The sequence below is a fragment of the Bradysia coprophila genome, unplaced genomic scaffold, assembly GCF_014529535.1.
Source record: "Bradysia coprophila strain Holo2 unplaced genomic scaffold, BU_Bcop_v1 contig_151, whole genome shotgun sequence".
Taxonomy (NCBI): domain Eukaryota; kingdom Metazoa; phylum Arthropoda; class Insecta; order Diptera; family Sciaridae; genus Bradysia; species Bradysia coprophila.
Genome location: NW_023503423.1, coordinates 8,584,482 through 8,800,783, shown reverse-complemented (window position 1 = coordinate 8,800,783; position 216,302 = coordinate 8,584,482). Strand labels below are relative to the sequence as shown.

The window sequence follows — 216,302 nt, the reverse complement described above, 5'->3', positions numbered from 1 at the left end:
TTAACAATAAAATGAATATCCTGCGTTCAGAACACCTTATGAAATAACTCAAATGCGCAAAATGTAGTTGGTATCGAGGTATCGAGGTAGATGAAAAGAAAGAAAAAACGTCTGCAATTACACGAAAAATGGTTTTTCCGTTTCAAAGAGATTATGTGCATTATTATAGAGAGTATACAAACTTGAGATGATTTTCCACCCATTTAATATTCTCTCTCGATACATCTCTATTCTCTCATAATTTCGCCGCTCTTCGCCGTCATGTTTTGAAACGCGTTCGTCGTTCTCTCCAAATCAGTTTATTGATGAACGTTGTCGCGGAATGGCTGTATATTTCATTGTGTACAGATTCGGAGCAGTGATAAATATTTTCTGTTGCTAAGAATTGGATTGAATGTGTTTTTTTGTTTAACTGCAATAATCAGAATTTGCATTTGCGATTTAGCATAGTGAACCATTGAAACGGTTTTTTGTTTGATAAACAAATTGAAAACACTTTATCGGAAAACGAATTTTTCTAATTATTACTTATTCACACAATAATGTAACAGAAAAGGTGGTGTATATGCGATATAAAAAAAGTGTTATGTATTGGAAGTCATAAAATTGGTGGTGGATTTTTCGCACATCAACTGGTTGATATATGTAATTGAGTGTCACTATAATCGTGTTGAACCGTTGAACATTGATGGAATGGAACAACAATTAATTTTAAAAGGATATACAAATTCTCATACAAAACCATTGAATCTCATAGCTAAAAGTTGAGTTAACAATTTTACATCAAATCACCCAATCAATCAGTAATTCGGTACAGAAAATCGCGTCATTCACATTCTATCGTGTCTGATAAATTCACGAAAAAAATCTTTTAAATTATTTTCATTGAACACAGTGAAAGGTGATATAACCTATACAATTTGTGCTTGAATATAACATGAATGGTTCGATCGCGTTTTGTGTTTAACCTTTTCAGAGTTATTTTTAAAAAAATCTTCAAAGTGGAGTGTTTTGTATTTTAAACTTAATGCCGCATCCCGACACCGGCCAGAGAGTGTGTGTGTCAATATTTATAATATTCTAAACCATATCCCAGTGAATACAAATAGAAATTCGCTATCAGATCATTAGATTTAGTGTTTGAGAATATGGTCTATACGTAGGGGCAGTCCAGAACCCCGGTATAAATAAATATAAAGCCTACACCGGATTTCTATTTACGGAACGAAACACACCATTGTAGAAGGATTATATTCAGCATGGGACGAAGACCTGTAAATAGGGTTTGTGCAATCAACTATCCCAGCCGTGTTGAAGGTTGGATCGATGTTTGCGGTGAGTTGAATTATATATACATACACTCGCGCTAATAATAGTCAACGTGTGCCTAATCTGCATACATGAAAAATTATTCGCATTTTTAATGCAAAATCAATGAATCGGCCTCATTCGATGATTTAGTGTGCCAGAGAGTTGTAACAAAATATGCCCATTTTGGCATGCGTGTCATAGTCTCGACGGACCTGTTTTTTTGCATTTAATTTTTAGTTTTCGTTTGACCTTCTTTCTTTATCTAACTTTTACATGTTTGTGGACTTGGACGAGACATGCATGCCGATGTATAGTGGTTTTTTGTTGGTTGTACCCTAAAAATATTTTAGAGTTGCATGTCAAGAATTGTATAGAGAGAACGATGAATAGAATTCTTTTTCCTCCGTTTCATTTTCTGTATGCAATTCGTAAACACTTGTAACGTAGCTCACTTGAGTCGATGTTAAATCCAACGAGAATATTTTATGCACATGATAGAGGCGGGAAGGTAGGTAGATATATGTCTAAACAATACTTTTTTGTTTCGTTGCATTTTTTAGGAGAATTCATTTTTACCTGGTCTGATATTTGAAAATGATGTTTTTACCTTCGAATTTTTGTTTGTTTGCATTTTTACCACTCGAAAGAATAGATATTTTTTTTTTACTTTGAGAAGAAACCATTTTTGAGTCAGTAGAAATGCATAGTCAATCCGTTCGAATTTACAGTTTTTCTAAAAAATTGAAACAGTTGTAGAGGAGATGTTTCTCACTTTCGTAAAATCTATAGATTCATCACGAGCATTTGCATTAATTAGCCAACAATTCATTGAATATTACTCACAATATATGATCAGAATGAAAATTCAAAAAAGGAAGCAGTGCGAAGAGGCCATTTAAGTCTCGCGAATAGGACGATTCTGACCTGACCTGAACCTCAACCAGTTGACCGGAAAAGATTCTCATTAAATTTACCGGAACCCGACCTAACCTGATTTACCGTTTACCTGACGTAACTTGACATAACCTGACTTTTTGTGAGGTACATTTTAATTAGAAATCGAAAAATGTTACATCAAAACTCAGGTAACCTGAAAACCTGCCAGGTCAGGTCATGTTGTTATTTTTCAGGTCGAATCAGATTTTCGGTTAATTAAACCAATTAGATTCAGGACAAGTCATGTTCAGGTAGCCTGGCTTCAGGTTGAAAATAAACTGGCCTGATTCCGAGCATGGCCATTATAACCGGTACTTTTCCTAGTCCTATATTTTTTATTGCTTCGATTCACTTTTTATTCGCAAAGAATTAGTGCAACTAGAAACGACATTATAATTATTGATTCCAACTACTAAATTAAGCGATGTCCTCCGGTTCATATGTTTTTATGAAGAATGTTTGTTAGAGTGAAGTAGTAGATTTTCTGTCAGACATTGAACAGAAGAAGTAATAGATTTAATGATTGTGTACGCTTGTCGTTTTAGATAATGAAAGTAGAAACCAGATATGGTCTATCCATACAAGCCAAATAACAAGCGGCGATTTCATATAAAAAAAGTTTGTTTATATGAAATCGCTATTTCCTCCGCTCCATTCAAATTTTGACAATAGACCATAGAGTACACTTTCATTGGTTTTAGAGGGTAAAGAACATAAATCTAGTACACTTTGAGTGAACCTATTTGTTCAATTCGGTAATTGGAGCAGCATTTCTTTGCTGTTGCCGAAGGGGATAGAAATTGCTTTGGACTTATTCTATCCGGTTTTGTCTCGCCAGGTTATTTCCGATTTCGATAAGTATGCTTGTTTCATTGATGATAGGTTCTCATATTGACTGAAAAACTCTCTCGTTTCTCTATAAACCGTAGCGGTAAATCATTTTCCCATTTTGAACTAACATCAAACATCAATTCAATAAATATTGAGTGCGTTGTTGTTATATATGGCAGTTAATTCTAGTTACAAAATTACGGTTTTAATTCATTGCAATTCAGTAAACCACCTTGAGCGAGAAAAGTATCCGATCCATTTGAGTTTATCATTTAAAAAAAAAATCTTTTTTTTTTCTTCTCTTGTGCGACCTGAACGGTTTAGATAATCTTGTGCGCCTGTAGCAATATCCACTTTCAAAATAAAACGACTCATTTTGCATGATTCCGGCGGCACTTATTTTTTTCGATCTCTTTGCATCGGCAAACATTTCCATTTGACCATATCAATTTTTAAGAAATTAAAACCAATGATTCCAATTAAATCCATAAATCAATTTAAATATCGGCAATTTAATGAATTGGATCTGACTGAATGTTAAAACAGAACTCAACAGATTCAATTTAAAGTTGACTCTGCAATTGGAAACTTGAAACCCAATGTGTAAATATAATGTATTAACCGTACGCCGCAACGACACATATATGGCAGCAAAAACTTTAGCTATTTATGGTAGTGGTCTTTCGACGGATATTTTCACTTTTAAATTATTTTTTTTATTTTTTAACGAGAGGCGACTCAAGTGTGGTGTAAGAACTTGTGTTTTATTACAATTTAACTTGACCATTTTACATTGCAATTTGCATTCATTTTTGTATGTCCATTACTATGATCAAGATGATTGGTACGTGCCAGATCTTTTTTTTCTTAGTTTCTCTACTAATTGACATGTACTTCAGTTGTTTGTACAATACTTTGACATTGAACAAAAAGAAAAACGGTGTGAATTGTCTCGCTCCTAGCAATCACGAATGGTGTGACCTTTTAAGAATTCCTGATCGCCTAACGGAAATAATAAGTTCTTTAATACGAACGAAAACAAAACTTCACTAGAACCATTGGATATCGTCTGCGTAAGTGTCCACGATACAAGTACTCAATCCAGAATGCTTGAATGGCATGCCTGCATCTTCACAATAATTTAATTCGTGTGACTCATCCATGTCTGCGAATTCGCTACTATAGTGCAATTATGTCGGTAGCAGATGTTTCGTTTCGTATGCAACCCAATTGAAATTCTAAATTAATTGTTGTCAAACAACGTTTTACGATGTACTTGACGCAGACGGGTTAAGTTGGAAATTTGCACCGATCTGAAATAAGAAAGTGGAGTGAGGGTTGTGATGGCTACAATTATTGAGTTCTGTTGGGAGAAACATTTGGGTGAATAATATTCATTGAAAAGCATAAAAAATGAAAATTTTGAACCGAATAAGCTCACTATTTATACCCTTTCCTTTCCTCCTTTTTTCTTCCTTCCTTTCTTCGTGTCTTCCTTTTTTTCTTCCTTCCTTTCTTCCGTTTTTCCGTTCTTCCTTCCTTCCTTCCTTCCTTCTTTCCTTCCTTTTTTCCTTCCATTCTTTCTTCTTTCCTTCCTTCCTTCCATTCTTCCTTCTTTTCTTCATTTTTTCCTTCCTTTATTTAAGTCTCACATGAGGAATATGGAATATGAAGAAACGAAGAATTAGAATGTCTGGCCGACATTTGATTCGGCATTCGACCATTTTACTACTTGCAGTGTACCAATCAATTACATGACCGTGGTGTGACTATTATGCACGTGGACGACGTGGACTCTCGGCTATCTGTCGAAGTGAATGATTAACCGATTACAAATATTTTGATATCCCAAAATTAATATTCATTTAATCATACATGCATAGTCGTGCGTACAATAAGATGAAGCAATTTTATTACCAGGAACACAATTCGAATATTCCAGACTTGAGTTGCAAATAACAGACTTTCAAAATTCAACTCACATTCACTCTTATCTGGATATCTAATCGAACCCACATTACAGCACTTAATCTTCTTTCGTTTTTTTTTTCTTTTAAACATTTGTCGGAATGTTTATAGATCTTTTTTCATGCTTCTTACAAAAAAAATGGCAAGTGGTAAATCTATAAGTGTACATTCCGTATGCAAGAAATAAAATACAGAAATTTATTTCGTTATAATGGTCGGTAACTGTGCCGACACATTTAACGCATGTGGCATATAAAATGGTTCATTTAATTCTAATTCAGAGCAAGATCACGAATAGAACTTGACGCGATTTTTTTTTTTTTTATTTACTAGACCAAGTTTGTTTTTATGGCCAATGATTAAATTGATTAAATTAAAAAGCATTCGAAGGAACTGTAAATTGTAAGTCTCGTTTATACTATGGTATATATAGTAATAGGTAGCTGTTTGGAAGGCCTTCGTTACATGGGATGAAATTGTGCTGTTGAATTATTATTCAACCGTTCGATCAGGCTTCGTGACTCGTAACTACTTGAAAAGGGATTTTCTTTCATTGCCAATGGCTTAATCAGCAAAAAAAATTCCATAATTTTCTCGAGGCTTCAAATGTAAAATTCTCACTGGCATTCATATTAAAGGAATAATTTTCGTGCAGCTACAATCCTTACCAAACACACCGTAAATATGAAAAGTTTTTTCTACTTTAATACCTGGTGATGGTATTCGCAGGTGCCTGTGTATAAACTGGTAAATAATGTAAATTCTATAGGCACCTGTTACTACAATTTCTTGAATTAAACTATTTTCCTAACGCATGCTAAGAATGTTAGGCTCTTTTTAGCGAATGACATGTATCCAGAACGAGTTTTAAGCTGGAATTAGCCAAAATAAGAGGCTTTCTCTAACGTTTGTCGAAATTGTGCGACGAAGTTCCGATATTTCTGAACTAGAAAGAGAAAATGCTTAGTCCAGACGTCTGCGACTATCACATTTATAATAATTTTGCTATTTACAGGCGTCCGCCAATTTTCAATGTAATTAAAGAAACGTTTTCCTTAGAATAATGTTCAAAAATTCTTTTTCAAATGTAAAGAGGAAAATCACATCGTTGAAATAATGCAACCGAGCTTTTTATTTTCGTGGAAATTATTTGCAAATGAATGAATTTGAATACGTTATAGTGTGCTTATATTGTAGCTTTACTTCTTGGTTTGATCGTTCAAAAAATGTTTAAAAATGAGAAGTGAACTTTTGATGAGGATAGATGTAACTGAAAGCAGAAAAAACGATAAAGTTTTTTTTTCGAGTTCTTTACAAACTCTCTTTGTAATGCAAGTCAACTCTATCGTCGAAAAATTGTAAAATAATATTAATCCCGACGGGTTTTGTGCAATTTTCCATTCACCAGTTACCTTAGCTACAAAACCATTTCTGTATACCACCACCCACTTCTTTGACAATAGAAAAAGAAATGCGATACGTTCTCATTGAAATGTATACACTTAATGGAAGACTCACACGAACCAACCCGAATGACAAACGTTCATCACATTATTCTGTCCGTCTGTCACCTCCAGAACATATAATTCGAAATGGTAGCAATATGACATCCTATGGACAAATATTCATTTATCAACCACCTACGGCAAGTGGTTTAATTCATTCAAGGTCATCGAAATGAATGAAAAGTTTTACGTGATAAAAGCGAGCTATGACCACTTAATACAAATTACTGGCAAACACGCGAACGGAACCGCATACCCGAATATCTTTTTTTTTTTGGTTAGATTATGTGGTCAGGGAATTATATACCTACCACTTACCAATCTCAACAATAAACAACGAGTTCTAAACCATTAATCGACCAGGTTTTTTTTCAATATTTATAAGGGTATTGGTAGTCCAAGCAATCGTTAAATTCTGCGTAATCGTGTTTGAATGTACGAATCCCTGTTAAGAGATTTGGTCGAGATATTAGACAAAATTAGGTCAGGGATTATAATTAGATACATAACGCCTAGCCTCTTAGCTATTTAACCGGTAGACATATCGTGGTATAATCATTAAGTCTGTTACTTCTTTTGTTTAAAATCTTTTACTTCATTCGTTTTGGCATACGAATACGCTTTGCGGATCAAATCTGAATTCTGTTTGATTCGGAGTATCGTTATACACGAATCTGTCGGTTTTGTCAAAAGCCAAGAAAAACTTGTTGTTTGGTTTCGGTAAATGATTTGAAAATAAAACCGAAGATTGTTCTTTCTGAGTTTTATTGGTACAAGTTCGCCATCTCGCCAAAAATCAGATCAAGGTGTAAAGTAACAGTATCAGTTAAACACAACGACCAGCTGAAGATCTAAATCATTTTTGTAATTGTAACTACTACCGCTGATATTATCGTTATTTCCTCCAATCTATCGTTCCAACGACATCATAGACATATTTGACATTTCCTCCACTTTATAAAGTAAAGTGAAATGATTATCAGACTTAAGCCATTTCTTTAAATTAATTATCTTACGTAACTTGTCGTCGGACAAAAATACACAACGGCAAAACTAGTCAAACGAATTGGTTAATAAATTGGATGCGAAGAAACGAAAAAAAAAGTTTCTAATTTAAAATTCCAAATTACATAAAAATACAAACTGCATTCGAGCAGGAAGGAAGTGTCCATAGACGTATTTAAAATCGAAAACTAAGTTTTACTAACTTGTCGAGTTGCCATCGTATTTATATATCCTACATATTGTAATACATGATCGTCGTCAATATAAGTTGAACACATTTCGAAATTCGAGGCATAAATCTATTTTAGAGACCATTTATATATGGCGTGTAAATATTGTAGCACAGAGCACAATGTACTATTGCAATTAGCGCCATTAACATTTAATCTTTTCCAAACAAAATGACTTGACTGTGCTGGTTTTGTTACTTTTTTTTTCTTTCACTTCTCTATACTTCATTTTCCTTTCTCATCCATAAGAGATATTGAAATGTGTCTTGTTTATTATAGCTCTGTATAAATATACAAGACACATAAGCATTATATGAACTTTACGTTACATTATCATAATCTTCCTCTCTATATAAATGACACATAATAGTGTTTGCATACAAAGTGCGATTGCACCACACCAAATATAATATACCGGTTTTAAAATGAGCATAGAAAGTCATTTTTTTTTCGTCGCATAAATCTTATGTTTTACATTAAAATAAATTCGGGTACGGAGCATTTATAACGATAAACGTAAATTGGTTTATAGAAGAAAACCGAGTTATTGTTGACCTCATTACTATTCGTTTTTTTGGGTAATTATTTTCGGAACTTATTACTGATGACCGAGTTCGCAAAAGGTTAACTGACACAATTATGATTAGAGGAATTGTTAACTTTGACTTCAATTGATAGTGACACCAAGGTTTATGTAGGGTGGGCCGAATTTTACATTTTATTTAATTTTAAAACGACTGATCCCTGGTTTCATTCAGGATGGTCCTTTACAGAGTCCTTTATAGAAAAAAAAAAACTTTTTTTTGTAAAATATTGTAAAATTTTTGTAAATATGTTTCTCTCCTGCCTTAAGAGGGATTTTTGATTTTCGGGGTAGAATAGTGACTAGTGAGGTTGCATTTATCACCGAATGAGTTCTCCGACATGTATGAGGTGTAACCATTACTATTGACTGGAGTTAATAGCTGAATAATGTAGCTTTAAAATGGAGCCAGCATGTTGGAGATCGGACAGTGTAGGTTAGTCAGTTTTCATACCATGACTTTTTGACAAAAAAAAATCCACTTTAGTTGCGGACCCCTTACACATACCTGAGAAATCATTCATCGATATATGGGATAGTATAGTGATGTTGCATTATGCAACATCACTCTACTACCCCATCAAACATCGCACTTGATTTATATGGAACGAACCTATTTTTTCAACAAAAAACTTTATCTTAAAAGAATCGGACCATCCTGAATGTCAAGCGATTTAGAATAAAATGTAAAATAAAGAAAACATTTTTAAGCAACAATGATTCGTGCAAAATAATTGATTGATTGTTTTTGTCATGGCTCATGATTTAGTGAGGTACAACAAACCGCGACTAAGATGTGCTCAATTTTTATTTTGTATGATGCATCGATCGTTATCTTTTAAAAGTCGGGAGAAAGTTTCGACATTTGTAGTTTCGCCTTTTGTTCTTTGTTCACATTTTGTTCAAAAACTTTGTTGGTTTTGGATGTACCCATAGTTTATGATTACTTTTTCGTATGACAGAAAAGATAGTTCAAAAGGAGAAAAGTCGAGGTCAATAAGCACATGAAAACGAGATTTTTCAACTTGTATCCCTAGTTATATAATCGATTTTCCATGTTTCTGAAACCTAAACCAATTTTCTTGTTTTCCCCAGATGTGTAATAAACCACTTTCGGCCGTAGGAAAAATCACTTTTTCATGCGTTGTGATTAACAGTATTTTCTCCATCAGAAAATGACGTTTTGTTGACGCTTTGTCTGATGACAACTCGGGAGACAAAATTTATTTTTGAAATTTTCTATCCTGTTTTTGTTTGTGCTCAACTCGGGGAAAAATAGGAATCTCCAACTCGAGCAATTGGCGGCCCTCACTTCGCTCTTGTTGGAATGGTCGGAAACCGTCACAAAAAGACATTTCCCAAATAAGAAATGTTCGGTTCATGCATATCTGTCCTCAACTAATGTTGAATTACTTCATTTCTGGTTTTCCGAAGGGCTAATGTTTGAAATTTGTAATATGGAAGTTGAAACATACAATAATACGGAACCGTCATATTCCGCTCTGGAGAACCTATTGACCTACTTTAGAGAAAGTTTCTGGCTTAATTTGTCCATGCTGCGATCTGTCATATCGGTGTCCAATTAGTAAACTCGTTATTTTCTAGCAAAAAAGTTAAACGTATTGTTAGTGAAATTAAAACTTTTTCCGACTGGAGTTTTATTTGCATGATAAAAACATTTTGCTCAACTACTGCTTTCAATCAGTAAAACAAATAATTGCCGCATTTTATTAACTTTTATTTTACGGTTCAGTCATACCAGGAAGTTATTCTTTTCGTTACATTTTTGCAATCAAAACTTCGGCTCTCTGACGCAACAGAAATTTGATTAGGTTACCATACACGAATCGATCGGTTTTTTATAACTAAAAAGCATTTCTAACACTTCAAAAAATTTAAATTTATCTACTTGCTCATCCGAAAATAATTCAATTAATAAATATTTCAGCGTTAGAGCTGGTTTCCAATCGCGATCCCATTCACGAGTACACACAGAGAAAAATGTGAAGCAACAATTATAGGGCCAAGTGGGGAGTTTTCGTCAATTAGTTGAAATATTTTGAAGTCAAAGATTCTGAACATTCGTCGATTGCGCAAAGGCGACAGAGATGAAAGAGCCAGAGGAAATCTGTCGCTTTAAACTGTTAAACGGCTTTCAACCATTAATAGCTCAGATTCCGAGTTTCAGTGTCAATATCATCGACTGGAGGTTCTAGTATTCACATTAGAATTGTTATTTCAGATAAAGAAGCTTCAGAGATTTAAATATTTTTGCATTGTGTCGTCCCCTAATAAGCAAACTGAGTCAGTTTCACAAACAAATTAGGTTTGATTAACAAAATTATTGCTTCCATTACGGATCCCAAAATTATGTCAATGATACGATTTTCCTCGGTGCGGTTTATATGCCTAGCATTGAATAAATCCACCCGAGCTACACACAACATACATTATGCCTACATACATATCGTAGTTAAATAAATGTCGGTTATATCGATGTTCATGTTCATGTTTCCATCCATCTATCCATCAATATATATGTTATGTTCCATACATCGTATATATACATTGTGTGTCAGGTATGTTATTCAATCTAAATTAAAATTCTTCAGGCGTATTCGTTCGATTGATGGAAGTTGAACAAATCATAATCGTAAAATACCGTTAAACGTATATATGATTCTATATTTGTAATAATAGCGCACTGTATGTGTCTTCCTATACACAGCGCACCTTAGCTTGGAAAGGCATACTATTTTCTTATAAAATAATTATAATTTTTTTTTCGCGAACAGAACGAAACTCATAGATGGATTTTATGAGGCATAATACATTGTTCCGATAATGGTTGTATTGTACGATATACGATTCCGACTAAATATGTAATGAGTGAATTTCTAGCCTCGTTCGGGGAGAAGAGAAACAATGGCCGGGCTAATTAGCCTCTTGGATTAAATTTATAATTAGAAATGCTTCACATTGTTTTCTCTGTAAGTGTTCTTGTGGCGATGGCAGGTAAAGACATCACATCCATTTAGAATCGACTTTTGTACATCAGTATGGAATGTGCTCATTTGGTGCGGTAAAGTTGTGTATCATTTGAATCCCAAATGTGTAATAATAGAAAGTACATTCTAAAGGTGAGGTGGTCCAAATTTCAGTATAATTTCCATGAAGTTGGTGAAGTTATTTACAATCCAAGGTTTTTAATGTAATTTTCTCGCAAAATGCAAAAGTCTTGGGAAATAATTATGGAAATAAAGATCCCTGAGTGATCTTGTATCTTAACAAGCTGTATGACTTTCAGTCTAAACGAATTTTTGTGGACAATGTCAGCAAAAAAATTGGAATTTACAATCCACGTTACATATACTTTACTAGGTTTTTCTCGGTTCTGTCGCTTCCTAGAGCTTTTTAAATATTCTAACATGTTGTTTAGATATATCGATAAATGTGTGTTGCATGAAAAATGTTGCTCTGATGGAGCTGACCGGGATCCAAAGATATCAAAGTTCTAAAATAATGTAATGTGGATAGGAAACAGTGGAAATTGCCACTTTCATTTTCACTTACGCAGGGGAAAAGTGGGTCTAAAATTCGTAATTTTTCGCGTGCGAACTTTGTGAATGGTCCCTTATTTAATAACAAAATAATATAAAGACGCGAGAGAGTTTTGCAGTCGAGAGGTTGCGGCTTGGCGATAAGAGTCTTAAAAAAGGATATGATGAAACGATAGCGAACGCTTTTTCAAACCCTTATCTCAAAGAAATCACAGGGCGGATTGAAAAACTGATTACGGTTCCTGAGTCCTGAGGTCATGTACTTTACGATGGAATTTTATTTGACTACAGTGAACGACATCTCAAATGTCTCACTGTCATTTTTTTCAGAGAATGTCATTGTGAATTTGCAATGACACAATAAAATTCTCAGAAAAATTTGACAGTGAGATATTTGAGATGTCCGTTCACCAGGGCCTACTTTTTAGAAACTAATTTCCTGAATTTCTTGAAATTTCTCGAATTTTCTCGAATTTCTTAAAATTTCTCGAATTCGAGAAATTCGAGAAACTTCAAGAAATTCGAGAAATTAGTTTCTTGTTTCTTGAATTTCTTGAATTTTCTTGAATTTCTTGAAATTTCTCTAATTCGAGAAATTCAAGAAACTTTGAGAAATTCAAGAAATATTTCTCGAAATTTCTTGAATTTCTCGAAGTTTCTTGAATTTCTCAAAGTTTCTTGAATTTCTCGATTTTCTCTCAAAGTTTCTAAAAAGTAGGCCCTGCCGTTCACTGTAAAATCCGTCGTGAAAAAAAAATATATTTTTTCATGTGTCAGGGCCGAAAACAGTGGTTTTACAGAAATTTTCTCGGGTTTTCCCAAAACAGACACACAATAATTACTATTATGTTGACATTGGCTCTGTTGCATCGACATCGTTCAGTGAATTAGTGAATCGAACTCTATCGGTAGAGTTGAAATAGTATAGTGGAAAGAAAACTGATGCCGTAATCCCTATCCAGATGACAATGCTTCAACAAGCAAGTATTCCTAATCGACAAATTATGTCCCTTTCAAAAGAACTCACGTGATTGTTTGAATGAACTTAAATAAACTTTTCCAATTTGTAATTGAATACATTGTTTTGAAATATGAATCGGAATAATAATCTCCGTAATCAAGGCTAATGTATTTTCAATTTGTTTATAATTTAGTGATGCTTATTCGATTGTTCGAACTTTATTTTACAATTTCGTAATGCTCTCGATGAAACAAAGTCTCGATGATTTTTTATAACAAAAACAAAATAGAATAGTTTCTCATTTATTTCTCTTGAATTGAATTCATTTATCATAAATGAAAAATGGAACACTATTACGTTAGCATTCAACGAAACCGCGAGCCTGTACATAATATTAAACACATTTTACCCGACATTACCCAGTCCCAAGAAGTCACGACTGTTACGAAAATGAAATAGTTATGATCAAAATCCTAATTCAATTTTACAATTGTGTGTATTTAGTACCACTTCAACACGAAACTTACATTACATTCACTTTGTTTGATCTGTGGAAACATAATAATAATAAATACGAAACGAGAGAGGAGAAAAAAAAATTATTTAATAAATTCAGCCGCTAACAATTTGGGTCTTCAAATTCAATTTACCGAACCGTGCCAGCATCACCAATGAATTTGATTACTCTCTGTCGTAAATAATACATTTATCGTTGTTTGTGTTGGATGATCGAACGTTCGAGCTCTGTAATTATATATGTCTCGCAAAACGAGCACTTGATGCAACAACAACGAAAAATCTGTATAATAGTAGTTAACTAACCGATCATTTTAGTGTCGATGATTATACCTCTTATCGAATACCCGCGCCCCTCTAATACCTGTTCGGTTGTGTGGGAGGATGCAACGAACTAAATAGTACGCGAAGATGTGGAAAACTATCATAATTCGATAGAGAAACAATAAGAGAAATATTTTATCATGAATGGTCATCATGGGTTCATCGGTTCTTTCGGCTAATTTAAATTTGGCAAAATTAGAGCCCTCAAATTCTGTAGTCTTTAATGTGAATAGGGAAAGACAAAGATGGAACATCGAATTTGCAAAACAACCTTCATCTGTGTGGACTTTGTGAATGCTTGTATTCTGTTCTGACTTCTGAAATGTTCAAAAAAAACGATTCAGTTTACCTGTACGAATGGATCTTTATTCCATTATTATCGGGGACTACCTATAAGATAAAATTTTCCCAGATTTACAAAAATTTTCCCAGCTTTCCACAATTTCCCAAATTTTTCACAATTTTCCACATTTTCACCAATTTCTTTTTTTTGGAAATTTAAGGAGCATTTGATAAATTATTTTTTTACAAAAAAGTGGAAATTGAGGGAGGGAAATCATTTTCGCAAAAATAATTCAGTAGTAAAACGAACTACAGATCTTTTTGTTTACTGCTTCACAGTCTGACATTTTCTCTGGTGTCTTTTCCTCTGCCAAATGTACAATTTTTAAAACATATGAATTTCCCGAGGAATTTCATCTCTTTACACTATGATTAAATCCTCAGGACCTCAGCCTAAACGATCTGAATATAAAATCGTTTATCACATAACACGAACGTACGAACGGAGCATGTGGATCTAGCAACACAACCTTTTGAGTGAAAAACGCAAAATAACGTTTCCACAAAAGAGACTCGTCATAGCGCAATATGCAATTTTGACCTCGTTCCATTGAATTTTTATGACTCTTACAATTTTGTTGTAATCTTTTATACTTTGTCGTAGAGTTGTTTTTTCCATTCTTCAGATACTTCGCCCATATATGATGACATTTAACCATTGTACGGTATTATGAATGACAGTAATATAACACGGTGTTACAAGATGTAGCTCAACATTTTACAGGCTGGTTTTTTTTCTTGTTGTCGTCGTCAAAGAAACTGCACTTTGTGAGAAGAACATATAAATTGTAAGAACGTGAATCTAAATATGGGCTTTATGTGCCAAGAGCTACTAATAACAGAAAAAAAGAACGTCTACCAGCTCTTTATGGTTTTTGTTTGGAAAGTAATTTCTATTTCACGTCTTCGGCAGAGGCAATGAATTAATATATTTACGACTGCAATTTCTTTAATCAACAAAGCTAACGTACAGGAAGAAAGAAAAAAAGAAAGAAAGAAAAGCAAATAACCAACCTACGTTACGAATTACAAATCATTCACAAAATTTCATTCAAAAACATCGTACGTAGAATTTCGAAGATTCACAATGCCATTAGCTCATATTATACAATCCTATCATACCATTTACCGAAAATCTCAATTAGAAATTCCCATTCTATCAAGTTTTCGGATGAAATGTTATTTGTTTTGAACAAACACAAACTTTGAGTTGTAAACAATACCGAAAATAGTGTTTGTGTGTGTACGGTACGGATAGAATTTAACGACTTTCCTGTGATTATTGTACATCATCATCATCATGTTAGAGAGCGCATATTTTCCACATTAAATACAATTCGGAAGAATGTTTTTCTGCCTGTAATTTATGTGTTAGATAGGAGGATTTTAAGTAATTTCAAAATATATATATATTTCTCCAAAATGCTTGTTTAATGTCTATACCCCATTTATGGATGATATGTGATCCAATTTAAACATTGTCGTCGAACACACTTTGCCCTATAAAATGATAACGAAATATTTATGTGTTTGAAAGAGGTTTTAGCATCAGTGTTATATGCGGCATTCATTCGAGACAATGGACTACGTATGTTTATGAGCGATAGTTGTGTCTTCATTTCATATCGAATGTGGCTTATATTCAGACCATGGACAATTAGTAGCTCTTTATGAGTCATGTCAAGTAAAATTGCCAAGATAGGAGGGAAGGTTTCCTCGACTGTGAAATTCACAGCTTTTGCTAGTATTATTTTCGGGTCTATTACTTCCATCGATCAAGTATTTTCAATCGCTTGATTTAAAATCTTGTACTTCAATTTTTTGTACTATATGAAGGACCATATTACTCAGAGATTGTCCATAATTTTTGAAGTCGTTATCGATAACAGATGACTGGTTACGGATTAAATGTAACAGCACATCACTCTAAGATTTTCCCCGCCTTCCATACATACTTTGTTGCAAATACTTTTGTACTGTGCTCTTAGAATCAGACTTCTTATTACCTTATTCCACTCAGCATTTCCGTAAATTTTCTCTCGATCGACGTTTTTCAGGGAAGTTTATTTAGTCATGAAGAAACTAGAAACACAAGGTTAGAAATTCGTGTAAACCTTGCATTTGTCAGGTAATTTTTTCTCAAAGAAGTATCTTATATCTTTACAATTATTGATCAGCAGTTAGGGAAACTTCGACGGTTTGAATAGCTCATAAGCTTAGTTAAATTTTTATCGACTTCGTTATTGTGAAAGAATCAATTTTACCACGTCCAATGTGTGATTCTGCGGCATTATTTTATTCCATAAAAAATCAAGAGAATTTATGTGATAATATTATATGGACGGATTCATTGGCGATTACATAAATTTACGTTAATTATTTTCTCAATTTATATAAACGATAATGATATACCCAACCCAACGTATTCGGATACCTTTATCTACTCACCATTTTTGTCCACTATTTTTTCTATAAATAAATCCGTACAATAAAACCTAACCTCTGCCATATACGTACTGTACGAACGTTCGTTTATGGGGAAAAAGATGAAATAAAATACAATTTTCCACAATATTTCATGTCATCAAATATTATATTCACACCTTCGTCTAATTGGACTTGTCAAGTTTTCTGCGTATTTTATTAGCATTATCATTAAGCGATCGTTGGTGTGGTGACGACGGCTCAAAACCATTATGTTCACATGGATACAACAGTTCAACTGAAAGGCTATCCTTACGTTTAGCTGGCATATTTGGTTGACAAGGCTGTGGTGTTTTCTTAAGTTTTAGGATATTAACATCGATGGTAAAGAACTTGATATATTTAGGTAGAATCTCAGTGGTTTGCTTACCAATGAAAACTTTTTGAATTTTTTTTGGAGAGGTACAATGATCGGTGGGACGACATTTAATCAGTAATTTGCATTCATTTCTCGTCTGACCTGTGAAATTGATTTTAATTTTAATCTTATACGGTCCATTAACACTGTCCAAAATATTCTGTTTAAATATTAATTTATTCAAATTATGGTCCACTTAAATGCAGCGATTGATGTCGAATCGCCAAGAACAAGTTAGATGAGATGCAGAAGAGGTTTGTGATTGAAATTATACGTTTTTGGTTGCTCTAATGATCGGTTAGACCTTTTACAAACGACTAACATTTGCATGTCATTTAATCATTAAATCTGGTACTTCGATTTTGTAATATTAAAGCTTAGTGTTTGATGCAAAATCTATTCCTTCATTTGCTTTAACATGCATCTTGCTAAATAGGAGAAAATTTGTTGAGCGCTTGTCTCTTGTTTCTGTACCTTGCGAACAATAGATGACTAACCGTTTCTAATGAGGTATCAAAAGCTTCCATAAGTAACCAGATTCGGTATATAATAGTGAAGATACTTTAAAACAAAGAGGTAACAGATTCAATAGTTGTATGGCGATACGCTTGGTGTTAATAAAAGGTTGAACATCAACCTTAGATATTCAGGTTAAGTTACTCGGACCCAGGTATGAAAGTTTTTTCTTTCAAAATTACCTCAGTCCAAAATTTAAATATTTTGTTTACCGAATTAAGGTCAGCTTACATAACTTTCGCTGTTATTTTATCTTTCCATCAATGCAAATTTTAATTTTTAATTGGATTAACCACAACAACAATATTAACACACATACGTTCGACCAGCACGTATGCGTAATTCTGAAAGACTTTAATTTCAACTAATTTCTCTATTAGTCCCCTTTGCCTACATTTCCTTCGAGCTAATTTATGACTTGCTTTTTGTATATTTTTTCTTTCAAATTTCTGTACCAAAAATCGACACACACAAAAAACCAGTTAAATACCATCGTTTCGGTTACAAAAACAAAAAACTTAAAAAAGAAATAGGTTTCTTCAATCTAAATTAATCAGCCGAACCTATATATACATAAAAATCCGTTGATGCGGTTGTCTCGAGAGTATCAACGTGTGCCCGCGTTCATCTAATTTATTTTTAATCAAATTTAATTAAAAAAATGCTTACAACTTTGATGGAAATGTCTTTGCCTGTCGGGGCTAACGAAAGACGCGAGATATTTAGCGTAAGATAACATTTTGTTGGAAGATTTATGCTCACGATGATCGTTTCGTATACGCTAATGTGGTGGAAATGATTTTTTTTTTTATTCGAAATTAATGAGAATTTTCGAGTTTTTCGAATAATTAGGTGATATTTTGGGAATTAGTTTTATCTTAAGTGATGATTGCTTGCGGTGATAAAATTCAACAAATCACTGCGTTCGTAATGAGCTTAAATATCACGTTTTATTAATGTATAACTGGCTGGGTGATCGTGCCAAACGAACAATGTTTTCTGTTAAAATCAATATTTATTTAAAAAAAAAAAAACAAAAAAAAACCAAAACCGAAAAAAATCGACTTCGTTCTGCTGAGAGTCATTATATTTGCTTTACCGTCACATCTCAGTTTTCTTTCAAGATTTTGCGAACAAATAACTCGCAACCAGTTTCTTGTGTGCTGTACAAGTTTTCTGATATCATCATCGTGGATTTTTTTTTCCGGTATACCAGCAGAGTATAATATCTATGGAATGGATATTACGAGTTGTTTACCTACTTACCATCACAATTTATCATACGCTGAATGTTAAAAATGGTTATTTAGAGTTGTAATGCTACAACAACCGACATCAATTGTGGATTGTAATGATGCGAATTATTTGAATTGAATTGTTATTCATTATATTGTACGTTTACAATTGCCATTGTACTTGAAAATTGTATTATTGAGTGTATCAGAGAATGTTTTTGAATTTTGTAGAACTCTATTCGGCTTGAACTCTCGTACGTATTATGTGAGTGTCAAGGTGGATTGTCCATTTCTTTGTATTCTAACCGATGTGTTTGACGACTCGACGAGATGGTGTCCCAACTCCACGAGAAAATTCCGTATAACAGAGAAGGTCGGGAAACTGGACTAATTGTGTCACACAATTTTGCGTACTCCCCTCGATTCTAATTGATTTTCATGTCTATACGATTTATTCTTGCCATGACAAGATAGAATAGGATGTGGATAGGATGGCGAAACTGACAAGTGCTGCACGACAAACCAGTAAATAAATTCATCACCAAGACCTTCATGGTCAATCTTTCAATATCACTTTTTGGCCTCAATGTCTGGCATCTTAAACAATCAACAAAAATTGAACTGAATCGACGAAATTTTCATGAAAATTAAATTTTGAGCAGTCAGTATTTACGTTCAACCACTATATGTATACGACCTGGTTACGGTGAATTATGTCCTGGTTTAAGTTATTTTGCTTAACGATGTCGAAGGCTATCCCTTTCAGAATTCAATCGTTACATACAAAAGCGTGCGTGCAGTCTTGTGCATGACTTAGTCGAACGAATACATTTTCTACTTGTTTTTCGAAATTGGAATTGGAGTAATGATAATGAGCTGTAACTTTGTCTGAAAGGTCTCCAAAGATACAAATCTGATTAAATTGTTCATTGTTCTCGTCGTTGTTCGTAAATGATGAACCAACGAAATATATACCATGTACGATCTTCGCATAGATTTCCATATAAATTTCAACTAAATAGTCGCTGACGCGAAGACATCGTACTGTTTCATTAAAACATATCAATTGAATTAATTGTTATCGGTGATGTTGATGCTGACTCATCAATTTTATTCGTTTAAGACGAAAAAAACCATTAACAATAGTTACAAGGCGGTACAATCACAAGACATCTTATGTTTTATAAAAAAGATGTCCATTAAAAAATGCGTTTCCGGCGTTTTGTTTTGATATTTTGAATGAATATAAAGAAGAGATCGGTTGTGGGTGTGGGTCAAAGGTCATAGAGTTGTTGCTTTTGAGCAATATTTTCACTTTTTAGTTTGATTTACAATTTCCTTTCGATTGGCGATAATTACACCTAATACCAGTGCCACACGGTATTTTCAGTTTGTGACAAGGCCACTGTTTGAGGCCTATGCCATAGTATTACAGAACTTTACTTACTTAACAGCCGCTTTTAAAAAATGTGGGTTTTGGCTCACTCCACAACTTCGTTCTTGGACGAATTTCGGCAACAGCTTTTCAATTACTGATTCCAAGAATCTTGGAGTCCGAGATCCTTTAGATTGTATTTTACGCAGTCAATCCATCTCTTCTTCGATCTTACTGTCCGTCTTGTTTCATTGGCTTCAGGACTTATTATTCTGATTTTTTTTCGAGAATTTTAAGAAATTCTTAATAATAAGTCCTGATTTGATTTGATTTAATCACGTTGGCGATATGCTAAAAATTTGTGCCAAATATCCTCGTATGGTTTTAACCGCTTTTTGTTTTTTCCTTCCGAAACACTTCAAAAAGGTTTCTTGTTTGGCGGCCGAATATTTTATTTGTTCTTCGAATTTTATCTTTGAGTCCTAGGAATTGTCTAGACTTACGCTAGCGTAGAAAACTCAAACTTGTATCAAAATAAATATTTCAGTCCCAAATGATGCAATTAAGTTAAAAATATTTTTTTTATTGAATGTCCTATAGTGCCATCCAACTCAAATTTTCAACTTGTCCGGCACGTCGGACTTTTCGCTACAAATTTTATTTTAAAATTTCATTCGTCATTTGTGAGCAATACCTTTTTGACACCATTTCGAATTATCTACGATATGTGACGACCGAGGTGTACACAAAACCTCATTCTTGTCCTATTTCCTATTTCTAATGAGGTACTCAAAATGCCGTGGGATACCGAGAGTGACAATAATTAAAACGAGTCTATCTCATGGATAATGAATTTCAAAGTCATTCCACGATTTAAGTAAACTTCTGAAAATCGCTCATCACGAGATTCGTTAATTCGCGTAAACATACAAACTCAAACCATATAACCATGTTAACCTAATATAAATGTTGCAGTTTAATTTACGCAATTATACTCGGCAATCTTAACCGTACAATCTTGAAAATTTTGAAATTTTGTTTCGCTAAAGTTGTAAAGTGCCTATACACACTTAACCACTCCTGCAACTCGAAAGTTTAAATTTTAATTAAATTTATTGTCTCGTTGTACTTGCTACTCATTGTTCAATTAAAACCAATTATGGAACACGTGTTTGTGTCATAGTCGTTACAGTATTTTTTCCATAGAAGCATCACCATTAATATTAATGTAACAAATCAATTTGACCTCGAATTTGACGGATTAGCAAGAAAGGTAGGTATGTCAGTGTCCTAAATTTAGACGTTCAATTCATTTCCATATTATCAACGAACATTTTTATGCTGAACGTAACTATTCCATTTATTATTCTTTCATGATGTCATGATCATGAAAAGTAATTAACTCTCCATCCATATGCGAGAATGAATTTTTTTTACTGAATTTGATTGATACCCTTTTCAAATGTGTAAAATGATGAGACCATTTTCTGTGCTGGTTGCCTTCTCTGAATGAATATTTTATGTGTATTCGTGTTCTACTTTATGATACGACGATGTAAAAGCGGTATTCTTAGCATCATAACCTCACGATTGACCTCTGTCATTGATATTTGATAGCGTAAAATGAATTAACAACTTCATTGCCCTTACAATTAGCACTAAATAATCAGCGATATTCACCTTGTACCACAATTGATTGAATGGAAATGAGTGACACAGTCCCATGTGTGTCTCTTACTTGAAAAACGCGATCTCTCTTGCGGTATGCAATTTGTACGTAACGTCGTTTCCATTAATTCAGTCAAGTGTGGTGATCGAGATAGTTCAATTATAGCATCCCAGGACGTTCGCGTCTTTTTTTAAATATTACATACTAAAAGTTAACGTCGAAACTTTGCTTGAATGCAGCACCATTCTGTTTATTTACTGCAATTTGAACGAATTTAGGATGTATTTGTTCCAGGATCAAGCTGTTATAGCGCCCTTGAATTGTAGATAGGAGTCTTGCTAGATATGTAGAGTGAGGAGTGCCGCACGTTTAGGACTGAATGATAGTATATCACGTATGAGGTGCATTTACTATCAATTAGTTCCAGAAGTTCAGCAACCCTCGATGCACAGAGCACATGTAAAGGAATCCATGACCTGTCCCGAACTAACAAAAATTAAAACCAAAATATCTCGAAGTCTACAAAACTTTTCGTAGAGCATCTTGGATTGTTCTGAAGTTGGTCCACAAGTAGATGAGATCCCATGAACATTGTTCTAGCTCCAACAGATTTCGATCTATTTCAAAACAAAATCCCGATCATCACGGGAGAGGTCATGGAATTCGCCTATTCGCCATCTATGTCCCATAAATTCTTTTAGATTTTTTGACTTCCTTCTACGATTTTTACAAAAAAAATTAAACTTTATCGAAGAGTCAAACGAATTTGTCGTTTATTTGATGAAAGAAATGAATGTTCAAAAATTAAATACATTTAGCAAACAAAATTGCTGCTGAGTCCTTATGCTCAGGGACCAAAATATTTCAAAATTGATTAATCCATCATTCCAGATCCTATCCATATTCATCTAAACATTGTTTCCATTTTTCAAATAATGTAGCTCAGTGTCTTGAAACGAATAAATCTAAATGTTAAATCCATTCATTGCTATATCGCTCACATATTTCATTACAATTATGAGACAAACAATTCAATGCTCTTGTAACCTTTAATTCCTTTCGTTGAATAAACATTTTTTTCTTTCTCTTTTTAAATCCATTTTTGCCTTTATAAGGCATCCAAATTTCATCCAACTTTAAGTCTACCATAATTGTATTCATCAGTATCATCTATTTATAGTCGCGAATTCTTGAATTGATCAACTAGCACGAATTTATATATAAAATGTTGCTTGGTATTTCTAAATGGAAATTTAATTTGCAGAAATGTGTATATAGAATGTCTGTGGTTTGTTTATGTGTAGTGTGTGTATACACAGAAAAAAAGTACACTTTTGACGAGCAAAAAACTCGATGAAAGTATTATTTATGATGAAGGTTTTTTTTGTGACTCTTGAATCAAAATAAAAGCTTAAATTTGAACGATTTTTTCGTGCGAATAAAAACCAAAACTGGTTTTTCGTTATATTATGATTGGATTGTATAATAAGACAGATTGACTTCAGCACAAAAAAACGATTTCGGAATTTTGTTTATCTATAATCCGTGAAACGATTTAAAGACTTAACGAGGAAACAATGAAAATGCTGCAAGAATAATAAGTAACTTCAAATCGAAATGATATCATCAGCGTACGTTTACTTAGGGTTCACACAGTTCGTACGTATATTGTCATAGACCTTTTGACTATATCATTTCATTGCTGATCTGCGATTGAGAGTCCTTGTTATCTGTCACAAATTTTGTCATAAAATCAAACTCAGAAGTGTGTTTTTGACCAGCAAGCTTGTGTAGAGTTTGTATATCCCTGCCGGAATCGAGTTATACAACTACACTAGTCAAAAAAAAAGTTATTGATATCAGTTGTTCAAAACACACAGAGTTGTTTCCGAAGTAATGTATCCAATGTATTTTGGTTCACTACCTGTCTCATGCGACATTTGATTTCCACATAGGAAAAGGATAAAAATTAACCGAAAATAGTTCACGTGTTATGGATCATTTTCGCATGGGGCAAATTGTTATGTAATGGTCAACTTACGCATGGGGCTGGCAGTAAACATGTTTTGCTATATTGGTATAAAAAGAGGTAAAAACTACTCTATTCACTCCCTCTGTTTTGTATACTTCTAGATTGTGCAGACTGACAGTAACACTGTCACAGTACCGAATGAAATATAATAAATTAGGTGAGGATGGCATCGAAATAATAGATGGTGACATTTATGTGCTACGTAAATCAAAGTAAAAATGTTACACACTGAATCTGAATAAACGTGACGTACCTAGCAATGACTCTAGAAATAAATCACAATTTCCTTCACCTTTGTCAGACAATCGAGCGCCGATTAAACGAGTAACTCTGTAGTATGATTCCACTACATCTATCCCATTGGTAAAATAAATTGTTAAACTCAGACGTCGTCCATTGATGCATTCGCAGATAAAAAGCGAATCTAAAACCGTTCCAGAAAGTACTTTCGAATCGATATGCATTCACCTTGCAAAAAACCGAGAGTCAGTCTGGTAGCTTATGAATGTAACGCATACATTCACAGCACAACTGCCTACGCAAACATCGATTTCTATTTTCACTGTCTCTTCTTATCAAAAAAGAAAACCCCCGAAAAGCAAAATGATGTTACCATGACAACACGTATACCAGCATGCGATGGAGAGATTTCAGCTGAATAACTAAAGTTATGTTGCTTGCAACCCCGTTTTTTCTTCGATACACAGTACATTCGTATACACTTTATGCTCCTTTTTCCGTGATAATATGGTATTTGTAGTTGTTTATGTCGGCGATGACGAAATGTTTTTTGTTGTTGTATGAATTGGAAACAGCAAATATGTGCCAACGTATTAATCCATTGAACAAAGCGGTGAATGTGAAGGACTTGTTTGAAAGAAAACGCTGACTGAAATCAGTTTTCCTTTTTTTTTTGATATATAAAAGAAAACGAGCACTTAACGTGTGGCTTTTTCCCCTTATATTGTGTTCTATTAAAATGTATTTTGTCTGTAACATGTACGCGTTATACGAGTTGCGAGCATATTTATTACGGCATAAAATTGGAAATTGATTTCGGCGCCCCATTGTTTTATACTTAGGATAGGGCTTTAAGTGATTTCCTATGCGGGAAAAATGATTTTTCTCTGTTTCGTTTAAGACCACGAAGTTCAATTTTTATTCTGCAGAGAATGTCACAATTTGGTGTAACCAGGAAATCGTTTCAATCAGAGAAAATGAATTGTTTCGAAATAATGTTTCCTCATCAAATAAAAATGTCCACAGTTTAATATCAATCCCGCCAGCAAACGCATTCATCATTGTGAACATGATCGTAATCGCCATCTCAGTAGCAATAAAAACAACATCAGTTTTAATTTCGTGTTTTACGGACCATAAACTCGTAGAATTTATCATTCAATTATTACTTTAATTTTACTTTTCGAAAAAAAATATATCAAAAAACCAATGTTGAATGTTCTGTCAGACGGGGCCCTATATAAGCCTACACAAATAATCAGCTTGTAATATTTATTCTTCCCGTTATTATTAGATATATATAAACTCTTGACTCGAATGTTGTCGAATGTTATGTGTTCAATATTGTGGGACAATTTGTCAAAGAAAACTTTACGTAACAATTTTCTTTATTGGAATGAGAAGAGCCGATTGTGCAAGATATACGAAAAAGATATGTGGAGAATTAGAACTCAATGTGTATTCGGCAGCGAACGGAAATGAAAATTTATTTGAATAGGCATACGCAATGGGTTGAATATAAGAATTTGAGAATTGATTTCCAAATATTTTCTTCTAAGATTGGTGAGGTTGACGGCGATGAAATACATTCAAAAACATAGCTAACGCCGACCCGTACGAAACACCTATTCGTATCAAAATCCTTTAATGTGAAACTCTTACTTCATTTTCTTCTCTGCTGAAAAACTATTCTCCCTTTAAAATCACTTACATTATTCACTCTTTGCCTTGTTATCATATACAACTAAATTGCCGGAGGCAATATAGACAGCCCCGTACGAAGACAAATTTCATAAATTCCTATTTAAACAGCTATATACCGCTATATTTACCTATATTTCACTGTAAATAAACATTTCACAGATAAATATATGCTATTATATAGCTCTATATGCCTGTATATAGCTCAATATAGCTGTATATAGGTATATGGAATCCCTGAAACCCCACACACATAACAAATTATTTCCATGTTAACAGAAACTCTCTAAGCATCATTTTTCGCACTTTATATCGTTTTACTAAAATCCAGTATGGCCGCCGGCAGCCATTTTGTTAGGAGACCGGAAATAGTACCGACGCTTTACATTCGTTAATACCTTTCAAACAAAAAAAAAATCATGAAATTCGGTCAAAATTTACTCGAGATATTGTCAAAATACACCACGTTCACTGTACTTCCGAGTAGCCAGATAAGAGCTCACTCCAAGAGACCTAGCTCACGCTCCGGAGAACATAATTTCATAAAAAATTTTTTCCCTGATTGGTACGGTCAATACCTATCTAATAAAGATAAAACAGACGAAATATGTTCAAATGTGGCCGACCTACAAGCAAAAACTGCTTGCCGCCCTGTGCCTGTTCCACACCAAGGGGTCTAACTCACGAGTCGGTCATCCGATTTTCATAAACTTTTTTTTTTGTCGATCGGTATTGTAAATACCTTTTATTTGACGTATCACTTACAAGTTTACCGTTTAAATGTCCGGAGATATCTTCGAAAAACCGTAAAGCACTTATTGGGCCACAGCTCGGGAGGGGTCGATCCAAAATCACTCATCTTCGAACTTAGCCTGTCTTTTGACATTACCAAACGGGAAAAAAAAGAATTTTCAAAATCGGATGCGTTTTACTCAAGTTATCGTGCAGACAGACAGACAGACAGACGGACAGACGGACAGACGGACAGACGGACAGACGGACAGACGGACATTTTTTTTCGCGGATTTGGCATCTCTAGACAACCACAATAGGTTTCCCCTTACTCAGGGAGTCCAATTCGACGTGTTACAAACGTATGCGTAAACCTATAAGACCCCAGTACTTCGTACGGGTCTAAAAACTCGGACTACAGTTAAGTGGTAAAGCTATTAGTGATTTCATTTGATTATTTGATATATCTCTGCAAAGACTCGTGGAAAAGTGAGTTTCATCATGTTTTCTGATTTAGGAGTCGTTGTAGACTAAGCACATATTTTGTTCATTTGGTTTCTGATGCAATTTCCGAGTCGCATATGCGGCATAAAATGGAAATTAGTTATTCTAGTTAGTATCGGATAATCTGGCACACGGTGCAAAAAGAATGCACTTTTAAACTACGTAAAAGGTGAACTCGCACACGCAAGTTTATTGCTGCAAATGCTTTTTAGCCATGTCATGGACTTAATGACTCCTTTTACAAAATTTTAGTATTAGTCTATTATCTCAAAAAAAATTATTTTTCTCAAATTTAGTGCTTTGCTAACTTTATTCAAAGATACACAAAATTTTTGTCGTGATTTTTCCTTCATATATCCAAAATAGCATACTGCACACGGAAATAATTTGATATCTCGTATCCAGATGAGTAAAAGTATCCGAGGGCTACAGGCCGATATCAAATTAGTTCGCTGGTATAGTAATCTACTATTACATAACTAAGGATAACAAAAGTCTCGTTTTCGTGTGAATTTTTTTTTTGATCCGAGACGTAGCCGAGTTTGTAGGCGAATGTGATTTTCGGCGCATGTAGCATGTAAAATCAATTTAAAAACATCAGGCAAATTGAACTTTACATAGTTTGTCCCATTTGTAAGTTCTTGATTTTTAACTTTAATTTGAAATAGACCTTTTACGTGCTCAATATATTATCAATTCCCAGAAACTTTCAGTGAACTATTAATAGTGGGGCTGAACAACTTTTTTTCGACAAGTCAATGTACATGAAATTTTATTCATGATTATGAAAGGACGTCACCTCACGATTACTTTAAGCCCAAATTTAAAATATTTTATCGGGAGAGTTTCCAGAAAAATTTGTTTTCTTCCATAGCTGTATCTGTATCTGTACTTCGATGAGCTCTGGTGGGCGTCTATCTTCTCGTTCCAGCCTACGTTCATTATTTCGTCATAGGCTGATCTGTAACCATTCAAAATATACCAAATTTGTCATAGGTTCCTAAAAAAATACAACTGTGTGATAGTGATACCCAATATGTGCCAATATCGCTTTTCTCGAAATATTTATATGAAAAATTGCAAAAGCTGAAATTCGGAGTAATTTTGAGTAATTTTCAAATTCTATTAATTAAATATGCATTTCGTTCAGAAAATACCACGAAAATCATAGAATTAGACATTTTTAATTTTTCCATATTGGGTATCACCACAGTTGTATTTTTTTAGGAACCTATGACAAATTTGGTATATTTTGAATGGTTACAGATCAGCCTATGACGAAATAATGAACGTAGGCTGGAGCGAGAAGATAGACTCCCACCAGAGCTCATCGAAGTACAGATACAGATACAGCTATGGAAGAAAACAAATTTTTCTGGAAACTCTCCCGATAAAATATTTTAAATTTGGGCTTAAAGTAATCGTGAGGTGACGTCCTTTCATAATCATGAATAAAATTTCATGTACATTGACTTGTCGAAAAAAAGTTGTTCAGCCCCACTGTGATTGTTATTGAACGCAAGATTCTTCTCTTTACACTTTCGAATAACTACCGATAAAGTTGACAATTAAGCGGCAAAAATAATCCATTGCATGAATATTTTCCGTTCGTTTTAAGTGAATTCCTTTGTTATAATGAACTTTTGCATGGGGCAGGCAAGAAACTAGAATCCATTGATTCGGCAACAGCGTTGTGATACTTGCAAACTCAATCATGTGTTTTTGAGCATCTTATTTCGGTAACCGTTTTTTGAGAGTTCGGAGTGTGGAGTATCCGTACATACGAGCCTAAGGTGTAAAAAACACATTGTGAGTCTGCTTTTGTCACAAATTACCCTCATGCAATGAATTACTTTCGCAGCATCCAGTGTAATCTACTAGTACTACCTCGTGTAAAATGTATCGCAATTCGATAACAAATCTTGATCGATAGTTCTGCCGCTAAGCGAGGCACCTTACATAATTTATTATGTTTACGTTCGCAATTTTCCCTCCTACTGAATTTATAATCGACAATCGACGAATGTAAATTTTTCATGATGAAAAAAAAAACTTTGAGGTACGAAAAAAAGCCCAAATTCAATAAAACTTCTGTAAATATTTCTTTGAATATGATTATCATTCCGATCACGCTGTATATCCATTGAATATAGTATAAACTAACTTCCCATAACATTTCGGATTTTTTTTTCTTTATTGAAATTTACGAATCTTAAATCTCTCGATAGATGTGACAACACAAATTTATATTTTTTATTGTAACCGGCAACAAATAACCAACAATGCTGGTTCCTGGTTTTTATTTATTCTTTTTTTTCTCTACAAAACAATCCAAAGGTAATGTGTCTGCTGTGTGTATTAAGAATGAAGGTAGATTTATAGCAAGAGAAAAAAAAATGAAAAGGAAAAAAAAATTGGAATGGAGAAATGAAATCAGACACGATTTTTGACTGTCGATACGTGACCGTAACGTTTCACTGCTGATGATCGTGGTACCTGATGTCTATTTCAGAACAAGTCCCATCATTATCATCATCATCATCAACAACAGAGAATATGAATGTAAATAATAAAACGAATGAAATGATGTCAATGTTGGTGAAAGATCATTTATTTTCTCACAGTTCTCTGAATATTAAACATTAAAAGTCGAATCTGTGTTTTTTTTCTGTTCTGTTTTGCTTCACATGTTCTTGCCTCTGCATTCCTTCATACACGTAATCCAAGATCTTTTAATGGGATTTTGAATCAACCAACTCTTCGATTTGCAAATCGGGTATATTAGTCTAACCTTGGTAATGTTATGCTAATTTAGAATATGATTTCATTACTTCAACAGAGACTTGTTTGAGCATAAAGCAATTTCGATTTCATCAAAATGTTTTGATAAAAAAAAATAATTGAAAAGAGACAGAGATAGAGAGACGTTATTGATTTTTGAATAAACAAATAGCGATAAGATTGTTATCTCTACAAAATCGATTGCTGTTAAAAATGAATATATGTGCGGTGTGTGTGTCGTTTAATATCTCTTGTAATAATTACGTTGTCGGTTATCGTTTTTGTCGTCAAATAAACAGAAAAATTGAAAATCATTTTATTTATCGTTTATTCAAGGACATTATTACACAGCGAAGCATGCAATACGAGGCAACGTTCTCTCTTGCGAGTACAATACGATAGTACAAGTGGATGATTTATTGTTTGAGTAACTGTTGTGAGGATGTTGTTGATGAGAGTATGAAATTATGTGGCTTGTTGAGCTTCAACATACAACAAATCTTTGAAGAAAGTACAATTACGGTTACATGAGTGTAGTGCTGTATTGCACTTTTCAACCCAGAGCAGTCACTTATAGTTTCTCATATTGTTCTTCAAGAAGCAAATGGGATATTTCAACGGGAAATAAAATTGCACACCGAGTACACGGTCGGGTAATTTCTCAACCTTATAAAACCAATTGTGAACAGGAAATTGTGTAGTTGGAAAAATCGTAATAAAAGTTTTTCTTTAGTGTAAAGCAACAGCAGCAATCATATGAAATTTCTGAGATTCTTTATGTTTTACAATGGGAAAACTCGAAAACCTTTGATTGAAAATAAAATCTGTAACTGAATAGGAGGAGTTCTTACTTGTTTATGATTTAGTCTGCCGATCCACTGTAGAAAGGTAGAATCCGTAGAAACTCTGGTAGTAAACTTGATTGAATAGATTCATGTAACTGCTGTGTTTCTATCGACATCAAATGTTACGTGCAACCATTATTGGTTCTAAATCTGTTCGGTTCGTTCCAATAATATTTCCATTGGCTGACACACCACTTTGCTTGGATAAAACCAATCTCAGTTATGAAAATCAGGAACTGAAATAACCACAAAATCCATTATTCGAATCGAAGTCATTTCGATAAACGAATTTGCAAAATGAAAATCGTTCACTTATTGATAGTGACGTCAATTCTACCGTCGACCACATCTAATTTCCTTCAAGGAAATTGAAAATGAATTTATTTGTTCGATGGTTCATTGTGGTATCGGTTTTGAAAATATAAACGTATATTAGTCAGCAATGCGAACACTGGGTCTCTTGTTCGCATATTTTAATGGATGCGTAGGAATCAATCAGAATTGATGGATCTTTTCCAACATCTTCTGTGTGTATACACCGCAAGTATCATATGTCACTTTGTAATGGGAAATAAAATGAACCCAACAGACCTGCCAACAGAAGACATAATGCATTAGAAGTAAACATTGTGGTAGTCGTCTAACGAACGGATAGAAATGTCCCTATTCCACTCGAAAGAACTAATGATGATAAATGGAAGGTACAATAAACGTCTGAACATTATTTCTATTGATTAAACAGAAGCAACTCCCTTATCAATCATCTTCGCCCAAACCATACACCGAACATCGAATATGAAAATCCAAAAACTTATAGTCAACCAATATGTGCGCTTACTGTTTATTGATTAGAACACAACCGTTACTCATTCCATAGGGCACCTCGAATCACAAAAATAGAAAGAAAAAAAAAACAGTGTAGCAATACATACGGATGACGAGTGAGCTACTTTTCAATCATTTTCATATTATTATCAGGAAAAGGTAGAGCCGATCCATACGTATTAACCTCTCTCTCTGTGTTATAAAATTTTGCTGAATCACATATAAATAGAACATGACCTATATAATAATGGTGCGGCCGCTAGCACGGCTAGCATGTCGCCATCGGTTTTGTTATTCGAGAAAAATCAATTTCTATTTGTTGAGTAAACGTTCAGGTCTTGGGAAAGAGTGATGGCTTAATGTCTTGTAACGAAACTTTATTGATATTATCGCGGTATAATAATGCGAGGAAGGAAATGGAAATTGATTGTTTCGGTGACATAAAATGTCTTGTTGTTTCGATTAAGGGACAATAAAGGAAAATTACGATCTAACTCATTGACTTATATGAAGTTAAAGTTTCAACTTTAAAAAAAACTTAAAAAACGATTTCGCCATATCGTACAAACAATTCCAGAGTGCTGTTGATGTGACATGCAACGTTTTCCTTTTGTTTTATCAATGATGTCTTTAAAATCATTGGTGTTGCAACATGTGGAGACGTGATCAGCATCTCAAATCACTATACCAAAAAATCATATCTCTCTCATCGTATGCAGCGTATATAGCCACCACTCAGCAAGGAATCGTCTGGTATACAATAAAGAAAATGCATATTAAGTATATTCTTCATCATTATGATATCGCCATGCAACAAGCACCATAAAAATAAATAAATAAACGAGAACATCGAACTCACATCTACATTTCGTTTTTCTTTTTTGTACTTTTAACTTTAAATTCTGTTTTGATATTTCCATGAATTGTTTGTCGACAAAACTGTCATTAGCGTTAATTAAAACTGACACTGTTCGTTGGACAAAGAATGTGTTTGCATATGAATATTTTTACGAAGAGAGCGCGCGATATTACCGCTGCCGATTATTGGGAAAATGTGGAATTCATTGTTTCATAGGAATCATTCGATTGACTGGGTGATTTCAAAAGTTTGAAATTATTTTTCTTTTCGGTTGAATTGCTGACATCAACGTTTGTTTTATTTAGTTCATATCCCAGTTGAATTGCAGCGAAAATGTTCGATGTATTTTAGATTTTTGCCGAAAAAAATATTTTGACTGTCGCTCACGACTCATCTGTTATCGATAACGACGAAAAAAATGATGACAAGCTCTGGGTAATACGGTCCTTTATAACAGTAAAATGCATGTTGAAAAAATTGAAGTACAAGATTTGAAATCAACCGATTAAAAATAATTTGACTGATTCAAGTAATAGACCCGATAACAGAGCCTAATATTTGGGAATTAATTCTCTAAATTCCCAAAAATTCCCTAAAATTCCCAAAAATTCCCTAAATTCCCAAAAATTCCCTAAAATTCCAAAAAAACAACAACAAATATTTCAGAACATATTGAATATAATATATTAAGTAAATTGAACTTAGGCGGCATATCGCCAAAACTGGAGGAGGGGAACAAGTGGTCTCCGATTTTAAGGAGTGATAGATTCGTCTTCAATTCTAGAGAAACATATCTTTCATTTTTTTCGAACATTTTTTTAAATTTTCGGGTAAAGTGTTCAAAGGTGAAAGCATGTCAGAGGGTACCGAAAACCTTTTTGCGGCTATAATAAGAATTTCAAATTCCACTTTTCCAATATCAATATACATTTTCAGTGTGTTTTTGATGTGTTCATTGAAATAAAAATAATATGGACTAAGGCTCGCGGTTTATTGTTCAAATTGATGCAGTCTACGCCGAGACAAATCAAATGTCCAAAAAATTTCACAAAAAACACAAATTTTAGGAGTTTTGAGTTTTTTCTCAGTACACTACATCAATCTGGACAATTCCAGTGGCTATCGGCTATGTTCTGGCACCAAACGATGAGGCCACTTTTTTCAAAAATAATTCGAATAAAAAGTTATCATCAAAAATGTATTTCATAGGGGGTCGGAGTGTATAGATTGCTCTTAAATTATTGTAGTGTTGTACTAATGTCGGCTTTGGAGAGACCCACAAGTAGAGTATACGCCCTGGCTGGTGCGAGTACATCGACGAGAATTATATCCTTCAGAGCATAATATTTGGGAACCAATTCTCAAAAGTTTACTAAAATTAAAAAAAAAATCCCAATTTTTTTTTGCTTGTTCATAGTTTTTAAAGGTTTTTGAACTTTTACTGATCTTTTACTAGCATTTAATTATAAAAATGCAAAGAAAAGAAATTCCCAAAAATTCCCAAAATTCCTTAAATTCCCAAAAATTCTCCAAAACGATTCTCAAATATTAGGCTCTGCCCGATAATAATACTGGTCGAATGCTTGGCATCTGTAACAAGTTAATTAAGTGACAGTAATTAGTCATCATTTTTGACATAAATCCAGTCTTTAGTTTAATATTGACATTTTACAGAAGGCATAGGCGTAAATCGCGATGTACAGTTTCCACCGTTTTTTAAATTCTCGGTCTCGCCTAGCGTTTGAGCATCACTATAATTGGTAGTTTCGCTATACCGTGCTTATAAATGAAGAAAGGTCATATGCTCAATTAGCGAATTATAAGATAAAATGAAATTTAATTGATTTATCTTCATTCCCGATTCATACAGGCTTATAGGCTGACTATGTTTTTTTCTGAAGTGTTGACGTCAACAAAAATCAAACAAATAAAATTTCATTTTTCTTAGAATTCGCTAATTATTTCCTCTTGTTAAATTTATCGTGAACAGCGGCAACTAACACAAAATTTAACAATTTTCAAATATTTTGTTAGAAATTATTACGCACCATTTTCAGAGCATAAGTTACGTTACACACTTCGTGCTCACTTATCTATATTATATCATTGGTTTTAGTAAGCATTCTGCTATCAATGATACAACATTTACTAGAGCTCATTAAAGGCAGGGTAAATTAAAACGATCGATTAAGAAGATTTTTTGCGTATCCTGATTTGAAAACAAGTATAGGACTTAATAACGAGCTTTCGAAGAATTTATATAGCATTCACAATGTTAATTCAGTGTATTCAGAGCTTGCGCTCACTTGGATACTCCAAAATCGAGCTTATGCGTGTACATTGGAATTGATTACACTCAGAATTGATCGTTTTAATTCGAATTTACTTTACAAAGGGAATTTTCGGATTAACGTAAAGACTAAATAAAGCTGCCATTGCATAAAGTGGAAACACTTTGAATTTCAAAATATTTTTTTCTCCATTCTCCCGATAACTTGACTTTGACTAAATGACTTTCCACTTCCCCCTTAGAAATAACATATCGAGTTTAGTTTACTAAACCATTGCAATAATGATCCCTAATTCTAATACACTACACATATAAGTTGTAATGATTTCCAACTAATCAGAGACAGAATTATATACAATAATATGTCCTAGAGGGTGCTTTAATAGACGTTTCTTTGGCTATAGTTACCATGCACGTACATCACCCCAATTGTACTATTTAAACACCCTTAATAATGTAAAGAAAGAGCCATTGTCTGTCAAATAATAGAAAATTAATTCTCTGCCACGTTCTTATCGAAAATCCAGGCAATTTTCACGCATCTCATGCAATTTCGATTTATACATACGTCGACAACGAGACTGTAAAGAAGTATTGATTTCCTTGTTTTCTATGGGGATAACTATCGCTTTTTGTTGACTATCGTCATTTCGTTTTACAACACACAATTGTTGGAACGTACCGGTTAATCAAAATTCCGAATCGATCGCAATAAACCCAAGGAATTACCCATGAGTCATGATGTACAATATCCGTACATCCATACATACTCAATGAGGCGCACTCCATCATCCCCTTTTCATTCAATTCCAAATTTATACAATTCAGATCTTACTTTTGTCTTACATAATCGTTCCCTGCTTCCCGGCAAATATATATATTTACACAAACACATTGAATGGTCGGTGACGGTGTCACTGTTGCAATAAAATGATGTTGAAGGGCATTATATCTATATCTATCTGCGTTGATTCTATATAGTCGCTCACTCCAAGTTTCAGTTCTTTTATGTTGAATGTTTGGCATGTATCGTAACGATGACTAACATAAGGGTTTGTAGAAGGAGTGCACTCTGTTTGAGATGATGACTTCTAATAAGTGAATCGTGTACAGTTCTGTATTTAAAATTACTGTCTTGGATATAAGGGGATGATATGGAATATCACAGATGGTGCATGATGAGATAATTTAATATTCGAAATGATGGAATGTGTTCTGTATAAATTTGCTTAATAATTTATAGCGAACATACTTCACACTTTGAATTCAAGAATGGTTTTCTGACCCGCATTCATCATACTTTAGAGGAGAATTTCATAAATGAAGATTCAGAAATGTCTATCATTTTTTCAGAATTGTCTGTCCGAAGAGAATAGTAACAATGGTTACTTCCGTCGAAATGGCACTGGCCGCTACACTCGAAATGCTTGCATTTATATGCCACTTCTAGGTCGTGTCATCTGGACAAACCATAGAGCTACACTCTTGCAATAATGACAGCGCCTTGACATCTTTCAGTTGTAACTATATGAGACAAACTAATTAATCTGTTTCATATATTATTAGAATGAATGAAATGAATTACCTGCCCACTATTCATTACCCATCGTTTTCAGTATTTTCTTTTGATGTCATATTTTTCCATAGAGACCATGTCATTCCATTCATTGGAATGTTCTATTGCAATTTCATTCATGCTCATTCCTAAGTACTCGCATTTGAAATTGAATCACTACACTGCCGCCACGGGGATTGATAGATTTTGACTTTACAGCCAGTACACAAATTTTGTGTCGAAGAAAAATAGATTTCGGTTTTTTCAACGAATACAATCCAAACCAGGCATGAGCGCCGACATAAAAACCTCGGCGGCGGCTAGCCGAAAAAATTTCTCGGCGGCGGCGAAAAAATCGGCTTGAGCCGGCTTAAAACGGCTCGGCTGGAGGTTCCTTTTAACTTTTTTTCAAAATAAAAACGTTTAGATAAATTCATGGAAAATGAACTAGTAAGCATGAAAATGAAATTGTACGGAAAGCGAAAATGTATATAGATTAGGTTGTTCAAAGTGCAAGTGGAACTGGTCTTGTTACAAGCAAGTCTCTAAGTGTAAGGTTCACTAACACGTCAAGTTTTATTGCCTCAAAACTTGAACTAAATGGAAAATCATGCTCCGGTACACTCATTTAACTCATTAAGAAAATGGTTTTCGAGAAGAAATCGAAAGCTCACGAAAATCAAGTAAAAATTGAAAAGAAAAAAAATCGAGAAAATTCGCAAAGATCGATAAAGTTTTCTCAAATTTGTGAATTAATTGATTGTGCGCCTTCGGCTCGTTCCGCAAAGGTCATACTTGCCAAAACAACAAACTTAGAAGCGAGGACGTAATATACCATTCTGAAAAATTCATGAAAATTCATGAAAATTTTCAAAATTTTCTTAATTTAAAAAAAAAATTCAAAATGTACTTGAGCTGCTTAGGATCAACAGGAATCTCGGTTTTCAAAATTATTTCACCCATTCACCTTTCGAAATCTTTATTTCATTTTCCAGCCGTTTCAAGCTGTTTTTGGCACCGGCTCGGCTGCGGCGCGGCTTGCTCAAAAATGGCCGGCGGCGGCTTATTTTCGGCGGCGCTCATGCCTGATCCAAACGATGTTATTTAATCCACTTGTGATTTACAAGTTGCAATACATATACATACGTAAATATCGTAACATTGGTAATGCATGTGGGATAAATAGCATTGATTGGATTGTATTGCCAGTGTCTTATTTCTTCGACTGTACAAGAGCCCTAGGAGAGGTGTTGGTCGCAAAAGAAACGTTAATACATACCTGACGCACATTTAAACCATTATGATTCGTTAAGTCCGTAAGAAAGTCAATTTCGTAAACTTTTGACATATCTCCCATTAAATGTCAGAAGTTTACGAAATCGACTTACTTTCGAACTTAACGAATCATAATGGTTCACCACTAAATACGTTAAGTTCGCCTGTTGCGTGTTACGTTCTTAGAATGTACGTGATGGCGGTATATTTTCCACGGTAGACATCAGCAAATGCGTAAATACGTAATATGTCGATGGTTGATTGAGTAAAATAAATAAATTTTCGTGCAAATTTGTGTAAATGAAGCCAACGAAATACTTTTGTTTTGTTCAAATTCATTTTCGTTTAAATGCAATTAGCTGATTCACCATAATTAAACAAATATCAAAGGAATTCATTTGAATATTTGTTTCAAAATTACATTAAAATACGCATCCACAAAAAGTTGCAAAAAAACGTCCTTCCCACATTCAATTGATGTTTCCATTCGAGCGGATAATGCGCGTTTTCAGTTAATTAATTTTCCAACATTTTAATTAATTTTTTATGTAAACCTTGCACCAATTTATATTCATTGCATCGATATGGGATGAACATATGCATATAATTGTTGAATGATTAAATCGTTTTCTAGAGTACAAATGTTATTATCGTAAAAAAGGTATAAACAGTCTAACACAACAAGTTCCAATTCTAACGGTTATTAGTAAAGTAAGCAGCGAGTGTTTTTCACATTTTTTTTCTGTCATTTTCTTCTGTTTAATTGATCCATTAAAGCACAGTCCTCCGTTCATATGTACGTTATGTATCCCAATCTCAATTTCCCATATGGTCATGTTGAATTCGAATATTGTATGTGTGTACCGAGTAGAAATATATTTTTATTTCTCATTTCACATGTTCGCTTAGTTTGTTTTACATCTGAAGAATAAATCTTGGCGATAAGTAAAACAACTCGTTACATTATTAACAATGCCATCAACTCTTTAAACATGTGGATGGATAGAGGTTTGTTGTTGCTTTTTTTAATATATTTTTCTTTGCACTTTTTGCATTGGCTAATAACTTTATGAAGAAAAAAGAATTAAATCACACACTCGAGATATATGAATGTACGGTACGTACGTAACATAATGGAATCGGTTCGCAGCAAACATACATACATTCTGTGGTATAATAATAACGAAAAGCAGCAGAATATAAAAATTATTATTAAATAATTGCCATGGATCTGTAATGTTAATTCTATCTAAATTGAGAGGAATACGTTCGATCACAGATAAAAATCCGGAGCCAAAATGTTTCTCACTTTTAAATGAAAGAAGGAGGTGCGTTTGCCATCAAGGATACTATGTTATACCTTAATGAAAATTACCTGCTGTCAGAGACATGATAAGCTTCCGCAACCCGAAGTACCCAACATTTTAAGATTAAACTTAATGGTTCATTGTCCGCTCAGCAGACAATGTTTATAAAAGTTTCTTTTTAAAAGATTGCATTTCTTTGAATATTTTCCGTCTTTCATCTTTCAAATTGAAATGTATTATTACGTATAGTGTGTGCTAGACGATGAACATTTTTGTTCACAATTCTGTAAATCCACAAATATTCTTTCGATTTCTATTATTTCTTTGAATCCGCTGAGAGACTTGTCTTAAACTCACTTTTTAATGACGTTAAAACTGCCACCACTATCATTCTATCATGTGTCGTCCTTCTTTTGTCCCGCTGTCATTTATTATCCTCCTGTCATTTATTGCCATCCTGCTTTGATAAATATTTATTGGAAATATATTTCCCAGGCAAAAAAGTCTTCCTTTGACTTTTGGAACGGGCAAAAATAATTAGAAAATTAAAGTCTAGTCACACGTCACACGCCACAGTAGTTCTTTGTATTTGTAGACGTCTCTAAAGAGACCACATGTTCGTCGCGTATACTCTTAACACTACTCTAAAAAACCACTAGAAATTAAGCGATAATTCTTATCCCGATAGCCGTAAGAGACTTAAAACCAACTCACTCATCAAAGGTTTAATTTTGTTTTTCATCCAAGATTTCTCTTTGTGCATCATACCCAACCCAATGTATTGCATAATTTTCACACGATACTGGTTTTTCGAATTAAATTGCCATCGAATTTAGTTTCTTGAGGTTTCGTACGTTTCATTAATCGTTCTGCCAGAATGATTTGATTTGTTATTACTTGTTCAGAAAGAATATGTTTGGCTGTTCTCTTTTCTTTCGTTTTAATTTTTTCGTTGAATGATATATTTACGCGATGACTCTTTATACGATCGAAAAAAAAAATAAATAAAAACATTAAAGGTCAAAGTACTGCGGAGCAAGAAATGTTACAACTAATAGATGGGCGCAAATGAACTCAGCAAATAAAATACCAATGTTGTTCATCAATCAGCATTTTTTTTATGAATCCTAGACATGCTAGAGAACCATTTCTTTATAACGTCTTCCGCATTACAATTCCTTGTAACCTTGATCGTTTGGTTTTTTGTTGTTGTACGATTTTCATTTGCATAATAACAGTTAACCTGTACAAATGCAAATTTATTTTTTGCGGATTTGTAAAGAATTTCTAAAATTAGATGAAGCGATTTTGGAGTGGACGACACACCCCTGGAAATTAAATTTTATACAACTTCAAAGCTAAATTAATGCTGAATCACCTTAACAACCATATGATTGTAACAGAAATTGAATAATTTTCAACAACAAAAAATTGGTCCGAATATAATGACTACGACGTTGGCGAACCGAGACTCCTTTTGACCTTGTAATTTTTGAATAAAGCATCGTGTCGCAGAAGTCTGATTTTTACAGCACTGTCGTAATATTGGAACGAATGCAATTGTCTCTCGTAATTTGACAACTTAAAAAGACAAGGGCTGTAAAGTATATCATCACAACTGCGGAAAAGTATGACATAGAGTACAAAAATGTCTTATAAGCCGCGGCATCGAGAGTCCACTTTATTGAGAGACTGATGATACATTTAATCTTAATTGGTTTATGTCCGAGAGGATTAAACAAATTTTACTTGTGTGCCTAACTGGGTACCTTTATCTGCATTCTTCACATTTCTCTCAGAGCAAGCTCTCACTGCAAAGTTCTTCCAAAACTCTAAATAAATGACTCAATTAAATAAATCTGTTCGAATACTGCGGGTGAATGTATTACCAAACGAAATTTATTTACTACAATAGAAAGTCTAAACGGATTCGTTTTATCATCGTTCGATAATCATTGTCTCAATAAAATATGTGAACACATTCTTGTGTGAAGTGGTCGTTCACTGGAAAAATCTATTCAAAATTGAAAAATCAACTTGAATGGAATTGGAAAGACGTAAATTTTGCATTTAATGGTTATATGTAATTCCGAAAGGCACTCAACAACTGATGATGTGAAAGGCATTTTTACCAAAGAATTGCTTATTAGTACGTTCAACGAGATAACTACCAGAGAGTATGTCACGCAGGAGCAACAATAAGAATAAATTAATTGCTTGACATTAAGTACCTAGTTGATAAATCTTAGATAATTATTTTCAAAAAAAATTCTTTCAAGAGAGGAATCAATTCCAAGTTTCTATACAACACGATTACTCAATCTCCCAGTCACCTCTGAATGTAAGACTTTTTTTTTGTGGTTATTTACTTCAGAGAAATTCGCAATAAAGTGTCATAAAAACGTAATATGTCCGTCTGTCTATATGATAATTATGATCAAGATGGATGAATCGTTTTAGCCGACAAGACAAGTGATTATGTAAATAACCAGAGATCGAATAATATGTTCAAAGCGAAAAGTGCTAAATAGAGACTCGAACGAATATATCACTGGTGGACTAACCTTGGTGTGAAGATTACAGCAGACACTTGACAAAAACTTTGGATAATTTGATAATAGCCATTAATTTGAACATGGGACAAGCCAGTTTGGGAATGTAATTATCTTTTCAATTTTTTTGCGTCGTGTCAAGTGTTCTTGCATGATAAAAAACATTTTCAAAGCGAAACGACGTTTTCTTAATAAAAGTTGATAAATTTTCATTGTTGGGTTCACTTTCGTAGCTGCTGATAATATCCACAGATATATTTCACTAACGTCAAACCAAAATCCTAACACCTTTCAACTTGTTAAATGGCAGTTAGGTGCTAACAGAATGTTTTTGCTATGCAAACTATTCAATAATTAAAAAATGTTAATGACTGGTACATACAGTGATGAGTTTTCTCAAACCCAATACAATATTATCGTTTATAGTTTTAGCCTTATAGAAACGGAAAATGTAACGCGATGTAATTCATAAATCTGTGGCTTATTTTGTTTAAAGTACAGCCCAATGTTTGACACAAAATCTGCTACTTCATTTGTTTTACTGTGCATTTTGCTATATAGGATTTTATTTACCGGAGGCTAGAGCGCTTATATTTGTCGTTACTGTCGATAACACATGATTAATCCGTTTATTTATTCTTGACATTCGATCTGCTTGACCAGGAGACACAAATTTTATAAAACATAAAAGCACATTGGACAAAAGTTCAGAATCTACTTCATTCCACCCACAAATTTTATTTAAAACAATCTTTATGCAGCGCCATCTACAAATGACAATTCCAATTTTTCGAAATGCCAAGGTATCTCTCGCAAACATTTGAAGCGTTAGATTATTAGATTTTCTACTGATATTTTCCGACTTTTATAACACAAATCGAATTTCGTGAAAATAAAACCCCAGCCGAATTTTCAGATTTCAAAGAATTTTAAACTTAATGTTGCTACAAGAACGCTACAAGAAAAATGTCTACAATAAACAAACGCAATGAGACTTCTGTTTTATTTTTATCCTTTTGACATTACATTACTTTAATGAATCAGCCTAAATATTCTGTACATTGCTGTTGTAAAGATAAAATCTAATTACGGTAAATAATCTCAAGAGTTCACAAGAATTCATCATGATATGTGTGCCAACCATTCCGATTTTAATATCTTCCGTGACACAGAGGCTACGTTTTTTCTTGTCTTTTAAAAGTATCTGACACAAAAATCTGTGTATACGTGTGTTATCAACGTGTAAACTTGAATGTAATTCTTCACAGTTCATAGCGTGTAAAACTGGTGCTTTATGTCGCATCGTAAAATCTAATTCACAAAATTTTCGTACAATAAAATGTTACGCACACCTTTTGATAGATGGATGGATGGAATGAGGAAAAGTAATATTCTTCAGAATTCATTTGATTGATCTTTGGTTGGAAGTTTCTTGTTCGTAGCGTACACAGAAAAAAATCTGGGCCTCAATGAATAGCTTTTTGTAATTAAAATGGAACAACAATAAAGGTTCATTTGTGAAGGGGATTTCCAATTCTTCCTAGAATTCTGAAATAAAAACAATTCTGATTCCAACAGGACACAAGAACTCGAATATTCTTAAGTCGCAGAATTCTTAGCTCGTCATAAACGATCTGTTACTTCATTTGTTTAACTCGTTACTTCGTGTAATAGATACCAAATTTTGTACTTCTTTTGTATTACTACTCATTTCATTGTGAAAGAGGACACTAGTCTGAGCTCATCGTTTATTTTTCTCGTCATTGTCGATAGCATATAGCCGCCACATTCGCCTCTGTATGTTACGAAGTAAAAAAAATCGCATTGTCAGAAGTATACATGTACAATACTAATAACATCAGTCAGCATTTTATTTAAAATTTGAATTGCTTCCACATCAACATTATAACATCAATGCGATAAATATCTCGAAAATTGAAATCGAAAATCAAAGTCTGAAGCAAATTATGAAGCACGAGCATTTAATTAAATTGGTAAACGTTCGCCGGGTACACAAATGGATATATAAATGTGTTCTAAGTGTTAGTTTTGAAATGAAATGAAAAGTTTTCATTATACAGAACAGAGATTTTGTTCACGACAGATTGACATTAATTCCCGAACGAATCGAATTTATTGTTCTATATTCGATATTATATGTATTGATGAGAGATGGAGACGATATAAATATTTATTGAAAATCATTCTTGTCGGTTCATTTCCACCATATCAATGAATCAATTGATGTCAATTTGATATAAATATTTGACTCTTTCGGCCACCGTTCATGTTTGATACGGATATGTGTATACAATTCTAACTGTATTTTGCTGCTAAATTATTAACGTTGTTGCTTATATAACAAATCGAATGAAGGTTTTGATTTCCCCGATGATCGCAACGAAAATGTAGCGTCAATAATACAACTGATTCCGTACAAAATTCGTTTGGGGATTCGATTGAGCGAATGGTTACATGACCTTGAACATAAGGGTTGACATCTCTAGGACTCTAGACATAAAGCAAAATGTTTTTAGACCAGCACAACGACTAGGGGTCGTATAGGTTTACTATCGCACGTTTGTAACACTTCGAACTCGAATCACTGAGGATGGTTGTTATAGCTCCCAATATGGAACTTTCATCATTCCTTTAAGCAATTTTAATGGGACATAATGAAAATAGTATAAAGAGCAGTTTAAAGGGAGAGGTTGCATTGTAGTTTCAAGACTACCAACAATTGCGTACATTATTCGTACGGATTCCTTCTTGCCTTTTTTACTCCACGATGCAATTTCATAATTTTATGAACATCATAGAAAATATTGGGTACTTTAGTACACTGCAATTCGAAAGTACCCTGGTAGTGTTCATAACAGTCTCGATATGATGCTACTATATCAATCGAAGGGACTCATTTACTGAATTCAATGAGGGGGAAATTGCGCAAGCAAATAATGGAACCAATGGCACCAATTGGACCAATGGCACCAATTGGACCAATGGCATTAATAGGACCAAATTGATCAATAGAAGGAAATGGTGCGTCAATACAAGGAACTAGTACGCCAATAGACACCAATGGAATTAGGTGGTATAGAACTTGCTAACGTAGTTTCCCCCTTAAAAATAAATAAATAAATAACGGACACAAAGCTGAAATCGACTTGGATGACGTAAGATCGTAAATTAGATAAATGCTAAAAGGAAAGGGAGATTAGTCGAGTGATTGCCGCATCCCATAGTTTTTGTGTGGCAATTACATATTCATGGCCATTTTCCATTACATTGATGTATACATTGCTTGATACTCCAATCTTCTTCTACCTAGACACAATCAACTTTCTTTCAAACTTCTTCTCACTTAAATATTTTATAGCCGAAATCTACCGTTAAATTTATAATGCCATCAAGAACATCAACGTTCCTTACTCCAAAACAAAATTATCTATTATTTAACATGTACTTTCGAATCGGGGGTGCACAGGTGGGATAACCGAAGTATTTTATAAGAATTCGTTTTCTGGAAAATTTATCTTTTACTATTCTGTAAGGATTCATAACACAAAGTCTAAGTCTAAGATCAAAAAAATCGAATCGTTCAATGCATTCTAAATGAAAACACCTGAAGAATATCACAATTTCACATGTGCATTCAACAAGATAGGTGTTCTACCAAAATGTCTTACGAAAGTGCAAATATTCACGAAAATTCGAATTGAAATCCAGTATTTTTCATCATAAAACAACATCGAAATGAGGTATAATTTGCGATACGTTACACTGGTTATACTCTTTTAATTTGTGAACCCAGCAAACGTACTACAAGCCATCTGTAAATTTCTATCTGAAATAAAAATATCATCAGAAGCCGTGCTAGTTACACTATCCCAACACAGATGGCGTCTGATCATATGTAAAAAGCTCGTGTATATGGTTTTGTGAGACTTGTAAGTGATGTAACCGGCCACATTAAATGATTATTATGATTATATATTAGAAAAAATTATTCAGATACAATAAACAATGGGACCCTTGTCAAATGTATATATATAATTTGCTTACACAATTACCATAAATTTTGATTGTGTAAGTAGCACATTGAGTGCTTATGATTCTTGAAAATTCATTAACATTTACAATACAACGACCAAACGAAATTAAATTATTCAAAATCGAGAATTGAAATTTTTCTATGTTTTATGTTTACAGAAGTGGAAGGTCAACCGACACACATTAAAAACTTACCATGGAGCCCGCTCTATTGTGTGTTACAACAAGATGAACAATGTTTTACAGCTTATTGCAGCGAGGAACTGTCGGTGAGTTTAACATTGTTACGAAATGTAGATTTTAAGTATTTACCGTTTATTAATGTGTTTGAGATTCGACAGTCGGTCTTTGTTGCTTTTGTAAAGATCAAACTGCTCAGATGGAATGGTCAGCATTTGATTCATTTAATAAACAAACAATTGGGTGAAGTTAAAAAAAAGTTAAGGACTCCTACGAAGGAAACTTAACCTATTAAACGGTATGCGTTTCGCTTTGTAACCATTAACGCTATTAATTTCGTCCATTAATTCATTGTTTCGATGCAAATTATTTACTGCAATATCTACTGAACATTTTCAAGTCACATTCGGGCTCTCTTGGGCTCGTATTTTAAACCCGAACATTCGACTTAAACCTGATTGGTTTCGGCTTAAGTACCAGATTTGAAACCAACGCGAACAGTGTTTCCAGCGTGGTTTTTTTGAGTTTGATCTATAAGAATTATCTTCAATTAAATATTCAAATTATGGCCATTGAGTCTTCGTCTGACAATTGAAATCCAAATAACGAAAATATGACTTTCCAGGATTTTTTAATATTTGTACAAAGATCGGTCGGGTCGGGTTTCGCTAATGTTTGGTTGGATTGAGTTTCGAAATATTCGTCCATAACAATTGACGTTTCATACTTAATATATTTTACGTGTTACGGCATGTTTCATTTTCATTTACATTGCCTAATCACGTAAAGCATTGTACTTACGAGGTTCCAAGTTGTTATTTGACAAGTGGAGAATACAGCCCTCCCCTTCGGGTCGGGCTGTAACACCCCACTAATCAAATACACAACTTGGAACCTCGGAAGTAATATACTATGAATGACAGTAGGTAAACTTTACCTGGTAAAGGTATTTCATGCTCTGAAGAGGAAAACCATCAATTTTATTAAAAACTTATTTTGACCAGACACATATTTTTGGAACTCAAAATGTTTTTCTTTCTTAATTCCACGCTGCTATTTGAAGATATTTCCAGCTACGCCAAATAGAGAAATAAAGGTAAAAGTTGTGTGTGGTAGTGGTGTCTTATTCCTTAGGATTTCTTGTTCCAATTATTTGATACAACCAATCAACGACAATCATTGACATTCCGCTTATTTCCCAGTTGACTGACATATTATTCGCCGAACTTCCCCGCGTTCGATTGGACCGTGTTCGTCGGCCAGCCAAATCCATATTCGAGACACAATCAACGTTACGCGAAGTACCGGAAGAAAGTGATAACCAAGGTGATAATTATGCTGATACGCAACAACACATAGATCTGAATACAACGCTAGGAAGTGCATTAGGTGAGTGCAAAATTCAATTAAAAATTTTTTTTTTCTTTTTTCTTTGTAAAATTGTGAGAAGATTAAAGATTTATGGTGAATTGATGGGAAAAATCATCTTTCAAATTTGGATTTATTTCTGCACAATGCAATTAGATCATAGTTTTTTCCCTTGATGCTGAATTCATAAAAACGAAAAATGGAAAAATTGTGGCAATCATTTCCTGGTGCATTGTGTTTTTCGTATACTTTTACATTAATGAGAATGACTTTCGCATTTTCATTTTTTTCACGCCAAGAAAAATAAATAAACTGCACGCGTTGGGTTAACAAACGTTGTGTTTATTTTATCATGTCAAATGTTTCAAACAATCGGTGCACTAATGTGCCAAATGGTCAAGAAAATCAATTTCAGATGATGATCAAAGAACTAAAATGGAAAAAGTTTAGAAAATGTTACAAAAAATGTATTTAAAATTTAGTGAGGTACAGTGACGGTAAATGAAGCAACGATTATATTTACTTCGTTCCTTTAAGCTGACTGTTGTATACACGAGGCCTACGCTCGTTAGTGCATCCGTTCGTTTAGCGATCAAAAACAAATAAAATGAATATTATGCCTGAAATCGTAGCATTACGAACGACTAGGCGACAGCCGAACCAAGGTTAGACAAGATTCGGCTGGCATTAACTGTAATTTAAGCAACTTGAAACATAAAACTCTCTTTCACACGATCATCGTGAATTATTTGTTGTTGATATCCCCGCTAGTATAGAGGAAAAACAACTACTCAGGATCAGTTCCTTCATCGAGTGCGGAGACGGGACATTTCTACTCGGTCAATAGCGTCAGGACAGTAATGCTGCGGACGGTAATATCGTTTTTGAGTGATAATATCGGGTTTTGGACCTAGGACAATATTGTCTGAACGAAATTATTGTCCAAAAAACGATATTATCGCTTTTTAAACAATAATATCGTCCGAAAAATGATAATATCGTTTCTGACGATATTGACCGTGTAAAAATGTCGCCTCTCCAGAAGTACTTCTCTTTATCTTTATATGTTACAAATTCCTCTCCCGTTTAAATTACGACTCCCCTATCGAGAACTCATTTAAATCAGCTATCGTTGCTTAATGAAAACGAATCTATTCAACATTTGACTTCAATTCAAGGTGCTAAATCGGAATTAATTAAAGATTAGACGCCTCTTCCATCCATTTATGGTGTTAATTGATTCGATGAAAACTCACCACATCAATCACCTTTCTTTGTCACGCTTGAACGTCTAAATGTACCGCTTAAAGTGTGATGTATATCTCCTTTCGTCCATTACATTTCTTTCTTCCAATTTTCAGAGATAGAAAGAAAAAGAGAAAATAATTTTTTAAAAAAATGGGAAAAGATTCTAAATCGGTACCATAAATCAAACAATAATCATCGTAATCGTTCAACCATATGTTTCGTTTCAATTAAAAATTAGGCGAAATGGAAAATTTATTTTTATTGAATTTCCTACACACACGTCTATGCAGTCGAACAACAACAAAAATTGTTATTAATACGCCTAACTACACGACTAAACAGTCATATAATTCGGTTTACATTATTATATCTGTTACACGATGCGGTTGATTTTTTACCATAAGTCCAATTTAGCTGGAGTGACACGGGAACAGTTCGTCTAACATAAAATTTAAATTTTATTTTATTTTTCAATTTTGATTTAAACTTGTGCGGCAAGCGTGCTGCGCTCCAGTGCCAGTCATCATGTCGCCCACAATTTCGTGTGTGTGTTTTTTTCTTCTTTCTTCTTCTACGGATATGTAAATGATCATAATGAAAATGCACTTTATTCGTTTTTATGTTCGAATTATGTTGATTCTGTCCCCAGCTCGGCTGCAGATTAGGTGATACGATTGATGTTGAATTTAGTTGAATGGATGATATAAATACACGAACGGCATCCTATATTGCAGGAATATAATTTTAATTTTACAGTTATATCATCATCATAATGCTAATTAAGTTCAATGTCAATGATCTTTCGATTCGAGATCGCTGGATGATTGCATATGGTTTTCATTTTTATTGGAGAATAGAAGCGATGATTGCCTTCCTTCACTTAAACAACGTGTATCAAACGTATCTGCAGGTAAAGTGTCAATAAAATCATATTTCTGGGAGAAGTAAGGCGAACAGGAGAAGTAAATTAATGATTTTATCGGAATCGAGTATGAGTGCCGTTTCTAAAAGGATAGAAATTAAATTTGTTAAAAATAGCCTGACTAAGGGATACTTTCCCTCATTTCCCGAGGCAATCTAGGTATAATTTCTCTGCGTGTATTCTTAACTGTACTACAGTCAATTGAGTTCCTAAACTTTATAGTGACTGCTTCAAATAATATATTTGAAACTTGTTATCCGGCCAAGTGTGAGAGGTGCACGCCTAGTCGAAGGCAAGGACTGTTAACACACAAATCAAAATATAGAGTTGCAAACAATTAAGTTATTTTCATGTTTCAAGCACTACTTTCGACGCCAAAGGCTTTTTTAGCGAATTCGATCGCAGCACTCGCCTCCGCCTCAAGCTGGAAAGCTCTCATTCGCTAAAAAAACATTTTAGCATAAGACAGGACAATAACTATTTCACAGTCTCATTTGTTGTGCGCCGTGTAAAGGACTATGACTACTTTTATGTAAGTGAAACAATGACCACAGCTCTGCTACTAGCATGAACACTGAATTGACAAGTGTCAAATTTGGAGGCTTTATGCTCAAAACAAACGAGGCATTGAAAACGTGTTTTAGTCCTAGTTTTCATTGACAGATGCAGCAATCGCGATTTTGAATAGAAAAAGTTCTAACTTCATTTGACAGTTTCGAAAATTTCGTCATGAAAAATAGGACCAAAACACGTTTTCAATGCCTCGTTTGTTTTGACCATTAGTGATACGAGCTACAGCTTCGGATTGTTTGCATTTTATGTTTTAACTCATACAAAGAAAACAAGTAATATATACGTATGTATAACTGAAACGCAGGGCCTACTGTGATTTCATCAGCCTCCGAATATTTTCTATGTTCATGCTAGTAGCAGTGCTGTGCAATGACCCATTTTCCCTGTATCCCCAATAAAAATTAGTAAAATATAATAAACTGCAGCCAAGTTACACAATATTTCGCATCATGAACTTACAATGTAACTCATAATTTGCATCCGTCAGAAATATGGATAATTTTTCATTTTTTTTTTTAATGCTCTTCGTAACACAATAAAACAATAAAAAATGCACAGACTGCACATCATTATGCTAAACATTATTATTGTAAAAACAACACATTCTCAATTATATCCCTCTCACGCAACAAAACGAGAAAAGCTTCTCTCAATTAAAGCTCTCTCGCCTGAGGCACATATTCGTAATAATTTTCTGTCAATTCAGTTCAACGGTAGACGTCGCGCTATATAGACAATATTGTAATACCTGTTCAGCACGAGTTCGTTAATTGAATAATGTTACAATAATAAAAAGAGAAATATTATAAAAAATAAAAACAAACAAATGTTGAATGCGTTGCATTTAGCAAAATAATTTCAAAAGAATTTTGTTGTTTGTGGTTTTCGATTCTTTATACATTTTTTGTGTGTGTAACATTGATGGTCGGACGAGTTTTCGTTTATTGTGTATGAATTATTTCAGTGCATATTCTGTTTACATATTTATACATTACTTCACCGGACCGGAAGTTGAATTTTTTTTTAGTTTTACGAAATACCTAGATGTAAAGCGCCTGATGTTATTGTGATAACATTTTTATAAACACAAAGCAAGGTGTTATTTTGTGCTTTAAATTTGTTTTTAAAATAATTGATTGGTGTTTTTGTAAAATGTGTTTTTGAAACGTAAAAAAAATATTTATTTTTTTTCGTAACTAAACTCCAATCTCCACAACTGACACACGCAAACGTACACACACTCACTCACCAAATTTACGTATCTAAATATTGTCGAAATAAATAAATTAATTTTAGACATTGAGACGAAAACTCTGAGCAAAATGAATTTTTTTATTCTAAACGCTTTTAAGACATGGGGCCCCATATTATTTATCTTTGTGATATGTGACGTGCACTAATTTATCTTGTAAAATATTTTGAATGAATCGTTGCCGATCCACAGTGTGACAAGCCGAACAACATTTTGTTTATTGTTTTTGTTTTTCGTTCTGGGTTTTTGCCGCATGGTGAACATTTTATTAAGCCATTGAATAGACACTCATACGAATTAAGTCAAATTTAGATTCAATTTATGTGCGAAAATTCGTTTAATTTTAGCAGAAAATCTGACAAACGAAACAAACAAAAAACAACAACCGGCGACGATTATTCTGACAGTATTTACGCATTTAATGTGAATTTATTCGTCTTTTAAACCGCAGAGAAAATATTCATCATTTTTTCAATCGTCTTGACACAACAACAAAAGTGTAACCACAGTCTTATTGCCTCGAACTAGTTACAATTGAGAAACGTTTTCTTTTCCACTTTTATATAAAGCGACAACACAATGGATTTGTTGTATGCATTTTATTTGTGTATCGTGATGGTATAGACAGATATTGTAGACGGTCATCCACGACGCGTTGGTTCACCTGTGGATTTTTATTGTTATGATGTTCCATCCTTACACGTTTTTTTATCTCTTCTTTCACCCAAACCTCGCCTTAGCAAGTTAATATTAGTCGACCGTTGAATGTGCCTGAGCACCATGGAGGTTAGTATGATTAAGCTGATTCAGTATCATTGAAGGACAAGTTCATTGATTGATTAGAATTGGAAGGTTCTCTTTTTGTATTCGTTTTCATTGAAATGCTAATCGATATGGATATTCTTCTGACGAAAGGTTACTTGCAGTCAAGATAGCTTGGACCTTGCTGAAGAATAGTGTCCTAACCTCTTGTCCAGAGCCTTTCCTTGTGAGACAGAATGATACCTTTGTCAAAGCAGCTTTCTAGCAATCGCAAACATCTTGTTAATTGTTTACAAAATTAGGAGGAACTTTACGAACCATAATGGCTTACCCACGACGAAATTTTCAAGATGACAGTGGTCGATGTTAGGCCTTCTATTTTGTAAACAAGGTGTATGCGGTTGAAAACTGCCTTAGTTCACGTAGGGCACTTCACGCCCTACTTCAACTTATGGTAATGAGGGATTCTCCTGAAAACCAGAAATACCGAAATCGGGCGCATTTTCCATTGGAATTTTTTATATGTGCCCAGTAAGATATTCGACCCCAGAAGCCAAAACCACTTTCGAAAAAAAAAAATCGATTTTTGTGTGGCTAGTGTGAGACTGTGAGGTGATCAAAGACTGAAAACTTGCACTTTTCTTGCCAAAATTTCTCCAGTTACACGAGCCGTACAGGGTCGTGTGGGGTGTCATTAGAAAGGTAATTGCATGTACTTCCGGAGCAAATAGGGTCTTATTGGGTTTAAAATTCTTCCACACTGAGATATGTACAGTTGAAGTTTTCAACCGAAAAAAGACTGAAAACTTACACTTTTGACAGTTTTGCGACGTGCTCTGTATGAAGCAATATAACCAATTGACCATTCGGCATTAGGCTATGCTTTTAGTGCGAAAAATAATGGGCTTTTTAGAAAGGAAAATCTTAAATTGTTTGAATTGCATACAATTTTCTCGGAATTTTATCAACATATTTGTCTCAAAATAGGCGGTAATGCCGTAAATCTATTTTCTATTTTGCTTTCACTGAAACCATCGTAACATTGAGGCATCGTAAGAATTTTCCGTGGAATGTTAAGAGAACTTTGAATTATTGGTTTCACTTTCCGACACCAAAACCTTCTTATGGCAACACATATATCATCATTACAGATAGGCAATAAAATTGCTATTTCGAAACCTTCGATCCAGAGTGTTAAAAATAAAAGCATTTCGTATTCTCTCACATAAAACTACACTTTAATATGTCAACAAACTAACGAATTATTTCGTCAATCTTCTGTGAATGAATTTTTTCTTCCTACTTCGATTTCTCATTATATCGACCTTCTTCAATCAAAAGTGCTCAGTGGGTATCGTATCTAATGTAATATTTATATCTCGTCAGATCCGAGATTCGAGTAAATACACAACGATAAACATTACACTAAACTCAAGTTTACTTAATCGAGGCAAATATTTACTTTACAGTCGACGGGTTATCCGTGTCTAAATATTAAAATGTGATTATTAATTCGATGAAAATTATTAAAATTATTATCGGTTTTTTCTTCTTCATACACACGGTGTCAAAAGTGTCTTCATTTCTGTTTACATTTTTAGCACTCGTGTTGTTATTACGCCCAGTGTTTCGAAAAACAAAAACAACAAAACACCTAGACCATCTTGCTCAATGTATTTTCAACAAAAAATAAAAAAAATTTAGTTTTAATGTAGAAGCGTGAAAACGATCGAGAGCCAATTTTCTAAAAATAGTTTACTCAAACACGTTTGGTGCGAATATTTTAAATGAATTATAACAACGCTTCTCATACGACGCTTATTGTACAAATCGACCGTAATGTATCTCGCGTACACACTCTAATTAGTGAAATGAGACGAGGACTAGAAATTGATTCTATCAAGCACATGGTGGACTATTCAGACTCCTAAGTGTAACATAAGAGAATCGTCAAAATAGTTTCAAAGGAAAGTAGTTTTACGCACAATTGTTACCCTCCTCGTCATCGTCTTTTTGAAAGCATTTGTAGTTCTTTCTCGTTTCTTCTTTAAATACTACTTCGGGAGAGTTAAGGCCAACACATCTAGTGTCAGTTGGGAATATGATATTTCTATTGTTAAAACCGGTTTCAAACGATTTTAGATGATTTAAACAATAGAAATATCGTATTCCCGATGACACTAGATGCTAATGTGTGTTGGCCTTTACGGATTCAGAGTCAGTTTCGTACCAAAAAAACATAATCTCGCCAAAATACTCACAGATCCATATTCTTCGATTGATATTACTTTCCATATTGCCACCTCGCTGCTTTCTTTAGGTATAAAATGAATCTAATAACTAACGCCTTACGTAGGACTAATTTTTAACTTAACACCAGGTATCTGCCCAGCAGATTCTTTGATCTAAGACTCAAGGAAGAAGGTTGGTGTCAATATGAAAAAGAAAATTGAGTTTTGGCACTAGGCCTTCAGAGCACACGCTGGTATGTTCAGTTCATTGGCCCAGGGATGTCTCATAATTTCCAGTTAGAAGCGGTGCAAATTCGATTCTTATCATATCGGTGATCAACAAATTATCTTTGACCTGGGATTTCCACTCACGAGTGGACTTTTCTTGATCCGAGGACTGCGGAAATGTTGAACGAAATTTTTATTTTCTTAGCGTCAGATTCCTCTTCATGACTTTACCAAGTTTCTAGCAATTTTGTAGTAATTGTGCGTACCAAGACGAAAAGTCGACACACGTTTCAGTCTTATCCGCCGAAACACAAAACAAAAAAAGTAAAAAAAAACCCACAAAATGTTGATTATCTTACACGATAGAAGATGTTGATGTGGTTGTTTGAAAATAAAATTCGTAAAATTAAAACATTTTCCGAGTAAATTGGATAGATGCCATTGACAGAAATGGGGCAATGTGCGTTAATTGAACAGATCGCACGCGCCCACCATTTTTCAAGGTTGGAGGTAGACAACGCAACGAAGAAAGCCAATAATAACAATCTAGAGGTAGATAATGGCATCGAAAACAATGTAGTGCTACAGGATAAAATTAGGCCGAACAGAACTCATTTTGAAATCCATTCACCAGTTTTTCGCACAAATTTAATTAAATTTCAATGAACACTAACCAAAGAATCGAAATTGTCAGCGCATTTTCCATTTGGAATTAAAATAGTAACATGAACTTAGTCGACAGCAAGGTAACACCACTGAAATGGCACACTGTTTCTTCAGACATCAAAATTGAAGTCAGTGCCGCGTAAAAATTATTAAATTGGCTCATTATTCCATTGTGAAACCTGCACAAAAAAAACTATTTTCTTTTAAAATGATTGATTCAAGGATACCACTTGATAAGTGCGTTAACCCACATTGTGTCGATAGGTACGAGATAAGAAATTATACAAGATAGACGTTCGTAACAAACCATTTCGTAGACATGTCGTATTTCTTCAAAGTGCATGAGAATTCCTGAACACCGAACACTGAATTAGAAAGAGAACTTTTGTTGATTTTTTCTTCTTCGACCTCTAGAAAACCGAACATTTAACGATATTTGAGATATTTTATTTACAAAACGGAATGATTTTTTATCGTAAATGATTTAATCAAAACTGCATGGTTAGTTGAGCACAAATTGCATTCGTAAAATTTTATTTCACGAAACGCAGAAAAAAAAACTTTAAATTTAAACCATGAATAATTACTACATCCGCAGACTCATACACAGTTTAAACACTCATTTCAAATTGCCTTAATTTAAAATGTTTTTTTTTCATGTACGTTAAAAGCTTACACGTGGACAGTATGCTGTTGATATACAATACACCGAGAAAAATCTTGGAACCGCGCCTTTGAAGGACTTTAGGTTACCTCTAGATATAGATTTTCTAAGAGTTTTTACTTCCACTCTTTCGAAAGATTAAGTTGAAAACTGCCGAGACGAGAAGATTCTGCAATGGATTCGATTGAATGTAACGTGTTTTCATACTGTTTCTCTTCGTTTTATGTATAAAATGCTCCGCCAGTTTCTCTCTGACGATTCTATTTTGAAAACATTTTTTATCGCAAAAGAAATCATAAAGTGTGTTGTGTAGTGATGTAGTAAAGGAAACAACTTTGACGTTCTTCCCCATAGCTTACAGTGGGTTGCCATTTGGTTAAATCTTCTTCTTTGACATCTCGTGCAAAATAAAATATTTGCTGGCTGGGATCGGAACAAGTTTTTACGAAAGATTCCAAACAGAACTTTATACAAGAAAGGTCAAGCAAATTTCAGCCTAATGTTGCTTCCGCTGATATTCCGTATGAACACTCATAACCAGTTTTGTATGAGTGAATCAGCTGAAAATCAGCTGAAGCAATATTTGGCTGAAATTTGATTGTCTCTTTCCTGTAATGACGAAAATTTTAATCCATTATCCGTGTCTGTGCCAAGACGAGACTACAATTCTTTGAATAGCTCTGCGTATTTGACATTGACGTCTTCATTTCTTTCAGTTCTTTACCTTCAATGCACAACAGCGTCTCACAACAATAAAATAACAAAACAAAAAAAAGGTTGAAAATGTTGGTGATGCTTTGGTTAAATCGACCAAATGTTCTTCATTATTTTTCTAACATAAAAATCCATTGAAATCTCAATTGAGATATTTATGGACTGTATCACTCGAAATGTTTCGAAATTAATACAGAATAAAATCATCAAAATAATGAATAGAAACTGCATGACTATCTGGTATCATTATTATAATAAAATAACTTTGAAATATCCGTTACACATTGGTAATTCTAATAGTCGGCGCCGGATATTCTGCCTACAATAAAACGTAGAGTGTACTTTCCGCCTATTATACACATAAACACTACAGCTGTGCTCTGTGCATATTGGTCGTAAACATACTCCAGTATTTTCTATATATTTACTACACACTGAAACCATTGTTTTCCGATAATTTATTGAACCAAAAGCTAATTAATTAGTTCATGTAATGGTAATATGAGTTTTGAATTACTTTCCAACAAAAAATATAGTTCATCATCATCTGATGATGTTACAGAACTTCCATTAACGTTTTTAACTATCGGCTTCAGCACGGAACGCGAGGCATGCCTTGCGATGATTTAATTCTCTCGATTAATTAATTTTATCTCTGAATTTAATTACATTTCGTTTGATTTGATTTGACTGATTTATTGTTGTAGTTGAACTAAAATTTATAGATTTCGATCGCAAATTTATTTTTCGTTTGTTTCCATCCCATGAAAGTTCATCCTTGACTGGTTGCAATAACAAATATGATGAACGAAAACTTTCTTGGTTAGCCATTCGAATATGAACGATATTCGTTTCCGTTGTGAATCAAATGTTCCAAACGATAGAACTGTTCAGTGTTCAAATGGAGAAGATTTGATTCTTTCTCGATGATTTGTATGTGCTTTCACAGACGACAAGCATATAATCCGTCCTGCAACTTTATTTGACCCACTTTTTTTGACAGATTAACATCAAATCTATTACTTCATTATTCTTAACATAATACTCGTCAGAGCTAATATTGTTTAACTCTTAAATCGTCAATGTCGATAATAAATGGTAGCCGTCTGCAAAGTAAATGTTAGTTCACGTTTCTGATCTCTCTGATTATTTCTACGAACGTTTTTTCCAGTGAAAGACAAGCAATAACAATTTCATTTAAAAATATCGTTCGTTAATTAGTGACTGAATTATTCGTCTTTCATGTCAATACATGTTGATTTGAAAACGGTTCCGCGAAAATTACGACGAAAAAGTAACGGCAACACATGTTGTGTAAAAACGAACACAAACGAAAATATATCACAAAAAGAACATTCTGTTTTTTTGTGAGGCTTTGTAATGTATTAAACAATCGTTTTTATCAATTAAAATTTTTACTTAAAAGAAAGCATTGTAGTCATTCATGTAGACATAGAGCCGTTAAATGAATCTGTTCAGGAAAAGCAGAGAAATAAATTCCAAAAATACTCAACAACTACATTACATCCGAAACATGCATTCATTTCCCTTCTAATATTCAAAATCAATGGAAAACTTTCGTTGTTAATCACAAAAAACTAAAATAAGAAACTAACTTTGAACTTGGACACATTTCAATGAAAATAAACAGTTTCCATGGATGAAAATGTTTTTAACGATCGCGTTCCCAAATTAAACACAATTTTCCGGCTCTGATGCATCGTTTATAGAAGAGGAATGAAATTATCATATTTTTATACACTCTCCTGGCACCCGATGTCTGACTGAATATAAATTTTAATTTTTTTTTTTGTGTTTAAAATTACACTTTCGTTTCGGTTTTTTATTTTATTTTAATTTTCACATGCGTTGTTTCTACCACGTAAAATGAGATGATATTACACGTACTCGGAGCGCATGGAGGATATTATTATTTTATATTGTCTGTGTTCGAAGCACACAACGGATGTTGAAAGATACACACTCGTTCACTAGTGCACATACACAGGATAAATAAAATAAAAACCGCAAAACAGGAAGAATTCTTTGTTGTTGCTGTAAATCAACGGTTTCTATTGTAATTTTTATGGGAATTTGGTCGCGACAGTGATTCTTTTCCGTCTGTTCGGAGAAAGAAATTGAAACTAAAAAAAAATAATTCAGCAAATCAGTAACATATAGTGATTGGGAAACGAGAGACATACGATATTGCATAAGTTAATTAAGGGTAAAAGATATCCCTTGTGGAATCTATACCATTTATATCATGGGAATCCTTTGAAACCTCCCAAATTAGCCCTAGTGTAAATCGTAGCCGTCATGCATCGTAAGGTCTTGGAGGAAGAATTCAATTGAAATTAAAAATTTTATTGAAAGGTCTCACTTGTGTGACATGTGCAATATCCGGATTCTCTACTTGTCTGGCACGACAACAAATTTTTCGTTTTGACTCTATTCTAATACCTTTATCTTGACAACAATTTGCATTTTCTGCTATTACGACCGTTCTAGGGATCTAAAATGAAAGTCGTGGAACAATTGGATAGTTGGAAATGTCGGACATCTGTGTATAAGTAGTGCATTAGAGATTCAGTTCGAAAAATATTTTCAAAAATAGGTTTTAACTCTCTAGATCCCAGACAATTGCACCACAATAACGTTTCGCTCACTGCATAACATGCAATTTCGTTTTCTAGATTTTGATTCTCGTTCATAAAATCCTATTTTCAACTCATGAAACATGCAAAGTAAGCGAATTCAACGAAGATATTTTAATTCAATTGATTTTCATCAATCAATTCAGTCAACGTCTCAATTTCTCAGAAATGTTTGATTGAAATCTTCGCATTGTATATCTGACATCGACAATTAAACTTTGTCGTTGCAAGTGAAGTGAATTCGTATGTTTAATTTACGTGTAGGTAACATACCGAACTACATACCAACGGGACATGCACACACACATTGTATTACATGAACAAAACCTCTCTCAGTAGATACGTGGTGACGACAAACAATTTTCTGTATATTTTTGTTTTACCATAATCCCATTGAAAAATGTATTTAAAAGATCGTCAACATCACGGTGGGTGTCGTCTCATTTTCATCCCACTCTGTACTGGTGTACAAGTATCATTATTAAAGAATACTTAACTGGGATCGTTGTATAATGAAATTTATTTTTCAAACGGCTCAACATTCGAGTGTAATCGACTTTTACTTGTATTCTTTCTCTCGGTTAGAAAGACATATGTTCATGGTGGATTTATATAGTTAAAAACCGAATGTAGAGAAACAATTTTTTGTGTAAACAAAATAATTTTTGTCATTCTATACCAGTCATTACCATAAATAATTCTTTCAAGTTTCTTTCTTGCTTGCTTCATCTCTCGAACAGTTTTCTTTAATATTCAATTGGAGTGATTTTTGTTTATTTTTGGGAAGTTAATGTATTTCGTTGAGTTATTTATAAAATGTTGCCGCTTATTATTGTAATGTCTGGCTGGTAGTTTTTCTGTTTTCCATAGGTTTTACGTTGACAAAAAATTAAAATGTTTCTGTCATTTACCTCTTCTGCGCAAAAAAAAATAAATTTTTTAAATGCTTTTCAATGTTGATTTTATGAACAAGTGGCTGAATGCACGCCGTATATTCCTTTCAAGTCAAATATTTGATGACAATATTTGTCGTATGACTAAAGTAACCATCGCGAAAGTATGACTACATTATCTCCGAAATTGATTGAGTTGATTCAACTGAACAATCATAACTCATTTGTTTATGAAATATGAGTTGATTTTGTGAACAACAGAAATGAGTTGTGATTTTAAGAAATTATATGAACCTCCACAGTAGCAGCAGCTTATAGGGATGGAAAACGTTTTTGTACTAGTTATGACCGCAGTTCAAGCCACTGTGACCAATATAATATCGTTCCAACAAAGTGCAAGAAGAAGTATGGTTCAAGAACAATATGAAGATGTCGTACTTCATTTGTTCTGAACAAATGAAGTACGACATCTTCATATGTTCACACTTGTACAATTGAGGTGTTGGGTTATAACTTAGAAACATCGATGACTATATATTTTTCATGGAGACACGGAAAAACACAAGACTGGCCACAATGACTGTACCAGGACCTATTCCTGAAAATTTTAGAAATTTAAGAAAATTCTAAACAAATGATCGAGATTCTAAAATTGAAGAATTTCAAGAAAGCGATTCCTGGAAATGGGCCCTGAACTGTACGGTCATTAATTGCTAAACACTAGAACTTTTAATTTTAATGGTGGTATGAATACGGATTTTTCTGATCAATGTGCAACTTCTCATAAAACCTTTTCTCATTCGTAAAACCTACTTTAAGGACCAAATAACAGGGAACTGATCGTGATTGGTATAGAGTGTGGCAGTGTGTCGGAGTGCAAAGCACATATTTTAAACAGTTTCACTACTTTTGTATAATATAAAAATAGAAAAGAAAATTCAATCTTCCACGTCTACGATTGCCGGTTTGTTTATTTACCTTTCCTCGAAAATAATTTTTTATCCCAAATCAGTAAAAATCGATTTTGATAAAAATAACAAAACAAAAACGTTAAACTATGGAACTTGTGAAAACTTGAACTTAAAGCAGTGAAATTACAAAAAAGTGCTCTATCAACATGAATTGTTCAACGCTAGTTCCCGAGGAACATTACATTGAAAAGGAAAATAGTCGACGGACCTCTCGTGGATTAGCATCATGTTTACGTGGCGAAAGTGATGAATACTACGAGGCAGAGGGTAACTATACGTTTTGATTAGAAAATAATGCTAATTATAGTCATGTGTTTATTCTATTGTGACGCGAGCCTAACCTACACCTCACTGTCACTTATTTATCTCTGTATCAACAAATTTTTCAATATAAGGCGTGCGCATATTCTTTGCCAAGTTGCATACCATTGATTATAATATTTGTTTAAGCGAGAAGTGTGTCAGCAAATCAACAATGAATTCCAGTCTGAAAAATGTTATGAATATATTTTGCTATGAAAGTCAGTTCCTACAATTTTCCGTTTTTAGATATTTCAAATTTTATAATTCACTAAAGTTTATCGTGCCTACTTTTTTGATAGTTAAAGTCAACTTCAGAGCTATATTTATTACAATTAACATTGAAACGCTTCGAAGCCGGTTTGAATTGTTAACTAAAAATTTGAATTGTAAATAACAACAAATTGTTCTATCGTGAACGTCCAACAAAACGGTAAGATTATTTCTACGTTTTCAATCTCTTAATTTAATTAGAATCGTCTGCAATTTGTATGCACTTCAATTCATTATCGTATCGCTCTACTTGTGTAATCGTACGTTTTTTTGCTGCATTCTAAACCTAATTTATTTTAATTGATGTAATGGTTTCATAGTCGATAGATCATTAGAATAAATTAGCGTTACCAGAACGCGCTGTACGTAGACTTTGCAAAATTAAATTAATTCTTCGTTGGATGTATCAGCACAACTGATCTTTGTTTGAAGAACATATGTGTGTATCATACATAATATATCAATCTGTCTGTATGAGATGGATATAGATTCCTACGTACACTCGTACGATCATGGATCCAACCTAACAACATGCGGATAGAATTGATTGATTCAATTGTAAAAGTTAATCAAATTCCTCATATCAACGACTCCGCATCATCTGCGGTACAGAACTGTAGAATTGTATTATTGGTTTTATAACTGAAATCGGCACATGAAATGCTATAGCATGCAGTATTCACTTTACCGTTTTCGATTGAAGAAAAGGAAAAATGAAATTAAATTTCTAATGTAAACTGATAAAATTGCAAGTGCGTTCGTAGTAAGTATAGAGTAAAAGCGATAGAGGAGGCACACGATAATGTGTATTTGAATTGGAAAATGAAGATTCTGTTTTTAATTGATTTATGTATCACTTCTATCTACTTTTTGCAATTCATGCTAGTCGAGTTATTTTTGTTTCGATTGTACAAAGAGAGTCCGATGTTTTATTGAAAGTTGTTGAGACCCAACCAAATTCCAGCAATATTTCAATCATCACCAGCAAACATCTGAGTCTGCTGTTGTCGACAAGAATAAGCCATGAGCTGTAACTTGTGTTCTTTTATGTAACGGACCCCCCCTCGAAGATAAACAAATTATCACACAGATGCGTACTGTACTAATAGATTGATGTGATAGATTTTGTAAGAAGCACTAGGACACACTTTATGAAGTACTAGATTTAGTCGTTACGACGCGATTCGCTTGCCGTTTCTAAAAGGTTAAATTTTAGAAAGTTCGCTGGCTCAACTTGAACTAGACTCTAAAAAAAATCGTGCTCTCGATGCAAAAGACAATTTCATTGCAGACAACAATCTACGCAAATAAATTTCCTGTCGAAATGAAAACAATTCTCAACTCAACATTATAAGTTGATCGTATCACATACATCGGTTGAACTATTTGTGAAAAATTCCGCAAACAAAATGAGGAAACGCATTAATCACTTCACTCATCCACAAATAATTATCTTCATACTTTTTGCCGTGTACACGAGTGAATTTTTATTTATAAAAAAATGATTACCGGTCCCGGTGTTCACCTGTACTCGATTACACTCTTTTTTTTGCGAACGCATTAACTTTGTTACAGTGCATGAAAATGTCACAAATTTGGTGTGTCTTCGTTTGAGCTATGCCGCTCGACTCACAAATTAGTTCGACACTCACCGTCGAACAGGTTTTTCATTCATCGGTTTGTGTGTGTAATACACACTGTGCATGCATTGTATGAGTTACAATATTGCAAATGTTGAAATTGGATTCTTTTTGTTTACTTAGTTGGTTCAATTTTTCTTGGGATAGACGCCTCTGTATACCTCTGTAGTTTACACAATTGGGTTAGCTAGTCACATCTGGTTTTTTCTTTCTGAGTCGATTGCATAAATATTTAAATGTGCTTAAAGTACTATTTGTAGAGCTGTTTAACTAAATGCATCGTTTCTGTGACTATAAGGTCTTGGTATTTAAAAATTTCAACACTTGAACAGTCTACACCGAGAGAGTGCAAAATGAGTTTGACCGAAAGTATGCAATCCGGTAGTCGTCTTGAGTTTGTGAATTAAAATCTGTGATAAGTGTGGGCTACCCTCTAGACAACATTGAAGGTTATGACACCGTTCCATTTAGTTTCTTTTTAATCGTCCTCATCATTATTGTCTCAATTCCCAAGTTCAGTCAACAATGTTTCATATTTTGCGTCAATATTTTCGCTTTTACATTGAGTGTAATTGGCAAAATACCTTCACAAACAACACAAATCGAAATGTTTGCCAAAATTGAGCGCTATGACTTTCAAATGACAAACCCACACTCAAAATTTGTATCACGACATAAACGGTTTGTGAGACAAACTTCAATGAATATAAAAATTTTAATAATTGGGAGACACTTCCATTCATGATTCGGCCGTCTCGGTAAGGTAAATCTATCCGAAATGTTTGCATAACAATTAGAAAACGACAAACAACACCATAAGTTGTTTGTGATTTCTTAAACAGAATTATTCGCAAGCAAAACTAATACACAAAAATATTGAAAACTTGTTTCGCTGAGATAATTACATTTTTCATTTTAAAATTCTTTTTTTTATTATTATTATCGTGTGATGTGATCCCACGTGCATTACAACCCGCCCACATAACACAAATTTTTTAATCATTTTATTGCCGGCCTATGATTACACAATCCGCCGTTAATACGAACTATTGACTGGATCTCAATAATCTGGAGTTCGACACACAAAATACAAACCAGTCAGAGAGAACGAAAAAAAACATTTTTTTTTGTTTTCGGTAAAAGATAAAAACTAAAATTAACTTTTGTTGATTTTTACGAAATTATATTCAATCTCAACACTTTTCGATATATTCTATCCACATCGGTTGTTACACAGTGTCCATGCTATGCCGATGATACATTTCTGATTTTGACAAATAAGGCAGCCATCGTATATCGATATTTGAAGACTTTATTAAGCCATATTTGGTGAGCAAAGTATAAAGTGGAATGTGGGTACGTTTTAGGTTATTTACCTTTAACTAAATGGCTTTACGGAATGATTTAGTGCTTTCGTTTCGGTGGGTTTGTTATCATAAATTTAAAATAATTAATTCCTTTATGGTAACTATTGACAGCGGGCAGCAATTTATGGAAATGAAACAAACTTGTTTCGTTCAATTAACTATTTGGATTTTGTGCCAGAAATATCCCATTTCAATTTTTCCTGCGATAGATCTGGTGAGTGGTCTGTAACTGAAATTCATTCTTGAAATTCTACGAATTAACTTTGTACATTCAGCGTTTATTCAATGTTTACAAATATCAACAGTCAATACTGTCATCTTAAAGTATTTTTAATAGTTAGCTTTGACGTTGAGTTCTTGTTATTCTTAGGCCTCACCATTTCACCAAAGCAAATAAATACAAAAAGTAATTGCCTAAATGAAGGAAGTGGTGTTTGAGTGTGGTACATACCCAATCGAATTAAATTGGCACATATTGCCCGTTTGATTCTATTGTTTCTAATCATTATAACACGGTTGAAAGGTCTACCACTTTTGGTATAGTGATATGTGACTCGAAATTTTTTTAAACTGTTTTTCTCTTTTATGACACTCGCTCCGCTCGTAAAGAAAATTTCGTCTAGTTCTGAAAACATGAACATTCTAAAGGGCCAATGTCGAACAGAACATTTTAGAATTTCAGCATTAGTAACTGAAACCAAGATCTTTTTTAGAATTTCCCATTTTGTAAACTCTCAAACTCAACTTAGCTTCATTAATCCAACTTTTATTCTTTCTATGTTTTTCAAAAGCATTGCTTCAGTTCAATTTGAGTTACAAACAATTTTTTTTTATTTTTTATCGATGGAGAACTTAATTATAAGACACTTTGTCTCGTATCATATGCAAAAAAAAGTTACAACTTTTTTTATAAATCATTTTGAAAGTCACTAAAAACACGAAAATTCGAATAGAAATACAGTATGTCATCAAAAATTTTTGTATTTCGATTCGAATTTTCGTGTTTTCAGTGATTTTCAAAATGATTTATAAAAAAAGTTTTAACTGTTTTTGGCAGTTTTGATACGAGACAAAGTGTCTTATAATTAGGTTCTCCATCGATAAAAAAAAATTGTTTGTAACTCAAATCTCATTACTGTACGGAGAATGTTTACTTTTGTTTCAGTTAAATAATGCAAAGAGAAAACCTATTCAGAACAAATTTGCCATGTAAGCGCGATTTTCTGACGATTAAATATTCAGAATTGAAAGAAAAACTCATTCGTCTCAAGTAGGTCACACATAACATTTATGAATCGTCATCAACCGCCGAGTGCATTATTACTAAATGCCTATAACGCCTAATTTAAATTAATTACTAAACAGAGAATTATGTTTGCCTGTTCTTTTGATCCAGCTACACCATTCGAGTCTATAGTAGTAGTCATTCATACGAATGTTCTAGTCAATTAATTACAGTTAATTTTCGTTATTAGTTTTTATTTTTCGCACTTAAAACTTTTTGCTGTTTATGGATACTTTTCGTTAATTTATGAACAGTATGGCATGGTTTTCTAATGTTTTCTCGGTGCATTTTAATTGAACCATGTTCGTTGTATGTTTTTTCTCTCGGTAATACGCTTAAGTGGATGATCATCCATTTTTATTGTTAATGGTAACTTAGAAGTGGAACGATGTACTACACTATTAACCAACTGCAGTTCTTATTGCAATTAAATATTCCGTTTTATTTTTGTTGGATATCTGTTTTATTATCATCAGTTCTTTACCCAGACCACTTAACATGGTTTGTATTTAGATGATTCAGAATAAACGCAACGCGTAAGTGTTTGTTTTCTGGAAATTAACCACAATCAGAAGAGGATTTTTGACATCTTCGGCTCTCAAAAATATTTATTTGATACGTAAGCTACCCATTTCAATCAGGCCCTATATTTAGGAAGTTTTATTTCTGAAAAATATAAAAAAAGAATTTCGAAAAATTCCTAAAAACTTTTTCGTAATTTTCAGAACGCTTTACAGAGTTTTTCGAAATTTTCAGAATTTTTCGAAAATTTTTGGAATTTTCCAGAATTAAAATTTTCAAAAATAAAACTTGATTTAAAAACGGAAAGCATTGGTTCGTTCTAATTATGTAATAATTTAGAAAAATTGAATTATTTTTGGAATTAAAATTCGAAGTAAAATTTTTTAACGTCTTTCTTCAAGGCTTGCTTGATTCGAACTTGAGTACCAAAATCATTTAATCTATTGCTTCATTTTTATAATGTTAAGGTGTCATGAAAAATCTATTACTTCAATGTTTTTATCATACATTTCGCTATAAATAAGAGAACACTAACTGCAGTCCATCGCTTATTCTTGTCGTTGTTGTCGATAGCAGATGACTAGTTGTTTCTTTAAAATGTGTAGCAATGAGATAAATTCGTTTGTTTCTAGTTCTATTTCATTTATGGAATCCATTCGTTTCGTTTCCAAATTTTATACCAAAGCCAAGCCAGTCAAATTTTTATGTTGACTTTATGATTTTTCTTCACCGCTTCCAGAACGGGATTCTCAACATAACAAAGAAATATCCGAATCGACCCATTCGTTCAACTGGCTACATAGACTTGGATTGTATGCGGTTTTTTGCCACTCTATATAAAAATGGTTTCGAAATAATTCTTTTTTTTTAAAGCTGAGCAAAAAATAGTTTTTAATTACTGTGTGACATCTTCATTCTATTCATAATAATAATTGTAGCAACATATTTATAAGAATAACCTACATAATTTGTACAGTTTCTGATTGAGTCATTTTGTTTTGTTTTCGTGTCGCTTATATCATCTCTGGTATTTCATATCTCTGGGCTGTATAAAAATTTATAGTTTTTTTTGTCTGTTTATTATCCACTGTATCTACTCTTGTTTTTACAGCGGAATATATTACACGGTGTTCGTTACTTATCTGCATTATTTCGAGTAGACGATTAAAATTCACAGAAAAACTTACGTGAGAACTATTTTATTTGAACGAAAACACAGAGAGAGAATCCTCATTTTTATTACAATGAAACTGTTACGAAGTTAAATATTTGTTTTTCAGCAGAAAAAAAAGCGACAAGCAAAATAAAAACTAGATTTTCGTATTATTATGAAAAAAATTAATGTGTTCAGACATGTACGAATGGGAGCATCTTCCTCAATATTTGTATAACAATCGAAATTTCTACCATAAATTTCTTCTAATCGTAAAGTTGTTAACTGAAGGGCTTGTCATTACTGCAAACAGTGCATTTTTCTGGCATATTCCAGGTGGTGTCGCGTTCTGTTGACGTCGGAATACGAAAGTCAGAAGAATTTGCTCAAGTTCATAAGTTTTTCCTCATTTGAAGTACTAGATTTTAGGTTTGAATATTTTTGCTGTTTTACGAAGGTCAGATCTGGAAGCCTTTGTCACTTGTAACTATCACGATTTTTAACTGAACAAAGCACATGAAGAATATATTTATAGGAGTTAGGCCCCATCATTCATTCAGTTTAGCACCGACAATTTAAAAATAATTTCACAAAATTTCCAGAGTTCCCACGTCTTAGGAAGGCTTCTAAAATTAGGAATTTTAGGAAATTTTAAAGGCAATTTTAGGAGTATTTTAGGAGATTTGGAAGGTAATTTTAGGAGAATTTTAGGAGGAATTTTTTAAAATGTGGGAAAGGTTGTATAAGTAATTTCCGGAGGAATTTTTGCTCTGTTTCTCATACACTTCGTAAAATACTAAAAATGTTTAAGAAAATTGACAAAAAGTTATTTTTTTTTGTCAAAACATATTTTTCCTTATGTAGTTTAATAATTGAAACTTTTATGATTTCCTCTTTTCTGACGCCAGTCTTGACTAGCCAGCAACTGATCCTTTATCAGATTTTTCTTGTCGACTGCGCCTTTCGAATTAACAAGATTCACCATAATTTGGTTTCCATCATTTATCAGCTCTTGTGCACTAAAAAGTTTTTTTCTACTGGATCTGGAGAGATTTCTCGATATCGGAAAGTTTTTCTGAACTCGATTTTTTTTGTGAAGATGCTTTATTGAGATTATCTTCCGCCTCTTTATTCTTAAGAAGTAGTACCTTCTCGACTTTTTGTTGTTCGAGAAAAGTAAAGTACATTGGAGCACATCTGGAAAATACGTCGATTCATTAGGAAGTCAGTGACGTTTATATTATTCAATGTGTCCTTAAACGTTCGAAGTGACACGATAGTCGCATCTTCTAACAAACTGCGATCCTCGATAATGTATTTATTTTCGCTAAATCCACGTTCAGGATCGCTATTTGCATGACTCAAAGAAAGGAGTGTTTTCGCAAGTTGAGTCAGGTTCATACAGAAGTTCAAATTCATTTCCGCATAATTTTGCGGTTTTTACTGTTTTTAGTTTTTCAGTATTATTAAAAAAATTCTTCGAGAGTGTGAGCTCATTTTAGGAATTTTAGGAGTTTTAGAAGATTTTAGGAGATTTTAGGAGGATTTGGTCCATTTCATGAATTTTATGAATTTTAGGAGGAGTGGGAACTCTGAATTTCTGTTACGGTGGGCGAATTATGAGAAGTTATTCATTCCACATATGTAAATGTCATAACGTTCGTAATGCATGTCGATTGGATCATTTTATTTAGAAGGATGTTTGACCACTGCTTTCGATCTTTCGATCTTTGACACCATTTCTTATCAGGCCATGACAACAGTAGTTGTACTTGAACCATTTGCATCGATTCGATTTTTCGATATAATGTTCTTGAAGCATTGTATCAAGTGCCACATTGCCATGGCCTGATGAGAAATGGTATTTTTGAACTCGAACTAGTCGAGAGACGTATTTAATTTTCTCTAAGATCGAAACAGTGGTCAAACCGTTTGACTCAAACGTCCTGATATTTGTTGTCAAATCGCACGTATTCGGTTCCTCTTTCGATTTAACAACTTCAACAAATTGCAATTCGTTCCTGACCTCGTCTCTATAGAAGAGACAAAAACTGTCACATGCATGTGTGGCTCATGAAAGTTTGGAAAAACTTTTCTAAGTTTACATGGTATGAGACACAAAAGGCAAAACTTCTTTTTTTGTTATTTCATTCAACATTTCATTCTAAGAAGGCAATTAAGGTTCACTCAACGTTCCTAAAAATAGTTTCTTTCACATAGCTCCTCATTCACCGACGTTTTGCATTAAATCCGTTTATAACATCATTCACCAACATGGTTTCCCCCTCGTAAAATTAATCAGTAACTTTGGTCTAGACGGGCTAAACAAAGGATGACTTAAAAATCATAATTTTACGAGTTGACCGAGCATAATTTACCATGCCATTAACATCTTCAATTGTTCAAAAAGAAAAAGAAACGTTTTCACTCCTCCCAAAAAAGACAAAAGAGATGCAAAACTTAACAACAAAAACTCAATTTGCATACAATCTGTCATTATGTGAACGTGATCCGTGCTAATCAGAAAGGTAAAGAAAAAATAATAATTTTTTTGGTGCCCCAATTGAATTGATCGCATGTAATAAAAAATTTAAATCGTTGAAAAATTACACCACCCATTGTTATAACCGAATGTCTGTTATTTCTCTTTTGTTTATTGCGAAACTCTTGTAACAGAGGAAAAAAAAATTCGAAGTTCTTTAATTGGGAACATTAGAGAACTGATTAAGCTAATGACGTGATTTAGGTTCAATGAAATATACACGGTTAATGTGGCTAATGCTTAATGCGCATAAAAACGTTTTGATAATTTCATTACAAACAAAAGTATTTTCATTGAAGGTAATGTGCTTTACAAATGATATACGATATAACTGGCAGGCACTTAATGAACGCACAATGTCGCAAAACTGCAGCTCCGCAGTTTAGGCACACATTTTGATAAATTCAATTCAATTAATATCTTGGCGGGCGAGAATGAATTAAATTAATGTACTAACTGCAGTCATCGGTGCACTCAAAGAACCAACACAAACCAAATGAACAAAAGTGAATCTAGTGAATGCAATTATCGTTTAAAATTTCTTTCGATTGTTAGATTTAGAGAAAACATCCCAACGAAACATTAAATTTAATTGTGCCTTTCACAGTTTATTCGTACCGCATTTCAATGTTTAATTACACACCATCAACATAAACACTAACAGTGAACGTTAAAATTTATTAATGATTTTGGAATTGTACAGGCACTTTACTGAAAATTATGTTTTCATCTCGCCAGTATTTACACAGAAACAAATCCATTTTGAAAACGTAAACGTGTTTCGACTCGATTGTTTTTCAGTTGGAAAATCGCCGATGAAATGAGAGGCATTTTCCACAACCAAATTTGACTTAAGTGCAGTTTGGTGTGGTGATTGTCATTGTCAGCTTGATTATGTTGCATTATGTGTGATGATAAAATGATCCGTACGAATATAGTCTTTTCTAAATTCTGTAAAACATTTCTAAACACCAAGTTCTAGATGTTGGAAGGTTTAGAAGGTTTAACTCTTTGCGAGTTAGGATTATGGCATAATAATGAATCGTTGAGTCTTTTGGATTGAGTATCCTCGGTAGTTTCCATTCCTCATGAGTGACAACTCAAAAATAATACTAGGTAACAGAGGGTATACATTGATCTTTGCTTGAGTTAGTATGGAAAACACCTTCGTTAGTGTCAATAATGTCTTGCTGGAAGGGCAGCCGAGATAAAAAAGGGTGGAGATTGGGTCAGTGGTCGTTGTGGCAGATTAGTCGGTCATTGTGAGTTCAAAAATCACTTCATTGGTCTCGATCAGCTTGTTGTTGGTATTTGTTTAATTCCACTAAGCCAATCGTCTCGTCGTACTTTCCAAAAAATGCAATTTTTTGTCCAGTGAATCAGCCCACCACTCATAGTAACAGGTTTATGAGTAACAACTTCTCCAAAATAATCAGGTGTAACGGATTGTCGTGACTTGAAAGCTCGAACGAGCATGAACACCTTTTTTTTCAGATCAATTATTTCGACAAAAATACGTGAAACGTTGCACCAAACCATTGAAACATGTAATGAAGATAAGAATTATCATTTCCATTTTGCTGTGAATTTTTGTTGCACCTCAATTCTGCTCAGTATTTCCTCTGACTCGACTGATACGTCTAAAAAAAAGCGTGTTACTTCCGAATACAAAACTTGAATGTTTAACGAAATCATTTAGATTAATTTTAAACATTAAAGTTCCGTGTTTACATAACAAGCCAATCATCTCCGAAATAAATACAAAACTTTAAAGTTCAGCCAATTCTAAATGATTCGAATTTGTAAAAAAAAAACGTTTCAGCATTTTTTGTGTGTTCATTTGAATTGAAGGTCGTTTCACGTTCAAATATTTAAAAATTAAATTAAATTCGACTGTCGGTGAGAAAATTTTTCAAAATGATTTCAGACTGTCAGTAAAAATGGTCGTGGCAATTAAAAGGTTTTCATTTCATTAAATTACTTAATCGATTTTTATTGAACAATAATAATTGGGATTCACCGATTCACACATATCTTGTCTCATTTCGTTGATTGATTTAATTAAATTTTTTCTTATTTTTCGTTTCAGGTGAGTGTAAATCGAAAACTCTGCCTCGTATTCATTTAGATACATCTAATGAAGAAGGTAAATATTGACGTTGTAAAATTGACATCGACGTAATTGGTAAATTGATTCTTTTTTTAACTTTAACACAAACGAGAATTGAAATGAAAATATCTTTTTTAAGTTCTGTTTGTTGTCTTGTTCCATTAAACGTAATTGACATAATTCCGTGGAACAATAACCTTTTGTTAATAAGGTCATTTCAAAACTAAATAAGTTGAACTTAGAAAAAAAAATGACATGAACGCAGCTCTGTCACGCATGTAGTTCGTCAGTTTTTTTTTCGCTTTTACGTTTAAAAAGAAGCGACAAATTCGTTTTAATATAAAAACTCGGCAATTTCCTAAACCATAATACCAAACAATGTCGTGTATTGTTTCGTACAAAGTGTATAAATGCTATACGAGCAACATTATACCTACTTTTGAACGAACTTCAAAGGAAAAGACCAGGCGCAAAAAACAACAGCCAACAAACTATTAACTAGCGTTGATGTTTAATTAGCGTGTAAAAAACCAATTCTATTTCGGTCTCAGTAAAGCTCTCTGAAATAAAATGTGTCATGAGCTGATCATAATCGTCAGCATTAACCATAACCACAATTATTAACAAACCAACAGACTTTGTGCATATCATCTGTGCAATAAAGCGCATTTCGATGTTATGGCCGCCTTGTATGTAATAATTGAATGGTTGATTAGCTCTCTGTGTGCTCGATTTTCGTTCAGACGAATAGATGCTATTACCTTTCGGAGTGCATTATTCGTTCAGAGTTAATTAATACACTCGCTAGTAGGGAGTCCCTAGTAGCGTAAATATCAACAAAATTAAGCGACGTCTCGTTCACTGTCGCAAACAAATGAAAATGTCATTCGGGCTGGTGTCAGCAACCGTTTAATTCTCTATTTTCCATTGATTGGCTTATTGTTTCCGTATGGTGTTAAATATTAGTTAACATTAGATCGGATAACCGTTAATTCGATTAAAAAAATGTGACGAAACCTTAATGCCTCGCTTAATGCGTTTGTGAGTGGTTGGTTAACAACTTATTTATAGTCCAGTTACTCCCTGAGGTTACATCGCTTTTATTCCATTCTATCGTTATCTTCGTTATTGTAGAGATTGTTGGTTCCTTGGTATTTTCTAGTGTTATCGAAGTGCTTTGAAGTATTCTTAAGTCGCAAAGATCGGTTTATGTAATCGACCAAATACTCAATACAAAGAAAGTGTGGGCGGTTGCTACGCGTTCACCGATTAGTGTCATTTGTATGATGGATCCCAATAGATTTTTGGGAGGTCTCATGGTAAAGAGTGTACCATCAATCTAACTGGCAAAAATACGACCATTGGTGATCGTAAGATATAGTTTTCTATTCCAAACCCAAGCCATATAATTTGCAGTACGGACAAATATTTCCGTTTCCATTCCACCATCAAAAAATCTGAAGCACATTCCCAACGGACTAATTTGCATAAATGTTTTACGATTTGAAAAAACACATTTCGTTTCGTAACACGACAACTTAACCTATCACCACACGTACGTTTGCGTTAGAATTTATTACCAATCAATGTAACCAATAAACAAATCCAATTAACCGAAGGGGAAACAACCGATCAACGAATTTCTAAGCTTTTCACCCATTTCTGATTGATTGTATCGAGTTGATTATACGTTTCGTTATTTTCTGATCAAGTATATTCAAACACCATTAAAAAAAATGATTTGTTATAAAGTAGCGTAACAGTTGTTCTGTGCCCGTCTCGCTTCTCTACAAAAATGGCAACGTGCTCTGCTATATGTGTAAGCTTTTAAATTGCTTAAAATGACCGTAATTGTTCGGATAGAAGATCGATAATTTGAATAACAAAAAGTCGATTGCCCAAAATAATGGTCGTTCATTTAAAATAATTGACGATGAATCAGAATTTCCATTCTTTATTTGGTTGCGGTTGAGATTCTTCGTAGCGCCCATATTTTGCTGCTCTATGCAAAATTTCGAATCGAATACACCGGTCGGTATTGTTTGTTATTATATTACAACCAATATGACGAATACGGGAATGCATGATGATGTGTACGTGACAGGAATGAATGTCGAGGGGTTTGAGTGATATGCAGGGCCTATTATTGGGAATTTCCTGTAATTAAGTGAGAATTACCCAAGTTTACCTAAATTTACCGCAAAGCTTTTTCGGTAAAATTCGGTAAACTCGGTAAAAGCTAGGTAAATTTCGGTAAAATTCAGTAATTTAGGTAAATCAAATTCTCAATAATAGGCCCTGGTAATATGCGTATTGTAGCAGTACTGCTAACGCATCATTTCGGTGAATTCCTATTCATCAGTGGCGGATAAGTATCTTGCAAATTTTCGAGAGGAAGTGGAAGTGATTCCTACAAGTTGAAGATTTCTTACTGATAACAATTTCATTGAAAGTCTGTCGTCTATATAGTGGCTAAAAATTACGCTGTGGATTTTGACTGTTTCGATTAAGCAACGAAGTTTCATGTTTATCGTTTTCTCGCAGTGCCAGACTGGCTCAAAAAATCCCTTCGGGCGTTGTATGAAGCGTAAAAATCCCTGTATTGTACTTAATTCATACAAAAAACAAAGAGATCTTCTGGCATCCTGAATGCCCATAGGGCAAGTACGGGCATCTTTTCTCGGTAAATTTCACTTCTTTTACATGTTTAGATTAACTGAAACTGTTGCGAAAATAAATACTCTCTCTTTCTTCCCACAATGATGCTTTATTTACCCTACAGACAGTGGAGGCGTTTAGTAATCTATTGAGGAATTAGAGTAATTCCGACTCATTTAACATTTACTCTCATTGGCAAAACATGTAAATTCGACAAGTGCCACTATCTGCATATTGATCTATACTTTCTAGCTACACATTTTTGCGCTATAAAATGGCACGTCCACAGAAGTCAGACCGTAATTGTGATAACAATTGTAGCGTGTCACTGGAAACATAATATAACAATAACGAAGCAAAGTCGTATAAATATATATACATGCTGGTTGTAAATGTTATACTCATTAACTGAAGTCAAACGACATGCACATAATGTACGTACCTATATACCCAACATAGGTATCTAATTTGTAAATTGATATCAAATTTTGAAAATTAACGAGTCGTTGTGTAATACTTATAACTCAGCTGAAGCATGAATGCTTTGATTGTGTTTCTTTCTTCATATAATTTTTTTCAACAACAAAACAAAACAATGAATCAGACACTAAATGCACACCTAACTTTGACAGGTAATAATTAAACAAACAATAAATCCATTATCATTACACTACACATTCCTTTTTTTTTCATTTACCAAGGTCGACAATTATTGCAATTTTTATTAGAATTATTTGATAATATTTTCAGCATGTCTGGCGTTCGTTTGGTGAATTCAATTCGATTGATTTTTTTTTGTAAATGAATGCGTTTCGTATGTTCTTCGTGATTGGTGTTGCTTATCTAGAGATTGTCGTCTAGACTGAATCCTTGGTAATGGTAGATTTAATCTGTCTTATGAATGTTAAATTGGCCATGAATGCTTTCCTTGTTTAGCCGAAAAGCTCCAATAGACTTTTCAGTAACACTTTCACAATAAGAAAAAGAAAACAAAATGAAAAACTAGAAAAGCCTAAACTACTTCCAATAAATAGAATTACATCATCGGAACAATCGTCTCCAAAAAAGTCATTGATATCTTTCTCAATTCTCATTGATTGCATTCAAAGACATTTTTTTAAAAGAATTCTCTGAAAACCTCTCTTGGAACTTTAAGATTACATTCAAATTGAAAGCTCCTTCCGACAATTTTCGTCGATTTTTTTTTTATTCGACCGAGTTTTATGAACTTCTAATTTATTGAACACTTTCATTCATCATTCATTGATTGTATTTTCTTTTTCATTCATTTCTTTGAAGGTCTTACTTATTTCAATATTTACGAATACAGCGGCACGACCAATTTAGTCTTTATTGAATATAATGAAGTCTACATACAGGCGAATCAAAATTGTAGCTACGTTTCAGCTACTGCGCGCTAGGTGGCCTACACGATAATTCAGTAGCATATTATTATATTATGGTGTATAACACCAGCGACAGTGCACGCATTTGTTGGTATAACTACTTGTTGATTCAAAATTAACTTGAGGCTGTGAAATTTTTGAATTTCATCGAAACTGAATTCTAATTTCCGTTGATGATATGACTTCCCTTTCGTTACAATATCCGAACTGGATCGATTGATCGGATCAATAATGAATGAAATGAACGCGAATTTCATTTCCTCTTCATAAGAAATTTCTGGTTTCTGTGGAAAGGAATTTCGTATATAAATACTGACTGTCGCACATGTTACAATGCGGTCGAATGAAATAAACGCCAACGGAAAGTCTCATTTTTTTATAAACAGATGTATGGCAGGTGCGTTGTAGATTTTTTTTCATAAACTCCTCCTGCACGCAGGTAATTTTGATATTCGAGATTTATTAGGGATACTGTTTGTGAATTTGTTATTTGGTCCGAATGGTTCTGTTTTCTGTTTAAAATTTTAATTGTATGGTCACTCCAGCACTGGAACAGAGTATCAATTTTTCCTCAATTTGAGGAATAGTTTTTTTTTAGTAAGATTTAGCGAATGGACATTATATTGAGCAGAAACAACAGTGCACTCTTCGTGTAACAAATTGTATAACGTTCGACAGCTGAAAATGAATGTATAATCACAGTATAACTTCAACAGTCGGAATAACACACCTAAAGCATAGTACGTGCGTATTTATATATGCAACATGTTACACTTATTGTGGTTTTATAACGCGATCGAATTCCTTAATTGACACAGGCTAGATTTTCTGTGGTCTGTTTTGACCTGATTTTTCGTTTATTTAACTCAAACCGTAATTGCAATATTCATAAATGGTAAACTTGGCAGATAGAAGTATTACATTACAGTTGGTTTCTAGGATTGTTTCCTTCAACATTTCATTAAAATTACTTCTAATTGCTGGTAATCCGATACAAATGAATGCAATTGTGTCAATAAAATTCTAATAAATTAACTGGATTGGATTAAATTGCTGACAGATGATCGGAATGATTACACGGCAATAACTCACTAATTGAAACTTACCTCCGAAATATTAAAACAGGTCTCAGGCAACCCATATAAAATTCTATTATACGATTGTGTTTGCATGTTTGTCGGTTAAAAATATTTACAATTTTATTTGAAGAAAAACCACTCACGCATACTATGCAACATGACTGTACAGCATGTGTGCGGGCTATATAAATTTTATAATCGTAATCGTTCAGGCAATAGCATTTCTTAGGGTGGTCCGATTTCGAAACGTTCCGATACGGGATTGTTTCTCGACCTATTTTTTTTCAATTGAATTTTTATAGTTCGAACTTTCAGAGCATTTCGGGTCAATAAAAAAAAACGTAGCGACAGGTCTGCTTGTTTAATTTACGGTTCCAGTCGTAGCTCTAATCAAATCTTAGTTTCTTTCCAATCCCGAGGTCATATGACATTATTAGTAGGGGTGTTTCACAACTTCAAAGACTTGGGGAACGGTGAAAGAGATGTAATTGTGAAATACTTCGTCTGAGCTCCAATTTGTCGAAGACTCTAAAAATGTCTGTCTTCATCAACAAATAGAACTTTCCCACATTTATCGTGTCAGGGACAAGACCACCCTTCTTTTATGTGAATACTTTATTATGATAATAGCGACCCAGTCATAAAACAGGAAAAATTAGTCAAGACCTCGATTGAAACGATAATAATTTTCCCAACACATCTAAATCTTCAACACAATTTTTACAAAAATTCTTATTGAAAACATAAATCATGATTCCACCATATCCCTTTCTATATATTTCTTTTCAGACCTTTCAGGCATAAAGAAAGGTTTAAACTACGCAACAATCCCCTTGCGATCTCAGATTGAATTACATCATTTAAATGTTGAATTAAGCTTAAGACATGAAGGGTCAGCTGATGTATGGTATTTTTATTCATTCGGTGTGTATTCTGTTAAAGAACTAAGCCGGATGCAAGGTTTTTCAATACAATCGTTTATGCTATTCGTCTCACGGACATCCTGTGACGGAAGTAAATTTAATGTTTAAATAACGTTGCAATCGATATAATTTCGGTGGATTTTTTTAGCGCTTCCTAATACAGTGGAAGCGGCATTGTTTGTTCAACATCAAACAGGAATGTGTCCTCATTTACAAGTCACACCATTACCAGAATCACACCTGATCTTATCGACTTAAGTGTTACATAATCGACGTAAATATTCCTTAGTTATATTAATGGAGTGGAACTATACAGCTCGTTCAAATTTGTTACAACATCTTTTGATGGTATGTGACCGCTTGTGTGACTGACAATTAGTTTTGATTGAGTTTGCGATCGAGAATGAAAATCAAACTGTGTTCGTGAGGCTAATAACTAATTTATGATTCTATTGTTTTTGAATTACTTTTTAGTATTTTGGTTTATTGACCTCGAACTATTGTTTGTGTAATGAATGGGCCCAACGGCAGGCCCGAATCGATTTTATGGATATTCGGGCGAAGCCCGAAAGACTTTTTGATTTATGAATGAATGAATTACAATGAAGGACTCTTCACAACTTTTTTTTTTCAAACAACGCCCGAAGGGCTTTCTTGGAACGAGTCCGGCCCTACCAAATGTTAATAAATTTTGTTAAAAGTACCCAAGAGATAGAAACAAAAAAAATTATTCGAAATGTACTACAAAACTAGGGGTTTCAATAAACAAACAGATTCGACCCAAATTGTCTTTGTTCTTTGAAATTTGAACGAAACTATAACAAAGAGAATTTGGATCGAAACACGTTTTCGGTGCCTCTGTTGTTTTGAGCTTTAGAAGTAGCCACTGTAAGGGGTAAAAACGAAGCCTTCGTCAAAAACTTTGCGGAGAAAATCTCGCCAAATTTAGACCTACAGAACCCATAGTGACATATTTTTGGCCGAGACATTCTTTAAATCATTGTTTTTACCATGTAGCCATGATGTCTCATTTTTGGGCAAATGTACAAAAATTGTAGAAAACAACATGATGTAATTTGCACTAAAATTGGCCATCGTGTCTTCATGGTAAAAAAAGATTTGAAGAATGTCTCATCTCATCTAATAATATGGTTACCATTTTTTTAAATAAAAATCTACTACTTCCTTGGGAATCTACATTCTATCCGCAGTACTTTCTGAGATATGAATGAAGACCGGTTCATAACTTCTCGATTTTTATACAACGTGACATCACATTGCACTGAGATTTTTTCTCGAGTTTTGATTGAGTGTAAAGTTCAAAACCCCCCGGACTATATGATTTGTGTCTTCCAACGATGCCTTTTAGCGCAATAATTTCCATTTCTCAAACGCCAAGTACAACCTAACATCTGTTGAACATCGAAATTGCTATACAACAAATATAAAAAACTTCCAACTTTGACTGAGGGAGACGAAATACGAAGTAAAAAAAATTCAATAAAACCGAATCTTTATGGCATTCATAATTATTTTATCATCAAATTAAAAAGACATAACCGCGGCAAGCACAGCAATAATCACAAAACCGACTTCGTATTTACGAATGGAATGAATATATCGCTTCCATTTCGACAAAATTATAATGTGGAAGTCGATAATATCAATCAGTTATAATAATTATATTCAATTGACGCATAAGTTAAATTGCCTCAAGTACGAGCACAACTACGAAGCAGTATTATGTATGAAATGATGACTCGTGTTTGCTTTACAATTCATAATCAATTCTTAGATTATAGCGATTTATACTTTACAATACGAACAGATTCTGTATTTATTAACGAATACTGTTACAGTTTTGTTGAAGTAACATTCTTACATATTGCAGATGCAGAAAAGAACTCGACGAATGGAGATAAAAAAATTATCTTTTGTTTGTAGTGTTGTTGTTGTCTTGTTTTCAGTTTGTCCCTAATGGGCGAACGATGAAGCACAAATTTTATTATTATTTATTTTCCTCACGCGACACATCGGTATACTGCAAATGCATTATTTTAATTCAATATCTCTGTATGTGTATGTGCGAGTTTTAACACAATCGACAAAATGCACTTTGTGTACACATATATATCATTTCAAATGAAATATGTTTGAGGTATGAACACTATTCGTACTATACAGTTTTGGTCGAACCCTTAATTTCGTATGCGATGCACTTCACTTTCAAGTGTTATGTTTTGTAAAGGTTTTTGTTAGGTGCCTTCCTTGGTATTAGTTCTTTCGTTTTATGTTTTATGGTGTGTATATTGTGGAGAAGTTCTTCAACTACCGAACATAACTTTGTACAACATGTACAACAATACAGCTACTAACTGCCATGTTCTCGTTGAAATATATGTCAAAAAACTAAGAAAGTGGGTAGGTCAACAATCGTGGTGTAGGGCTTGACAAGACTTTCGATTTAGGTTCTGAACTCAAAAATACCTAAAATGTGGCAGGGCTTGTCCAAAATTACTGAATCTTTTTCAAAAGACCGAACAGATTGTTTCGCATTGCAAACTGTTGGTACATGCCTAACTTCACTCTAAGGCCAATAGATCATTATGACGGGGAAGTGTTTTGAAGGCGTTTGATTTGAACAAAAAAACTTGCGGGAGCTGTCAAACGTTGACACAAAAGAATTTCTCATTCCCGCAAGTTCGAACAAAATGCTTTTAATGACAGGACAGCGGCCAAATTGAGTACAGTTTTGTATCCACACTTTTTTACTGTGCCAAAATTTGTTCGGTACAATGTCCAATTTCAGTACTCTATTTTAGAGTAGCATTCATGCTTAAAGTGCATTGGTAGCATACATTTATAACCAAAGATGTAGACAAGTTAAGTAAAATTAGCATAATAATATGTCGTCACTAAACCTAGCAGTTCCATCAATTCGAAGTAGCAAACCTACCTAGCCTACCTAACCTTCAGAGGTTTCCTGCTCCTTTTTTTAAATAAAAAAGTGAAGTACTACACTACATATCAGGGCCTACTTTTTGGAAACTAATTTCTTGAATTTCTCGAAATTTCTCGAATTTCTTGAATTTTCTCGAATTCGAGAAATTCGAGAAACTTCAAGAAACTTGAGAAATTAGTTTCTTTAAATTTCTTGAATTTCTCGAAGTTTCTCGAATTTCTTGAATTTTCTGGAATTTCTTGAAATTTCTTGAATTCGAGAAATTCAAGAAACTTTGAGAAATTCAAGAAATATTTCTCGAAATTTCTTGAATTTCTCGAAGTTTCTTGAATTTCTCAAAGTTTCTTGAATTTCTCGATTTTCTCTAAAAGTTTCTAAAAAGTAGGCCCTGCTACATATAGTACAAGTGCCCAAAAGCGCCTAATTTCTTCAGATGGCACTAAAACGCATTTTCAAACGTCTCATAATAATATCGACCCATCCCGAGTACTTCTGTCATTTTTTACTTTCTCAGAAGTAATAAGGAGCTTAGGCGTACTCTCCTCGTAATACATGAAAAGGCTACGTTTCTACAAAGAATATTTTCTCTACAAATTTTCGTTCACAATTTTCATTCACAATTTTCGCTCTATTCCGTAGTGTAACATCTGTATACTCATTCATACAACGACCGTACAACGTTGAATCAGTCGATATACATATATGCCCCTCCATATCGTCAACTAAACAACACACACACACACTATGAAATCATAATTCAATCGTCTCATGCATTTCTTTAACATTATATTTTTGTCGGAACACGATTAGTCTGACTCTTAATACGTCGTTGAAACGGTCGTTACTATCGGTGTAGTAAACGCGTAAAGGTTGACTGTTGACGGTTTATTATATCTGAAAAACCTTATTTTAATTGGTAATCCAATTCGATTTAATTTTACACCAATTTTCGAATTTGTTTTTTTAATTAAAAATTAAAAAATTTATTATTTTAAAATTGGGTGTTGCGTTTGTCCGTAGAGTGATTTATAGTCGATGGTGTTTTATTGTGGAATTGTGTTGCCGTCGATGCGTTCGGAAAATTTATATTATTGTTCATAGACAGGCTCTACGCTCTTTTAACGCATATAACTATAATAATGTAATTTATTCGAACTCGGAAAAAAAAGCTAAATAGTTAATTCTTTGGCATTTTTTCGAGCGTTTATTTATTCTTTCAATGAAACTTGTTGTTGAATATTTCGACGTTTTGTGTTGATTATTTATTGAGAGAAAAAAAAAGACTTGTTTTGTGTACGATGTGCAATCAACTATATGGAAGACGGAATGTTCCCTATATATACCATCATATATTGTTGTTAACGTTCTTTTATTTTACTTTAATTCTTTTTTCTTTCGTTTTCCATCCCGAGAGTCTTTACTACGTTAAATATGATGTTGAAATACCATGGCGGACACTCTTGTGATATTGCTTGTTTTTTAGAATCAAGCTGCAATTCTAAAGACGAAAATGTATTCTCAATCCGGTTTAGTGATATTCGTTAATATGATTTTGTTGTTGTTGTTTTGGAATGCGTACAAAAGTGTAATTATTTGATGGACGATTTTTACTTTCATTGTCATGTCACGGTTCAGTTATCCGTGTGTCTGGATGTATCGCAAGACGTACGAGTGTAAATTGTACGAGTGTTCTTACGAGGACCATTCTGCTACTAATTGAATAACTAACTGCTAACGATGCTCAAAGCTAAGTCAAAGTTAGTCACTTAGAGGGAAGATAAGTGTTCTCTCCAAAGTGAAATAAAAAATGTCGTACTCATCGTGACAGCTAAGGGGTTCGTTCATTAATCGTTACTCAAAAATAACGATTTACGAGGCCCTCCACCTTGTCAAGAAAAAAGTATAAAAATTGCAGATAGAAAAGCATGTATAGACCGTCACGCAAGTCTATACCCGCTCTTTCCTCTCTTCGTTAAGTAATTTATGAATGACCCCTAGCCCCAAAACAAATTCAATATTCTGACCTATTATTCCCGACAGAAGGTTAGACGTTCGCTGATGGTTAAAATATCCACAAAACGTTCAGACTATTCATCGGTATGAGTTGCAAATTCTGCACCAAAATCACATTCCTAAGCCCAAGCTATATGCGCACAACAATGGCTCTCGGCTCGCCAACTGTGGTACCCATAAATGCCACCATATGAATGATATTTGCTCTTATTGGACTATAATAAAAGCAAAATCGATTGTGATTACATTACGCAAAGACCTTGAAATTAGACCAAAATGTAACATGGAGTTCAAGTCATCTATACTGGCCTAAGCTTCAAGCAAAACATGAATAATTTATTGGATTTATATTCATTCAATTGATAAATAATGCAAAAGCAGTGCGGTTCTACGACGACATAATATACATAGGTTTCGAATGCCGATCGATTTTTCAGGCAATTTAAATTTTAAATATTAAATCGATCGATTCGATAAATACAGAGTGGATAGACACCACAGTTGAGTTTCTGTTGAAAGTAATAAATTTTGTTCCTAATGCTCTAGACACAGCAAACTTATTTTACTTTCACAAATCTCCTCAGCCAAAGAATTTTTTATTGATTGATTTCGTATGCTTTATAGGAATCAGCGAAAATTGATTTAAAATAAATCGTCGGAGTGATTACGTTTAAAATCTCAGACATAAAATCCGACAAAATTGACTATTGAATTGAATTACCGGAGATATGTAATATAAAAAAGCAATAATGATGCCGGAAGCATTTAATTCGAATTCAAGGCACAGACAATACACACACGTTGCTATTATCACATTACAACAATAATTTTATTTAAAATTTTCCTCGAGTCAAAACAATCATCGTATTAGCCATTCAATAGGAAAATCGGAATGAATAAGAATTGGTGGGTAATAATTAACGGGATAGAGAAACGCCACTTTAACGTTCTCTAAATTGTTATTGTTGTTGGCTATGATTTCTTTTGATTGTGTTCCAACATCGTCTTTGGTGGTATTTTGTGCTCTTAATTCAATGGTATAGACACACCCGCTTGAAACGATGATATGCTTAAACCAAAAGGAATGTAACACTTCACAGCGCGCTTTAATTTCGATAACAAACACCTTAGTCTCAATTGTAACGATTTGATTCACCTTTCTATGAGTAATTTTGTTCAATCTTTCACAAAACTTGAATCTGAAGAGCTTTAACGCAGGGGAAGATGCAGGATAAAGTCTACCTTTTTGCCAATTGAAAAGAGTGATTCATGTTAGGACATTCGATATTTTTTACGTGGCGCTTTGACCATTAGGGATCATCTTTAAAGCAACTTAAAGAAACTAGAGGAGGTCTGGCAAATTGTAGGTATTGGAAAAGTGCAATCAAATTCGGCGAAGGGGGTCTAAAACTCTCAAAAAATTCGAATGTACTTTATGTACGTCCCCTTAGAGTGCAGTACATAGAAGTGTGAATGTTGAAATTTGGTGTACTACTAACATGTTATTTGAAAGGAAGAATTGATGTTCAACTGACCCACGAACCTTGTCAGTGTGATGCTATACGGTGACGTATTGTAGTCATATTGGCCACTTGAAAAGTGTAATTCATTTTCTTCCGCCCACAATAAATTACAAATAATATTTTGGTAAAATGACATCAGTAATAAATTTGCTTAAAATTAGAATACAAATGCCAAATGCTCTACACGCACACCTCCATCTTCCATGTCTCCATCATTTGCGAGTAAAAGTTCTTAATTAAATTAACGGAAAAAGAAATTAAATTTGTTCGCTTCAAAAAAAAAAAAACGAAACGAAACGCGATCATTATTACACACTGACGATGTAACCACCACAAACAATCTCTCTGTACAATTTATTTTGTTAATTTTTTTTTGTGATAACGTGACACGATAAATTACAGCCACGGAAAAAATGATGATTGATGATGATTCTGTTCGGTTATGAGTTTAAAATATTAAATTTAATTAAACATAATTTATGAGTCGTCTGATTGTATTTGCCATGCTCTGTTCCAAAACACGAAATTATGCTCAACTTATGTTCAACTTATCTAATGCGTTTTGTTTGCGTTCGAATTTTTTTCCGAATGTTTCATTACTTTTCCCTTTCATTGTTGATTCAGTTATTTGAATATGATCTATGCTGTATGTGTACTCAATGTACAAACGGAACTTATTACATATCGTCGCTTTCAATTTTATTTAGAAAATTAGAATTCTCTTCATAAAAAGCGGTTTTCTTTTCGTCATTAAATTTATCAAGATTCGAACTACACACACCTTCCATTGTATTTCTACGGCGTATAAAACATTTTTTTCCTTCTTAAACCCATCAACATTTTATAAATCATATTCTCTTATCATCAACAAATAATAAGGTGTACCTAACCATGTTCGAATGATTAGCGAAAATGTAGGAAAAAAAATCGCAATTTTCCGTGTGTATAATACTGTACCCGAACTGTAACCATTAAAATTCAAATATTTGAAGATTAGAAGTTGAAGAAGAAAAAAAAAATGCGAAAGAAACTCAAATGAATGAATTTTTCTGTTTTCAATGAAAATAGACTGGATGAGTCATACGTAAAAATGAGCTCCGCGTATACAACCATCGACATACGCTCTGTTTACATTAAGCAGTCCCATTAACAATATTTTTATTGTATGATTGTGTGAAAGTGATAGTAAAATGCACACAGCGCACACCTACAGGGAAAAATGTTGTAATCTGCTCCACACTGTGTGTACACTACCCATAATATTGTGATGTGGATAGTGTACTTTTCAATTTTATTTACATTTTTTTTTCGTCTAAAGTATTTCCGATAAGCGTTTATCAGTTTGCTCTCATATTTTCAGCTCCTTGACTTTTATTTGATTAGGCGAAGCGTATTTCAATTTAGCGTGCAACTTCATGGGCGTTTCAGTGTTTGATTGTAATTGCATTTTCGGTTCAAAAGATCATGATGGATCAATGCAGAAATGAAGTGAATGCCGGTCGAATGAGTAGAGTTTTGTGGATTTTTTGTGGTTTTCAAAGATTGGGATGGAGTTCATAGCAATTTAGCTGATAGAATTTGTAAAAACGGATTTAAAATTGTTAAGGTCCGTCATAGGGAAATGACACTACAGTTCCCCCACCTTTCAACTCAAGTCGATTTCTTGCAGTTTACAATTGAAGGAGATGTTCGTGGACGAATTTTTAATTGAAGAAAGTTCAGGGAACATTACTCATTAAAGTAGAGTCGGTGACTAAAGCTGACCGTACGTTATAACAATAACAAAGAGAGAGAGATACAGCAGTTTTCATTGTCTTTTTGAAAACGGAGTCGTAAACGAAGTCACTGCGCTTAGCGCTTTAGTTTTTTCTCTGAACTCTTGTCCTGCTATTGTGTCAATAAAAGAACCAAAAACCATCATGTAAATCCAATCAAATCAAATTAACTTAATTCAATAGCAACTGTTGTTGCCATTATTCTGAAATAGAATTTTTGTTTTGGGCTGAACACGGAACACCGACTCAACAAATTAATTTTCTGTTAATTGTATCAACTCCAATCAACCGAAACAATTTTTGCCTTGTGTTGCAAATACAAAATCTTATCTTTATGGATACATTACGTCCAACCTGTACCATGCATTTACTCCGCATTTCAAATCGACGAAACAACATTTCCACTTAGCTCAATAGAAAGTTTTCGTTCACCAATAATACCTGAATTGCATTTTTAACATCGTCAAGAATTTTATCTCATTAGGAGGATTGTGTGTCTGTCTAAGTCGAACATCGTTCACAAAACAAGCTCTTAGCTAATTCCTTTAAAACGAAACAAAACTATGCCAAAGTAATTAACAATCGAATCAAACATGTTGTGTAATTTACAGAAAATCTTTTACGATTATGTGTGCTGAGATCGAGTGAAGACTTACAAACTGAAATATATTTTGTGCAAGTCGTGATCTCGAAAGAATAATAATAAAAAAAAAATCTTTCGAATTTAGTTCATCGAACAAGTTTACAATTCATCGTGTTCGGCGTCCCCCATAAATCGAAATTGAAAAATTGTTATGAAGTGATAATCATTTCGGAAAATAAATAACACCAACAACAACAACAGCCACAACGAAAATGTGATAATTTAAATGTAAAGTTGATTTTAGTACAGTGATGAAGTGGCATCAGTGGCATACGCTCCGAATGCTCCATATTTTATTACATATCATCAGTCGGTTATCTTGATGTGTACAAGTTCAAGCCATACTCAAATTGAGCTCAATTTGAATAATTGATTTTAATAAAGTGTGAAATTTGAGTATTGAGATGGATTCATAGTGTTGGCTTAGCCATAAAATGATAAATTGCTGAAAAAAGCGGATTGGCGCTAAAGATTAATTATTTTTTTTAAACCGAAACCACATTGGGAATATTCATTTATTGAAAAAGTTACACCAACAATGCGGTCAATGAAAACGAGAATGTGTGGAAATTAACGTGTACAAAGATGCTTCAAAGTCCAGAAACAACATTCACGTCTGATTCGACACGGCGACGCTCAACGTTCTACGTTCCGTTAGTCACCGATCTGGATTGCCCGTCAAACGAAGCACTATCTACCAATTTGGATGAAATCAAAAAATCCATCGATCAGCTGTACAGTCCGGACCTTAGCGCCTGTAGCTTCGAGTGGAGCCTAGACGACTCACTACCCAACACTGACATGTCCATCACATCTCGCCTACCCAACGAAAAGACCAAACGATACGGAATCGTATTGAATGGCATTGATTTGGATGATGATGACGATACTGATTGCCATAAGCTGCCCAGCAACACATCGACGCCCGTCAAGGTAACACGATCGCACAGCCGATCGAATCTTCTATCTAGTCTACCCGATGCGACAACACCGACAAAAGAGAAATCGAAAACATTGCCGCAGAATCTGTCGCCGGCGAATACATTTCCGCCGAAACATTCATTTCTGCTGAAATCAACACCAAAAATATCGTTAAACTATTCATCGTCATCGGAGGTGACGAGTGCCGTCACACCGTCGCCCAAGAAAAGTCTCAGCTTCATACGGCGTGCCCATTCCACGAAATTGTCGCGAAACAATTCGTTGCTGAAAAGTCTAACGTCGAAATGTGTGGACCCGAGTGTGGAAAGTTTGTGCCGGGTCATGGTGAACGAATTACAGTTGGATCGGTTGGAGAAGTATTTCAAAGCCGACAACTGTTCGGAATTAGTCAGAGATATGTTCTTCAAAGAAAAATCGTGCGGACAGTTGGAGGATAGTGACGTTCATTCAGGTATACTACTATAATGATACCATACCAAATAATAATAATGATAAAGATTATTGATTTTGATTGCCAGTCGGTTTCGACAAACTCTGCAATTAATACGCTCTGTGCGTAAGTTCCGAAAGAAAAACCTCAGCAAATTTAATTGTAACTTAAGCAGCAAACGATCATTCAATCGGCAAATTTATATCAAATTTCTATTAACCAAAGTTTTGGCTTCTTTTTTGTTGGTATTCAAATGCCCAATTCAATTTTATAATCACCAACTTATTGTTATTTATTATTAAATCGAGTATGGTCAAGGTGATGTAAGAAAAGTTTGATTTTTTTTTGTTTTTTCGTTGAGCAAACGATAATTTTATAGTTAAATAATGATCATGACGTAAGCCGAAATGATTTGCCTCTATATCACATAAACGGATAGTTAGTAATTGATTTATGTGTTTTTGTGATGATCATTAATATCGTTAAAAAAACTAACGCTTGAATGGAAGTGGATTCGGACAATAGACGATTACTTATTATGTCGGACTGAAGTCTATAAAAATGATTATTAAAATTGGAACATTTTTTTTGGGTAGCACGCATGGATTTATTAGGCATAAAAGTCGGAATTGTAATTCGTTCGGACTATGCAATCGCTCCTAATTATGTAAAACAACCAAGTTGAATTTGAAGGAAAAGCTCACTAATGTCATTACTTGCGAATCCTCGAGATTTACAGTTTGTCAAGATCTACGAAACTACGAAAGTTAAGAAAGTTAAGAGTTGAGATTCTTCAGCTAAGAATCATGCGGCGAACCACAATTTTTATGATTTATCAAGCAGAACGAGTGTTCAGAACTTGCGAATTCTAGGGATTCGAGATAGGAGTTTCCTATAAAATGCGCCAGTCCTCGCAAGCCGTGTAAGATCGTTAAACTATCAAAAATCATAAAATATCATAAACTGGGAAGCACTTTTAATTGACTGGGAACATCGATGACTTTTAAAACTCTGATAAATCTAAAATTGTGTTGCTGAAGCTGATGAAAGTTAGAATGAATGTTCGCCCAAGGACTTGGTAAAATCATTCTCCTCTTATCCATTTCCCACCAATTCTCGCATAGGTACGTAATCCACTAACTATTGTCAATTCTCCAAAGAATCTCAATGCAAAAGTCAAAATATTTTGAAACATTTTCATAATTCAACCACGTATACGTTCCGTGCTACATATAGATATATATACCCTTCACGTATATACCATATACCATACATACCGTAATAGTTGCACTCCAATTTGAATATCAATTATACCAGAATTTATTTACAACAAAAATGCCTGTACCTAATGCTACATAAGTAGGTACCTCTACGATTACTTTCTTAATCGAAATTCTTGTCACGCTTCATTGAAAACAATAAATAAGCATATTCAAGTACAGCTGTGTTATCGTCGTAATTATACTATGGCAACAAAGAACAATGTCCTCGGAAATTGCCTCGTACACTTTCTTTCGTACTTTATGCTAACAATGGAAAATTCAAATTTGTTTTCGAATCAGTCCGGATCCGATTAACCGATAGATACAAAAAGGGCTTGTCGCCTCAATCGATTAGTTTTAAATTCTGGGCGAAATACACTCGGCCTTTACTTAAGTGTCCACTCCACTCAACAAAAAGTACTCCGTGAGAGAGCAAGCTATCAAATAAACAAAGAAAAAATTGAAAAAAAATCAATTTTATCTCTCACACGGAGTACTTTTTTGGTAAGAGGAAACTAAGCATTAGAGCTCATTCTTTGCAATTTCCTGCAAAGCTTACGTTCCAATTCCGGTTTTGCTCACCATAACATTTAAATCTGCATTCGGCTCCATCAGGGAACAATTTATTTTTCTATGTGTGTCTGCTATGCCAACGGTTGCACTTTAAACGTAACACGAAACAGTAAACAATAAACATTATGGTTAAGCGAGCATGCATGTTATGTGACACCATCTTCATAGCATGTGGTCAGCGATAAAATAAAAACTTTATTTACAAAATAAACAGAACAATTAGCTCGTCATTCAATTAGCGAAAATCGAAATGGGTTGTGTTTGTGTATAATAACCAAACAAATCACTTCTAAATGAAATGCATTGTCAATGCGTTCGTTTGGCGGTTTGAACATTGCCAATTTTGATATTTGATGCAGAGGAGAACAAACGCAGGATGATGATTCATAAACTTTCGTTGCTGACGTTATTGATACTCTTATCGAATGGGATGTCAGTTGTTCGTGATTCTGTGGTTTGTATTTTATGGATACGTGCGCATCGTACCATAAATCTGATTCTCAAGTTTGATTCAACTTGGTATCATTATCTTCATTTATGCTAAGAGTCAAGCGCGAACACGAAACGGAATTTTTTTGTGTTTTGCTGCTATTATCTTCACATCTTTTGTCGTACACAAATGTACAAGGCTGTCATGCTAATCAAAGCATGAAAAACATGAATTCTTGTTTCTTTATCTTATACGCTAAAGAAATTTATTTTTTATTTTTTCGAAAAACTGAACCTTTGATATGCTTCTTCCTATGTGTGCTCGTATACAGACCCGATGTTTAATGCGCTCATTCTAAAGAATGTTGTGATAAATCCAAAAAAACAAAACCAATTCTCGTAAAAAGACCTTACAATTACAACCATCAGTTCTCAAATATTTCGGAATTTTGTTTATATTTTTATGATGATTCGTGAAGTTAACATCAAAAACACATTTTTATAATGATCGACTCAACAAGCAGCTATCCATACATACAATGCTCATAAATATATATCCAACATGTGTTTAACACACACAGACTATATGCATTTCGTCGTAAAAAACGGTTTTTTAACCAACTTAAAACTTAACTGGAGGCAATAATGTAGGCAATGGAGTCACTGAAAAGGTCAATGTCGAGTGGATAGATATTTTATTGATAATGTTGTTACTGTCGATGCATTGACCGTTTTTCCGCATCAACATAATTGTTTGGTTTACAAAATGTTTCATGCTTTTAATCCGCATGGCGCGTGATGGGATGATTATCAAAAAGATTTCGTAATTTGTATTCGTAGGCCGAACTCAATTAATGCAATCATCAGAACCGTTCACCTGATTGGTCAGTTATATTTCGCTCAGTACTAACATCCTGGAGTGTTAAAAGAGAAAAAGATTTGAAGTTTCGATTGTGATGGGGATTTCGTCAGAATTTGCTCGAAGGTGGAGCAAACTGAAAAGTTAAGTGTAACGAAGGTTCTTTTCGTCTTCAAATAAATTTTTAATCTCTTTAAAATATCTGGAGAGCTATCTGAATCGGACCTGATGGGTCCCGAAGCCCAGATTGACCATGTCTTAAAATCACTTCACCCTGTTCTAGAGAGACATATTTTTCCAGAACGATACGTGCAACTAGCGATTAGAAATTTTATTTCGGAGCTGACCCTAACCCAATCACTCCTAATAAATGTGTCTTAACGAAGCTTTGGTTTCTTTGGTCTTACTTTCATCGAATTGACTTTCGTCGTAAGTCGTCACACTTCATGCACTCTTTTCTAAGCAAATAATTTCGTAGAGATATGTCAAGATCGATTTGGGTTTACGTGTCCATTTTATGTGCGATGTTATTTCTAGCGTGAATAATTTAAAAACACAACATTGGTGGACCTACATAATAATTCGAAAGTATTGTGCAGCACCGGTTGTAACAGCATCATCATCTCAATGTTTTATTTTTGTTGTCACATTAAGTGAACATGTCAAATATATTTGGACTGCACAACTGTTACGAATAATTTTTTGTTTTTCTTTTACAAAATCAGAGATGACCTCTTCTCAAGAAATATTTTAAAATTAGAAATTACCTTTTCACTTTCGTAATGCCGAAATGTGGCAATCTCGTTCGCTGCTCATTTTAATATAAATAAATTTTGAAGGGAATTACAGTTCATTTGGGGTGTGTGTGCATGCAGCCCTAGACGAAAATCACAATTACGAAAATACATTTCCATTGCAACGAATCGTAAATCACGTTCTAGCCTGTTTCCATTCTCATTGCATTTTTACGATCATTTTCTTGGTAGACAACTGAACACCCGATTGTCTGCTTTTCACCCCAACGAAACAAAAATAAATATTTTGTATAAATATAGCAACACCCCTGTGTGTAGCGTATAATTATCATACATTTCGGTATACGTAACCATCTTACCCAATCAGTGTGAAACGTGACCCTAGTCCAAATGCAACACATATTGCCTTTAATTCTATTACTCATAAATGCGCTCGTTTTACTTCATTTTTCCGTGGAACTATTATCCAATAAAAGGCCTCACAAAATGCTCAACGTGTTTCACATGTTGTAGTGAATGGCTCTCATGCCTGCACAAGTTATTAACTGTTGCAGTAAAATGCCCTATGCGGTTAAGATACAAAACGAATTATATTTTCTAGGCACACAGAATTTCACAAATTTGCTTCGAGTTTATCTCTTGGTATAAACTATGCCAGCTCGAAAATAATATTGCCAACGAAATGGTGTACGTTTTTGTACTTTAATTAGAAACTGTATATAAAGCTATATGAAACGATCTATTCACATAACAAGTGAATAACACAATAAAATGGAAAATATTTGTTTCCTTTAGTTTCACCGAGAAAAATGTGGGGTTAATGCGTGTTGATTCTACGGGGAATAAAGTAGTATCTACGATGATAAGCTGGGACTTCGTATAAAATAATCAATTTCGTAACGACCGTTAATAAACCTTTGTGAGGACGTTAACCGACGTGAGGTTGGTTACCTGATTTCGTAACATTACTGTAGGTCACATAGCGATTTAAGGTTTCTTGCAGATTCATCGTCTAGACGATTTTGCTATGCGTCTCGTCTGTTTTAAAAACTTAGACCGGACTGGTTACCAAAAGGCGGTTAGGGTATCAATTATATTGTGTTCTAGTGTCAGGAATCGGGATTTTGCACGTTCCGCTCACTCCACTTCAGCCGATGCTATTTTTTAACATGTTCGAGTACCCAAGTAATTTATGGGTGACAGCGATTGTCAACATGACCAGTCTTGATATCTGAATGGTCTCGAGGTCGAAGCAATTCTCGTTTTTCCAAAGTGTTCTCATCATTAATCCAATTTTTTCTCTGTGCATAATGGTCTGTGAACTGTAAACGTTCTCTTTCTTGCACTCTAACTGAATACAAATTCAAAATAAAATCTTCGATATGTGAAAAATTCAAAAATGTGAACACATGAGGTATGTGGTACATAATGCAGTGCAGTGCAGACAGCAAGATATTTTAAAACGATCAAACATTAATTTCGTTGTGAAAAATAATCCTAATGGGTCGTCAGATTATAATAGTGATGGGTCGGTAACATTCAAACGGTGACAACACAACAACGACAACGCACGACTGTGCTTATATTATATGCTCATATTCTAATATTTTAAATTATTTGTTATTAAAAATGTCACTTCGTTTCGATTTGAACATTAAACTTAATAGAAATGAAGTCGACGATAAAACTGTGACACGTTGATTATTGAATTAAATTTTAGGTTTGAGATTTGAGTGAGATTTTATTTAATTTATTTTTCGTCTAAAAAGAATTTTGTATATTTGAACTACTGGTTTTTAGATAGGGACATAATTGGTATAGATGATATCTTTCAACGGCACATCAAATCTATTTTTTGTCTTTAAAGAAAATGTTACGATCATGTTACAGGATGACTGAGAAGAACATTTCTTCACTCGATTTTTTTTTGTATTGCTGTTGAGACGACAAATATGAATAAAATATTACGCAGGGTTTTAATCGTTCTTATGCCGCACGATCGGCTCGACAAAGCAACGAGGTTGTGTAATTTAATCTGTGTGATGCGCCTTTTATTAATTCAAAGTCGTCAAAAGCAACAGAGACGGTTATCTCTGTGAAATGATTTATTATGCACCTTCGTTCATTCGTTATCACGGAATGTAAGTAATTTGATTTATAAATCTAAATTAACTCGTTCGGTTCCGAATGGTTTTATGCAGTAGGAACCGTTCGGATTGAATCAATGGAAATAAATAAATATTTTTTTAGTCAAATGCATCGTTGGTTGCCTAGAATTTTTGGTTGGAAGTAAAATGAGATGTTACCGAAAACTCAAAAATATTTCTTTAAAATAATATCAAAGATTCTAGGGAAATTTTAATGAGATTGAATCAAAATAAACTTGAAATGACAATCACATTTGACTTTTATCAGACAAATTTTTGTAGAGAAATCAGAAAAAAGTTTTTAAAAACGATTTTCATTTGAAAATCACTTCCACATAGGTCGAATAAGATAATGGTGAAATAATTGCATGAGTTGAATTCATGTACTTACGGACCTGTTGCCGTGAAGTGATTTCATCCGATGGATTTTAGATTATATAGCAGAACAGTTTCAGATTTGAACTACTGTTTTGCACATATAAAGAGTGACACTTTTGAGTCAAAGCTGTTCTTACTGCTATTCTCCATTTCTCTGATTTATCTCATTTTCTAGTTGAAATTATACGCGAAATGAAAGAGACCGGTGACATAGGAAACCTTAGAAATTAGTTTAGTCAGTAGAATCTGATCAGGTTTTTTTCAACCTGACTTGACCTGAACCTGATTGGTTCAATTTTGACCTGACCTGAATCAAATTTTGTGAACAAAATTGCGTTAATGGTAATAACCTGGCGTGGCAGGATTTCAGGTCACCTGATTCATGATTAAAAGGTTTTCCATTTTGCATTTAAATTGCCACTGTGCAGTGACGCAGTAACAGTCAGTTAAGCGTTTCCAGTCTATGATATTTTGGCGCAAAGTTTGAAAACGCCTTAGCGAATTCAAATTTTGCGTCAACATAAAACTCTGATAAATCTAAAATTGTGTTTTCTTAAGTATGGTTTCCACTCAACAAAAAGTACTCCGTGAGAGAGCGACTTGTCAAATAACCCAAGCAAAAATTGCAAAAACCAAATTTTGTCTCTCAAACGGAGTCCCTTTTTAGCTATCAAGCTTTAAGCTGAACAAACTGTAATTAACATTTAGGTCAAATAAGGTAAAATCAGGTCGCATCCGATCAAATATAAATCAGGTCAGGTCGGGCTTAGAGACTTAACGAGCATAGCCTCAAACTATTCAGGTAGACGGTTTCAGGTACAGCTCAAAATCGACATGTTCCGGTCTTATAATGAAACAAAATCCACAAAATCTAAGATTTAGGTATCATTTATTCAGCTAACTCTACTAGTAACGTTTGAAGTTAATTACTCTTCGAGAAATTGTACTAAATTTAATTTTCACATTTTCATTGCAGTGCAATGATTGCACTGCTGAGCTATTACCTGAATTACTGTCAGGGGAGATTCCAAACTCGAGGCTGTTATAAATTTATCTGACAGTTGATAAATTCATCAGCGCTAATCGCTGGCGGGAATACACCTACAACTAATAAATTTATCGATATAAATATCTCTGCCAGAGCTAAATATACGCACGCTAATAAACTCAGACGGGAACTGAGCTTCTCTAAGTTAACTGTGAAAATGTTCTTGACTGAATGTAACTGCGAAATCAAACGTCTCTGTGGAATTTATATTTTGATGTATTGTAGATATTCACAGAAACAAGTCTTGGAATATTTTAATTCTAAAACATTTCAGGTCGGAAAGAAGTGAAATAAGGAATGGTTTGTCATTTTAAACAATTTATTGTTCACCGTATACTCATTCATTTAACGATTTAACAATATTTGAATGACATCAAATGACGAACGAACATTCAAGATACGTAAATTTCGGTCATCGCCCATCATTTTCTATGTCGAATTTCAATTTTTGGTCATCTGATTCATGTAATTAACCAGTTTTTTTTTGCTGTACATAAATTTCAGAATGAAAACAAAAACGTTTGTAACGCTTCGAGTGAGTCATTGAATTTTTGATTTTATTTTCGTCAGACGACAAGTTAGAAAAACGACAACAGGTTCTGTACCGTAGTTGATACGAGGAAGAAAATGTTCAATTTATCATCAACTTTAACGCTAATCGAATTACAAATTCCTTTGATCAATTAAACTCTCTTTATGTCCGCATATAGTCGCGATTTGAAGAGAGATTGAACAAAAAAGGTTTTGCATAATCTTCGGCATTAATCTTCTGTTTTTTTACACGCTTCGTCTGTGATAAAATTCCCAACCATATCAGTTATCGATTGTTCAACGGCTTTTGATTACAACAAATTCGATGTGTTACCGGCGTTTAACGAACGTTCCACCTTTTAATTTATCAGTTAAACCAGATATCAAATTTGTACAAAATGTGTGATTGACATCGTTTAAAAGGTATGGCAGACGGAATTGATGACACGCCAAACGTTATATCGTTTCGTTGTAAAGTAACTAAAGATCAAGATTTCAGGAGAAATTCAAATTGAAAAACCAAAAATGTTGTTGTGTGTACGACGTACACTGTACGTTACATGGCATATGTTCTGTCCGTACGAACATTTCTAAATTCGAAATGGAAAAGGTTAGACATTATCAGAACGTTCGATCTGAAGACTGAACGTTATGTGTGTGTATGAACACACGGCTTTATTATGATTTCAGTCATCATAACGATTGCTTTGGCATTAATATATGATGTAAAAGGTGCGCTCTGGTATTAATAAAAAGAAACGAGACTATATCAAACCATTCAACAAGAGACCCATAGAAATTGTCTTTTCAATTTGCTGCACAAACACATAACATTAGGTACACCGAATAATGTTGTCTTTTTATCTAAGATGACCCATTTTAACATCGAAAGAAAATTGGTTTTTACGACACAATTTTACGTTGAAATATTTGTGTGCGTGTGTCTACCGTTAACGCTAAGTTCATGAGACTTATTTTATGGTCACGTGTAAATTTTTTAAATAAATGTTTTGATATACTTCACTCACTGTAGCTGGCTTTTTAGCAGACAAAGCAGGAAGCTTTGTTTGTGTGTACATTTCAGAGTCGATTTTATTTCGGTTTACAAATGTTTTGCAGGGTTTATGTGTACAAAATCGTTTTGAAATAATGTTTACAAATAAGTAATGAGAGTAAGAGTAAATTCTGTCGGCAGCATGCGAAAGTCGACGATTACATAGCAGTTTGCTCCCTGCGAAAGTTGACCATTACACAGTAGTTTGCCCCTGTTAAAGTGCTCCATTTTACATGAAGAATTCCATTATCACACTCAACTTTCGCACGGGACGGGACAGGCAGTAGACCAGAGTCCACTGGATGCTGCTTAGTGAATAATTCGGAAAATCGTGTATTTTTCAGCAATTCAATTCGATAACTGTTTTCCGACAAGTATAGTCGCTTTCAACTCGGATAATGTTCAAACTCTCACCTTGTCTGAAAGACACTTACCGCTGCACGGTGCTCAACAAACTCCCCTGTTAGTTTGTTTTTATCACAGAATGGTTACCTCACGTAATGACTTACTTTCGCAGCATGCAGTAAAATCTGCTGTTACGTAGCTTTGTCATCATATGACGATATTGTCGTTCAATTTGATATTTTTCGACGTCGGAAATTATTATGCAAAAAAAATGAATTTTGAGGAATATTATGTCATTGCCTCTCGTGCAAAACATTATTTTTAAAATCGTACACGGCCGAGTTGTCTCGATAATAATTTTTTGCTCATCTGCTTCCTTTCAGATACATCTTACGAAAAAGCATGTCGACGAGGTTCCGCTCCAGCTACTCCAATACTTGGACAAAAACAAAACGAGTCTCATTCAACATCGCGATTCACCAATTTCTTTTCAAAGAGGTAAGATGGTTTTCATTCATATCGTTGTCGGACGTGTATTTTCAACGATTATCCGCTGTTTTGTAGATCAAATCCACTCAAACGAACCAAATCAGTGACAAAATTGGAGCGATCGAAACGTGGTCCAGGTGGCTTACGCGGTTCACGATCACATGAGAGTTTGCTGTCCAGTCACGCTGTGATGTCGACAATCGGTAAGAATAATTCGAATGCCGATTCTGGACTCTTTTCACTCAGTCTCTATTCGTGCTTTCAGATCTATCATGTACTGGTGCTGTTGGTGTTGCACCCGTTCACCAGTCCGTTCTCGGTCGACGGCATTGCTTTCAAGTGCGTGGAGGACCTCGCGGCGAACGATACTATAGTTGCAGTTCGCGCCAGGAACGTGATCTGTGGATTTATAGTCTTCGAAAATCGATCGCACCGAATGCTGACCATACTAGGCGCACCGACAACTCTCTGAAAATGTGGATCTATGAAGCCAAAGCATTACCGCCAAAGAAACGCTACTTCTGCGAAATAAATTTAGACAAAACACTGTACGGTCGAACGAGTGTTAAATTGCGATCGGACTTGCTGTTCTGGGGCGAGTATTTCGATTTTCCCGACATACCCGACATCAATGTCATTACGGTGAATGTATTCCGTGAATTGGACAAAAAGAAGAAACGCGACAAGCATGTGCTGGTCGGATCGGTTAAGATTCCCATACACGAAGTGACGTCGAGAGTTTTTTCGGAGGACTGGTATCAAATCATATCGGAGAAACATGACAGCATCAGCAGAAATTCGTCCAAAGAACAAATACCGACACTGCGCATTAAATGTCGCTTCCAGAGTACGGATATTTTGCCGATCGAAATTTACTCCGATTTTCTGCAGTACCTAAAAGAGAATTACAAAAAGGTGTGCGAGCTTCTGGAGCCGGTGATTGGCGTAAAGGCCAAAGAGGACATTGGCCAGGCTCTAGTATTGTTAATGCATGCTCAAGGGATGGCCGGCCCATTTTTGACCGATGTTGTAGCACTAGATCTGTTACGAGTCGGAGATCAACGGTTGACTTTCCGTGGAAATTCGTTGGCTACCAAGAGCATGGAAGCTTTCCTCAAATTGACCGGCGAACAGTATCTACAAGACACATTGTCGCTACCGATTTCAGAGATAATATCATCGGACAGAGACTGTGAAGTAGATCCATTGAAAGCTACCGGTTCACTGTCAAGGCAACAGCAATCGTTACGCAATGCAGTCCGCAGTGCATGGACGAATATAGCAGAGTCTCACAAACATTTCCCGCCACAACTTCGTGAATGTTTTGCAACGTTTCGCGAACGTTTGCAGGAGTTGAATCGTGAGGACATGGTAAGTTTACTGAGCCGGATATTGATTCGGAGTTCGGTCGACACTAAACGTTTAATAATTTTCAGGCCGACAATTTGATCAGCGCTTCAATTTTCTTACGGTTCTTGTGCCCGGCAATACTTTCGCCGAGTCTATTTAACATCACAAGTGAACTACCCAGTGCAAGAGCTACACGCAATCTAACTTTGGTCGCCAAGACATTGCAAACATTGGCCAATTTCACACGCTTTCAAGGCAAAGAGAACTTCATGGAATTCCTGAACGATTTCCTCGAGCAACAGGCACCGAAAATGAAGGAATTCCTTCATCAGATTTCTACACGCTCCGAACAACCCATGCCAGACACCATTTTGGATTGGTCTGGATACATCGATCAAGGAAAGCAATTATCAATTCTGTATACGCTACTGGCTGACAGCATCCAAAAACTGCCACCCAACAAGCAACAGGAACTTGGATCGTTGCATAGTATTTTAGACGAAATAACGAAAGCAAAAGAGTTGAACAACTTCAACGTACAAGGTGCACCGGGCACGCCGAATCCAAATCAAGAGAATCAGCCACAAAACAGTGGCATTAAATTGGCCGAACGAGGCATCATTCGCGGTGTATTGACTCCAAGTTCTCTGGAGAAAAACATTTTCCGTTACAATGATCCGACCGTTTCGCCGTTGCTCAATCAGCACAATTCAAACATAAACCAAAGTCAAACGAGCATCAACGGATCCGTTTATTCCAACCATCATCTGCAACACTCGCACTCAACGTCTAGCATTTCATCCAATTCAAACTCAAACTACCAGTCGCATCTGATTCCGACGACCATCCATCATCATCATCACCATCAGTCGACGGAACGTGGAGGCGGGCAACACAAGAGCAATGTTTACTTGGACGCAACACGGAATTATAACACGACCTCGCACTATGGAAACGGCAGCAGTGGACGGAAGAGTCCGTCGATCAGAGCAAGTACGTTACCACGTAACAACAATCTTGGCAGTCCAATATCAAATATTGAGGTACAGGGTGGTGATGGTGAGAAAAACGCCAGTTTCATTCAAATTGGACTAGAGCCATCGAACGCCTTCGTCCGAAAGAGTCCAACACCGCTGCTGAAGTCCGTGCACAGTGGAAGTCGTAGCAGGAATTTAAACGGAAGTCAACTGAGCCTCAGTAGCGATTTGCGAACGACCAACAAAAATTCGTTGAATCTGAATCTCAATCTTGGCATTCCGCATTCGGATTCGTCGAATCAACAGAAGCATTCGAATTCGAATATGCCAATGAACCTGGAGGATTTGGACGATCTGTTGAAATACGCCGAAGAGCATGCAGACGACAATCAAAACAAACCGAAAGATATTCTAACCACCAAAGGCAGCAACGTGTCAATCGGACATTGTAGCTCTGGTTATCAGAGCATTGCGACCCAATCGCAGAGCTCTAGCCCAGTTGAACTGGGTGTACCACAACCCACCAACGAATATTCGAATAAAAATGCTCGAAGAATGCCGCAAACAAACGGCAATAAATTCCCGTCGAACAAGTTCACCAATGGAACCAACAGCAACAACAACAATTTGGTGGCCACTCACTCACCGCTAGCATTCAAGAATCCACTGTATCAAATGCAAAACACAGCGACCGCTCATCATCTGTTGCATCATTCAAATTCACAGAAATCATCGTCCCTAACGCCGTCCAGCAGCGAGGAACGTTTGAGCAATGACAACTATTCACATTCTGGAAGTGGTGTCATTGGCAACGGGTGCTACTTATCACCGAACGGAAATGGTGGAAGCAATGACCGTGATGTGTCGATGGGATCGCTGAACGGTTCGAGGCGTCTGACAGGAAATGGTCGATTGCCTCGCACGAATCCGTTGATGCAAGTGAGTAGTCGCCATTATTTGGGTGTGGACTGCGTTGGGAGTTGGGAATTTAATTTGATCTTGTTGTCTTCTCAGTACAAACGGGACGATCAGGTCGAAAACCATGCATTCATCAATCCGACACGTGACCATCACCACCAAAGATATCAACGTCGTCTCAGTCTGGAATCGGCTCGTACTTTGTCGGATAGCTCTACGGATACTGAAGGTACGTTTGTCGTCATTTCCGATCGTTATCGGTGGCCGTTGCCCCCGCAGCGACTAAGTTAAATTTTACTTTCTCAACGGGAACGAACTGTTTCGGCTGGAAATAATTGGAATTGTCTTTTTCCCAAGGCCTTATCCACACCGACGGAAAGCGACGTCGAACACCCCGGTCGGTCGAACAATGCGAACGAGAAATCCAGCGACTTCAAACATCACTTGACAGCCTACGCAATCACATCGGCGATTCCGATCAAAATTCCAACGATGATTTGTTGGCCATGCCACCGCACAGTGACACAAAAATGCGCAGCATCATTTCAAGGTAGGAATTTTGATTTCGCACACGTTTTTGCTTTAAATAAAATTCGTAAAAATAGAAAAATTCGTTTACCCATCAACAGACTGATAACAATGGAGGAGGAACTACGACGGGAACAGTTGAAGGTAATTTTCGCGGTAGCTTCATTTGTAGAGGAAGTGATAACAAGTTAGAAATTTTCCAGATGTCGTTGGCACTATCGCACAAACAACGTGTCATTGAAGCTCAAGGACAACAGATAGCTGCATTGGATGCGGCTAATAATCGTTTGTTGAGCGCATTGTCCAGCTTAAGGCAACGATACGAGACACAGAATCCTGCTCAGCCACAGTCGGCGTCTGGAAGTAATGGAAATCCGGCATCGCATTGCTGAATGGTAGCAGAGAATGAAAAATAATGGAAAATTCAATTTCCATTGAATCGATGAATGTACAAACTATCCTCCCCTTTCCCCTTTCCAATTGAATAATCCCAGTTATCCTAATGGTAGCGTTCGCTTCCCGATGATCTGGGGAATAAACAGTCTCGTGTGCTGTGAGCGCGCGTTGACCATTTTGATAATAATACTTTTGCTCTTCCACTGAAATTCAACTCTTTTCTTAATTTAATTTAATTTTTGTTGGTAATTTTTGACTTAGAATTTTTTTAATATTAAATTACACAAACATCACACATACCATCGCACCATAATGATGGTGGCCGTGTTACAGGAAATGGAATCACTTTTTTTCGATTCTGTCTTTTTCGAACGATTGTAATGCATTTCGTATGAGTGTGTGGTGCCAACCCAATATTTATGTTGACGTTGACACAACCTTAATGTTATTATACATGTACGTATGTTGAACGGACTGTACATGAAAACGAAAAATTGAATTTTTAAATTAAAACGAAAAATTAAAAAAAAAATTGAAAAAATTTCGATTTGCGGCAGATGAACAAATTTAATTTATTTAGACATGGGGTGGACTAAGATGAACCTAATTCTGTAAATAATTTAATTCTCGTTCGATTTCTTGATAATTATATTCCGTTACATTTAACTCCTTCCATCTTCCATCTGTCACACTAAACGGGAAATTTGAAACAAAAGTTATCCGATTGACGAGAGCATATGGATCGACCTTAAAAGAGCATTCCCTATGTGAGCAATTTTTCATTGTGCGCTGTGACTCATTGTCCTCGAAAAATTCGAATTTTATTCGAAGTCAACCGATCGATTCTCGAAACATCAGACTCACACTCAGACTTTAATTTGTATATCTAAAAGGACTGTCCAATGTTTCAGTTGTGTGGAACTCATTTTTAGTGTTTGCGCAACTGACAAATGAAATTTCACAACTTTTTTCGATTTTCGAATCCTTTTTTCATGGTTGGTCTAATCTAATTGTGGGAACAAGTCAACCGTGGTCGAAAATCGGTTTGACCTGAATAAGATCAGGTAAATTTAGAGAGAAAATCTTACCTGACATGAGCCTGAGGTCCGAACTGGCCATAATGGGCGAACGGACGCATTGGCCGTTTGCTTTTTTACAGGCAGCTTGGGCAGATAAAAATATTCTATTTAAAGATTGACCGATCAGCCGTCATGTAGCTCCTACCATTATGAGTCTGGTCTTCTTCAAACCTGTCACGTCACGTTCTTTGTACCGAGCAATTTTCCTACAAAACTTTCAGGTAACCTAGTCGGGATTTCTGGTTCACTTAATTTCAGGTCAAGTCCTGACCTGACCCGACCGGTTCTAAATTACAGATTCAGTCTAATCAGAAATCTTTAGATGACCGAGTTACATGTTAAAGTATGTAAATAACGATCATAAAATATTTTGACGAAATTCCGCTCGGAAAAGCTAACATGGCAATATAATAATCATGTATCACCTCCGACAATTGTGCAAGTTTATATCAAATTTTTTGGTTCAAAATTTCCCATATTCTCCGACCAAAAAGTGATGAACCCAATCTGTTCGTCACCAAGTAAGCGAAAGTAAGCGTGAACGCAATTGGGCTCATCGAGATCTAATAATAAGAATAAAACTTAGAAACTTAGCAAAATGTGTAAAACAATCAGTATTTTCGATGGAAAACTTCTCCTTTTTATAGATAAACAAAAAAAAAATAATCCAAAAAGTTGGTAGTGAATCCAAATGTGTGTTTCCTTCTCTATACCACAAATTCAATGTACAACAAGAGATGTAAGTGTATAAAAATCAACAATTAAATTTAAAATGCAAAATTTATTAGACTGTAAGCGTAGGTATTACTAAAACTGTATAAAACAAATGATCTGCAATCCAACACAGAGAATATTATTATGAAGAAAAAACATTGCAAACGTTTTCCCGCGATTTTATGTTGTAAAGCTAAACAAAAAAAAAAACTGTTTTAACCAAAGACGATTCTGTTAATTTACCAACAACTTGTAACAAAACAATCAATATAACGATGAGAGCTATGAATTTTCTTAATTAAAATGAAGAACAAATTTTGTTTTGGTCAAAAATTAACCATTTTTAAGCACACAAAATATATCTATTTAAAACGAAGAAGAAGAACAAAATGAAGAGAAAGAATAAAAGATTTATTTAAACAAAGAAAGCAGAAGTTCGTTTTCATACCATACTTGGATTTGAACAAGATGACGTAAGTACCAAGAGATCAAGACTCTCCGCGAAGGATGAGGCGACATAACTACACGGTCAATATCGTCAGGAACGATAATATCGTCTAAAATTATAAATTCTAAAATATTTTTAGGACGATATTATCGTTTTCTGGACGATATTATCGTTTAAAGAAACGATAATATCGTTTTTAAACGATAATATCGTTTTTTTGACGGTAATATCGTCCTGTATGAAAATATCCACTGGACGATATTATCGTTATTTTCTTTTTCTGAACAATTTTATCGTTATTTTGGACGATATTATCGTCCTGGGCGATAATTTTTGGGACGATAATATCGTTTTTAATTTATTTAAAATAAAAATTCTAGACGATAATATCGTCCTGGACGATATTATCGTTCTGGATGGTTGTTGAAGACGAAACACAAAATCTTGTAGATAAACACCTTTTTATAGACGGTAAATATATATTAAAAATTGGTTCATTTGGTTCCGTCAATTTAAATTTTATATAGAAAAATTACACAGACTAATTATGAGACGATGCGAGAAAAAAAATTAACTCCTAAGTTCCGACACCGTTCCGGCGCCCAGCTCGCATTGCGGCCCTCCGCTTCGCTCCGGGGCAATGGGCCGGATCGCTCGGCGTGTTAAAACGCTTCTTATGTACAATCAAAGTTGGTATTCATTTCGTAAAAAGATGAATTATTTAGGGACGAACTAAACGCCTTTACGTTCATTTCGTAAAAGTGTGAATTCCCTAGGAAGGAACGAGCAAAACGTCTTTACGTTACATTTTGTAAAAGGATGAATTCCCTGGGATCAAAGAGTTCCACTCGTGCGACTGTAACATGTAACACTGCATTTTTTAAACACTGATGTGTATGGACCAATATATGTAGTGAGCACAACCGATTTTACGATTATTTACTTTCTATCAATAAATACTTTGTAAACTCTTCCTTTCACTTAATGTATCGAAACTATGCTTTCCCTGAAGGTTCTGCTAATTTTGAGGTAATCTTGAGATCTCAATCTCAACTCAACTTGAAATTGTGGTAATCTTGAGTTGAGATTAAGATCTCAAGAAAATCTTGAGTTGAGTTGAGATCTCAACTCAACTTAATCTCAAGATTGTCTTGAGTTGAGCTAAGATATTCCACATTGAGGAAAGACGTTGACTTGATAAATAGCTGCAATAAAAAATATGATTTTTAATGGAGGAAGTTACCGACTTTGTGTGAGTAAATTGTCCTTCTTTTATTTTTTGGTAGGTGATTTCCTCTGACAATTGTTTTTCGATATTTTGGAAGAGAATTCGGTTCTTGCTGCACCTCTGAGTAAAATTGAGTCCTGGACAATATTATCACCCAAAACTAAACGATAATATCGTCCTGGGGCGATATTATCGTTTTTTTAAACGATAGTATCGTCCTGGACGATATTATCATTTAAGAAAACGATAATATCGCCCCAGGACGATATTATCGTTTTGGACGATATTATCGTACAGAAAACGAAAATATCCATTAGATTTTCTAGAACGGTAATATCGTCCAGAAAACGATACTATCGTTTTTTGAACGAAAATATCGTCCAGAAAACGATACTATCGTCCAGACAATATTTTAGAATTTTTCAATTTAGACGATATTATCGTCCTGGATCAAATTTTTTTGGGCGATAATATCGTTTTTTTGTACGATAGTATCGTCTAAAAAGCGATAATATCGTTTTTTAGACGATACTATCGTCTAAAAACGATATTATCGTTTGTTAGACGATAGTATCGTTTTTTAGACGATAGTATCGTCCAAAAAACGATAATATCGTTCCTGACGATATTGACGGTGTGGAAATGTCCCGCCACCTCCGCGAAGTACTCTTTGATGCTCACTGTTAGCGCTTCCGAATTGAACCAATTGTAAGTGCTTGTACAGTTTTAAAACAGATAACTTTTTAAGAGCTCAGACTGAAAAAGCATTTTTTAATCCGCACGACGAATACGTGTATGGAAATATATTATAAACAAACGTGAGGAAACTGGGAAGTACATTCACACTTATTTTCAACCATTTTCTGATCAAAAGTCGTATATGGAAGTATCTATTCACCCTCAACTTTCTAATGTACTCATTATATTTTAAACCCCTTCCTTCCTGCACCAGAAAAAAATAAAAACTGATATTTTCCACTGCTGAAGCATACACTCAACAAAAGTAACTTAGAAACTTTTTCACGTTTTCGCCGTTCTTCATTGAAGAATCTTCAACCCACAAATGCAATCTAATTTTCAATTGCAACATAACATGCAAAGCCTGCACCGTCTGTTACGTCTTGCCCGAATGGGAAACCACTGGCCAAACGGGTGGCAAATCAGTTTCTAATTCCTTTCAATTCCGTTTAATTACCTCAATTACCGGAGCAACTCGTATAATTGCCGGATTCGCTCTAGTTCCTTTCACTTCATTTCAATTCCTGTCAATTTCTTTCAATTCCTTTCAATTCCCATTAATTCCTGTCAATTCCGTTTAATTACCGGATTCTACGGCAATTCTGAGCAGGGTGTGTGTGTATCGTATCAATTACCCGAGTGGTTTCCCCCTCGGTCTTGCCTGTTACACGATTCAATGAATGCGTGTCATGTATAAAAAGTGGATCCCTATGTGGCAAAATTTGTTCAGGATTACAACATTACGAGGTGCTTAAAAATTCATTAGAATCACTTTTCAATTTACATCTTACAGAAAAGGCCTGGATCGAATCTTCTTTACCCATTGAAAAATGTGGTAGCGGACTATGACATGCATCACATATGAACGGCGTTCATATAGGTCTTCCTAGTTTTCTTTCATCGATGTAAAATGTCTCTACTTTACTAAACCAATTGTTACACGAAACTTACCGACAAAACGATTTGGTACAAGTTGAGGCTGAAGAACAGTGGTGTCAGAAGTTCGAAGAGTTACCTGAGGAGTCGTTACGACCATCACAGAGTAAGAAAATTTGGAAATAATCCGAAAATTGGAAGCAATACATTCATGGCCGTGTAAATCTCATGTAAACCTTGATGTAAACCATGTAAACCTCATCCATTGGTGAACCTTCGGGATGCTGTAGAGAATACACATTGCATTGCCCTGTTGAATGGCTAGTGAGATTCGTTGATTCGCTGGATTTTGGTTCACCAGAAATACGGATCAGGTCGGAGCCAATTTTGTTCAGCAAGTTAACCGACTCTTTTGTCTTTTGTACAGGGACCCAAAGATTCATCGGCGAAGTTTTATGCATTGTACATTTTCGCTCACATACACAACAAATAGTTGCTGTCTCCACGGAAGAAACACAAATCCTACTATGATGCAGTCGGTCCCTACTGCCCAGGATTTTTCTATGGTCCCACTTGATGCTAGAGTGCAAACTCTTGGCGATTCGGAATCTGATTTGGTTCAAGACGACAAACGGCTTTTGAAATGCCTTATACCAACAACAACGTCCGACGCAAATTCCTAGCAGCTCCGGAATGTCAGTGAAAATTCGTTCAATTGTATGGGCAATACATTGTTTTTAGAGAACGAGACATTATAATTTCTTAACAAGTTAAAGGTTTTTCGTTTTCCACAATGGTGAGAAAAATACTTACCCTCTGAGGCGTTTAAATGGTGACATCAGGTTTGACATTTATCAATTATCGACAACGCCATATCAGTTCAAACAAAAATCGACAATCCCAGATTCCAATCAAAGATTTCACACTTCTTCTTAGCTCACAATTTGTAATTTATTTTGTAATTTCTATAAAGCATTTGTAAGGTTGAGTTTACTGATGCTGCTTTGAAAGAAGTGATAAAAGATATTAAAAGCAAACTGACGGAATACTGATACGTGTTCCACTCATTGAGACCTTAAGCATTCAGTTTTCGGCCATCTAAGTTGATGCGATATTTATTAGTCGGCTGTTTTGTTCCAACCGGCTTCAGCACCATGCTTCATAGCACCGCAAATTTCGCTTCCCTTGTTGTAGACCGTATGTGATACATTTCCGGCCATTCCAGCTATATTTTCGGCCATATCTCTCGTTTGATCCCATACTGTATCTTTAGTTGACTTTTGAACATCGGCGGCAGTTGCGGCTTCGACGCCAACGATGTCCTCCCCTTCAATGCCAGTTACTTTTACTTCCTTCTCATCATCTTCCGACTTGGAGTCAGCGGTTTCACATGAATTTACATGGGCTGAGTCTCTATGTTTCGCCCATTCTGCATTTTTGGAATCTGATTTTTAATTATCGAAAGAAAAGGTAAGAAAACATTAGTGAGACGTTATTCACACCAATTTCTAAATAAAACTAAATTTGAATCTTTTGTTTGTTGCTCCTTAAAATGTAACACAAACTGGAGCTACGCAATTAATTTAGTTTATCCGAGAGTTTAAGTAATTTTTAATAGAAATAAATGAAATGAAACGATTCTAATTTGTCATTAGAATTGAATTGCGTATCGATAATAAAAGGACTGCGTCACGATGTATATATCAGGTGTATACCTGCTGAACGAACAGCTATACATCGGCCGTGATAGGGAGATGGCGATTTCAACTTATAAGTTTACGTGAAACCTATAAGTTCACTCGCCATATACATTTTGTCTGGAGAAGTTACTAAAAATTTCCAAGTTTAACGTCAACCTATAATAAATAAGTGAAAATCGCAATCTCTACCACAATAACCAGAGTGCGTAGATGACAACAAAGTACACAATTTCGTTATGCAGTCGTCACATATGCGGCATATGCGTAGTTGCGTGGATTTTCAACCAATTTTTCCTCATTCAGTTTTTCTTCTATTTAGGATTCTATTTGGCGAAAGCCCGAAATGGAAATTGAAATAGACAATATTGGATCAATCAACTAAACGCTGAGCCTGTGACCTAGACCCTTTTAATTTCTAAGCCGCACACTGTACATACCTGATTTTACACTGGCCATTTTTACGTTTCGTTTGGATTATTTCTTGATAAATGAACACGATTACGCTTTGATAGAGTGGTTTTCTGAGGTCTTATTATTTGCCTGGAGATTAATAACCTTAATTAACTTTGTGATTGAAAATGTTAGGAAATATTTCTTTTGAAATGTAGGACTTGTATGTTCCGCGGTATTCGTTGGACTAGAGGGATGAAATCTCGAATCACGTACGACGTATACGTACGGCAATTTAGTAAGAACAACAGTCGAACGTTTCTTTATAATATGTCCGGTATGGCCTCCTTAAACTAACAACACTCCTCGTACGTATTCAGCGAATATTCATATACCCTTCTTTCCACTATAGTCGCTACGGTCTCGCTGCATGGATTTCGCTCGGTACGAGATATGTTGGAATAACATTCGTCCATATACCGAACTGAAAACCCTGTACCTTTCTTTTCGCTATACTCGCTATGGTCTCGACGCATGATCATAATGCCATTATAAATCGAAATAAACGAAAACAGTATACGTTTTTAAGAAGAAAGGTTAATTTTCCGTGCGGAATATTTGAAGTTGCTCTCTTGATGTTATAGTTGGTCGTTTTTCTGCCAGTATATGGGACAGCGAATTTCCCATTCCAAGACCCCTTATCTGTCTATACATTTCATCCTCATAGGTAAAAAACAGTCTTATACAAAGAAGGAAATTAAGCTCAAAAAGGTATCCACTGGCAACGTGGTTTGGCCTGGTTTTAAATCTTCCAAACCCTACTTTCGGATGATTTTGTCCAGAATTATTTTGGTCTAGAGCTGCATCAAGCAGATCCAAAATGTCGATTAGAATATCTGGATATTCACATTTTACAAACGCTTAAAGACGAATCGACACAACGCTAAATTGTAGCCTAAGTTTGTGAGAAAAAAAAATATTTTCGATGTCATCTTCGTATCCGCGTCCTTTCTGGTAAAAGTGGGGCCATTGTTTTGTGTTAAGAAGTGTCGGCTTTGAGTAGTGGCAATGATGTTTGTGGTAATGTAACCTATTATGAGAAAACTCACAATTTGTGCCAATTTTAGTGAACTATTGAATTTTCTCGTAGTAGGTTACACCACCACAAACATTTAATATTAGTTTGTGCCACCGAGAATTGAAATACGACTCTTTTCAACACTCATTTTAGTGTTGTAAAGTGACTTATTTCAGCACCCGTTTGATGTTACAACACTTAAAGCAGTGTTGATATGGAATTTGTATGAGTTGTTACAGCTTTCGTTTGAGAAAATGCAAAGCAATGTGATCGATCAAATTTGAAGAGTGATTGTTTACAATGAAAATTATAATTTTTTGTGCTCTTGTCTATTTCAATTCTCGGTTGGCACAAAGCATAATGTGTTACACGTATTGTAATCAGATTTTTTCAGCACATGACCCAATTTTCATTACTCGCTCCGCTCGTAAGGAAAACTTGGGTCTAGTGCTGAAAAAATCAACATTACAATACTTGTAACATAACATACTATTATACGATGGTCCCAATTTTTTATGATAACTACAAAATTCACGCAGAAAGAATAGCTGGAGTAATAGTAGATTATGCACCTCTGTCTAAAATGTTTATTTTGACGATTTGGAAGTTATGTTCCGAAGGCGTGGTACATAATCCAACTCGTCAAAATAAACATTTAGGATACTGTTAAATAATAAATTTTGGTCATGTTCATAAAAAAAAACATTTAGGACAGAGGTGCATACGCTATTTTATCTGCTGAAAGCCAGTCTATCTAGACAAACAAATTTGCCCTAGAGGGATAACATAGAGATTACCGTTCTAAGCAGATAAATATAATTTTTACCCACAAGTCGAATTCAATTTGTCGACTCTTCTTTCTGCATGTGTTGTTAACACATCATTAGAGTAAAGTGCTTATTCAATTATTTAAAACGTTTCAGCGTCAAAGTAAATTCTCTCATCGCAATTGGATCAATGTGTCTATGCATATACTACGAAATTTATTCGAATCGACATTTTGTACCTGCTCGATGTCTATTTTTAGGCGCTGGTGAAACTAACCGCGATGGCGTTGTACATCCCGAGCGAAAAAAAATCGACGAAAAAGTACAAAAAAGTACAAGAACAAATACGTGAAAATGTGCAGTGTATAAATACACCTATTTTCAGTATCCTCCTGTACACGAAACTGCGGAACGGTATGGCAGAAGACAGAATACTGTTTCATACTGAGTCTCTGTACGGAATTGCAGGGTATAGTAGTACGCTATTTTATGCTGCTGAGTGTCAGGTGAGTGCTGAAAGAAAGTACTGATATTTGACGAGAATCGATCAAATTGGATCAACGTAATCAACGTAATTAACATTATGTTTGACCATTTTTGATTATCCAATTTTATGTTTTTGTTGTGGGAAAATTCATCCCTACTATGACCAACCAAAATTTACCTACGAGATCCCAACAACAGAAACCTAACAGCCTGAATTTTCCACACGAACAATAAATGTAAAATTGAAAAATCAAAAATCGTTTTACTAACTTTCAAACAGATTTTCATCAGACTTCAAAAGCAGCGATGTTGCCTCAGTGAGAGATCAATGCACACTGAAACGCAAACATAGCTACTTACAAATACTTTTACACTCGCCAAACCATGAAAACACTGAATTTCATGCGTCAAAATTTATCGGAAACCACACTTTTAGTTCTCTCTCAGCAGACCTTGCAAACAGCAAGGCTGTATACTTTGGGGAGGTCACGCAGACCGCCATTTTATTAGATACGCGGGAACACACCACTTCTGATGATTTTACATGTAAAAAATTTCACCACATCATCAAGACGACGAGAATCATCAGAGTAGGTGAATTTTTGTATGAAATCGGCCATTTTATCATCAACTGTGGTGTGTAACCCGCGTATCTGTATCTGCGTGACCTCCCCAAAGTATACAGCCTTGGCAAACAGGTCTAGGGATCCAGGCGATATTTTCCTTAATGGTGGAGCTTGTTTATGTTATTCGTCAAATAGAGAAATTTGATACGAAGGCGGAGCTTACTCTCCGTATCAACGAGTAGTGTGATGCACATCGAACGATCAACTCGTTCGGCTTTACATCGCGTATTTTCGGTTTCGTTTTTATTCTCATTCTTCTTCTATACATTCAAGTTCAACCTTGAACGGTGTGTATTATATTTGGTTTTTTTGTTTGTGTATTTCATGGTGTGACGAGTGTAAAATTATGTGCATCACATAATTGAAACCACTCAATCACAGAATATGTGTGAATTCGTATATCCCGAGAATAATTTTTGCATACGTATGGGTGGTTGAGTGGTTTCAATCCTGTGATGCACACAATTTTATACTCACCCATGCTGCTCTGATTAGATATTAGATTAGATTAAGTGGGTGGAGATAATGGGAGACCCAAAATTTCCTGCACCTGCAAAGTTCCTGCAAAGTTAATGCTTTTCCAATGCTTTGAAAAAGTGCTGGCTTTCCAGCACTTAACAACGCTTTGTAACACGGAAGGAGACACTCCAATAGCCGGTTCAGGACCGGATAGAGGCGTATCAGAAGCTTCCCTGGCCAGTTGATCTGCCAGTTCATTTCCGGGATGCCCGCTGTGGCCCGGTATCCAAGTAAGTATGACTTGACATTGTCTAGCTAATAATTCTAAGACGTCCCTGCACTGAAGGGACTTATAGCTATCAAGAGCTTTAAGAGCCAATTGACTGTCAGTACAGATCAGAATGGTGCTTCCACGAATATTTTTATCTAATATCTCTGTGCAGCAACTCAAAATGCCCGTTAGTTCAGTTTGGAAAACTGTAATCCAGCGACCTAATGGTACCGATTTCACCCAATCAAATTGGGGACAACAATAACTAGATCCTGATCCGTCACCTTTACGCGAACCATCTGTATACTATTCAATTACTGAACCCAATGAGTTAACAGTACCTGGGGTCCAGTCACTTCTAGCTGGAAAATTAATCTTGTAAGATTTTTCGAATCTGAACGCAGGAGGGATTAGGTCACAAGGCATTTCTAGTCCAGGTGATTCTTCTAGCATGATTTTCCAGATCCTTGCGTGACCGAAATCTGACTTCAATAAGGAATTAGACATATTAAACCTGAGCGCAGTAGACCTGGCGACGGATTCTATATGAATGTGCAGGGGAGGAATGTTAAGAAGCGCTTCTAGAGCTGCCGTGGGGGTTGACCGCATTGCCCCGGTGACTCCAACCAAAGCCAAACGCTGTAGTTTGCTCAACTGATTTTGAACAGTGATAAGTTTACAGCGCTGCCACCAGACTATGACAGCGTAGCAAAGCCTAGGCCTAACGATTGCAGTGTAGATCCAAAGTCTGATTTTCGGAGTAAGGCCGTGAGATAGCCCAAAGACTCTATTACAGTGCCAAATCGTTCCCACTGCCTTTTTGATGGCAGTGTCCAGAAATAGGGAGAAAGTTAACTTAGAGTCCAGTGGCAGACCTAAATACTTCACCGAGTTCGATAGGGGGATACGTTTTCCGAAGAAACCTGATTCATACTGAAAAGACTGTGATTCTTCAAATTTTTTCGCTCGGGATGTGCCCATATAAGTACATGTTATTTGAAATACGTAAATTGAAAAACCCGATATTTGTTTTAATAAAATATTCATAAGTCCTGCTGGGGAAATCAGACTTGCAGCTACGCTTTAAAGTGTTTAACTTCTGGTTGGAAACAAATGGCCGTCATGGCACTGCTTCTAGCACTAACACTCATTTTTCCCAAATCAAAAATCATCTAAATCTTCATACATGTAAATGCGTGCACCATAACTGCTAACCTGACTTTAACAAATAATTGCAAAGCCTACAGTAGTCAATTTTTGCTTAGAGACTTTTATTCCCTTTCCTTACATACCACAGTTTCTCAATCCACATAAAAAACTTCGTACATACCAACATACCATGCATGTATTTCGTTCATGTTACGCACATTCATACTGTTGTCTCGCGCGCATAAAGTGTATATGTGTAATCGAGCTATGTTTCAATGTGATTTCATATGTATTGGGTTGTATTTGTGGATTGACTAACGTTGAAAACCAAGGCTGTATACTTTGGGGAGGTCACGCAGATACAGATACGCGGGTTACACACCACAGTTGATGATAAAATGGCCGATTTCATACAAAAATTCACCTACTCTGATGATTCTCGTCGTCTTGATGATGTGGTGAAATTTTTTACATGTAAAATCATCAGAAGTGGTGTGTTCCCGCGTATCTAATAAAATGGCGGTCTGCGTGACCTCCCCAAAGTATACAGCCTTGGTTGAAAACAAAATTCTAGGCTAAGTTCATCGGGTGTATTTATATTGCATAAGCGAATATTTCTTAGTTTTGATTTCCAGTTACAAAACAGCAGTTACAAAACGGAATGGTTGTTCTTGTAACTGGAAATCAAGCCTTATGTTCATGAAATAGCGAGATGGTGTTTGTAACAAATTTTCGTGCCACAGCACATATGATTCGATAGGTCATTATCTTCCCCTATATACGTACCTTGCCGAAAACAACCACCCCGACATCCATAGAAGCAAACATGACAGCATCTTAAATAAATTCTTTTGGTAAAACTTGAAAGTGAGGTTGTGTTGGCTTCTCTGTGGATGACGATTGACACTTTCAACGACGTTGGAACATACCTCTAGAAAAAGAGAAGAGTTTTGAAAATATAAAACTTATGCCGTAATAATAATGCTATCACTTTTTTGCCTTACTGTTGTTGCACCACCACCAAACGACTACCTACAACAGACTAATAAGATCCTTTTATGTCAAGCTATCGTTAGTATCTTTTCAAACTTGTAGCATAGAACACATGCAACAGTCGTGGAGGTTCCATTATGCATTCTGTTCAATCTCATAGAGTTATAGGAAAAGTGATTTCAATATTTTACTGGGTTGGTTATTGGCATCGTAGAGACCATCCTACAGCTAAAGAACTCGGGATGAAGGTCATCTATTGCCTATATTATTCACTTTTTGGAATTTCATTGACGATTGCAGGACTTACAAGCCAAACCAGCGACGAGTCGATATTCTTATGGGAATCGTGTTTAGTAATTCTCATTTCGACCGCTAAAATTTTGGTTTTGATTCAAAAACAAAAGCGAATTGTCCGATCGCTAAATCTGATCGGTGTCTTTTCGATTCGAGACGCTGAAGACGTTACGTATTGCAATTTTAGGTTGGGCCGATTTATGAAGTTTGTGGTCACATTTCTATGTGTCACCGTTTGTGCTATTACTTTCGCAAATGCTGTACCATTTTTCAGTAGTGAAAGGAAAATGATTGTCGATTTTGCATTTCCATTGGATTGGAGAAATGGTGGAACCGCATTTTGGATCTCATATACTTTCATCACCACTGAAATTGTTCTTACATTTTCGGCGGTACTGTTCACGGTCGTGGTTTGGTACTTGATGCTTCTTTGTTCCTTAAGATATGAAGTTATTGGAAGGGAGATCGTCAAAGCAGGGAGCGGACAGAAAGGAGAAACCTTGTCCGTGAAGGAAAGGCATAACTTATTTCGCAAGGACGTAGAGTCATCGATCATTGCTCACCGACGCTTAAGGGGGTATAATCGTCAAAAGTGTTAAATACGACTAATCGGTTAAACAATTTGATTTTACCTTGAAGGTTCATCGACGAGCTGGTATCATTTGTGTCAAAATTATTTTTACTACAATTTGGTACCGGTGCCACATGCATCTGCTTATCCGTTTATTGTCTAGCTTTTGTACATATAAATTCAGTTTTTCCGATTTTGTAGTCAATTACGAGCAGGATTATTTTCAGGACATCGGTGACAATTCTTTGGAACGAATGATTCATCTCTACGCTTTATTTTACCACATTTCCGAACTATTCATGATTACGCACTTCGGGAACGAAATTATGCTGTCAAGTAGCCGTCTCTCATATAAATTATTTGAATCGAATTGGGTTGACCAACCTGAATCCACCAAGAAGGTTATCATCACTTTTGGACAATATTTAAAGCGACCGCATGAAGTGTTTATCGGTAAACTGTTTCCGTTAACTTTAGAAACATTTGTGCGGGTAAGTTTAACATTAGGGAACGTCAGATTTTCTGAACAGAAAATCCAAACGAAAACACAAACGCAAAGGGAAAGGGCAAGTTTGACAGATTCACTGAAAAATAGTTAACTGACTCTGGAGTATATTCTGTCAATCGAACCAATATATTCCGAGCGATAAGCATTTGAAAATGTGATGTTTGATTGATGATATCAAAGTCTTATCGCTCGGAAAATATTGGCCTGATTTAGGAAGCTATTGATTGAGAAATGCTATTTGCGCCGAAAGTACATGCAATTACCTTTCTAATGATACCGCACACGACCTTGTACGTTTCGTGTAGCCGGAAAAATTTCCATAAGAAAAGGGCATGTTTTTGGTTTTCGATCATCTCCCATCAGTCACATAAGCTTCGAAGAATTTTTTTGAAAGTGGTTTAGGCTTCTAGCGACTAATATCTATCTAGGAGCAAGAATTTGTCTTTCTCAGATTATGCGTTCGATTTCCATAGGTCATTTTTCAAAAAAATCCCTCATTTTGTTTAATTAAAATCCTTTGCACTTGCAGTCGGAATTTAATTATTTTTCAGTGAATCTGTCAAACTTGTCCTTTCTGTTTGTGTTTTCGTTTGGATTTTCTGTTCAGAAAATCTGGCGTTCCCTAATTGACTGGTCTTGTACGGTTTTTCACAGCAGTATTCCTGTTACAGATATTAAAGTCGGCCTACAGCTTTTTCAACGTTTTGAAAAATTATAAACAATGAGTCGCCTACACGTATTTCCTTTACGGAAAGTCACTCAAAAATCACTCGAAAATGTTTGTCCATATGTTTACTGTCAAAAACGTTAGATATATCAAGATTTGTCAACATCTTTCCGCTTGTGCAAATAATGTGTAACCCTGGCATGCAAATAAACCTCTGCGAGTCTATAGTCTGTTAAACGCGTTTTACCGTCAAAGTAAATTCTCTAACCTCAATTGGTTCAATGGTGACTATACAACACTAATCCACTGTTGCATTGTCGGTTACACAGGCGTAATTTAATGCCTAAATATTACGGTGGTATTACGATGCTTGAACACCCTCCTCTACCACGCCTTATATCACGATCACTGATTTGGAGCGACATTGAAATTCGATCAGCGGAATACAATGTACATGAACAATGGAAAAAATTCTGGAACGATAGTCCGATGTTCACAAACAAGTTTCTAATCGAGAACCTGTACGAAAAACTGGAAGGTTTCAATCTTGAACGGAGAAAATGGAAAATTTTGAATCGCTTCCTTTCAGGACACGGATGTGCAGGCGATCAAATGTACAGATGGAAATTCAAAGATTTTCCGTACTGTTATTGTAGAAAAGACGTCATTCAATCGATGCAGCATATCTTGCAGGATTGTCCACTTCGAAAATTCAACGGTGATCTGCATACTCTCAATAAAGCCACAAACGAATCGATAGATTGGATTTATGATTTGGACATTGACATTTGAATGTGAAAGTACTTTCTGTAAATTTTCGTTTTGAAATGTGTTTATGGTTTTTTAGCCAGACGAGTGAATTTTGATAGCTTTCGAAAGAATTTTGTTAAGAAAATGTACGTTTTTTGTCATACGATCAATAATAACGGTGGTAAAGCAGTTTTATAACTCGTTAGATTTCGGTAGCATTTTCGTTCTACGATCCAGCCAATAATAGTTATTTGTGTTATTTGGGCAATATCAACCAAATCTGGGAGCTATTCCCAAAACAATTTTTGTTTTGTCAGTCTGAAAGACACAATTCCGAGAGAGGTGAGATATACCTCGTTGAACTCGTAATAAAGCAAGGATTCCATCGGTTATAATCTTCACAAATCCGGATGGGATGGCTAGCGAGAAGAACTCGCGATTTCACTCTTAAGTTCCCGCTCTAAATCGAACATGGGTTTTTTGAATTAAAAGAAAAAAGATTGAAGAACTACGTCGTCGGCAAGTATATATGAAAAAAAAAGAAAGAAATCAATCAAAGAATCAATGAAATAAGACTTTTTTTCCAGTGTTTATGTAATGTATGTTCTATGTAATTTATTACATTTCACTCCATCAATAAATAATTTGTTGCAGCCCCAAATACGAATCACATTTTTTACTCATGAATAATCCTGAGAACCCTGTCAATCCACTTATGAACATATAGCAGTAATTTGACAAACGTTTAGTAAACGACAACCCATGCGGAAATCAATTCAGGATGCACTCAATTCAAATTCATAGAGTAATAAGTCAATTGCTTTCCGTGTTCTATCGCGTTGGCTATTGGTACAAAGGAGATCAACCAACAACTAGTGAACTTCGAGCTAAGACCTTGTATTGCTTGAACTATTCACTTCTATTCACTTCGTTAGGGTTCGGAGGAATAACAGCTGAATTGAGCGACGAGTCGATATTCCTATATGAAGCGACTTTGGTGATTTTGGTTTTGGACGTGAAATTTTGCATTTTGATATGGAAGCATAAGCAGATTTCGGAACTGCTACACCGTATCGGTGTTTTTTCGATTCGAAAGGCCGACGACGTCACTTTTTCCACGACAAATTGGGACAATTCATGAAATTTATCGTCACATTTCTGTGGATCAGCCTTTTTGCGTTTGCTTTTGCGATTGCAATTCCCCTTTTCAGTAGTGAGAGAAAAATGATTGTTGATTTTGCATTTCCATTGGATTGGAGAAAGGGTGGAACCGCCTACTGGATGGCATTTACGTTTATGGCCACCGAGATCGTCTTTACGTTTTCGGCGGTACTTTTCACGATCGTACTGTGGTACTCGATGTTTCTTTGTTCCTTAAGATATAAAGTTATAGGAAGAGAGATCGAAAATGCAGGACGTAGTGACGAACGAAATAGAGGAAAACTGTCCGAGAAGGAAAGGCATAAAATATTTCGTAAGCACTTGGAGTCATCGATTGTTGCTCACTATCACTTAAGAGGGTAGCTCGTCTATTTAGTGTGCGATTTTTCGTTGATTTAACAAGGTGATTGTTCTCTTGAAGGTTAATCGACGAACTGATATCATTTGCTTCAAAATTATTTGTACTTCAATTTGCCACCAGCGCCACATGCATCTGCGGATCCGTTTATTGTCTTGCTTTCGTAAACATCAATTCAATTTTTATGACACTTAAACTATTCTAAAATCATTTTTAGGATATCGGCGAGAACCTACTGGAGCGCATAATTCATCTTTACTCTCTGTTTTTCCACATTTCCGAGCTATTAATGATTACGTATTTCGGGAACGAGATTTTGCTGTCAAGCGACAGTCTATCCTACAAATTGTTTGAATCGAACTGGGTCGATCAGCCTCAATCTACCAAGAGGATCGTCATCATTTTTGGTGAATACTTAAGGCAACCTCATGAGCTAATTGTCTTCAAACTGTATCCGTTAACTTTGCAAACATTTAATCGGGTAATCCAATTGGTCAATTGGTCTAGTACAATTTTTCACCGTAGTATTCGTCTTGCAGATTTTGAATTCGGCCTACAGCTTCTTTAACATTTTGAAAAATATTAAACAATGAAATCGTTCAGTAAGAGTATGGGTAATCTACTACTCTTCACATGGAAGGCCGGCAACACGCTAAAAAGAGAGGAAGTTGATATAGAACACTCTATTAATATGAAGCAAAATATCAATCCCCACCATTGAAATGAATGTAATAAATAATTTGAAGGAAAAAGTTACAGAATCCGTATTATTAACTATATGAGTTTCGCTGGTCATATCTCAGGCTCCTGAAATGACCAGGAAAATTGCTTGATTTTGCATTGTTGATGAATTTTTTGGAGGAACCATTAACGATTCCACTACGACTCCACAACAAAAAGGATTCCATGAAATATCGGTATTGAGTCATACTTTTTTAGAACCAAATAAATTTTTCAAAAAGATATTGCAATTTAGGAGTTATTCGAGGCTTTCATATAAATGGGTTTTCCGGCTAGAAAAACCATTTTCCGTTTTCCCGAAACAATTTTTGTTCCACAACTTTTCATGGTTAACAATGTAGAGCAAAGAAAAATCTTAATGAACTTAATTGTGTCTGTGGATCAGTTTGTTGTTTGGCCTTCGCGAACATCATTAGTAATAGTTTCCAGTCAATTACGACTACATAGTGTTTGTGTGGCTGACTCTCTTCTGAACGACGCATTTACTCTTCTTGCGTCTATATGGATGTAACACTTTTTCTGAGAAATTTTATTTTTTGGATTTGTTGAGTGGTAATGAGTCGTTTTCTCGGGGATGCAGTGAGTAATACTAGATTGCGTCTGGAACTTTTTATTTTGCCAAGTGTGAAAGTTTCAATCCGAGCCGAAGGCAAAGGTTGGAACGACCGAAATTTCTCTTTTGTGTTTGTCTATTTTTAAACGATCAAATCGTCGTTCTATTCCTTCAAAACAAAAATCTTAAAATTTTCAACAATTTTTATCGATATAAAATTGAAATCTGACAAAAAGGCAGCTGTAGAAGGGTCAATTCTCTATATAAAACAACCATTCATTTTCGAGGCATATCGAAGAAGAAAGTTTTGGTTCAGAATCACGTTGAATAAAAATATTTAAAACAAGGCATCAGAACAGTCGGAGCGTTTGCTGCGACTTAGCCCCGTACGATCCGTAATCCTATTTCGTCCGTAACCATAATACGTCCGTAGCCGTAATACGCCCGGAACCCTAATACGTCTACAACCCTCTAATGCGTCTGTTACCAAAATGCAAGTCAAGTTGGGCATGGTCAAATTTACTGAAAGTGTTCATTTTTAAAATTGCGCATAGCGCAATTACGAAAGCCCGTACGAAGTACCTCTCAAATAAAACCAACAATTTACGACATTATTTTATAAACCCAAATTTTTTTGCCAACTTTCCATTGGGTATTCAATTACCTCTCAAATAAAACAAAAACTAGCAAAATCGGTTGAGATTTACTCGATTTATGGCAAAAAGCACTTAGGGCCGAGTAGCGGCCTTAGTCCAAGGGCGCAAATTTGAAACTTTTTTTGCCATCATTCTATTCGGCATTCAATTATCTCTCAAATGAAACAAAAACTAGCAAAATCGGATGAGATTTACTCGATTTATGTGCAAAAAACACTTAGGGCCGAGTAGCGGCCTTAGTCCAAGGGCCCAAATTTGAAAAATTTTTCGCCACGTTCTTTTCGGTATTCAATTACCTTCCATAAAAAACTAAATCTAGCAAAATCGGATGAGATTTACTCGATTTATGTGCAAAAAACACTTAGGGCCGAGTAGCGGCCTTAGTCCAAGGGCCCAAATTTTAAACTTTTTTCGCCACGTTCTTTTCGGTATTCAATTACCTTCCATAAAAAACTAAATCTAGCAAAATCGGATGAGATTTACTCGATTTATGTGCAAAAAACACTTAGGGCCGAGTAGCGGCCTTAGTCCAAGGGCCCAAATTTTAAACTTTTTTCGCCACGTTCTTTTCGGTATTCAATTACCTTCCATAAAAAACTAAATCTAGCAAAATCGGATGAGATTTACTCGATTTATGTGCAAAAAACACTTAGGGCCGAGTAGCGGCCTTAGTCCAAGGGCCCAAATTTGAAACTTTTTTTGCCATCATTCTATTCGAATTCAACTATCTCTCAAATGAAACAAAATCTAGCAAAATCGGATGAGATTTACTCGATTTATGCTCAAAAAACACTTAGGGCCGAGTAGCGGCCTTAGTCCAAGGGCCCAAATTTGAAACATTTTTTGCCATCATTCTATTCGGTATTCAATTATCTCTCAAATAAAACAAAATCTAGCAAAATCGGATGAGATTTACTCGATTTATGTGCAAAAAACACTTAGGGCCGAGTAGCGGCCTTAGTCCAAGGGCCCAAATTTGAAACTTTTTTCGCCACGTTCTTTTCGGTATTCAATTACCTTCCATAAAAAACTAAATCTGGCAAAATCGGATGAGATTTACTCGATTTATGTGGAAAAAACACTTAGGGCCGAGTAACGACCTTTGAGCCCTCCCAACAAGCTCGCGTTGCATCCTACACAAAAACAATGTTCAGCAACTTTGTTCTACTCGTCAATACCTTTCATTTGATATATCACAAGCAGCTATTACGTGCGTATTTCGGTAGATATCGTCGAAAGACTGAAAAACACCTATAGGGCCCTAGCTCTGGAAGGGCCGACCCTACCATGCCCATTTTCGAACTTGACCTTACTTTTGTCGATACCAATCGGGGAAAAAAAGAATTTTGAAAAAATGTTGTGATTTGCTCAAGCTAGAGGGGTCACGGACGGACGGACGGACGGACGGACGGACATTTTTTTTATTGCGGATTCGTCATCTATGAACATAACCAAAAGCTTTGCCCTTACTGTCTGCTTCCAATTCGACGTGTTACAAACGGCATATTAATCTTATAAGCCCCCAGTACTTCGTACGGGGCTAAAAAGTAGCATTGGTTTCCCGGCTCATTACGCAAGTTTAACTTCGACTAATCATATCTAGTCAGGAAATTACGAACAGAATTGGTCCCGACATGAAATACGTAACATTTGATAGTGTAAGTTGTTGCCCTACGTAAAATTGTGCGAAATGTGTATGTTATACAAACTGGGCTAAGTGATGTGTATTATAGGAAAAGTAAGAACGATCTGTAGTGTCGAAGTATTTACAGGGATAGACAGGCCTTCTATGTAAATATTTTGTTCAAGCGCTGAAGCAAAAGCAAATACGAAATTTTCAGTAGTGTGTGTGACTACCATAAATTTATGGTACTTACGTTATTTTGAAATGTAGGCGCGAAGGAAATTTGTATTTACACTCTTTTTTCGAAATTGGTTTAAAGCATTTTTTTCTTCTAAAATTAAATATTTATCGAACTGAAATTTATATTTCATGTAAAGAATCTCTCACTGTCCCCAAAATTGAACTAATTTTGTGATTTTTTCCTTTTCGATCGAATAATTTTTATTCTTGAAAATCGGAGAATTCAATCAGTTGACTGAATTTATTTCACGTTCAGTAGTCACGCATAATAAAAGTGTCAGCATCGTCAGTATTAAAATTTCGGGACATTTCTTTTTAAAAATTAAAAAATGTGTTGGAAAATTGTGTAATGAGGTAGTGATCAGTTTCAGCGTAATTGATAGAAGCAGCTAATAAAAGAATTTTTGTTTAAAGTGGTTCAAGTTAATTTCGAAAAGTCTGCAACAGTTTTACCAACTTGTCAAAATTAAGTGGAATGTATAAGTGAAAGTGAATGTGTAAATTTCGTCTACGTAATTCCTGTCTATCCCACTATTATGTCATTGGTCAAAGCGTCATACATAGAGATATAACCAAAAAATTAGTGTTTACGAAAAATTCGCGAAAGTGTTGAGGTCTATGGCTCTGTGGATGCTCTAGTTCGTTTTCGACTCGTCGAAAATCGTTTTTACCATACGATGGAACAAACCTATATTCGGATGGTATTTGTTTCTCTAATAAATAAAATGACTGAAAATCAACCACTATTATCGGCATAAGAGATGTGTACGTTTTGTCGACCGGAACGTAAAGAAAAATCTTGATTTTGTATTATTTTGACGACAATATATAAATTCTATATATTTTAGCATTTTTTATTTTTTATCAGTTGGGTTGTTTTTCTCAACATATTTTTTTCAGTTGTTTCAGTTGTGGTTTTTTTTATATATAATTATTTTTGTTGTTTCATTGTTTTTTTTAATCATTTTTCCTTTTCATTTTTTATTTTAATAATAATTTTATTTATTTATTTATTTACTTTATATTTTCATTCGTAATTAACATATACAATATCGAATATATATAATTAATTAATTTTACTTTAAATTTGTTGTATTTTTTTTAAATCAATTTTCTTCATCAATTTGTTTTCTTTAATTAATGTAAAAACTAGGTAACATTTTTCCGTTTTACTTTTTCTATATGTAAACTCTACACAATATAGAAAAAGCTAAAAATACTTAAAATAAAAAAGAAATTTAATTTTAATAATTTTGTTGTTGTAAATATGAATACAAAAGAAGAGTTAAAAATTAGAAGGAAACAAAAAGAAGACAGTTTTGACTACAATATTCCCCCTACCATCCCATTTATTTCAAAAATTTGGAACTGATTTTTTATGCAATTCAAATAAACAAAGGAGATAAAAATGCGATGTGTGGTGTATTTGTCTGTATTTCAATGTCGGGGGAAGGAGCGGGTGATTAATCAGTTTTCCTTTGTTATAATGCCTTTAACTTGGTTTTATCTTATTTTCATTTTATTATCCCGTTAAATATTTTTTTTTCTCTTTTAAAATCGTTCAGTGATTAGATGTGTGTTTGAATAGTACGTTGTAATTTTAAATAAATGGTTTTCTGGGCTGTGTCTGTGTGTTCATGAACTATTTGCATTTTGTTTTTATACAATTTCTGTATTTAATTGTTTGAATAAAAAAATATTTTATTTTTAAATTTTGTTTGGTTTTGGTTTTTAAATTTTTTGTTTAAATTTTTATATTTCTTTGTTAAATAATACACAATACTCTTACATTCAAGTAATTTAATTTATTTTATTCATATAATTAATTTTTTTTTTTTGTTTAAATTAAATTAATCGGACACACACACATTCATCATAATTTTAATTTTATAATTATGACGTCCATGGTTAGTCCACTTCTTCGTTTACTCTACATCATTTTCTTTATTTCGTATGCAGGCAGTATATGTAGCTAGTCTTATATGTGTTTTCGTTTAATGTACATTTTACAATCGAAACAGTTAAAAATTATAAGTAAAATTAGTTAAAAGAAAAATTTAAAAAAAGAATTAGTAGATTACGACACAAAGTAGACGTAAAGATTATTTAATTTTTTTTTTAAAGAAAGTAAGTTTTACCGAATCCGACGAATCAAAAACATCTGATTGGACAATGTCCAATGGACATATATACTTTAGTCATCATACCCGTATGTTTGACATGGGTGATGTATTATACTTTGATACGATAACATTGCCAGTCATTTTTCGGTAAAATAATAAATTTAAAAAATTGTTAAATTCAAAGTCTCTTGGTTTTGTTGTTGTTGTATCGTTAATTTAGGAATTTTTACTATTTTAAAAGGAAAAAGAAATTTTTAAATGAAAAGTTAAATATAAAAATTTTACATTAAAGTAAAAAAAAACTTTTGCTTTTCTATTTACACGTTTTTACAAATAACACAGAAAAAAATATTAAAAATAATTAATTCATAGCCTGGTTTCTGATGACAAAAATACAAAATATTAGTAATTTTATTACACGATTTACAACGAAAAGTACACAAAATTATGAACAAAGTAAAAAAATTACAGAAAATAAAAACAACAAACAAAAATTTTTGGTTGCAAAGCTCGTCTAAATTTACAAAAAAAATTAATTAATTTTATTTTTAATTTAATATAATTATAGGTAAAATAACAAAGAGGAAATTAATTATTTTAAGAAAAGATCAATAAAAATTATCTTAAAATTCAATTTTAATTTAATTTAATTTAATTTATCTTAACACTCTCCTTCTTTTCTCTTGTTAAACAAATATAATTTATTTATATGATACGCAGTCGAAACTTACTGATTAAACTTTTTTTTCATTATTTACTTATTTTCATTTTTATTTAGAGAATTTTTCTTTCATAAAAAAATTAGTTTTCATTCATTTTCTGTTAAAATCTAAAATTTATTCTCTACCTTCGCTTCATCCTTACCACACTGTACAAGGTTTAAAAGTTTCTTTTATCTCGTAAATGCTAAAAAAGAAATTTAAATTGAATTTATCTCCTTTTTCGAAACGAAAAATATTCAATGAAAACTGCTGAACTGAAAGTTGCCAGATGAAATGAGAGTGTGTTTAGTAAATAAAGTTTGAGTCGAGATATATATCGTACGATTTAACATTAGAATTTGACTAGGGGGATGTTTAACCTATCGCAGACAATAAGCAAGAATATGACCATAAGTCTGTCGCATATCTGGATCTGTTTAGATATAGAATAGGTTGAAGGGACGAACCCAGCACCTAAGCGTCAGTTGGACTTCACACACCAGGGACTATTAATCTCGATCTGGGTAAGGGATTCGTCCGAAATCTATTACTTCATCATTACTTTTGACATACATTCATCATGCTAAGACCCAATAAACAGGAGATCTAAGCTTATTTTTGTTCCATCCAATTTAGATTTTCTAGTATTTTCCAGGATAATGTCCCTTTTCGAGAATAAGACTTTAACCTCAGTTGAATTTAATGGGGGTCAATATGGTTATCATGGATGGATCAAATGATTAGATTAACTGTACATTGTCTTGGCGTAAAATCTTTTTTATGCTGAAACGACATTATCAAGAAGATTTTTTTTTCTTTAGAAATTTACAACAAATTTTATTTTATTCTTTCGAGCGTTCGTCGATTGAAAGTAGTTCAACATTTGCAACGACCACGGTTGCATAAACCGTATCCAAAAAGTAATGTTAATGGAGATCATAGTACTACAGCCAGAGGTTGTTTTAGGTATAAAAATGCAGATAGGATTGTGATGGAAATTATAAGTAATGAAATTGGAAAGAGTAAAAGAAATTGTAACACCGGTTTCCATCAGAGGAGCGTTGTAAATGTTATAAAATGGCACTAGTGCGTTCACACTAAGAAAATGATAAGATAGAATTGATGAAAGATTTGAAATGTTCCGGACGTGTGTACTTTATTTACTGGTGATGGCTGATGATTGAAGAATGTGAAAATGAGGAGAAGTGTGTTTGTCATACATTTAAGAACTAGACGTGTTAGTATGTTTGTGATTGAGATCAGTAAATTTTGTTTGGTTGGTTTTCTGTAAACTATGTTAAAGGTATAGTGGTAACGGTACAACTTGGTCGTCGTATTCCTTCTTTTCTAGATGAAAAGAATAATTTTCCAGTTCTGATTTAACATTTAGATGTAAGAGAAACTTATTTTCATTTTTCTTTTCATTTTAATACTAAGAGCACCATTTTTCTTTATTTTTACAAATTTTTTTATCTTAAATTTAAAATTTATGTGGGAGTCTATACGTGAGTGTGTGAACGATGTATTGTAAATGTGTTGAGATATTATTGTGACAAAACTATCAATTTTCATGCCGATAGCTTTTGGATGCGATTGGACTGAACGTATAATACGTGAAAATGATACGATGGATCAAAGCGGACAGCAGCAGAAAGTCTAGTGAATCGTAACGTCAGCAATGAACAGTTCGTCCAAGAAATTTATTGAAAGTTTCATGCTTCAATAGAATGAATTTTCTACTTTCTTCTTTGACCGTAACAACTTGAACAGTTTAGAAAATCTTCTAGTTGACGCAGCGCAGACTCAAAGGCATACTTTGCAACCAATTTGCAATCATAAGTGAGTAGTTTTCGAGCTCCAATGAAAGTCTCAAATTTATATGCCGTTGCTTGTCCAATTCAGTCATTAACGTCTAATGCTCGGAACAAGTCAAGTTTGACCTGAACCCAAACCTTAAATTTTTATTTCAGCTCTGGCAACTTCAGGTCGGTCAACTCGAAATTTTCGGAGCGAATTACCAGCTCGACCTGAACCTGAACCAAAAATCAAATTATGTCAGGTTCGTGTAGTTTCAGGCAATCTAGCCTACTCGAAGGATGTTCCATATCGAATCAATTGTTCAGCGTTTTATTCCCCCGCCGGAATAATACTCATTTTGGCAAGATATTACGGCTCGTAAACTAAAAACGTTCTGTGAAAATTCCGAATGCTCTTACAACTTTCCAATTGATAACTCAATTTTAAACTTATGCATTGGGAAGTGCTCCTAAGCCATTCATAGAAATTTTCTTCAAAATACGAAGCGATTATAAGTTTCAGAAATCTACAAAAATTCCGTTGATTAAATGGAATATCGCGTCCGATCCAGCGAGGGCTATGTTTACGCACCAAATTACAATTACAATGAAGACAGTCGATTAGAAATGAAGAAAAGAAGAAAATTAATGGAAAAAGGAAAATAGTGTAAGAGGTTTATCGCGACAGTGCCAAGACAAAAGTCCAGCAAACCTGAAAGAAATGGCAGCAGAATTAATGTACAGAATTTCGTGCATTATTTTATTTGGTAACTCAATATGATTTTTCTTAGTTTAAGATTTAAGACATTCTTTTCGTAACAAAATTTAACAAGAAAAAAAATTTTCGACTTACGTTAAAACTAATTCATCTTCTTCTTTTTTTACAGTCACTTGCTATCGTGGTATAATTGGTTTCACTGGTAACAATTTAATTTTGTTGTTGTTTTATGTTAGTTTTTAATTTTAAAATCTTAATTTTCTTCTTAAACGCTTTCTTAACGTTCCCACATTTTAACGAGTTTCTTTAGTACGATTATTATGACAAAATAAAATCACATTCCGGTTATATAAACTTTAACATTTTTGCTTACACATTTTCATTTTCATTTGTACAAATTTTTACAAAATTAACTTTTCTGCTTTTACAACGGTTTTCCTTTCTCGATTTTAGACCAACAGAACATTACAAATAAAGTGCATGTGCCTTTTCAAAAAAATAATGAAAAAATCTTTCTTCTCTTTCGACTAATGTGTTTGGTTAGTGAATTTTAAGAAATTTAATAGAGAGAGGAGATGGATCTACAAAATAGAAAATTTGGACTGTTATTCAACGCCGTAAATAATTAATTAACTAGAGAGACTGCAATTTTCACTCATTTATGATAAGTCGATGTACAACTTGGGTTTCATAAGTCGACCATCCATACATTTTATACGAAGATGTTCCTCATAATTTCCAAACTTTACGTAACACAAAATCGAAAATCGTCATCTCTCTATTTATGTAAGTGCTACAATGTTACATTAAAAAAACCGGACGGGACAATCTACAAAATTTGAAAAATTTCAAAAAACGAAAAATATTTTTTGATTGAAGGGGATTATCATTTTTGTCGAATTTTTACTCACATACAATTTTCATTTGTTTTTAATTTGTTTTAAATTTAATTTAATTTAATTTAATCAAGGCATTTCTCGTCAGACTTCCTAGTAAATATTTTTATTTAAGAAAAAAATCAAATTTATTCTACAAATTTTTCCCACTTGAAAAACAAAACAAAGAAATTGATTTATCGTTTTCCGATGTCTTTCTACTACAACTGTACAACACTCGTCTTTTATTGAGTTTTGATAAATTTATTTTGCTTAAATTTATCATTTATCTGAACTGAAGTCAGTTCCATTTCTCGGTTATTATTTTTAAAATCGTTTATTTTGCACCGCCATTATCCTCTTGAATTAGATGTGTAGCATTCCATGCGAAACTATTTTTCGGGCCAAAATTCAGTAAATTTTTAAGAGGGAGTGATGTCCCCAGTAAATTACATGTTTAGTTTGAATGTGGATGTAGAGTATTGTAATTGAAACAAAAATTAAATTCGTAGTGAGAGCAAAAGGACACCTATCTGCTGCCACATCAAATATCTCCGACACACATCGAATCATAAATTAAGGAACTCTGGTTCGAGATTGGATCTGCGGTCTATTAAAAAAATACTAAAAATCCCACCAGCTGAATCAGAATCATTACAAACATCACTTTCATATGACCGGTCCCATATAGTCGGAGTCAAAATAAGTCATGGACAAAATAAGCCCAGATAATGTATTTGATGCATAACATATAAATCAAATTATCAAATTTTGTTGACTCAACGCTATGTGTGGCCGGATTTTCATTTTTCGGATATTTCGCTCAAAGGTGGCCAGGATAGTTAATATCGAATCTGTTACTTCACTTGTTCGAAGTCTTTTCAATTGATTGAATACGAATCTCTTACTTCATTACATTTAACATTATACTTTGCGATATAAGACAACATTTGGCTGACCTCGCTATTTTGTCGATGCTGACGATGACATATGAGATGATGATGACTTGTAAAAAGGCATCTATTCGTTTTCAGTAATTTTTTGCACGAAACAATATCTCAAAATGTTAAATTTCTCAAGATTAAAGATATCAAGCAAACTTTACGGGAAGTCAAGTGAAGTCACTTGAACGGTAATTAAATTTCGTTTTGAATTAGCTCCAAATCTATCCGCCTTTTCTCAGAACATCCTTCTGAATTTGGTCGACTAGTAGAAGAGATAAAGTTCCATGAAAGTGTCAATAAACCAAGTCCTACAAATTTTCGGCAATTGAGTAATTCAGTATTGAAATTCGCCATTACGTAATGTAGCTGTGGCGCCAAGAATAGGACCCATGAAATTAGAGAAGAATTTTAACAGTTGACTGAGAAGTAGCTACCAAAACCGATTTCTGACATTGACTTTCGTTAGGTGTAGTTCAGAAAAAAAATCTTTCCGCCTCCCTTGGGCATAATCAAATTCGGCGCCTCTGAAATGTGGGTGTTTTACAGTCACTACCAGTAAACGATTTGTTTTGCCACAAGTTTTGTGTGGATGATCAATGAACTATAATTCGTTCTCAGAAAATGGGCTGTTTGTTTGTGTGTCACTGTATCAATTGGATAATTTTGGTTTTTTGCCTCGGTTTTCTCCTCCGTTTTTCCCTCGGTTTTTGCTAACAATTAAATTCTCGCGAGTATTTTCAATTTTGGATTGATTGACTGGCTGTTGCATGAATAATGAGAATGTGTAATGTGGGGAGTTCTAGTTAGTACAATACAAAATAATGTTTTCTTTTTGTTATCACTGTGTTCATTTCTTTTGTTTTTACTATTTTCTAATTCCGATATTCTCTCTAGCATAATTAATTAATTTATTTTATATGGACGTGTTTTTCATTTTTCTGTTGTGGTACTTTTCATTCTTTCTATTTGTTTTACTTCTTGAAAATTGTGCACCTCTAATTTCGAATTCAATTTTTTTTTTTCATTTTATATAAACCTAAAAATGCGTATACTCTCTCGCTCGGTTCCTTAACAAAATTGTCTACGATGAAAAATCAACTCAATTTCGTCGCATCTGTAAAATCCGATCCGATTCAAACATCATATCTTATCTCACTCCAAGCACTGCGCTCTTCCTTTGCCGATCGAATTCAATTTCCAACCACGAAGTGTTCGAAAGTCATTTTTCGTTTGGTTTCGCTCAATCATCAGGTAACTTAGTTTTGAAGACAACCACCGTCACTTGTTGCTTATTGCTGTTATCTGTGGTACGTGTCAAATGCTGTCGAAGTTGTGATGGTTGCTGAAGTAAGCGCTGTTGTAAAATCGGTTGATTTGTCGGTTGAAAGTGTTGCTGAGTGGATTGAATCGTTTGATGTTGATGTTGTTGTTGTTGGGGTTGATATTGTTGGTGCTGTGGCTGATGCTGCTGCTGTGGCTGTTGATGGCGCTCTTCCTGTAGATGTCCTAACGAATGTTGGTGGGATTGTTCAGAGCTTTCAGATTTGTTTTCAGGAGGTTCTAATAAACCCCTCTCGACCATCTGCTACCTAATACTAGCTGAATTTAATACAAACGGTACGTAGAACATCTGCAAATTGGGAGGAAAGGAGGAAAAAATTAATAAGATCAAAATCGGCGATCTTTTGGAAAGTTATTTCGTAAAAAAATCAGTTGCTGGTGTTATGATCATCGGCAGCAGGTGGCAGAAGAAAAACATTTTCTCGAACCGTTGCGTAGAAACGAGATTCTAAACTTCAACATTCTGTTTCGCTTTCACCGAATCATATTAACTCGGGAGGTTTTAATAGTACGAGCATTGGACATGACTACTGCTACCATCGCGAAAATAGTTTCGAAAATTTTCGCCAATTTTCTTGAAAACGTTTTTGAAGAAAGATAGTCAGTGTGGGACACTCAACCAAAATTTAGTATTGATTGGATTCGTTCTCCGATTGTAATCAATCTTCCTAGTGATTTATTTCGAAGTCGAAAAATTGCTTGTGAAAATCTAGTTTAATCTGAACCTACTGTCCACCGTCCACTGATACTGCGGAGGATCATAAAACCAGCGTCTGTGAATTATGGAAATTTGCCGCGCTTATAACTTACTTTACTTTCCAGTAGTAGACTTGCTGCTGCTTGGATCTGCGAGAGAAAATTATTTTTGTAAAATGAATTTGGCAGCCAAGCGCAAAATGCTACTCACTTCAGGTATGTGTGCTAGTAGCTCACCCAATCGGCCAGGATTATGGGGTGACGAATGTTGTAAATAGCTTCGCAAAACTTGTACATATCGTTCTTGAATGCTCTCCAATTCCACTTCTGTAGGATGAAAAACGGAATTAGTTTCAGCACCTCGAACCGGTGTGATGAGATGGTCTTACCTTTGTTCAAGAGAATGTACACCTTCAGACAGACATACTCTTCCATTTTCAATTTAATGCGACGAAACATTATCGTTATTTGAGTCATCTTTTCGACCATATGACCAACGTCCAGTCTTAATTGTTCCATTGAAATGGGATGGCCCATTAAAGTGGTTAGGCAAGTTTGTAATGTACAAAGATGAGAATTGACCTGAAGGGAAAACGGAACAATTATTTACGTTGCCTTTGGCCTCGCTTTTCTAGTAGCACTCGTTTACCTCCTGTATGAATTCGGGATCGTCTCTACCGAGAGGACCACTGATCGGTGGCGTTTGCGGATTCGAATTTGACTTTTTTCCATGCAATGCCTGGTATGCAGCCGTCGTTAGCACCAATATCTCATGCCATTTGTCGGTCAACAGTTTCGTGTGTATCTCGACTGGGATTTCCAAATAGAATGGCAACTTTTTCGTCCACGACACCAGCTTGTGCACGATTGAGTCGCCGATATTGCACAGCTTGTCACCGATTTCGGATTTGTCTTCCAGAAATTCGGGGAAATGCGGCAACGTTGCAATGTCTTCCATTGCATCGAAATCGATCAGTGTCTGGATCATGCTGCAGGAATGTTCATATGAAACGGATCGATCTTTCGATGAACTGACTGCGTTGTCTAGCCGATGACGTAGGTGGACAATTTCGCTGGGATTTGTTAAGGCCGTTTTCAGTATGGTGCCGTTCATCAGATGTGACGGCAAATTGATAGTTTCGTTTTTCACGCCTGTTTGCTGCGGCGACAGAAACATCGATTTTTGGTTGGGTGGTTCGTTCGGCTGGCCGAGTTTCTGTTGCGGAGACTTTTGCGCTGCCTTTTTGTGCTTTTTGTACTTCACTTTGTACAAATTGTACACAGCACCACTATTTCGACCGCCGGGCATTCGATCCTCACGAACAGCTGGAAGCAATAAGCATTTAGTTGGTGACCGGTTATTCCCTCCAAACAAATAAATTTCTTCTGTCTTACCTTGTAACACCATTCCTTGTTCGATGCACTTCTTAAAGCGACAATACTGACATCGATTTCTTTGCGCCTTTGTTATCTCACAGGTTCCGTCAGCAACACAGGTGTAAATTCGCCTGTTTTGTACCGTTCGTTTGAAAAAGCCTTTGCATCTAAATTAGAAATTTAAAAACGATTGTTACTCGATGCTCTTACAAGTACTATCAGATACAATACTCACCCCTCACAAGTAATTATTCCGTAGTGAAGACCAGTCGCTTTATCTTCACAAATCATACAGACTAATGGTTGTTCATCTTCATCGGGGGGTGGATCTTGTTGGCCAGTTTCCGTCTGAAAGGAATTAATTTCTAGTTTTAGACAAATAGCCAGAATGGAAAAACTCTGAAGAAGAAGGTCGTTCAGTCTGGTCAGGGCGACTTTACATTGACAAGAAGGAAATGTGAAAAAAATCGTTTCCATTTCGAAAAAAATTACGTTTCTACGGTGGCTATCACCAACATCGTGGCATTTAATTGGATGTATATTCTTGTGACCCACTTTTCGCATCTCAATAATCGGCTTAGCTGTGGTGCACTATGGCATTTTGAGTTCCCGGAATTCAAACTCAATTGATGATTGTGGAGTGTGGTTAATGTCTTCCACCACACATGAATAACATACAACAATATCTTGCAAGGCTTTGTTAAAGCTTCTGTGTCTTTTCATATGCATTCAATGCAATAATTGTAAGTAGCTTATTATATGCACACACAAGTAAATAGACTTACCTTTGATCCAAATGGTCCACCCCATTGCTGTTGAGAACTCAAATTCAATGCGTGTAACTGTTGGCCAGCTGGCAATTGACTGTAGTCGCCTGCCCATAATCGTTCCATATTAAGAGGATGTGGTGGCCGAGAAGTTTGCGGACGTATTCTAATATCACTTGGTCGACTTTGACCTAAACTCAGCAGTAGTTGGGCTGCTTCTTCGTTATTCTGCGATGGTCCTGCATTATTTTGTGTGGGTGATGCAGCCGGCGGTTGGGGTGATTGTGGCTCGAAACCCCAGACCATTGTTCGTACGCCACAACTCTCTCCCATGATCACAGTTGGTGTCGCTCTCGGTGGTGTTTGTGATGGTCCCTGCGGACTAGGCGATGACTGATGTCCCGATTGAGAACTGGATGGTCGTAAGCCGGGCAATGGACCACCAATGATTTCCGGTTTGACGCCATTTATTCGAGCGTTCGCTCCGCCCCACACCATTCGATGTTGGTTCTGGATCAGTCCTGGTAATTGACCTTCATTTTTAACGCGAAACAATATGGCAGCATCACGAATCGGATGTCGTAGCTGGATCGACGGATGAACCAGTTGACCGACCGGACTAATAGGTGTCACCGTTGTGACTGACTGTCGTTGATGCGTCGGTGAAGCGTTGCTCGAATTCTGGGTAACGATCGTGTGGATCGGCGATCGTTCTCGTTTTATTCGAATTTGTTGATTTTGTATTTGAATGGGGTACTGGATTTGAGATATGCCACTTTGAGATTGTTGTTGGCTCTGTTGTTGCTGTATATTCTGTTGTTGGTTATGTTGGTTATGCTGTTGATTCTGTTGTTGCTGCTGCTGCTGCTGCTGCGACTGTTGATGTTGTTGATATAAGCTAATATTGCTTCCTAGAAAAGAAAAGGTAGACAGGAATGTATATGACATACTTCTCTACGAGACAGAAGGGACATGGAGTATGATGTAGGTATTCGGGCTTTTGAATTTTTGTCTGAATGAATGGCAACAAAGGGCTTTTTACAAATACTTTTTGTACAACGCCCGAAGGGCTGTTTCGAGTCTCCGGACAAAGTTTATACAGCAAAAGTGTAATTCAACTAACCTTCAATATTTATGGGCGACAATTGTGCCGTTCTCTGCATCACGGATAAAGTATTGTTTTGGAGCATTTGTAATTGAACGCCTGCAGCATGCGAACTCTGGATCATTATCGGCGTCGATGTAGGTACGGTCAATGTAGACTCATTTCGATGATGATTGTTGCTTGACTGATTATTGTTATTATTATTGTTGTTGTTGTTACTCACAGGAACTGAATAGTGCGGTGAATTGGACTTTCGCATCATCATAGATGTGGGTGACGGATTTTCAATTTTAATGGTCGTCGTCGTAAAATTACTCGCCGTCGAAACGGCACAGAAATTTGTCGGACTTGATTTGCGTGCACCGACTATCGTTGACGCCTGATTTTCGGTCTTAATGCGAGTAGGTGTTACGAGTACGGTAACGTGATGCTGCGATTGTTGTTGTTGCTGTTGATTTTGTTGGTGCTGATGCTGTTGGTGTTGTTGTTGATTTTGTGATGTTGGCGTCATTTTCATCTGATGATGAACTGGTGAAGGTGTATGACGATGAGAATGGTTAACCGGCGACTGACGTGGTGCCGGTGACGGCATTCTTTCGTCTGCAATGGATCGTATCACACTCGGATTCGCCATCGAACCATTATTACTGATGTTATGCGAGCCAATCGGTCCCGCATTCGGTTTATCATCATGAATTGGTGATTCGGGTGCTAATCGGCTAGAGTTACCATTTCCTTGTAATGTCGTTCCCCCGCTGCAACTCGACGGAACCGATGGAGGCGTCGGAGCTGGCTGTATTGAATTTGGTGTAGATGGATGCGCTTGATCGCACATTTTTGGTGATAATGGTGTCAGAAGATCTGGAGACGATGTGCTTGTGTCAGCTAATGATTCACCATCGCTACTGCATCGTGAGTCAACTTTTCTTCGTTTTAATTTTAAATCCTGAAATAGGCTCATTTTATCGAGCTCACTGTACGGGCCACGGCTCAGTGTCATAATTCCTGGAAAATGCAAAAAAAAAGAAAGAAAATTAGTTTTGTGTTGGTGGTGCTTTTACGTGTGATAAAAACTATAATCAAAGTATCAGACAGCATCTGCTTTTGATGGCAAAGCAAAACACTTAATATTCAAAGCGAGAGAGTAAGTAATTCAAAGTCTGGTTTTTCCAAGAAAAATGTTTCTTTTTGCAATTTTTCCATAAACAGTTTATTTCGCTCACTTTCAACACTTCTTTTATGTAAGTAAGTGAAGGAAATTGATTCCGATTTGCTGTCAATCGAACATCCTTTTATGATTTTCTTTTGTTCCTGTCTTGCACTCTTATTCCTAAAAGTCGAAGTTAATAAAATTTATTGAACGTGCCACCCCTCGACTTTGTAGAAGGTAACTCGAATACGGAAATGAAAGGATGGATATAGACAATTGGCGTCATAATGTGTACTTGTGTGTCACGCTAAAGATGACTCTTGTACACCACAAATGGAAATCCGGGAACCAGGAAATAATTTATCTTTTATCGCAAATCAATTTTGTTGTTGACATCCTATTGAACATTGTAAATTGTGCATTTAATCAGAAACACCGCGTGAAAAGCTTTTACTATTGTTATGATGATATTTGCTTGTCGAATAAAATTTGATTTGATTTGCTTCCTTTTACATTTCCCATTTCACATCAGGTGTTGCTGTTGCGCTATTAACATGAACAACGTAGTGAATGAGTGAATGAGTCAATGAGTGAAGTTTACTCTTGCTAGAATTTCCTACTTTCATCCTACGGCAGTCTATCCAATTTTTTATGCTTACAAGTGAAAAATTTGATTTTTTTTAAATTTCCCAGTAGTGCAGGCCAATCCGATTAAGTTTACATTCACCAGGTTTTGTTAAATTCAAATCGGGTTCGGATTAACTTGAACAATTGTTCTGAATAAGGTTAATCGGAACTCGAAGCTAACGCTCACTTATCAGGTTGCACCTCAATCAGATTTAGAATTTTAGATCAGATCAAACCGATCTGTTCCGAACTTTACTTCTGTCTCGCTCAAGTCGGAAAAAACGTTAACGGTTGTACTTTGCTCCAAGCACAGCAGAGTAAAGCCAGGCAATTCATGTAAGAGTTCATGTGAGTTCATTTTCATACAGTGTATTGGGTTCCATATTTAACTTTTCAAAAATAAGCCGCTCCTGTCTGGTTTTGTTTTACTCTGCCGTGTTAAAAGCGTTAGTGCTTTCATGCAGATTTTAAGTGGTATTTTTAAGGGCGAAAAAATTATTCATCGGCACAGCCAGCGTTGAGATAAACAATGCAATGACAATTCCAAAAAATAATTTAAAAATTAAATCCGACATGTGATTGAGAGTGAACGGTTATTTACGACATCGAGTGCATAATACTATTAGGCTCTAGCTGTGTAATTATAACACGAGGCCGTGTGCCATAATACACATAGCGAGTCCAACAAAGTTCTTTCATTTTATACAACGGTTTATGCCACTCAGCATCATAAAATGCAAATCTTGCAAACTTTAGATGACTCTGTGGCTTAAAACGTTATATGCAACTCGATGCAAAGTACTTTATTAGGCTAGAGATGTGTATTATGATACACGGCCTGCGGCACATCTAGAGCCTAATAAACTACTTTGCACCTCGATTGCACATTATGATACTGAATTGCATAATTGAATTTTGTGCACAGCAGATCGATCGATATAGTTCGTAGCACTAGTGCGTAAAAGTGACATTAGTATTAATCACTTAATCACTTTGCCGTAAAATAAAATCTTGTTCCTAACTTGTTTCTAAACTGGAATTTTGTGCATTAGATGTACTGTCAACCTCAGTTTTGCATCGATTTGACAATCTTCACATCTTTTGCGTATAAAGTATGAGAATGAACCAAGAAAGTTTCGATCAAATTCGATCGTTTGTTTTCTTCTTTTTATGAAACAAGAATTATCACAGAAAAGTTTGAAATTTTACAACGTCAACACCGTTTAAATAAAGAATTTCCTATTTTGAAAAAACTTTTAATTTTGTTCACTCATTCTCGCACAGACACGAAATGTTGGTTTCATAATTCTTGCATCTTAACTTTCCGTGAAACTATTTATATGCAGCATACTTCATTGAGAACAAAAAACAGTTCCAGCGTTAACAGAACTTTTATTTTAACGAACATTTTTCATACTTTCAATCACAGCGCGGTAAAAAACGCTAAAACAAAAAAGTAATTGACCTTTTTCAACTGATGCTGCAAAGAAAAATTCAACTACGTAAGAGCATTGTTATACACATTTTCGCAGGAAAAAGGAAATTCCGAACGAACTTTGCTTTAAAATTTGAAAAGCTATGCTGTGCAGAGGTTTAAATTAATTCCACTGAAAAATCGTTCCAGAGCAATACACCCAACAAGTTTTGTTTTGTTCACAATAAATTCCAACTCTTCTACTGACTTTGTTGACATGCACTCCATCGTATCTCAATAAAATCTTTTCTTCATGCCTTTCCCCCAAACGACGAACACAATCGACACCATCCGGTGTAATGAGAAAGGGACAGGCTTATCCTATATCTAGTTATTCATATTCAGATAGACTGAGTTGCCAGGTGTAATCATCATTAGATGATCATCTAACAACAATGTAAAATTATGTAACGCGAAATTAGGATAAGCACCGATAAAAATCGCGAACGTTTCAAACGTACAAAGCGGGATACAGTACCAACTGTCCAAACAAAATGTAGTTTTGTTCAACCTGTTGACCTGTTGACTTGAACATTTATTATCACGTACTCTCTCACGATCTTCAACGTGACCGTACACCATTCATACTATCTGCTGTAAGCGTTCCGGTTCGGTACATTGACCGTACGATTCTGATATAGACTATGTACTGTCTCCATGTAATACTAAAACACTTTTAGAACAGAGTGCCCACATTTTCTTCCGTCCCTCGCCGGTCGACGCACCTGCACTTGCGTCTAACTGTTATATTGTTGACATAAATACAACTAAGGAAATAATGTACGGACGAACAGGCACGTGGGCTCCCTGTATAAATAGGATAACACATAACGATAATCTCGGCTATTAAAACGAAAATTCATTAAGCAAGACATTGTAGGGTAGCCAGCGGTGTGAAATGATTAAGATCACGTTGCATAAACGCCTTTATATAGTCACACTCAAGAAATCAACAGTCATCTTGAGAAGGTAATCTTAACTCACCGGCAATTGTTGGCACAAAGAAAATGAAAGGAAATTTATTGATAACGAATCAATTGAAGAATGCAACATTAAAAAAAATAATGGAATCAATACGTGTGTTTACAAAATAAACTGAAAAACTTTTATTGAAATGAATTCAAAACCTTTGGCCCAATATTTGTTGACAATAATTTTTCCTGCTACAACAACAACACCAACAACAACAATTTTCCATACGTTTTTTTCGTTCTTTGTCAATTCAAATTTGCGCACGCGTCAGCAATATACACCACATCAAAATGTGTAACAGAACGGAGACGAAAAAAAAATTATTTTCATTTCGATGTGGTAGTTTTCATTCTAAAATAGGTTAAACGTTGTCTTAGGTCAGTTTCTGCACAACTCTCGTGCAAGCAAAATATAGTATTATATACAATATGGATTGGCAAACGTACACGGCATTTTTTTCCGTATATATTTCTCTCTGCGAAATATATGGGTCGTTGACTTTGACATGCTCTCATGCAGTTTTGTTTGTATTTTGCATGTTGGAATTTTTTAGGTCTGGTTACGATCGAATATAAATACATATGCGGAAAAAGAAGCTAGGAATTTCGTTCATCATCAGGTTGGCATTGCGTAACAATTTATTGATGGCGTGAGTTGATTGTGAATCTTATTTCCTTATCAAAAAGATATGGAAATTCGATAATTGAATTGATTACAAGGCTTTATAATAAACAGTGAATGATGTTTTACCTACGGTAAGACTAATTTAACAAAAGAAAAGTCCCGAACAAAGTGACGAAAAACCCGCTAAAAGATCAAAATATTTCTCCCTAGCATCGGTAAATCAGGTCACCGATTCACGTTTCTTTTATTAATTTATAAACAGACTTCGGGAAATGAAAGCTCTTTCGATGGTCCGGTATATGGAACGAGCTCTGATTTTATTGGACGTGCGGCGCAAACATATTTCTCGATTGATGATACGATGCAAGGAAGACTAACTGTTGTAGCTACGCTAACAGAAAAACTAAACAATTTTTTTTTCAAATTAGGTCTCTTTCGCGTAGCTTTGTGTAGCTAGAGTAAACTTTAAGCTCTACCTTTAATCACTATGTCTCTTCATAATAACTTCATCAGCCAAATGTAAGAGGTTCCTAGCATCCACAACGATAGTTAAAGTTGGAAATGTTTAAGCAGAAATTTGGGTCTGTTCAATTTCGGATTTAATTAAAGTGGCGGAGTATTTATGTCCTTTCCGTTCATAGTATCGTGTGCTTTAGGTTCTTAAGGCTTTAGGTCATAAGTGAAGCTTCGTTCATATAAAATTTATCGAGCTGATGAAAGGCAGATACATTTTCGTATATATAGTGTTTAAAGAGAATGTTAAAAAGAGTGTCACTGACCCATCGAACTCAGTTAAATTTCCACAAAAAATTTGACGTATCGAAACCAATGGGTTGTGATGGAAGTTACAGATTTAGCCGCAAAAATCGACTCCAGCGCCAACTTTGTAATTTTCTTTCTCGAATTTCACACGTAATTTCTACTCAAACGGGAATAATTTTGTAATTTTACTTAAAAAATACAAACTCTACTACCGAATCAAAACATAAACAACCAGAAAACATTTCTTATTTACGAGCGTCATATACCTTGATCGCAATTCTTCTTCTTCTTAAAATGGCGGAAATCACAACCCATTGTTTTATCTCTTTTTTCGCTCTTTTAACACTCGCCAGACTCAACCACTGTTTCGATCTGAGAGAAAATCAAGTATCTCCTTCGACGTTTTCCATTAATATGCATATCAAAAATACAATTTCTCTTCACGCCAGGTACAATACTCTGAGAACCATATACCATTCTGCACACGGAAAAGTTTAGTGAATCATAATTGAAATAAAAGTTCAATTCCACACGGAACTTCATCATACGTGGCTAGTGTATGTGCGACTAAATCCACAAAACTGGAAAAATCAAGTATCGTACAGCATATTCGTAGCATATAAGGGGGTTAATCCACAACGGTCGACATAAAGTTTTAATTTCATTCAAAAATCAAAAACGTAATCGTATTGCCGATTCGGCATTAAAGTCGACTGAATACATAAATTGCGAAATTATCGAATCCTTGTGCTTTAGAATTGCTTTTCTATACATCATTGAAAACACAAATCTACTGATTTCGATACTCTTCTAGCGAATTTTTCCTCTCAATATGTCAGTTTTCAATACCCTTTTTCAATTCGAGATATTCACAGAACCAAAATCGATTTGGCTCTTAGATATTTGTGAGTCGTTTTTTAGCCTTTCATCGTAATTGCATTAATGAAATGTATTTTAAGTAGATGAAGAGAAGATGCAAAATGAAGAAATGATGGAAATCGTTTTTCATTCAACAAAGAATTTCATTTTCTTACAATCCTTTCTTTTAAAACAAAAGTCAGTGTGGTAATCGTCTCTTCACTCACTCAATCTACCACAAATTGTTAATGCATGCAACATTTTTCTGTATGCAAGTGCATAATACGGTGGAAATTAAAAACCATTTCATTTCAAGCACGTTTCAACAAAACAATGACGCAGGATTTTACGTATTGTGTCGTTAGCCAGCCTAGTTGTCGATGTCAACATCTTCAACTCATTTTTTTTCTATTTTAATGTTAACTAAGTTTTATGTTTTCTTGCTATTTTTCTTTAACTTTTAGTGCTAGTGTCAACAATTTCTTTATCGGTAACGTTTGGAGGTGTAACTCAAGAGTACGGTGGTTAATGTTGTTCAGAGGCGGATCATCTCTTAACGACATCGACATTGAATATAAGCAATGATTGGCTTATATTCTCTATATATAACAAAACATAATGTTAAAACTAAAGGAAGTAAAAGATTTTGCATTACAAAGTAAGTAACAAATTTAATGTTTATATGGTCATGGTCATAAGATTGACATTTTTAAGAAGTTAAGATTAGTTTTCTGTTTTTAATAAAACTTTTATAAAATCTTTGATAGCAATCTAACTTTAGTTTATGTCTATAATATCAAGACGAAACTCGCTGCCACGGTGTTCAGAAAATGTAGTTCGTAGAAAATTTTGAGTCACGGGGTTGTACACCGCAAAAAATGATGACTCTCGATGAAATACAGTTGATGAGGAATAAGAACTCGCGAGAAATCTTATTTTCCAAGGGGAATCATGGTTAGTAAGGCCCGTGACGCCGTGCTACAGAAACAGTTTTTTTTGTGACCAAGGAATTATAATGAAAAGAAGAATAAAGAATGGCTACATAAATAGGTATTCGAAGTCTAGAACTCCGGTTTTCGTTTAAAGTTGGTTGTACACTCACGAGCTGTAAGTAAGTCACAAAACAGAGAATGTGTCGGTTTTCAAAATTCCGTGAGTGTAGTTAAACAATTTTCGTCCTGGAAAACATCAAAGATTCATGAAATGTTACAGGAAATGTAGAAAAGTTCACAAATGAGATGATTTTGTTTTGTTAAACATTCCACGGGATGGCCGGGAATCAGTGCTACTGGATGACAAAAATGGAAACCTTTATCTTGGCTGTAACAAATTCGAACGTATACAGTTAATGTCAACCGAATTTGTGTCTACGTTTGCTTCAGCTGTTTTACTTCTGTGTCCATTCATTTAATACATACTGCTTATGTAGTGAGTATATGGTTTTACTACTAACACGCAGTGTTTTGGCATGAGTGAAACCACTGGTAAAACAACTGTAACAAACACATTGACATTAACTGTAAGAAGAGAAAATTAGGAATTATTTTAATGAACTGAATTAGATTGGTTTTGACGTAATTTGTTTTGGTATTTTCTTCTTTCTTTCTTTAGACTATAAATGTTAGTGATTTTTGGTTTGATCTAGATATACACGTTAAAATGCGCCGAAAGAATAAGAAAAAAAAATTATTTCCTTTCAATTGGTATAAAAAGAAAAAGACACAAAAAATGACTTACATGTTAATTATATTTTCCAAGATGTTGATGAAATCCGAAATTATATTTTACTTAAATTAAATTAAATTAAATTTTTTTTTATTAAAAGATGAAAATCAAAAAAATAATGAAAAATTTCAGCAAAAAAAATCACGATCAAATTCGTTGATTTTTTTTTCAATGAAATTCTCTTGCTTTATTTGAATGAAATTGGATGAATAGATTAAAGGACAAAAATAAAATTTAGAAAAAAAAACACGCGAACTAAAATAGCCAAAATAAAAATTGCCAATTCGTTTATCAAAATTCAATTCATTAAATGCAATAATCTGCTTGTAAGAATGATTTTTGTTGTAAAAAATTTTAAATTTTGTTTACCTAGAGAAGTCATATTTTTTAAGTCTATTTCTCGCTGTACGTGATGAATTATTTTTTTGATTCACTGTTCGAATTAGTCAAACACATTTTCAGATCCTTTTTTTTTCGTTAAAAATATTTTTTTTTACAAAAAAAAATTGTTTCGGATTTTGTTGTGAGTGTTTTTCTTGTAATTATAGCAGTTCCATCCTCGTTTCGCTTACATTTTAACCGTTCGTTTCTTATCACTTCGTATATGACGATTCATTTGTCACTTTCAGATTAATATATTTCACCGATTTTCTACGTAATTTTGTATGATAAATTAGTTGCTATCGGCAGTTTCAACTGTTTTTTAAATAAATATTTTCTGCGTGTAACGATTATTTCAATGTTTTCCTTTGAATTAATTCACAAAATGTTATGTGCTGTTTTATGAACATTATTTTCAGTCAAGACAATAGAATCCGGGAAACGACACACTCGTTTTTTTATTCAATTTTCAACTTCTTCCTTTCAGTTTCAATTTTATATAGTCACAAGTGCATAATCTTCACACTGCAATTTCTTGGTATATTCAACTATATGTTACACACGGAGTGTCATCGTTTTTAGCGACCGTATATAATGTTGGTAACTGCCGTTTTTTTGTTGTTGTAACAAATTATAAAATTACTTAAATCCACAATAATTTGCAACAATTTAGAGGTCATTCCGTATAATGTTGGCTTGCAATTAATTTAAAAATTTCATTTTATTGCTGCTGGCCGTATGTTTATTCTGTTTACACTCATATCCTTCTCTCACGAAAAACAAACAAACGAAAAGAAACAAAAAGAAAAATTGTCTTACGAATATAATCGTATAGGTATCCGACAGAAACGAAAATGTCTTTATTTACTTCCTAGTCGATAAATTCTGCAAATTTATTGTATCCACGATTCGTTTTATGTTATTAAAAATGATAAACAGTCTTCAGTCAGTTGATTCCGTCTACACTAACCATATTTTTCTCATTTTTTTTAAATCACGTATTTAATTGCACTTAATTTTGACTCGAAATATTTAAATATATCCAAAGTGCACGGTGTGGTTAATGTCTTCCATTTCCATTACGGTTTCCTTGTAGTTTTCTCTCCTCTACTCCTTTCTCCCTTTCATGATTGAATGACCGAAATGCAGATTTGATTTCAATTTTAAGAAGAAGAAAATATTATCCGTTGCAAGATGAATTGGTGATTATCCTTTTGAATTGTCTCAACTCAAAAAAATTCATTAAATTGACAATGACCGTCGAATAATTTCACTTCATGATCTCATCGTTAAATTAATTATGGTCAATTTCTTGTTGTTGGAATTTACAACGAAAAAGCTTTAACAGTCTTAAATTGATGACACACACGGCAACAATAACACACGGCACACGAACTTCTTTTTTGTGTTTAATTTGAATAATTTTTAAGCTTCTTAAATTGCAATGTGTGAAAACTTTCACTTAAATGAAACATGTCTGGGTAAATTCACTTTCAATTTAATTGTTTGTTTGTTAAATTTATTAAATATTTCTTGGTATTCACTTCCTTGTTTTACCTCATTTTTTTATTTTTTTTTTTTATTTTTAACTTTTACACATTAAGTCTTAATTGATGAGTACTGACAATATTTACATATGTTGTCCCATTGATAACAACAGTTGAGTATATAAACTCGTCTAATAATTTTCCGATACTCAAACTTTAAGTTCGTTTTTCTCCCCTTTTATTTATGAGAAAGAAAAATTAATTTTTTAACATAAATCCTACAGTCAAGTCTTAAAAAGTTTGTAATTTTTGTTTCAAAAATTTATCAGTTTTATAATGTTGTATCGTTTCGTTTCTCTGTTTTAAAATATTTTTTACTGTTCAAAAGCGGACAATCCGAAAAGCGTGTACGATACGGAACAAAGTAGGTTACTAACTGAACTGTGTTAACCGGAGGGCCGAGTGAATACGATACGCGAATTTGAAAATATATAATAAATTTTTTTTATATATTTTTTACATTCGGTACAAAACTACTTGGATATGTACACCATCCCGTCTTTGCTGTATATATTGATACGAATGTATGGCATTCACGGCATATACATATTATATTATACAACACCGAAATAAAACACACGGTCGGTCGGTCGGTCGGTGTGTGTTTTTATTTATTTATAATTTTATATTTTAAATATAAATTTTCGCTTTAACAGTCGTCGACTCGGTACCCAAACTATAACTAAAACGAAAGCCCACCATACATCAGTTCATTCGCGCGACTGCTTAGTGTGCGCTCTGATATACTCTGGCTGTTTTTTTTTATTGTAAATTAACCAGCAAAACGTTAGATATATAGAAAATGAATCGGCTTCGTTCACTAACTTGTTGTTGTTGTTGATCGGTGTGTGTATATAGAGTTGACTTTTTTTTTATATTCGTGCTTTTCGCTATATAAGACCTACACTCTAATGTAAAATAAGCGTTGCCGCATTTTCGTTTTCATTCGTTTTCATTTTGACCCAGAAAATGAATCCCTACTTACAGTTATGTGTGGATAGATATATAGATTCGTCCAATGAGACTGTATATGTTCGCATAATACTCTTTCGCTTTTGCTTAATAATGTTTGTTATATGTAGTACCAGAATGTGTATATTGTACAACCACACCGCATGATTTTGTACATAACACACGGAAAAAAGAGTGTATAACCCAACGGTGTAGTGTATGGAAAATTCACTTTTAAATTTTTATATTTGAAAAAATAACGGGCATTGTAGTTGTGAATAGACGAAAAATCATGTACTCATCGGACATATAAAGTGTAGTTCATTTTTATTGGAAGTACTACACTGGTGCTATTTTTCTATTTGATAATATATCCGATAATATAGCCAGGAGATCATTTTATACTATTAACATTTTAAAATGCACACATAAGCAGCCAATTCGGTATATGATAAAAGTCGGTTTTTTGCAATCCTAATAAGCTTAACGATATTTTACAAAAGAAAGGAGGAAATGTTTTCGTTCTCTTGCTTTTACTGCAACATATTTCCTGGACAATCTTTTCAACGAGTTTTTCTGAATTTATGAAAATTGATTATCGTGCAACGAGCATTCGCAATAGTTATTTACAGACCTAGGGAGGAAAAGTTATTAAAAGTGTAAGTTTTCGGAAAAATGAAGTTCATGAAATTGGATGTACTCTCTAAAGAGTAGACCTTAGTTTCTACTCGTAGCAGGGACCAGTGACTATTTTTTCAAAAATTTTTCCGATTTTCCCAATTTTTTACAAAAAAAATTTTTAGGGAAAATTTTGCGGGAAAAAACGGGAAAATTCCTGAAAAATTGGTAAAAATTGGAAAACGTTTTCCAAAAAAAGGTTTCTTTTCTAGGAGGGAAACTGGTAGGAGTCGAACACGATTTCTCTAAACAGTACGTCTGCTGGCAACCTCACTGGCAATCTGTACTATACACTTCACTTGTTTTGAAACAGTTCAATCATCTGACGAGTTAGATACTACGCTATTCAGCTCTATCTGCGCTCTATGGGAGCTGCTATTGCGGCTTCAGTGCTGAAGGAACATATTTTCTTACGTGAGGTGCTCCAAGTTGAGCTTACCGACAGGTCTACTGGATACTACGATAATATCATGATTCAGTCTTTGCATGAATTGGCGTAAGAACTTGATGATTTTTACAAAATGTTAAAACTTGTGGAGCTCTTGCCCTCGACACAGCATCACTTTTCCTGTCAACTACGCATTCTAATGCCACCCTTCATTCATACTATACATTGTATAGTATACAACTACTAATCACTAAAATAATTGCTTCTGACTCTGACGTATTACTACCGAAGACCATTCATTCGAAAATCCCACAATTTTTCTTCGTGAATGTATACTAATCCAGCACTGAATGTTGTGCTAAATATTTTCACTTGTTTAAACATTTTTAGAAGATAATGCTGTCGGTTGGTATACTTTTATTAGTCGTGGTCCATGTGTCGCTGAGAATATGAGAATTACATTTACAAATTTAAATTTACAAACTTAACTCGTGTTAACAAAATAATAAAAGTAGAAAAACGTTTGTTGGTACATGGTACACCTATCTGTTATGTTGATAAATGTGTTAAACAAGCCATGCTTCATGATTTGCTACCAAAATTATACAAACCATTTTTTCAATGATTGCATCCAAATTAAAACCAAATTAAGTTTCATATCAGTATTTCCGCTCTGCCCGTTTTGTTTCTCTTTTTTCTGGTGGTTTTTTCGGTTCAAACTGAACCAATAAAAACGAACTCTTTAATCACTGATGTAACGAGTGTGCTAAGCAAGAAGTGGAAACGATTTTAGGGAGTTAAGACAAAAGGGAGTTAAGTTCTGTAGCTGATGGGTAAAAGTTCCAAACAATTTTCCAATGTAATTTTCGTAGGCTGTAGAACCAACCGTGCTGGTAATTATTTTTGATACATAAATCGCATAGTAGATTACTTAAAACTTCCTTAGTTTTCATTTTGACGAGAGGCATGTTCACAGTCTGAGTCGAAAACGAACCATACAATTTCAAAAGACAAAAAAGAAGAATTTAATTTTTGCGGAAATTAGTCCTAACGCTAATGTCAATGACGAATGTCTGTGGGATTTTTGAACATGGTTTAATTATAACTCGACTATAATATAGCCACACGTATGCCCCTTGCTTGCTCTATTTTAAACAATTCATTATCCAAGTTCAAGTGTCGCTTGTCTCTTTTTAATTGGATAGATTTTATTCAATCAAACCAATAAATGTTCGTCAATAAATCCAATTAATCAATTCGACCAATAAACAAAACGCAGATAATTTATTTATAATCCACCCAGTCCAAGCAAGTATAATCTTGTGGTCATGGTAAGTTTTGAGACCTTTTCAGACCGTATATACAACGACATTTAAAAATGGACACCAAAAAGCGTACACAAACTTCAGTGGATATAAAAACCACCAAAGCATTTGGAATTAAAATTTATTTCTCTCAAATTAAAATTCAATTTCAAGTTCAAGGAAGGTATTCATCATAACACCAGTCCCGTAATTATTAAAATTAAATTTTTGAGACAAAAAAAAACGAAGGACGATACATTGGTAAATAAAGAGAGAAAAAAATTGAATGGAACATTAGGTGAATTGGATATGTCATAATTTGAATACATGAACCATCTGTGTGTATTGCACTGATCCAATAATATTTTGCGACCGAGTTGTGAACTCTCTAAATTTAGTTTTTAATTTAAAGAAAAAAAATTAACAAAAAACAATACGATGAGCGTACATCAGGAAGAATTATGCACCTTGAAAATAAGCAAATTAAGTCGAATGTATATCAAGATTAAGCGAGAGAAAAAAAAAACAAAATAATCTTTTGGTGTCATATTAACGTTGGATCATAAGTCTTGGGCAATATGATTCGGCTGACCTTAAACCTGGCGCTGATGGTCAAATTCGATTTTCAATAAATTCACCTTCAATATTTATCTCGATAGATTTCATTTGTAACGCAACAAAGACAACGCATGTCCAAATCTAACACATGAATTATGACGAAACTGTTACTGTCTTAGTCCATTTAAAAATGTAACATATGGCGTAACGAATTCCTGTTGAAAGGGTATAAGGCAACACGTCATTCATTGAATTGAGATGCTTCAATACACAGTAAGCAGTCGGTGCATGCAACATTTCTTTTTTAAATTTCCGATTGCAACAACAAAGCAGGTACCGATCGACTCTATCGATATGTTTTGCATCTAAAATTAGAATCGAAAGAATACGAAAAAAACGATCAAGATTTTCTGTTCAGCAGTAAAATTGTATAGAGCACCGCGATTGTAAAAAAAATTCAAATTCAATATCTTGAGGTTATTATCATGGCTATCCACTTAGTCCAAGGAAAACTATTTAATTCCGCTGGTAAATGTAGAAGAGTTTTTTGTTTCCTCTGCATATTCAAATATGTTTGATAGATAATCGTTTCGTTGTTTTGTATTGTTGGTACATTTTCACGAAGAAAGAGCATCCATCAGTTCAGTATTCATGTTGGTTCAAATTGATTTGCATACTACAAGCTCTTGAATATAAGGAAAACAAAAAGTTGTATTATGTATGCAAACACGTGCGAAGGATGTGCTGTATCGTATGTGGAACGATGTTTCTCTCAAGTTTATTGATTAAAAAAAAAATGAAATGCATTTCCGGAATAAGCTGTTGGACCACTATTCCGGTTCTCTGGATGTTTACAAAAGTAACCGTCGATAAAAGGGGAACAGAATATTTTTCGACTGTTTTTACACCGGTAAAAAAGACCTGGCAATGTACAGTGAACGGTCACGTTGTAGATTGTTATAGTCTGGTAGTTTTACGAGAGAGCTTCCAAGTATAGAGGAGTTGAATAGGACATGAGTCAAGAGTCAAGAGCTCATAACCTGTTGGAAGTGGAGGACTAGCTGCAGGATATTTCGGATAAGACCTTTATCCGGACTTTTTAATAAACAGCCGTAAGGTAAAGTCATGTTTTATTGGAAGTCTGGCTAAAGGTTTTATCCGAAATATCTTGCAGCCAGTGCTCCACTTCCAACACTGTGCACAATGCCGTCAGGTGTTCTAAATAAATACTAAATCTAGTACTTCAAATTATTAGAAAAATAAGTGAAATGTGAGTGAAAGTCGTGGAATTTGTTCAAAAAACAGAATGCGTACCTAGCGTATAGTTTGGCTGAATGGTGTTATTATTAAATGATCGATTTTAAAAGGACCAATTCACATGAACGATTCATCGAACGAAAAACAACGTTATCAATCGCACCACATATATAAGCTGAATGTTAACTCTCTAACCTAATTCCGAACAATCGTAGTGCGTAAATAAAAGTCAACTAACGAAGATTTGTAATTTAAATGAGAGCAAGCTTAGATAACGCATTTCAAATAAATTTATTAGCTAAAAAACGAATCAACACTCTGACTCTTATCACACTTAAATTGCATACATTCGAACAAATGTAATTTTTATTCCATCAAATTACAATTTTGAAAGAAAAAAAAACGAAGAAAAAAAATCGTTTAGTCAATCTACTTCTAGAGTCAGATAGCATATACACATTTTTATATTTATAACGCGTCTTATCTTCAAAACAATTTACAAAACAGATTAAAACGTTCCGTTTCTAGGTCAAGATGTTTGAACAGAATTTTTTTTTTAAATTACTATCGCACGCATAAATAAACGCACACACTCGTGCAATGTTAACAGGCAGACACATTTTTTTTCGCTGAAATTCAAAATATTCGTTATCAATTTTTTGGCAATGACATTAAACGCTTACCGAAACTCTTCAATTGCGTCTGCCAAAAAAAAACCGTGATGACATGTGTTCGTATAGCGAATTCATTTTTTTTTTTGAAAGAATCGTTTCATATACCATTGCATATCGCATATACACACGGACAATAATTAGCAAAGATAGCAACAACCGGAGCTCGTAATCATACCTCAAATTTATATCAACCTTTTCATTGTAAATGGCAACTGAAAAAAGCAAAGCCACGAAGAATGAGAAGAAAAAAAAACAAAATGTTGTCATAATAACGCGGAAATTAATGTTAATTGAATACATTTTACTTTCTTCGTCGTTGCACATTTAATAAAACATCTTCCGCCTTTTCGTACTTTCTTTTCCTAAACAACTTTTGCTTTCATTACCATCCAAAAAAAGCGTTGTGTGTATAACATACAGCCAACCAGTTTAACCGTTAACGTTGGTTTTCATTTCTTGTTATATTTTTAAATAAAGTGAATCTGTTCACTCAATGGCAACGCTATTATAATGAAATTAAAATCGAGAATTTGTGATTTCAATTTTTCCGTTTTTTTTTCTTTTTTAGAATCAATGCAAAAACCCTTTTAAAGTTATTCCGTGCCAAAACTAAAGTCATTTGAGAACGAGACGTGAGTTGCGGGAAAGACTGTGCCCACCTTTTATTTTAACATTGCAGTCTGATGCAGGCATGAGCGCCGCCGAAAATAAGCCGCCGATCAAGCCGCCGCCGGCCAGTTTTGAGCAAGCCGCGCCGCAGCCGAGCCGGTGCCAAAAACACGGCTCAAGCCGGCTTGAAACGGCTGGAAAATGAAATAAAGATTTCGAAAGGTGAATGGGTGAAATAATTTTGAAAACCGAGATTCCTGTTGATTCTAAGCAGCTCAAGTACTTTTTGATTTTTTTTTTCAAAATTAAGAAAATTTTGAAAATTTTCTTGAATTTTCATGAATTTTCCAGAATGGTATATTACGTCCTCGCTTCTAAGTTTGTTGTTTTGGCAAGTATGACCTTTGCGGAACGAGCCGAAGGCGCACAATCAGTTAATTCACAAATTTGAGAAAACTTTATCGATCTTTGCGAATTTTCTCGATTTTTTTTCTTTTCAATTTTTACTTGATTTTCGTGAGCTTTCGATTTCTTCTCGAAAACCATTTTTTTAATGAGTTAAATGAGTGTACTGGAGCATGATTTTCCATTTAGTTCAAGTTTTGAGGCAATAAAACTTGACGTGTTAGTGAGCCTTAGACTTAGAGACTTGCTTGTAACAAGACCAGTTCCACTTGCACTTTGAACAACCTAATCTACCTACATCTTCGCTTTCCGTACAATTTCATTTTCATGCTTACTAGTTCATTTTCCATGAATTTATCTAAACCTTTTTATTTAAAAAAAAAAGTTAAAAGGAACCTCCAGCCGAGCCGTTTTAAGCCGGCTTAAGCCGACTTTTTCGCCGCCGCCGAGAAATTTTTTTCGGCTAGCCGCCGCCGAGGTTTCTCCGTCGGCGCTCATGCCTGGTCTGATGATTTTTTGAACATTGAAATGTCAATACCAAGTAAGGTATTCACTGCAATGTTATGAGAACACGCATCATATGTTATCGACAGCAATGACAAAAAACAAACGGCCAGTACATGTGCGGTCTTATACACTGAAATAGTTTAGTGAAACCAAGTAAAGTAAAAGATTTCCGAAAATTCGTCGAAATATTTTTGAAAGTCTTTGAACGATTTTCCTTTACCAACAGAGCTCCAACGTAGCAAAGCAATGGAACAAGAATTCTTTTCGATTTATCCGGATGCTTCTGTGATTAATTTAAGCGAATTTAACGCCTCACCATCAAGTGAGGCTAAAATAAGATTTTCTCTCTCAACAATGTTTTTTGGGTCCAGAGAGATCTCCTTTGTTCTTAAAAAAAATCTTGAATATCTAGCGGCTCTCACGTTTTTTATCTTATAGGAACAGTGTATCTGTTTGAAATTTTATTTTATTTTTGTAATCTTTGCACAATAGTTTTTTGCTAACCGAGTTGAAAAACGTTGGAAATTTCATATCGAGGCTTTGCCTCAAGTCACCAGAAACAATGAAATTTCTTATTTTTTTCCCGAAGCCAACACATCGTTTTTCACAAAAAGGCTCCTGAAGTTTCAGCTAAGCTGACAAAATGACTATTTTCTCGCCTGCTGTGTGACTTAAGAGTGATATCGCCAAATCTTCAGGTGATTTTTTTTAAACTTTGGGAACAAGCGGTCTCCGATTTTAATGAGTGATAGCTCGTTGGATTCGTCTTTCAATTCTAGGAAACACGTGTCTTTCACTTTTTCTTAAAAAAATTTGTTTTCTGTGAAAAGCGCTCAAAAGTGAAGACATGCCAGAGGGTACCGAAAACAGTTTTTCGACAATAACTCAAGAGAAAATTATTTTAAATTGTTGTAATGTTGTACGAATGTCGGCCTTGAAAAGACCTACAGGTAGAGTATACGCACCGCTTGGTGCTAGTTGATCCACTAGAGTTACAACTAGAAATATAGTGAATGTTCGGAGAGTCCGCCTTCTCTGCAGCTTCGATGTACAACGGAACTGAGTATGGGGTGTTGTAGCTGGCCTCACCCACTATCGTTGCACATATAAATGAACCCAGTACTTTTGGGCTGCAAGCCTACAGAAGTCTTGAAAAAAAAGTTGGTGCCAAAATGTAGATTTTTTCCTTCTTTCTGAGGGCCCAACTGCCAGAACAGCGTCTGGAACGGTTCTACGTGAGTAATTTTGTATCGTCTACTATTCCCTTACCGTATACGCTTCACTTTGACTCGAATATAGGTCGTTACAACATATCCAGTGTTAGTAATTCTTGTGAAAAATTATTAAATTTTTCTCGGAGGATTTTAGTCAAATAAAGTGTTAGCGTATAGCAAATGACCGCAGGAGTCCGGAACAGTAATTAGTTTTTCAATTGGACCAATATTTGCTACGCGACAGGAGTTTGGAAAAACGATACGATCAAGTGGGAGCAAACGGTTTGCCAAACTCCTGTCACGTAGCAATATTGGTCCAATTGAAAAACTAATTACTGTTCCGGACTCCTGAGGTCATGTGCTATACGTTAACACTTTATTTGACTAAAATCCTCGGAGAAAAATTTAATGAATTTTCTCTTGATATTACTAATAGTGGATCTGATATATTCGCGACATAGCGAAGCGTTTTTCTATTGATAAGGTGAAAGAATAGTAGACAATAAAAAATGATTGAAGAAGTACCGTTCCAGATGCTCTTCTGGCAGTTGGGCCCTCAGAAAGAAGGAAACAATCTACATTTTATCACCAACTTTTTTTTCAAGACTTCTGTAGGCTTGCAGCCCAAAAGTACTGGGTTCATTTATATGTGCAACGATAGTGGGTGAGGCCAGCTACAACACCCCATACTCAGTTCCGTGGTACATCGAAGCTGCAGAGAAGGCGGACTCTCCGAACATTCACTACATTTTTAGTCGTAACTCTCGTGGATCTACTCGCACCAAGCGTAGCGTATACTCTACCTGTAGGTCTTTCCAAGGCCGACATTCGTACAACATTACAACAATTTAAAATAATTTTTTCTTGAGTTATTGTCGAAAAACTGTTTTCGGTACCCTCTGACATGTCTTCACTTTTGAGCGCTTTTCACAGAAAACAAATTTTTTTAAGAAAAAGTGAAAGACACGTGTTTCCTAGAATTGAAAGACGAATCCAACGAGCTATCACTCATTAAAATCGGAGACCGCTTGTTTCCCAATCACCTGAAGATTTGGCGATATCACTCTTAAGGTGTAAAATAGTTATTTATACAACCGAGTGACAAATCCAGTATGTACAGTCGCAAGATGTCTAGCTGTGTCTCGAGGCCGCAGGACAATACACATCGTGTGTCTAAAAAATCATTTATCACCGAGTTCCACACAATCTTTTTCACAATCAAGCCAACGAAAGTTTCACATTTCGTCACTGAGTTGTGACTTACACAGAATGTTGTTTGGCAAGTCAGTGGTGCCGCACTGAATATGCTAATCCTGCACACTAAAAATATAAAAAGCTTTCAAGCTCAGTGGTCCACTTTTTCTCCAATATCAGATAGATTATTAATTAAAAAACTGTATAATCATAGCAACATAAAAATAAAGCGTCATTTTTTCGTTGTGCTTAGGTGTTCTTAACGATCGTAAATATATCATAATAGCGACATTGAATAGCATTTTAGTTTCGGTGCTAATGTAATTTAACGTGAATTCAGATAGCATCTTCTGCTTAATTAAAATGTAATGACAATGTCCCATTTATCAAATAGCAGAAAGATGTGAAAATTATAAGAGATCGTAATCAATCAAGTCTTCAATAATATGGAGAACTAATTTGTATGTGATCACTGAATGACATTTAGTGATAGATGTGAACGGAATGTAGATTCTGAGCTTGATGAATCATATACTAAAATGAGATCTAGTACTTCGCTTAAAGAGCCAATTCGTGAGTTCGTCAACAAATTTTAGGATGTGAGCTCGCTCAATTCGTCTTTCAATTCTATGGAACAAGTATGGTTGTTTCTTCAATGCTCGACTTATTATCAAGAGGACGGGTAAATAAATATCAGAGGGTGGTCGCCAAGTAACTTTCTTAGCGATAACTTGATTAAGGAGTAGTCTTCAAAGTTATAGACCAAAATATGGTCAACTTTCAATTTTACCTCTTAAACATTACTGTCCTGATTTTCCATTTGTCTGACGAATTCGCAAATTGGCTCCTCAGCATAATCACTTTCGTTTTACATTTGCATTATTCGTGAATGTGAATAAAAAGTCTCTTTGAGATACTAGTCCATAGTTACGCAAAAATTTACGAGAGTTTTGCAATCGAACGAATTATTCAAACTAAATAGCGACTCTTCTAATTTTTCGCAAGTATCACCCACACTGTTACATCAGAAAGTGCAGAAAGTGTTTCAATTAAATGCTTTCGTATAGTGTGATTACAGAACAAAATCAGCGAAACATATTTCCTATACGTCGAAAATGCTCTAGTCAATTTCATTGTTTTAATTAACAAAAAATTACTACCGTTACATTTGAATGTACAATGTGTGTGTTAGACCTCAAAGAATTACATTAATGATCTAAGACAATAATAATAAAAAACCCGTTTTCCCATCACGATCATGTAACACCTACAACCGTCAATAGCATGGAATTGAAATGATGAAGAAAAAAAAAACTAAAAAACTTTTCCTTTTCATTTAATGTTCATGAATTTCAGACATCGAGACAAACGTTAACATTCGAACCATATAAGACAAATGTTAGATTTACCAACAAACAAAGGTCTGTCATATTTTGACTTTTTTTCATTCATTTTAATGAGATTTCGTGATCGAGCTAACGAAGCTTACGATGAAGATAATATAATACAAATACAGCAACACTGTAGTCTCGCCTCGAGATCGACGGTGAAAGTACACTTCACAGTTCATCTCGATTCAGATGCTTTAAAAATAAATCTAAAAGTAAAAGTGATATGATTGAGGAGTTATAGGTATATGGTAACACGTAAAGAGAGGTGTTCACCTTTGTTCATATTTATTCGCTTCGTTTAATGAAAATGGTGATTATACCATTGGATGGAGCGGTATATTTTTGAATGTTTTATTTATAAAAAGGGAAAAAATAATACTCTAAGATCATTTCTATGCGCTCAAGAGATGTCTATGTTTATGTCTTTGTCTATGAACACCGAGTGTGCGGTATATTATACGTCGTACATAGAAACTAATTCGTTGTAAATGGTATAGATGTATGCGAGCTAGCGAAAGTAGTAAAATCTTTCAATTTATTATACAGGAAAGCGGTATTAGAGTCGAGGTATAAAAGAACGCGGTTATAAAAAAAACCGTTTTATACGATTACGTAACGAAAAGTCGTTTGTTTTTCCATTTCGAAATTATACAATGCATCGCACCGTATATATATACATCCATACACTAGATGTTTCTCCATGTTATATAGATGGTACACTGTGGGGCATTATTTCGTATAGCAAACATTTTTAATAAATTGCCCAGGAAGGGACAATAAAAATAGTTACATAAAACCATGATGGCTTAGTTTGTTAGTAAGTTGAGATAAAATTTTTCCTCTTCATTTTAATTTTTCGCTATGACTGTAACAACGTTCGCTGGGCAGACTTATAAGATGAGACAAAAATCTCTTAAATCTCATATTTAACTGCGGCATGGATAACCACGTTCAACAATTTAGTTTAGGCAAGAGTTTAGTTGCACTATGTAGCAAATGGCCGAAGAACAAGAATATGAACAACACTCAGAGACAATCTTCCATTATAATCTAGATAGTTTGCGATAGACTCAAAAAAGTTCACGAAAACAAACGTTGCAGCTTCAGTCAGTACAGTGAACGTCATTGAAATTTAGACATTAATTGGCGTCACAGTCATACAAAAACGCGGCTCATACGTCTTTATAATGTTCTTACCACTTGAATGAGAGGACCAGCCCAAAAATACATGAAACAAATTTATGTCTAAATTTCTTTAACGTCGACTGTAGTAGTCTAGTTGCATCCAGTTGCATACAAATTCGACTAAGGAGCAGTAGTTTGGAACGAGTGTAAAATCCATTTAATATTAACCAAGAAACGGAGGCATTTTCGTGGATGTAATTATCGTCACTTAAGCTGATAAAGAAGGAAAGTTTATTGATCCAGATTTGTTCCTATTTAATTATTTTAAAAAAATGAGACGACTGGTAAGTCATTTTGTAAATGAAACATTTTTTCAATATTTTTCTGTGCTTCTGAAACGGTTCTCCTTTTTAACAATAGATGTTCAAGTACTTGACCTGTCATTTACAAAGGAAACGCAAATTAGTACTAGTACGATTCTAGTACTTTGAAACGTTTTATATGGATAAATGTTTGTGGGTTGAAGAATTATGTTCGTAAATGTAAACTTAACATTCGAGGAACCAATCATCTTCGAAAATTTTCTTCGTGTAGAAATTAAACTTTGTTCGATTATGCGAAGACGAAAACTTAGCGTTTAACTTGAAAACGCTCTACATGAATAGATGTACACAGATAATACATTTATACACAAACTAAACATCATGCCTATAGTGCCTACAGTCAATAAAGCGCACATATGCACAAGACTCAAATACAATCGCATGTTTTTCATGACAATCATTTTATGTGCAGAACACCAACTAACCTAGTTCCAGCGATGGTTCAAAGACCTGGAGGTCGGCACGATAGAAACGTATACATAATAATATTATCGAGAGTGTGCAATGGAGTGGGATTCTATTTTTATAATAGAGCTAGAAGCATAATAATATAAAAAGTGTATAAACTATGGAAGAAAAAAAAATTGTTTTAGGCATATGGACGTAGTATAGAGATATAATGCTTCGTTTAAGTTTTTTTTTTAATATAGCGGTCAATCGATTATTTGATGAATTTTCGGTTTTTTTGTATTTATTTTCATTTTACATATTTGAAAATTTATGTAACGCGTTGTTTTTGTCTCTTATCCGACTGGCCGAACGAAAACGGTATGAGGCGAATTTTATTTTTTTATTTTAAATGGGAAATTAATGTGAAAGTAAAAACTCGATTCATTGTCATTGACGATGTAACGAAATCTTTTTATGCAAATGTTACCTTATGCAATGTTGGCTTTTTGGTGCGGATAAATGACGTAAAATTTATTTTATATTTTTTTATAATTTTCTTTTTTATTTGTTTCCATTGACGTTAGATTTTTTTTTAAATAGCAAACAGTCGATGAAAACGCAGACCTGCATGTTTGCATACATTTTTTTCTATAAAATCTAATGGAATTATTAATATTGGTGATTACATTATCACTAGCGATGTTTAATTAGGGAGCCTTATACGTCAAACGTACCCGACTCGAAAGCAATCAAATTATATTTTCGAAAGCAAAACTGGTGCATCGAAATTTGACAGCCTTAAAGTAATGTCCTATTTAGCTCTCTAGGGAAGCACTGCCTCAAGTGCTGGTATAGATTACGTACCTATAGGACTATGATGGAAATAGTAGATTAAGTCCTGGTTTGGAGATTTAACAACAGTGGCATTTACAGCTCGAGCCGAAGGTGAGGGATGCAGCCATCACACAAGTCGAAATATCAATCTCTAAACCAGCAGGTATGATATTACTCGTAAAGCTCTTGGGGAATGAAAATTACCGTGAATGTCATCAGGTGATGAATCATTTTTCCTTAGGTGCAGCGAGTAAAAGATTCTATTACTTTACTAGTGACGTAATGAGGCTTTTCTCTCACGGGTGAAAACCTCGATCGTAACACAATATACTATGTCAGTCAAGTAACTTGATATCTGGTACCACGATGAGTAAAAGTATCCGAGGACTTTTATTTGTGTTTCGCGGGATTTCGGCATTACTTTTTAATGAATGGAATCGATGACAGAAGTGGTACTTCGTGGGTTGAGTTTACAGGTCCGAAACGAAACAAAAGTTGTTGAACAGACAAGAAGACATCTAAAACGTGAGGGAAATCTTCGTTAGCAAGTTTCTGCACGTAGTTGTTTGAGCATTGTCATTTCGTGTGTTTCAGCTACGCCTCAGATCATTTAAAGTCACACAAAAACTACTTTTTATCATTTTATCCCTAGTCATGTAATAGTATTCGATAAGATGAAAAGTATAGTTTTCGTGTGAATTTTGTTGAACCAAGGCATAGCCGAGGTCAATAAACGTGCGAAAACCAGACTTTCTCTTTTATCTCGAGTTACGTAATGAATTTTACATGCTGAGGGCGTCGAAAGTAGTGCTTGAAACATGAAAAGTAAGGCTTTGAACGCAGGTAAAATACCATTTCATTTTTACGACATAACTTAATGAATATACATTGGACGCAAAGTCTTTCTTGAAGTTCGATCTCTGATTTATACATAACGCTGCTTGATAGTATGATTACCGGTATAAAATTAATCTGCGAAAGTCAACAGCCAGTGGTTGCGTATCTAGATTTAATCAATTTTATGGACCGGATTGGTTTCAATTGACAGTGTTATATAACTCATACCGGCTAAATGGGCATATGAGCAAGAAATTATAGTTTTTAATGTGCATAGAGCTGCTATTAATAGTTATCACATTTTGAGGTAATTTTTATCCGATTTTAATCACTAACGGCTCTAGTTACTTAATGGTTATTCATATTCATGCAACTCAGCAGCATAATGGTCAAAATTTGCAAACTTTAGATGCCCCTGTTGCATAAATCGTTGTATGAATGTCGGTGCAAAGTACTTTGCACTCGATATCATAAATGATCTTACGAGTGTTTATACTTGATTCGATTACCCCGAGCTATAAAATTCACATTGCACCACCAAAGCTAATAATAGTAATAGTACTGGTACAATATTATAAATTCAATGGACAACGTAATGGAAATGGTGTTTTTTGTTTGAATTGTTGATCCAAGACGAAACCGAGGTCAATAAATACATAAAAAGAATCATGTCCAGCACATGGTCCACTGGAAATGTGGAACATTTTACTTGAAAAGGGGATTTTTGCCGTGGTTAATAAGTTTGACTCATTGACCTATTTCAAATTAATGCGAAACAAATTGATTCGAGGTAACTTTTTTGTATAAAATTTTGATTACAAGTTTTAGTGGACTTCAAAAATGTTGATCCAATTTTCATTATCCGATGGGCTTCGATGTTACTATTGAAAATCCAACCAATGCAGTGAGTACGTTGCAAAAAATAGATTGAATTGCATTTTTTTAAAAACCCTGACGGATATAAAGCATCAATTCAATTGGATTACATCCCATTCATCAACTTAATTAGTGGAGAAAATTATATTTGCACAAAAAAATATTGAAACAAAAAAGAATTTCATTTTTGAAAACACGATATTGATGTTGGGGTTTTTACCATATTTTCGAAATGAAAATATTACCACAAATTGTGAGGGAGGAATTTTCATTTTATTTTGAATTATTGGTTACATGAAGGTCCCATATGAGTAGTGGCAATTATATTTACCTGGTCAATATTTCCATATTTATAGTGTATCCACTTTATAGTAAGGGTAAAAGCTAGTGGGAAACAAAAAAAATTAATTAAAATATTTTATACAGGATTTTTACGACGAGCTCAAATACACCAGCAATCAGCCATTTTGCTGATATGCGCTTTCCATCGTAATCCAATTTGAGGCATACAATAAACAATTAAAAACTCATAAAAATTGTTGAAACACACAAAAATGGTATTATCCGAGCTGACAAATTTAATTTTGTATGAAACCGATCAACGATAGCTTCAAAAAATGTTCCGTCGAGTTTTTATCTAATGAATTGCTATAGACACTAAGGCTTGACCAGCTAAACCGCACAAACAAAAGGTAGACTTCCCTTATGATGATATACTGCTTTATCGTATGAGCACGAAAACGAGACAACAAAATGAAGAAATGCGATAAAACTGTTTTCCTAACTAGTGTTGAAATGTCGCTTCTTTCGCACGTCGTTTGGGAAAAGCGCATGTTAAAATGTTTTTTTTTAACGAATTCGATTCCAGCACTCGCCTCCGGCTCGAGCAAGGAAAGTAACTATTAACAAGCTTCATACTAGTCCAAACAACAAATTTGGAAGCAGAAACGGAATGTACCGATAAAAAGTGCTTTTTGATTGTCCCTTATAGATAGATTTCGCATTGAGCCTTACGTCACCATAACTCACATTTAAAGGAAAGAGAAATCTATGCGTTCCTGGACTTTGACCTGTTGGTTTCTCTTAATTTTTAAATCATAATTTTCAATGCATTACATTTACTCAACAACTTGAGCAATTCTTAAATGGAATTTCCTTACCAACGTGTTCCATTCGTTACAAACATTTCTCAGAAAGAGTGACTTTTAACAATAAATGTTATTTTCTAGTCACGATTTCCGTTCAACTTAATACTTTCACATAAACATCATCGGCGGAACGAAGATTCGCTGCATCGAGATGGCGGACCTGAACATTACTGTTAAATTTTAGTACACCGGGTCTACCTACTCAGTACTTACTACATAAGTAGATAAATTTATTTTGTTTTCTTTTTCGGTCTATCTATAATATTCAATTTGAAAATGTAGAGATATGTGTATTTCCGTAACGCACCTGACGAATTTCATTTTCACATGATTTTTCGGAAAAATACAGATAAAGGTTTTTGTCGAATAGAATTATCTATCTCTGTCATATCGCAAGCCAAAATAAAATAGACAAAATGTGTGTCTACTAAACATTATAAAATTGGGTCAGATATTTATAACGACAAAAAAAAATTTGTATCTTGCGTTCTCGAATGTTTGTTGTACTCACAATATGAAGATTGACGAATTGAAGTTTAAAATAAAAGTCTCATTTCAATTGTGTTTCACTTTTAAAGAAACAACGTGTTTTCATACGTAAAATGTCGAATGCGGAATTATGGCACACGCAGGCATTTATAATAAGCTGACACAGACATGAGAGTCGCTGAAACACAGACGCAGCTAATAGTTTCATTAACCATTCAAGCTCAGATGCAATTTTACTTTCCAATCAAGTACTTCATTTAATCTATGTATTTTCAAGAGATTAATTTCAAATCTTTTACTTCATTTTTTTTAACTTATTTTTTTGTTATTTTTAAGGCGCTAGGGATAAATAATATCGTAACTTGTGACAGTAGTATCGTTAGCCCGACGATAATATCGCTTTTTGAGACGATAATATGTTTATAAAAGGGAAAATCCAGTGACACAGTGTTTCTGTTGCCTTAATATTTCTTGGGCGTGACAATATTATCACCTGTGCAACGAAAATACACTCGGAGACATTTTACCGTCGCCATAATTGGTGATAGGCATAGTATTTGGAGACGCGAGATTTTTAGTAGAAATTAATCTTGTGCATGAACTTTACGTAAATTGCCTCACTATCTCAGTACAAAGAACACGCACAGCTCCACGATATGTTCAAAAGAAAATCCGCTAACAACTTCATTACATCGCTTTTAATTAAGACCAACGGAATAAAGAACCAAACGGAAAAATCAAGCAAAATTTTGACTCGGCCGCTACAGAAAATGTCAACCAAATTTGTATCGAGTTTTACTTCAGCTGTCTTACTAGCTGATCAACGAACACATTTCTTATAGGCGAATAAGACGTGTTCAATAGTTACATGCGCGCGTGCGGTAGTGAGTGTAGTGTGTAAAGTAAATCTCGATTTAAATTTGGTTGACAATAACAATTTCCTTGTTGATGTTTAATTTTAGCGGTTCATTTCGAGTAAAGTAAAATTGCTACCACTACCATCTGTTAACGACTATGACGACAAAATTAATCGATCCGCTCTGAGTCCCAGAGTCTGGAATGTGTCTTCTTATGAGTAAATTATTATGAGTTAGCTAGTAAATGATTTTGCTTCGACTACTGAACGATCGGTTAAACAAAAGAAGTAGAAGATTGAATCTTATATAGAGATAAATTGGTTGGTAAAACTATTACGAACAGGCAGTTAAAACAAAGAAGTTCGATGCTTTACGGTCAGGAATCTGAAAAATACTTTGAAGAAAAATCCTCTAATTCACCAAAATTTCTTTAAAAATCCTTAAGAAATACTTAAAACTCGGCGTACGCTCCGCTCCTTCAAGCTGACATTGTTTAAAGCCAACTCTAGTCGACATAATATCACACTGCTCTCATGTCTGAGACCAACATCAAAATAACTTAATGCTAAAATAAAACGTGTAAAAGAGATTACATAAAAGCGACATCGACCCCGTAAAAAGTTAAATGAAATTGACTCTTTGTATAGGTATATTTTCTGCATATATACGTCTTAAAAAGTGAAACAAATAAAAACGTTCACTTAATACCAACTTTTACAATTTAAATATCTTACCTATAAATTCAAAACAAAATTGTGATGGCGGTGATATAACCTATGCTAACGATTGTGATTTTTTTACGTAAACTTTCTTGTAAAAAATTGATGAATATGACTAGACTTGTGCAGAGTCATTCAAAAACAGCAAACCTACATACATCTAATGGCTGCGTTGATATTATTAGCAAAAGCATAGAGTGTTTTGTATGCATTATTGCTACATGTAAGTACATACTTTTTGCGTGCATAGAACGTAAGTTTCAAATGAAAATAACAGCGGCAGTATCTCGTACGTGTTCGTATATACAAAAATTTTGCTGTATCGCTTACAAAATGTAACAACAAACGGCAATCAAGCAATATAATGTATATTTACGTATATGTATACTTTCAATATAAAAAGAGAAAGCGGTTTTGACCATGATCCTGTCATGACTCCCAGATATACATTTTTTTAAGCGTTTAAATTTTGCGTACACGAGTTATTCAAAAATAATATTAAAAATTTTTGGTGGTATAATGCGTTGGACCATTGAAATGAAATTTTTTTCTTAATCTTTCTTTTTTCGATGATTAAGCTGTTTGCTTTCGATGTTTTGTTGTTTGAATGTTAAAGGTGAAGCAGATGCAGAAAATTTGTTTGGCGGTTTGGTTTATCAGTTCACGGAAACAGTGTATGTTTAATTCAAATTAGCACCACTTTACCTGAGACAAGACTTTCATGTCTTTCTTTCGGGCAACATACATAAAGAACATCCGCGATTCAGTGTTGCCAGACACAGCTGTAACTGAAAAGGTATGCATGCTGGGAAGTTTAATTTATGCTCTATCCCCCATTTAGAGGGTACTTTTGGGGGGTTAGTCACATCAGAATCATTTCACCTCATTTCACACTTATGAAAATTCGACGATTTAAAACATGTATGGCAACACTGAATCGCGGACGTCCTTTATGTATGTCACCTTAGTTATAACACAGGAAACCCCAATTGTTTACCAAGATATATCTACTATAGTAGCCTAACTGGTGCATATGCAATCTCTTATACGCCCGGATTCTCTAGTTACTTCTTTCGTTTTTTCAATTATGCAGGAGAGGGATTACAGCGTCACTTCTCTTTTATCTATTCAATCGAAACTCTACCGATAGAGAACGATTCACTATCTCATTGAAAGATGTCGCTGCAACAAAACCAAAGTCATCAGAAAAATAATTAATTTTTTACTCGACGGATTTTAGTCAAACAAAATGCCATCGTGTGGCACCTACCTTCGACGAATGAAACATGTAAAATTTGATTACCGAGCGTCCAAAAAATCTTCTATGACGTAAATAACTGTTTGACGTGTGTGGTGAAAATAGCTGACGGGATTTATGGACGATCCCTTACCGGGAAATGTATGTATGTATGCATTGGAAATGTATGGGAATTCAATTTTTTTCGGTTGTTGGTTACCGATAAAATTTTGACTCTACCAGGAAGAAAACAATATTTCCATGCCCCTGAGTAAATCTCAGTTATGTCGACAGTCTGTATCAGGGACTAAAAAAAGGATTTTTTTCGGTGTAGCCACATCTTGTCAGGGGCTCATGTTTTTGCTCTGAAGGGTCCAAATCTAATTTGTAAATAAATGAAATAAGTGATCTTGGGAGAATAAAGGAGTAGTCACAGAATTTATTTTAATTATGTTCCTTAACTCCCATGGTTCTCAATAGATCATTCCGTAGGCTCAATGCGAAGGCATTTTAGGATTCATTTCAAATTTTTAAGATTCTCTCTAGTTTGAGAATGGTTTTTTTAAGGAAATCGCGAGCTGTTGTAACTTGTTATTAGTACCAGTCAAAAGATTCATCACTGTGCGATTCAACGGCAACGAAAGCAAATCGCATAGAACCCTAGAACTCATTTAACATTTAGCATCTAACCCGTTCTATTCGGCTAAAATGTATTTCAATTGAAGTGAGTAAATCAAATCATATTTTTTTTTTTTTTAATAAATTCTAAACTTACACAGATGTACAAACACCGAAGAGACACGCAACAGCCTATAGCAGACCTCACATCAGCTCCGCAATGGAAACACAGTCATAAAAATAAATTATTTTCGTATTTGTATACAATATTCCTACTCTATCCCATATTATACATTCATATGAAGTTTTAAATAAAATGAAAGACGCGCGCATATTGCTGTGCTGTGTAAACTTCTGCTACTTGATTTTTGCCGTGATCGTATCGGCTAGATAGAGATACGTACGGGTTCAACGTCTGACCCAATTTCATTGAACGGGAATAGTTGTAGAGGCGTAAGAAATATATAGACACACACACACACCTATGCACACACCACCGCTGTGACTGTAAACACAAATTTATTATTTTGGTGTATACGCGATGGATTGTGCAAGTGCGATTCTCGGACTTTGTGTTTATTATGGGAAAAACTAAAGGCTGTTTAGAAATGCATTTTTTTATGATTCGGTTATACGATGATAGGTATGATTATACGAGTGGTAGTTATGTAAAGAGTTGTGTTTTATTCGTTCTATGGTTCTCTGTTTATTCCGTTGCGTAAATTTCCAGACCTTTATAACAATCTAACCGAATGGATGATGAAACAAATATGCTATTTGGAATGGAATGGAGGTATTAAGATTGAAATGTTCAAATTTGGTATGTATAAACGATGATCGGTCTGATTGAATTCTTTTATTCTGAAACATTCACTCAATCAGGTTCCACCTTCTGTTTGTTGGTTGATTATGATCTACGAGCTACAGATCTTAAAATTTAGAAAATTGCTTTTCCAAAAAGTCTACTGAAAAACGTGAGCTCTCTTTGGGGTGGTTCATAAAATATGTAACGCAGGAGTGAGGGAAGGGCTATAAAGAGTGATGGTCGATACTTTTTTTTAAAGAAATTCTCAAACATTTTCCGAAAATTCTGCTTTTTGCTCTACGTAATTCATGAACGATTCTTTATTCTGCATCGAATATGTGAGTGAAATGTCTTTGACGAGAGTACTCGATAAATTTCGGACTCATTTCACTGAATGTAATCGGGAAAACTGTGAAAATATCACACAACTATGACATATTATTCACCGCGATTATTAAGGAGATGAATTCCTGCGAGCAATTTCTGTTTTCAAATAATTGTACGTTTAGCACTTCACCAAGTTGACAAGTTACATTATACATTCTGACGCATTAACTCATAAATGCAATATTGACGCTAATTCAATGACTGTCATACAGAGATTCGCTAGGAAATATAAAAACTTAAATGTGTGTCAGTTCCAACGAGAAGCAGCAGTTGCGCAACTGTGTTGTATTAAAACAACAAAAATGCAAACTGTTTGGTGTTATTTGGATTATACAATGGAAAGTCGAATTTCGTATACGATCAAGTTCGCAGTAAAAAAAGGCAACACGACCGATGCACTTAACAATGGCCAATCTGATGATTGAAGTCGAAAAAGGTTTTTGAACCGGCAACGAAGGAGGTTAAATGAATTGCATTGTGGATGAACATCTGTTTGAAAAGTCCAACCGTTAGCCCTTTGTTAGTTTTCAGGCGAACAATAAACCCTCCGTCCCAACGTAAATAATGGAAAATGATAATTTTCCGCACGGAAATTTTATTGTAACAAAATCTCCGCATCAAAACTCTTCGCACTGAATGAATGATATTTTCAACCGGTTTTACGCAACCGGTTAACGAACTGTTATAACAACATGAAAATTTCACCATGTTTTTCAATGTTTTTTTTTTTCGAAGCCTTGTTTTGTGTGTGTACATGACTTTTTACACGTATTCACAATATGGATTTTTGATTTTTTTTGTGGTTCATACTATTAAAAGCGTATTTCATTGTTATCTCACATTATTAAAGTTAATAATTTTAAGTGAATTTCGGCTGTATTGTGTATATGGCGATATGTTGCAATGGCTTTAAACTTGACTTTTATTTTTAATAAATTTTTTTAGAAGTTTGTTTTATTGAAAGAGAAATCTTTTTTTAAAGGTATGAATGAAATACAAAAAATTAAAATATAATTCTCATGTCTGATCACATAAAATTAGTGTTTGAAACCTATATACACACCAGAGTGGCGTATATACAGATGTAAACTTACGTAATGATGATCATGAACAAGAGTAAATATTAACATTTAATCGAAGTGGAAAATTTTGAAAAGATTTTCATGGCTTGCAAGAGAGAGCTTTCTCGATCACAATTTTTTCCAAACTGGCAAGGTTGTGAGCAACAAGGTGCTAAGGATTACGTATCTTAATTAAACGTACTCACAGTCAAATTTTACAAATAGTTATTTTTTGCTGTTGACACTTAAAATATGTTAGATTGTGATGTTGGTAGAAGCGTCGATTTTGAGATTTTTCTGAACAGTTTTCGTTTGTGTCAAAATATATTGCAACACAAATTATTCGACATACTTTTCTGCCCTGGTAACAAAATGGTGATATACATTAACAAACACTCTAAATTACCGTCTTTTTCTCAATTTGTTATTTCTCCAACTTCTCTCATTTCTCTATATATTCGTTATGAAGCTCGAGAAATAAGAGATTTAGAAAAAGCATGTCATTTAGAGTGTTTGTTACTGTAGTTTTTCGCAATTGTTCCTAAATTAACATTTGCCTTTGGAGCGTCCCAATTTTAACGTCTATTTCGTCTATTGTAGTTTTCGATCGCAAAAAGTATTCGAAACGTATTCGAAAAAGGGGTAAATATGCATATTAAAACAGACCTCTCTCCCGCGCGTAAAGCAAACTGAGGACTACAAAAATCGACTTTGTGCAAATACGATAAAATTGCGAAAAAAATATGTAAAAATTGTTTATCGCACTAGTGCGAAAATGCCAGTATCGAGATGACATATAATGAAAAATTGACATTCCGAAACTAGAGTACAAAAGAAAATATTATTCACACAGTCTACTCACACTTTATTTTCGTGCCAAACTAATGTCAATGTTTGGGTTATTGCGAAATGTGAGTGTAAAAAAATATTATTTTTTAAAACGAATACCTTGAACCCTGACTAAAAGCATTGTCATAATCAATTTGGCTTCTTTTGCTATTTAAAAATAAAAAAAAATTCAACTAAACAACAAACCAAAACAAAACATTTCATTTTGCGTAATCGACATTCAAGCGACCACCTAAATTTTTATTGAAAACTTAAATTTATTTTCGAAATGAAGCAAGGAGAGAAAAAAAAACTTCTCCCATTTTTGTAAACAACAGAAAAAAAGCAACAAATTCCTCTACTTATTTGCGAAGTGTGGCAATACGATCATGTAATTTCTATTTGAAATTCTTCGTTGTAATTTCATGTAATTACAATGTTAGTCACTTTTCCAAGCGCACACATATATAATAATAAACATTATGTTGTACACTTTTAAGCCTGCATTGTGAGAGAGTACATTGGTAATTTCACGTTTTTTATCAGAAAATTCTATCTTTTTTTATGTAATATATCCACAGCACAGCAACGTATATATTACAAAATGATGTCTTTCTCAGTGTATGGTTAAATAAACAAGAAAATGGTTTACGTGTAATTTAGTTATCGAATTGCAGGCTTATAACATTATATAGGTACACCTAAGTCAGTAATTGTATCCGAATAAATAAATTGAAAAGCATGCTATTGAACATACTTACTATATGACCGCGATGGGTCTTTTGTAGTGTAGTTAATGAAATAGCGGAAAATTGTAACAAATTTTCTCAGCAGCAAAAAAAGTGTTATCCTTTTTTCCCTTCGTTGCATTTCATTCATTAAAAGTGTGTCAATCGTATACATGTTACGGATTATGTAATTTATGCACCGACTTTTCGATGGACTTTCATAGACACAACTTTACACAACAAAATTGTTGTCAGCAAACTCATAACTGGGTTATTGGGTTATTTGAACGATACTTTTTGTCAGTTTGGGAACACAATGTGGTTGTTCACTAAGTTGCTAACCGGGAAAATGTCTGGTTTTTTTTAAATAAAAAATAGAAAATTGATTTACTGAGAACTCAGGCATAACTATTAATGAGAAAATGTATAACGTGAGAGTACAGTGAACATGTATTCGATTGAAAAAAAAATCAATCAAATTAAAAGCAATATACCACTAGTCTATAATGTTGCATAGAAGTGCATGATGCTTATCCATAGCCTATCATTTCTATTCATTTTTCATTAGATTTGAATATTTAGTGAGGTTTTCCATGTAATTGGAAATTGACGCTTTTCGAACTATTTACAGTATCACAGTACTGCTTCTAGCATTAACATAGAAAATATTGGGAGGCTGATGAAAGCACAGTAAGCATCGCGTTTCTTTTGTAAAGATAGATGACTCGTTTTCATTGTATGAGTTTAAACATAAAATACTAGCAATCCTAAGCAGTAGCTTTTATCACTAAAGCCTCCAAATTTAACATTTGCCAGTTCATTGTTTATGCTAGGAGCAGTGCTGTAAACAGTATAAATCACAGATAACACTTATGTAATAATGGGGCAATGGAAAGAACTCCCGTACACCTGTAAAGCCACTTTCATTCTACCAGCCACGAGGGCTGCTTAACAAATCTCTAGTAGATTCTATAATTTTATACTATCGTTGACTAGAAGTGGAGGTATTCTTTTAGTCGCCTCGATTTGATAGAATAGCCATCTGGTCTGTTTACTTCAGAGTCTTAATCTAGCTATCGACTTCCCATCATTTATAACCGCGATCATTAACCTGTCACAGACGGCAGGCATATTAACAGCTTTACTATCTGATCTATTACTTCATTTGATCGAAGATTTTCAAAGATTGATTTCAGAAATCTTTTACGTCCTTTGTTTTGATCAAGATTTTTGCTCTATAAGACCTCATCAGTCAGAGCTTGTCGTTCATTATTGCTGTCGTTGTCGATTCCAACTGAGATAAGATTGACTGCCAAAAGTCTTGGATGAAAGTGAAAAATTCCAATTTAATGAGAAGTTTTATTGGAAAAGTAAAGTTTTCAAATTAATCGAAGTTGCGTTTACTTTTACCTGAAGCTTTTACACGAAGTTTGTACCCCTCGCTATTACCGGCTATTAGCGACAAAACAATTTGAAGACTCATTTTTTCACTGCATTCGAGTGCTTACCTCTCAACCTCTAACAATAACCGAAATTAGCTTAGAAACTCTGCTCGCTTTATTTAGATACCACATATTTGCAACCCACAAACACTGCCGCATTGTTTGAGATTTCGTACATGTCATGCACACTTATTGTATGTGATGACACGCAGGCTACATGCGATGGATTGTATTTGTGGATTGAAAAACGGTTGAAAAACGGGAAAAAATGTCTAGGTAAGTTTTGTTGAGTGTATCATAAAAGATTTCAGGTAGGTAAGGAAGTAATTAGATAGCTCACTCGACTTTAACTGTTGTTTCTCAAAGAATCGCTTCTTTTATTACCTTTGCAACATTTGATAATCTAGATTCCTGTTCATACACATCACTAAATGGAATTGAAAATATCATGCATGGATAGTTAAATGTTAAAGGAAACATTACATATTAGCGAATTATAGGACAAATAAAATTTAATTCATTTAGCTTCGTATTGAGTAATCTGACGATGTTTTCTTCGTCTATCCAGCCTAACTGAAACGAAGCGAAATGTATGAAATATCATTTTTCTTACAATTCGCTAATGTTATATGACTTTCAGACATATAAATGTATGTATGAAATAAGTACAGCGCACTGTGTTCACATCTGTTAATTTTATCACATTTTCCATTTGCTGTGCGATACTTATTTCTTAGTGAGTCGAATTAGTAAATGAGTAAATTTCGTTGTGTGTTATCTTATTGTGAGATAAATGTTTGTTTTACGAAAGAGAGAAAATAAAGAAACAAACAAATTCGAAAAAAACTCTAAATTTTATGTTTAGTAAAATAAAATAAAAAAAACGAAAAATTAAGGTCATGATAAAAATAGATAACATTTTCAGTTGGAATTATTAATATAGATATGGTACACATCCCATAAATCATTTTGCTTTACACTTTTCGCTTTAAACAAAAATAAAACCACTCTAAGACCACTCTCTATTGTGCAAGATGTTGTAGGTAGATATCGTACACATTTATAATTGTATTTAGGTAAATAGAAAATACTACGACTTCCCTCGAAGTACTAATTGAATTTAAACAAGAGAAATAAAAAAAAATACAAAGCCAACAACTGAACGAACAGTCATTAACCTTTACCTTTTATTTGAAGAAAATAATTTTTTGTTGTGTGTTAAGACGTAACATTCGTTCAAAATTTATATATTTATTGGTTGTGTCTTTCTATTAAGCCGCATAATATACTCTGACCCAGAAGTAAAAATTCACGAACATCAACATAACCAATATTATCTCATCTAATAACGAATCAGTTACGAAACTCTTTTTTTTTAATGAACACAGCAAAAAAAACCATCCATATAAATCAAAGCCAAAGTAAAAAGTCTAAAAAACTATCGATGCATATAGAGATAGAGTTTATTTTATGTTATACACTCTCCTGGGTAATGTTACATCTATAAAATACAAAATTGAATAAAAGTGAAAGTAAAATATTTTTTACAATTTTATGTTTAACAGGAAAGAAAAAACGAATTAGACAAACATTATAGCTGAATGTTGTACGATTAGATTAGAGACATTGCCAGTGTTATGTTATGTTATGTGAACATCAGTAGCGAAAGGTTTACTCAATTAATTTTGTTTTCTTTATGTTTTTGTTGCAAGAAAATGAATATACTTAATAACGAACACGATGGTATCAGAAGTCGACAATGGAAAAATGTTTGATGTTGCATTTGAAATGACTTTGAGGAAGTGAAGTTCAGGCGGAAAAGAGAAATTCTAGAAATTTTTCTAATTAAATAAAAATATTTTAAGCTCTTTGTTAGTCGTTTCTATCTATTTATGATACCTTGTTAGACCATCACTACGTATGCAGGTATTAAATAGTATTTTACATGACTAGGGGTAAAAAGATGAAAAGTAGAGTGAATTTTATTGATCCGAGGCGAAGCCGAGTTCAATAAACACACGAAAACGAGACTTTTACACTTTTATACCGAGTTATGTAATAGATTTTACATGCTGAGGGCGTCGAAAGACGTGCCGCCTCAAACATGAAAAGTACGGTTTTCCACGGATGTAGGATGTAAAAACAGCTCGTATATCGTCCGTTGACAAGTAAATCGCCAGCGGTTTCTGGTGGGTTTTGATTTTTTTTTTTTATACGTTGCCGCACGTTGTTGGCAATTTCAAGATATTTCAATTAATAGGTTACGCTGATCGCTTGGTGAAAAGGGACTACACCTAGCACAAATTAAAGAACTTGTACATATATTTGACATTGCAATGCTGGCAACATAGAGAAACTTAATTTCAAGACCCACCGAAACCTCGTGGTTCCATCTACATAAAAAACAAAAATCGAACGAGCCACTCTTAATCTATTACGTCGGTAAAGACAAAACGTCGCTGGAGAGCTGAACGTTCCAAGACGCTGAATATGTTATCATCTGATGTGGTAATGTTACCAAGAAATTCCATTTGAACCAGAAATCAAATGTTTCGAGTACCCGTCAACATTTTTTCAAAGTTTTTGGGTAAATTGCACTAAATTTTCTGTAATGTGGATGTATAATAGGGGGGTCCAGAATCGTATGGGAAAATAAAAGTTTCGAGAAAGTTGGCGGACCCCGGGGAAAACGAACCTATATGACCCACTGATAAAAAATGTATATGGGGCCGATGCGATCCGAGTTGGTTTATGCGTCGCGCAATGACGAAATATGTGAAAAACCACGAAAATGAGGGTTAAAGAAAAATTGAACGTAACTAACAGATGCTGATGTCACTTCTTAAGGTAAGTTGGATTATTTCACTTCAGAATAATCCAAAGAGACCGATTTAATGATTTGTAAGTGCATTCGCATCTCCCAAGTCAGTCAAAGTTTCCCAATCTGTTCACCCAGTCTTTGGGTTCTTCCAAAACATTTATGGGATGTGCATCGGATATATTCATATCTATCGAAAGTTTATGGCATAAGCTTTCATTGCAAAAAGAAATTTTTTCGAAAACAATTTTTTGAAGCTATATAGAAATCGATTTTGGTGCAAAAATGTCAGGGTCGTTAACTCAGGAAATTTTCAAATGACTGTTACGTCAAGACGCCAACTTGAAACTTATTGTGTGTGGGCTCGTTAGAAAGCCACTGTCATTACCTTTACAACGACACCTAACACTTAATTTAAAGAGTGACTTCGCCTGACTTTGTATTACTTGGAAATTATCTGTCGATTTTTGTCTATATCAATATTGTTAGATGTGTCCAGACGATATAAAAATTCCAAAAAATTAAAAAAACCCATTTTTGTTGCTTTTGCATCTAATCTAAGTTGTCTGGACCAAAAAAGTTTGATACTGTCGTTAAAAAAATTTTCCCATAGAGAGTAATGGAAAAATGTATGGAAAATTTCAGTGTTTTTTCACACATTTCGTCCTTGAGCGACCCATAAACCAACTCGGATCGCATCAGCCCCATATATAATTTTTATCAGGAGGCCATAAAGGTTTATTTTCCCCGGGGTCCGCCCGACACTTTTATTTTTTGGACCCTTCTAATGTATAAGTGCACTGAATCAAACAACACACAAGCTTTGTTAATCTTTGTTTTGACTCTAAAGATGGTTTCATAAAGGACGTTTCGCGTGAGAGGCAGAGGAAGAACATATCTGGCAACAGACACGCTTTGATGTATGTATTTGAGAAGTGCGAACTGAGGGGAAGGGGTCAAAAATCTAAAAAAATTGGATATGGATGGCCTCTTACAAAAATTACCGAAATCTGTTAAAAAGTTTCTCAATTTACCAAAGAACGATTTGCGGTAAATTTCAGCAAACTTTCGGTAAGTATCGTCAAGTTTCAGTTATATCAGTAGTTGAGACTACTTATTATTAGCTCGATCGAAGTCGATTTAAGCTCTGTCAAATCAATAAAATAAACAGATTTCCGTCTCATCTCCAAGTTTACACATAAAAAACTAAATCAAAATATAACTGCAACGAACGTCGACAGAACTATATATTTCCGTTGCTCATTTGCCATTCATAAAACCAGCCAACCAACGATATAAATATGTATTGACTGCTAAACTGTACATTTCAAATACCATACCGTCAAATGATATATCATGCCATACGTACATACAGTACAGACAAAAAGTGAAATCTAAAATAGCAGAAACTAAAAAAAAATCTGAAATAGTTAAAGTTCATGTAACAATCTAATGTAATAGTGAAAAATAAAACAACATCAGCTAAACGTGATTGTAATAAAACACAAAATGTTTATATCCCTAGTATAAAACAACGATTCCAGCCAAAAACGTTAGGCTACATTGCTGGTGTATAACATTACCATACACAGAGCAGTGTAAATATTGGTATACGTTTTTCGTGCGGATAGCTTTTATACACATCCATCTATTTATTAGCCTGGTAATACGAATAGCAAATTTATAAAACAAAGCATAATCCATGAATTATGTAAATTTGAAAGCGAATACGACCGCAAATAAAATGAAAACAAATGTGTTCGGATGGAGCATTTTTATAAGTTTATAAGTTTCAGTCGCAACGTTCTTAGTAAAATTTTTCTACTAAGACACACCAGTTTAGGAGGAGATGGACGTTAATGTTGTGCTTCATGTTCCCTTAACTATAATAAATTAGTTCCGAAACAGCGACTTTATATTAATTGGACAATATCAGTTGTGTAACAAATTAAATCCATTAAAAACTGCAAGCCACTTCATAGTTAGACGAAATCATAATATAATTTATTGAAAAAGCTCAGATCCAACAGCGACAATAACATCTAAAGTTGATTGCAAACGATAGGTACACTGGAATTAAATATATTATCTTGTTTCGTTGACATGTTTCGCTTGCAAACTTTATTAGCAATCAATTAGCAAATAAATTGGATTAAGATCATCAAAGGGTAACACCAATTTCATGTTTCTTCCTGCATATGTTCTAACGAATGTTTTCTACGTTGTAGGATTTACTATTACCTTCGTTAATTGTTAATCCGAAGACTATTTTGAAATGTATCATAAATACTCAGACAAACACAGAAGGGCATGAAAATAATGCCGGGGTTTTTTTCCGTAAAAATTTGAACCGGGAAATTTTGGAGTAAGAAAACAATGTTTCCATATCCGAAAGCACGAGTCGGATTATATGAAGGAAGTGTGAGCTGAATAATTTTTAGTTAGTACAAGATTGTCTTGAATAGAAGACAGTTAGTATGAATGATTCTATTGAAAAAAAAACAGCCTACCAAAATTTGCCGAGAAGGGCATAATTAAAATCTTTGTCAAAAACGTTTGCGGACCATGCACAGCCAAGGAGATGATTGAAAACCAGGGTTTATTTTTGGGAAATTATCCCATAGTTTCCTGAATTTTTCCAATAAATATTTTTGGTAACATTTAGAAAAGCGTGGGAAATTTCTGTAAAATTTGGGAAAATGTTAGAAACCGAAAAAATTTATCCCGGCGTAGAGTCAAATAGGGTTAAGTGTCTTATTGAGTTTTTGGCCCATCTTGACAGAGATGAGAGATCTGCCGTAGGTCCAAAATTACCCTATTCCACTTATTGGAAAAATTTACTATTTTTTATATATTTTTGAACGTCTAAAGGTTCGTTCCCATCGAAACTAAAAAATGAAATAAATACCTGCATTCGTTGCAACCAGTCTCAGTGTGAAGGCCATGTAAGAAATTTGGGCATCGGGGAATCTGGCACACGGACAGGGCTTATTATTGGGAATTTTTTAAGAATTTTTTAAGACTTTTTAAGAATTTTTGAGAATTTTATGAATTTTTAAGAATTTTTAGGAATTTTTAAGAATTTTCAAGAATTTTTAGGAATTTTTAAGAATTTTTTAAGAATTTTTTGTTTTTGCTGTAAAAAGATAAATTCATGCAATTCATTTGTCAGTTACGTTTATATAATCGAACAATTCAAAATTCAATTTTATCATATGAAGTTGTGTCTGATACGATTTCGACTGATGAAGTCGCCCCTGACATAGTGCCGACCCATCTTAAACGAGCTGGACAAAACGCTCACAAACTCAAATGAAAGCATTGTCAAAGCGACAAAAAACCATTGTTAATGTTAAGACCATTTTGAGTTTGAAACTAGGCCCTACCTCTTAGGTCTTAGGCCGCTTGACTGACTAAATTTTCCAATAATTGCAGTCCCTTACCATTTTTAAATACAGTAAACGACATCTCAAATGTCTCACTGTCAAATTTTTCTGAGAATTTTATTGTGTCATTGCAAATTCACAATGACATTCTCTGAAAAAAATGACAGTGAGACATTTGAGATGTCGTTCACTGTAAGCTGGTGTTTTCAAGAATGGTTTGTTTGCTACATCATTAATTGTGAATCTCTTTTATTTTCACTGACTGTTTAGAAAACTCAAAATTAATTTATTTTTCTGAAGAAACAAAGAGAGCTGTGAGTTGAAGGTTCAGCGAGCGATGTTTTACACCCAATAAATATGAGTCTACTATCTCTTGCCTACCTCTTGAATTAATTAAACTTCTCTGAATTACGGCCCTCGCTTCGCTCTGGCCGCAATATTTACACTCGTTCAAATATTACCTTTCATATGTCCTATAAGCATGGAAAAAATTCTTTTAAGAATATAATTTCACGCAAAAATTAACTTCATCGAACTTAGCCACCCACTGGTCGGAACCACCAGAAAACATTTTAATGTCATGTAAATCCATGCTTAAACTTACTTTCAAAACTCACTTTTCTGAACTAAGACCGAGTGAAGTTATAAGACTATTTTCCTCCACCACAGACCACCTAAGCCCATATCTCTATAAACAATATGGCTAACAATTCGTATCATAAAACTAAATCTCTCTCTATTCGTCTTTCAGTGATTTCATGTGTATTTTATGTGTGTTTTTCTTAGTAAAAAGTAGCTTTCTTCTATAATTTTTTTTCTTTTAACGAAAATTGTCCTTATACAAACCCAATTTCTAGAACTTAATGACTAGTCTACCAACCAACGAAAAAATGTCGTGGTAATAAAAAGAAAAGAAGTTGTGTATAGAATTACTCCCATCTCACTACTTCAATATTGCTAATCATGGATTTTCATTCTCCATCGAATGAGCCCAAAATTTTGAAAATCGATAAAGAATTACTTGAGTTATCGCGGCAACAAGTGTACGGACGTTTTCCGTATTTAACGTTTTATGCCAATGTAGAACATTTTCAAAATATCTGTCATAAAATCCTGACTTTCAGTCAAGGAAGTAGACGAAAAATGTAATCATATTAAATGCAAAATATTTTCGAAGAATTTTTTTAGAATTTTTTGAGAATTTTTTAAGAATTTTTAAGAATTTTTAAGAATTTTTAAGAATTTTAAGAATTTTTTAAGAATTTTAAAGAATTTTGAGAATTTTTAGAATTTTTTAAGAATTTTTAGAATTTTGAGAACTGAAATTCCCAATAATAAGCCCTGGTGCGAGTTCACCTTTTACGTAGTTAAAAAATGCGTTGTTTTAGCACCGTGTGCCAAATTACCCCACGCCGAAATTTGTATCAGAAAATTTATGTTCTCGGTTTTTGATCCGCTGGATATAATGAGCCGAATTTACTTTTCAGTAAAAGTGATTTCGGACTCTATGGTTTAATACCTTTCTAGGTACATGCGACTGCATAATAGGTCCTAAGACGAAAGGTTCGAATTAGACAATCAGAAAAAAATCTATTTTACACTCTGATGGTTACGCCTTAATCTACCTTCCTTTGTCAGTAGATGACTTTTAAATTTTTACTATAATAAATGAACGAATTGAAGATATGCCAACGTTAAGTGGCACCAACAAGGCTTCCTATATGTTTACACCAAAGCCATACTCTATTCTATATTGAGCATACTATTGAAATCCACAACACTGCCTTTACGACGCTTTGTCACGGAACAATTTTTGTTAGCAAGCTTTCATAGAACGTAAAAGTTTAATTATTTTTCACAAATGTTTTGTGCGAAGATTTGTGCTAAGAACGTTTGAATGAAAGAATTCACCATTCGCGAGTACAATGAACCAACCGGATCGCAAAATTTATAAAAACAATCATAATTAGGAGCCAGATATTAATGTCAATGGCACTAAGACAGAGATATAAAAAAAAGCTTACCAAGAGAAGAATTGAATTGCCATCGTCAACTTTAAAATGTTTACTATCGTTGTTGGCAAAGCACAGTTGATATGTGTATTGTATAGCGAACGTGTAGCAGTTACTTTGTGTCTGTTTGTCATTGAAACCATTTGGTATGTTATAAAATCGGTGCTGTTAAAGCGTATTATCCAACGAGTTCGATCAACAGCAGAGGAATCATATTTGTCCACTGCTGTATCATTATCAATAATCACTAGCGAAAATTAGAATTATTCAACTGTAAACAAGATCATTTAATTTGGGAACACAAGTGTTTTAACAGACGATAAAAGTCGTATGACAATGTTTTACGTTGGTTTATCACAAATAGGTGGAATGGGAAAGAGTTTTTCGGTGCTGTTAACAGTGCTTTACTAGATAGATGAAGTAAAATTTTCATTTAAATTTAAAACATCTACGCAACATTCAACCGAAATGTTTGTAAAAACTACGTTTCTCTTTCAGAAACATTCGAAATATTCACACCAAAGCTTCCTTGTTTAGTGGATAACTTGATTAATCAAAAATATTTACATTTAAACATTGAACACGTTCGTGCGGTTTAATCACAGGGAATGTCTACACCGATTTATCCACACAAATATTTTATGCAAACCGTATCAGCAACGACCGTTTAACATTTTTACATTTAAATCAATTTTCCACTCAACCTGAACAGGATTATCACAATCACTTTCGTTAAAGCGCCATTGCCACACTTAAATCAATGAGTTTTCCTTACGTTATACTTCGTAGGATCGCACTATACTACGTTCCCAAACAATCGTACACACTCAATCGACGAATTTTTGCAAGCGATTTTTTGTTTTACTATTTTGTTGTGATACGTCGTGTGAAGTAGTCGAATGACTAAGTCTTAAGATATACGAATTCAAAATGCATACGTGTAAGTAATACATTTGCGAATATCTCGTTTTTTTCGCATTTAATATTTGAAAGAAAAAAAAAACACATCGACCAATGTCAAGACAGTCTAGTATTATGCGAGAGGATTGAACAGCGTTTCGTTTGAAGCAAAATAAAAAGAACTGAAATAAAAAATCGGAAAAAAAAAATTTGCACAAAATTCTAATCTTCTTGTGTTGGAAAACATTTAAAGTGATTTGCAATAGGCGACCTCGAACGCACCAGTTTCAGTGAGTTTGTTATGAAATACACATTTTCATAAACATTAATTGCGCAGCGAATCGTTGTTGTTTCTTTCGACGTATTTATGTAATATTTATGTTGTTGTTTAAATGATCGCTTTTTTGTTGTTTACAACGTGTCCTGGTATTTGCAGTTTACTTTTTAGTTGAATTGAGAGTGTTTTCTTCGTAGAGAAGTGAATCAGTCGTTGTATAGTCGAAACCTTCAAAACTGTATGACTAATTCAACCGTTTATATCGCTTCAACATTTTTTCTGCGTTCCTATTTTGTGTTTCTCCTGAATTCAAGTGATCAGCGCGAATAATACTATTGACGTTCGTTTTGTACGGGAATCTTCATTGACTAATCCAATGAATAAATGTTGGCAAAATCAAGGAAAAATTATGAATAAAACGATTTCTTAAAATTTTTGAAAAATGTCATAGAATTCCCAGCGTGAATGAGTACGACTGGCTTCCAAAAAGCCCACCAGACCATAGGATGTATGCAAAAACAATCAAAAGGACCGAGAGGAGTTTAAACGTTCATTCAAAATATGAAAAAGCCCACCGGGCGATGCCCAGTATGTCCAGTCCGGGCCATCATTTCTAAATTAATCAATTGGGATTTTCGATTTTATTACAATAGTTACCGTCAGCGTCAGTATATCTGCTCTTAAAATATGTCATTTTGATGACAGAATCACACTTTTTCGTGTGGTAATTTAGACCATTTCCTGGGAACGTTGAAAACCACCACCGCTCAGCTAAAATTCTTTTTTTTTCTCACATTCATTGAGAGCCCACTGACCCTTACTGTTCTAGCTATAATCTAAGTTTACTTAAGAAAGTTAAGTCTCCTTTTCAAAGAAAACGTTCACACGAAACTGATTTCAATTATCCACACTAGTGAAGAGCTAGCTTATTAAATATCCTGGTGAATAACAATGAACGAAACCATTTTAGTTGTGTGTCTACAACAAATCATCAATGGCGCTTGAAGTGCACTTAAATTGCAGTAAATAAAACAAAAACCCGGAGAGACTACACAATGTTGGTGTAAATTCTTTTCTGTTTTTATTGAAAAAGACTGAAATTCAACTAATTGGATCATGGAAGGGTAGAAAATTTCAAATGAAAATGATGCCATACAACATTATCTGCATGAGGAACTGGAGCATAGATGGAATTAAAATACAAAATACTTTTACAAATGCTTTTAATAAGGACTCTCGTGCTGTGTTTTGCAAAGAATTATTTATTATAAAATTTTATCCGACTCTTCCCATTCGTTCATTCGTGGAATGAAATATTTGTAGCCGGAGAATTTCAAATAAATGTTTATATGAAAAAAACGAGCCATCAGAACAGTCGGAGCGTTTGCTGCGACTGAGCCCCGTACAAACCCGTATATCTATTGCGTACGTGACCCTAGTGCGTCTGTCACCCTACTTTGACCGTAAGCCTATTGCGCCGGTTAATGTAGTTAAAGTAAAATTATTATGGAATGTGTACATCTTAGAAATTGCACATAGCGCAATTACGAAGCCCCGTACGACGTTCCTTTCAAATAAAACAAAAATTTCAAATCGCCCTAAAATTTTATTTTTTTGAAGGGCCTAGTATCGGCCTCAGTCCGAGGATCCAAATTTAATTTTTTTTTCAACTACATTCTATTCGGCCTTTGATTACCTTCCAAATGAAACAAAAAATACGGAAAACGGATGAAATTTGCTCGAGTTATATGTAAAATACACATAGGGATCTAGTAGCGGCCTTAGTCCGAGGACCCAATTTTTTTTTTTTTTCAACAACATTCTATTCGGCCTTTGATTACCTTCCAAATGACACAAAAATTACGAAAAACGAATGAAATTTACTCAAGTTCAATGTAAAATACACATAGGGCCCTAGTAGCGGCCTTAGTCCAAGGACCCAATTTTTTTTTTCAACAACATTCTATTCGGCTTTTGATTACCTTCCAAATGACACAAAAATTACGAAAAACGAATGAAATTTACTTGAGTTCTATGTAAAAAACACATAGGGCCCTAGTAGCTTTTCACTTCTAAGGCCCTAACTCACGGTCCACTCACCCGATTTTAAAAAACTTTTTTTTCCTGGATTGGTATTGACAATACCTATCATTTGCCGTGTCATTTACATTTCCATCGTTTATTTTGCCATAAATATCACCAAAAGACCTTAAATCACTTAGGTGGCCCTAACTCACGAAGGGCCGACCCGAATATGCCCATCTTCGAACTTAGCCTCACTATTTTGACTATCTTTCAGGATTTTTTAGCCCCGTACGAAGTACAAAGGGGCTTATAGGATTACGATGCCGTGTGTAATTGATGGAATTCGAAGCAGACGGTAAGGGCAAAGTGTTTGCCTATGTTCATAGATGACGAATCTGCAATAAAAATTTTGTCTGTCCGTCTGTCCGTCTGTCCGTCTGTCCGTCTGTCACGTCGATATCTTGAGTAAATCAAATCCGATTTCAAATTTTTGTTTTTTCCCTGAAAGATAGTCGAAATAGTGAGGTACGAATATTGTCACTATGATTGTATATGAATAGTGCGTAAATCGCAAACGGAGCGAGCGAAAAAAATTTCGTTTGAAGAGCGAAAATTTTGAGATTTTTTCTGACTCACGAATTGATAAAAGATGAACAAGAATAGACCGCGGCTAAAGCCTGGTGAGGTCTTTTTTCTTTTTCTCGATTTTTTCGGGAAGAATAGTTTCATTAGTAGATACAATATTAGTCGAACAATAAACATCTCCACCAACTCTTACCAATTTGGTAATCAACTACCAAATTATCGAATTATAAATAGGCAACCAGCCTAAATAATTTCATCAGTCGGTGTGCAGCTCTCAAACAATAAACAGTTTGGTCGTCAACTACCGGTTTGGTAGTCAACTACCAAAAATTAAGCTTTAAATAGGCGAGCATGTAGAATAATTTTGTCAGTTGTCGTGTAGTTCTCGAATAGCAAACATCTCTTCTCCAAAAATTTCGCTTGGTAGTCAATTATAGCCTTTTATAATTATAGCCTTGGCAGTTAGCTACCAACTACCAAATTTTCGAATTGCAATGTTAACTCTGAGCTATCGGTTATCAGATAACAAACAATTATTACTTGCCTGGTGTTGATTTGCTCATAGTGGCTTTGCAATTTGGAATATCAATCCAGCTACCAAAACTACCAACTACCAAAAATACCAACTACCGCCTGAGAGCTACAAAAACTACCAAATTTGTGGAACATAGAGACAGACAAAGCGGCCATAATAGGGTATTTTTTCTAGAAGAAAAAAGACATAAAAATTTCGTCAAGTGTACTTAATTTTACCCAGCGCCAATCTGAGCTTCCTCGCTGAATTGCTAAAGATCATCTATTGGTCATACAATGCTTAAAATGCCGATTCCACTGACGTCATCCTATCTTAACACTGATTTTTTTAACAAGTTTCATTGACTTTGTAGACTATCTCCACCATAAAAGCAACTTCGTCCTTTTCGAACACAAAATAGATGTCCTGTCTACCGAAATCTAGGTTCATTTGCTCATAATTTTTCATAATGTCGCACCCGCATGTAAAAAATCTCGGACAACCACCCCCGATGTTCACTTCCACCTTGTATCCTCATTAGACAAAGAGTGTAAAGGTCGTAAAAGTATACTTAATTGGGGCAAAATTAATTGTTTTCTGATTTAAGATGTAGAACGGTGGAGTGTAATCAATTAAATTGCAGAAGACTTATTTAAAAAAAGTCATGAGCAACGAATAAGGAAAAGAAGTGAATTTCTTTGCATAATTCCAATTTGAACAAAACTGGGACTGTAAAAATTGATATTGTGGGTTGTGGTCTCATTCCATTTGTACTTTTATTTTTAGTTTTCCGAAACTTTATTTAGAGGAACCAACTCGCAAACCATTCGGCTTTTGCTGCAAAACATCAAAATTTATTCAATAAAATTTTCATTTTATGCTTCCGCCTTTGGACACATAAATATTGCCATTGCAAACACTGCCATTTCACATGCAACCGAAAGAAAGAAAGAACAAAAAATATCTACATAGAAGACCTAGATATGAACGACCCTGAGAATTTCATTCAACTCTGTTATGTTATCATTCGATTATGTGCACTATTACATAATGGATGCATGCATACACACACCGAACGTCTACGTGTATATCAAAGTGCACAAGCAACCCATATTTTGAGAGGGCAGTACAATGGAAAAACACCTCATCCTTTCCAAGCAGTATATAAGCTCCTTTTATATAGTTTGGAACGGATATACAAAGATTTCCTGCAGTTGTGTTGGAGATTTGTTTCGAGTGGATTCACTGCATTATTGATCCGGTATGCTCCCGAATAGATATAAACGCAACAACGAACGGCTTGGGCATTTAATACAGTCGGATCGGGGAAATATGATGGAATTCTGGGCTACAAACAACATATCCCCTGTGTGCATGTATTGGGTTTTAATAGAAGACGCTTTGTCGGTTTTTTATATATACGTTTTGCCGCTATATAATGTCCCAGCTATGCACTTCATGTACACTCTGAACTATTCGGAAAAAGAATCACACACAAAAAAAAAGTATAATTCAAATGTGAGAGTTTGTGCGAGAATATTTTTAACTGAGTGGAAGCAGCGCACAGCGCGCGCGTTGTTTCAATTTGGTGTAGTATTGAATATTGTGGCAGGTCTTTAACCTTTCACCTACTTTCTTTTTACCAATTTTATATAATTTTCCGGTAAGTACACAACAATTTATTTAATTTTTTTCGCACGTCACATAATATTTCTGTTTCGTTCAATATGCCAACTAATTTGAATTTGTTGTTGTTGTTGTGTTCGTCTATGTGTCGTCGCGTTTTACATACTGTAAAATCTGTTCAATCAGTTAGCTGATATTAATTATCATTTCGATTATGCAGCCGATCGATCGTGTGGATTATTAAGTTTGGCTTCTCGAGCACTTTGATGCAAATAATTCAAATTCCATGAGGTTAAGTTATTGGTAAGACAGACATTATCATGCAGATTTTGTTTCGAAATACTTTTCAGAAACTTAGAGGAAATGCTTTCAGATCAAAGTGCATCAACTGTCTAGAATGGAATTGCCAATATGATTTTTTGAATTTGAAAACTTTGATAGAATGTAGATAGATATTGCAAATGGAGCAGGGACTGCTTTTGGGACAACATGTTTTCATGCTTTGCGGTGAAAAGAGCTCCGCCAAAGAATATAATTCAACTTTTGCCAACTTCGGCATAAATAGCTTAAGAGGCACCGACCACGAATCTGTTAGCTTTAAATAAAAATTATTTTTGGTTGTAGTGCTTTGACCAACTCTGAGAAAATTGAGCTCATTGTTCTCAGAGCTGGTCAAATTGCTACAACCAAATCTATTTTCTGTTGAAATCTAACACATTCGTGGTCGGAATTGCGGTCGTACATTTTTGAAAAAGGATTTTGGTGGAAAGATATCATCAAAAGTAAACTAAAATCCAGCATTAAAAAATCGCCCTAATGTATGCTTTTCGACAAAGTACCGATGCCTCTTAATGCACATTTCGGGGAAAGTGTTTTATTGGCGAGTATGCATGCAGCCCTTGCTTTCCGCTTTCCCCAAAAAAATCACTTTATGCAACTGGAGATCATATTGTTCGAAAACCACGAACTTTAGATCGCTCTGTTGCATAAAACGTTGTATGAAACTCGGTGAATTCGCACTCGATGTCATAAATAACTATTTCTCATTGTAAACATTAAAAGTTTCCCCAAAAATATTTGGAACAATTATGGAAAACGTTACGAAAATCTGTAAAAATTATGTAATAGCTGGACAGTAATTTAATTACGATACCCTGTGTAGCAAAATTCTTTTACGTGATTCTGGTCGGTAAATGCAATTTTTTGAGTACATTTTTCGCATTTACCGACTAGAAGCACGTAAAGCACTGTACGTAATGTACTATTACCTGCAAGATACAATATCATCTGTTCGAGTAGCTAACGTATTTTATTCGCACTATAGTTCCACCGAAGCTTAATTTAAGAAGAACAATAATAGGTAAGGTAATAACTTGGTTAATATCGGTTTAAGTTTAACATTGCCAACTTTAGTCGCCTGTTGTCTTCCATTCCTTTAATTTGTATTTCGCCCAAAGTCCTAAACGGCAGTTTAAGCTTATCATATGGTTTAGTGTTTGTAGTTTGTAATTCATAAACTTATCGATAAAAAATTGGGCTCCGCTGCTCTTGTGGAACACTGTAAGGATCAAATACTTGTCCTGAGAATGCCTCTAAATTCCCGGTTTCATCTTAACGTATTACTTCCAAATAAAAAGATTTTTTGCACTTGGTGTGACTAACTAAAATACAGACATCGAGGGTCCTATTCGACAGACATACATCCGCTAATTGCAAATTTTACATGGTCTCAAACTTCCATCATTTCGCGCACTAGATAAAGGATGAAAGTAATACTGATGACGCAAATCGCCATTTTATTAGCTACGAGGAACACAAATTTTCCATTAATCGCCATTTTATCAGATACGAATCGAATTTGTGTGGAGTGGTGAATTTTTAGCATGAAACTTCGTGTGCAACCTGTAAATCTGCATCTGCAGGACCTTCCCAAAGTTTACAGCCTTGTTTTGACTGTAGTTCTCTTCTTCTTTTCATGAAAAATTAAGTCAGATAGTTTGATTTCGTATAGTTGAGTTATGAAATCTCTTTCGCATACAAAGTAAAATAATTAAATAAAAAAAATGTTCAATACTCACAATGCGAAGGTTTTGCACATAATAGTTTCGAAATTAACTTACCTGGAAAAAAGAAAAAAAAAATATTTCAATTAATTTATTGGATTTGTTTTAAAATAAATGAAAATTGGCAGTCATAAAATTCATTCGCTGAATAGGAAACCCCTGTTGGCTTGTAGAGGCGCCACAATTTTTTTTACAGTACTTTGCGCTTTAATTCCTGTGAAATAGCTTTCATCTACCTAGTGAAATCTATGAAATGTCATAGCAGTGAAGTTAGCTCACACAAAAAATTGGGTTAGTAATGTTATGAAATCTATTATATTAGAGCTTTTCCCTATGGCCCTGTTTTAAGCGAGGTCAAAATATTTAGTATTCAAAGAAAATCGTTTGTTAGCCAAAAGAAAATTCTTAGAAAATCCTTTAAAATTTAACGAAAGAAAATCCGTAAAATCCTTTTTAAGGCTCAAGAAAATCAAATCAATGGTAGAAAATCCTTGAATATTAAAAAAAAAACTCCCAAACTATTTTAATCCGCAAATACGTCTCCGAAAAGTACCGAAAAATTAAATTTTTCGATCGTACGTGCAGTGACGAAAAACGTCGAATTATGGTCCTAAGTTACAAAAAATTCAAAAGTGAATGTTATCGCTTAGTTTTGTCATTGTTGCCGATAACTGATGAAAAAAAGATAACTGATGCCTAAGCTCTGACTTCTGAATCATATATGTTAAAAAAAATATTCAAATTGAGATGGGAAAATACTAAAAGGACCTGATACGTTTAATGACTGATTTTTTTAGACCCGTACGAAGTACTGGGGTCTTATAGGTTTACGCATACGTTTGTAACACGTCGAATTGGACTCCCTGAGTAAGGGGAAACCTATTGTGGTTGTCTAGAGATGCCAAATCCGCGAAAAAAACATAGCTAACGCCGACCCGTACGAAACACCTATTCGTATCAAAAGCCTTTAATGTGAAACTTTTCATTTCTCTTACTTCATTTTCTTCTCTGCTGAAAAACTATTCTCCCTTTAAAATCACTTACATTATCCACTCTTTGCCTTGTTATCATATACAACTAAATTGCCGGAGGCAATATAGACAGCCCCGTACGAAGACAAATTTCATAAATTCCTATTTAAACAGCTATATACCGCTATATTTAACTATATTTCACTATAAATAAACATTTCACAGATAAATATGATATTATATAGCTCTATATGCCTGTATATAGCTCAATATAGCTGTATATAGGTATAAATAGATGTCCGTATATGGAATCCCTGAAACCCCACACACATAACAAATTATTTCCATGTTAACAGAAACTCTCTAAGTATCATTTTTCCCAAGATATTTCTATTTTACTAAAATCCAATATGGCCGCCGGCAGCCATTTTGTTAGGAGACCGGAAATAGTACCGATTTACATTCGTTAATACCTTTCAAACAAAAAAAAATCATGAAATTCGGTCAACATTTACTCGAGATATTGTCAAAATACACCACGTTCACTGTACTTCCGAGTAGCCAGATAATAGCTCACTCCAAGAGACCTAGCTCACGCTCCGGAGAACATAATTTCATAATTTTTTTTTCCCTGATTGGTACGGTCAATACCTATCTAATAAAGCTGTCTGCACGATAACTTGAGTAAAACGCATCCGATTTTGAAAATTCTTTTTTTTCCCGTTTGGTAATGTCAAAAGACAGGCTAAGTTCGTAGATGAGTGATTTTGGATCGACCCCTCCCGAGCTGTGGCCCAATAAGTGCTTTACGGTTTTTCGAAGATATCTCCGGACATTTAAACGATAAACTTGTAAGTGATACGTCAAATAAAAGGTATTTACAATACCGATCGATAAAAAAAAAGTTTATGGAAATCGGATGACCGACTCGTGAGTTAGACCCCTTGGTGTGGAACAGGCACAGGGCGGCAAGCAGTTTTTGCTTGTAGGTCGGCCACATTTGAACATATTTCGTCTGTTTTAGCTTTATTAGATAGGATTGACCGTACCAATCAGTGAAAAAATTTTTTATGAAATTATGTTCTCCGGAGCGTGAGCTAGGTCTCTTGGAGTGAGCTCTTATCTGGCTACTCGGAAGTACAGTGAACGTGGTGTATTTTGACAATATCTCGAGTAAATGTTGACCGAATTTCATGATTTTTTTTTTGTTTGAAAGGTATTAACGAATGTAAAGCGTCGGTACTATTTCCGGTCTCCTAACAAAATGGCTGCCGGCGGCCATATTGGATTTTAGTAAAATAGAAATATCTTGGGAAAAATGATACTTAGAGAGTTTCTGTTAACATGGAAATAATTTGTTATGTGTGTGGGGTTTCAAGGATTCCATATATGGACATCTATATATACCCATATACAGCTATATTGAGCTATATACAGGCATATAGAGCTATATAATATCATATTTTTCTGTGAAATGTTTATTTATAGTGAAATATAGTTAAATATAGCGGTATATAGCTGTTTAAATAGGAATTTATGAAATTTGTCTTCGTACGGGGCTGTCTATATTGCCTCCGGCAATTTAGTTGTATATGATAACAAGGCAAAGAGTGGATAATGTAAGTGATTTTAAAGGGAGAATAGTTTTTCAGCAGAGAAGAAAATGAAGTAAGAGAAATGAAAAGTTTCACATTAAAGGCTTTTGATACGAATAGGTGTTTCGTACGGGTCGGCGTTAGCTATGTTTTTATTCAACCTTTCTGCCATCATCATCTAACAATGTATGCGGTTAGGCAAGGTTACTCCATGGCAGAGTAAAATAAACCAGGTATTAGCGGCTCATTTTCAAAACGTCAAATAAGGGACCTAATACACTCAATCAAAATGAACTCAAATGATCACTGATAAAATGAAAAGTTTTATTCGCAAAAAATATAGGGCTTCTAGATTATTCAGGTCCCTAGACACACAAGCGCTCCTGCCTGGTTAACTTTACTCTGTCGTGGTTACTCTCCTCTTGATTTAATAAGGACAGTCGAACAGAAAAATGCCAAAAACGAAAACTTTACGGAAAAGGGTAAGACGAATAGGTTACACTTTTAACGGATTATTGAATGCAAGCGTAGAAGATGTTACGACAATCGATACAAATTCTAACTGAAAAGGTCAATTTCCCTACTACGTAGTTTATACAGTTTGCTTTAAATTTCTCTTGACCGAAGTGTCATCAACTTGTGCACTCTTGTCAACCGTAATTTTAAAGTTAATTTATTTTTAACGCGTTAACACCGCAAAATGGCATTTGAATAATGACTCACGAAGTTTTATCTATAATACAAAAATGGTATAATTTCAGCAACAACAAAAAAACGAAGCTAACAATAGAACTAACAATGGGAAATTTAAAAATAAAGAAAAAAAAAATTACAAACTAAAATAGTGAAAGTTTGCCATTTTAATTTTGCACGACAAAATCGTAAATGCGTGTTTCATCAATGATAGAACGATTGTGTTTAATAAAATCGCTGAATTTAAACTTGACTTCCTGTTCCCATAGTGCCATTTTAATGTGAAATTCTATGGCACATTCATGTAACACGAAACGAGTTATTTCTTCGTTGGTTGGTTGTTTTTTTAAATGTATTTTCATTTGAGCAATCATAACTTTTACGTAACCGAACCATTAGAAAATCAAACGCACATAATATACCTCAACTCATTTCCAAATAGCATGAAGAAGAAAAAAAAATGGAAAAGAAAGAAAAAATTGCATTTGAATTGCATTTTATGCAGAAATCCAATTATAAAATCTACTTTCCCCATATCGATTGACATTAAACACACAACCATATATGGGACTATATACGCCGTGGATGTATAGATTATTAATCAGAAGAAGTAAAAATACAGCGAAAAAAACGAAACGTAAAAGCATTTTCCTCATTCTTTCACGTCCAAACCAACACATCATTTTACATAACCAAAAAGCATATATGTGTGCTGCTGCTTTTGTTTCTTTTTTCTTTTCCTTTCAATTGCTCCGCGCGCTGCATCACTTCCTTATTTCATTGCGCTATTACAAACCTACAATCTAACAGTGTATTCAAATTGTAAGCTTACATCACTGAAGAGAAGAAGAAGAAGAAAAAATCGTATAGAAAAACAATCGAACCAACCACACAACCATCTGTGTATATCTAAATGAGTGTGACGAACAAATTCATGGCAAATGTGAGTATACATGCAATATATCGATAATATACTCGCCGCATACAGAAAATTAATTAAATAAATAAAACTGAAAATAAGACACATGAACTCCACCAATAAAAACCAAACCCATCTCTCTACATCGCTATATATTGCTTATACAGCCGCACTTGACTGTTTCATCTAATGTCAGAGCATAGAAATGTTAGAAATATATATGTACATTATACAGCGGTATCCCCCTTCACCTCTCCGCATTCGGCTCTCAGACCTCGCATCATCAAATATCGCTTTTATACACAACACATCGATCAACACCGAAAAAATGAAGAAAAAAAAGAACGTTTCACAAGAGACATTATTACACGGGGCTCTGATGAATAACATAGCGTTGTGTATAATACGCGAATGCCAAAGCGAAAGTTTTACGAACACAATTATACGAAATAATACAAAATGTTTTGAAAACATATATCGGCAATGACAGTGTATTCTTAGTAGGTCAACTGTATTCCGGCCAATGGCCTTTTGCACGATCGCAAATATAACCAAGCGTACATTAGATTCATCGACGATATAAATAAAGTATATAGATAGAGGTACACTGCTGTACGTCGTGTACGTATACGTATATGTATGAATATATATATAAAATACTGTGTGTGCTCGCTCTGTGCTCATATAATGTAGGAATCAACCCTATAAATTCATTTCTTTTTAAAAAAAATTTTTGGGATGCAAAATCTTGTGAAAGATGCCTACAGGATGCAGCAAAGATGCAAAGGGATGCAAGCTGGGACAACAGGTATCCCAGTCGGTCTCATCGGGTTAAATGAACGACACGAATATTATATACTCGTTAATGCAATAAACGATTTTTATTTCATGAAGCTTAACAATCAATATAACGAAAAATTCATATATATCGAGAGTTGATTGTATGTGCGAGGCTTTTTTTTTAAGTCGAGTTGTTTGCATAATTGCATTATAGAATTGAACCTACTTGTGCATGACTAACTATATACAATATAGGAAGCTTGTTATATCGGACACGAACCGTATGGGGTGAATACACGAAAGGGTTAAATGTTGGATATAGTATTACGTAGAAACACACACATACAAAAATCTCCGAATGAAGCGGATAGTCCAATAAAAAATATTTCGAAAATCTAGTACTTCAACTTCCTTAATTTTCTTACTAAAAGCTTGGTGTAATGTTTTCCTGCAATTCTTTGATGTTAGTAAGTTATGGCCACCCATTTGACTGCCAAATATCTAGCTACTAACGTTTATTCCGAGGAATTATTCATAAATTACGTAGCGCTTTTTCAGTGCTGTCATCAAAATGAAATAACTTGAGAAATAGACACTCTTCCCTTAAATCTTGTATCTCCCAATAGTTTTGGAAAAACTAACACTAGACAACTAACATTTCTTACAGTGGACGTCAGTGAAATTTAGATAGGACTTTGACCTAGCTGTTTGTCATCTGGACCATTCACATAAACAAATCTGCTTGTAAGACTTATGACTGAAATAGTTGTTAATCGACTGTGGTAGTGGTAAAACCGTATAAATACGTACATGCAGTTTTGTTTGGATGAGTGGATCAGCTGAGCAACAGCTGAAAAAAATTCAAATCTAAATTTCTCTGTCGTCCGTGGTATGTTATGGTCTTCAAATGTTCAAGCTTCACCGTAAATTTACATGGTCTTTCACTTAGTAGATTAGTTCCATACCGTAATATATGTCGGTCACGTTGATCTTAGGCAATTCAGCTTGTGTTGCCTCAAATCAATCGTCCAAGACAATTATGTACATAATTTTACATACATGAAGGTGAAACTTCAAGAAAATCTTTTGAAATCCCCATTTTTTTCCGTTCCCGTTAGTGTGTGAAAGAAATCATTTAAATTAAAAGAAAAATTGGAATTGCTAATAGGAATAAAAAGAAACTGGCAAAAGCTTTCTAAATTTCATGAAAAAAAAACCATTGACGTGCCTTCGACTTCGATGGCAGTGTATCGACAGATTAGGTTAATTTGACCATATTTTGATTAATCCAGATCTAATCCGAGGTTTTCCTCTGTGTATGGAAAAAAAAATGTAGTTTTGTGCACAAAATACTTGCACAAGAGCTAACGAACTAATTCCTTTTTTTGTTCAGTCAAAACAAGGTACTTTATGTATAACTGAGGGTGGCCTAGAAAAATCGGGTTGAACGATTTATACTGAAACTCATAAAATAATGCTCATATCTCGGCTCATACATATAGAGAGCTTAAAAATGGAAGGCCTATACTTCACTTCGTTTTTCTTTGTGTTCACTGTGCAGCGTATATAGCATGAGAAGCAATATAGTGGTGTTCATTGTTTTACAGTCGGTAAGGGTTGAATGCTTTACGAAGTTTTTTATACGAATTTTAAATATTTGGGTCAGTTGTTAAGGCTGTTTTCATTTCAGATTCATTACAACAGAAAGTTAATGAATGAAAATTCATTATTTTGAAATAATACGAAAAAAATATAAATCGAAGCACTTGACGTCATTATAAAATCGTTTTTAATTCAGGGATGGACTGTAGAGGGAATGTGAAGTGAATGGTTCTTATTGTACTGAGAAACTTATTCTTCCTTTCGTTAAATTAAATTATTTTATGCTAATTGGAATAGTGGAGGTACTTAATGAAGGGGTTTAAGGAGCATTAAGAAGTACAAGACGGTGTAAGTCGATTGATCTTCTTTTTTATATCTCGTTAAACTGAAGGTTGTATTTCTATATTATTTTGTTCATTGAGATCAGGGCATGCTTTAAAAAATTGAAACTTAAAAGCCTTCGAACGACCTCTGCTATCAACCTTTTTTTACCGGGCGGAAACGGATTTCTTGCACCGATTTTCATGCTCGATCTATCGCCGAAAGTTTTGGCTGTCCTCCTACAAAACTCGGCGGTTCGCTCATGGTAAATTTTCAAAATCAGCAAAATCGCCTAAATGGACGCCTAAGTCTCTATGGCGAACGAATAAGGCTTGCTGTAGACGATAGAGCGGGAAAAACGTAGAAGCAAATCAACTTCCGTCCGTTAAAAAATGTTTGGAAATCGTCGTAATATTGTGCGTTTAAAAATGCAGACCTCCGCCTCTTCCAATAGTGTTGCATAGCCAGTTAACTGAGATCAAATTTTTCTACAGTTTGAGGCAATAGAGGAAGGATCAATCTAATGCCTGAACGGAAAATTTGTTTGTTTTTTCGAAAGCTTGCTTTATTCGGAAATCTAAAAAATTCCCGCAAGTAAATCCTGATCCACAATATGTTTACAAAGGCTGTTGGTCACGTTGTTATAAATCTGATTCAAAAACGTAATTCATTTTGAAACAAAAGAAGCAGCCACTCCAACGTAAACAAAATATGCTCAAAGTGCTTGCAGGTACTCTCTCTTTACAACACTATCTTATTATGACGTTATTGACTAAAACTTACAAGTAATAATACATCGAGACAATAAAGTCAAACAATAATAATAATAAAAAAATTATTTGTTATTCTTACGTAACAGCACATTTGACCCAAATCCCAAAAAATATGGCGGACTTGATAGTTGACATTCGAAAAATTCAAAATCATCAACAATCGGTTGTTCGATATGTGTGTCTTACAAAATGAATTTACGCATGTTTTTATGTTCTCAATTTATAAAATTTTATTTCGTATAAAACCACAGATTGTATATAATATATGAATTTGTGGACGGAGGTTCGTATGAAGCTATTATTGCGCGACGAAGCGGACGAAGCGCACGTACAATGTAAGTTTATAACCATTTGACATATAAGTATGGTATGTACGGTTTATTACTCATATAAATAATGTGAATTTGAAATTGTTAAAAAATTTACAGAAAAAAAAACAAACTTGTCGGTTGAGCTAGAGTTATTTAGTCGGAAAGGAGATACATATTAACGATCGGTAGTTTGAATGATGAATACTTAGCTCCAATATAACTATAGCATCTATCTAAATTGAAATTGATCGTGATCTACGATGCTAGAGCACCACGCTCTCTTTCGCTCTTCCATACGAATGGAAAATAAAATTTCATTATAAAACAGCAAAGTATGGGCAATATAAATCACAATGGCGATTACTTCGTAACTGAAAGTGATCTTACGAAATGTTTGAGTTATTGAAATTTTGGCTTGGTAAATAGGGGCCAATGAACTCGCCTAGAGCTAGATGAAAAATGTCATTGAAAATACTCATGAAAAAAAAAAATTAACTTTCATTCATGCCTTCCATATTGTCTGACAGAAAATTGAATTACGGAAAAAAGTGAAAGGAGATCGGTTTTAACAATGGGCTTTTTTCGCAGTTGTAATCAAAATTATACGTTAAATGGGAATCTGAAGTCTCTTAGGTTGGGTGTGTGTGTAATCATGTGGGTGATAATTTTCACCTTTGTATTGTTCCGACTAACGGAAATCTTTGGAGATTCAATTTGCTGATGGTATAATCTTCCGCAAAAGTGTATCGCAAGAGTAAATTGAGTAATAGATTGCATATAACAAATGATGAGAATAGGCAAAATGCTTTTGATCCGAAGTTCATTTTCGCTTCAAATAAGAGTAGTTTCAACGCACTGACAGTGCTATAGTAGTTTACATAACTAAGGATAAAAATTGAAAAATTTCGAGTTTTCGTGTGATTTATGCTGATCTGAGTAGAAGTCGAAGCCCTAGGTATGTAAAATACATATAATGACAATCCATTAAATCAACTGAATAGAAAACATTCATTGGCTGGTAGAGGTACCATAATTATTGTTTAGTACTTCATTACGATCTATTTTTTGGTGAAGGAACATCCATTAAATGTCATAGGAATGAAGTTGGTTCACAAAAAAATAGAGCGCTGACGGTAGTAACTATTACATAAATGAGCGTAAGTCTTCAAATAGCATTTTCCTATGAGTTGTGTAAAACTTGTTTAAATTTTGACGTTTGCAACATAAGAAAGTCTAATAGGACTTTTAAGTTGAAAAAGAGACTAGAGGGTAGGGGGGGGGGATTCAGCTGACAGCTGAAATCGGTTCGCTTTTGATCACTTTCGTTCACATCTAGTCCTTTTTTTCAACTTAAAACGTCTATATGATCTTCATGTCATTTTGCACGTCAATGTACTAGATCAGCGAAAAATTTGTATAAAAATTACGCTCCGCTGGGGAAGTGTATGGTACATTCGGGTTAAAGGTCATTTCTTCACGACATTAGACTGTATAATTCGGTTCGGTTGAAATTTAACTTATTGTGTGCCATTGCGCAATTGGCTTGACAAACAAATATAATTTGCGAAAGTTCTATTTTTCGAACTTCCAACATTCCCAGCAGTTGATCTTTCGAACATTCGTCATTTCAAATATTCAAACGATACATCAATTTTCATTCGAACATTCAATCGTCCTTTTAAAGATTCGACCTTTCGTTCACTCAACCCAATCGAACATTCGGCCTTCCTTAAGTTAAATAGCGTCAATTGTAGACATCTTATTCGATTACTGAAAATGCGATTGCATAACAACATGCTATTCACAAAACCATGTGAAAAAGTTGATGATAAACTATTTATCGACGTCAGGCATGCATTCAGGAAATTTAATTTAATTTTTTTTTTGCGAAATTTTCGAATAACATAGATGTGCATTGCAATTTGCAACTTTTATTACTTAAGTCTCCGGAACGAAATCGAAATTACATCAAGAAAAAAAACAATAAAAAAATGTTTTGTTTGAAAATGAAAAAAAAAAAATAAAATCAGAGTGAAATAGAAAACCTTGTACACAATTAGCTAAACCTCACTTTTTCCAGCCTTTTTTTCACCATTTCTACTTTGTCGTACATAATTATTTGTACCCGTGTGTACGTACAACTGCATATATCCATTACCTAATCCCCATCTGATCGATATATACACACATAAATGCATATTATAAGTGCAACAGTGTTCCAATTGGGGGTCATTGCTACTGCTGCTGCATTAAATAATGCACTTTCATTGCGCTCTAAGCCCCACCACTTTCCCAAACCAAATGGTCTGTGCATTGAAAAATTGTTATGTAAAATTAATTTCATGGTATTCGTTGTATCGTTTGAATTTTCAACGTATAACCAATATAATAATAAATTTTCAAGTAGAAACCAACCAGCCATTTTTTTCATATTATTATCGCACGTTAAGTATTTTATTATTATTTTGAGAGCGTTGGAAATTTATCGCACACAATAAGTGGAATCTCAAAATGCAACTTTGATGCTCGTTTACAATAGCAAATATCGCTGGCTGTATGAGTGCTCCTGGCAATGTGTGTACGTTATATGGATTTTCTAACAAAAATGAGACTGAAAAATCTGTGTAGTAACATCCACATCTCTAGGCACACAATGAATTTTGTGTTGCGCAGGGCATGAAATTTCATATCGCAAAAATTGTTAGCACATCACAAAATCGCATATACAAATAAGTGTGCATGTGTTTTCTATAGATGAGTTGGAATCATCATTGAAATGCTATGTGCATTACGTGCATACATGACTGTTTAAGTGCACTTTTCACAATAAAATATGGCAGCGCATAATGAAAAATGATTTTCTATGGAATAATTTACGAAAATCAATTCATTTAATTGCATTTCTGTGAAGAGAACATATGTCAACTGACTTTTTTTTTGGACTGATGTTGTTTCTCTTAACTTTGTCTGTTAAAGTCAGACTTAAGGACGAGTTTTTAGTAACAAAACCAACACAAGATAAAATTCTGTTAGAAAATTTGCAACTTGCGAACAGGAGTTGAAGCCCCATAGAAATTGGAGAAATTGCAACAAATGGAGTGAAACGATAACGGATAGTGTTGCTTCCATTTTCCACGGGAAGATGCGGGAAAATACAATAGAAGTGCATGCGTATGTAAATTAGGTTTTGGTTGGGGAATATTATTTCTAGAACCTAATGCAATCCCTGAATAAGTTACCATTTTGTAATGACCAAGTTTCTACCATTTAAAAAATTTCTCTAAACAAGGTTTTTGCAAAATACTGCTGGCTGGAGCAACTTTGCGATGTAGACAAAGAGGCTTAAATAGTAAAATCAACTTCTTGTACTACCTCTCGGAGCCTTAGAGTTGTTTAATAAAATCTCGGTTTGGGATATACTTTTAGGGTAACAGGTTCCTTTAAGCCTTTAAGCCTCACATTAGCGTGAAAGTTGCGAAGGCATATTCTATGCTGGGTTTCTTAAAGAGAATATGTTCTGATTTCAAGGATGTGAAATGTTTGACGAGTCTCTATAATGCGCATGTCAGGTCTCATCTTGAATACGCTTCCGTGGTCTGGTCTCCTTCTGGTGTTGAGCTCAGCGACACCATTGAGTCTGTACAGAAGAGGTTTGTTTTGTATGCTCTAAGGCACTCGGTAAGGAGAAATCGGAACTATGAGCTTCCCCCGTGTGACGAGCGTCGGAGGGTTTTGTGTCTTGAGCGGCTGTCCACTAGGAGGAGGAACGCGCGTGTGTTTTTCTTGTATGATGTGCTGAAGGCCAGAGTGAACTCGCCGAAGTTGACTACGATATTTGATTCGTATCGTCATATGCCTGACCACCCGTACGGTTTGCGTCACTTTAATGTTTTTCGCCCTCCGCGCCATAGAACGCTTTATGGCTATCATGAGCCGATTGCTGAGGCATGTAGAGAATTTGAAAGATTTATAGACGTTTTTAGAACCAGTGATTCTCGTGAGATTTTTCGTTCCAGGGTGAAGTCCTCCTCACGATGAAGGATCGTTACTGGCTATTCTCGTCGTTGCAGCAACTCATGACACACAATTCATTCGTACTACAAGCATAAGGTGGATTGCAATTTTGACGGGTCGACTGGGTTGCTTCCACTTCCGGTTTGCTTCTTCGTGCTACATCACAGTTAATCGATGTTGGCACCGTAATGATTTTATCAGTCTGATTACTTGGTTTTGTAAATTCTGTAATCTTTTGATAAATAAAATGTTTCAAATCAAAAATCAAAATCAGTCAAACTCGAGCTTAAACTCGTCAGATGAATACTACTAGAGCTTTATCGCCTCGAGGGTTATGATTTATCATGTCTGTTTGAATTGTTTCTCAACTTGTGGTTTCGATGGCCTGTCGAGCATGTTTAAAAAAATGAAGTAAAAGATTTGAAATTGATCTCTTGAAAACAGTTAGATGAAATGAAGAAATAGATTCTATAGTAAAACTGTTGGTATGCTTCCCACCTGGAGAAGTTCCTAATTTTTTCTGATCTAAACAGTTGTATCTTCGACATTGCCAAAGAACAAAAAAGTTGAAATAAAATCTCAAACAAAAGCTAAGACAATGTTTATAGTATCAAACTAAACAAATTAATAAAATAACTAGAACAACATTACCACACATGCATACGTTAATTATACTAGGAAAATTGTACGATAAAATGAAGCATTGACATTAAACGAAGAAATATGATAAAAGTCATATTCATTTAATGACGAATTGAGTGTGGATGTAAACGATTAATTAACAACATTCCGAACAACACTTTCATACAAATAGTGCTATGTATCGAACGATGCATAACACGATGCAAATGTATATTCTGCACGTTAAGTACACACTTATTATTGACGTTTTATCTCTCAAAAAAAAAACCATTCGACTCATCGACATATTTTAGTTAAAAACGAACAACATTATTGATTCAGAAATGAATGCATGTTTTTTATGCTTGGCAAGGTCTGAATATGTTGTCGCCACATCGAGAGGAATTCAGTGTAATTTATGAATTGCGAGATATCTGAAGGGGTTAGCACGTAATCTGTGAAATAATCTAAAAAAATCATAAACAACCCAATGAGGACCGAGGAATCTCGTTGAAATCCCTTTACACATTTGAGATCATAAGGTCATCAAGGTAAGTTTTCGATTTCCTATACGAAAGACTCACGAAAAGTACACTTTACAGTAGTGCGTAAATATAATTTCATATGAACATTTACGCACTAGTGTGTAAAAGTGACATTTGTAAATATTAGGATCCCACTCCTGTTCCCAGTACAGAATGAAAATTTCCCGGTAACCAAAAACTTAAAACTGATTTCCAAACATTTCCTGGTGCTTTCGTTGACGAAGGTTCAATTTCCTGGTATCAAAATATTCTGCGAAATTACCGGCAACCAGGTTACTAGGATACCCCATTATTACAATGCCCGATGAAAATGTTCAAATATTGACGTAATATACTACAATGGTGAGGGAGTCGCACGTTTTCCCTCGCTCATTTCTACTGCTGATTTGATTCTTCCCATTAAAAATTTTGGTCGTGTAACAGATTGAATCCGATCCGTCGCGTTTTTACATAAAAAATGCTGGTAGATGTTAGATAATTAGATACCTACACATCGTCGCAACACCTGAACAGAGTAGCAATTATAATTAACAAATACGAGTGATTTAAAAACCTAAAAGTGCACATTTCGTATGCTAGTAAAATGATATAGGTGAAAAAAAAAATTAAAACAGAATCACAAAGTACACGGCCTACACACGAAAAGAGCGAAAAAAAACAACACACCACGTTACATGCCAGTGTTGTTATAAATAGCTGTTAAATCGTATGGCTTATGTTCAATGCTACATCTATGCATTTCAGTTAAAATGTGATGTAACCTCGGTCGCAAAACTCGTACATTGCACTTTTGAACTCCGTCCATAAAATAGTGCAATGCTGCACTGAGCACATATACCCAACATAACATAAATACACGAAACCCCATTTTTACCACCCCATTCCGTGTGTATGTATATATCGCGGGTGTAGGTAAATAAGTTGGAAATCAATACTGCATTTGTAGAGTCAGGTTTGCCGTTTACCATTTACAGAGTATGTTCATACTAATAGCATTTTTTTAATGTATATTACGAGCTGTATTCAGTTGTAGAGGGAGCTACTTTCTTTCACTAATGCAAACTGTATTTAAACATCATTTTGCGAACGACATCAATTCGTCAAATTGGATTTTCAATTTGTCGATGGAAGTATTGAAATTACATCCACAGCTATTTGATTGATAAAAGTGGAAATTGAACACGCTGAGAAGGAAGGGAACTGTTAGTTGAGATTCGAAAGAGCATTATGGGTTTTTAGATGTTTATCAAAAAATGCATTTTTGGCGCAGTCTTAAGGCGTTTAAGGCCCGTTATAGAAATATAATTTTTCGTTTGGTATTCGTCGGACATAGACCCGTAAAATGTACCCTTAAGAGCAAATTTGTAGAACACATTTGGGTGGAAAAATATGTTACTTTTGAAGGAAAACTTGGTTTGTGAGTCATAAGTTATAGCTTAACTCACGTGGAGAAACCTGTGCAGATTACATTTTACTCAATCTGCAAAGGTTTCTCAAAGTGGAAGTAATCACTCACAAACCATGTTTTTCTTTTAAAATAGCAAAAATGATTTTGGTTCAGAGAAATCATCAAAAACAATTTTTATTCGGCCTAAATCTAGGCTACAAATTTGCAAAGGGTCCATCGCTACGTAATTAATAACACTCACTCAGTACCTAAACCTGAGGGACTATTTTAAGGATTTTTTTTTCAAATTTTATTACATTTTCCTACTTTTTTCTGAATTATCCCAAAAAATATTTTGGAAAAATGTAGTAAAATGTAGGAACCGTCCACCAAAATGATCCGAGTTCGATTCCCGTGTCAGACAATTTATACAAGGAATTTTTCTGGTAATTATATCACGTTAGTATTGGTGACGTCTTAATGTTCACTCAAGCTTCATAATTTGGGTAGTTGCAGTGCATTTGGGGACTGCAACGATGTGCTCACTGAACGACTCGTATGACGTAACCCAAACACTAAAAATTTGTGGTCATATGCCTAGCCTACATTGAGGCGAGATATCAATTAGTACCTAGCTTCACTCAGAGAATATTTGCATACTTCAAGGTGTGGTCCGGAAGTCAAGTTGAGCCGCTGGTCATGACTGCTCTTATTATTGGCCGTAAAAGGCTGTTAGTGAGGTCTCCAAACAAATCAAATCAAATCAAAAATAAACTGAAAAATGAAATAAACAGATGAACACATCCCTCTCAAAGAGTGTTTTTCATTAAATTGATATTTCAAACCGTTTGTCTATCTGAAATATGAAAACATTTCCAGGAATTTTAATTATGTCTCGCAATAAACATTTCCTCTACTAAGAAATGCATGCCAAATGAAGCTATAAAGCCGAGCATAGTTCATCGACTGACCTGGGCATAAATTTGTCCAGGTAAAGATGTTATGGCAACGACCAGGATATCAATTTATGTGATTCGCCGGTCTTGCAAATTCATTATAGATGATACCATGACACAGAAGTTACACATTCGATTAAATTAAGATATCGCTTAATGATTGCATTATCCATACATTGGTGGGTGGGTGGATCTCTTTGATTAAAGAACCCGTGTGCAACGCAGGCTGAGCGAACGTTTCACACAACGGATGCATGCATGCATGAATGAATGTATATCTATAATACATTCATCGATTGCATGTGACATTCCATTTAAATAAAGCATAAGATCCAAAACAACAAACGACAATGCAATCGGATTGGGTAGACATAATAGTGCGTAAATATTTAAAGACATAAAATGATCTGATGGATGGCTTATTTATAGTTTTAAAATCAAAATGTTATTTTTAAAAATTCAATTACGAGAATCCGAAGAACGTGTACAAGCTAAACGGCAAATATTGAAAGAGAAACTCAAATACGAATCGCTGTTTTTGTTGTTGTTGTTGTTGTTTACACACAATTTTGTGCAGAGAAAACAGTGGAAAACAACACTTCCGCGGTGGCATGAGAAAGTTGGGGCAAAAGACGAAATAAGAAAAAAAAATATGAAAAGGACAAGAGAATCATAGAAACAACACCATAAGCTCCGCTGAGCTCGTTTTTATTTCTGGTGGGGCATAGCAACGTTTGTGGGAGGGAGTAACACTGTATTGGTTTAACCGTTCACTTTGAGCAAGTGTTGGTGAATGATAAGAATGAGGGGAAATGACGAAATGAACGATATAGAGAGCGAAATTTCATTTCAACTGAGAAAATTTTCTTTTCCAACAAACTTTTCTCTCCAATCAGTTCGAAAGTTTAATGTTGTTTCGTGGATTCATTTGAAAAATTCATTTCGTTTTTCGACTTCCGCATACTGATGGTGTATTATACCGAACGCTGGCGTTTTACTCTTTACAAGAAACAACATTCACACATAAAAATGTTGCTGTTGTATTAGACGAACTATGTGTATGATGATGGGGCATTTAGTGTTATATAACTGGGAAAATGTAGTTGAAACAAATACTTGGATAAATTGGCAACCCCTTGTGTGCGATGCTATTTTTATTATATGTACAAATGGGAAAAATAACATAAGGAAGTTGAATGACCGCGAGCGACCCTGAGGCGAGGTCGTCAACCCTCATATTGTTATCGATCGAAAATAAGACGTATGATGTGATGTATGAGATGGAAAAGAGCAATATTGACATCAAGATACGAATTTTTTTATTTGTAATTTAATGTGTGCAGCTTAAATGGCGGTAAGAGTTCGAATAATTAGGGGAGGTAGATTGGACTCAATCAGATTAACTTCTGGTCATAAAATGGTAATTATAGATCGTTTAGCCATTCAAAACACACAAAACTAAGATTTTTCATTAAAAATCAGTTCCAGTATGACACCCAAACGTTGACCCTTTCTTCACTTCTGGAACAAATGAATTGATGACATTGCTTATAGGAATCAACTTCAATTTAATCGAAGTCATTCCACCCCGAAATCCTTCAACGAATCGTATTATATGGGATGCAGTCAAGCTTGTCTAATCATAATGGCAATAGAATTCGCTTTCCTTGTATGGTGCAGCATTGGTGTGCATATACCGTCATGTATATAAAAAAAGTCTTTGGCAATGTATAAATTGCATAATAAAGCGCAAGACAAGCCTTTGCGATACACATTCTAGTTAGGGTAGGTCGGTTTTATTATTGTTTTTCTATAAAAATGGGTTGTAATTGAAATGCATTTTCGTTTATACCTTTCAGTCTAATGTATATGTGTACATGATTGAAAAGTCGTTGATACGCTACTTAAAGTTCACAATCGTTTCTGTTATACGGCTTAGGTTGATTCCTTTGTTCGAAAATGGATTTGTTCCGGCAATTTTCAATAAAATGTTTGAACGATAAAGAGAAGTTCAATTGATGTATAAATACGTTTTCCGGATGAGATGCACAATGCGAATCGAAGTAGGAAATATATGTAAATAAATTTTGATGTACAGGCTGTGCAGACCGATTGTTTTCAGAAAACGTTTCAGCTTTGCATTTGGAATGGGTAAAATGTTGTATCCGCGGTCATGACGGGATGACGCAGTGGTTACATACTTCCACCAAAATAGGCCGGGTTCGATTCCCGTGTCAGACAATTCCACATGGAATTTTTCTAGCGATTACATCGCATTGGTAACATCCTAAAGTTCACTCAAGCTTCACAATTTGAGTAGTTGCAATGTGTTTGGGGGCTGCAACGATGTTGACGTAACCCAAATAAGATGAATTTGTGTGCATTCTACATTTGTGTGCATTTCTAGCCTACATTTTGGTGAGATATCAATTAGTACCTAGCTTTCCTCAGAGCGGAGTGGTTCTAAAGTCACGGTAAAAGCTGTTAGTGAAGTCGCTAAACAAATCAAATAATTACTGCAACGTTCAACATGTTATGATGTGGCGTAAATTCGTAAGATTTTGAACCAATATGATTCGGAGAGCTTTGCCATCTCAAAGAGATATAAGTTTGACTTGGCTGCTAATTCTATGAGCAAATGTGGTCGTAAAAATCGAATTTTCGTCAGGATTTCTGAGAATTCAGTCATTTTATTATATATTTGTCTAGCAATCGCTCAGAAACACACTTTTTTTGGAATCGACAGTTTCAATCCATAATTTTCACAATTTTATTTTGCACAAGCTTACCACATAATGACGACATTACCGTATGTGGAATGAATATCATAAATTGGATTACAATTGTCAATCAAACTTAAAATTCTATTTCTGTATTATCGGTGGTGCTAACAACACTAGAGCGATAATATCACAAAACGTGTCCCTGTATGACAAGGTGATAATAGCACCAAATTCTCACCTCTATCATTATCAGAACACTCCGTCAAATAATGGACATGAATAATTTACAATTCTCTCAACATACCCTCAAACCAACACTGTGGTCATTGACCACACACCAATTAAATTAATCAATTTAAAACATCAACCACTTCCGAATCACTAATTGCAACTCTTCGAACGACAATGTATAAGAAAATAGAAAAGACTCAATGTCAAGAGTATCATACGGTGTGTTGTATTAATGCCTTCTGCAATCTAATCAGACCAGCAAGTAGACGACATTGCAAACAAAATCAACCATATAAATCAAGTTGTGTAAATTTAATTTCAAGGATAGGAGGATAAAGTACACAGACAATATCACCATTTATCGCATTTATGAAGACAGCAATGCCAAGGTGATTAACACAAAGCTCAAACTATCAACCCGAATGACTATAACCCACCCAACATATTGTTCGTATATATATATATATATATATAAATGAAGTCGATGAAGTCAGAGACTCATACAGTTCATTGTTGCCATGAGTGCAAATAAATTGTAAAAAAAAAAATCAAATCAAACAAAGATAACCAACAAAGGAAAGAACAAGCGTATACACATCATGCGAATGTACCTATAGGTGTTATAAAATTTAACAACCTTAACGCATTATTAATTAAAAAAAGAATAAGTACAACAACAACAACAATACAAATTGACATCACACACACAATTTTTTGTTTTAAATTTTATTTTTTAATCTTGAATCGAGAAATTGCCAGAGAAAAAAAAATTGTGTGCGATATATTTTTAGCAATGGAAAATCGCATAATACACCAAGTGTATAAAGCAAAAATATCGACCTTGACTGTGACTTTCTGGTAAGGTTAAAATCCCGAAAATATTTTATCGGTCATTGAATTCTCAGCCAATTTTGCGCATACCTGCGTTCATTACACATTATTTTATCAGTGTGTGTGTGCGTATGCGTGCAAGAGTGCGTGATAAAGTATTAAGTAATCATATAAGACCATAAAACTGTTTCTACAATTTTGTTTTATTTCAATTTCAATTTCCAACCGAATATAGGCATACGAAATTATTGCGATAACGGTTTTATCTGCGGCACAAAACATTTTTTTTTCTGCAAACGATAAAATTGAAATTAATTGAAAACATCGTTGCGAACCAGATGTGATATGATAGTCGATATTCTAATAATAGTTTTCATTTTTATTAATAATTTAAAATCGTCAGAAATACGAACGATTTAAATTTCGATCCTAAAATATATACTCTCGCGTTAACGCCACCCAAAAATCGACGCTATTCCCCACAAAAATTCGGTGTTCTGCCACCGAGAGAGAAAATTGGGCAACAATCTGTTGGAGATTGTTCGATAACACCAAAAACAAAAGCGCTAGGTCGGTCGTTAACCTCCGGTTTATAACATCAGCAGCTATAAACACATATAGAATAAAATTTCGACTCCCGAAAAATTGCACCACTACAGTTGTTCAAACATATACTATATTCGTAAAGGCTTTTTGTGCACACACACACCCATCTATATGCGAACAACGGCCAGAGCATTCACACAATACGATATCAAGCATATCGTGCGTGTGACGTACGATTCAAACATAATATTTTTAGTATCAATGACTAAATAATCGAAATGGGTTTTTATGCGGTCGCATCGGACCATATGGTCTTAAATTAGAATCGTTTTATTCAAACGAATCGGTACAATTTTGAATTAATTCTCAATTAACGAACAATTGCTTGCTTCTGATCAATCACACATCGCTATACATGCCAACCAGTTACACAGAATTATTGTACTACACCGCCTGCACACCAACAACGGTTATGATGCAATGTTAAGTTGATATAATATGCCACACATTTCAAGTATAAAATTCTTATACCAATAAGCAGCATTCTTAGCATAAAATGTATACGGTACGTATGCGACGACGGTTCTTGCCAGCTGTCCCACCAACACTTATTTAGTGTTTAGTGTAAACATAAGAATTGAGTATAAGAAGAAAATTTGGCGCGCATACGCTTTTCCCCGAAAATTCGGTGTTCTGCCACAGAGCAGTGTGTATCGTATATTTTTCGACACACCAAATGGCACTCGGCGCTTCGGCAGAACAAATTTTTCAGTTTCTACGACAGTAGAGAATTTCTGTATGAATCTGGCATACACGAAACAAACACACCAGCAAGGGTATGCGTTGTGTGGATGGAAGAAAAATCACAACTACTATTGCTGTGTGAGGGCATTGACCTTTAAAAAAAAAAGCCCCGGCCATGGATTCATAATATAACGCCCTTGTCCTTAACTGCAAGATGGTGCGACATTGAATTTTTCGTATCATTTCTGACAGAGTGATTTTATGATTCTTTATTCGGCATATTCGGTTAAGTTGGTTCATACGATTCGTCTTCTTTTGCTCGATTTCTTTGTAATATTTGTATTATTTGGATGAATGGGGGACTTGTATTTTCGGAAGGAAATCTCATGAGAAATATAATGAAGAAAGATGAATGTAAATTGTCTCAAGTAGGCAGTGTTACGATTGATGCAATAATTTCAACTACCAATTCAATTATAACAAATAAAGATTTTCGACACTGGTTTCCATATCTGATCAAACACTACATCGTTTTTCCCAGTCGATAAGATACTACTATCAGATGATCGCATAGAATTGCTATGTGTGTAACAACTAGGCCCTGGATTCCAGGGCATCATTCCTACCACTCTCTGCATACATTTTCTTTCAATTATCGTGGTCATGTGCACATTATTTAGTAGTGAAAACAAGTTCATTGATCGGTAAGTCACACACGACCACAGCTGGCATTTTTTATTATAATGTGGAAAATACGATGGAATACTTCAAAACTTCAATGATAATATGTGCAACTGATTGGTTCGATCTCCTTCGTTGTTTAGTAACGTTCGTTAGTGTGACTCTAATCAACCAGAAAACTTTAATCCTACTTCCACTAGATTTGCAACAAAAGTTTTGGTTTTGATACATACGATCCACATGATTCCTCATTTTAACCTTTTTACTGTCGAAAAATACTTTATTTCCCGCCCCATGCGATTGTTGACCATTACATAGCAGTTTTCACCCTACGAAAATGATCTATTACAATAAGAATAATTTCGGTTCGTTTTACGTGAGCACCTTCGTGACAGGCAACTTTCGCATGAGGCTGACAATAAGCCAGCATAAATTGAATGCTGCTACGTAACTCATTAATTCGAAACTAACTCGTGTGCCTTTGATCAACTTGCCTCGGTAGATGTTTTTTTTTGCAAATGTAGTTGTATACGTCGCCTTTGCCTCGAACATACAAACTCCACTCTTGTCGAAATAAAAAAAACAGGTATCGAAGCAATGAATTACTTTCGCGGCATCCAATGTAATATCCTATTACCTGAGCAGATTACTTTTCCTTCAATCCTTCAACTAATCTACATATCATGCTCTAGCTGTACAGGATTTTGTATATGTCGGTATACAGCTGCGGTAATATTGTCAATGACTTCGATTCTACTCTAGCAAACAGCACTCGAGATGCTGTGGATCACCAGTTATAAACAACAACAGCTCGGTTTCACAGTTGATCTAACTGCTTCAGATAAAATTTACAAAATTGGTTGAGCTGAAATAGTCCACAAATATTGATAGAGCATGTCAAAACTGAACTCAACGTTCAATTGTTGTATTTCGCAATGCAAGTTAATATTTACTCATCACTTTTATTGATTGGTAATGCTTACGAATGGAATTTGCAGTTTTGGTTGTATTGGCTTGGTATTTCCACGAAAAATTATTCTTTTTTTTACCCCGTGGCATCGGTAACAGTCTCTAAGATAAACACAATTTGTGAAATTGAGAAATTCAAAACTGCTGACACGTTGTTACAATATCGGAAATATCTGGACACACGGTGCTGATTTTCCATTGTGTGTTTCTTGAACAATTTTTTTTTACCGAGAAAGAAAAGGCAACGACCATTCGGCTGATTTGTTATGAATCATTTATTCATTGACACAGATTTAATGGAAATTACTTTATGTTTCTTGCATTTCAATGATTTTATGAATAAAATATATTGTCAAATTGGACAGCAGGGCAGAACAAAAAAAAATTCTTATAAATAATGGAAGAGTGAGATTTTTGTATGTTAATTTGCATTTACGCGCATGTTTTATTCACTCATTTCTGCAAGACATTGCGTTGAGAAACCGTAGAATAAGGCTGTCTCGTAATGTAAATTACATTTTGAATTTTAAACTAGAAAGTCGGAAATTTCATTTACAAAATATTGAGGAAGACTTCAAGTTGAGCAAGGGTCGTCAGCGATCATTCTTCAATGAAATTTATAAATTTGGATCTTTTGTGACCACTGCTCCTAATAGCATTCAAACTCGTATTTTAGACGTCAAAAAATCTCCAAATTTTGACACATGAATGCTTGAGGGTACACTTACATGTGTTGTGTGTTTTAATTCGCACTAACTTAATCTATTCTAATACTATCAGCCTCCAAATATTTTGTATGTTACAGTTAAGGCAACGCACTTCAAGCAAAAGTGGTACTCTTAATAGGAAACTGAAACTTGACAGTGCTGCACACAAAATTTTACACTGTAAAAAGAGTGTGGATAAAATTTCATACAAAATAGTACTCTATCTGGCAGCTATCATTAATAGCACTTTTGCTTGAAGTGCGTTGGTTAAGGCCAACCTTTGTATCTACGTTTACTTCACGTGTTTTATTAGTTGGTCCACTCACACAATCACACTCCCAAGGTGTACTTACACGACGTTCACACTTTCACGGCTCGTAAGGACTAAAAAAAAACTCAGGTAAAGCCTATGGATGTATATAAACACGAAGCAGTATATTCTATCTGGTGTGAATGGATCAGCTGGCGAAACAGCTGAGGTAGAATTACACATAAATTTGGTTGACATTAACTGTAACAGAGATCTGAAACTGACATAGTAATAAGACGATGAGTGGACCAGCTGGTAAAACAACTGAAACAAATCCAGACACAAATTCCGTCTTAACATTAACTGTGAAGGAACATTAACTGTGAAGGAAATCTTCAACTGGCATACTAAAAAAAACGGGCAACCGGGAACAGAACGTACTCATGTAGCCATAACTTCTAGTCCAAGCAGTTTACTAAATCGTCATGAAAACCGATCTCTATGGATGAAATCGTGTTCGTTCGGCCAGTGAAAATACGTGATTACAGTTATTCGGAACAAACCTATTTTTATCAAAATTTAAAAAAATTTTCTATTTAATGACCGCAGAGGTCAAAAGGTCAATACTTCTGTAAGATTTCGTGGAAATCTCTCTGAAAAAGCATCATTCGTAATCAAAGTGCAAAGTATATAGCTGACACTATAGCTTCTTGTTCGATGAATCAACGCTAAATGTCAGACAATATAAATACGGAACCATTATTCGACTAGCGAAGCTAAAAGTAAATACAGAAAAAAAGCTTTCATTCGAAAATCTAATTTCGGCAACAGACTATTCAACCAAAGGTCTATTCTTAGTGCTGATATTTTATGGTACAGAATTTAGAGCAACATTTTGTACAAACTATACAAACGTATCGCACACACGACGACAGCATAATGCCATCGTTTTACACATCTAATTTGTTGTAAATACTAAAATGTACTATAAACGGTTTATATTAAAAGTTCAAATGATTTTCTTTCCGCATTTTCGTTCAAATTGTAATATCTACGGTATATCAACACAGTGTGTAGATTCTACAGCACGCTTTACATCATTTATATACTTATATAAAAACACACCGACGACGACGACACCGGTCGTCACATTCCATTCCACACTTTGTAATAAAAATTGTAAGTATAAAAAGTTCACCGAACTCGATAGTTTGTAATTATTGTAGTGTGTTCGCTTGTGTACACTATGCTGTTACTAGCACATTTTCATGCTATTATGGGTTAACGGATTCGCTCCTTTTTTTTCGCCAAGTCATTATGATTATGATGATTTTTTTTAATTATTTTATTTTTCGTTTCAAATTGATTATTGCAAAAAAACGATTCAAATGAAACGACACACGTAGTTCGTCATTACAGTGCTACTCATTGAAGAATTTAATTCTATTTCAGGTTGGGGTTGAGGTTTTTGTTGTGGATAAAATTTTATTTAAAGTGGTTAACAGGAGGTTGGTCAGTCCATTCAGTCTGGTTTTGCTTTAATTAAATGATGTTGTCCATTTTCATATTCTCATTTTTTTTTTGATTCGAGCAAACTCTGCGGTTTTGATGTATTTTTCAACAAAAAAATATGGGCGCTTGGAGAGGGATTACAGCTTCAATTCTCTTTCCTCTATTCTATGTCAACTCTACCGATACGATTCCATATTTCACTGACAACAATGTTAATGTCAACAGAAAAATGTTTAATTTTTTTTTTCACGACAGATTTTAGTCAAATAAAATGCCATCGTATAGCACATGACCTCAGGACTCCGGAACAGTAACCAGTTTTTCAATCTGCCCAATATTTTAAGGGAGATAAGGGTTTGAAATAGTACATTACTTTCTCGCTGTGCGTAAAACTGGTTTTTGTTTACACGGTAATGACACATTTTCTGGCCGCAAGACAACAAAAACGTTTTCTATCGTTTCGATCGTTTCCTTTTTAAGACTCTTATCGGCAATCCGATATGAGACCGATTTAAGACCTGATTACTGTTCCAGAGTCCTGAGGTAGTTTTATTTGACTACAATCCGTCGAGTGAAAAATAATTATTTTCTTGTTGACATTGGCTTTGCAGCGACATCTTTCAGTAAATTAGTGAATCGTACTCTAACGTACACACTCGTACTCCATCAAAATTGAAATATTTAGATAAAATTGAGAAAAGAGAATTGATGCCGCAATACCTTTCATGGACTGTGGACTGTGGGAGAGACTGTGGCCACCCTGTTTTTTTTTCTCTATTTCAATAGCAGTGAAAACCTCTTCTTTTAAACGTCAATTAATCAAAGATCATATTGTCAAATAAAGTAAAAGTCAAATCTGAACATTTAAAATTAGATTTTGTCTTATAACGTTTTAGGTAACGGTTTCGGGCCAACCCTTTAGAACATCAAACATTGAAAATAGTTCGTATGGAGCCGCAAAACGGTCCTTACACACAATAGAATATTTCGTATTTGCTTGGCCCGTGTATCTTGTATATCTAACTTGTATGTCATCGATTTGACTAAAACTGTTGGAGCAAAAATTTAATAATTTGTCTGTAATCTGTCATACTGTTCCTGTAATTAGTTGTAGATTGTTTGTGTAAACTAATATAATAAATTCATCCTTGCATGTCATTTTAATTGAAGCCATTCTACGTTTCCACAATCAATGTTTAAAGTGATAAATACAATGCAGGGCACGGACGATTTCACGTGAAGTACCTATCAATAAGCCAGGCCCGTAGCTACGGGGGGGCTAGTGGGGGCTAAGCCCCCTCTGGAATTTCCAAAAGACCGTTTTTTTTTTATTTTCCGCATACTAAACGTTTTTTAACATTGTTGAGCCCCCTCTGGGATGTCTGAGAAATGGTTTCTAGCTACGGGCCTGCAATAAGCTGAATTAGATTACAACGATGAAAGCTATAATTCCATGAATAAAACAACAATACTATTCAACACGGTTTTGTGTGATGAAAATAAACTGAAAATTTGCATCAATAATTTCTCGTTTTTGTTTTAATAACGTATCCAGGCGAGATTGAAATGGATTCTGAAATTATTGTTCCTAATAAAAGAAAGATATTTTCTTAAAATCAGGACGTGCTCCCAAGTATGTCTTGTTCTTGCATTACCAATCTAAACCCGGAAGTATGTACTGAGGGGAGGAACTAATTAATAGATTTTCATATTCATATGTCTCGTCACGGAAAGTCATTATCTCCATCTCTACTGCTATGACAAGACAGAAAAAAAAACATATAAATTCTACCCACATGCCTTGAATAGAAAAAAAACCCACTCCCACATACGGCAACGAATGAACCGATTATAAATGTCACTTAAATTTGCAAATTAAAAGCAAAATTTTACAAAATTTTACTTTCACTGGCAAAATGAAATGAAATTAAACCTAAACGGAGAAGACAAACGATACAGCTAGGTAGCAGAGAGTGCAGTTCATAGCGACATAAGTCATTACAATGTAATTTCAATCGCGATAGAAAGAGTTCATCAACCGTATGCATAATCAGTGAATTTATCTATTTCTACAAACAATAAATTTATCTACGCAGACACTAAAAAATTGTTTTTTTTTATGTAAACGAAACAACTTTCTCCGTTAAGCATCTATCAGTAACATTTTGAATCAGACAGCTTAAATACCATTCACTATAGATGTGTGCGTCGGCGCCGCCGAGAAAATTGCAATGAGTCTTGGACATTATTTGCAGGCGCCTTAAGGCGATTTTGTACGAGGAAAATTACGTCTTTGTATAAGGAAAAGATTTAGAAAAGGCTTTAAGAGGTCCGAGTTGTCGGAATAATCTTTTTGTTCCGTTTTCGGTGCACCACCTCGAAACACAAGTATTTCAGCCCCAATGGAATGTAATCGAATGTTGCCCCTAAAGTGCAATGTATAGCCATAAAAAGTATGATCGCCTCTGACGAATTTTCTAGACCAGCGCACACCTCTTACTTACTTTCCTCCTTCTATCAGAGTGCTATAAATTTGAATGTTTGAATCGTTTGATCCTAAAACATCGTGAGAAGTAAAAGCATTCTCAAATAAAATTGAATCCTACCAATGGGACACCACTTCATATCCATCGTAGATGATTGACTCAGCGAAAAATAAATAATAATAATAATCAAGAAACACAGAATTATACACTAGCGCAAGAATATCGCTTTTTTCCCGAAGATATTGTGACGTGCGCGGCGTGTACACATTGTATATTATTTCTCATTTCACCATACACAATCATATGACTTCTTCTTCTTTTTTTTTGAGAAACAATCATATTTGAGTTTGAATGAATATATCAGAAAAATTAACGTTTTATTCGAGCTGAAGTGAAGAATAAATGTACGAAGGAGAGAAGAAGAGAATATAATAAGCAAACACGTTAACAAATATACACAAAGTTATAGGAACGATGGTGGGTACCTCGTTTACAAACAAAACAGTTATAAAATGAAAGTGATTTTTTTAATGACAACACGATGAACCCGTTAATGGTTAATGTACGGTTGATGTTTTTGTTGCGGGTAAGGTTGTTGCTGTGTGAAATAGATATAGAGAGGTAAACAGAAGAAAAAAAATTAATTCCATGCCGAACCAGCAAATTTGCAAAAGATTTTCTTGCATGACGAGTTCTCGTTTTTTTATACATTAGTTTACGCTCTGTAATCGTATAGAAGTATTTGACGGTAGAGTCTTCGTCTCTTCCTGGTGGGGTAAAAGAAAAAAATAGAAAATAGATTGTAATGAAAGACTAGATATGAAAGCTGCTGTAAGAAACGTGAAAAATATTATCCTTCGCATCGGAATGCAACGCTATGGGAATAATGTCAACAACATTGCTTTCCACATATCGTACTATTCATAGTTCCAGCATTTCTTTCCATGTGAATTCCTTTAAGTCAAGAGCCGTACATAAACGACGTCATGCTATTTTATTGATTTGGATTTAGTAACGAAGGTTTATGAATCCGCTTCCCTCCTCTGTCACGCAAAAAGTTTACCCAAATGTGTTAATATCAATGTCAAATTTTCTCGAACACTCCACCCCCCTAATGACGTGACGTTTAAGAACCCTAAATAACTTCCCGTTTTCGTCTGTTTATCCTTCGC

General features: G+C 34.6%; 4 protein-coding genes across 11 annotated transcripts; 2 read left to right on the top strand and 2 right to left on the bottom strand.

The window, feature by feature from the left end:
• The first annotated feature begins 296 nt into the window (after window positions 1-296).
• On the top strand, window positions 297-104,123 carry LOC119074862 (ras GTPase-activating protein raskol). 8 transcript variants are annotated; one of them, XM_037181177.1, is made up of 12 exons: window positions 326-1,335; window positions 45,420-45,529; window positions 46,504-46,536; window positions 46,643-46,829; window positions 97,900-98,014; window positions 98,081-98,208; window positions 98,271-99,376; window positions 99,442-101,271; window positions 101,347-101,479; window positions 101,608-101,800; window positions 101,856-101,922; window positions 101,982-104,123. In XM_037181177.1, exons 1-12 carry the CDS (start codon window positions 1,260-1,262, stop codon window positions 102,168-102,170), a joined length of 4,167 nt encoding a protein of 1,388 aa, XP_037037072.1. In that variant the 5' UTR covers window positions 326-1,259; the 3' UTR covers window positions 102,171-104,123. The 8 variants fall into 8 exon arrangements, with proteins under 8 accessions (XP_037037078.1, XP_037037073.1, XP_037037072.1 ...); XM_037181181.1 differs by having other exon boundaries at window positions 327-1,335; window positions 101,880-101,922; XM_037181183.1 differs by lacking the exon at window positions 46,504-46,536 and having other exon boundaries at window positions 297-1,335; window positions 101,880-101,922.
• Window positions 104,124-108,196: 4,073 nt separating this feature from the next.
• LOC119074903 lies at window positions 108,197-109,577 on the bottom strand. Its single transcript, XM_037181250.1, has 2 exons — window positions 109,395-109,577; window positions 108,197-108,701 (listed from the first exon to the last, which is right to left on the bottom strand). The coding sequence occupies exons 1-2, from the start codon at window positions 109,411-109,413 to the stop codon at window positions 108,376-108,378; spliced, it is 345 nt and encodes a 114-aa protein (XP_037037145.1). The 5' UTR covers window positions 109,414-109,577; the 3' UTR covers window positions 108,197-108,375.
• Window positions 109,578-115,239: 5,662 nt separating this feature from the next.
• LOC119074889 (odorant receptor 94a-like) lies at window positions 115,240-117,297 on the top strand. Its single transcript, XM_037181231.1, has 4 exons — window positions 115,240-116,047; window positions 116,110-116,209; window positions 116,269-116,532; window positions 117,221-117,297. The coding sequence occupies exons 1-4, from the start codon at window positions 115,314-115,316 to the stop codon at window positions 117,272-117,274; spliced, it is 1,152 nt and encodes a 383-aa protein (XP_037037126.1). The 5' UTR covers window positions 115,240-115,313; the 3' UTR covers window positions 117,275-117,297.
• A 12,285-nt stretch (window positions 117,298-129,582) lies between these two features.
• LOC119074866 (hormone receptor 4) lies at window positions 129,583-146,342 on the bottom strand. Its single transcript, XM_037181189.1, has 10 exons — window positions 144,304-146,342; window positions 135,761-136,747; window positions 134,656-135,548; window positions 134,106-134,218; window positions 133,889-134,037; window positions 133,143-133,819; window positions 132,883-133,075; window positions 132,705-132,820; window positions 132,608-132,643; window positions 129,583-132,086 (listed from the first exon to the last, which is right to left on the bottom strand). Exons 1-10 carry the CDS (start codon window positions 144,314-144,316, stop codon window positions 132,042-132,044), a joined length of 3,222 nt encoding a protein of 1,073 aa, XP_037037084.1. The 5' UTR covers window positions 144,317-146,342; the 3' UTR covers window positions 129,583-132,041.
• Window positions 146,343-216,302: the final 69,960 nt, after the last annotated feature.

Bases quoted from the DNA above. Each gene is read 5' to 3' on its own strand.
- LOC119074862 (XM_037181176.1), top strand. From the start codon at position 87,349: ATGCTTCAAAGTCCAGAAACAACATTCACGTCTGATTCGACACGGCGA. The intron at 101,801-101,855 runs GTAGGAATTTTG...TCGTAAAAATAG, and splicing joins ATGCGCAGCATCATTTCAAG to AAAAATTCGTTTACCCATCA. The intron at 101,923-101,981 runs GTAATTTTCGCG...GAAATTTTCCAG, and splicing joins TACGACGGGAACAGTTGAAG to ATGTCGTTGGCACTATCGCA.
- LOC119074889 (XM_037181231.1), top strand. From the start codon at position 115,314: ATGCATTCTGTTCAATCTCATAGAGTTATAGGAAAAGTGATTTCAATA. The intron at 116,210-116,268 runs GTACATATAAAT...GATTATTTTCAG, and splicing joins CCGTTTATTGTCTAGCTTTT to GACATCGGTGACAATTCTTT. The intron at 116,533-117,220 runs GTAAGTTTAACA...TTCCTGTTACAG, and splicing joins CTTTAGAAACATTTGTGCGG to ATATTAAAGTCGGCCTACAG.
- LOC119074866 (XM_037181189.1), bottom strand. The intron at 134,038-134,105 runs GTGAGTATTGTA...TTTCTAATTTAG, and splicing joins GGAATAATTACTTGTGAGGG to ATGCAAAGGCTTTTTCAAAC. The intron at 132,821-132,882 runs GTAAGACCATCT...TTCATCCTACAG, and splicing joins GTACATTCTCTTGAACAAAG to AAGTGGAATTGGAGAGCATT.